The following is a 285253-nucleotide window of genomic DNA, read 5'->3' on the forward strand; positions in this document are numbered from 1 at the left end:
TCATATAACATGTTATAATTAAGTAATTTAGTAACTTTTTTAATCTCTTCAAATTAGTCAACTGAATTCTATATTAAGGGCCGAAAATAACATTTTTTTTCTTGTTTAGTTTGATGTGAGGAGATAGTTTTTTCATAAGAAAAAGAACTTACGTCAAGTTATTCATGTTCATTACATTAAATTCTCCAATCATTTGTTATTATGTATTGTTTTTTCGTTTTATATATGTAGATTTATAATTAAACGTTAGTACTTTAAAAATAGGATACATTGTGATTCGGAAATTTAAGAAAGAAAATGTAAATATTTTCGTTTATGGCTTTCAGATTGGAAAAGAGAAGGCTTCTTCCAGTGTGAACGCGTTTGGGGATTTCAATATCTCAATTTTGGAGTAAGCCATGCGTTGAAACTTATGCATCAAATAATCCTGCATGTAGGCCCCACTTGGCTCCCGTTTCTAAATCGCAGAAACCATATCATAATTAATGATGTTTGCATCCCGTCAAAATTATTTAATATTTCTTCAATAAAGTTAATATCCAAATCTTATAAATTATTAACAAAATCATATTACGTGACGATACCGTCGAAACATGATTTTTATCACATATGAAATGTGTTTTTATTATCGAGGTCTTCTCCAGCTCAATTGTATTAAACATTTTTTTAATTTCGAACCTAGGCACAGTTATAACAGATTAAGCCTGACAATAATTATATCTAAATTAATTAATAATATTTGAGGTCAGATATAAACCCAGATATATGTAAAAATAAAAAATAAAATGGCCCATCGTTTCTTATAGACTGGCTTTCCACAAGTTTGAAGGTTACTTGGTGTGTTCACAATGATTGAAAGGGAAATTTCATGTTGATCGGTATCATCGTTATGGTCAGTTGCTTTTAGAAAGAAACAAAAATGGAATTTAACAATCAATCATCAATTATCAAATATAAAATGAAGGCCGTCATCGAATAGTAGAAAGTAATCAGGTTTTTTTTTCAATAAATTAATAGAATCGAAAATTAAAGCTGAATCTACTTTAACTAAATCAAACACAACACATTATTTTATAAAAGCTTATTAACGTCGCCCACATCAAACCTACCTACCTCGTTGCCTGCCCAATGCCAAAATGGTTATTTCCAAATAATTTAAAAGTCCAAACATACGTAAAGCTAGCTTCTTGAATGGTTAAAAGAAGGAGATGTACATTATACATTCGATATTAAAAAAATTTTTGTCTTATTTTTCTCTATAGAACTTAATAATTAGTAACATACAACTTATTCCGGTTTTAAATATAAGAGTTTGTCTAAAAAGTTTACTTCAAGTTTAAATATAAAATTTCAATTTATTTTATATTTTAAATTCATAATTATTTTTCACAATATTCTCATTGAGCTATATAAAATGTTTTGTTTTGTGGGGTATAATAGGTTAAGCAACGTGCATTGCCTCATTCTGGGACATGGTTAATTAGTTAAATTGTGAGATCTCACTTAGGATTAAATTAAAACGTTTAAAAGTAAAGAAAAGAAGGTTCAAATCCTCATCTCACACGGAACCTTCTCCTGTCAAAATATTTAATATATATATATATATATATATATATATATCTAATAACTCAGTGGTGTGGGGTTTACAAAGTTGAAGGTTTTGTCTGCTTCTTTCTTGTTTGGGTCTCACAAACTTTTGTTCTGCGTATGTGCGTGTGTGTTGTGTGCTTTTCATCAATTGACAGTCTCCTTCAAAATTGAAAATGGAACCTTTCAATAACTATAATGCTACTTTTTCTTCTCTTTTGTGATTTTTTGAATGAGTGAATGAATCATCTTGTTGTGACTCCATGTTTATCATCTAGGTTTTATTTATTCCACAACCCAGATGTGACCTCTTTTTTTTTTTTTTGAGCTGACCAGATGTGACCTCTTAAATTCAAAACTTTTACTATAATAAGTAATGTATCTGTTAAAAAAATATTAAAAAAAAATATGCAATTTTATCTCAAAAGTTTTTACTTAGAAATGTTAGACGTCTAGAAATATTTTTGGGGTGCAAATTTGCCTCAATAATTTAAAATCATAACAATATTGTATCCTACCGTCGAAAACTAATATTAATCGTTAATATTTTTAATAAGAAAAAGTAATATTATACCGATTTTAAATTTTTGAGTCAAATTTATTTTCAAATAAACTTCTAGATGCCAAAAAAAATCATAGGCTGGCATAGGTAGCATGACTACTACTTTAATTTATTTTTGGAGATCACTAAGCAGCTGTCTAAATTCATTAGGAGTAATTGACTATTATATATGGTATAAAAAAGTCATCATGTGTTTATCTTCTTGTGTCTATCTTTTAGTAAACAAAATGTTTCCTTTTGTTGGTTAAAAAACAAAATTTTCTGACCGAAGAAAGAAGGTTCAAAGTATGGGTTAATAATTCTCACAAGATATATAAATATATGATGATGATGAACCATGTCTTGTCTTACTTCCATCTAAAGTGGAAGGTACCGTATCTTCTGCTTTTCTTCTTTGGATCTCACAACTTTTTCTAAGTAATCTCTTTTAATCCTTCATTGAATGAATGAATCATAAACTTGTTGTGACTTAATCATGTTTATCTAGGCTTTATTTGTTGCGGTTTTTATCACATTATGTTAATCTCTTTTGCTAATTTTAAGTCTTTTTATTTATACTCATGTTTATAATGTTAATGCAGTTTTTATAAGTCTTTTTGTTTCTCTATCTTGTGTTAGATTGCAATAATTCAAAAATATATTTTGACTTTAAAATGCTTCTTAAAATATTTACCATAAACTACTTAGAATAGCTTCTCAACATAATGAAAAAACGTTTGTTTTTTTTCATATTATTTTAGGAAGCATAAAGAGATATTTTAAAATTCTCAAACTTCAAAAAAAACAACTTTTGTTAAGAAAACTAAAATAAACCCTAATTCTATTTTATCTCTTATCTTTTTTCAAAATATTTCCATTAACCGTAAAGGATTTCCAACAAGAATAATTTTAATGATCCAACACACATGATTCAAAATAATAGTTAGGAAAATTAACACATATTTACACGTTCAACATATCATACTACAACATTTTAATCTTAAGTTTACAATAACCGCCCCGGTCCTACGATTTCTTTCTTATTACGTGCACTTCAAGCTTTAAAAGTCACAATCATCCCAACCAAAAAAAAAAACAAAAGGTTTATGAAACTAATTATGGTCCAGACAAAAAGTTACAGAAGTCATTTGAAAAAGAAAATGGGGTGCTATCAAAGTCGATATGCGCGGTTAGTGTCGTGATGAACGATTCAGCGGCCCTTTTTTTTCACTATTTTATAATTTTAAAATACCATGATTTGCTATATAGATGTTCTATACTATGAATCGAATATTAGAAGCTCCATCAAATTATACTATTTTTACAGCACTTGTAATATAGCTCATTCGTATACTTCATACTTCCTCCGGTTTTATTTATAAGATTTTATTTGCAGATTATAAAAGAGTTCTTATAATTGGGATTGGAGGTAGTATAATACATGGGACTCATATAGTTTTATTTTTATAACATATTAAATTTTTTTTTTCTATCTAAGCATTGTATTTTTTATTTTTTATCTGACAAAATTATACTATTTTTAATTTTTTTGGCAAAAGTATACTTTTAATCCTTTAACTTTACACAAAGTTGTATTTTGGTCCATTCTTTTTAAAAAGTAAATTTTTAGTCCTCTAACCCTAAAACTATTAACAAAAAAAATAATGATATTGAACTCCTGAACACTGATAAAATATTACTAAATACTAACATATTAAGTTTAATATTCAAAACAATCATGATTGTTACAAAAAAATATTATTTAAGACTAATAATTTTGGAGTTAAAGGACTAAAAATATACTTTTTAAAATTAAGGGATCAACATGAAATTTTACGTAAAATTAAAGGATTAAAAGTATACTTTAGTTTTTTTTATTAATAGCTTATTACATGCAAAAGATGCTTTTAAGATTGTAAAATAAATTATGGCACTGTAGTTGGTAAGCGTGTATGAATATGATTGCAGTCATATTGTTATAAAAGGAATATCCAAACTGGCTTTTTTATTGTGTAAATTAGGCCACCTTATGTCTCTTTTATCTCTTCCTCACTTTATGTCGATTTAATTATTTTTTTAAAGATAATTTTATTATAAGCAATCGTTAACCCCATTTGGTTAACATAATTTTAAAATTTTTTGCAAGTGAATCTTGGCCATGGAACCGTCTATAAGCACTTCAATTATAATATTGGTGCCTTTGTTGAAGGGGGCACTACTATGACTTAGCTAAAAAGTCTTATATGGTGCGATTTATATATGATAATGTTTGGGCTACTTAGCACTTAATGGGCTTGATTATCTTTCACGAACGGCCCAATTAGGTGATCAGGATCTTGGAAATCATGGGCCCAAGTGTGTTATAGTCTTCTTCTCCTCCCAAACTCACCTCTGTATTTTATTTTCAGCCTTCCCGTGCCAACATTTGTTGCCTTTTTAATATAAGAGTTAGTTGACTAATTTAAATAGATTAAAAAAATTAGTTAAGTTGGTTTTTTTAATAAATAGGTGTTGTCTTTCTTAAAACACCCTAACTAATCAAGTGTATTAGTTCATACTATTTGATGAAACATTTAACATATGCAACTACTATAGAGACTACTTTAGAAAAAATAAATAAATATGAGAGACAAAATGGATTAGGATCTTATATTTAAAATCAAATTGAAAGTCAAACTAGTTCTTATATTAAAGACTTGATCTAGTATTTTTTATGTTGTTTTTTTTTCCCAACATTATTTATTATGCTGTTTTACAAATACCAAACAAACATTTAAGATGGTACGAGTACAATCCAATGGCGAGTCAAACTTTTAGTAGTGAACAAATAAACAAATAAAAATGTTAATAAAAGTGTAAAGTGGAACTTCATGAATAATGCGTGTGTAGCGTGTGGAACGAGCAGAATTTGGGGGGAAAAAAAAATCTCATTATACAAAATTGATAATGCATGTGAAACGAGTTTAAATTAATTTTAAAAAATATTAACATATCTAATCATAAATCCTAAAATAAACTTATATTATCCACAACTAATGAACCGTGACACTTATTTATCAGATCATACATAATAGAGGAGGGCCAAAATCTAATTTTCATTACATACCTATCTTAGTGTGCATGTGAGAACGCTTATGCCTTTTGGAATGTGAATGTGTTCCCTTCAATAATCATTAAATTAAAGTCAACCTAATCTACTATAATATTCAATTACTACCTTCAGCCCTATTTACAAGACTTCGTTTGTAAACTACAAAGGAGATTTTATAATTAGGATTGGAAGTAATATTAGATTAGTAGATGAATTTTTCTAGTTGGACTGATAATTCTTATCACAATTTAACTGACGTTAGTTTGTAATGATTAATCTCTTATAGGGGAAGTGAAGAGGTTCCCTCGTATGCTGATGTCAAATAAAAAATCTTAATAATCTCATTATTACTACTTCCGGTTTTTAATATAAAACCTTATTTGACTTTTATTTTAGTTCTAAATATAAGACTCCAATCTACTTTGTCTTTCATATTTATGTATTTTTTTTAAATAGTCTTTTTAACAATGCTCATGAGATTCGACGGGTTTTTACGTTGGCTGTCGAGAGCCTAACACAACCCTCCTCCTTTATCCGGGCTTGAGACCGGCTATACAATATAGGCGGAGTTCTATAGCCATTGGACATGTGCAGAGAAGGCCATTGGAGACCCCGGTGAGGAGGGTAGATCAGACAAGATGGAGTCTTATAAAAAGGAACAGAGGAAGACCAAGAAAAACGCTTAATGAGGTCATTGAATAAAACCTCCTAATCAACAACATATCTAAGGACTGGGCTGTTGACAGAGCACGGTGACGTCGTGTGATTCATGTAGCCGACCCCACCTAGTGAGATAAGGCTTGTTGTTGTTGTTGTAGTCTTTTTAATAATGATAGTTCTAGCTAAGACATTTGATTAGTAAGAATATTTTACAAAAGATAACATTTATTGATTACAAATGACTAACTTAACTTATTTCCTTAACCTATTCAAATTAGTTGGCTCTTATATTTAGGCTCAGAGGTAGTATTTGCAAAATAAATCTCTTATATTAATCAAATTTCAAACCTAATAACGTGTGGGCAGCTATAGCACTATAGTTCATGCATAATTTACTCTTAATTCTGGAAAATATACAAATTTAAAAAATAGAAATATAGTTTGTCTATGTCATTCACTAGCAGTAACTATTTTATCACTTTCTTGAATGAAGATTTAAAATATATAACCTCATCATTATGCATTTAATTATTCGATGGGAACTTCATAGATCAGACCCCCCAAAAAAAAAACAGAGAAGAGAGAATAAAGAAAGAAAAGAAGAGAAGAGAAGATGAATAGATGAGAAGTTGAGAGGTACAAGTAAGTAAGAAACACAAAGTACAGAGCCATAGATGAGAATGTAGAGTCAAAAAAGCAGAAAGATAGAATAACAGAAACGAAGGACACAGAGAGAAAGAATGAAGAATAATGAAGAAAAAGAAAGGCATTTAATTTGGGAATGATTAGCATTTAACATGAACTGCTTAAGAGCTTCGTTGTCTATTGAGTTGTCCTCTCTTGCTGGCAAACACTTGTCCGTGCGTCATCATCCAAAACCTTTCGATCTCCTCAGCTTTTCTTCCTGGAATTCTCCCTGCTATCAGGCCCCACCTGCACTTTCACAACCTAAACCATCACTTTCTTTTCTACATTATGTATCATTCTTCTTCTAAACATCTAACATTAAAATCCACACATGTTCACACCAACATTGTTGCATGTATATATGTTTATATTATAATAAACATTGCAAAAAGTATCGGGTTCATCGGATTTTGTTGCCCAAAAGTTTCACAAATTCTTTCTTTTCCCCTTCTGAATTCCCAGATGCAGCTACTTCTTTTTCATCAGGTTTTGTTGCTCAAAAGTTTCACAAAGTTGTGATCTTCATAGGGATGACAAACGTTGAAAAGGACGGAGGAACAGAAATGAGAAAACCGCTCTCCACAGCAAATACAAGGGAGAGTAAAAATTTTGAGGGGTGAAGAACTTTACCTCAAAAGCACAACACTTGCTGCCCATGGGTGTTGTATTGTTGATTATTAACCGCAAAAGGGTATTAACATGATTTTTTATTTTAATTAATTTTGAAGGAAGATTTAACTACCTGTCTCCAACAAGTCTGTGCATTCTGTGAATTAGATCTTCTTCTTGCTCTGTCATGTTAATGAACTCCCATTCAATGCTGCTCACCTCTGCCAACAAGAACCTCAAAAACAAAGGTCAATTTTTCTTCCTTAAGGGAAGATGGAAATTTTGGCATGTAGAAGTTTTAGTTTTGTTCTCAGAAACTTCAATAAAAAATGTTTGAACATGAGATTTAGGTAAAAGGGATTGTACCCAGTACATGGAGAGAACACACAAAAAGCAAGATAAAAGTAGAAGAAGAAGACATATATCAGACCCCATAGCTTGCATACAAAGCCTCTCATAAAACTTCATTCAAACAATTATCAATATGGAGAGAGCAGTGAGAAACAAGGAAGAAGTCAGGATTGGATTTGGTACAAAATTGCTGAAAAGAAAAGAAAAACCCAAGAAAAAATAATGAGAAGATACAACCAGAGGAACATAGCAGAGGAGGCATTCATGTAAATCTCTGATAGAACTTTATCAAACAGGTGTAACAGAAGTGAAACCAAAATTTGAACCAAAGAAGGGGTAAAGAATCCCGAATTGAGTGTGGTACTGAAATGGAAGCTAAAGAGGGATAAACCAGAAGCAAAGAGAAGGGCAGGTTTGCATGCAAAATCACTCACAGAAATTTAACCAAACAGGCATGAGAAAAATGAAAGCAAAACTTTAACCAAGGAAGGAAAAAACCCAGAATTGAACTTGCTATCAAAATAGAAGCAAAAGGACAAAACCATAATAATACAGCAGACCAGGTTTGCATGCAAAAGGTCTCATACACTGCTAACCGATTACATGTAAGACAAATGCAAAGAAGACTTGAACCAAAAAAGGGAAGAACCAAAAATTAGATTTGGTACCAAAATGGAAGCGAAAGGAAAGAAGAGAGGAAGATTCACCTTCAGAATAAGAGCTACTAGTCTTTTTGTGGCCTTTGGCCATGTTTTCTTTTTTTTTTTTTCCAGAGAAAAAAAAGTTTCTAGCAATGGCAAAGTCAATAGAGAGGAGAAGAAAGAAGAAAGAAGAAGAAGGGGTGGGAATGAGAAGGAACGACGAGCCGAGAGGTATTAAATACATGCCGAAATGGGAAAAGTAAGTTTGATAAAGTAAGAGAGAGCTGAGTGTTTAACTTTCCTTTTGTCGTCAAGAGGCATTGGAGGGACGTCTGGAACAAAGCAAGCAAGATAGACAACGGAAGGTCCTACCAAACATACAAAATAGTCTCACTTCCTTTGACTTCTAGTTGTCCTCCTTCCACTTCACCGCAAGCTCCAATGTTCGACACATCCTTTTTAATATTTGGATCATTTTTAAAATATCAAGTTTATATTAATTTTCCCCTTACAAATATGAGCAAGAGCAAGAGATTAAGTCAAATCAGAGTACATAAAGTTTTTTTTTTTCCTATTTCCAAAACTTGCACGTGAAATGTTTTTCAAGGGGAATAATTATTATGTTAATTGGTAAAGACTTGATAAAGTTATATTTTTATCATTCCATTTGATGTATGTTATGGGTAAACATTATTTATTATGTTTGGATTCATTATTTTAAAAAATATTTTACGCTGCCCATGACCTCATTTATTGATATTTTAGTAAGTTTTATCTTAGTATAATTGACAAAATATTTTAAAGTATAAATTGTTCGAATGAAACAAAGATTAAGGCAATTAATTAAGATAAAGGAAAGTTGCATGTATTGAAGTCATCGTATCATCAATCAATTAATAATAGAGAATACAGTATCATATGCCCTTTTTGTGACTGTAACATATTCACTTGGAACACAAACAGCGCATGCATATATTTAAATATGCAGAGGGAATGTTGGAAATATTAAAATAAGAATATTATTCATAACAATATTACTGTTAAGGGTGGAAGAATGTAATGGAGATTATTATAATATGAAAAAGGCCAGGGATAGTGTTAAGGGTGGAAGCATGTAATGGAGATTATTATAATATGAAAAAGGCCAGGGATAGTGTTTTGAACTTGAAAGACAGCAAACAATAGGCTTTCGGATAAAAGTTTGGTAGCTCCAATACTGAAAGGTCAAAACCTGAAATGAAACTCATCAATAAATTATTCTTTCTTTTTTGGCTTTTCTGCTTTCATTCTTTTTTCCTTCTTCCCATCACTATCTTGATTTTCTTCCTCCTCCCTCCTTTGGATTGTAAAACTTAGTCTCCTTTTATTCATACTGTGTTAGCTGATAATGAAGGAATGATTGAGATAGTGGAACGATCAAGATCAACCCTGTGAATCTACTTAACTTTTCAATATCCTGCATCCCATTCTAACCTCTCTAAACCATTTCTCAGCATTTGATTCCCAAATCATGACCAAAGTGAGTCAAAAACATGAAATCAAGTAAAAATGTAAATGCCTCGTACAAGTACATAAGTTCCCATATTTTATCACTCTGAAAAATTTCATCCAGTCTCAAAGTAAACAACCAACATGGAAAACAAACAGATATTTTGATCTTTTAAAGAATGTCTAGCTTAATTAGGCTTTCCCCTCAATAAAATACGGAAAGCAAATGAACTCAAACCAGAACAGAAGCATGCCTGCATGTATAAATTCGCATTTGCTTACTCAAAAATGGAAGATGCAGAATCATACTAAGTCCCAACATAACTAATACTGATCCATCAGTCACCTCTACAAGACATTATTCAATTACGAAATGCGTACCGAGTAGCATAAACACACTGTTAATTTTACAACTTGAGACACATATTTATGTCTTCAACCTATGATGTTTTGCAGCATGCCCAAGATGTTTTGGTGCAACAGGCTCATCGCTTGTGCTTGAAATGTTGAGGAAAGAGTTGTTTTGTGTAGAATATTCTGCTGATGATAAGAGCAAGTGAAACTCTAGGGCTGAGAAGGACTGGGAGATGTTGGAGGCTTGAAATCCGGATACTGCATGCAATCCAAGAGAAAACAAAGATGCATGTGAAATATGGTGAGTGAGTATATCTTGATACTTGTGCATGCACTAGAAACTAGGATAACAATTTTCGAAAACTCCATATAATTCATCAAATATTCCGACAACAGTAAACGAATAGGTAGCTATTCAAAGTTCAAGAATTATAACCCCATTAAAAAATGTAAGAAATTAATCCCAAATAAATATGGAGGAAATTACCCAAACATCTCCTGAATTTTGTCTTAACTTTATAGATCTTGTTTTTTCCCCCTCTACACCTCCACAGGCCTCTATTATGTTTTGCTAAAATGACACACAGATCCCTTGAGCTTCTTACCATCATATAAACTTTCCCTCCATATCCAACACCTATAAAAATTTCCCTTAAAATGAATCAAATTACACAATCCTCCCCATTTTACTAAAATTTCAAAACTTTTCTATTTTCAGTGGAAAAATTAGCTATATTTTTAAAATGGCAAAAATATCTATCAAATTCCAACGACATTGATGGGAAGTCTGGGTAGTTAATTCTTTTTTGAGGGGAGGTCTGTGTAAATTTTCACAAAAGAAGAGACTGTGTAATTTTAGTAAAACTCAAAAGGAGGTTTGCATTAGTTTTGAAAATAAAAGCTATGAACTTCCAAAAAATCTAAAGAGAGGTTACATAATGTACTCAAAATACTTTGGTGGGATAGCCATCAAATTCAGCTGATTTTTGTCTCCTTAAATATTGAACTCCACATTCTCAGCTAATTGTTCGTCATATAGTCCAACAACTAACTTAAAAGTTTCAGCGCTCAAAATCAGACTTGGAACAAATTATACACTGAAAAGATATGAACCGAGAAAATTAGCAATTTGCCACCCTAAGCATATCGTTCAGCCCATAAAGTGAAAAGCTGATGAAGTAAGGAAGCAGAGAAGTTACATATGGGTATGGTGAAAGTGGTCTTTGGATCCCAGGAACTGATTCTGCCTTAACTTCAGGTTGTGGTACTGAATTTACTTCAGGAACAGGCTCTGCTGCTGCATCTACTTTGGACTCAGAGACCGCATCAGGCGAGGCTTCTGCTTTCTGCACAGTGCTAGCAGGAGGTGCGGGTTCTGGCATTGTCTCTGTTGGCGCGGGAAGAGCCTTACCATTGGCGGAGGTTGGAAGAAGAGCCTTTCCAATTTGCTAATGTTGCCACCCATTCAAGAAGAATAAACGGACATGAAGGGGAAAAACAGAAGTTCCACTTTAGGCAATTGGTAGAGAGATATATACAGTAATACAATCCAAGATCTGCCACATCGTTGTTATCAGTTCACCTTATTAAATATGATAGCCAAACCATATTTTGTGATGCATGTAATGTATTTTAACATCTATATATTTGAATTTTTTAGTCCAAAATGCTCCAAAGCAGCTCAAGAACTTATATAAAATCTCAATGATATGAACAAAGAGGAAGATTGATATTGAAGTTAAACTGAAAATCATAGCTACAATTTCTTTTATACTTTCATGAAGACCTTGCTATGAAAATCTATATATTACGCTTGAAATGCTTGTTTAAAACTCAAATTTTCATATTGCTCATTTGCCATGTGTTAATTGGTTGAATGCTCATACACAAACATCTCATATCCATAATTTTTCTTATCTACATATCGTGTGTCATGCATGACACAATATCAATAAAAGATATCAAGAAAAATATCAAGTACCGTTATTTCATCAACGAGCTCCTTTGGGGCAACCTTTGTATTCAAGAACTCATCAACCTGTTGCAGGGTTTGCTTTCGATCCTGCAATGGAAAAAATGAAGGCCATCAGGCAAATTCATGATGTTTAGAGCTTGACTAAATGGTAAATTCCATCTCCTTGATCACCATTTATGGGAATCAAGGATGTGTTGATGGACCAAAACACGCACACCACAGAAAAGGTTTTCTGTATTGAGTTAGGGGGAAATATTGACCATAAGAGTCCAGAGAAAATAATATCATCAATGGGAATACCAGGTATGCATGCCAGTCAAAACTGAAAACATAACATTGAACATATATTACACCATCAAAGCATACAAACATCCCTCCCTTTCTCATGATCACAATTTCAAATCATACTGCTATGAAATTCTACTTCCACAATCTTAGCGGATCATTATGCAACAAGTAAAATTGCAGGACTATGACTCTTGGACATTCCTTCCCCCTCCCCCCCCCCCCAAAAAAAAAAAAAAACCAACTGAGGGAAGAGACTACAGTTTTAGTATCAATATCCTTTGTAATGCATTGCTTTATGAATACACATTTCAGGTTCTGCCCCACTTCAGGAGCAGAAATCGTACTAACCTCAGCAAATAGAAGCTTCTTGCTTGCAAACTGAACAACTGCAGCAGAACCTACAAGTTGGAGAATTGTTTCTATCTACAAAAAAGAGTAACACCATCAACAAGTAATTTATCATCAGCGAGTTGTGCCAAATCAGAAACTACTCGTCATATTAACCTCAGTAAAAGCGAACAGCCCCAAACCAGTAGCTGCAGCAACCCCAAGAGTGAGAGCCAAGCCATCAGAGGTATCCTGAAATGATAGATCTTCATCAGAAATCCAAAGAAATGCTAAAGATTGAGATCATGAAATTGGTCAGATGACAGAAACAATTTAAGAGGGAAAAAATGGATTTGTTAGAAAAATATGTTAAACCATAGTCTTAGAGGGTGTTTGGTTGACCATAAAAGCATTTTTTTAAAAATGCTTTCACGCAAATTGAGACAAAACTCTTTTTATATACTTACTTTGTATGTCGTAAAATCACTTTTAAAACCAAAGTCTGATTTCACCCAATTAAGAAAATGTTTAATGGTAATTAATTTGAAAGTTAAAAATACTTTGTGGGTGCTTCAGCATAAACAGTTTTAAAATTATAAAATCAAAGAAATGTAAGATACATACTCCTATTGCACCAGTGATAGACTCAGTCAAGTTGCCAAGATCCAAACTAAAAGCTTTCCTTGGTGCAGTCCATGGAAGACCACTATTCTGCGGAATTTCAATCCATGTCAGAGAATGTACAAGCTGAGAAAGCAAGTTAGATAAAATTGTGATAAACATTAAGCCAATAAAAATAGGAAGGCACAAAAAATACCATCCATCCTCGAGGTCCTTCTGCACCATCCTTAATTGCATAAGCAGCTTTGAATCCATTGACTGTGACCAACTCTGCAACCAATTCGGAGTTCCCATCAAATCTGGCTTCCATAACAAGCACATTCTATCAGCTCCAGGCGCACATGTTTTGTACTTCATGAGATTTAAACTTAACATATTTCATCAAACCGAGCAAATGGAGTTCTACCCTACGTTCCTTTCTAAGTGGAAAGCATGGTGTTGTGTTTTTGAATGTGCTGAAATCCTCACTTCCAAACTCAATAACAAAATGGACATTCAGCAAATACTCCATGGCTGCTACATCTTTTTCTTTTTACAATAGGCAGGTGGCATAGATGTTATTTGTTGCATGTGATTAGTTAAAGCAAAGCCATTGAAAAGAAAGGTTCTTTTTTCTTTGGGGGAAAACTGTGATCACCTAGCTACGAAATCATTCCAAAACATAAGTGAACAAATAATAGATGGTCACTGAGAGCTTTTTTGAGTCACAAAACACTAGCTTCCAACATCAGTGACCAGAAAAAAGAACCGACTATAGGAAAAAAGTGAATGTGTTAGAATCGAATGACACTGGTTATTTAAGAGAGAGAGAGAGAGAGAGAATGACATTAATTCCTATGTCAGCTCAATGCCTCAATTGACAAAAGCACGTAAGAAACTACAAACAGACATTGTTGTAAGAGTGTAAACTCTTCTTACTTGTCCAGAATGAACAATGTGGTATTTTCCGGCTCCTTAAACTTCAGAGCCAGCTTCTTCAGAAATCCAGGTTTATCATCAGCCCTATAAGTGATTGACACGGCCTTCTTCTTCAAACCCCCAACATCTGGAGTACCCACTTGCCTAAACTCTGTTGGTGCTCTTATATCAAGCAACTGAGCATCCCCGTCAGCACCAAGCTTTGCATATGCATTTTTAGCTGACTCAACACCCCATGGCTTAGGCTTGTTCAGAACCTGAGACAAAACCAGAGGCACCCCCAAAATAGCTAAGCCTCCAGCTATAATCAAAGCGTTCTCTGATCCAAAACTTATGACACTATCTATAATCCCATTTACATCAAAGTCCCCAGAACTGGGACTTCCCGCAGATTGCTCTAATGCCTCCTCATATGTTAGAGCTTTAGCAATTCCTCCATTGATGACTGAAGCTGCAAGAAGAAGGCCCCCACGTACACCAGCAGGTAAATACTCATTCGGAGATGGTTTCTTGGATGGAAAACTGGCAGAATCTAACACTTTGCTAGCGGAAATCCTGGGAAGTGATGAGAACCTTCTGGGTTGTTTTCTTCTATCGCAGAGCACTGACAAAGGGGTCAAGGTAGCAGCATTGAGGGCCTCCATAGCATAATTCTTCTATATCACACACAGTCTCTTGAGGCTCTCAGAAACTCAAAGGATAAGCGTCTTGAAGTCTCCGAACATGAACAACCATGAGGGTTATAGGATCGAAGGTAAATTTTGTTTCTTTGTGGGTGTGACTGTCGAGCAATGTGGAAGACGATTGTGAGGAGGTGAGGGAGGAGGTGGCTAAAGTGCAATTCAGTGGGTGTCCTTTGAGTGGAGGGAGGTGCTGAGCTGTAAGGGATATAAGAACTCCACCACTGTCTGCACGACACGTGGAGTGTGAGGATGAGACACAGCTGACGATTGAAGCTGCCTCCTGTTGGATTGTGTGGTTGAGAAACGCCAGAAAATGTTTTTGTTTTGGGGTGAAATTCTTCAGAAATCGCGAGTCACCACCACCGCATGGAATCAAGACTCCAGAAACGTACAACAAAGCTTTAAACATAGTACTTCTTCGGTGCATCTAGCACAATGATCTATGTGTAAACTTTTATTAACTATTTTCTCCATAGATTATATTGATTCTTGTTAACATGAACTGAGTGAATCAAAAATAATGTTTCACTTAGTCCAAAGCTCTCTGAAAACTTGATTCATAATTTTCAAATAAGAGAGAGTATTTAACAAAAAAAAAGTGAATTTTGATACACTTTGTTTCGTTGGATAAAAATCAATTCTTTTTAATCACCTGAATTTGTATTAATTAATGAGTCGTACATTTAAAACTGGTATAAATTTCAAACATTGCATACAATTTAATCATTGCAAAGCAAAGAAAATTGAAGTTAAAAAATTCTGTGTTATGTTTATATTATTCTTTTGGATTCCTGTTCAAAATATATGGGCCATCACTGGAAAAAATAAAATATGCATATTCAGGTGAAAATAATCACTCGAAAAACTGTTTCTAGGTAACATATCGCATTCTCATCTTTCAGAATTATATAGTTGCCTGCATATATTCATTTGGGGTAACATTTTTTTTTTCAAAAAAAATTTTCTTGGTCTCATTGTATTTGGTGAAATCAGAGAATTGAATTAGAGAAATAGTGTGCTGATTTATTAGTTATCGATATAGTTTTTTTTCCAGAAAAAACTACTCTCGTATTGCTTTAGTTAAAATTTGATTTTGACTAAAATTAACCAAATACATATAAAATAGCGTAAATTAAGCATTAAGAAATATATATGAGTAAAAATATTTTCTCGAAGGAAGGCTTCAAATATCATGTTGTAGTTTGCGTGCGCGTATATATGAATAGAGTTATACTAACTCCTGTCCTTACTATAGGATCTCGTTTAATTTTTATTTTGGTCCTAAATATAAGACCTCAATCCACTTTATCTCTAATATTTACACATTTTTTTTAAGATAGTCTTTTTAACAATTGTAGTTCTAGCTAATACACTTGATTAGCAAGGATATTTTAGAAAAAAACAACACCTATTTATGACAAATAACTAATTTAAATTCTTTCTTTAATTTCTTTAAATTTGTCAACTAGCTCTTATAATTAGGACTGAAGATAGTATATATTAAAAAAAAGGCATATGCGAAGGTAAATCACCATTTTGATGTTGTTGATGGTACAACAATCATAATAGATAAATGTATAATAAAGAGGGTGTGATGCATATGTATAAATAGATGTAGGAACAAGCACCCTCACGCTGATCCTTTTTCTACGCATGTATATCTTCTTATTAGAAATAATCATATTCAATATGTTGTGAGTCACTAAATGTGTTCAAACCAAAACTTGCTTGTTTTACTATATTAAAAAAAGTCAAATACCAAGAAATGTCTCAAATTTGAGCACGTATAAATTTTTTTTTTTTTTTTTTGGTTACAAGTATGCATAAATGCTTTAAAAATCAAGTTTGATTTTTTTTAACCCAGCTGTATGAGGCCTTACAAATATAAGAACTGGGCAACTGGCTCGACAGCCCATGAAGATAGGATTGGGCTTCGAAAAATTAAGCCCAAATGTATAAACGGGCTTTTACATGGCGGCCCTATGCAAAAGCATATTACACGAAGCCCAGATTATTGTAGAATATTGCCAGATCAGATTTGAGGCTTCGGGTGTTGGGCTTAAATTGATATCCAAATTCTTTCCCCACTTTCCTCTCTATTTGAGTTTTCCCCTCCATTTTCGGCTGAACATTTTGCAATTGATGGCTAATGTTGCCAGAAAACACACACTCTCGTCTAGAAACGAAGAAATGAGGAATCAATTTAAAATATAAAACCCATAACCATCTATCCATTTTTATGGGACAGAAGCAAAAAAAGAAGGGTTGGCTTTATCTTGCAGGAATAAAGTGAGCTTGAACTTGAAACCAAAGAATTCTCACTTTGTGTTTGTGAACCCTAACAAGCATTCCTTTGCAATTGGCTGTGACTTAAAGCGAGGTTGTCAATCCTTGCATGACCTGAAACTTCAGTCAATTTGACTCAAGTCAAATACGACAAGCTTGTCACTTTCTTTCTTTTTTTTTTTTTTTTTACTAAGCACATGTATTCTTTTATTGAAAATAATATTCCCTAAATCAGTAAACACTTTTTTTCAATGGGGATTCAAACATTGATTGTCGGAAGGGATTTGCTCCTTCTGCTAAGCTAATGGTTGTCAATTTCCATTTTAATTCCTTGGGAGAGAGGAGGGCAGCATGCATGCATCGGCCAATAATTTTCTTTTTAAAATAAATGCCTGCGCAATATGCAATTTAAATGAGGATGTATGGAATGTTTGTGTGTACAAGCTGACTGGGGAGACCAGGCATAACATCGCCTAATGTTCAATAGGTAGGCAACATGTCCGGAAATCTTATATTTCTTAATTAAATGTTTAAAATAAAGTTCACCCTTTTGACCAAATAAAAAAATTAAAGTTTACCCAACTCACCTAAATTTTTTCATCTAAAAAAATGTTTAAAATAAATAGTTCTCACCAAAAAAAAAAACTACCTATATATGCACATCAAAGCTCTTTCTGCCTACCTTCTGTGAAGATTGACTATGTGTTAAAATGGGGGAAAATATTGAAAATGTGCGACTGGACACTACTTTTTTAAAACTTCTATGGCAACGGACTAGATATTACACTTTTAGTTAGAATCTGTAAAGACTAAAGAGAGTCTTAAGTAACAAGAAAATCATTCGCATTTTCCCCTTATCGATAACTCCTTAAAGACAGACTAATGTAAATATCCATTGAGGATCCATGTCGGATGCATGACATGAACCAAAAGAAAGCTTCCCATCAGAAGAGCAAGCACAATAACTCCTTGAATGTGCCGAAAACTTGCTATATAATATAAAAAGGCTCCTCCATTATATACACACACACGTATATACACACGCATACATACATAAAGATAGCATTAGTAGCAAAATACAGAGCACAAAATACCAGGAAAAATAGGTAGGGAGGTCAAAGGGGGAGGGGGAACAAAAGAACTTCCGCACTTCCATCATTGAGTGCTCATGAAGCTGAATATCTTTTGATGACTGAAGAAGGGAAACTCGGCTGTTCTAACGGGGAATACACAGTAATGGAAGAAGGAGGAAGAGATGGGAGAGTAAAGTGGTACCCATGATATGGAAGAATAATGCACAAGAAACCCATTCAAGACTTCCAAAGAACATGGAAGGAAAAACGCTCCAACCAGTCCCCACATCAGACCTTGAGATAAGAATGGGATGAAACGTGTGATTGTCTAAATCCCAGCATCCTTCTCACCTAAACATAATTAGTGGTTGATCCGAGCTGAACTGCCATGCTCTCAGACACATCAGCCAAGGAGCTTAAATTGCACCTGATCAGGGCCTCCACAAAGTAGCAAGTTTCATCCCTGGTGTTCCCATCAGGCACATCCACCAGAAATGATTCGATCACCATCGTTCCAGCCATCCCGTCAATGACCTCCGGATGTACTGTGATTATAGAGGAGTAGTTCTGCAGATTCCATATAACACAATTCGGTTAGCATTCATCAGCTTACAACTTAACCAACTGTTTTGATAAACCATTCACCATCAATGAGGAATGAAAATCTCTCTACTCCACAAGATTGTTTTCAAGCTATTCCCCATCTATATGATAGGAGAGGTAGGTCAAAGACAACAAAGAGAAGTAAGATCACTAGACTAATTGAACAACATAAGATGAGTGGTGGCCAAATTTCTAAAAACAAACACTAAATTCTAGAATTCAAACTTCCAGAACAGAGAATTTTCTGCTTCTAGAAATTAAGTAATGAAAATGGCTTTTGGTGATGCTTACAATTTAAGCACTATACTGTTTTTCCCTTAGTAAATCTCCAAGACCCAAGTGAGCTTTTACCTCCATATTAACAACGAGGGAAGACTTGTTTCCCCAATTTTGACAACAGGTTCAATTAAAGAACAAAACTGGATAATTTTCATCACTATTTGATCTCAGATCCATAATTATCTAGATGACATACATATTGACATACCCTCAGCCTATGGTCACCACCAACGATCCTAATGCCAAGAATGTGTTCCTCATCATCAAGTTGCTCGAGCATCTCCGTGCTGGTTGTGGCAGGAAGGCCAGATTTAACATTTACTTCTCTTACACTCCCAATATCAAGGTCCCCTTGCATAATACATCTGCTAACAAATGGTTTATACTTCTGCGGTTGATCAAATCTTCTAACCAGCGACCAAACCTAACACAAGACGAAAATAGTTGAGCCAGGTCATTCCATCAAAATTTTATCTTCTGCAACAAATTCTTCATATAATAAAACTATCTCCAAACACACAAGGATATTCAAGCCATGACCCTGAACCTCCACTGACGGTCGGACAGAACATAAAAGATGATGAAGATTAATCAAGAGCTGAGAAACTAAAATGTTGATCTTTCACAATGCATGGTGCTTTCAAAAGAAGTCCACTAAGAATTGACAGTTAAGAGCGTTGTTATAGCAAGGTGAATAATTCTCCTAATGCCAGATTCATTATTGCCTAGGCATTTTCATCCATATCCAAGTGAAGTGGAGTGGCTGTTTAAATTTCACTTTTTACTGACCTTCGCGGCCTGAAGCTTCTATACAAGAAAAAGACATAGCCGAAAAAGGAAAAATAAACAAGATAAGCTATAAAGCATAGCATAAAAAATATATATATAACTTCCACATAAGTGTGTGCGTGTGCGTGTGTGTAGCTATTTTATGCTTCTGAAAGTCGATGATTAACATGGGAGCACGAGTAAATTATTCGAACAAAAGGATTACACTTTGTCACAGAGTATTTCATAACTACAAATTACTTCATAATATGAATCAAGGCTGCCTATATCGCTCGAAACCTCGCGAGCTCAAAAAGACAACAATCATACACTCAGACAATAGAAGAATAAAACTAAAACCCAAAATCAAGAATAGTCCTCAAGCCAGCAAAGAAAGAGATAAATAAACAAAAACATAAAATGTAAACGCCAAAACAAATCCATTTAAAAGGTCAAATAGCATTAGAGATGAAAAGAAACCACCCCAAATGAGAGGAAAGGAAATCGCTCGATCTCCAAACAAAAACAAAAGTCAGACCATGGGAAAAACGGTTCCAATCTCAGAAAATCACCCCCACACAACAACACCAAGAAGGAACCCGTTCCAGATTTCAGAATTACAAGGAAATCCCATGATCTTGACCAGAAGAACTATATGCAAGCGACTTACAAGGTGAACGGGAGCCCTTATGTGCTTAACTAGAGCTGAAGTGCACTGGTTGTCCCTCGGCTCGTGCCTGTGATGCCTCCTTATGTACTGCGTCTCAATCAAACCGTAGGATTCCCCGCCGTTGTTCATCTCGATTTCTTGAACCAGCGTGTCAGATATGGAAGAGTCTTCCTTCGAGAGAGAAGAGGAACGGGATATGCTTTGGTATATTAGGCTGCAGAGAGAAGTGCAGCCGCAAGAAGCAAAGCAATGGTGCTGGAAGGGAGAGAGAGTGAGAGGCTAAGTCCTGCTTTTTTATTTTGTTCTTTTTTTGGCATATATCTTTTTTCTTTTAACCAAGAGGCTTAGTTAGCGTACCTTCGCAGACTAGATATATTAAAATCACCGACAATCCGACGTCGTTTTAACACATATTATTACATCCTGTCTTTATTATAAAAATTAGTTAATTAATTTGAATAAATTAAAGAAGTTTGTTAAGTTAATTATTTGTAATAAATATATATTATTTTTTTTAAAAATATCCTTACTAATCATATATTAGATAGAATTATTATTTAATGAAATTTTTAATATGTGTAACTATTATAAAAAATATTTTAAGAAAACAAATAAATATAAAAAACAAAATAAATTAAGATTTTATATTTAGTATTAAATTAAAAATTAAATTAATTTTAATATTAAAAACTGGAGACAGGACTATTGCACATTATTACCTACTAGTACGGCCAAAAAGCCCTTGGCTGCTTTCTGCTTGAACCGTATTATTGGTCCCTCAGATGAGAATACCAAACCAATCAAATTTAGAAGAGAATTAGTTGAAAAATCTTGTATCGCAAAATTTATTGTTTAAAGTTAGTGCAACTCTACATCAACTTTATACAATATATCTTTAACTATATATAAATATCTTTTGTATTGTACTCTTCTAATTTTATTTATAAGACACTTCTAACATGTTTTACACAGACTAAGAAAAATCTTAAACTGCATTAACTCTTTATTAAAATATAACAACTTTCTAACTTTATCTATATTTAATATATACACCTTTCAAACAAAATAACTATCTACACTATAATAAATGAAAGACAATATAGTACAGTCATGGTAAAAATTTAATGAAGTAACTTACAAATATGACCAAAAAAACTTTCTCTTTGTCTTATAAACAGGACTAGACGAGTATAGAATTAAAATAAGTTATATATAGCACGAGAAAAATTGCACATGCCGAGCGTAAGTTGTGTCTGAGTCCTTATATAAATTTTAAATACTTTTAAGTAATAAATTTAGGGAATTGTAAAAAAAGACCTTGGAATTGCAAAAACGCAGATAGGTTGACAACTTCACTTTGGGTTTTGACAACTTCAGGGCATATTATTCTTGTCAAAACCCAATGAAGTTGTGCGTTTTTACAATTCCAAGGTCTTTTTTTGCAATTTCCCCTAAAATTTACAATTGGGTATTTTTGAACAATTTATATTTGAATTACACATGTTTTTCCATATATTGTAGTGTAAATGAAGAATGAAATATAGCAGTATTAATGACTTAAAAAGATGAATATTATATATGGGATGGGACGGATAAAAGCAAAGATGCTGGTGTGATTTGTGATTGCCACTCAAGTTGGATGCATGCATTCCAAAGTCAAGCCTTTAAAGTAGGACTGAGGTACTAAATACTAGTAATACATTCTCGGGTGATAAGGCTTTATGGGTTTTCTATTTTATAAAAATTATAAAATATTTTGCCATCAGTACAAAACTAAGTCCTTTCTTCTCCAGGCCTAGGGGTCAAGCTTAGTCCACATTATTGAGGAATATATATATATATATATATATATATATAAAGTGAAATCCATGTTCCTGTTTCTCTCCAGTTTTCTTTTTCTTTTTTCTTTTCTTTATAATTGTTTACAAAATAGTTTAAATTTATACTCCTTCAGTCCTTAATATAAGACATATTAACTAATTTGATTAAATTAAAAAATTAAATAAATTAATTAATTATAAAAAATATGACATATTTTTTCTAAAATATCATAATCATTTTCCTTAATATCCATCCTCCCTCTCCTACTTGATTATGGTTAAAAAGATAAGGATAATTTTAAAAAATTGATAAATATGAAAAATAAATCTTACATTTAGGAACAATATCAACTCAGTAATTAGGCCGTATATTAAGAATCGGAGGATTAATATATTTCTTTAAAAAATCATTAAAACATGGCCATTAAAAATTATTTATTTAGTTTTAACACCGCTTGGTATACGCATGTCTATGTGAAACATAAAGAATTTCAAGAGAGAAATAAGGTATTTGCTTCATAACCATGTGAATAGTACGACTCGTTATAAATTTAATGTTTTATGTGTTAATATTTGTTTTTTGGAGCTGAATTTTATATGTTAATGTTGAAACAAATTATGGAGCCTTCAATTTCAATAGTTCATTTTCATCACGTGAGCACCGCTTAGCTTTGCCGAGCATATCCGGGGAATCTTCTCTATAAGACCATTGACAAACGCCGCAAGATGCTCCAATGCATGAGTTTTCAGACTCTTCATTATGGGTTTGTTTGGACTCACAACTAAAAAACATATTGAAATAAAACTATTCTCATATATTTATTTTATATTTTATATCTGATTATACAATTTGTTACGAAAATAAATATGTGTATGTATAGTGTTCTTAACTTTAACTTCGGTCATGTCTATATGTGCCAAATATAAATTTTCGAAAAAATATAGTATGTTAAAAAATGAAAAAAGAAAAACATATGTATCCAGGATTTAAATTAGGGAAAAAAAAAAGAATAGGAAAAACTGAAAAAAGGTTTTCTATTGCAAATTTTCTCAGTGAGAAATACCTGATAAATATTTATATACAGAAATATTAATACTCTATAAATTTTGTACATATAAAGTATCATTAGTCTAATTTAGGACCTTCTCTTTTTCTCTTTTAATTCATCTGGGTTTTGCTCCAATTGACCGAAGACAACTGACTGCCTTTTTATGTAATCATTTTATTTATATTGAATAAATTTTTTTTATCAAAAAAAAAAGTTTAGGTCCTTCTCACCAATAAAGTTTTCAATAGAAAGCTTTTTTAAAAAATTTCAAAAATAAAAAATAAAATCCATTTAGAGCTAAGGGTAAAGATAAAAGTCGCAAGCTAGCAAGACCAGCCAAATATGCATGCAAAATTTAAAAGTGATTTTAAACAACTATTTGTACTATTTTATAACCCCCAAATAATGCAATTAAAATCTAGAACTGTCATACAAAAATTGGAAAAAAAAAAAAAAGAAGGCTTTTCTTCTATATGTCTTGGCGTTTTTCGATTTGTAGTGGGGCCGTCGTCCGCTTGGGGAACACGTATGGTCCAATCCCAACCTATTTCCTTAATTGAGATTTTTAAAAAAAAATATGTATTTATTTTTATTTTGATGAATTATCGATCTTCTATATATTATGATGCATTTATGATTTTTCATGAACAATTCCATATTCTTGTTATATAGTATTTTAATAGGGAAAAAAACCCAAAATAACCTGAATATACAAATTTTAACAATACAAATATTTGATATCCCATTCTGGTATTGAGATATTTTGAAGATAAAGCTGAAATTTACATCAAACTTTGTCCTATTGTAGAGAGGGTGATTGAGTTGTGATCATTTCAACCTTTGGCTGCCAATTGGTGCCTTTTCAAATTTAATTTATTTAAATGACAAATTAATTATATCTAACCAGTTCTGTGCTTTTTCAATCTCCATGTGCCAAAAAGAAAGACAAGCAGATGCAGTGAAATTATTTGGGGTAACTCTTTAAATCCTTTCCTTCACATCAACAAACTCAGCCCTCGAACAATATTTTTGTTTTGTTACTTTCTTAAATTTTTAATAAAAAAATATAAGAATTAAATAATTAATTTTTTAACTAAAAAAACTAAACAACTAATATAAATATTAAGAAAATTAATTTAGTTAGTTATATGCAACAAGTGTGTGTTAGTTTTCTTAAAAGTTACAAATTTAAAGAACAAAACAGTTTGAGGTATTATATTTAGAACCAACTCTAACTCTCAAACTAGTCCTTATATTAGTGTTTTAAATATTGAGCTAAAAATAAATAAATGATGTCTTGAAATTTCAAATTAATCACGAGCAAACAATTTTAAGTAGCATATGAAATTTTACTAATCCATGGTAATTTGTTAATAATCACAAACTAATCAAATTGCGATGAACCACTCCTAGTATAATTTTGAGATGGGGATTATAGTCTTTGGAAGAGGCAACAAAAGGATGTTTGTTGAACTGTCGCGAGGAGATTGGATAAAAATGGACACAAAAGTTACAAGGGTTGGGACAAAATGATTGGATTCTTAAGTCCTTTCAAGACACTCCTCTAATCCTCATTGGAAGCCAACCACATTGGATTACTCACTCATCCCATAAAACACAAATCTTCCCTGAATCAAGTGCCGCCTCTTGTCATCATTGCATGATGCATTTTTGGAAATCTTATTAGTTGCGCTTTTTCTCAAATTTTAGAAATCTTATTTCAAATTTTCTAGCTTATTTTTTATTTTATTTTGCACAAATAAATAAATATATGCTACTTCTGGTCCTTAACACACGATTTTGTTTAATTTTTATTTTGATTCTAAATATAAGACTCCAATCCACTTTGTCTTTTAAATTTATACATCTTTTCCAATGTAGTTTTTTTAATCATAATAATTATAGCCAATACACTTGATTAGCAAAGATATTTTAGGAAATACAACACCTATTTCTTATAAGTAACTGTTGAAATAAAAAAGACATTGGATCGAAAATATACCGGGTCGGATCTCGGGTCGGGTCGGTCGGGTCTTGTTAACTCACGCTTAAGCTAGACTATAAAAGTCTAAGCTTTTAAGTGCACAGCAGAGCACCTCTTTTGCAAGAAAGAAAATAAGAGAGAGAGATATAGTAGGAAAACTCTACTACTGGAGTGATTTGAACTGATGGGAGAAGCCTCTATTTATAACTTTTGTCAGGGATATTTTGGGTAGCATAAAAATATCCACTGAGTCCATCAAATAAAATCTGAGATAAGATATAATATATCCTTATCTCATAATATCATGATATTTGAACTTAAATCCAGAATCAATCACAATTAATTCTAAATATATATACTTAATATATATTTAATCTACACAATATAAATTAATTAATTTAATATAAATTAATTAGATTTATATCGTAACCGATTGGATATGATTCAGGGTGTTTGACCAAGTTAAACATATTACAATATCGCTTGGATATTTGACTGATATATTCTCTTTATACCCGGTCAAATAATCCGACCCATCAAGGGCGGATCCCAAGCCCAAAATCTAACAGTAACTAATTTAACTTCTTTTTTTAATCTCTTTAAATTAGTCAATTAGCTCTTATAATTAAAATCGTAGGTAGTATATAATTTCGTTATACTTACGAGAAAGGTCCATTGTTTGCTAGAATCCACACATCAAAGCTGAAAAAGATCTGTCATTCTCTTTTCCGTGTATTTTGACAATTTCTTCCTATTTGTATTGTCGTTGTCATCCACTTGGGGGAAAACAATACAATGGTCCAATCCCAACATGGAGGGCTTTTACAACTGAAGCGTAATTCACATGTTTAAAAGACTCTCTTAGAAAACAGACAGACTTTTTTTTTTGAGATGGGATCTCTTTTTGCCTTTTTTGTTTATAGCAAACATACTTTTCCTTGAAAAATCAATCTTCACTGAGAGGGCTATTTATGGAAGATCCTGACAAACAAGAAACCAAGTAAAATATCGTGATGTGGACCTATCATGATATCGGGTATGATTTATAAATTTCAGATCATCCTGACAATGTGTTGATGTGATTTTGTAAATTGTAGTGTTGTTATTTAAAATTACCCATGCGTTTAAACATCAAAAGTAGATGTGCAATAAATGTTTTTTTATTAACTATTTTTATTACGTTTAATTATAATATTCTTATGCCTTCCATTATTGGCCCTTTTATGTGATATAATAACTGGCGAAGTAGCAATGAATTGAAATTTCTGTTACGGCATCACTGTTAATTTCACCTTCATAAAGTATAATGAAATTATGATTTGATGGTAGGAAAAAAATTTCATAACAGTACCTAATTTGAAATTTTTAATTTGAAACCATATGAAATTAACAAAACACTACCTCCGGATCTTAATATAAGATATTATTTGACTTTTATTTTGGTTTTAAATATAAGACCTCAATTTACTTTGTCTCTTATATTTATGTATTTTTTTCAAGGTAATCCTTATAACAATAGTAGTTTTAGTTAAGACACTTGTTTAGCAGGGGTATCTTAAGAAATACAGTATCTATTTATGACAAATAACTAACTTAACTTATTCTTTTAATCTTCTCAAATTAATTAACTAGTTCTTATAATTAGAATAAGAAGTAGTATGTTCTTACTACCTCCGGTCCTAATTATAAGACCCAATTGACTTATTTGAGGAGATTAAAGAAGTAAGTTAAGTTAGTTATTTGTAATAAATAAGTGTTGTCATTCCTAAAATATCCTTGCTAATTAAGTGTATTGGTTAGAACTATCATTATTAGAAGGACTATCTTGGAAAAAAATGCATAAATATGAGAGAAAAAATGGATTGGGGTCTTATAATTAGGACCAAATAAAAAGTCAAACGGGGTCTTATATTAAGGACCGGAGGTAGTATTTCTTAATATCTCGTTTTGTGATCGAGATATTTTGAAGATAATGGTCGGATTCACATCAACTACTTATGCTTTTTTGACCACAGACCCCCCCGACTTTTTCCATGGCACAGACTTTATTCACTTGTTATCATCTTAACATTTGCTTGCTCATTGGCGTTCGTTTTAAGTCGTCAAGCACTTATTGGCCATTCATTTTCTTTTGTCAAGGTGCAGGTACACAAAGCTTAAAAATAACTCGGGTTGGGTCTGACAAAAGAAAACTAACCTATCATAATGTGACAAATGAATATTTGAATCCCACTAAAAGAGTTGTTCACATTTAGTGTCCGATAATGTTTCGAATAGAATTTTTACCAGTAGAAAGATACCTATACTTTAGTTAAAAAAAAAAGCTTAAAAATACCTAAAAGAAAGAACTGAAATATAGAAGTCTTAAGCCAAAGGATATAATTTTAAAATTAAAGAAGTCAAAATTCTTGAGAAAAACTAAATATCTTGGAGCATTCCATCACATTCTTTCGTTTGAAGAGAAGTTATATTAATAGGAGCTTTGTCATATTTGGCCATTCATTTATTCAAATGATAAGGTGATATTTTGATTTTTTTTCAATAGAAAATATATGCCCATATTAATTATAAAAGAACAAAGTGAAGGTATATTTTGATCCGAAAACTAGTAAAATTATATTTAAGTAAAGCTAATTCAATGGTTGCCATCCCTATCTTATTTAAATGAAGCTAATCCTACAAGTGAGCTATACTATTTAAGACCAAATTTTTTTTCTATAAAGAACTTATAAATAGATACCATAAATAGGGCTTTTACAATAAATAAAAACACGGCCAATTTAGGCAGTGGCCAGATGAAAGTAAGGAAAAAACGGATGATAATGAAATCGGACACGTGGAGTAATATAAGTGGGCAAAAATGGATGCAAAAGTTGTGCCGCTCAGTTTGGGACAGAATGATGGGATGATATGGCGATGAGGACACTCCTCAAAACCCAATTGGAAGGCAGCGCATAGGATCACTCACCCATCCCCCATCATATATCCGAATCCTTCGTGGCAGTCTCCTATTGGCTTTCGGTGCCACCAAAAGTTTGTTGCTTTCCTTTATCCGCCTCAAATGTTTTGTGAGATCCCAAAAAAAAATCCATTTTAAATTTAAATAAAATTGAATATTATGAGATTATAAGCCTCTACTTTGTATGAGTATTTTTAACCAAATTTTTTCTCCAATCAATATATGAATCCTGCTGCTTACATTTTAAATATGACACATTCTTACCCTATATTATACATATAGTCCTCTCGGTTTTAGTTATAGGCCAAAGTTAACTAATTTCACAATTTTAAGGAGTAGCAGTTAATATTCTTAGATTTTTAGAAATACTCCTGTGTATTACTTCTCAATTTTTCCTTTCATTAAAATTAATGATCATAACAAAATGTTATTTAAGAATTAAAACATGATAAGAACTTGTTGCAGTGTTAATTAAAAAGGGGCGAGATAAGGAAAAAATTAACTTTATGATGAACTAGGGATTTAAAATTTTGCCTTGTAACTAGAATCAAAGGAAGTATTCACTAAGAAAAATATTTAGGTTGCTGAGATCCCAATTTTTTCAACTCTGCATTTATTTAATTTTTGCCAATTGGGTGGCTAGGAATTCTGACATATTTCTAGGGACATCTTAAGTAAAAAGGTATATTCATTGTTCTTAAAATTCTACGAGATGGATTAATTATATGTTGAAACATAAAACTTTCCAAAATTGCTTTGTATTTGAAACAGAGGTCATATTTGATTTTTTTCCCCCTTTACTCAAAGGTACTATTTGATAATATCTAGCACTTTCGTTATTTTTTCCCCTAGTTTACATTTGGATAGAATTAAATATTCCTCCAGTCCTTAATATATGACACAATTCTTAAATTGATTTTGATCCAAAATATAAGACCCATTTCTTATATTTATCAATTTTCTCTAAATTACCCCTATGAATACTTCCTCAATCATAATCAAGTAAAAGAAGGAGAGGGGGTATTAAGAAAGATGATTATGGTGTTTTAAGAAAAATGTGTCACTTTTCTTATAATTAACTAGCTTACCTAACTTCCTTAATTTAATCAAATTAATTAAATGGGTCTTATATTAAGGATCGGAGGAGTAATGATATTTGGAAAATGTGCCTCGTGTGAATCTATTAAGTATATTATTTAAAAGTAATGTAATTTTATTACAAAATCAATGATTTAATTGATTTTTTTTATCCAAAAAACTCTTAATTGATATTTAACTCAGTTGGTCCATGTGGAGTTAGTTGAACCATATCAAAGAAAAGACTATTTTGCAGGTTCTTATGCTTTTTCTTGATTTTTAATTTGATACACATATGTTCTTCTCTTACAATTAAATCCTTTAATTTTGTTTTGTTAACATGATTAGCCCTTATAATATTGCTAACAGAACAAAATTGAAGGATTTAATAAAGAAAAAGGTTTTGGGTATCTAATCAATTGGGTGCCTAATCAATTGAGAAAAAGTCTAGTGGCCTAAATGATTTCTCCTATTTTAAAGCAAATAAAAGAAGTCAAATTATTCATACATTATATTTATATATAGGATAAAATTCATAAAAATCGACTTAATTCCCAGGTTTATATTATACATAAATATATGTACATTAATCCAATCAATATTTATTGGACAAAAAGAAAACAGAGAAAGAAGAAAGGAAAATAACAAATAAAGAAGCTAGATATTTCAAATGAGGTATCTATGATAGAGAAGAAAATAATGTCTAGTCTAATATTTTGTAAACGTAATTAAATAAATAAAATATCCATATATCAAAAGGTCTATTAACAAGTTCTGAATTGATAATAATAAGTGTTAAACAGTGAAGGATAAGATATGTATTGGCAATAGCAAATCATTTATTAACAAATTACGAACTGGTAATAACAAGTATTAAACAGCCAATAACAATAAATATATTGGTAATGATAAGTTTAATAGTTTTTTTTTCACATCTAATACAAAAGCATTTTAGTCATTTAACTATATTTATAAAAATACAACATCAGACACCACTTTCTTCTTCATCATTTTTAATTTTTAAGTGTCTGAATTAGAAAATTGATAATTTCAGAATTTTTTTCTGGAATTTTTAAAAGAAGAAATATATGGTAGCTAATGAAGTGTGGGCCTCAGTTTTGGACCTTGGATTCTTTTTCGGTTAGGAAGAAGACAGAAACCAAGCAGAAAAGAAAGTGATGGAAAAGTGAGTGCGTAGATCAGGTGAGGCCAGACATGGATTTATGAGGGAAATCAAATCATGAGCTTATTAGTCTCATTCCTCACCAATTGTTTAACGTCCAATGCCTTTATCCTTTGCCATATCTATATAACTTATACCCGGTTAGTTAGTGGCATCATCAACAGTAAAGCTACTTTTTTCCCTCCACACACCAATTAGAGCAAAAAGAAGAGGCTAGAATTGCCCACAAGTTCCCTTTAAAAAAAAAAGGATTGAACAGGAACCCATTCCCAAGTGTATCTTTGTGTTTTAAACTTAAAAAAAAAAAAAGGCAGAAAAGACGAACATAAATGTACGTGATACAAACCTCCATATTTGCCACAACTTTTTTTTTTTGTCAAGAAAAAGGAACAACTATCTATTTAGCAGCAAATGGTCTAAAGTTTGAAAAAGCAATCTCACATTTTATAGATGTGAGCTCAAACTTTAATTTAGTAGACATCTCTTATGCTGAGTGGTTATTTTTTGTTTTTCTTGGCGTCTTTTTTCCTATGCTTTGTTTTCTTCATGCGTTTGCTTGCCCTTTAAGATACCCACACAAAAAAAAAAAAACAGAATTATTTTTACTCTTGGAGAGTGGAGACTAGTTGAGGAATTAGAATGGGTTGAAACTCCAAGTGATTTCACCTTTTATGTAGTAATCTTATTATTATTATTATTTTCAGTTATGGTACGACTTGAAAGGCTTATCCAGAAGCAGAGCACTATGGCCTCGGTGCTCGTGCCCCCAAATGAACCAATCTGCCTCCAAGGATGGTGGAACACGTCACTGCACCGCCCCCATCAATCTCTACAAATTGCTTTGAAGGTGTCCGCTCCTTATAGGCTCATTTTGCAATTTGCTCAGTGCCGTCAATTAAATATGAGAGAGAGATCCCCTCATTATTGAAACCTGCCAACCCCTTCTTGATTTGGATGCATGCTTTCAGATTCCATCCCAAGCCTCACGTGTCCCATTTACCTAATTACACGTTCTCATCCTATTTACGTGTACGTAGAGCTCTTGACTATTATGGTAAACTAAATCTTGTACGGGGAATAATCTGGTAGAGGCCTGCTCTTTCATAAAAATGGAATTTCAAGAAGAAAAAAGGAAAGTTCTTGCATTTTCTATCAATCCCAAATAACATGAAGAGCCATGTACTTGATTAGAGATGGAGATCATTATTATTGAAACATGAAAAGTTTCTTTACATCAAATCAATCCCGCGGGTCGATATATTATTACGGTGTCTCATTCCTTCCTCTTTTGACATTATTAGCAGGCTTGAGACTTGCCCTCCTCAATTATGGCGGTACAAACTCGCAATGCCAGCTCCATTAAATGCGCAGCCTGCTGCTTTCAAGATACCACACATGGAAACTATGCACATTTGTTGAGCGCGAAGCAGAATTTTTCTTCAATATTTCCTTTCATATTTAACCAGATGCTATAGATTGGGCATCCAAATTAACAACATAGAAGTCCAATTTTTCCCACTGATGGTGCCCAGGTACTAGGATAGATATCATTGAATGGCCGCATACTGTGAAATGATGCTATAAAATAAGTGAATTTAAACAGGCCTCGTTGGAGAAACTCGGTAAGAATTGATTATGAGAATCCCAGCAAAGCCAAAAGGAAGTATTAAAACGTGTATACAGCTCCCAAAGCTAGTTGTCCCTATTATACAAGGCTTCCTACAAAATTCATCATCAAGATCAAGATGTGAGAGACTGGGATAAGAATTCGGATGAGAGAGTGCTATGACATTGTCTCCCTGAACTGGCAATGCGACCTGTTATCTGGTAAGTAGAAACAAAAACATCTGGATGTACTCGGGGAACAAGAAAGAAAAAGAAAATAAGTTAGAACTTAGAATTCATGTAAAGCGGCTTACCAACAGAATTATGCATCTTGAATGTCAACGGAGACTTGACATCATGAATGTGATCTTTGATCAACAGTAACTTCAATGCGCTTCTCTTCTTCATCTGACTTTACTGTTAATGGCATGTCTACGAGCATATTGGGCGGGGCAAAATACATGTGTAAAGACATCATACAAATAATAATGCCCAAGAAGAGCTGCAAAGAAAGAGAGAAAAGTAAATCACTATCCAGTGATAGCATGATATTCAGATTCAGCTGGAGCGTGATGTAAGAAGAAATGACAACAAGAGCATTTATAAAGCCATTTGCACATCATGATAAGAATAAAATAAACTTACAGTAAGGGTATTTGGGGCAAATGTTGCACAAAATTTGTGGATAGTTAAAAATAGAGCTTGATCAATCAAGTTTTTGCACTTGATTTAATTATTCATTTTAAAATTTGAACCGGATAACCAATTTTATGGTTGTCTGTCCTTTAAGTGTCAGGAAACTGCTACAGTGCCCTTGCTTAAATTTCTCCCTTTACTTTTAAGATAGACAAGCTCAGAACTAGAGCAACAACAAAAACAGGTTTGCTCATTGTGGAACCCAAAACTCCAAATATTCTGCAGAAATTTGATCTGAGCTAAAAGCATGGACAAGACGAGAGAGCATAAAACATTCCTGAATAAAGAAAAGGTCCATGGAAATTTACCTGCAATGTAGGCTTGAAATTGAAGAGGAATATTGATAGTACCATTGTAAGGAGCATCGCCATAGATGTCGCATAAACCTAAAGAAAGCAATCAACTGACAATTAAGGGGACACGGCAAGATCATCAATACTCAATTTGTGCCATATTCAAATTACTTATTTTCTCGCAAAGAAATAAAATTACTTTTGAAAGATGAAAACATCAGACGAGTAAATGAATTATGTGCACAGCACAACTGAGGCCCATAAAAAAAGGGAGTCTCGAGAGAGCCAGAGGAGATACCTTCACAATATTATCAGCAAATTTCATTAACCATGAAACCAAAAGACCAGTAGACCCTAGGTTCAATACTACCATCCAGGTAGTAATAGTATAACCATTGAAAATACGTTGCCAAAATGGTCCATTTTCAAATCCACCTCTGAAATCATCCATAAGAAGCCTTGCCATATTAAAAATAGCACCAAACCTGGAGAAAGAAACTCCAATCACTGTCTAGTTAGTAAATGAAATTAAATAAAAATAAAAATCATCATGTTTTAGTGGAAATCCTAAGTAGTGATTAAGAAAACCCAAGCTCACTACCATTTTATCCTGACAGACACAGCAAAACTATGCTGTTAGAAATCTCACCCATCTCTCTAAAAATTTAAAACTAAAACCCCAAGATCAGTTCCGCCTCTAATTGGTAAATTAAAGCCTCGACCCTGCTTCACCAAAAGGTTATATGTTTTCAATGATCACTTTTAATTTATAGCCACATCCCACACCATGGCTCCAATCCCATTAAAACATGTTTCTAGGAATCAAATATAAGCATAGTCTACAAAGTAATAACCCAAGTAACTAGCCACAATAGGCATATAAATTAAGATTTCTACGGAAGCACAAAAAGCCCCAATAATTTTCCATTTTTCCATTTCAAAGTGTAATTATTTCTTATTGAAGTGGAAAATCTGAAAAAAAAAAAGTTATAGTAGGGGTGAAGAGAGAAAAATGAAGAAGAAAAAGAAGAAGTTTGAAAGATTAGCGGACTCATGAAAGCACTTGCATGTGTGAGTAAGTAAATGTGTCACGTGAAAAACGCAAGAAAGAATACCTACGTGTACATCTGTACATTCTGCCAGTATAAGCTGTCATTGTTTTTCTTCATCAAGAACTCAGTGTAAACACCAGCCAATGCAGAAAGACAAGCAGATAGAACTCCTAACACGTATCCTTGAATTGGTGCCGATAAAAGGGAGTCACATGAAGCCTCTCCACAGCCCCTGACCTACGTCAACAGAAAACAGTAGGGCTCCCATGTCAAGAATATTCCATAATGGGGCTAACATTTTAAACCTAATATTCAAAAGAGCAAGTGTCTCTGTGTGAGGAGCAAAAGAAAGAGAAATCTTCGTATATAGTGATGAAGGGATTTGTAAGTATTTACTTGCTAATTATTGAACGAGATGCCTTCTTAAATTCTAGTATCTAATCCTCAATTTTCAGTTTATTATATACTTGTATAGCAAATAGTGCATAATCAAAGATATCAGCTTATACAATTATACGATGGATTTGTAAAAAGCTATTTTCTTTTGGCACCTGACTTGTGGTTGTCCCAACAGCCAGTAATACAATTGCCATCCACTGCAGGTTTGAAAGCCTCCTTCCTAAGAGCAACCTGAAAAAATTATGTGATATAAGCAACTTCGGAGGAAACAAAACACATCCAATACTGATACAATCTTTAGACTGCGGTATCCTGAGGAAGAAGCACCTGAATAGTATTCCAGTAGTAACAATCTTTAGATTGCCCATTATCTGATATGTTGATGTATCCACGTAAGTAAGGGTAGCAAATTGAACGTTGTTGTGAATTAGATATATAATAGATGGGACAATGTATAAAGCCACACTCTTCCAGTCCATAGTCATTTTTGGCATAGGTGACTTGTGGAATTCCTTCCGCAGTAACAGACTTGATACTGCAAGCTTCATGTTAGCAAAATCAAATGTCAGGGATAAAGTAGTAATGGTAACAGATTTGATAACGGTCTTCACGGTGATTTTACCTTAAAAACCTCAGCAAGAAACGGGACAGTTGCATAATCATACTTATACCCTCCATTGCTCTGTGAGAGTGTTGTTAATATTCCCTGCCACAAGAAACGACCGTAATCAAGATAACATCTCAGTGAATTTGACGAGAGATTACCAAAATCAAGAAAATCCTCAGTGAAGTTTGGGATTTTAATGGCCAGCAAAGATTCAAAGATTTACTATTCTTGACCAATCAATTTTTTCTTCCTGAATGAATAGACCACAGTGCACTTTTTACAATCAATGCAGTTCGTGATACGGGATTAGGCGTAGCTAAATCACGAGATATGGACATGAATGTAAGGGATTTAAAACAGTAAAGGCAATGGGGAGAATTGTCGGTTTAAAACGTTAATTAGTGATAATACTGATAAGGAGTTGAAAGAAAGAAAGAAATCGTTCGCTCTAAACTGACCTGAGAACTTGTGAGAATGGTGAGAAGCGTGGCGACGAAGTACCACCGCATCTTCCTCGCCGTCTGAAGCTCTGAAATGCACAGAATCGCCGAGTTGAAAGTGAGTCAAGAATTCCAGATTTGGCACTAAAACGCACCGTTCCGAGGTCTATTCCTTTTTTTTTTTTAAAAAAAAAAAAGAAATCGCCAAGTGTCAACCCATATAATTTTGAGATCATTCTGGCTCAGGCCACTTAACTCCAACTTGTAGAGTTACTTTATGCACAGTTATTTTTTGTATAACTGTTAAAATTTGAAGGAGTTACTTGAGTGTTTAAAGTTTGGATTAATTGTTTAATTAACATTTAGTTGCTTGGATTTTGAAGAAAACTTAATTAATGTTAGACCAAATGTCACCGTTTAGGACCGAATTCATAAGCACACCGTCGAAACTCGCGGGAAATGTTTGCGCACGGAACAGCACATGCAGGATCCCCGGTCACCACCACGAGGGACCAGCTTCTACAATTTGGTAATTATTTGGGCACCCGCATTCCCAAAGATTCATAATTTTCAACGAGAAAATCCGCTCATTTTCCCGGAAGTTTTTCTGATGCTTTCATAGTTTTACGTCTGTTTGTTTTTGTTTTAGTCGACAGCTGCAAAAACCATTTGGTTTCATTCTTCCTTCATTTGATCCCGACGGATTTGAGCGTACACTAAGATTTTTCTTTTTATCATTTTGTAGTGCTTTCGTCTTTATTAGTTTGCACCGCAACAAACTTTGACCCCCCTGCTTTCATTCTTCTTTCTAAGGCTTCCGTTCTATGTGTGGGATCCATAATTATTGCCCTGGATTATTTTTCCAGAAAATTCAATCCCTTAACCAAAGGATTTAGCTTTGGCGAGGAAAAAAAAGGAATCCCTCTATCCATTTAAGAACATTGGGTTGACATGAGAGTAGTATGCCCTTAAAAGATTGTAACGCTTGGGATATGCCTAAAAAGAATTTGGATAATTTGTGTTGTGGGTATCTATTTCAGGGCCTGTTTTAGTTTTTACTGTCTATGGAGCAATTTAGACATGCTGGGGAGGCACTGGGAGGTTTGAAGGCCTTGATGGTGTTCAGAGAGAACATTGAATTCAACCAGAGACAGTGCTGTTTGTTGCTGGACGTCTTCACATTTGCGTATGATTTGATTGCTGAGGAGATTACGCAGAACCTGATATTCACAGAGAAGCACACAAAGTGGAAAGTTCTTGAACAGCCATTGAAAGAGATTCACAAGATATTCAAAGAAGGAGAAGCTTACATCAAGCAATGCTTGGAAAGTGAAACAAAGGACTGGTGGGCGAAAGCCATTACACTTTACAGGAACAAAAATTGTGTTGAGTTCAACCTCTACAATTTGCTCTCATGCATGCCCATCGTCATTGAAGCAATTGAATCTGCGGGAGATGTAGCAGGGTGGGATCAGGAAGAGATGGAAAGGAAGAGGCTCATCAACTCTAACAAGTACAGGAAAGAATACAGAGATATGAGCCTTTTCCAGTGGAAATTTGGGAAGCAGTATCTCGTTACTCAGGATTTCTGCAACCGTTATGACACAGTTTGGAAGGAAGATAGATGGTTTCTTCTCAACAAAATACGTGAAAAGAAATTAGCAATCTCAACAAAGTTTGAGAATCAATTAACAGATGTTCTTTTGAAGCAATTAGAAAAATCAGGTTCATTGGATGTGGAGCTACTTCCTAGTTCAATTTTGGTGGGGTCCAAGGACTACCAGGTGAGGAGAAGACTAGGGAATGGGAGCATGTACAAAGAGATTATTTGGTTAGGTGAAAGCTTTGTTGTAAAGCATTTTTTTGGAGACATAGAAGCAATGGAGCCAGATATCATTTCTCTTCTATCTCTTTCACACCCAAATATAATTGAATGCCTTTGTGGATTTTGTGATGAGGAGAAGAAAGAGTGTTTTCTTCTAATGGAACTGATGAGCAGAAATCTTTGCGCACACATTGAAGAAGTTTATGGCCCAAAAAAGCGAGTCCCATTTGCACTTCCTGTAGCAGTTGATCTTATGCTTCAAATTGCCAGGGGAATGGAATACCTGCACTCAAAGAAAATATATCATGGAGAGCTAAATCCTTCAAACATTCTGGTTAAACCCAGACGTACATTCACAGAAGGCTACATGCATGCCAAGGTTTCAGGGTTTGGCCAAATTGGCTTTAAGAACTTGAAACAAAAAGGGACCTCAAATCTGAATGAAACCGTACCATTTATCTGGTATTCTCCTGAAGTTCTCGAAGAGCAAGAACAGACAGGAGATACTGTAAACTCCAAGTATACAGAGAAATCTGATGTGTACAGTTTTGGAATGGTTTGCTTTGAGCTTCTGACCGGAAAAGTCCCTTTTGAGGATAGCCATCTTCAAGGGGACAAAATGAGTCGAAACATTAGGGCAGGAGAGAGACCCCTTTTCACATACAGTTGTCCAAAATATGTTACTAACTTGACTAAGAAATGTTGGAATGCTGATCCAAATCAAAGGCCAAGCTTCTCCTCCATTTGTAGAATTCTTCGGTATATAAAACGGTTTCTTGCAATGAATCCTGATTACAATTGCTCACTAGACCCACCAGTGCCACCAGTAGATTACTGCGATATAGAGTCAACAATCTTGAGAAAGTTCCCTTCTTGGGGAAGTTCGAATGCATCGCCAATATATCAAATTCCATTTCAAATGTTTGCCTATCGAGTCATAGAAAAAGAAAAAATAAGTTTAAGCTCCAATTATAATTCCGAATCAGGAAGCGAGGCTTCAGCATGTGGTGATGAACTTGCTACCTCTGGGGAGGAACTATATCCATCAAGAACCGATAGGAAGCATTTAGTTGGGCCTGACGATGTGACTATGAACAGAAGATATTTGTTATCAAGGAGATCCTTTGATGAAAGAACCAGCAGACAACCAGGTTATAATCAGGCTCACTTATCAATGCTTGTTAATTTCCATGAAATTGTTTGTCAGAGCAGTAAACTATCCCCCTGAAGCTCATGTTTAGATATCACAAAACATTTGAGTGTTATTACTAAAGACATGTTTAGGGGTTCGTTTTGGTGCCCCAAAACGGTCACACAAACACGCGCTAATGTATTCATTTTGCTTTTGATCTAATTGTCCTTTCTAAGTTTCTATAAATTGTCTCAATCTTTCCATGGAAGAAGTAACAGAACCCATCATCCTAAGGATGTAAGTTACAAAAAGTATTATACCTATTTAAGTTTTTGCATTCTATGCCAATATGTTTCATTAATGGAAAAGCAAAATATTGTGATGTCACCATGAAAATCTACCTGAAAATGCAGCGATTCTGATGTACTCAGATTCTTAACAGCTTCTTATATTTTTGTTTGAAAACAAGCAATGGTCTCTGAGATGGAAAATAGAATTCATTTAGGCCCAAAGAAAGTCCGTATTCTACCAACGTGTTTTCTTTGTGTTTATCAATGCAGGTACACCAAAGGCACGATCTGTTTCTGCTAGACCTCCACAGATGACTTTATCTGGGCGAAGCATGAGGACTAAATCAGAGACTCCATTGATGACGCCAAGTTCAAGAATCAGAAGGACAAACTCTGGTCATGTCTCAGATTCTGAGCTTTCTTTATCACGGCGCACCACAAACAGACTCTCTAGATAAAATCCAGACACCATGCAGATAATCATAACTCCACTCAATCATGAAGAATGATTTTCATTATAGAACGTAAGAAGCATGAATTAAAAGGAGCTTTTAGCTTGTGAATAAAAATAAGGGCCGTATAGTTTACTGTAACTATCCCTGATTAGCCAAGAAAACAGGAATTTCTTTCCAATTTTTCTTCTCTGTACTGATTGATCGATCCAAAGAATTAGATAAGTAGTCCATGAAAAGCTGATAGAACATACTAGCTCCGGTCTTTGATATAAGACTTTGTTTGACTTTTATTTTAGTCCTAAATATAAGATCCGATCCACTTTGTCTATCATATTTATGCATTTTTTTCTTAAGGTAGCCCTTCTAACAATGATAGTTCTAGCCAATACACTTGATTAGCAAGGATATTTTAGGAAAGATAACACATATTTATTACAAATAACTAACTAAGTTCTTTTCTTAATCTCCTCAAATTAGTTAACTAGCTTTTATAATTAGGACTGGAGGTAGTACCTTTTTTTTTTTTTTTTTGCCAAGCAGCTGATAAAACGTACAAAGTATGGAAAACTTTGGAGTACTCAGCCATCGATATGTGATTGATTAAGAGGTTGTGGCAAACAATGAAGATCTTGTTGCTCCTGCTAGAACTTAGAGGGGACCAGTGATACCTTTTAGGTAAGTGATGAAAACAAAGCAGATGGGAATAGAATAGAGTTCTAAGAATTCTATTGCAGACCCTCCAAATGGACGTACAGTGCTGCATAATTTCATATGATGGTGTTCAGGTGTTAATTTTAACTCTGAAATATTGATGATAATCATGCATTTGCCCTCCTTTAATAATCTACGTTCGATTTGATAGTTCTTTTTTTTTTTTTGGTATCACACTTGTATCAGCTCTACTAAATGTCTCTCACTTCCTAAGCAGAACGCGGTCTAAGAAGCATCAGTGTGCGGGAGCGGGGAGCAACAATGTAAGGTAACAAGTGTGACTTGCAGTTTCAAGCAGGCATTTAGCCTGGTCTGTTGTCCCTTCCTTTTGATCTGTGATTCAACAAAAACCCTTCCCCAAAATGAGAATCATTTGAGAAGAAGTACTAGTTGACAGTATGTTCTGATCAAGGAGAAGTTTGATTTAAACCTGTATCAAACTTTTCCTTCTCTGTTCTTTTTCATCTAAGCATGCCCTGAAGGAAAAGCTTCCACACCGTATTATGGCTGTGGTTTTTGAAGAAGTTCAGTCTCCAGTATCAGCCAGTGGTGCAGGTCAAAAGCCTAGATCCGTATATATTTCTGTGCACTTTGATCTAAAGAAAAAGTACTCTTCTTGTCATAATGTATGAAATGAACTCCTCACAAGATAAACTTTGAAGGGAAATGGAAGCCAACTGCCTCTGCAAACCAATCCCAATTCTAAAGCCGAGTTGCTTCATCTCTGACTTGCAAGCTCCAGAATCAGCCTGCTGTGCAGGGATCTGTGGTAATTAAAGTGGTAGGTAGGGGGAAAAAAAGGATAGAACAGAATTTGTACTATTCATCCCACGTGTGATGGAAGATGCAATTAAGAGAGCAATAATTACTCTCTCATTTAACCCATTCAAATAGGTGCCTATGATCACAGATCTATCATCTTTTTGCAAGCTATAATAGGCTAAATTTTGTATTCATGGGCTGATGCGTTTTGATCCTCCATGCATAAGACAAATCGAGTGTGTTTGGGATCACGTTTTGTGATCCCAACTTCTCACTAGCCAAACTAGCTTCTGGCCACAATTTTATGTTTGGAATCACGATGGAAAAAAATGAGCTTTATGAAAATAAGTAGCTTTTCGTAGAAATCATTTTTTGTTGCTTGTGGGATGCATCACGGTGGGGTGAGAAAAAAATGAGCTATATAAAAATGGGATACTCTCTCTCTTGCCTCAAAAGAAGTGCCATTTGCATAGAAAATAATCATGCTATCCACATTTATTTGTTGCATATAATAAAATTTATATCCTTTTCAATTATTTTACATCTAAACTTACTTTTTTATTAATCATCCAAACACGTTTCATCTTTTCAAACTGACTTTTTTATAAAACTCAATCCAAACATAAATCATATTACATTATCTTATTTTTATCCAATCTGACTTCTGTAAAAATCAGATTGAAAAAAAAGTTACTTCTCCACCGCTAATCCAAACACACCATTGGCTGGACCTCACGTGTGAAGCCGAAGCTATCAAATAATTATAGGCCAAAACTTTTTAAGCTATAGTATTATAAGGGTTTTCAAAATCTCGTGAATTTTTTTTTTTTCCCAGTTTTGTCCTTATCCACAACTAACACCCACAATTTTCTATGCATGATTACTCAGTTCACGTTAACCAATATAGGGGTAAAAATTTTAAAAGAAAAAAAAAAGGAAAGAAAGAAAGAAAAGAAATCTTAAAACTGCAAAATGTCCTCCATTTTGGATCAACAAGAACTTGAGTAAAATGTCCTGGATTCTGCACCAGGGGAGGTATAAAACATTCAGAATTATTATACATATGTTTCATAATCATTGCGTCATCTAAGTATGTGGACGCATGTGTTTTGACTTTGAGTGTCTAAAAGATCAAATTTCTTAATCTCAAACAATACATACGCGGAAAAAGAAAACTTGGTGTTATTAACTTAAGCATCCACATCTTGGTTGAGGTGTTAAGAAGCCTCATCAGGAAAAAAAAAAACACAAGTTCGAATCTGAAAAACGTACTTATTGAGAAAAGCAAAAATCCTTTGCGTTGTAAACCTCAAAAGAGAAACCTTGATTAAATCAAAACTTAAACATCCATTAGTATTTACAAGAAAAAATATTTTTATTTTATTACACAATATATATAACATTCATTACATCTTTGTAATTATTACTCAAATTTATTTTGTTTATCATTTAAAGAGAATGAAACAGAAAATGGAATTTGAAAATTGAGACTGAATTTTAGTAAATTTCTTAGCCACGTTAAATGTAGAATGTGAAATGTTTAAGACTATAGCTTCAAAACGATTGCGTAAAAGCAATCTTTGGCATATATTTTGGCTCAGTTAATATCTACAATTAGTAATTCAACTGCCTTAAATTAACAGCCCAATTAACAGTGTATATTTTTCATCAAGAAAATCTTAGTAATTTTCTCCTTCATGTGTTTCAGCATACAAAAATTGCATTAAACTATAAATTCATTGGCCATATTTACCTCTACCAAAAATTATAGTCTCCATCTACCCTTTCGCATTTATAGTCTCTTACTTCTCAAACTCCATGGCTAAAACAAAGAGAAGGCAATAATAGATTAAACTACGGACCTCACATTTCAATAAGGAAAACAATTTCAAAGAAAGTAGTAATAAAAAAATAAAAATTGAGAGGGAACAAAAAATGAATCCATACTTCAATTTGAAATTGGGTTCCTGAATCCAGGTGAGTTCTGATCATTATTTCAAGTTCTATGCTGCATTTGCGTTCTCTTTGTATGAACATCCCACAATATAATTATTTTTAGTGTTTTTCTTCTTATCCATCGATCAAATGTCCCTGTAGGAGATTATTTAATGTTTAACGTACTCTTTAATTAATAGCTGACATTCATAGACATTACAGATTATCGTCAAAAGATATATATTACCTTCAATCTTTGAAACAAAATTAAAAATGACTGGAATTTTGACCCAGAAATAATTAATACAAAGTGATTGAAATTTTAGATACTTATCGTGGGAATCAAGTCACAAGGTGCTATTCAAGTGACAGGAAGGAGGAAGTGAATGGGCAGAAATGGGTGATATTGAAGAGAAAGGGAGAGAAAATGAAGAAGAAAGTGGAGGAAAAGAGAAAGAAAGGTTTGTAGGAGAGCTAAACATGGTGCTGGTTTTGCTGTCATTGTCTGAGTCAAAGGATGAGACGAAGGAAGAAGAGGAAGAGAGCATGAGAAGATCACAACATAATGGAGGAGAGGTCAGAGCCAGCAAAGCCTGCATTTCCAAACTTCAACCCCACAACACTGCCATAATGCATCAACCCAAGCTCGTCCGCAGACCATTGCCCAAATATCATGCCTCCGTTAAAGATTTCAGGTAACTTTGTTATGATTCTAATCACCCTTCCATTAATCTTAATTTTGCGTGATCTGGCGTTTTATGATGTAAACATCAGAAAAGGGTTTCAATGTGAAACTTGGTTAATCATTCAGCCCATCATGAAAATATTTAACCCATGATGCTTATGATTGTTCAGGCATGGCAGGAAAATGTGAAGCACTTCACCCTCAGAACCACGAGAACCGAAGGACGAGTTCTATTGCAATCTGGCTTCTCTCCCTACAAGAATCTATCTAAACCGTGGAGACCGAAAATTTTCTTTACTTGTTCAATTTGATAGTTTCAATAGAATATTTGATGTATCATAACAAAAAGAATTTTATAAAATGCCCATTATTCATCTTTTTTTTTTTCGATTAAAAAGCTCTGATAATAGACATATAAAACGGCCATCAATTCGCTGTTTGGAGGCATTCATGATCATGGATGCAATGGGCATGAGCAATGAGAGCTTTAAAAATCACAGCAACGTCACATAAGATTAGCCATCAAGCATTGACATTCCTCTAAAAAGAACCAGGGAAGCAATCAAGCATCCATTTAATTCAGTTTTCACAAGTAAAATATATATGGATTGCCAAGTTTTCTCATTGAATTGCCTGTGGCGTACTGAGATTCTTTGACTAAACTAAAATAACGTGAATATGATTGCTCAACATGTTAATAATAATCCATAACCACAAATGTCAAGACCTTTAGGATGGGAAAAAGGAGGGTTCGTTAACTAGTGACAGATGGTTATACTGGTAAAATAGCTTTCTTGATTCTCGTAGAAATCCTTGCAGATATGCTCTTTGCATTGTTCTTTGGCAGCATTTATTGACATAGAAGACAAGTAAGAAACAGGAAGCTACACCATTTTCAAAGGAAAATACAAAATCGAGGGAGTAAATTTATGCATACTAGCTCAAAAAGAACTTCTATACCGATCCCTAGACAGATGGAAAAGTAGCGATACTCCTAATCTTGCCATCTCTGCATCCCCTTGACTACAAAAATACTACCCCAGTGCCACTCTAGTCAGATATTCTGATCTCTACTCCTAAAATGTCCTTGACCACCTCATATGTAACAAAAGCTATTGCTATGGATGGGACAACCTGCAAGACAGAGTCACAGAATGTTCTGATTAGAGAAAGATTAGGTCCATCAAACAATAATCATCAAGTGGGTACATTTTTTAAGTAAAACATTGTCAAATTTATAATGTAGTTGAGAAAATTCCCAAGCATTATGCTAGGAAAGACCATCTACAAGTCATACATAGAAGTCAGGGCAGTAATTGATTATATTACAAAGAAGTTGCTGGGCAAGGAGACCTGTCTATGGTTCAAAATTAGAGCGCATGAATTTTGAAAATCAGCTCAACCTTAAATTTTGTGATCATTGGTCAATAAAGAAAATAAGATATTTGGAGACTATCGTACAAGCTCGGAAACAGCACAGGACCAGATAGACATATATATAATTACACATGGACAAGACTACCAAATTATCAAGGTGCTCTGGAATTGAGATCGAGTAATAAGTTGTTCACGGTTACTACATCAATATTTGACTAGACCAAACTCATTAACAAGTCAATTTGGAAAAATAAGGTAGGCTTGTTAGGAATACATTTCTAATCGGAGATGACATTAGCAGAACAAGCATACTGCCTATTATGAGGTGTGATGTCTATGGAAAGTAATTAACATCCAAATATAAATATATAAGTGTTTCACAGGTTGGCATAACAAATAAGTATAAGCCGAAGACTTACTGACCTTTACAGAATTGGGTACCAGACCCTTGTACAGTGCTCCAAATCCCTCATGGTGAACAGTTTTTCTAAAAGCATCGATCATGCCAGTGTATTCAAGTGGTACCTTGGATCTTCCATCACCCGTTACCACAGAAGCAGCATGGCTCCAACCCACCATTTGCATTCTTCGACGAATGACATCAAGCGGGTAAGCAACAGTTTGTCCAACAGTTCCAGCTACAGCACCACATGCTAGCCGAGTTGTCACACTCAACTCCGAATCTTGAACTAGACCAAGTGGTTTGGATTTAACTAACCAATCCTTTAAAGACTCATACACAGCAAAGTTGAGACCCACATAAGGAATCTGCAAAAGGAGAATGAGAATTGAAGTCCATTGACAAAACTCTGCATAAAGCTTCAATAACAAGAACATGAGAACCTTAGTGAGTCGATAATCACTAGGCAGCACACAATGAACATTTTAGACATTTACCTCAAATAAATTCTAATTGATTCAACCCATTATTCTTTTTTCAGAGGCCAAAAAACATTATTTTTTTTCACTGACTTCTACCAATTGATTGACCAATAGACATCCAGATGTATCCGACATAACTGTGTATCACCATATCCCGAAATTCCAGCAGCCATATATAGGACCGGCATATATTAGTGGGATTACAAGTATCAAAATTTTGAGAGATCTAGAGAGCAAGTCACAGAATTATTTTGTTCTGAGTAAAATTTTTTATGTAAAGCCACCTTACAGAGGTGTAGAGCACAAATCCCTTTGTTCACCTCATTAAGACATGAAATTCTTTAACTGAAAAGGCAGGGGAAAGAAAATTTCTTAAACATGTATCTATCATCTAGATTACTTTTCAGTTTAAATATATGTAGAGCATCTATATCTAGATAATTACCATTTATTACGAAAGGGGTTAATCCCATGAAGTTGACAGTAAATAAAGCATAAGTTAGAACTTAATTATCATATGTCCATAGCATTCAGAATAAAACAGAATATTCTTCCAAAAACTTTACTTACAACTCCAATGACTGAAGGAAGCCATCCCTTGTACAGAGCACGCGGGCCTTCTTCCCTGAGAACAGTTGACAGGGCGTGAAAGATTCCTCTGTACTGGTAAGGAGACTTCTCGGTCTACAAATACAAAGAAAAGCAAACATGCTGAGCTCTACTCAGACAAAAACTCTAAAGACGCCAAATATAAATATCCAATCACATTAAAATTAGCTATAGTGACAGACTGACAATATTAACTTCTGCCTTATCATTCAACCCTTAATAAGCAAAACGAACACGTACTCATTCAGTAACAATTGAGAAACCATAGTACCTGCACAGTTATCCTGCCCCGGACCATGTCCATGGGATAAGTTGCAGACATAGCAATAATTCCAGCACATGCTCCCGCTCCAAGACGCAAAACAGGAGTTAGCTGAGCATTCTCTGCAAAAAAGGACATGAAACACTACTTTAAGACTGCCAGATGCTTTTTCAAAAATGCCAAACTATGTGCCAATTCTCAAAGACAATGAAGTTCGTTACAGCTATTATACATATGTTACTCCAACGCTCATTCACCGAATATAAACCTTGAAAAGAGATAACTTATAATCATCAATAGCATTCTGTGTCACTGTTCAATGATACGAATAGCATAAATCCAATGAATCTAAAAGTTAAAACAAAGCGTCCATAAGTTTCAGTGATGAACAAGGGCATACCATTTCCAGTTTTCTGCTGATATAGCCACAGTATGCCTCTATGAAAAAGCCAAAAAAAGTAACAGTCAGCCAAAAAAACCAAATGAATCAGAAATATGTGACTTGTTAAATTAAAGTTAAAAAAGCCTTGCCACTGGTCAGAAATCCTTCTTACATAGAACTTTGAAACAAAATTAGGCATATACCTTTCTTGGCCTTCTGGCTAAGATCAAGGAAAGGAAACTAAGTACTAAGTTTAGAGGGATAACATTGCACCCAAACGGAAAGCCAATAAGTGAAAATTCCAGACAATAAATCATCAAATTCATCATCCTATCCATAAGGAAAACTTACTTGGAAGCTTGCTCGTAGCTGAAGAACTTCACAGCAGAGTTAGGAACAATACGAGCACAATTAGTTCCATTTCCTTTAAACAGTCCACGGAAACCTTCAGTTCTCCAAATGTACTTGAGGCCTTGCAAAGTTCCATTGTATTTAATGTTATGGGGATTCTGGACCTGCATATGGCAAGGCCTACTGACTTATTTAACAAATCTAGACCAGCACACAATAATAGTTGGATATAATCTTGTGCCCACGTAAAACGGTAAAAGAAATGAATCATGATAGTTATTCCCAATCAGACGTGAACAACAAAATAAACAAACCTGTAGCAAAATTTTCAACCGCTCCAATGGAGCAACAGCAGTTCGTGACCTGCACAAATGCAAAAAAGTCCCAGTCTGTTAAAATTAAAGCTCTTCGTAAAAGCAGTTCTCAGAAAAGACACTAGACAAACACAAGAAGGATTTTGAAGTTATAGTAAATAACAGCTTCTGAGGAATCGGACTCGATTTTGTAATAGCTCAGAATGAAGTTCGAGTGACACTTATGAGCCAAGGATTCCAAAAATAGCGGCGCCACTGAATGAAAGATCACACAGTTATGCTACAACATCGTATAGAAGCGCCTAAAGAATCTATTTTTCTTTCAGTAATTGATGCTTGTTCCCGGACAACGAGACATCAGAATCTCCCAAAGTCACAAAATTTCGAAAATATTAAATCTTCACGAAACTACGGGCACGCGAAAACTAAATTAAAAATACTTCCAAGTGATATTTTCCTCTGAAATAACAATATTTTTTATCTAGAACTAAGCATACACCGCATTATAGACACGCTCCGGTAAAAATATTGCAATGAAGAAACGAGACTCACACTCCCCCAGCGACTCCGCCGGCTACCAAGGACTTGCAGATGCTCGCAAATGCGTAACTGGGAGCCTTTACACCTTCTCTAGCGAGCTTCGCCTCCTCCGCCAGATTGACAAACTTGGTCACGGTGGCTTCACTAGTTTTGACATCCTCCGAAGCCATAGAAACAGAAAACCGAATAACAGAAGGAATTCGTCGGAGATAAAGATCTCCGCTCGCCGGCGATCACTGAATGAAGCTTTTCGGGGGATTACAGGAAAGAAATGATCATTTCTCTTCCTAGGAGGATTCCAATGAAGTGGCCAGACGAAGAATGGCTTCGATGGCGCTGACAGCGGAGATTGAGAGGGAAAGCCTCCAGTGGCAGGAGCGAAAAGTGACGCCGTTTGGTGAGAGCCCCCTTATTTATAGAGGGGAGCCCCGGGCCTAAGGTAGTTTACGCGCTGGGAAGATGGGAAATCAGAAAACATCTGAACGACATGTGGCTTAAGGCCAACCTAGTGTTTCTCTCTCTCTTTGCCCCCGCCACTTTTTACTTTTAGCCTGCCAAATTTCAGGATGACAGTGATTTAGCATTGTCTCGTATTTTAATCAATTTTAATTGCCCAAAATTATTAAAGCATACCATAACAAAATTTCAATTTTAGTTTTTTTACCTCAAAAAAAAAAATTAAAGCCTGCCCATATCATTGAGATGTTATTACTTTGGGCAACAAATAAAAAAATCATCCAATTTTATTTCCTCTCGATGCGAATGTGATTTAATATGATCATAATGACAAAACTACAACTAATTATGTGATTTAACGTGACAATACATGCAAATAAGTGTCGCCGTCCACCAAAAGAGAGAATAACAAGTATTATGTGTCTCACATAATAATTAAGATTCTATTTCTGATGCACAACTAAGATGTGGGGTTTTTTGGGCCAAATATAAGAATTTCCGCCTAAAATGAAAGGAGCCATGGCGTGTGTTTTTCATTTAGTGCCTGATTAGGAGAGCTTAAGAAATTCCCTATAAACACGTTTTATGTAAATCGAGATAAAATTTTTCTTACATACTTACCTCGTATTCTATAAATCACTACTGAAAAGCTACTTATAAACTACTTATAAATTGTTCCAAACAAACCCTTAATATAATTAAACACATTCACACAAACATTGGATTCAAACTAGAAGTCTCATCTCAACATAACAAGTGGCAACAAGTCATGGTATAGTTGAAACTTAAAAATACTCCCCGGTACTTAATATAGGATCCAATTATTAAGTTGGTTTTTATCCTAAATATGGGACTCATTTTTTATATTTATTAATTTTTTCTAAATTATCCCTATGGATACTCCTTCAACCATAATCAAATAGAAGAAGAAGAGGGGGTATTAAAAAGATGATTATAGTATTTTAGGAAAAACATGTCATATTTCTTATAATTAACTAACTTATCTAACTTTTTTAATCTAATCAAATTAGTTAAATGAGTCTTACATTAAAGACTGGAGAAGCATATAATATGCTCTCTCATTAAGAATTTCATAGGAGCATCTCAGAATAACGTATTAGTCTTTAAAAAAAAACGTAAGACTAATTTGAAATTGAAATTAAGAAATTGAAATTAGGTTTTATTTGTGAGTTACATCAGTACTATTTACTTATTAAAGAATGTTTCATTTTCCCCCACATGGTTGCCTGCAGCCCCGGGCTTGCTTGTTTGCAAACAATTGTCAGATCCTCGCTGCGGACGGGTGAAATGCTCTAGGTGTGGTTAAAATGAAGATATCTTTTTTCAGTATAAAAAACTATAGCTGAGATAGATCTAAGATTCATCAGAGTCAACCAAGCTTAGACAATGCTTATAAAAGTACTTATAAATCATCTATTAACAAAATCCCTACATCAGTAGCATAATTTTAACTCATGACTTTATAAGTTATGAGCTGACATTTTAATTTACCAAAAAAAAGGCTTTTTTTTTTCAGCACTGATGGCCCTAATGGCCTGTTAATATACTCTTTGGTGTTGTAATGCAAAAATTGTACATGTGCTATCAACAAAGACAAGTCTAATTGGTAAGGTTTTGGATTCAAATCCCACCACTAATGTGAGAATATTATTAATGAGTAATTTATAAGTACTTCTATAAGTACTATTTAAGTTTGCAATCATGTCATGGCCTTGGTATGCCTTTGGGACTTAACTTAACTCGTCTTCACATTTTTGTATCAAAAAAATTGTATATGTGTGCACTAGCTAGCTAAAAGAGATGTCTATATTTTGTGTGGAAATAAGAAGATACACGTGCTTATAAAAAAAAAAAGTGTGAACTAAACTTCTAATCTCTAAACCATTTGAAAAGGTTTTAAATTTTACAAGGGTTGTTATGAATTTCATATAAGAATTAAGTTATCAATATCAAAATGATAATTATAAATTTCATTTCCAAATTGTTATATTTTAGCTGTAAATTTGCTATAATAAGTTGTTAATTCAATCCAATTTGCTAATACCAAGGAGATGTATATTTTTCAAGAGAATAAATTTTAGGGAAGTTAAGGGAAAAGTAGCCCATTAACCAGCTTTATATGTGTACAAAATTTGAAGAGCATTGACATTTTTTATGTATAGAAATTTACTAGGCCCTTCTTGCCAAACGATTTTTAACGCGGACTTTTTCCCAATTTTTATAAACTTTATTGATAAAAAAGTAATTGGGATAAAATGTGAAATTTATAAAATTTCGTACTTGTCAGGTACGATTAGCTTTGATTCCTTATATTTGGCATAGGAAACAGAGAATCAAAATGAAGGGTGTTCGGTGTCAAAGAGGCGTTATCCATACAAACTCACTCCCATGCTCGAGGCTTGGCCATTACGCTCCTTAACGGAAACCTAGTCACGTTTTGACGCCGTTACGCGTTGGTGGCTCCTCTTCCCCCACCCACAGAGGCACGCAGCCTACCAAACAAACAAGCTTTTTCATAAGAACTACAAATAAACAAAATGTTAAATGCCATAACTAATTTTTAAAATATTTTAATTACAATGCTAATTAAATTTCTAAATTTAAATGTCTAATCGTTGTGTGGGTATGTATATAATAAAAATAAACACTATAATTCGTGGTTGACGATAATTTGAGTTTTTAATTTCTTTTGCATCAATAGAATTTGAATCTAGATCACAATTCACATTTCAACTCACTTGAAGAGTTTTCAACAGCCATCCGTTCTTATGAATAAATTGTGCAAGGCTTTTAACAATTTCTCACTTAACAAGCCCATAAGTTTGTATTACTGCTTCCTCTCTGAATAATTTACAAAAATTAAAGAAATTAAATTAACTATTCGTAAAAAATATGTGTATTTATTTTTGGATTAAATTCCTTCCTATGTTTAAGGAGAGGTTTGGAAAAGAATCACAAAACAAATTAAAATAAATTGGAGTTTTATATTTGGAATCTAAAACTAACTGGATTTAGTATTTAATTTACGAATGTCATAATATCAGGTGTATAATTTGGCAAGAAATCATTTTAGTATACAGTACTATCTCGTGCTTTAAATATAAAATTTAGTGTGTAGTTTATATTTAGGGCTAATATTGTTTATAAAAGTTATATGTATTTATACGTGTATGGTGACAGCCAGTCTTCTCGAAATATAAAACAGGACATGACATTGAGAGGATTCTCCTTCTCCGCCACATGAACAGGAGATGAACAGATTCCACAAATTCTATAATAAATTACACTTCTTTGTTTATTTTTATTAAAAATAAACGGTTTTTTTTTTATTTTTACACCATATATTTTATTTTATTTCGTTTCGATTCGTATTAAATAACTCCTGCACCATGTTGTTAATAAACACCAACAAAATTAATTTCAAGCATACCGCACCTTTTCAGGGAAAAAAAATTCAAAAAAAGAGTGGAAATTTTTTGGCCAGTCAGAAAGGAAATTGAAATAAATAAAATTGCGTGGTTTATCCAAAATTTATTGTTGGGAGAATATTGCTTTTTCTTTTTGGATATATGAAGGGGCAGGTATCAAATTCTATATCCCAAACTTGTTTGTATTCGCAACAAAAGTTATGCTTCCATAGATTCGGATGAGCCAAATAAAGTGCATGTCATTTTCCCCCCTTTTTTCTTTGAAAAAACAAAAACAACCTTAATTTATAAAATAGCATTTGATATAAATTTGCGTATGACTAGGTACAGACCAATAATAAACAACCCAAGCATTATTATCTCTTATTCTAATTACAAGATCTTATTTATAATCTACAAACGAGGTTTATAATACTACAAATAAAGTCTTATAATTAAAATCGGAGGGAATATTATATAAGAATTTTTATAAATTGGTTTCAACTTTTTTTTTTTTTTTTTGGTACAAACTTGTGCTGCTGTGGTGTTGAAGGAAGGGGGAAAGAACACCATCTTTTTTTTTTGTGTGTAGAAAACAAAACTATCACACAGCTGAATGATTGGGCCTAATAAAGCCCAGACCATGGTTTGTGATTGGGCTTCACCTCTTACATGTCCGTTCGTTCTTTCTTTCTGGTTGCTGAAGCTGTTTCTGGCATTGCATGAAATCTTAAAATGATGAATTTCCAACTATTTTGGATTTGAAGCTTCTAATGCTCTAATATTTATTGTGACACCTAAACTCTCAATTTTCCTTATTTCTTTTATTCATTAAATTCTACACAAATAATTTGAAACTGCATCATTTTAAAACCACAAGATATCAAAATGTTTCACATTTTATATAAAATCTAATGATAAAAATAAACAAGAAAGATATTTGAAAACTTAGAACATTTTAAAGGACATTAAAGAGCACTAGACAAAGCCACGCTAGAGGTTCCTAGCCCAACAATTTTGTCCCTCGTTGGTTTTATTAATTATTACGAGTCCCTGAGTTGTGTTTACTCTTGTGACGCCGTATACATTATTTCTCTCAATTTTTAATATAAAAATTAGTTAAAAACTGTATTTGGTTTTGAATATAAATTTTTTAAATTAATTTGTCTCACTTATAAATTGACATATGATATAATAATAAATATAAGTATTTTAAAGAGATCATATAACATATCTATTTCTTAATATAAGACCTAGTTAACTAATTTAGAAAAATTAAAAAAATTAGTTAAGTTGGTTATTTGTAATAATTATACGTTATCTTTCCTAAAATACCGATATTAATCATGTATATTAGGTAAGACTATTATTTGATAAAACTTTTAACATGGACAATCAATACAAAAGTTATTTTGAAAAAAATAGATAAATATAAAAAATAAAGTGGACGGGGATGTTATCTTTAGGATCAAATTAAAAATCAAACTAATTTTTATATTAAGAACCATAGATGATAACTTCATTAATCTTTTCAAATCTATTATTAGGGAAAGTAGGTAGTACAGTTAGTTAACATGCAGTAGCTACCAAGAACAAAATGTGGTGGTCAATTTGTGAGTCATTATCATCCTACTTGGACTTGCACCCTTAATCAATCATCGCAGTTTTAGAAAAATTGGAGTCACGACAAGGTGTGGCTTTGAGGCATCCAAAAAAACAAAAGTTGTGGATTAGATCCACCTTTTAATGTATTACTAATACTGCTGCTCTCAGTTTTTAATATGATACGTGTCGCTTGTTTCATTGGTTGGCCATCGCTCTTTTATCTCCCAAGGTAAAAGAATTATATTATCGTATTAATTATTTTGAACCTCATAAATCACGTGATTTCAATTTCATCTGGCTTTGGTGAGGGAAAAAAAATCATCTGGCATTTGTAGACCGAAAATGATTTTTCCCTAACTTTTTATTACAGTACAAATTTGAAAGCACAGATGTCTAAGTGTTAATTTATGGATAGTGTAACTCTCTCTAATTTATATAAATTGCTGGCCAGAAAAATCATATAAACTTAAATTCGTATTACATAATTAAAGTTTTCTAGTAGAGAATATCTAATTTGCCATAATATATTACCCCATTGATTTTAAACATAAGGTTTGGTTTGTGATATAACTGCATGTCCTACAAACTAAATCTTATATTTAGAATAAAAAACTGTATTATAATTAGTACCAAATACTGCACCAGTGAAATAAATTAAAATTTTAACCGTGATGCACAATATTAAACCAAGGGCATCTTTATATCTATGTTCGATGAGTGTTTATAAAGGTTTTTACATAAATTGAAATAAAAATTTTCTCATATATTTATCTTGTATTCCATAAATTATAAATAATTTATTATTTATAAGTCATTACATGCAAGCTCGTCGTCAATATATTACCGCAAGACACTGTGAACTTGTTGGGTTTCACTAATCAACTGCTGCACATTAAGATAGTCTTATTGGACTGCTGAATCATTTCAAAATTGACTTCCAATGGCATTTTTCTAGAGGACGATATAATCCAATGTCTCGCTTACCCCACAATGACCTAATTTCTGTCTCTCTTTGGTAGAGCACAACCTAACCCAATCTTTTATAAACACTCTCTTACAGTGCTTTTCCCCCCTTTTAATTTATAGATGGTCACATGAATTAAGAAACTTATCAAATAAATTAGAATATACAGCGAGATCTAATGGTAGTTGACTAAAACACCCTTATATTAATACACACATATACATATAAAACATTAGTGTTTCGTCATATTATTTTCAAATGGTGAGGGATAAAATAGTATACGAATAATTATTATTTAATCAAGATTTTAAAGCAATGACCATTTAAAAAAAAATCATTGATTTGTCGTAGGAAATTAACCACGCATGCACACGGTAAGAACATAGTACTCATGTGGTTTTTAATGCATGATATTATTAATTAATTTGAGTAGATTAAATATATTTGTTAAATTAGTCAATGTAACATATTTTATCTAAAACACCCTAAACATCTTTCTTGATTCTCTTTTTTTTTTTTTACTTGGTTATTGTTGGGAAAATATCAACAAGATTGATTTGAGAAAAAATTAATAAAGATATGAAATAGGTCTTACAGATGGCTAACATTAACTTCTTAATACATTAAGAACTGGAGGAGCAATATATAATTAATTTATTTAAAATCATTGTTTCATATCCATCCAAAAGTATTACGGATAGAACTTTGTGAAGAAGACAGCATAGTTGAAAATTTATAAGAATGAGATGAAGATGATTAAGAAATAGAGGCGACAAAGAAATTCGAAAACAGTGCGCCTTGTAATAAAAGCGTGAAGTTGTGACCTGTGAGGTTGAATCCTCTATCGTTAATATAAAAACTAACTAATAATTAAGTTAGTTATTTTAAATATAAAATCTCGATCTATTTTATCTTTGTTATTTATAATTTTCTTCAAACCATTCTTATTAATATTGTATATGTCAAAAGAGCTTGTATTAAGATACATTTTCAATGCACGTTTAGGAGGATTTATTAAGAAAATCAATACATATTTAATTCAATTTGTTTTTCGGATCTACTCAAATTCTCACACTAAGAACCCGAAATGATCAACAATAAAATATGTGAGCTATGAAGAAGAAGAAGAAATTGGAAAACAATAATATGTGGCGCAGATAAAGGGTCGTCCCACGTTTTTAATCTCCCGGTATTATGGACATAAGATGAAGTCAAACAAAACATTAAAATGCGCAAATAAAGGTTGTTCTAAGATCCAAGGCAATTACTATAATGCAACTTCTGCTTCTGTGTGATTTGCGTGTCTGGTCAATGCTGATACGTTTCCCTCATTTGCGCTCTTACAAAAAGTCAACCTCAACTTGAATCATTTAGTTAATCCACCGTTACTGACACATCTTCTTAATTAACACCAACCGAATCGCTTATTATATTAGCCGGCCAAAAATGATATAGTTTTTTTTAGACAAAAACAATTATACTCATTTATTAGATTATCGACTTTCATTCATTTAAATTTGAAAAACCAGCACGTCGATGGAGATACTTTGAAAAAAATAATGTGACAGATTAAAAATAAATACTCATCCGATCCTAAATATAAGATCCTTATATGTTAAAGGCTAAATTAAAGTCCTCAGCAAGACAATAAGGACTTTTTATTTATTTAGAATCAAATGGAGGAATAAGCTAAAAAGTCTCCAGTGTGTACAAGCTTAAAATATTTTCTACCACAAGAAAATGCGTTCATTAATTATCAGTTGGCAAGGGGGTACGTGCGTTATCAGAGATTCAGAGAAGACTCTGTAGCCTTTGTACAAAACCCAAAAAAAGGGGTCCCGTTATTATGAGCTGTTAACAACAATGCAGTCATGCATACTTTCTCTATCTCTATTATAAACCACTTTAGGAGAATGATTTATTTAAAAATATAAATTATTTGAAAGTAATTAATACTTATTTACCAATTTTGTCCCTACAATTAATATCCAAAGATATTAGCAACTCATTATATTTTACTCTCTTATTTACAACCTCGCCTATGGGTAAAGTTGGAGAAACCCTCCAATTTAAAACATATTTAATGAATTAACTACTATTTTTTGATATTAATGAATTCATTAAAATGATGTATATTGTGAACTGATTACGTATTTAGTACATTGTTGTACTCTTACAAAACATAATGTTGTTTTTTTTTCCCCTTTTTATAGTCTAAGTTATATTATATATGTATCAAAAATAGGGAGAATTAGAACCAAGGACCTGTAGAGAAGAATATTTAGTGAAAAAAAGTCTAAAAAATTAGAATTATTTCAAATGACCATACAATAAAATATACTTTTAGAATGGCTAAATTATTCATAACTAATTTTCCTATATTCTCTCCTTTCCCTTCAATAATGCTTCCTTTAAGGGGTGATATTGATGATGGCAAAGGGTAAAAATCTCTTCGTTTCAAATGTTCAAATGCAAAGTGAGGATCTCTTTCAAAAGACAAAAATGCATCTCTAACATCTAACTTATAAAATACTTGATATCCAAATAAGTATTAACTCAAAATATCTTCCTCAACCAAGCATTTCACAAAAACCTCTTTCTAGTTGATACATTGTTCAAAGGGAAACGAGAAGTATAATTCAATTCTAGCATTATTCTATTAGTAATCTATTGTGAGTTTTCACCTGAGCTGAGGGATCCTAATTAAATTATCAAATGCACAAATGCTGTCTAATGATCAAGAAGCCCTCCCTATTCCAACAGCAAAAGGTGAAGATTCATCTCAAGATTTGGAAAAGAAGAAGCGAATTCACCATTGATGCTGAGCTTGGATAGCTTGTTAGTGGTGGAATCGAGTGTAGAAGCCATTGAATGAGCACAAGAGCGGAAGAATCACAGAGGGAACGAAAAAAGTGAACAACGATAACTTGCTATTTAAAAATCTATATTTTAACAGTTGGTTTTTCTAAATAATTCTAATTTTTATGATCATTAATTGACTAAATATTTTTCCTCACAAGTCCCCTGTTATAATTCCCCCTTAAAAAATACTCTTTATTTTGCAACAGCAGGGGAATTTCCGTTTTGAACAGTAAACAATCATAATAGAAACTTTCAAGAAGGTTGGGGGTTCACCTTAAAAGCATCTTTAAAAAATACTTTCATGCAAGTTGAAACAAAACTCTTTTCACATATTTACTTCGTAGATTGTAAAATCACTTTTAAAATCATGTTTTGGTTTCTACGTGTCTAGAAGAAAGAATTAGTTCCTCGTAACATGATGAATTAATATTTGAATCTTTGCTGGAAAAAGTGTCCAATGCAGTATTCAACAGTGTCCCAAATAAAATTGTTTTCAATTTAGGAGGATACATGTACTTAGTAAAAAAAGAAAGTAAGAAAGAAACTTTCAAGAATATAAAGATATATTTTGCACATTATATATTGTTGATAATAAAAGTGACGATTGAAAATTTTGATACGAACTCAATCATTTGTAAATTTTGGTATGTACATGAGCAATTTAGATCAAATACCAGTGAAAGTTTTTTTTTTTTTTACCGGAAAATACCAGTGAAAGTGGAAAAGAAAAGATCATATATACTGGTTCAGGTATTAAATTTAATTAAAGAAATAACATGGAATTGAAATAAATTATAAGTAAATACATTCCATAACACATTTTAATGATTAAGTAACGAAGAGATAATGTCAAAATCACTATATATAATCCTTTGTCATTTTTGTAAGACTCCATAACTAAGAATCTTAACGCCAGTACGTTAACTTTTCCTCTCCGATCTCACCGATGATATTTTTATTTTTATTTCTCCCTAATTTATTTGTTCATAAAATTAATTATTACTATGCACTAAAAACCATATGGAATGCTCTTCTCTGCCTCAAGCATATACAGCTTTACGCAATAAAAAAAAAAAACTTATTGAAAAGGCAAATTTAAATCCATATATAAGTTATTTTATATATAATAACTAACATCGCGTGTCTCGGTCCAAGAAAAAACTTCACGTGTTACTTATTTAATTTTTGTTGTTGCTAACGTTACTTCTTTTAATTTAAAACATTAATTTTATGTGTTTCAAGTTATAAAATTCTTTCAAGATTCGTTATTTAATTGTTTACATAGAAAAATGTAATAAAACACGTTTGGTGACAATAAATAATCACAAATTCACAATCAAAGATGAGACAAGCTTTTAAACAAATACTATTATCACAATGGTTGTTTCCAAAATATATCTACCCAATCCCCTGACTCGCTCTGTGGAAAATATTTTTTAATGGTAAATAATAATACTAGTACTCTCAAATATTATATTTTAGATTTTTTTCAAAATTCTCAAGCATCTTAAGATAATCTTTGAAGATATTCTAGTATCTTTTTCCCATTTTTTTTATTTTTTATTTTGTATTTATTTATTTATTTTCCTTCTTTTTCAACACGTGCGGATAACACATATGGGGTTCACATTTCCGCCCGCTTTTGTTATTTTTCATTAAAAGTATTATATTTTCTTTCACAAATGCCTTAATAAATTGTGTCACAGGGAGATTATATAAGAAAGAGAAATTATCGTAATTGATATAAGTTGATTTTAATCGAAAGGTGTAGTGCTGAAAAATAATGATAGTTTTCTAACAATACTGAGAATCCAAGCTACTTTTAATTATTTTTTTTAAAAATCCATACCAAATTCTAAAGCAGTTAAAAGTAACTAATATTAAGAAGCTAATTAAATACTCCCTCTGTTTCCTTTTATAAGAGACAATTACCCAAATTATGTTATTCAAAATATTAGTTAAAATTAACTGATCAAGAACAATAATAAGTAAAACATATGATATTTCTGTCAAAAATATCCTCATTTATGTGAAAGATAAATAACACGTGGGAAAAATTAACAGACAGCCTTTAAATATTTTTTATAAAAAAAAATTACATATATTTCATAATTATCTCTTATAATAAGAAACGGAGAAAGTATATAGCGGTGGAATGGAAGTGGCAAGGATCTTTCATTGAATATGGCCATCAAAATCCGAAAACAGATGGGGAAAAAGAGGAACTGCAATGTTTATAAATTATAATTTTATTAGATTATTTTTGAAAGTATTAATGGCAATATTTGCTTTACTATTTTAGCCTAACTTTACACATATAGAAATTGATTCTTAAAATTTAAAAAGTATCGAGTTTACACCAGACTCAAAACATGTTACTTCTTTTTTCTTTTTGGGTATAAGATCCCACCATCCGATCTGTGGGACCTTTAATAAGCCCTAGCTTTTTACAAATAAGCAGCCAGTTTCTGCACATATTTAATATTTTTTTTTTAAAAAATTAATTTGCGGGTGTACTCCTACTCTCCCCATTTTTTTAATAATAAATTATCTCTTTTATAATGTTGCCCCTGAATATATAAAAAACAATTCTTCTTCGTTTGAAGTTTTAAACCGGCATTTTCACTTTTAACTTCATTAAATATATGTCATTTGTTGTCCCTTTGTAATGAATTTTTACCCATTATCTATCACGTACTCTTTTTATAAATAAAGGTATGATTAACCCCGTGGGGTTAGGTCGACTGGCTGGGGTCGTTCTAACTTAACCACGGATCTCGGGTTCGAGACGTGGGAACGCAGCACTCCAAGGGGTCAGGGGCGCCGTCCGTATGGATCCTTGCAAGCCCCCGAATCCGGATTAGTCTGGGGACGTTGTCACGGCTGAAAGACGCCTATTTCCCTGGGATACCGGATGGAGTAATCCAAAAAAAAATAAAAATAAAGGTATGATTAAAAATATATATTTTACATATTTATTGTTCTTAATTAAATTAACTAATATTTTAAACAGCGTGATTTTGATTGTTATTTGTATAGTAAGAAAGAGGGAGTATTAATTAAGTTTCTGTTGACATTTCCTATTGTACTCATTTAATGATTCATAATTTCACATAAATAGGTTCAGAGACAGCGATCAAAGAGTCCTGAATCCGGGACGCATTCAGAAGAATCCGAGGTCACGTTCGTGTCATCTTTGACCTAAGGACTCTGCCTTCAATTTAGTGTCTTAAAAGCTTCACATTAATTGCCAACAGAACCACTGACTCTTTTTCGGTGCCATGCATCAAACTCTAAAGTTTGTGAAATTTATAGCAATACGCCCAAACGAGCATCATACTTTTACTAAAATTTAAACTCTGAAAAAAAAAAAAATATTCCTTTCGGTCCTAAATACAAGACTTACTCCTTTCGTCTTTTATTATAAGATCATTTTAATTAAATTATGTAGTCTAAGAAAACAGTTAAAATTAGTTAAAAGCAATTGATATGTAGCAAATATAATTTTTTTTCAAATACACCCCTCTATAGAAATGTGTAAATGTGAGAAACTAATAGTAAGATAAATGTGCTGGCAAAAAAAATAGTGAGATAAATAAAGAAAGAGAATGTATTAAATACGTTAAATTTGAGGTAAAATGAATAATAATGTATTAAATGCTTAAATAAACTCGAAGAAGATTTTAGAAAAAGGAGACAAATCGATTCAAAAAATTAGATCTCATAATAAGAAACGGAGTAGTATTTTACAGTATAATTTATACTAGAAAATAGGTTTTATATTTAGAATGGGATGAGTAGTATGTTAATAAATATTAAAAATAAGAATAAAATTGCAAAAATATTTTTCAAGTAAAATATCCATGGCAGCGTTCACGTTGGCCTGCCAAAAGAAAACTTCCATTCTTGGGCTTCTTATCCGGGGCACGCCATGGTGGACCCCACCTGAGGACGTTAGCTTTTTGTCTGATTGTCGTTAATTGTTTGAACTCCTTCCGAAAACGAAAAAACTCCGTGGCCGTGTCATCGTTGCGTATGACTATGTTTTCGCCTTTTCGGTTTGGCTCGTCTATCTCTTAGAAACCGTTACAGGGGCAATAAATTTGTCCACACAAATATTTGTAACCCGCAGTATATGGCCACCGATTCATGGGCAAACTCGTCAATTGAGACTCACGGAAAACTAGGACGTGTTTGGCAGCGCCTAAATACTAGCCCTGTGTAGTAGTATATATAGAGCGGACCACGCCCGTACTGCCCATCTTGTTAGTACTTTATTGAAGCAATAATCCTCTCTCTTCTTCTTCCTCCTCCTCTTCTGTTGTTACATGTGAGGCAGGTAAGAAAAACAACGTTGTCGTGCGTGCGGGGGAGTCACATTGAAATGCGCGGTGCTTCTTCTTAACCTCGTTGGGATCGAGACGCCCTCTGTCTCTGCCTTCCCTCTTCTTCTTCCTTCCTTTTCCTTCCTCTTCCCACTTGGTTCCCTCAAAAAATTTCTTCTCCTCCACTTATTCCCAACTCCTCTCTCTCTCTCTCTCTGTGACCCCATAGAATCCTGTAGGGAAATACCGTCCCAGGTACTGTTACATGTCGGGAATTCAAAGCTTGATGCTGTTGAGTACGACAAAATATCTTTTGTTTCCCCCCTTTTTCATTTCGTCTTGATTCCATTTGCTTTTGGTTCTTTCATGGGGTCGCTGTTGGTTTCCTTGTGTTGTTGAAGTTGAAGTTGAAGCGCCCACACAAATGGGCTCTCACGATTTTCTTGGCTTCCCCTTTTGATTTCTACTTTTTACTACTTGAATCATTCCGTTGACTTTCTTCCCTTTCTTAATTTGCTCACTTTTTTCAAATCTTCCCGAAGATTTGCAGCTAGCCAGGAAGCATCTAATCCAAGCCATGTTGGAAGTCAAGAGACCTTCGTATCAAACACTCCACACTCTAAATTCCCTTTGAACGACGTCTTTTCTCATAACAGTGTCGATTTTGGATTTGCTGTGTGCTATCTGGATACCAGGTTCTTGTGTCATTCTCTCCCTCACTCAGAGAGAAAAGGCTACTTTCCGCGTTCGTGTTTCTCGTGATCACTTTTTGTCTTTCCTTTTGATTTTTGTTCATCACATGAATTTTCTTGTGCCTGGAACAATTCTATTGGTTTTTATCATCCGACTTCGAGCTTATCCATCAATGGGCTATCCAGTTCTTCATTACCCAGTGTTTGTTTGTTTTTGTTTTCTTCTTTCACTTCCTCTTCCATTTTCTTGGTGGGGCTGCGAATTGCAATTTCTTTTTTGTTCTTTTGCAATTTTCGGACGTCCAAAGGGCACGCAGAACCATAATATTCAACTTTTTCCTGTATACGAGTATTTCTGAATTTTATTCACCTGGGTCCGCAAGAAAAAGGATGGTGGAAAATTAAAATTGGAGAAAGCTCTTTGATTTTATATGCCTTTCTCCCAGCGCAACAGTATTTGGCTCTTTCTGCGTTATTTCTTCGTCTTTGACTATTGCTCCATATAACTTTTACAACCTGTATGAGCATTTACTGACGGAATTTATTCACTGTTTTCGTGAGTAGCTGCAGCTGTTGAGTCGTGAGGATGTTGGAGAAGGAGCAAGAGTTTGACGTAGAGAAAGTGATAGAGAACTTTGAAGCTTTGACAAAGGATGCTGAGAGTGTTCAAAGGGAGACTCTGAGAAGGATTTTGGAAGACAATGCATCAGCAGAATACTTGCAGAATCTGGGTCTCCATGGAAGAACTGATCCGGACGGCTTCAAAGCTTGTGTCCCTCTGGTTACACACAAAGATTTGGAGCCATATATACAGAGAATCATTGATGGCGAGGCCTCATCTTTTCTCACTGGAAAACCCATCACAACCATGTCGCTAAGGTACACATTTCGAAAATGAAAAATTAATTCCTATTTTCACATTAGGCACACAAAGTTTCTGTTTCAGCTTAGTATTAGAAGAAGCTTCTGATCAGTCTAGAGGTTCTCTTGCAGTTCTGGCACTACTCAGGGGAAGCCCAAATTTGTACCTTGGAATGATGAATTGTTTGATACCACATTGCAGATTTATCAGACTTCCTTTGCCTTTAGGAACAAGTATTCATCATTCATCTCCTTCTATTCCTTTTTTCACAAAAAAGAAAAAAAAAAATTTGGTTCTGTACAACATTCTATCATCAGTTTAGTACTAGTTCTGATACAGCTTCTCCATTTTAAAGAGAATTCCCTATACAAAATGGGAAGGTCTTGAACTTCATCTACAGCAGCAAGCAGTTCATAACCAAAGGAGGCTTGATAGCTGGAACTGCTACAACAAACCTGTTTCGTGATCCACGATACAAAAGCTCGATGAAGGCGATTCAGTCCCAATGCAGCAGCCCGTATGAAGTGATATTTGGTTCTGATTTTCATCAATCTTTGTACTGTCATCTACTGTGTGGACTAATCTTCAGAGAAGAAATTCAATGGGTCGGTTCTACATTTGCACATAGCATTGTCCATGCTTTCAGAGTCTTTGAACAAGCTTGGGAGGAGCTCTGTACTGATATCCGAGAAGGGGTCCTCACAAACAGAGTCACTGATCCTTCAATCCGAGCAGTCATGGAAAAATTGCTCAAGCCAGACCCAGAAGAAGCTGATCTGATTTATAAGAAATGTGTGGGTTTGAGCAACTGGTATGGACTAATACCAGAGCTTTTTCCCAATGCAAAGTATGTTTATGGGATCATGACTGGGTCTATGGAACCTTATTTGAAGAAGCTGAGGCATTATGCAGGAAAGCTGCCATTGGTGACTGCAGATTATGGTTCTTCTGAAGGCTGGATAGCCGCGAATGTTAACCCGAAAATTCCCCCAGAATCTGCTACTTATGCAGTTCTTCCTCAGATTGGTTACTTCGAGTTCGTCCCTCTCACACAGATGGACACAACTGTGGGGCTCACTGAAGTGAAGGTTGGAGAAGAATATGAGATTGTCATAACCAATCCAGCAGGTAATAATGATATGCAGATCCTTTTTCATGAATCTCTTAATTTGTTTTGTCAATTAGGATTTGAATAAAGCCCTTTTCTTGGCTATGGTTTCCTCATAGCTGTTATCATTTTTCCACCTGCTACTTGAGTTGCTTGATGACTTTCCTGTCTATACTGTGCTGGAGTGCATTGACCAGCTTCTCAAATTATCCCAGAAAATCAAAGTCCTGTGATTTTTCTCAGTTTTTCTATTGTTTTCTTGTGGGGTACAAGGCATAGTAGTTGTAAGTTTTGATAAATTTCTTCCTGGAGATGATATTTTATTGAGAATAATGCACACTGGTCGAAAGTAAATATTTGGTAGGGAAAAACTGTCCACATTGTTGAGAGAAACGTGAGTTTCTTTTTCTGATTAATAACAGAAAGTTTAGATGAGTAGGTCAGTAACTCACTTAGAGCGCTTAGAGAGAGAGAGAGAGGTGAGTTTGAATATAAAGAGATACGTATTTGACGTGTCTATACATATTGTTTGATAATTGCAGGCTTATACAGATACAGGTTGGGGGATGTGGTGAAGGTGATGGGTTTCCATAACTCAACTCCAGAACTCAAGTTTGTTCGAAGGAGCAGTCTTCTGCTAACCATAAACATCGATAAGAACACAGAGAAGGATTTGCAGTTAGCAGTAGAAGAAGCGGCAAAACTATTAGCAGAGGACAAAGTAGAAGTTGTGGACTTCACAAGCCATGTGGATTTGTCGACAGAGCCAGGGCATTATGTTATCTTCTGGGAAATCAGTGGGGAGGCAAGTGAACAAGTTCTCACACAATGCTGCAACTGTCTGGACAAGTCCTTTGTGGATGCTGGCTATGTCAGTGCTCGGAAAGTGAAGTGGATCGGCGACCTCGAACTCCGGCTCGTTCGGAGGGGAACATTCCAGAAGATTCTGGATCATTTCCTTGAACTTGGAGGTGCCGTTAGTCAGTACAAGACACCAAGATGCGTAGGGCCTGCAAATATGGGAGTGTTGCAAATCTTGAGCGACAATGTCGTTATGAAGTATCTCAGTAATGCTTTCAACTGAAAGAAAAAATGGATATAAGAATTAGCGAATTCAAAGGTTGCTTTAGTATCATCAAATTCTGCAAACTAATTAAATTTCCTATTTCATCTTTCCCCCCATGTCTTTCTTTCTTTTTTCTTTTTCACTTTTTTTTCCTTTTCCTCCCCCTCATCATGTTCTTGTAACAAAATCGCCCCAGTGTAAATGTTACTGAACAATTTGCTTTTAACTTTTAAATGTTTTATAGATTAAATATCTCTATAAAAATCTATAACAGATAACATTATTTATGATGAGTTGTGTGATGCATTTTTGCAAAATCCATGGGAAATATTTAAATGACTTATATTAGTCTTTATTATTGAGGTTATTTCTTCAAGATTAAGTTCATTCTTATGGTAATGGGCTAATAAAGTGAGCTTTAGGACCCGCTCTTGCTTTTGAAGAAGGGGGGCCGGTCTTAAACTCCTCTTTCATACCCATTTTAATTTTGTTAAAAATAATATTAACATATGATGCTTTAATTTATATGTTCACATGATTCACACGTAGTCAATAAAAGATTCCAGTGCCCCCTATAGTGACGTGTGGAGATCGATTAATCTAAATTAAACTAAAATTTTTTAAAAAGCTCTCCATCATATAATTAGTTAATTTTAATTATGGTCATATCCCTTACAATTAACTTTAATTTTCACTCACTGCGGTGGTCCAGAGTTTTCCATTTCTGCTCCTCCTTTCTTCACGCAAAGTTAATCCTTTTCTTATTCTAGCCACATTATGTGTAAGATTAATCATATCATTGACAACTTGGCTTATAAATAATTCCAGTTTTATTACAAATAGAAAACCTTATTTGAGAAATCAATTTTATAATTCCTTAAAAATCAACAACCAACACAATTTTTAGATGTTGTGAAGTTGTGATAAAACGAGCAATTTGCAATCTGTTAACTGTTATTGAAGGGCAACTAGAAATGATCAAAAAATTCATACTTTCAGTGGTCCATAATTTTCAAGATTAGAATATTTATTATATTTATTGTTCGTTAGTTATATTACATCTACTGCAACAAGAGTATAAGAACATGAAAGGAAACAAAAATGGGGTTAGAAAAATCAATGCTTACCTGTTATGCATATATAAAAATGATTTATAAACAGCTTTTTTAATAATAATTTACAGAATATAAGATAAATATGTAAAAAAAATTTTTTATCTCGACTCATAAAATATGTTTATAAATAATGTTAATCATGATTCCAAACCATGCCATCGTTATCAAAAGTTTTAGCTCGGCTTCATGTCCTCGTCATGATTCAAGTAATCTCACTTTTTCTCAGGGGAACAAAGTCCCATGAATTTATTTGTACTTTCCCTTCTCTTTAAAAAATGGAAAAATTATTCCAACATGGCCGTTCGGAGATCCATTTTTTAATGCTATCTAAATTTGAGTAGCTTCAGTACTTTCTGTGTATGAGATTTACCGATATTTTCTGTACATAAAAACATATCAAGGCTATTAATCAATTAGTTAATTCTCCCAACAAATATTTATCAAGAATTTTTTTTATCAGGAAATCCGATGAAAATGAGTCATATGTTAGCCAAAACAAGGAGATCTGAGTCATATCCAAATATACTTTACGTTCTATCTATACAAGGGGCAATCTAGAAAAGTCATTTTTATATATAGGAAAATATCCCATGACAAATTTAGATAGAATATATAATTGATTTATTTCTTAATCATCAAGATACATGGATGATCGCTTGTCATTCCTTGCCAAATTAATTGTGAATATCACAGTAAGAGGGAAAAAACAAGGAAAATGTACATGTACGCTCCAAGCATAAAAAAGACTCAATTCGTCAGCCTTTTTTAGTATGCAATATAATCGATATAATTGAGGTATATATCTTAATCATTTGATAATCACAAGGGTAAAGGATAATATATAGTGGTAATATCTTTTAAATAAAGATAGATCCAAATTGGTGACTCAGCATACCAAAGAGAGCAATGTGTATATGATTGCCTTTGCCAATGAAGAATAGACAATTCATAATTAAATTAATTCTTTTGTGGTTTTCCTTTTGGCACATAAAGCAACTAGTTTTTAACTTCTGATCCTGCACCTTTCTTGAGATACTCATTTAGTGACGACTTTTGACTGGTCAATAGTTTGATTTGAAAATGGTGCTTCGCATCCCTCGGTATATATTGTCACATAATGATTTTCTTATTCTGCTATGTGTGTGTAGTCCAAATTCTTTTTTTGAAAAATAATTATTTCACTTATACTGTGTATGGAATGTGCACGCAGGATGATTATGATGAGATAATTGTATTCCAATACAATGCACCGTTTCGGCCAAAAAAATAAAAAATAAAAAAAAATACAATGCACCGTTACCTTGTTGAATGAGCAACCCCAACTATAAAAGTTTGTTTCTGTGGTGAAGACACGTACGGCACAAACCTATAAGTCGTACATTTTATGCGTATCGGACGTACTAGGTACAGGTGTGTGTGAGGTATATATATATAGAGAGAGAGGGGGGGGGGGAGGGAAGGATGAGGAGAAGAAATTCACCAGGGAAGAAAGGGAAAGAGAAGAATGGTCATGTATGGGACTGTGGAAGCTCATTGTACGATTCGTACGAACTGGCGTTAATGAGTGACATGATCGAGAGACATACGATGATGTCGTTTCCAGAACAACAACTGCGTAGGCTACAGAGCCAATCTGGGAGCGGAGGGCCCACTTCCATGGCGAAAAGGATGATGCACCAGTGGAAGAAGGTGTTTAGGGCAGGCAAGGAGAAGAAGAAAAAGAAGAGCAACATGATCATCAGACGTTCTGCTTCTGGGTTTGGGTCCTCCTCTTTCAGGACGTCCTCAAATATTTAATTAGCTAGTCTGCAACGTGCATGCTGTGTTGACCTGGTTTTTGCAATTACAAGACGCCATTTCCCTCCACCAGTTTCTCGCATTTTGTGTTGCTTCTTTATCAATTTAATTCTCTTGTTTATTTGACTCTCAAATAATCGATCCTCCTGTGTATATAAGCGCGCGCACACACGAGAGAATTACAGTTTATCATCCCTTTCTAAATGACTGCCGCTGTAGGAAGCTGTCAGCTTAATATTTATTTGGGAATTTACAACGGGAGTGAATATGCGAGATTGATCATTGATTGAGATAAAAACGATACTATGTTTAATCTTTAATAAGAACTACTTTCATATTCAATTTGGTCTTAAATATATAAAAGACCTTAATCTATCTCGTTTTTCATATTTATTTACTGGTTTTTTTTTCAAAATAATACTTATAGTGATTACACATATTAAATATTTCATTAAATAGTAGTTTTAACTAATACACATGATTAGACAAGCAAATGTATTCTAGAGAAGATAACAGATACTACCTCCGATCCTTAATATAAGAGCTAGTTGGCTAACTTGATAAATTAAAAAATGAGTTAAGTTAGTTATTTATAATAAATTGATTATCTTTTTTAAAATATTCTTATTAATCAAATGTATTAGTTAGAATTATTATTATTATAAGAATTATTTTAAAAAAAATAGATAAATATAGAGATAAAATAAATTTAAATAAACTCTTGTATTAAGAACTGAATATAGTACTTGTAACAGATAACTAGTTTAATATATTTTTTTAATCAACTTCAGCTTTTATTAAGGACGGGGTTAGTAATAGGAGGGGCAATGCACGAATATTTAAGACCAATGAATACTAATGCCTTTTTAATTTGTATTAAAGGATCCAATGCATCGATATTCAATCTCCAAAATATACTAACCCAATCCTTCGTTGTTCGCTGGTCAAAGAGAAAAAATCCTTCGTTGTCCATTCGGCCTCTTTGACCAATTATTGATGACTCTCGCTTTTCATAATATAAAGCAAATTTGACCCCCATTTATTGGATGCTCATAGACCATATGATATTATTTTACACACTTATGAAACTTAAAATTATTATACTCTTTCCTATTATAAATATAAAACTCATTTTATAATATAAATTATATTATAAAATAAATTTTATATTTAAAATACGAGTAGTTCTTTGCAAAGTCAAAAAATTGTTATATATTTAAAATAATATAATATGACTAATATCGGTGTGCTGTGTCTGTCTCTCTCTCTCTCTCCCCGGTGGATGGCCCACCAAGTACAAAATTTGAAGGAAAAAGCAAAACAGCAGAGCACCAGGAAGCAGTAACTCTTCTTTTTGTCCTTTTCACAATGTTGTTGGGACCAGCACTTCCGAACTATTGGCTTTGGCGATTGTTGATTTGTGGTTTGCTCGTTCAACATGCGTCATTTGCTCAATCAAGCAATGAAATGAAATCTTTCCATTCAGATTCTCTCTTTGCTACCATTCTTACTGTTTTCTAATAACAACAGGCCAAAACCACTCTTCAATTATTATTTTTCTCTGTTTTAGATTCCAGAGCTTAGACCAGTCACTCTTTGCACGTGAGGGAGTTTGAAAGAACCTAACAAGTAATGACAGTTTTAAGCCATATTCAAAATTAACAGTCTCATTTTGAGAATAACATGGCAATGTTTTGTGCAAAAGAGTTTTTTTTTTTTTTTGGGCGGAAAATATTTCAATTTCATCTTCCCAAAGTAGAATGAGAGTAAATATGGAGTGGTGCATGAAGGAGCTAAGGAAGTCCTTCACCTAACTTTCCATTCCTATCCCACTCTGCTGCTGCATACACAGAGAGTTCAGAGAATCCGAGCCTACTATCACTGTCAGTTCTCCCTCCGACGTCGTTTCGTCATTTGCTTCTTCTTGGCATTTCCATTGCAGACACCAACATCCAACACCTTTCTCCTCTTTTATCCCTTTCTTGCTCGTTTCTTTCCAAAACCCAACACAGCCCAGCTCCTCTTCCAAGTTGGCATGTTTAAGTAATTCTGGAGTTGTAGAGTTTCAGATTTTATACTTTATATTAAATTTCGTTAGATTCTAAGATTCTCAGAGAAAATTTGTCCCTTCTCTTTCGGTGTTGCGACTCTCCCATAAAAAACTCAGAAAAAGAAGCCACAACAAAAAGAAAAAGCAAAAAAGTGAGGCAACCCCTCCCTCGCTTTCTCTGTGTTGAGTGTCGTTCAGCTTTCTTTTTCCGAATGAAAGCTCCCATTAACACCTGCTCACTGACATTGCTGGTTCCAAGAAGCCAAGCCTTCACTTTGAGGAGAAAGAAACACAATATTGTCTTCTCATTTCTGTTGTACTTGAAACTTCATTGCAAAATCCTGTCTGTGTTTCTCTGAGCATCTTCTTCTTCTTGGCTAGTGACGGTGATTGGTTAAGTTTGTTGTGACTCTCACCATGGCAGATTCTTCAGGGATGCGGCTAGTACGGTGCCCCAAGTGTGAAAATCTACTTCCCGAGCTCTCTGATTACTCTGTTTATCGATGTGGAGGCTGCGGAGCGGTTCTTCAAGGTACCCTTTTCTCACATTTTTCTTTTTCTATATACTCTCCAATCTTATTCTCTGAACGTTAGCACATATGGAGCACATCCTTTGGTTTTTTTCCAACATCTTGAGGGCGTCTTCCTCACATTGAAGTTTGGAGATTATCTTTTCTTAGCTAGACTATTTGGGTGCCCTTGATGTGGGTTTGCTCGAAGATTCTAGCCTCTGATTATCGTATTTTGTGTTGTTTTGTCTACGGAAATTTTGCAAGCATGGATTCAAATAGGATCAGAGTGTTTTGTAACGCACAAATTAGGGGAAAAAGACCTACTATCTATCTCTAAAGTTCATGGTGAGGAAGCAATTTCATACCTAATTATTATGTATGTACATATCACATCCATTTTGATCTTCTTTTTGCATGTTTGTGGCTTGTGAACTGATAAGCAGAAGGTGCTCACTTGCTGTCAAGCATAATAATCATAATGTGCATCGAAGTTGGGATCTTTTCTACTCAAAGGAAAAGAACATGAATGGGCTGATTACGGTTTCTTATTTTGATTTACGTTACTTCCATTTGCAGCTACGTATGAAGGCTATGGAAACGAAAGCATGTTGGAGAAGCCAGATGTGGAGAATATTGGAGAAGATTATGCTAAATCTGATAATTTGTTGGACAAAGAAGTAGTTGGTTCGAGCGATCCTTCTGACACTAAAGTTGGATCAAATAGTGGCTCCTCAAGGTATAATAATACAAGGAATTTTGAGAAGGAACACGATGAACGTGAGATTTCATTGAATCACTCTATTCATACTGATGCGAAAGAGGTTTTTGGAATTGGTCTTCATGTCAACAGAAGCAAAGACAAAGTGGTTAACTCAGTAGAAAGTGAGCAAGAGGGGCCAGTGTCTCAAATCAGTACTGATAAAGGGTCCAAATTCTCTGGAAGAATGTCTGATTGGCAAAACGGGGAGAGAGCTGAGATTTGGAGAAGGTCACAAGCTGATATTGAAGGTGTGAGGTTTTCTACTTCAAACTATCCAGATGAAGCGACTTCAAGTAGCTATTCTGGTTTTCCATACAGTCATGGGCAGCCATGGAGGAATCAAAGAGAATTTGATAGTGCAAATAGGGTTCAGAACCTTGAGCAAGATCGAGCCGAGCTTCGAAGGAAACTGGATGAGTTAAAGAATCAGCTCGGTCAGCCTTCTGACGTGGCCAACAACCCTAAAGAAGAGGTTCACGTTGATGAGAGGATGATTCCTCCATCCCATATGGTGGCTCCTCTAATGCTTGGCTGCCCGGAAGATTGTCTGAGTTGAATGGAACTTCAAGGCAATTTTTTTCCGCCCTGATAATCATCCGGTTGGTCCTCTAATTTCAGCTATCATCACAGACCATTTGCTTATGCAAATGATCATCAAATGGCTATGCCTAACTTTCATCCTTCAATGCGTAATCCTGATTCCTTCCCTGCATATGTGGATCCCTTTGCACCTCAAATTCATAGGAAAAATCTACATCAGTTACCTCATCAGATTCCACAACAACCATTCCATCCCTACTATCCCAGACATTTTGTTGACACTAATCCTGATTTATATGAACCTTATGCGCATAATACGATGCTTCACCCTCCTTCTTGCTCCTGCTTCAATTGCTATGAGAGCAGACGAAGAGTTCCAGCACCAATGCCACCTACGAAACCCATTAATAGTAGATTCCCTGAAACTGCTATCCCAAATGATCATATTTCATATCGTTACAAGGTCCCAAGGGCATATGGTTCACATGCTCATAATTTTAGAAGCACCAATCGCCCCATGAATTTTCTTGAAAGACACCCACCTTCAAGATGGTCTGGTGAATTCAACTCTGAGATGGCTGAATATTTCCGAAGTTGTTTTCAGAAAGTGGTGTTAGCTGGTGGTAGTCATCACTGCCGTCCTATAGCTGGCGGATCCCCCTTCATCACGTGTTTTAATTGTTTTGAGCTATTGCAACTGCCTAAAAAAGCATTGGTTATGACAAAAAATTGTCAGCAGAATGTGCGATGTGCAGCATGTTCCTCGGAAATTAGCCTTTCTGTGATTGACAAGAAGCTAATTATTTCTCCTCATACAGAAATTAAGGGAACTTCTACAAGTGTAGATGATAGTTCTGATGAGTTTGCGAATAGCTGTGAATCACATTCCCATGGTCATCTTAAGAGTAATGGTGCTAACTTCTCATCTGATGATTATTCTGGCTATGATTTCCACTCGGTAGATAAGGAACCTGTTCTGCTGGCTGCTGACCCAAGCTTGAACTCTGGCAAGTCTCAGGAGACTCCAAGTTTTCATTCTTCATCTCTCAATACATCTGAAGGCAAAAATAGTCCTGAAGTTATGATTGATCCATGTGAGGTGATTCAATCCATTCAGCAGCCAACTATGGACTCTTTGTCTTCACCACCTGCTGGCTCAGCTCTTAAAGATTATTTTGATTATTCTAATAATAACCATGCAGTAACTCAATTTGAGAAAGGCAATCGAAGTAGTCGCTTAGAGCAAGAGAAGGTTAAAGTAGACAAGATTAAAACAAGACAAAATTCTTTGAAAGATGTAGTGCTTGCAACTGAGATGGATATCCATGATTATGGTAACACTGGAGTCTCTGAGGAGTCTAGTGATGTGAGCCGAAAACACGATCGACCTAAAGCGAATAAAGGAGGTGACTCATTCATTGCAAACATTATAAAGAAAGGTTTCCGAGATTTCTCCAGATCCCATGATGAGCGAGAGAGAAGTAATGTCACAGTAAATGGGCAACCCATACCAAGTTCTGTGATTAAAAAGGCTGAAAAGCTAGCTGGACCAATTCAACCTGGAAGCTATTGGTAAGTATGCTTTAAAATCAACTGCTATGTTTTATTTGCACACCTTACTAAGTCATATCCAGATATAGTCAAGCACTCTAATGAAATTAAAATGGTATAACAAGGATCAAAATCAGCTCAGATTTTGAAAATAGATTCTGTGCTTTCTTATGGACCTAAGCTATTAAGCTTCATTGAAGTTTCAGTTTGCGGAACTTTTTGAGATTGTTGCTTCTCACGGATTCAGCATTTCAGCTAATCTCTTATCATCTGCAACTGTTCATACGCAAAGTCACATTTAATTTTCTTCGTTTGGGTTATAGATGAGCTGTACCGAAATACTGTTTAAATGGCTTGTACCAAAGCTTTTACTGTATCTTATTTACAATTTATATGTTGTGTTCTTATACGGTTTTACTAATGGATCTGCCTACACATTCCTTAGGTATGACTTTCGGGCTGGTTTTTGGGGTGTCATGGGTGGGCCTTGCCTTGGAATAATACCTGTAAGTTATTATTAACCTGCCACATCCTATGGATCCATATACTTGACAATCCAATCAATGTTACTGAATAAGTTGATTTTTCTTGCAGCCGCATATAGAAGAGTTCAGCTATCCCATGCCAGAAAATTGTGCAGGTGGAAATACTGGTGTATTTGTGAATGGGAGGGAGCTACATCAAAAGACTTGAATTTGCTTGCTGGTAGAGGGCTTCCCACTGAAAGAGATAGATCTTATATCATTGAAATTTCTGGGAGAGTCCTGGATGAGGACACAGGTGGTGAGTTGGACTGCCTTGGCAAACTTGCACCAACGTAAGTGCTGAGTTTCTGATGAGTTATTTTTATTTGAATTCACTTGTCTTATTTACCTGAGGCAGTAGAATGCTGTTTTCATTCATAAGAACTCAAGGTTGTTTCATTTTTGACTGACTTGTCATAAAACAGAGTGGAGAAAGTGAAGCATGGATTTGGCATGAAACCACCCAGAGCAGCTTCTTAATCCAAGTGTGGACGATAATCCGTTTCCTATTACAGGTTCAAGAAGGAGGACTATGCTCCTTTCTTTTTCAGAATTGCAAGATATTATTTGGGATCAGACCACAAATTCAATTTTGAAATTCCACCGGATTACTGGAAATTTTGTCTTGTTATTATATGTTTGTGTGCTTGGATTGCATATAGAAGATGGCTCCAAGTTTCCTTTAGATTTATTTTATCTTAATTCTAGGCAATATTGAAAGTTTTTGCATCTTGAACCTTGATGTGAAAGCTTTATAATTTGTTTCATCAATAGTTCTAGGATTGTTATTTGCATCCTTGTCTATCATAAAAAATTGTAATTTTTATGGTCTGAACTTGTTGCAAGGATCAAAGTAAAATTTCTGTCAATATGATACATAGTCCCAAAATAATGGGCAAATAATTTTAAGACTTCTGTCACCGAATTTAAAGTAGAAACGAAAGAATAATGATGGGGAATGGGATCATTAAAACATCGAAATGGCTCCCAACCATATCAGTACCGGAACATCTACTCAAGAACATATTTAGCAGTTCTAATCAGAATGCCAAAGAAATGCTTTGTATTATAATACTATGTCCGGTTCTAATTATAAGAGCTAGTTGACTAATTTGAGGAGATTAAGGAGATAAGTTAAGTTAGTTATTTATAATAAATAAATATTGTCTTTCCTAAAATATCTTTGCTAATCAAGTATACTGGTTAGAACTATCATTATTAGAAGGACTATCTTATGAAAAAATGGATAAATATGAGAGATAAAGTGGATTGGGATCTTAAATTTAGGATCAAAATAAAAATGAAACAAGATCTTGTATTAAGAATAGGAGGTAGTGCAATGTAAATGTGGGGAAATAAATCAATAATTGCTCGATCCTCATGCCAATGGCATTGTAATTGGGATAACTTCTTGTTGACAAGTTATAGGAGAATTTCCGAATGAGTCACGAAATCCTTGCATTCTGCCAGAAAGAAATTAGACTTAGAATATTTTGAAATTTAACATTTTATTCCGATTTTAAACTCTTGGGCAACCTTCTTCTTCTTTATTTTTTTTTGGGTACAATGGGCTACCTTCTGTCTTAACTACCTCATGCTTGAAAAGCCTTAGCATGATGAGCCTTGGTCCTAACTAAAATGGACCAGCCCAACTAGGCCCAAGAAGTATTGTCAGAATCACCTGGGATTACATGACTACCAGAAAGATTACTTCCTGCCTAAATTGGATCCTTTGAGTTTGGTGAAGCAGAGGTGATTACTTTCGCTATCTTATCAAAAGATTAGTGAATTGGTTAGGTTTAGAAAAAAGAACTAATCTCTCACAACGTAATAAATGACGGTTTGAACTTTCATTAAGAGATGTGTCTATATTTAGTACCCGATCGTATTTCGAATAAAATTGTTTCGAATAAGAGAATGCCTATACTAAGCAAAAAAAAAAAAAAAGAGAGTTTTATAAAATTTGTACTCTTGCTACAGTTAAATATACTCATGAGATTTTCAAAAAAAAAAATTTCCCAATAAAATAATAAAGCCCAGGTTGATGGTGGGTCCGGCAACTTGCAGAAGAGCCTGAAATGATTGGGGCATAAAGTATAAAATGCACAGGGACAAAGCTCACCGGTTGTTGGGCGTTCACATCCAAATAACTTCGGCAGTGGTTTTGCTTCTGGAAATATTACACCTCGGACCCGATTTGCAAATTTTATTCAGTTCACCCCTGATTCTTAAAAAATCTTTGTATTGCGATCCTTGACATGCCGAAGACATGGCCAAACAGCATTGCAAATAGTACAGGTTGCTAATTTTGGCTAAATAATAATGTTTCATTTCCATATCTAACAGACAACCCAGGACTAGGGTTCACAGTAACAGGTTTCATCTGGGCTTGGTGGGAAGAAACATGAAGACAGTGTCCAACAAGACAACAAACATATGACAAGAATTTTCAGACGTCAAAATATATTATGTGAATCAAATTTTTCTTCATGATGCAAGCATGCACGAGGCTTTCATTGGTAATCCAAAGGCCACCCAGTATAGTTTTCAAACTTCGAGAACTGAGATTGATGTATCATGTGATGAATCATGAACTAAATGAATAAACAAATATATATTGGTTCTGATGATAGAGTAGAAACATAAAACTATATTTCAATGTGAAAACATTAAAGCAAGAGATTCTGATCCCGCCACGGACATCCTTCCTGTCTTGCTTCCTAGTTAAATAATATGAATGTGTGCATATGGGTATGTCCATGTTCTGTTTCTTTGTCGCTTTTCGCCTGGTGATATATGGACCAATTTGATAAGCCACTCTCACCCATTTTGATGTGTTTTTCCTCTTCCCTTGTTGGTTTTCCAATCCATTATTACTACTACCTCCGGTTCTTAATATAAGTTTTTATTTTGATCCTAAATATAAGACCCCAATCCACTTTATCTCTCATATTATACATTTTTTTTCTAAAGTAACCCTTTTAACAATAATAGTTTTAGTTAATACACTTAATTAGTAACGATATTTTAGGAAAGACAACACCTATTTATGACAAATAACTAACTCGACTTACTTTCTTAATCTTCTCAAATTATTCAACTGGTTCTTATAATTAGGATTGGAGGTAGTATTTCTCGGTTCTAGTTTTACATATCCAGTAACACATGTTTATAACTTTCTTTCGAATGAGGAAACGAGTGGAAAACGATAGATGGAAGTAATGATAATGGTGATATAAATAGAAGAATAAGAGAGGTCGTCAATGAGAGAAGCTGGGTAGGTGAATTTTTAAGAGGGCATCATCTTCCTCATTAAGGCAAACCCAATATTGGGCCCCACGATCATCAGCTTCCCTTGAAGTATTCCATTATTTCCTCTCTCTCTCTCTCTATATATATATATATATATTGTAACATAACTCCTTCACCTTCATTTTATTAAGCACCTTATTGTTTCTTCTCTCTCAAGCATGCTCCATAATCACATTCCCATAACACTTTGAATATATAAAGGTTTGTTTCCAGATGAGCGCTGCAGTGAACAATATTCGCTCAATATTTTATTAGACAATAAAGACATTCATCATGTGATTAACCCTTTTCTCCAGTTCAAATTGAATATTTGAAATATCATCTTCTATATCATTATATATATAATGATATCATAAAATTTGACATACTTGTAGATAATTATAAAATATTTATAATTAATATACATGTCGAACATAAATAATACGGACTGAATTTCACGGAACCAAATTATCCTGCTGATGCTTCGTATGTACGTAGTGGTGGTGGAAGTGATTATGCATGAGAAAAGGAAAAGTGAACAAGAAGCTTCCAAAGAACCTTACTGTACAGAGCGCTTAGGTAGATACTCATATCATAACCATGAAAAATTAGAGAAGTCCATATCTTAAAATCTTTGAATAAAGTTTGTCTGCAATGAGCAATGGAAAATAACGCCCAAGGGGCCCAAACAATTGAAAATATTTTAGTTAAAGAATCTCAATTAATGTCTGAATTTTCAGCTTTGTGACTGGCTGGCTTGTAGCGATCCTACTGCCATGAAGTTGGTATATAGCTAAGCCTGCCACAGCCAAGCTTGACTTCAAATGTTTGTGTGGTCTCTATTGTATTGCCATGCTGTTATTTCCAGTCTCTATTAATTAGTTTTCATTGGTTTGCATTGAGGCAGGCATCATTGGCTTCTTTATAATGAAATTAAACTTCTGTGTTTTTTTTTTTAAAAGGGCTATTTGAAGACTTAGATCTAAGATGTAGTATTTCCAACTGATAAACATAAGTTGAATGGAGAGTCATGTTCTTATAAATATAATGTGCCTTTGATGTTACTCCAATGAATAAATAAATAATACCTTTGATCTTTAATATAAGATCCTGTTTGATTTTTATTTTGATTCTAAATATAAGATCTCAATCCACTTTGTCTCTCATATTTATACATTTTTTTCCAAAGTAGCCTTTCTAATAATAAGAGTTCTAGTCAATACACTTGATTAGTAAGGATATTTTAGGAAAGACAACACCTATTTAGGACAAATAGCTAACTCAATTTACTTTCTTAATCTCTTCAAATTAGTTAATTGGTTCTTATAATTAGAACCGGAGATAGTAGATTATAAAGCAATGATGTAGTTAGCCAGCAACATCAAAGCTAGATTCACCTTTCTTTTGTGTGTGTGTTCGCATGTGGGGAGAGAGAGAGAGAGAGAGAGAGAGAGATTTGTGAATGTGATGTGAGCAGAAGCTAAAGCTCAAGCCAGCTGGGGCACAAGCAAGCTGGGGCACAAGCAAGCATATGACCCATCCATGAATTTCAATCACAAATCATTAATATTAAATCCTCTTTCCTGTCTTTGAAATAATAAAAAAATGGCTTCGACACCCTCTCAACTTCCTCATACTCTTCAAAATACCATTCAATTAAATGATTCTTATTTGTCACTAACGATCATGAAATTAAATTATTTACTCTAAATGACTACATCTTTCATTACCATAGTTTTTAATTTGGTCAAAATATTTCGTTATCACTTCAGATGGCTAAACAAATCAACATATCGTCAAACGTCAAAGTCAGTAAGCTTATTACGCACAAGTTTTACAAAATCTCGGCTAATTTTAGAATGATCTCTTATATATCTTTTTTTTTTTTAAGTTATAAGCTTAAAATATTCTTATAGCATAGAAAAAATCTAAATTATATTTTTTCAAATATAAACAATAACTTTTTTTTTGGGGAATAAATACTGGACACTATCACTTTAGCAAAAACATTACAAGCTAAAAAAACAAAAAATATACTTTTCTAATCTTATTTATAAGTCACTTCCAACATGTTTTATATAGATAAAAAAATCCTTAAACTTCGTTAACTCTTATTTAAAATTCAACAACTTTTTAATTTTATCCATATTTAATGTACATTATTCCTCAGGTAAATAAAATTAATGCAATAATAAATGAAGGGTAACTTTGTACATGCATACAAAATTTTTTTCTTAATACCCTATTATAGGATAAAAAATATCTTTTCTTTTTATCTTATAAATAAAACAAAAGGAGTAACAAAAATAACAACCTAAGTAACTTCCCTCATTATCCGCCGCCTGGAAAAATCGGAGGAGGGTGATCATAAACGATAACTTAAGAAGACTGATTGAACCTTTATTCGTTAAAATTTTTTATTTTCAAGCCTTTTTTTAAAGTTTCAGCGAATGGGCACGTTGTGGCAATCTGTACGTTTATTTTATTTTTTATAAGATCGAAAAGAGAAACCACTCCTTTCTTTTAAATGAATAATAATTAATCATTGCTTAAATGATCTCCATGCTAAGCATAGTTTGGTTGGTCGAGAAGAATGCTTAGTTCTTTTTTTTTTTTGGTCAAGAGAAGAATGCTTAGTTAATTAGTCTCTGTTGCTCTTACCTGTCCTTCTTCTTCCCCTTCCTCAGATTTTCATGGTTTCTCTCAACTCCAAATGATGAAGGAAATAAGGTCCGCTTCGAACCCATTTTCCCTCAAAAACACAAAAACCAGGCCTTTCTCAAGTGCTTACTCTCATTTTTCTTGGTGGGTCTCGCTATTCGCCTTCTGTTGTCTGATTCTTTCAGCTTATTCTTAGTGGTAGAGACACCTCTTGCTCCGAATAACGACAAAGCAGAGTCCCCTGTACTTTCTCCTCCTCCCCCTCAAGTTCCTGATTCTGTTGATTTTCCGGCAAACCAGAGCCAAACATCCCAGAAAGGTGAGGAAATTTTCAGTTTTGGCCCCCAAGTGTATTGTTCACCTTGATTCCGGTAAGACATGCATTAAGTGGAATATAACTCTTGTTATTTCAACTTATCTCATGTTTGTCTGAAACACCAAGACGTTGCATATTCTGTTGTATTGCAGAGTCAGTTACTGTCCGTTATTCTTAAGTTTCAATTCCAGGGAATGCAACGAATCTGAGGCTTTCTGGTTAAGAAGCAGAGATGCAAATACCAGAATATAACAAGATATACAGTGTTATTAGCCAGACAACATAAAGCTTCGTCTTTTAAGTACTGATGCTTCAAAATTTTCCAGTTTTTGATGTTGGGAAATGGCTTTTGCCCCCGTTAAATCATTAAATTAGTATCAAAACAGCAATCACACATGGGCACAAGTATTTCTGATTCTCGCTTTCGATTTAGGTGATTTTACTTGCGACTTTATGAAGTTAACGATTGGAAAGTGATTAGTAAGTTTCAGTTAAAGCATTGAAACTGTAGAAGCACAGAGTTAATGATACGATCAATTGTTGGATTTTCAGAAAGACGTGAATTTATTGAATGTACCCTTTTTGGGTTCGTAGCAAATACTTGAAAAGAAATTTTTCTAAATCTGATCGAATGTCAAATGCTATTTTTGGTTATCAAGTGATGAATGTCCATTAAAAATATGCAGTTTCAGAGAAATGTGACATTTTTGTGGGTGACTGGGTGCCGGACCCATCTGGTCCAGTGTACACCAATGAGACCTGCATTGAGCTTGAAGATCATCAAAACTGTATGAGAAACGGACGTCCTGACACAGGCTACCTGTACTGGAGGTGGAGTCCAAGGGACTGTGAATTACCCAGATTCAATCCACCAAAATTTCTTCATCTCATGAGGGATAAATCCTGGGCTTTTATTGGCGATTCCATCTCTCGTAACCATGTCCAGTCCCTACTTTGCATACTCTCACAGGTAAAGTTACATTTTTTTGACCCGCTTTGCCCGTAATTTGGTTCGAAATCGTTGTTCTTGTTTGGTAATTTCCTTTTCGAATTTTGTCTGAGACAAGCCTTTACTTCTCTACTAATTACATTATCGTTTATTACTTACTGTAATATGTACATCAGTTTCTTTGTCTTCACTATTTTGGAGGAAATTTGTGTGGACTGTGTTTAATCGGACTTCCCTTTAGCATTTTTCAATCCAGTAAAAGCCAATACCTGCGATAAAGGGACTCTGTTCATAAAAATATCTGAGATCTGAGACATATTCTGCGTTCTGCACGCATCTGCTTAATCTGATTTGTGTATAATTGATAGGTAAAGTGAGAGTAAGAATATGTCAATTTGAGCAATTTAATTTGCAGTGGAGGACAGCTAGCATCTTCATCCTTGGTCCACTGCTTTTAAAGATGGCATAATTTCCTTTTCCAGGGAGTTTTACCTACCATAATCATGGAAAGACCCGGGAGATTTCATGGTTTATTAACAGTTCCTTCAAGATTAGTTTTGGGATTAAAAGTGCGAACTGCCAAATACGAGGGAATGAAATTGAAAAAACAAATGTGCAAGTGCATGTGGTAAAATTTTCAGAAAGACTTATATCTAACATTTAAAAGTTTATCCAAGATGAACTTGACCGGTTTGTTTTTGGTTTGGTTATAGCATATGTACGAATGAATGATCTAAAATGCTGAACCTTGGGACGTGATTGCTTTTGTCTTGCTTAGTTGATCGGCATTATAATAGTCCATAGATTTGTCCCCACATATGAACCTGGCTTCCCTATTTGCAGCCCTGTGGATTGTCTCCTGTTTGCTGCAAACATGGTCCTACAAAGCGAGAACATGACCAAGTTTCTCTCATTATTGTTGTGCAGGCGGAACCAGCTATTGAGATCTACCACGACGAGGAATACAAATCCAAAACATGGAAGTTCCCCACTCACAACTTCACACTCTCAGTAATATGGGCCCCTTTCCTTGTAAAATCAGCCATCTTTGAGGACATAAACGGAGTTTCCTCTTCAGAAATACAGCTTTATCTGGACAACCTCGACGACAAATGGACCAACCGGTATGAGGATTTTGATTATGTTGTAATTGCTGGTGGCAAATGGTTTCTCAAGAGTGCAATATACCACGAGAATGACACTGTCACTGGCTGCCATTACTGCCCAGGAAAGAATCTAACAGAGTTAGGATTTGACTATGCGTACCGGAAAGCATTAAAACTGGTGTTTAACTTCATCACAAACTCTCCCCACAATGCTAATGTTTTCTTCAGAACCACCACACCGGACCACTTTGAGAATGGAGAATGGTTTAGTGGAGGGTATTGCAATAGAACAGTGCCCTTCAAAGAGGGTCAGATTGATCCCGTAGATGTAGATTCCATTATGCGTGACATTGAGCTAGAGGAATTTGAGAAGGCCGCATCCATAGGATTCAACCATGGCGCAACTTTGAAACTTCTGGACACAACTTTTCTGTCACTCTTAAGACCGGACGGACACCCGGGGCCGTACCGGCAATACCAGCCATTTGCAAGGGATAAGAATGCCAAAGTTCAGAACGATTGTTTGCATTGGTGCTTGCCGGGACCGATTGACTCATGGAACGATTTGGTAATGGAAATGCTTGTCAAAGGCAGATAATATTGAAGCTCAACAATGTGCTTGGGTCGGTGTGGCTTGTAGGAAGCACAGCTTTGATAATCTGCAGCTGACGCTACCTGCTACCTTGTAGTTTATTGCAAAATATGACGATTGGGGTTTGTGTTCATCGGAGGAAATGCAAGAAAGGTTTCGTTTTGGAGAAAATAGGCCATTCATGCCTTTTGCTTTGCCTTGTTTGCAAACTGAAATTTCAACCTGTAATTTTATGAAATGGCAGCATAAGAAAATAACTGGCCTTATGAGTTATAGTATAATGCGCGGCATTTTTTTTCTTCAATCATTTATCTTCCAAGAATTCATTGTTTAAGCACAAACATGTTCAACTTTCAAAGCCAATTTTGTGGGCCATCTCAAAGGCATTTGGATTCTCTTCCTGCGCAACAATCCTGGCCCTCCACTCTCGTCTAATTCCAACAGTCTATTTTCTAATTCTAATTCTTCAAAACTACATATGATAAAGATTTTAACTTTTATCATACAAATATCTTCTTACATATTTTCTTGGCAAAAATATTACATGTTTACATTTCATTACATAAAATTTATTTTTCTTAATGAAGAGACAATCTATGCTTTATGATTTTCCTTTCTCCATAATTAAAAAAATGGCTATCGGAAATTAAAAAAGAAATTGCAATTTGGTCAGGGTTTTTAAGAGGAAGGTGAGGGAGTAAAGGATAACACTCCCTTTGAATTAAAAAAGATTTTGCAAAGAAATTGGATAGAAACAACCAAGATCAGTGCTTGCTGAAGAAGACAAAGGAGTGCAAGTATTACATCGTCATGGGCGTCAAATTCTTGGTCATTCGTTTTAGTTTTTTTATTAATATACTTTTCCTCAATTTTTGATTGTTCTTGTTATCCTGTTTTAGGTATGATAGAGCTTAATTATGACAATTTCTTGAATGTCTTTCTAGGAATCGAATTAATGCTGCTTAATGATGTTCAAGTGGATGATCTTTTTCTAAGGAGTTGAGGTAGTTGTGCAAAAAGAGGATGAGGACGTAAACAGGATCATGAATGTCCTTCAAGTCCTGCTTAAAAGTCCAAAGGATGAGAATTGTGCAATAGACACTTCCCCAATAAATGAGCTAAACCATATTATAGTTAAAGTCTCGTGAGGCAACCTATTTCACTCTTATTGTGTCGGTCTTTACTAGTGGTCAAATTTAAGGTTGTTCTTGTTAGCTCTTTATAAATTATCTTTCCCTCATGTCTTGGTAATTCTTGTTATCCCCTTTTAGCTATGGTAGAACTTGGTGATGATAATTTCTTGAATATTATTTTGGGATCAGATTGATTCTGCTTAACGATGTCGAAGTGAAAGATCTTTTTCTCGGGGTTCAGGTAGTTGTACGAAAAGAGGATGAGGATGTGGATAGTAATAAACTAGTCATAAAGCGATCAATTTCCAGAATTATTTTCCACGGAATAGAGTGAACAATCTTATGTTGATCTCTTGATAAGTAGCTCTCAAGAATTTTTGGCAATTGTTATAAATTAAAACTAGAAGTGATTAATGAAGGAATTAGATTGAGATAGACTAGATGAACTGTTTATTTGAGTTTTTTGTTTTATGACAAAGTGGAAAACAACAATGTAAATGATTAACAAAATGTTGATGAAATAAGAAGAAATCACCTCCTAAAAGTTATATTTGGCCATCATTGCTCATTAAAGATAAGGAGTCAGCAAGTGGATGAAGGTATTGTGCAATTAACCATTCTGAAAATAGAGAAAACTTCCTCTGCCATGATTTAGTTGTTTAGAGTGCTACACTTAAGTCTACTGGAATCAAGCAACACTTTAATCTACTCAAAAGCAAGAATAAACGTTGAATTACATAGTACGAATAATCCACAACTCATACTCCATTCTAAATGACAGAACACATTTTATCATCAGCAAGTTCAGATCTAAATTACAACTAGCGATTAAATCTAAATTATAAGAATCAAATGGAAAATGTGAATGAAGACTCCATATGCATCATAGTAGCTCAGGTCATGGCTTAACTCCTAGGAAGAATGAAGTCCGGCTACCCATAGAGACTGGATCTGCTACACTTGGCTGAAAGCTTGAACCTTCCATAGATCTGATCTTTGAAATGGAAAGTCTTCAAGGTAGAAACTCAGAGCTGGAATTCGATTAGAAGAGAATTAGAAGAGAGAAGGAAATAGAGTGGGTCTGCATGAAAGTGAATCTGAGTGTGATGAAGTGGCATAACTTCTCTTTTATACATTTCGGCCTCTTCAATTCTTCTTATTCTCTTTGATTTTTAGTTGAAAATATTTCTCTATAACTTGCTTTCAACTGAATTTGATTAGCCCAGCTGGAAAAATGAATTAATTCTAGTTACTTCCATTACTCTTTTTTGTTTAGGTGTTGATTTGAGTTTGGATGGAAAGTTAATTCTATTAGTGATGGAAATCGGACTCTTCTTACCTTTGAATTTTCTTTCTGTTCACTTCATCTCCCTTGCTCATTGGAATTCCTTTTGAGCATGCATTTTTCAAAATTACCCTTGAGTTCACAACAACACATGTCCTGTTTGAGAAAGAAGCTAAAATGCTACTATAAAATCCATTTTTATCCATTAAATCCAATCAAAAAATATTTGCCATATTTTTTCCTAATTTTTACAAATATCATAGAAATAATCTCCTAAAATCCTAATTAAAACACATGAGAATATGAGACTATCAAATATAATCATAAATATCCTTCAAGTCCTTCTTGAGGTAGGGAATGAGAGTTGAATTATATGCACTTTCCCGATTAATGAACCTGAGCATGTTATCATTAAGGTTCCATGTAGCTACCTATTTCACTCTCATCGTGTCCCTTTCTAATACCATCAAATTCTTTGTTGTTCTTATTAGCCTTTCATGAATTTTCTTTCATTTATTTCATTCTAAAAGAGAAAATTCATAAACAAGTCATTTACATTCATTTAGAAGTAGACAAACAAAACCCCCAAACTTGTTAACTTTACATATAGTTAACCTACTAATCATTTTCATTTCAGCTCCTTAAAGTGATACGACTCGGATTATGCTATTTTATTGTATATTTCTTTACGGTTATCTGTTTTGAACCCCTAAGGTGATTAAAGGAAGATTTCAAAGAACCACTGAGAATTTGATTGATATCAGAGACGAACATAATAAGAGTGAAACAAGTGATCTTACAAGACATTAACTACAATATGAGTCGGCTCAATTATGAAAAAGTGCATATAGCACAATTCTCATCCTTTGGGCTCTTGAGGAGGACATTCATGACCATGTCCTTCTCCTCATCGTCTTCTAGCATAGTTACTTTGATCTCCTATAAGAGATTTTCCACTTAATAGCTAGCTAACTCCCAAATCATTTGAAATGAAGAAAGTCTAAGCCATTGTAAGAGAGAAACTTTCATTTCATTGTTAAACTCTTAATCTAGGCCTAAATGGATTAACACATACCAAGCCACCTTGAATATGAATTAACCACAAATAGGTTGATTAAGCACAATTAGCAGAATTAGAATCAAGAATTGCATTCAACATATAAAGAAATCTAACAATTAAGCCACCTTAGATTGCCATTAGATAGTCTAAACAATTCCAAAGCAAAAGCTAAACCAAGTCAATTACAAAGGATTGAAGATATGAAGTTCAAATGCCAAACACAAATCTTGAAATTCCAAAGATACACAATTAAATCTCTAACACAAATATAATCCAATACAATCCATCTACATATCAAATAGCATTTTTAAGACCTAAGAATTATTAAAGAATGAAGAAGAAGAGATTTAACCGGTTGAAACTCTCCTAAATTGCTCCAAGCTCCAGCCATTGCCACTGTGAGAGAAGAATAAGGAACCTAGCCACTCATGGACGAAATCTTCACTTGACCAAGCTCCAATGGACGTCATGGTAGATTCAAGAAGAGGTGTGAAAATAGTGATGGAAATGAGAAAGAATCAGAAAACGCAGAGAGAGAGAGAAGGAGAGGAAGAGAGATGTCAAAATGGAGAGAAAACGATAAAATGTGATGATTTGAATCTTCTATAGCTTATATTCCTCCAATCTTGAAGTGTTTGGGCAAATTTTACAAGAAAAAATGCCAGCTGTATTAAGCAAGTGGATGCTGCTGTGATATTTTCTTTCCTCCCCTGAATGTGCGCGATTCTGCAGATTTGAATCCAGATTCTGATCCTTTCCCTGCGGCGAAGCAAAATGATTGTCGCAGCAAACTCAAAACGACAGCTTTTAAATTAGTGGATCTGCGTCCCTTATTTAGAGATGTTCACTGTGATGAACCTTGGCATAATCATCTTTCTTTGATTTCTTCAGCTTTTATCCACCTGCGATAGTTAAATTGAGCTCATGTTCATCTAGTCCAAAGTATATAAGATACATAAGAGCTAATGAATGAATAAAACTCAAGATTTATCATATAAAAATACATAATTGACTTTTATACCCTTGATACATAAAAACCTCTAACTTAGCCTAATTACACAATTAAAATCCACAAATGCAAAGGTTTGCACTAGGAAATATGGTTGAAATATAAGACTTGTCATTCTTGCTAGCATTTTAAAAATATGCTTTCATTCATTTCTTGGTTATTCTTGTATCATTTTTCAGCCATGGAGAGCTTGATAATGATAATTTTTTTGGAATATTTTTTAGATGAAATTAATGCCACTTGATAATGTCAAGGTGGAGGATCTCTCCTGGAGAGTTAAGGTAGCTGTGTAGAAAGAGTATGAAGAGGTAGAAGGATCATGAATGTCTTTCAAATCCTTCTCCATAGCCTAAAGGATGAGAATTGTGCTATATGAACTTTTTTTAATAAATGAACTGAACTATATTATAGGTAAAATCTTATGTGGTTATGCATTTCATTCTCATCATTACGCATGTCTTTGATACCAATCAAATTTTGTCATTTTTGTAAGATCTATGAATTTGTTTTCCCTACTCTCATGGTTATTTTGTTATGTCCTTTTAATTGTAGTAGAATTTGATGATAACAATTTCTCAAATATCTTTTTAGGGATCAAATTAATGACACTTGACGATGTTAAAGTGGATGATATCTTTTAAGGGGTCGAAGTTCCTATGAAAGAAGAGAACGAGGAGGTGGACAGATTCATAAATACATTTCAAGTCTTTCTCAAATACTTAGATGATGAGCAAATAAGCCTTTGAAATTTTAATGTATAATTTTATTAAATAACACCACAAAAAATAACTTTAATGCCTTAAAATTTGGTTTAAGAAAATTTTTTTTGAGTATTTAGACTTATATGCTTAATATTTTCTTCGTCTCTTATTATAAATTCAAATTTCACACTGATCTGCCTCTTTTTACAAATTTTTTTGGGTTTATCTAAACATTAAATATATTTTCATCAATTTTATTTTTAATTAATATATTCTCACTTATTATCTTTTTCCTATACATTTTCTTTTATCTTTTTTTACTCTCAAATATTCACTTGTAAATAAAGATATATTTGAAAAAATTAAATTACATTTCCTATGTACTCATAATTTTAAACTAATTTTAATACTTTGAGTCAATATAATCTTTGGTCTTTCAAATTTGTTATCATTTTTGTTTTAACTCATCAAGTTTTAAACTATAAGTTTTGAACCATCAATAGGCAAAATGATCATATTTTTATTAAATTATAAAAACTAATATTTTAAATTAAAAAAAATTGAGAGACTAAAACTAAAATTAGAACACACTTAAAGGGCCACAAAATTGTATTAACCCTATTTCTCAAATTACAAAATTCGGTTGAGGGATAGTGGAAGCATATTTTTGTCCAACTAAACTAAGGCAAGTGAAATTTAAAGTGTTAATAATATTAACAAAAAGGTTGGCAAAAAGAATTTGTTATAGGATAAATAATAGTAATACATTAAAAAAATTTACATATATTGATTCAATTAAGATATAAACTAACTACATAAGTCTTTTTTCTTTGCTTAATCATTCATGTTCAATATTTTAACGTTCCAACCATCAAAATACCAGCATAAAATATGCCCAACCTTCATTCACAAATTGTGGGCCACCTCAAAGATTGAAATTCTCTTGCTGCGCAACAATTCTAACACTATACTCTCTTATAACTGCATTTGTCTTGTGTCTTATCATTCTATTTTTCAAAACTACAAGCGGGATGATATTTTAAGTTGTACCACACAAGTATCTGATTACATATTGACATTTCATTATATTAACTTTGTTGTTCTTATTTGAAAGACATTATTCCCAAAAAAAAAAAGGCCGTTGGAGATTTAAAAGGGATTAAAATGTCAGTATTGCTGCTCCACCCATCTCTAAGTCAATATCTAAGACATAATAACCGGGCAGCAAGCTTTGATAAATAGAATAAGGAGGGTATTTCACCAAAAAAAAGAAGAAAAAAAAGAATGAGGAGGGTATTTTGAAGAGGAAATGGAACAGATAAAACAACATGGTATCTGGCTTTTCAGAAAGGAAGAGCAGGTCCTCTTAAACTTCTGTAAGCAAAACATCAGATACAGCCATCTGGACTAGGATCCAGACCCCAGACTCCATTCAGAATCCCAGAATTATTCACTAAGAAGCACAACTCTCGCAAAACAGCACACAGAGAGATCACATAACAAATATTAGAAGACATCCCGACTTTAAACCCCTTGAGATCTTTTCTCCTACTTCGTTGCATGTTGATCAGCAAGGTTCCTTTTCTCTCTTTTAAGAAACGGATTCTGCATATTCCATTACCAGAAAGTCAATTACAATCACCAAGGGAATTAAAATAAGCATGCTTTGTGCCAACAGCCAGCAATATACACAACGTAGCAGTTGCCAGAAACCCAACTAAATCTCAACATTAGAATCGGACAAAATTTACTACAGAAAAAGAAAAATTTATAGTCGACCCTTCATTTTAAAGGAAACATTCTGATCTCTCTTTTTCTTTTTTCTCTCTTTTTTTCCCCGAGTGAAAATAACTCATTCTGATTTTTCTGCATTTCATTCCACTTTGACATTTATACTCCGTTCTTGTTTTCTGATTAACAAAATCAAGGAAACTGTAGAGGCAATTGTATATTTTCTTGCAGATGCAGGTTGTATAGTTCCACAATCTGCTTATTCGGTCAATCAATGCAACCTCCAAATGTGATGTACAAATAGGTCTAGGTCGCAGACTTGAGGGAACAAGGTCCAGTTCTTACGCTAATATGCCTTGCTTGAACATGCACACACGTGCACAAGCCAAAACATACTATGATATCTCCCTGTTTCTAGTGACGCCTAGTGATCGAAAGCAGTATCTAACTTAGACAGGCCTTGGGTCAGATAACATTGATACTCAAGTTTCAACTACAATTAGCACAAGATCAAATCAACCACGTCAATCAATCAGATACAAAGACTTCCATGCGAATAGCCAACCCAGTAGATCATCAACCTCGTAGTAAATCATCAATCCTTTTTGTAGGCTACTTTAGCTTTAATTTGTGAGACAAAAGTAGCAAAACCCTTGCGAAAATTCACAAAGATGTCGCCCAAGAGCACAAAAGAAAACAAAAATTCACATTTCCAGGTAAAATAAAGCAAGAAGCTCTACAACTTAAAACTCATATTTGAATTTCATTATTTCTCATTCTGCCTAAAGCAATCAGCAAAGCCAAGAAACGAATCAAAGGATAATTTCCGAGGGTCAAAAGACAAAACTAAAACCATTATACGATAACCAATCAGATTAAACTAGCGGAATCACGAAAGAAAATAAGATCACTTAAACCCATCTATACTCAATAAACAATCAAAACTAACGCTTTCGTACAAATCTGAGATGGGATTAACCACGGTAGAGGTGGACAAAAGATCGAGGGTATTGAGAAATAGGAATAGGAGGAAAATACATCGATAACGAGATTAGCGACAACGATGGTGCCAACTATGCCGCCGACAATAGCTGCCGGTCCGGTGAGGAGGGACCACTTTCTGTAAATCATCTTTCTCTGCTTGCGATTCACTCCCTGATTTCAGCTTCCCTTTCCCCAAGCGATGTGAGTATTTTCGGCCGAAAAGGTGGGATGGGCACATATAAGTTATGAAACCCAATTGAAGGTAATGGGCCGAAACCCATGTTTGCAGTTCCCTTACTTTTTTCACATTGCGATTTCAATTATAGAAAAACATATTGTTTTTTATACTACCTTTGATTTTTAATATAAGAAATAGTTAACTAATTTAAATAAATTAAAAAAATTAATTAAGTTATTTATTTGTAATAAATATGTGTTTTTTTCTTAAAATACTTTTGCTAATCATGTGTATTAGCTAGAACTAGATTTGATAAAACATTTAACATGTGTAACTATTACAAGTATTATCTTAAAAATAAATAAATAAGTTTGAGAGACCACGTAAATTGAGATCATATATTTATGACCAAATTAAATTTTAAACTAACTCTTACATTGACAATCAGAGGTAGAACTTCACATTGAAGGAAATTAGACTATAGGCTAATGCTTGTAAGAAAAGCTTCATATGAATAATATAATTTTTTTTCATAAATTTTTATATGTCACACATATAGATAAGAAAAAAAAATTGTCAAAAAGTCTTTCTTTCATTAAAAATTTTATTGATAAGAAAGACTTGATAAATTTTTATATACAAAAAAACATTAATACTCTGCAAATTTCATAAACACAAAGTACAGGTACTTTGATTTAGATTTTTCTCAGTAATAAAATTCTTAATGGGATACTCCTCCCCATTTTTTCCTAATAAAACTCATATTAATAAATTAAACTAAGACATAAACCTAAAATACCTGACAGAACAAATAACATCATAAGCGAGAATATTGCTATTTAATTCCAACGTTAACGTAGCTAAGGAGTTAGCAGTTAGCCAACATTTTATTAGCAACAAGTAATACAGTGCAAGACCAATAATGGATTTTAATTTTATCCTGTGATCGTCTGAACAATTATAAGTTGGAAAGCTTCAAATCTCAATTTCAATTTCAATTTCAAAATCACATGATCATTCAATTTTGAATTCCAACTGCTACCCCTGATCCCAATGTTGCAAACACAGCACAACGTTCAGAATAGAGATAACGGATAGCATTGACTGCAACGGCTCACTACAATCCAAAGCATCCTATGGCCTGTAATCTTTTGCAAACACAAAAATATTAGATTACGGCGAAGATTATTCGTGGAAAAACAACAAACATGTACCTAACGGCTCAGGTGGGTCCCATTACAACAAAAGACGAGAGAGGGACAGACATGCACAGTCACATTTACAGCCTCACTGGGCCACCGTCCGCCTTTTCTCCATTGTTATATAAAGGAGAGTTTCAGTCTCTGAGGCTCATACAATCAACATATAGCCAAGTGGTTTGAATCTTGTTCATTCTATTCTTTCTCTTGTGGAATTCTTAGTGGTTTGATCTTTAAAGCATGGCGTTTTTCAAGAGTTGTGCTGGAATAGTGGCCATCTCTGCTCTTGTTTTCACCATTTTTATGCCCTTCATCGTTCAAGGCCAATCGTTCCCTCCTGCTCCTTCTCCTGCACCTGGCCCTTCCAGCGATGGTAATAACTCTAATTCTGTATACTTAAAATTCTCATACAGACAATCCAATCTCTCTCTCTCTCTCTCTCTCTCTCTCTCTGTCGGCAGAAAAGATTTTCCAATTCTGCACTCAAAATCGAGTTTCAACTTTTGAACTTTTCTAGCGGTTTCCAGCACTGTTTTTTGTATTTCATCTTGACAGGGACATACATGTTTGGAACTCGTAGAGTTCTGTAATTTTTAACTTGCCACATGAATCAGAAGAATAAATTATTGTTAGTGTCGTGCTGATTAATTTTGTTTCTTGATGTTGTTATGCAGGTACCACAATTGATCAAGGGATTGCTTACGTGCTCATGTTTGTGGCACTGGTTCTGACATACCTCATCCATCCTCTTGATGCGTTCTCACACTAGGCACTTCGTAGAAGAACTTCAGAGAGATTGAACATAGTGGGCGGTTTTTTATTATCTTCTCCTGGATAATTTTCTTGTACCTGGAGTCTTTTTATTTTTCATTCTGTTGTTAGTTTTTCTTCCATATTTTGCCGGCAGTGGGATTTTTGTGTTCATCTGTTATACTTCTTAATTGAGTAGTAATTTATCGTTACATTTATTCATTTTCAGTTCACGGTCGTTCCACTTTTCTAGTCTTTTAGGTGGTGTTTAGTACGAAACATTAAAAATAAAGAATAGGAATTGAGATTGAGAAAATAGTATTTAGTATGAGAGATTGCTTATTATATGGGATTAGACAAATTTATATGAGATTGGAAAATACCATGGTGGTATTCCCCAATCCCACTTTTATGGATTTTGTCTAATCTCATATAATAAGTAATTACTTATACTAAAAATTTTGTTAATGATTTTTTTCAATTACAATTCTAGTCCTTACCCTTCATCTTCAATACTTCAAACCAAATGAGACCTTAAGGGATAGGAATATCGATCCGCCTTTTAGTACTTGTCATCCCTATCTCCGTCACTTCTCATCTTGCAGTCAACAAGGAGTTTATAAACTGTGTGTGAGAGAGAGAGGTTATAAACTTTTGAAAAAAAAAAAAACATTAATCAGTGAAACATAGATAATGGTGGTGTTTATTATTTCTCTAACGGATATGTTGTCAGAATGCAAACAAGTCCAACCACACTGAGGAATCATACAGTTTACCCGCCTCAAACTTACGATTTATAGAGCTAAAGGCAAAATTAGCCAACAAGAGAGGGGGCGGGGGAGTTCACTCTGTCCTCCCCAGAAACAAATGATTTATTGCGAGTTTAGCATCTTTTGCCACTTGAGATCGCAGGAATATACACGTGTAACAATAACATCCGTGCCAATTATTTTGCAAATGAAGGTGATGGGACGTATGGGAGATCAGACGCTTTCAAATGGGAATCATTTGGCCTAGCCTGCTCTGACTTCTTACGATGTCAAAACACTGTTGGTTTCTGTTGTTGGGATTGCTTGTCTTATCAGATATAAGCCACTACTGAAGCTAACCCCATAAAGGAAATCAAAGACCCTCCATTCAAATGGGGTTGAAATCCTTAAAGATCAATGCATGTGTAGCCTTATGATGAAGTGTGATGTCTGTAGTATATAGTATACTTGACAACCTCGTAAAAGGAGACAACTATTCCTACCGAAGGGCCAGCGCGACCTAAACGAGGGCCAACACCTGTAAATAGCCCTCTTAATCCTCCATCCCTGTACAAAGAACAAAGGTCAGTCCAAAGCATTTTAAGGGAGTCAATTTATGTGATTGGACCAATAACCAATTGAAAAGCCATACCTCCAAATCTCGAGCAATGTTGTCCTTGTTGTCATTTTCAATGCCCGTTCAGGATCCTTCTGGAAAATAGCAAAGATGACATGTGTGTGAACATGTACATTCATCATACTGTTTATATTTTCACAAACTTTTTCGAGGCTCGTCAGTCTCCGTGGTTGTCAAATATGAAATTTACATAAAGCCACATTGTTTATTAAATTGTTTATAAAATAGTGACTTATCCCAAACTCCATAAAAAATACATGATCTACAATCTAATTGTTTCTTATATTAAGACTAAAAACTAGGTATCAACTATGGAGGTGAATGGAATTAAAGGGTTGGGTCTATGAGCAAAGTTCGAACCAATTTTGCAGATGTGCCAGTTGATCTTACTCAAACAAAATGATCAAAGTTCATAAATTCCATCTTCATCGCACTTGTACGTGGATTTTCATTCAATTTGAATCCCACTGTCATATGTTAATGTGGAATAACTAACAAATTCACTGCACACACACAATTGCTTTAAATTATAGCTCATCTAATGGCGCTAGGAATTTGATTTTGGTCTGCAGTTTGCTATGTATTCTCATGCGATCGGTTGCCCTATAAATTTAACATTTACAAATATAATAGCCTGTGCTTGCCATCGTTTTCTATAATTTTCATCTTTAAGTTTCTGCGTTTTGGTTTGTGGAGGGGCGGTGTTTGCAAGAATAATAATCTATGCTCTGGAAGCTTGGTTCTGAGAAACAACCTCTATTTGTCGTCGGGTTTTTGCCACATCTAGTGGACAAGTGGCAGCAGCAGCCAAGGTCCCAGCGGCAAAACCAGCTGAAAAATTTGCCCCAAGGATAGTGGCTACACTTGCTTCATCACCCGCCAGACCAAGAAGTCTTCTCCTAATCTGAATTGAATTGCAAGAAAGTGGCACTCAGCATATGCACTAAAAGATACCCAAAAAAGAAAGCAGTAATATCTTACTGGCTCAAGGGTTGGCCAGCAAATTGCAGAAAATGGAACATCCCGAGCAAGCTGTGCTCCCAGGCCAGTCCACCAGAAACGGTAGCCATGTACTGTTAAGGATGTCATAAAAATAGCCACTAATTGATTCAACCAAACGAACTACGTATTGCCCCAGAAAGATGGTAAAGTACATCAAAGGAAGCAGTATGGGGCTGCACTTACAGTTTTGAAGGAGGCTTGCACCATTTAAAGGTTTGATTACTCCAAGCAATGTCTTCCACACGCCAGGAAGCATGCCCTTTTGGGTAGCTCTAAATGCCTAAACAGAGGGGCACAAATGAAAAACCATGAATTACCACTCAACATAAATAAAAATCAAAGCCCTCGAGTTTATTTAGAAAATGCTTTTTCAATGAAGAAAGTATTCATTGGGAGTAAAGCAATAGAGGTTTCAAGGACAGAGGGACCTCGTCAACCAGAATAGCTGAACCAATGCACCAGATTTACACATACCAAAGAAGGAAAAAGAAAAGGTGAAAATGACCAGATAAATCATATATAAGGTCGGCAATAGTTTCCATGCTTTTATTCCGAAAAATAAAATGGTCTGTACTTGATGCTTTAAGGTAAATCTCCAACTCTTACGTTGCAGCCAATAGATTCCCAAGAATGGAGACGCAAAAAGCACCTTGTTTTTCTTAACCCCAAAACTGAAGCCATAACCTTTTCCTCTAGTTTGAACCCTTCTTTTGAAGGCCAATCCAGAGTGTTTTCCCGCAGCAGTTCCTGAACACCCCCCCCCCAACCAAAAAAAAACGAAAAAAAAATCCAGCCCTAAGGACGGTTAGCCCAACCTCCTTGCTATGTCATGATTTTCTCATATAAATCATGGGCGTCCATTTTTCATCATTGCCTATTACTAAATACATAATAACCTATATCTCACAAATTACCACACAAAAATTAGCTAGAGCTTTATTAGAGACTACCTGCATACGTGTCCTTGCTAGTTCAACAGGATAACAAGATATACAAGCCAATGACCGTGATAATGTTCCTGCAACCAGTGGAACATAGGGTGTTAAGTTTGGAGCATTCTGCGTAGTAAAGTCATCCATCATGTTGCGGAAGATATCATAACAAGGCATGTAGATTCCAACCTAATTGACAGCAAAAATACAATAAAATTAGAATATAACTGCATGCAAGATGTAGATGATGTGTACAAACCAAATGATATCAGGCCCCAGAGAAACCATATAACAATATAAATCCTATACGGGAAAGAGAGCTTACAGAAGGCACAGCCAATGCTAAACTTGCGTTTGTGCCTCTCCACAATCTTGTAAATCCTTCCTGCATAAATTAGCTCCTATGATCCTTCTTGTAGTAATCTATATTGACAATCCATTGGAAAAAAAATAGGACTATGTAGTTATTACAGTAGGAAAGCTATAGGAATGCTCTCATCATGACTCATGTATGAAACATGGCATATTACTTTGTGCAGGTTATTCCGTCTGATATTATCAGAAACTTCATGCAAGGTCCGTTGATATAACTCTACTACATAATAGTGATAGTAGCAAACTTGATGACAACGAGATAATGGAAGATAAGGATGGAATTGATTATTGGTGATATTTTAGGATTGAATTATCATTTAAATGTTTGAATCTTGTGGGTAGTGAGTTTTAAGATGCATGCCTTGCGATCATGCATGGAAACTTGTGATTTTGAGCATTGAGATGTTAATATATGACGATAGTATTAAGCACACTTGTGAATTTTATACAACTATGCAAAATTTCAGGTGTTTTCTGTCATTAGTCGGAGGGTCTTGCATTCAATCTCTTTTTAGCCCTTTGGCCTATCATAAGATCTTGATTTTACAGCCTTGGCCATATAATTATTTGTCTGATACACAAAAGAATAACTCATAGGTATTAGAAGATACCAAGAGCTCGAACTATAAGAAAGAGCAACGGTTCCTCCGTACTGGATAGTGTAACATCATCCCACAAAAAAGCTGAAATTATTGATTTAATTTGTTCAAGTAAATTTTTCAACATATATTGAAAATCCATGCACTAACCTGACGTATGACTTTGTACAAGACATCAAGGGTTCCTCTGTACTGGTTAGCGTGACATCCCAAAGGGCATGCTGATTCTGATTTAGAAAATGCTTGCATAACGGGATATCTTGCATCCGGTACCCTCTGAATAAAAAGATTGAAAAAATATATATATCATTCTGAGGAACTCACAGAAGCAAGAGAAGCAAAATGCATAATCAATTATGATCAGACAAATGCTGAAGGGAAAACATGTAATTAATAACCATCAATTTTCAAAGCAAACACCATTATGCTTCTATGCTTTACAACCGTAGTTGATAAGATATACACTTGTCAATGCAAACTTTCTCAAATAAAATTTTGTGAAGAGCATAGCAACTACTTATTATACCGTATTTGTTTCACATCCCATCCGGCAAATGTTCTGATAAGAAACCCCAGCAGCCTGAGCTTGTAGTCTTGTCTGAAAAAAGTTATCACAAAACTTAATGAAACCTCTAAGATTCAAGCATTCCTGTTCTTGAACTAAAGATGGGCAGAAGAATTAAAGTTAAATTGAATGAAACACGATGATATAAGATATGGCTAATCTTTTGGGCATTCCTATCAAAGAGAAGAAATATGACAACAATGTTAACCACATACACCCCCAATTTTAGAAAACGCAAGCAAACATACTTCTAGCATTTACACCTAATGACACTAAAAAAAATATTATTTGTCTTATATTGGAAAACATTTACACCTGCAGCACTTCAACAAAGAAGATTTCACCCTCCTTCCTTATCCTGCTGCTTCAAGGACAGAGTTACGATTACCGCAAAAAACTCAAATTTTAAAGAAAAATGCAAAACTAAATGACAAATTTGAAGAGTCAATTAAACCTAAACCTAATACCTTGGCGACATCCAGTGGATTAACGATGATAGCAGAAACGAAAGCAGCACCAGCGGCAGACAAAGCTCTCTCTCCAAAAGACAATTCAGCATCAGAATGGCTCGGCGGCGGCGCACCCGAAGAGCCACTGTGATGATCACTTGGATCACTGGAAGATGACATAGACGAAACCTTCCCCTCAAAATCAACCCTGGTTGCAGCCGCACCAATCCACGAAGGAAAGCCCTGCTTCGAGCCCACCATTCGTCAAAAGAAAAAAAAAATCGATTCTTTGCGGGAAATCAAGTCAAACTCGATCGTTTTGACATATGAAAGGCTCCTCTAAGCTTCTGCGAGAAACGGTCAGAAGCTTTGGCAGCTCCACCGGAAGATTCGGACTTAGAGCCTTGTTTCCTTGTCTCTGCTTCGAGGGGCTTCGCGTTATATATATGTGCATGGAAATCGGTGGCATAAGAAGAAATTAAGATGAAACGGAGGAAGAGATTCGTGGCGTGGAGTTTAGGACGACGTGTCAAAGAAGTGGGCGCCGAGTCTGCATACCGGTACTCCTTTTACCTTTTATCTTATTTATAAGTATGTTTTCCTAGAAAATTTTAAATTTTATTACTTCTTATTTAAAACTTAATAATTTTTTAAGGGAAAATTTCATTTAAGGACTTCAAAAGAGAATTTATTTCAGTCAATTCCTAAAATATTCTGAAATATCACTGCAAGACCAAGGATCACACTGAAATTAAAACTAAAAGTAAGATTACAATAATACTCCTCACTTTTATTTTTGAAAAAAATAAATATTAATGGATGTAACTGTTCCGACCACCAGAGGTAGGAGGTCTGGCCACTAGTGGTCAGGTGGCTGTCGCCAGAGGTTGGACCTTCAGTGGCTGTTACTGTAGTTCCGGTAGTCGGATTTTTTTTTTTTTTAAAACAAGGTGGTCAAGGGAAGGTTTGAACCCATGACCCCTTGGCACACAAAAAATAATATAACCACCAAGCCAAACAAACTATTCAATCATGTGATGCAAATAAATAAATATATATATAACAAAACAAATGCAACTGTCCAAGTATAAATGAACAAGTGAAATTAGAAGATTTACAAATGAAATTCAACAATTTACAAAAAAAATTAGACAATTTACAAATAACATAATAAAATTCATAATCCCAAATACAAGTGTTTAAGTGCAAATGAGCAAGTGAAATTTAAAGATTTACAATAAAAATTTATGGATTTACAATCCAAATTTGGCTATTCACAATTAACACAAAAAAATTCACAATTCAAAATGTAAGTGTTCGAGTATAAGTGAGCAAGTGAAATTCGACAATTTACAAGTAAAATTCAGTAATTTACAATAAAAATTTGACAATTTACAAATAACATAATGAAATTCACAACCTTAAATGCAAGTGTTTAAGTGTAAATGAGCAAGTGAAATTTGAAGATTTATAACAAAAGTTTATGGATTTACAAGTAAAATTTGACAATTTCACTTGCTCATTTACACTTAAACACTTGCATTTTGGAGTTGTGAATTCTGTCATGTTATTTGTAAACTATCTAATTTTTGTTGTAAATTGCTGAATTTCACTTGTAAACCATCAAATTTTACTTGTAAATGATCAAATTTCACTTGTAAATTCATAAACTTTTATTGTAAATTTTTAAATTTTACTTGCTCATTTACACTTAAACACTTGCATCTAGGGCTGTGAATTCTATTATGTTATTTGTAAATTGTCAAATTTTTGTTATAAATTGCTGAATTTCACTTGTAAATTGTCAAATTTCACTTGTTCACTTATACTCAAACACTTAAATTTTGGGTTGTGAATTCTCTTGTGTTTTTTGTGAATAGTCAAATTTGGATTGTAAATCCATAAACTTTTGTTGTAAATCTTCAAATTTCACTTGCTCATTTGCATTTAAACACTTGCATTTGGGTTGTGAATTCCACTATGTTATTTGTAAATTGCTAAATTTCACTTGTAAATTGTCGGATTTTACTTATTCACTTACACTCAAACACTTACATTTTGAGTTGTGAATTTTCTTGTGTTTCTTATGAATAGTCAAATTTGGGTTGTAAATCCATAATCTTTTGTTGTAAATCTTCAAATTTCACTTGCTCATTTGCACTTAAACACTTGCATTTGGGGTTGTGAATTTTATTATGTTATTTGTAAATTATCTAAGTTTTGTTGTAAATTATTAAATTTTACTTATAAATCGTCTAATTTCACTTGTTCACTTACACTTGGAAAGTTGCGTTTGTTTTGTTATATACATTTTTATTTGCACCACATGATTGAATGACTTATTTGGCTTTGTGGTTACATCACTTTTGGTGTGCCAAGGGATCATGGGTTCAAACCTTCCCTTAGCCACCTTGTTTAAAAAAAAAAATCCGGCCACCAAAGCTACAGTAACGGCCACCAGAGATCCAACCTCCGCGCGGTGGCCACCTGAGCACCGGTAGCTGGATCTTTGACCTCCGGTGGCTGGAACAGTTGCGTCCATTAATATTTATTTTTTAAAAAAATAAAAGTGAGGGGTATTATTGTAATCTTACTTTTAGTTTTAATTTTAGTTTGGTCCCTTGGTCCTACAGTAATATTTCATAATATTTTGGAGGTTGAATTATATAAATTCTCTTCTGCGGTCCTTAAATGAAATTTTCCCATTTTTTTAATTTTATTCCCATTAGAACAAAATCAGCACAAAAGTTTATTTCTCTAACTTATAAATAGAACCAAAAAATCCTTTCTCTCTGCTCTATAAATAAGAGTAGATAATATGCTTGCTTCGTTACTAAATGTAAACTTGATAATCAATTTACAAAAATTAAGAACAAAATTTAGGAAAATAGACAATAAAATATCTTAAAAATTATTAAAGGACAAATATGTAGGTGAATTTTAAAAGGAAAAAAGACACTAAAATTTCCTCAAAAATAATAAATGATAAATGAAGGTAGGGGAATTTCATAATCATAAATCACACCCCTGGTACTATTTAAAATTTTTAAATCTTATAAAATTACACAAATACCTTTTTACTATTTTTTTTACCTATCTTTTTCAAAAACTGCCACTTCAGCGCTTTCAGCTGCTTAAGACCTTGTCTGTGGCCAACCGCCAAGGCTCTGACAACATGTCATTGAAACTCCAATGACTGGTCGTGAGAGCTTCGGTGACTACTCTTTTTTATGTATTGACTATTTTTTTTAGTTATTGACTACATTTGTTTTTAAAATTCTGATGACTACTCTTATTTAGCTGCTGACTACTCTTATATTGCGATTAACTACTTTCATTTTTAAAATTTTAATGACTATTCTTATTGCGTTGTTGATTCTTCTAGTTTCACTATTGACTTTTTTGTTTTAAAAATTCAAAAAATGATTTAAGTGTTGTTAGTGATCTAGTAACTATTTTTTGTTTAGTTACTTACTACTCTTGTGTAATCAGTAGCTATGTAAAGGTAATTGCCAAAACTTTGAAAATAAAAGTAGTCAATAGTTAAATTAGAGTAGTTAATAGTCATATGAAAGTAGTCACCAAGAGTAAGGACAGTATTGTCGTTTCACAAAATTTGAAAAGTCTGAAATAGTATCAAGGGTATGATTTAGAATTTTACAATTCACTTACCCTCATTTGTCTTTTAGTGTTTTTGAGGGTATTTTAGTTCTTTTTCCTATTTTAAAATTTCAATTCAGATCCCCCATACCATTTTGGAATTTTCAAATCTTATAAAATTACACAAATAACTTTTACTATTTTTTTCCTAAAAAAAAATATTACCACCTCAGCACTTCCAGTGGTTGAAGCTCCGATGACATGTCACCAAAACTCCTGTGATCGGTCGTGAGAGCCCAGATAATTTATATATATATTGACTACTCTTTTTTAGCTATTAACTACATTTATTTTTAAAACTTTGATGATTACTCTTATTTAGCTACTGACTACTCTAATATTGCGATTGAGTATTTTCATTTTTAAAATTTTGGTGACTACTCTTATTGAGCTATTAATTATTCTACTTTCACTGTTGACTACTTTTATTTCAAAAATCAAAAAATATATTAAGTGTTATTGGAGATCTAACGACTATTTTTTGTTTAGTTACTTACTACTCTTGAAGTTAATAGCTATATAAAAGTAGTCACTGGAATTTTGAAAACAAAAGTAATCAATAGTTAAACTAGAGTAATTAATAACTATATGAAAATAGTCACAGAGAATAAAGATACTGTTGTCATTTCATAATATTTTAAAATTTCAGAATATCACAAGGAGTCTAATTTGAGATTTTAAAATTCACCAGCTCTAATTTGTTATTTAGCATATTTGAGGGTATTTTAGTGTTGCCCCCAAAACTTGTCCTATATATAATCAATGGATAATTTAAAAAATTATAAATTTTAGAAATTTTTTAGCGTGTGCGCATACGTTCGTACACATTGCTTTTGAGGGTCGGTAAGAAGCATCTAGGGAATATCCTGAAGTTTGTTTCTTTTAAACTTCCCTCGTTTATGAATATTTACCTTACTGTTTTATATTAAATGGTATTATTATCAGTATACTGATATAGTATAATCAGTTCTGACCTTAATGATTATTGATGGCTATAAAACACCTCCAACGTACAGAAATGGAAGCATCAAATCTGAAGCTGCAAAAATAAGCTTTTTTTTTTTTTTAAGGCTAGTTCAAAGTGAAGAATTTTGAATTTTGGTAAAAATATTTTCAGCAAAAGTGCCCAAAAATATTTGCGTGGGTACCCACTCTTTTTCCTGGCTCACTATTTTCAAAAGAATTAAAGTACAATTTTATTTTGAAGGTATTTCGTGCAAGAATTGTGAATATTTGATTTTTTTTTTTGGATTAATAATGCTCTATGAGTGTTAAAAAAGAGATAAATTCAAATGTTCACCATTAAAAAACTAATCACCGTTAATATTTTTAATAGTTAGGGTCACATTGCCAGCATATCTACAATATCTACAATCACTAAGACAATATTAGTTTTTTTTTAAAAAACTTTCAAATACCTATAGTTTTTACATGAAAACTTCTAAAGTAAAATGTTATAAGTCCTATATTCGGATATCTTACAAGTGTTACGAGATTTATAGGTTTAAGAAGTTCTCCCTTCTAATAAGCTAATCTTTTAGAATTAGGCTCTTCTTTTACACTTATGCTGATCATATTGGTACTTTTAGTAAGAGTTGGTTAACTGGAAAGGGCCTTTTGCGGAGGATCCTTACAAGTAGGAGATCGAGTGAAGTGTTATAGAGTAAAGTCATTAGGAATGTCGACTCTCAAGAGGGGTGTATTATTATAAGTTCCATATTGGTGAATTTCATTAGTATTATAAGGTTTATAAATTCAAAAAACTCTTCCTTCTAATATGCTAACCTTTTTAAAATTGGGATCTCCTTTTAAATTTATGTTCATGTTGATCACATAAAATTGGATGTTCACCCTTTTTAGCAATGTGGGACTTCCCTTTTACACACATGCACTAAAAGCTTCAGACGGTGCAAGTGTCATTTGCCCCATGAAGGAAGGTGGTTTAGACCTCAGAAAGGGTGGTGATATGGGCAACGTGGCAATGTTGAGGCACATTTAGATGTTGGTGTGGGTAATTCTTCACTATGGAATAATAAGGCGGTGGAAGTTACATGGATTAGGAGTATTAGTTTATGGGATATTTTCAAATCACCTGCCGCTTTCATGGGCTTTGAATAGAATCTTAGAAGAAAGAAATGTGGCTCAGAATATTATAAACTATGCCAGAACATCAAACGCACTTATAAGTTGATCTGTGATTCCATGCTGCTTCTTGTTCTCCCCATATGTATATTTACTGAAACACTGAAATACATGATCGGTACAAGTAAATCACTAATTGAGTAAATTATGCTTACCATATGACTTTCTGTCATACTGCGAGCAACTATACCGTTCTACTGAAAAACAAACTTGTCAACGTGAGCGAAAGAATCCAGAAAAGGAGAAAGTGTGTATAGTGTTGAGAGACGCATAATGGCAGGGAGGCCCAAGGCAGACGGTAGATACGGTATTATGTATTTGGAAAGTGACAATTCATAATGGCCCACCCCATCCCATCTTTAATTTAAAATTAAGCTTCCCTTGGATTCAAATTTCCGTATCTCCACATGTTCTTTAAAAGCCGGAAATTATATTGTCAAATAATCTACAAGGGACTGTTATGAAATTACAAATGAAGAGATATAGGAGACAAAAGAGGCAGGAAAGTGAGTACTAGCTAGGGACAATACTAATATGAGAGCATGCAGTAAAGTAAAACTAAAGATACACACACAGACACAAAAAAAAAAAAAGAAATACAGTAACATAGCAGCATCACTAGCCTGCGGGTGAGGCGTTTCAAGGCCTCTTTTTTTGTAAACCAGTACCTTAATATAACTTAATTACCTGCGATTCATTAAAGTCTCTGCTCTCTCTGTCTCTGTCTCTCTCTCTTTGCTGTCTATCTGCCCTATAAGAATACACACTTTGTGCAACTTGTCCAAAAAAGCCACCTCTTGTTTGGTCATACCAGACAAATACTTGTTTTAGAAAGTATTCACTCTGCTGGCCTCTGATCTATTTGAATCTCTAGGCTTCAGAATCCAATGCCTATGCCCTACATGCTCTCTCTGGCTCACATTTTTCTGTTTCTCTCATCCTTCCATATGGGGTTTTCAATATGTTCATTCTGACCCAATTGGCCATAGCAGCCACAACTAAACAATATATAGAAATGCTGTTTCTATTTGCTCATCACTCGTTTTGTGTAATAAGAACAATATTTAGAATAAGTAACATTTACAGTAGAATTGTTGGTATTGTAGTGGTAGGCTTTTAGAATGGTTTCAGTGGAAGTGGCGAAAGAGAGACTGTGGGTGGGTCCAAGTGAAATTGGTATGCCTCTCTCACAGCCTTTTATTAGTACTCTTGAGGCTACGCCTGCCCAACTGCTTTGTCTTTTTATAAAGATCATGCCCTTCCCATTCTTATCTCCTCCCTCTTGCTCAGCTTTCATGAGCACCAAACTTTTTTCAATTAATTTAATAAGCCATTTAAAAAAAAATGAAAACTAACGTATTTTGATTTGATGAAGTGGAATTCATTCCCCCAATAATATATTTGTACGTCAAGATTTTATGAAGGAATTAGCTAGATTAAAAAAGGTATACATACACAAACACACAATGTAATATCTGACAGGGACAAATCTGGATGAACAGTTACTTTAGGGGAGGGACAAAGGAAATCTCAAGAGGGACAGGCTGATACCTCTTTGCCTTTTAATTATGGCTTTAGAATAATGCCCACCTTCAATTCAAATTATGTAAAATATATAAAATAATGAAAGGAAAGGAAAAAAAGGGACTTAGCTTCAAAAGCATGGCTAGCTATCGGTTCACAAATACCAAAATCAGTATCTCCAAGAAAGTGACATAAGCCAGAGATTCAATTCCTAAACCCATGGCTCCTATCAACCACTTGACCTTTCAAAGCACGCACATTTAGTGATAAGCAACACTTAGGTCCATTTTGTAATTAATAAAAATGGACCATCATTAATATTCTCAAATACTCCCTCCGTTCCTTATTATAAGAGACATTTGATGCTTATAGCATGTTCCTAAATATAAGAGACACTTAAAAGTTGTCTCTACTTTTTTGTGTTGATTTCCTATTTTACCCATATTTATTGTCTCCAACTCACACTCTCTCTCCTTCCCACTTCTCTTTCTTTTAAGAATTTACTATTGTTCTCTCTCATGCTCTCTCTCCTTATTAATGAGGGTATTTTTGGAAAAAAAATTATACTTTTTACACATTCATTGTTCTTAACTAATTTTAACTGTTTTTTTGATCAACGTGATTCGGTTATTCGTCTCTTATAATAAGGAACGGAGGGAGTAGTATACATGATGTCCTATAGATTCTCTGTTAATTTTCAACGACATGCCCAAAAGCATAACATATAAAACACAATTTTTTTAAAATTAAAGAATAGATATGAAATTATAAGGGGAACACTGGAATTAAACCTAAGACCTAGGAGCCTTCTATTTACGTGAGAGCTTTCAAATCGAGTATGACACAGGCATTAAATGTTTAATTCTTGGTGGATTTGATTAAAAGTTAATGAATAAATAACTACGAATAGGCTCATTGGAATCAGTAGCCTTCCTAAAACTGAAAATCAAGCATTAGAATCTCACTAAAGATTACCCAAAACTCCATTGCGGAAGAAACACTGAACAAACACTAGAGTCATGCTAATAAATTCACATAATATAATCTAGCTCTTTACACACAAAAGAAAGCAGTATATCTCCATGGAAAAAGGCCAAAACTGCAAATCTAAGCATCCCAAAACTCTAAGATTACCTAAACTTCCTTACAGAAAATTTAGCAAAAACTAACGTCATACACTAGCTAGCTGTTTACACACTTCAAAAAGACCTAGATCACACCTCAAACAGAACACCACCAACTAACTAGTTGCATTTTCTCAGGAATTGTGTGTGTTCAACCTTCCACCAGCTTGATTAATCAGAGCGAAAGTTTCCTCTCTCGTAAACCCAGTTTGGATTTCTCATTTCAGAGGCAAAGGATCCTGAAAGTAATTATCAACGACCCACTTGGAAGATTCAAAATCATCATCAAGTTGAAATGGAATGTCCCTTAAAATCTCGCTAGATATCAGTTGAGGCGCACCGGATTCAAGAAACAACAGGGGACTAAGAGGGGTTTCGTAGTCCGAGTAACAACTGGATGCAAATTCTGATGATGAATCTGGGAAAAAGAACTTTTCTTCTTCTTCTCTGGATTCCTCGATGCCGGCCCATCCTGCTGGGTCACAGGACCCTCCCCCACTGTATCTAAGAACCGAAGTCGGCGAGGAAGACGAAGACGATAATAAATCGCGAGACTCTTTGCTTGAATCGTAGACACACTCATTTTCCCACGACTTGCTCTTCTTCTTCAGAGGACTTCTCACTGGTCCTTGGGATTCGTGATTGCTTAATGGAAGCACTATAGGTTGATGTTTCTCTGGCGGCTTAATTAAATTAGTCAGAGCATCGGCTCCTCTAAGACGAATGGCTTCTATGTCGTACACCAAAGCCGCTTCCTCCGCCGTGTCAAAAGTGCCGAGCCACTTCCGAGCTCGCAAAAACGGGTCTCGGATCTCCGCCGCCCAGCGCCCCCACAGCCGCTGCCGGACGCCGCGAAACTTCTTCCCGTTGGGGAGGCTCTGTTTACTTCTGGCCATTGCAGGTCGCCTTTCCCTGTTCTTCTGCTTCAAAATGGACCTGGAATCACCGTTAACTTCCCTGTGAGATATGAAACTGGAGAAATCTTCCATTCTGATCTCATGGACGAACTTCTTCACCGTGCGAGAAAAACGTCCTTCTCTCTCGTCTTCATCGCTGGAAGAATCAGTAGCATAGTCGTCAGCCACGGAAATCCGAACAACTCTGGGTGTCACGCCCGGAAAGCACGGATTTCTCACAAGCTTGCTTGTGATAATTTTCTGCTCAGATAATTTGGTTCCCCTCATTTCTGTGAGAAACAAGAGAGCTCAAGCTCACATGATCAATGGCGGAAAGAGGTTTTGTTGGTTTTCTGAAACAGAGTGAGAGTGTAGAGTCAAAAGCGAAGAATGACAGGGATTATATATGGAGTGAGATATTGCAGGCTGAATTTTTCCTTTTTTAATAAATAGGGGATTTTTTTTTTTTGTGGGTTGTTCGAGAAAGAATCTTGGGAGGAGGGAGAGAGGCAGGCGCAGATTCCGGTGAGCGAAAGACAACCATACGACCCGCCGCATTTGCAAACAAAACCGTTTCGTTATGCCGACGTTGGCATTCGCTGCCACCACGAAAACTCCAAAACTTCCGATTTTTTTTACCAGGTGGTACTAGTAATTCATTAACAATTGGAATAAACGAAACCACATTTTACACTAGAAAGATATGCTTTGAATTGAATGTGTTTCCGGTAATTTATCATTAGTAATGACATTTTCAAAGCAAAATATTAACATCATCATCACTGGCATTATCATTATTTTGGGTAAACTAACATTCAACATCCTGATATTATTTTTTACTACATTCGGTTTTTAATATAAAAACTAGTTGACTAATTTGAATAGATTAAAAATATTAGTTAAGTTAGTTATTTGTAATAAGTAGGTATTATTTTTCCTAAAATAATATTCTTACTTATCAAATATATTGGTTAAAACTATCATTATTATAAGAACTGTTTGGAAAATAATAGATAAATATGAGAGACAAAATATATTAGGGTATTATCTTTAAGACCAAGATAAAAATCAAACAAAGTTTTATATTAAATATTGGAGGTAGTACATGCAATCGGTGTTTATGATTATTTTCCATTTATATTGATTGCCTTAATCTTATTTTTTTTTATTTAGGGTATTAGATTTATGAATATTCTTTTTTTTAAAAATGCGGCTATATGATTGAGTTGAGTCAAAGACTTCATGCTTAAGTAGCTGGCCCCTTTCATTAGGAGCTAGGACCAACCTATATTGTTAATATTAATATTAGTATTAGTAACATGTTCAAAATATTTTTAAAAGCGCTTTCACTTCAAAAAGCTTGTATGAGCGCAAAATGTGACAAAGTGGTTATGGTATCAGGCTTGGCTGCTTGCAGTGCTTCGACACGCCCAGTGATCGAATGGAAACAACGGATACTTTTTGACAAAACGGAAAGTACACGTGGCGAATGAAGATTGGTGGCAGGCGATGAGACCGTGGGTACGGATACCTGACCCCATGAGATGGGGACCACCGCCGTTCGTATTGGCCGGTGATATGGTGATATGATTTTATCATAGTCATGTCAGAAAGGGAAGATCCTTTGACCGCCCTCCTCAATAGCCTACATTCTGGTATTTTATTTTATAATTTTTTACAAGGTTAAGGTGCATTTCAAAGATCAATTTGGTATCTTATAGTATTTTGTAGTATATCTAATATTTTAAAATATTTTTAACTACATTTAGTACTATAAAATATTTTTTTGTACATACAGTACTTTTAAATATATTTTTTAGTGTGTCCAGCATTAAAACAAAAAAAAAAATTTGGAAGCCCTAGACACTCATAAAAAATACGTCAAAGTGTTAGATGCGTTACAAAATATTGTAGGGCGTTTGATGCATCTTGTCCTTGTTTTATAAATTATATTTTGTACATTTTTAAAATTTGAATTTATTTTTTATTTTTATTCCATTGAATATATATGATTTTTAACTCTTTTTCTCATGCTCATTTTCTCGATAAATAAAGTCATATTTTAAAAAAAAATACATTTCTCACACATTTGTTCCTTTTAATTAATTTTAATCAATTTTTTTATTTATGAAATTTGCTTATTTATTACTTATAAACTATCATGCATCAGTTGATGGCCTGGGGTGGCAGGAGGAAAAAAAAAAGGTCGGTGGCTTGGATGTCAAGAAACATGGGGAAAAATAGAGATTTTTCCAAAGCTTTTGTGACAGCGTTTTCCTTCTTCTTCTTTTTTTGTGTGTGTGTGAGATTGTTGGTTGTTGATGACGTCTACCCTTTTTGAAAAAAAAAATCATTGATATGGTAGGTAGGGAATGAGCAAAGTCTTTCTCCTTAATTGGCATTAATTTTTGGGGGAAAATCGTAAAAGAAGAGTCATCACATTCTAATTTAAGTGTGTGGCCTATGGTTTTCCATTCTTTTCACGTGACCCTTTGTTTTTTTAACTTGATATTGAATTTTGCATGTTTTTTTTTGGTTGGCCAAACATCTTTTGTTAAAGAACAAATAATTAAGGCAAAATTATATCCAATAACTCAATATAGAGTGGAATAATATATATACTCTCTCTCATCCTAAATATAAGACCCATTTTGTAGTGTAATTTACACTATAAAATGGGTCTTATATTTAAAACTCGAGGAGTAATTTGAAGTAACAAATAGAGTTTAATTATCTAGACAGATGAAGAGACAAAAACTAAACCCAACAAAACCATGTTACCTATTCTGTTTTTTTTTTTTTGACAACCTATTCTCCCTTCAAACATATTAAAGCCGAAGGGTATTTGCGGCATAAAAAGTGTTAAAGGGTATTGAGTAATCATGTTTTATTGTTTTTGGTCATAAAACAAAATTAAATTTTTAATAATTTTTATTATGGAACCTCATGCTTTACACAAAAGCTTAAGGTGAAATGCACAGTTCATGACTCATGAATAATGCCACTTCTTATCAAGTAAATATATATATATTTCCATTTTAATCTTTCTATAAAATTTTTTACCATAATCAAAATATACAGATTTGAGATTTTTTTTTTTGGTTACAATATTTTAACCCTTGAGAAGTAACTCTGCAGCATCCTATTATCCTGAGCAAATTCCAGAGGTGCCTTTGAGACAAGATTCTAGCTAGCTAGTATGGTACATGATGAAAAGAAGATTAAATTGCAGCAACAATCTTAAAAAGGATTTTTGGTTTTAAATCAAGATATGATATCAATAAGCTATTAAACTTGTTCCTCTAGAAATCTAATAAAACAAGATAAATGGCATACAAGTGTTCTTAAGATTTTTCCGTTGAAAGGACCAAAAACTCCTTTGTGAACAATATAACAGTAGTATTAAATGTAACAAATGAGAGCATCAAGGTGTGTATAAATCACAATGGAAACATTAAGTGGTGAAAGAAAAGGTGCAATAATGTGAGTCAGATTTGCTGTGTTTCCAGCAACAGCCAGAATCCCAGTCTTATCCCAAAGGCAGATTTATCTGCAAATTTAGTTCTACACACCAAACCCAATATGTTTTTTTTAACTTGGCGTCTATTGTGCAGGTAAATTTGGCGAATGGTGCCAAAAATGGCCATGCAAACTCGCAGATATCTTTCTATTCAATTTTGATTTTGACTGTTCATCCGTGGGCATAACCAATAAGGTTGGACATCTACTCCAATTATTGGTCTCACATTATGGTTTGTAACACGTACCACATGTTTGCTCACTGATAATTAGCATTTTAAAAGCATATCATCGTACTATTCAATACCTATCATGTGTTTACATTTATATCAAGTAGTACCCTTGTTTATAATTCTCATCCTTATACTCATATGGAAGATGCCTCTATAATCATGCCCCTACTTAGAATTATATAAAAGTAGTCGACAGTTAAATAATAAAGACAAAAACATTATACTGCCTCTAGTCCTTAATATGAGATCCACTTAGCTAATTGGGAAGAGATTAAGAAAATTACTGAATTATTTAATTATAACATATGTTATATTATCTCTCTAAAATACTTGTGTGGATGATTATATTATATATCACTTTATAAATGAAACAAATTAATTTAAAAAATAATAAATATAAGTAGTTTAAAATAATTTAATAACTTTTTTTTTAAAATTAGACAACTGAGTATAAATATCACACTAAAACTCACTTTCCATGCCGACCTGTCCATTCCCCGCTGATATCACGTGAAATGCAGTTATAGACGCTCACTTCAAATTCTTTCTGCAATATTTTTTTCTCTGTTTTTTTTTTTTTGGGGTTGGGGGGGGGGGGGGGGAGGGACCGTGCATTGAAAATTCCATCAGGGAGCACTTGTTCTGACCTCACCATTTAGCTAAAGTCTCATGTTTTGCAAGCCAACTTTTGGACCTTTGATCAACCTTCAACTAGAGGAGAAGGGGAGGTTGATGAGGGATAAATGTCTTGCCTTTCATTGTTAGTTGTTTTTTGCTTTGTTTGTATCCAGTCTTCATTCAAAAACAGAAAATTCCATCAGGGGCCCCCAGTGAGGCGTAACAGCAAATAGACAAGGCAGTACGGGTGGGATTTTGGCCATTAAGGACTACAGCTGTTTATATGACAGAGAGACTACAATCAGCTACAGAAATTTCACAGCACCACAGACGAAATTTCATACGGACGAAGTAAAGCTTGTGAGGCTTTCACAGCTAAGGCAAATTCTAAGAACCTATCCTCAAATTGTCTAAAGCAGAAAGCAGAAGATAGATCGTTGGATTATACAATTATTACACTTTTAACAACAAATGGAAGGAAAAAGCCCTATCACGCCTTCCAATATGTTAGCCCATGGCATACTTCTGAGTCCAGCTCCTGGCAGTGGTCTCATACTTGGCCCTGTCTGTCTTGTACATGTGAGCAATTTCTGGCACCAAAGGATCATCTGGGTTTGGATCCGTCAAGAGGGAGCAAATCGAAAGCAAGACCTGAAAAAGGAAACAGAAACCCTTCCCACCCACTTAAAAAACAGCAATGATTCAAGACAGATGAGGATTGCAACCATGCTTTTCAATTCATATGCTTCACAACTTTATCTTGTCAGCCAAAACAGAATAATCCCTAACCGATATGTCCTTTTCTTTTCGTTTCTTTTCTTTTTTCCTTTCCTTTTTAAATTACACCAGAATATTTAAGCTTTGACCTCGATTCACATCCCACCCCACTTCTCCCATCTTAGCTAGCCTCTGGTCATAAGCTCAGAGCGCTCAGATGTGTTTCTTTTAACTCACGAGATTTGTTATTATTTGTATTTCCACAACTGGACATCTAAGAAGTAAGATTGACAAACAAGTGTACCAGATGCAAACGTAGCTAACTCCTAAGTCATCACTAAAATATTGCACTGTGATTTAAGAATCATGGGGTATGTTGGACAAAATTTTCCCAGCAGAAGTGGCATGCATTAATCGTTTATGTTTAAATTAAGCATGGTGTCGGAACCTTAGATATAGTCAAAGCAGGGCTCCACTGCTCCTTTAAGATATCAAGACAAATACTGCCATTGCTGTTGATATTTGGGTGGAAAACTTTGGTTCTGAAAGCAACCTGCAAGGACAGCCAAAAAAAAAAAAAGGCAGAAAAAGAAGAGTTAAAATTTGAGCATACATGTTCTTCCCGAAAAAAAAAAGAGGTTATTGCGAATCCAGGTCCAATAATATAAGAGCAAGTTGTTAAGAAGTTCTGATCCATTTCCAGAGCGAAGAAGAGGTTTCAAGGATAAAGGCTCGTGAAAACTACATTATGAATGAGACATTATAAAGTCTTAAATGCCAAGTGAAACGAGTTGATCAAACGAACTAAGATATTAGACATAAAAATAGAAAACTTCAGTTGTCTGTGTCGAGTAATCTGTTAAGTTAGAAATCTTAAAGAATCAACTGTTCATTATTATCCGAGAGTCAAAGATTCTATTACTGCTAAGGAATCTATCAACCATCCTTTGTCATTAACTCTTGTAGTTAATTTTGATTCTTTTGGTTTGTCTCTATTTTCAGAGTAACATAATTAAGAGATGAGAGGCTGCCATCAACGAGCCTTTCCTTTCGTTATATTTCCGTCTTCATCCTGAAGTAGACAGCTTCTTCCTTCTTTTAAATGATATTAGAAGGATTCTTTTTGTCTTTTTATTCGAAAAAGCTGTAGAGTTTTGCAAAGATGACAGCCATCCCATCACTTAACCAGTATTTGTCAAGATCCAAAGATCACTCGTATGGCAATCTATTTGTTTATGGTACATGCTTTTATTAATCGTATCAATTAGCATAGTACATACACCTTTTGATGCAAAATATCTCATCAAACTTAGCAAACACAATTTCATGATTTCATCAGCTTCAAATCTATGAGAAATTTATAACCCTTTTATTAAGATCAGGGTAAAATATAAACTTAATTCAGTCATTAGAAACTGCAGTATATTAAATATTCAAATCATAGCATTTGAATTGATATGTGTTCATGGACATCCAAGAAAGCTACTGGAGTACGAGTTAGCATTCATCACCAGGAATAATCCATCGCTTGGCATTAACATTTCAATCAAGATACTCGAGTGAAAAACAAGGAAAATAAACTGCGTAGTAAAAGAAGGATGAAAGGAAAAATGAAGTATTAAAAAAACATCAGCATGCAATAAAAAAGTAGTCACACAAATAGCAAATACAATCATTCCAAATAAAGGTTTCAGAGAATAAGATAATCTACATCCACTATGTCCCAAGCACACAAGATGCAAACTGTGAAGCTTGTATTTTTATGGACCAGGGCAATACCTTAGGTGGCTTGAATGGGTAATCAGGAGGAAAATGAATGGTGACTAGAAAAACACCCCCAGCATACGGGCTATCAGGGGGGCCCATTATCGTTGCTTGCCAGTGAAACATATCCTCTGCCACAGGGCCTGGGCAAGTGATGAACAAAGCATAATGAAATGAACTTAATCAATATAATATATTATAACAGATACAAGAATGCGCTTCAAATAAATTTTCCAAATTTTCATACTGAAACCCGAACTTTAGACCTACTTGTTTGTTAAAATCAGAAATGGAATATTGTATCAGTGATATTTAGTGTGAATTCTAGTCAGCCAAGCCCTATCACTATGGAAAATTAAAGGAATATTTGCCTAAAATTGGCCCCTATTTCAAGATAACTATCATAAACCCGAAGGAGTTGAGAAAAATCTCAATTGGAAAAAATGATTTAAGAAGTAAATTGAATAATAATATCCTAAAAGCTATAAGATTCAGTGTACGAAAAACCTTGACCCTAATAGCCATGATCAAATGGAGGGAAACGGAGTTTAATTCAAAAAAGGTGGCGAAAACTCAGGTCAGCTAATCACAACTTGAACATCTCAATAGTCAATTACCTTTGGCGAAACTATTCAACGCTTAGAAAAATGTCTCACAAAATCCCACTTTTGACAAAAATCTTGTGAAAGCCATTATAAAGGTTGAGAAATTTACAAGCCATCATATACTTCATTCATGGGTTATATATCTAGATTCGCACAGACACATATCAAAACGAGAAAAACATCCGATAAAATCACATACAACGTATTCACTCCATTTCCCATGACATTGGCGGGATAATTGTCGGCTTAATGTCCGCTCCAGTTTTGAATATCTAGTTTTCCAATATGTTATTAGGCAAGGTTTTCATAAGCATCGTCACTGTTGGTTTGTAATAGAAACACCGACAGCTAATATTGTCAAATGAAAATATAAATAAATAAATAAACACAACAAATAGACCCGCATCCATAAAATTTCCAGAAATCGCAGATCGGGTCCTGTAGGAAGCCTAAAAACTACTTAAACAGGAAAAACAACAAAAAACAGGGCTAAGAAAGGGGATTTGGTGGAAACAAATTGATACCAGCACTGCAAGAGGTAGGAGGGTCTTTCTGGAGGTCTTTGAGCTCCTTCAAGATCCGCTTGGAAGCCATTTGAGTAGTTCCGCCGAAGAAAAGAAGTCTTCGTTTCGATCTAAAGACGGGAATGAAGAACGAGGAAAAATGGGGTTGCTTTCTGAAATAAACAAATGAGGGCGAGAAATCAACTTGAAGAAATGACGACGGAAAAAGGAAGCGATTAATGTCTTTTACGTATTGATAAAAACTGAGGTCCCTTTCCGCTTTTATGAACCGTGGTTGTGATTTGTGAATAGCTTGTTCCTATCTTTTTAAGCGAATATTAGTTTATAGGCCCTGAAAATTTACAACTTCTTCTAAAGAAAAGTCTTTATAGTTAGCAAATTAAGAATTAATCCCTACAAATTAAGATGTTGGCCTAGTTGGCCCATATTATTAGTGAAATTTTAATCACCTATCCTCCATGAGTCCATATCTATCAATGTTAACTAATATACCATGTGACAAACTAGGATTGATGTAATGTGGTCTTTTAATATTGGGAAAAAAATCAATATTATTAATTTATGTAAGAACTTGAAGCTTTCGTTTGAATCGCACTTCTTACATTTCTCAACCTTAATTTGTAGGTGATTGTGTATAAATGACAATGGCATGATCAATGATGATGATGTTTTAAAACATTGTAATTGCCATCTTAGCTTTTCTTTTTGTTTCTCTTCTTTTATTTTTATTTTTATATAACCATCTCAGCTTTTCTAAAACATTGTAATTGCCTCGTATTATAACCTAATGACATGAATATAATGTCCTCCTATAAGTGCGAGGTTACATGTTTAATGTCACTTATTATCCCACATATGTTAGAATCTATCACACTTTTTATATACACACACAGAGACTAGAATCTATTACTCTTATAGTGAAAAAAAATCCTATTTTCACTAATTCAATTTTGGATTTACAATATGATTCTTGTCATTAACTATTTGCTAAATTAGCCCATTCAACACTGGGACCTTGTCCTCATGGCCCAACTAGCCTCCTCAAGGTTTGTTTTGATGTCTCTAGCTGCTAACAACCTTTTTTTTTTTTTTTTAAATCATAGATTGGTCTTATCCATAATTTTGGGCAAGTTCATAGGAATGGAACCCTCATCAACACAACTGGTTTGCTTGAGACTTATGCAGAAGCCTAATGAGAGGTCTTTACTTTAGAAAAGCTCAACCGTGGTCAGTGATAACCATGGCCACCCAAGCTTTTAACTCGTTGCTTATAATCCAAACCAGAAGCCGCTATGATTGGCAATGAAGACCTTGCCATTTTGTTTCATAATTATTAGGTATGATTCTTCTTTGATTTTTTTTTTTTGGCCTTTTATGTGGGTGCCTTATGTATGATACCTATTGTTATTTGTTATCATCCAAACTGGTGATTGAACTGTTCAAACTACTCAATAATATTCCTGCATTATTGTTATACATGTGGTCGGGAATATATAAAATTGATGCCCCAACCAATTATTCATCTCCCCATACTCTTCTTTTCATATTAGCTTCTTTTTTTTCTTTTGAATTCAAATGCAGGTACTAACAACGTAAAGTTATAAGTGGAATTAAACTTGTTGTTTTGCACTTATAAGAAAATTTTCATACTATTAAATTACAAAACCGTTGGCTTCTCTTCATATTAGTTAAGTTTATATTTGAGCAGCTTGTGTACAATTATCACTAATTAGTTGTCTGGACCTACTCCTCATTGTTACAGGGATTTGAATATCAGTTATTTAAATTTGAACAATTTATATATTTTTCATGAAATTATACCCCTAATGCATACGCTACAAGTTTTTAGTGATCCTTAGGAAACGTTATTATCATAATGGTACTGAACATGAGCAAGAATATGAAAGAAAGAAAGAGGTGTGATATCATTCTCTAGCCAACCTCTGACCATTTTCTACACACAGGCGGCAGAGGCAGCCTTTCAAGTTGTCTAATTTCCCACCAATCAGAATGCTACGTTGCACCTCAATATTGAAAATTATCATATGCCCTTTTCCCTAACCCACTATGCATCGCACCTAATAAACTTGGTTTAATACATAAAATTTCAACAACAAAAAAGAAGAAGAAGTAATTTTAGTTTATTTTTAAAAACGAAAAGACGGTGAAGTATGGTAGATAATACTCCTCTGGTCTTTAATGTAAGATCCATTTAACTAATTTGATTAGATTAAGAAAGTTAGGTAAGTTAGTTAATTATAAAAAATATAACATGTTTTTCTTAAAACATCATAATTATCTTTTTTAATATCCTATCTTCTTCTTCTATTTGATTATGGTTGAGGGAGTATCCATAGGGGTAATTTAGAAAAAATTGATAAATATGAGAAATAAGTCTTATATTTATGATCAAAACTAACTTAAGAATTAGGTATTAAGGACCGGAGGAGTATTCATTAATAATAGTCACCCCCTCCCTTTTCCTTAAATAAGATGAACATCGGACCTGGCTCAGAACATTTGATGATTGAACTAGTAGATAATGTGGACATCTCTCAGAAATATAGTTTACTTAAATTAAATTGTTTGGCCAAAAAATATTTTGAAATTGATTAGTTTAACACATTCATTGAATACACTTCTTGAAATTTTCTCTCTATTTTTCTTTTCCATCCTTTCAATTAAAGACTTTTACAAAAAAATTAACGTGGTATCCTCAAAATAGAGAGAGAATGACAACACATATAGTTTTATTTTTATTATTTCCATATTTTTATTTTAGAAGCACATTCTATATTCTCCGCGAATTAAATTTAACCGAAGAAGAAGAAGAAGAACCCCACCACCGCACAGATCTTTAAGAATACAAGAAGTTCTTCAATTGTAAAATGAGTGATGAATGCTTATCAACAATCCCTTGAGATAAACAAGCAAACGAATAAATTATAATATAAACATTAAATACAATATAATCAATCAATCACCCTGTATAATAAACCCCGTAACAACCCCACTGCACAACCAGAAGAACCAAACAGTACCTTGAATTCCTGCAGATGATACCCTTCTTCTTCTTTGACTGTGACCCTTTTTATCCTTCTCCAAGCAAAGTATTTTACAAACTTATTACTTTCACTTTTGTAAAACACCAAAAAGAACAAGTATGGAATTTTCTTTAGATCTACAATCCCCTTCGGTTCTGATTCTGATTCAGAACTGCTTGTTGCAGAGCAACACGAGGTACTGTAGTAAAACCTTTCACTGTTAAAAAGAAGTAGTGGCCAGCTCACTGTATCTTGATCCTGCGTCCACAAGAAACAAATAACTTCAGAATTGTCATACTTTGCTATCAAAGGAAACAGGGGCTTTCCTTCAAACCCAGTTGGTAGGAGGTTGTCATATCTGATAAGCATAACTCACCAAAGAATTTCTTGTGTGTGTGTGTGCGTGTGCGCTTTTTGGCCTAATTAATATTCAACATATTCAATAAAATTTGATTTCACAAGGGAAAAAAAGATATCTTAAGAGAAATAATTTGTTCGAATCTTTCATCTTCTACTCCCATATCAATAAAGAATTTGACTAAAATGAAAAAAAAGAAGAAGCTTCCTATAAATAAATCTCTTGGCCATTAAATTTTTCTTTCTATTCAAGAAGTCTGGTTATGAAATTACTATAAAAGATAAACTTGTTATCGGGATATTAAATAAATATCTTGAAAGTGATTTATACATCACAATTAAGCATAGGATTATACTTGGCTGTAAATATAATCAAGATCTTCGATGGTCGTAATTTATGAGGAGTGTGTTATAATTTTTTCCATTCAAAATTACAAGTCGAGGTAGTCTTTTTCATTCAAGTTTGTACATAAGAGAGTTTTACAATTTTTCTGCTCAAAATCATACAAAATAATTTTCTCAAGCGAATATTTTGGTAAGTGGGATTCACTGATGTATTTATACAGTCATTTTATCAAGTTCCTAAGGCCTCTTGCACCATCATTTCCTTTAGGATCTGTTTGGTATGAGGAAAAATGAGAGGAGGGGAGGAGAGGAAAAATTTATTAAGTCTGATTTAGAAAATTAAAAAAGTGGGGTTATAAGCTCTTAACTAATTTTCATTACTCTTTTATATTACTTTTTCTCTTTATTAAAATTTCAAAACCCCACTTCTCAAATTTTTTAAGTAGAACTCATTAAAATTTTTCTTTCCCTCCCCTCCGCTCTATTTCTCTCATACCAAACAATGCCTTATGCAAGGGTGCGGTAGCGAAGGCTTTAAAGTGAACATGTAAAAATAGGTCCAAATGAAAAGTCACAATCGCCCAATAGTTTGGTTTCAAATTAGGTGGGTTTGTTCTGTGAAATTTGAACTAAATGAAGCTTGAATAATACTATTTCCAGTCCTATTTATAACAGCTAGTTGACTAATTTGAAAAGATTAAGGAAAGAAGTTAAACTAGTTATTTGTAATAAGTATGTGTTGTCTTTCCTAAAATATCATTATTAATCAAGTATATTAGCTAGAACTATTATTGTTAGAAGAACTATATTGGAAAAAAATGTATAAGTATAAGAGACAAAGTGGATTGAGATTTTATATTTAGAACCAAAATAAAAGTAAAACAAAGTCTTATATTAAAAACCGGAGATAGTATTTGAGAAGACGACCACAGATAATGCAGGATACTTAAGGCTATCCCAAATACTAAAACACCATGCAAAGTCATACAATACAAACTACATGGTTTCTGCTCAAAGAGAATAGTGTAACTAGGAAATTTGGTAGAAAAATAAAGGGAATGGATTTTTTCAAAATAGAGCAGATTCAAATACAGTTATCACATAACTCCAACCTCCATGAAAAATTGATTTATCAACTTTCCCGTTCGTAGTTACCGACATGCACTTTGTTTAGAGGTAAATCTGATCTGCTTACAGGCGCATATATATATTTGTGAATATTTCAATGTATATGATGGTTCTGAATCATATGCTTATAATGGATAAACCGATGGGAAAAGAATTCAGAAAGAGGATAAAAATTTAAGCAAAATTTAAAGCGAAGACAGAATTGTTTACCATTTGAGCAAAGTGATGGTGCATTTGGGCATCGCTCCACCTTCAAGTTTCTTCAATGTCACTTCTCCACACACCACACTGATCCCCACAGTTCCTATCTTTAAGCTCTGCACACTCATCCCCACTCTGGTTTGAACCTCCACACTGGGAACGAACTCTCTGCTTCGAAACTTTCCCCTGAGATTCTTCCCCTCACTATCCAGCAAAATCTGATCCTTCACCCTTGTCTCCGCCTTCAGAAGCGTCACCTCCTTCGCCTTAATCGAGAATGCTGGAATCGTCTTCTCCCCGAGATTCACATTCCCATCGTCCGTCGAAATCCCGAACATCGTCTGGCCGAAATACCACTGGATTTTGCTGTTCGGGTTCTTCACTTCCACCCTCGTCACCGTGCTGGCATCGAGGTACACACCGTCAGTCTTCTGGGTGACGTTTAACCTGTTAACTCGGAAGGACTGGAGATGGAAAACTGGCGGCTGCGGGTCGTAGACGATGTAGATAAGCGAGGCAGCAACGATGAGGGCGACGATGAGGATGAGGATGAATACGCAGAAGACGCAGCAGCACTTCCGGCAATAGCGTCGGCGGCGCTGCTTCTTGGACCGAAGGGAGAGTGGGAGAACGGGTTTTCGAGCTAACGGCGGTCTCGGTTTTGGTTGTTGCGGATTGTTCGGGTCTCGGTAACCTGGTGGCTTCTGAAGCACAGGTTTTAATGGCGGTGAAGCCATTGAGTCCGTTAAGAGTTTGGATTATCGAGGAAACAAATCAGTAAAGTCAATAAGAATTCAGCAGGCGGTAGTGACGGTTATGAAAAGAAAGCAACAGTAGATTATGAAAGGAATGAATGAACGATGATCGAACAGAATCAGAATTTCAGGTTCAAAAGACGCAGAGTTATGGAGAATCAAAATCAAAGCAGAGAGCGATAGTTCTGAGTAAGGGGTGTTTCAGATGGGAATTGGAGAAGAAAACAGAGGATTGATTGGGTGGGAAAGGGAAAGGAGAAAGTGAACGAAACAGGGCAGAGTATGAAGGAGAAGAGAAAGGGAGAGGAGTAATGTGAAAATGGAAGAATACTGAGGAAGAGATAGATCTGAATCTGGGAAAATGAGAGTTGATGATGAGGGAAGAGGATGCTGAGTTGGGTCACGAGAGAATGAGAAGAAGACAAAGGAAGTTCCAGATAGAGAGAGAGAGAGGGAGGGAGGAGAGAATGTTTGCGTATGGAAGAGAGGAGTGCTGAGGATTATAAGGATGGAGATTATCGACTGCCACGTCATGGCGGGAAGCGTTTTAGAGCACATTTTGCATACTCATGCATGCTTCTCCACTGGAAAAAGAAATCGGTTTTTCATTTTGTTAAAATAAATTAACAAAGTATTGATAAATTAGTTCAGAAAAATAATAATATAATAAATAAAATGAGTTTGAGATTTTATAATTAAATACAACTTCTCAATTAATTCTTATATTAAACATAAAAAGCAGTATTATTTTTTTATTTGCATGTCGTTCTTTCCCAAAAACCAAAAAAAAAAGAAGAACAATCATGTTCATGATTATGCAAATGCATGGGTGTTTACATGAGATAGGCTCATATTACACGTTAAGAATAACAGCACTTGTGCCTAATAAATAAGTAGTACTACTTTCTGTTTTAATTATAAAATATTGTTTATAATTTATAAATAAGGTCTTACAATTAAGATTGAAGATAGTATATTGTTATAAATTAAAGAATAAATTTAAAATTTATCACTACACTTTTACCAAAAAAGGTTATTCATACTCATTTTTGTTTAAAAGCAGATTTTTGAAAATAATTATAAAGATTGAAGTACGCAACCTAGTGGCATAAAAAAACCCAAACGGCTCTTTCCAGTGTATCAAAAAGAAAAAACCCCAAACTCCATGTTATTATATTAATAATTTTTTGGTCAGATATATTGATAATTTACTTCATCATTTTTTTTTAATAAGTGATTGCAAATTTTTTTTTTTTTGCGTGCCTTATAATTTCAAAACTACATTGTGTAAACATGCATAGATATACGTAAAAGTCAATTTTTTTTTTGCCGTTAATAGTAATAATGAAATCGATTACATGTTTATATGTTTACTAATATTAATAGTAATATGATCTATATTTAAGTTTTCTAGAAGCATACATATTATTACTTACATGATTAATTCAATAATGAAATTAAGAAAAGCAAACCAGAATTAATTCAATTAAATTATGCCCACCGGCTTCTTTTTGGTCTTTGACATAATTTTTCCTTGTTCTTCACATTTTGTGGACCCAAGCACTGTTGTCAGGATTACGTGTCAAATACACGTGTCATTCGATTTTTTTTTATCTTAAATAAATTAAACACATACATAAGAAATGTATATTTTCACTTTCGTCCTATGGGCATGGGCTTGTAGCAGAATATCAGAAGTATATGGACCCAAAATACCATAGTCTTTCTTCATGTGGCCCTCAATGACATTGTCCCCTCATTCCATGATTTTGGATTAACAAAAATAAATATTTAGTGTCTAATCATATACAAAATTCTAGTTTGGCTTCTTAATTTTATAAATATTTTTTTAATCATCTGATCCTAACATCATTACTATTAATCTCACTAAAATATTGCATTGCTGACATATTATTTTCAAATAGTAAATATTATGGTGACATTTTCTGTTAATAAACTTAATTATATTGGGTTAGGAGAAAAATACTTTATAAAATTGATAAAAAAACCAAATAGGAACGTGTATAAAATTAAATGAGTAAAAGTATTTTTTCCATAGTTTAATTGAGTTTTATTTTATTTCATTTGAAACTTTTTTATTTGAAAAGTAGGAAAAATTAGTATGTGTCCTAAGAAAAGAATCTAATTATTAAAAAGTCTCATAATAAATAAATAAATAAAAAGTTCAAGTATAGGAAATAGCAACACGATTCATGCAAATTAGTTACTAAATTTTTTGGCAATTATATTCTTTTCTTGTAACCTCATAATAATTTTTTAAAAAAATATAAATATAAAATAATTGTGAAGTTGATAAAATAATTTATAAAAAATTACTCATGAATATTTTTTATGAAAAATAAAAAATATTTAATATAATAAAGTATAATCTAATGTCTTGTTTTAAAAAATTGAATATTATATAAAAAAAAAGTTTCCCAATACCTTATTCTTCCAAGAGGAATAAATAATAATGACCCTTATCCAATGCCATGTGGGGACTGCGGAGACTAGAGCGCACAACAGAGCCACATCCTTCGTCTTTTCTTTTTTTTTTTTTTTCCCACCCTCCTGGCTTTTATTTTCCTTCTCCTTTTCTACCAAACTACATTGAATTACCTCTCTTTCCCAAACAAATGAGTTAGAGTTACTTACAGAGCCTTCAAATTTTAATCATCCTACTATCTCAACAAAATTTTTGACTTATTTGAAAACTAAAAACAAGTTGTGAATACATGAAAAGTTTTTAAAATTCCTGATACAATCACGACAGCATGATGAAGATTGTGATTTTTGATGGCGCGCAGACTCAAATTGATTTTTCATATAAGAATAAAGATAAAATAGTTTTTAATTATATATTATTAATTTTTTATTTTTCTACGTTAAGTTATTATGAATTAAACAAACACTAAGATGAATAAAATTTGTTATGAAATATCTTCAATAAAAAAATCTTCCTACTGCACTCATAAACATATAATTCAAACTTTTTCACTTTAATGTAACTTACGCTATACGATATAACGAGATCCAATGATAAAAATTTTCCTAATAAATAAAATAAATTTAGTCTTGTATAGTTTTTTTAAAATTTTATATAGAATTATGAGAGCATATCTCAACAATCAGAGTGGCGCAGCGGAAGCGTGGTGGGCCCATAACCCACAGGTCCCTGGATCGAAACCAGGCTCTGATATGAGAAGGCTTCCTTTTTATTTTTTTTTCCCCTAGGTCCTATTCCCGGTCCCCCACATCACCACAAACCAACAAGATGAGACGAAAATTCAAACACGACAGCACAGAATAAATATGATTTCCATATAAATATGTATGATGTGACTTTATTTTATTTTTTTCCACACACCGGAGTTCACAAGGTTTTGGTAGATCTAGTGGCCAAGAATGCATCACACAATTATGCGGGCAACACTACTTTTTACTGTCGAGGAAAGCAGTCATTGATATGAGAAGTGCTTGTGTGATTAATGTTACGAGCAAAATTGGAAGAGTTTCTGTGAAGGTTTACTAAAGCATTTGCCACATCACAGTGTCTACTTCACAAGCAGTTCGTGATTTGTGAGTCATGTTCCAGAAATAAAACAAATTAAGAGACACCGTAATTTACTAAAAGCATTGTCTTTATGCAATTATGCTTGCCAGGGGTCGTACATCAAGCTTCTTGTTTCAACTGTGAATAGGCATGATATAAAAGCTTGGCCAAGTAATATTAAGAGACAATATAATAAATTATAAAAATCATCACCAAAGAAATTTGCTATGATTTATGCAAAAGTACTTCAGACTGCAAAATCAAACGAGTTCCCAGCTTTCTTGGTTAGACAATAACGAAACCTGACTAAACAATACTTGGAGTCATGGCCAGTTCTGCAAGATAATAATGCACGTCCATGGTGAAACTTCCCCACTAACTGGGAATGTCAATAATAATTCCCATCAAAATAACATCAAAAGCGAAGGGCTTGTTAAACTTTCCTAGAATGTTTATTCGTAAAGTAAAACCAACCCCAGCGGGAGTGTAACAACCTGCTGACCATCATCCTCTCCTCCAGACAGCAGCCAAAGCAGCAATGTTGGCAGCATCACGAGGTTCCTATTCCCAACAAGAAAGATTAGTATCTCCAAACAGATGGAAATAAAAGTTGAGCTGATTCAGTTAAACACACAGTGACGCTTTGTCTACAGCTCTGCTTTCCCTGCACATTCACACTGAATCTTCAGATAAATTTATGCCTACAATACGCATAACAGGCAAAGATTTAGTATTTACAGAGAATATCAGCTTATTTCTCCACATAAGCTTCCACGCGGAAGAAAATAGAACAAAACGCCATCTTATTCAATTACATGACTACCATCTGAAACAAATCAACTCCTCCCCACACAATTTGCAAATGAAATTACAATAGATATATTGAACAACAAAAGGTGAGAAACTAAGAAAATCAAAATCACCTTAAACCACGGCCAATAAATCTCCTTAACTCAGCAGCACATTCTCCTGGACAGCCTAGCTCATGTGAAGGATCAGTCATGGGAGAAAACTGTGCAGACTGAAAGTGTACCTGCATTTGGCTTGTCCCTGTAAGGCTGAGCTAACGGAGATGTTACAAAAGCCATCACATGGGTCTGCCCTAGTTGCACCTCAGATGAAGCATCCTCTCTGCACCAACCCACAAAAACATTTGGCTGCATGAAAAGACGGAAAAAATATGACCAGGTTTGAACAGAGAAGAGTGTGCAAGAGAAAAGAAATTTAATTGCCTGCCAAACTTGATGGTGAGCTTGAGGTAGTCGAAGGGACGGCGACCATCCACTCGAAGCTCCGAAAGCAGAGCTGTTTCCCCGAACTTCTTTTCATTTAATGTCAAATTCAAAGAATTAGCCAACCTCTGCTCCATTTTACTCTAAAAATCAAAATATCAGGAAAAAATTGAATTAGAAAAGTAGTAGAACTTAGAGAGGGAAAAACCAAAAGAGTAAAAGAATGGTTCTCCGGTGAAGGACGTAAAGCCAGAGAAATGAAGTGGTTCTCAGCTCGCGTCTATTCCGGCGTACTTCTGGAGCGTTCACGTATTCTGAGAAAACATGTCCAAAAAATATAATGCATATGTCAATAGACAGGTCAGAATATTATTTGTTTATAAGCATATAGGGGCATGCTTGTGTTGTCACTCTTTTATACGCGAATACTGTATCCGGAATTTACCACAATACTCTTTCGATCCTAAATAAGACTCATTTTCTAATTTACATTACAAAACAAAATGTGCCTTGTATTTAGACGGAGTATTTTATGAAAGGTTCCTCTCTTCAGCTAGAGACATTGCACCAGAAACCAGAACACCGTAAAAAGTGGAGAGGAAGCTGATCAGGCTTACACGATCGAAGACCTAAGGAAGTAATACGAGACTGTGGAAGTGACGTCGTCTGAGCGGGTGAGACGAGACTGAGATTGAGTGAGATTTCTGCCCTTCTGCGCACACGGAGGTCGTCTTGACTCTGAAAGAAAAAGAGCTTATAGAGTTAACGAAGGTGGTCCGTTTTATAAGTAATTTTTTAGTAATTATTTATAGAATACGAGACGAGAGACAAGTATACGAGAAGAGTTGCCTCAACTCATGTAAAAAACGTAATTATAGAAAATTTCTTTAAGCCCTCCCAAACAGGCCCGTTGTCTGCCTGAGGGAAAGCGACTGTCTGAAGCGGAGCCGGAGAGCGGGAGTCACAGATGAGGATGGTGGTGGGCGAGGCGCCAATTAGAAGAGGGTGAAGGCGCCGAATAAGAGTGGGTTTTGCTGATGGAGAAGGAGGGGAGATTGAAGAAGGATTGGAGCAGCCAAAATTCCAGAGCAGATTTCTGTCGTCTGCTTCGTTTGGGCGGGTTTTGTGATGTCTCAAACGGCGGGAGAATTGAATCAATTAATTAAAAACTAGGCGCATGTAGGTAATTTTATACTCCGCCAACTCTTAAGACTTTTTTGTGGTGTGATTTAAATTAAAATATATGAAAATAACTCACAAAAAGTGAAAAAGAACATAAAAATCACTAAATTTTAAATTAGAAATTCTTATAAAAATATATTATTATTTGCATGTTAAATAATGTTAAAACTGCTAAAGTATAAAAAATAATTTTAGTAATTTTTACATTCTTTTTTTAAGATTTTTCCAAAAATATAAGTTAGATTTTGTTATATTAATATATAGAATTATACTATATATATATATATATATATATGAAAGGTATTTTTCTTTCTTTAAGTGGGAATTAATTTCATTTTAGTTTGAAATGCCAATTAAGTGCAAGAGCCTGAATAAAATTAAAAGGTTAAAGTCTCAAGAAAATATTTACCACAATTTTCGAATATTGACTCTTAAATGTTTGCTTGCTTTTCCTTTTAGTTGGGCTCTTTTTATCATTAGAATAAAGGTTTAAGCACGGATGGACACAGCCGCTGAGGGTGCTGCAGGAAATATGAGGATCCAGTAGTTTATTATCTTCTCAAGCGATAGCTTGCCCTTCTGATGCGATAAAAAAAGAATATAGGTTTAAGCTTTGAGAGTTATTTTTTAGGATGGAATGGCTTCAAGGTGTCTGGGATACTTTCTTTAAGGAGGGAACGGACTTGCTTTGGATGGCCTCTCACATGACCATTCTTATCTTAAACCCACTTTTTCCTGACTCCCAAACTGCGTGTCAAGGCTAAAATGACGTGAATTAGGTTACACAACTACAAAACTACACTAATTATCGTTTAAACAACGCAATGTTCATCGAAAATAGATAGTATAAAATAACAAGCACCTCATTATTGGCCGGTAGATATAATGCTTTCGCAAAAAAAATTATGTCCTTGATATAGAAAAGTCATAATAACAAGAAATTTAAATTACAAAAGAATTGGCAATGCATTAGCTAGAGTTACAGGAAAGTGTTTGCTTTACAATATAACTTAGCGTCGTACACACAATAGAACTTTTTTTTTTTTTTTTGGGATCGTTCCGCCATGTATTGTATACAATATCAAAAATAATTAACCTCCCACGCATCAAAATCAGGAAGCCAGTATATTTTGTGTTGCACATCAACTCCTATCAAAAGGTTGTACGATCCAATCTACGATTTTGCAGACTGATAGAAGTCACCCACGGTAAGAAACACATGCTTCCCAAGAACCACTTCTACAGCGGGTTGGTTTTCAATAGAGTCAACCATTTTCTACAACCATAAGATACACAAATTGAGAGCATTTCATATGTAAAAGAAGCGAAAACGCACTTGATTCCTCCAAATTTAAAGCCTCATTATTTTTTATTCGGGGGAAAACCATGTAATATTCAGTCTTTTCACCTAATCCAGATCTGAGTATTTGTCAAACTCAAAATAAAGGTAGCTCTGAGTGTTAGGGTCTCATTAACATTGAACTGAGATGCCAATGTACATACAAGAGGCCAAGTGAGGATTTAAGGATCACGAGGCCTCTTTTTGCATCATTCATCCCAAGTCAAGGTTCAAGGTTTGTTATACCTTGTTTCTTTTTAGGACCGAAAAAGGTTAGTTATACTTTACAAATGTATCAATTTTGTAGCTTCCCCCATTAGAAAACAGAAAACGGTTAATTTTAAACGAACCTTTCCATTTCCTTCTTGAAACTCGACCTTTAAATTTGAATGATCTCTTGATAAAAGGTACGTTTGTAGATTATGTCCGAATTTTGCTTCACCTGTAACCATTTAGAAGTACAGAAAGAAAGAAAAAGGGAAGTCAGAGTAAAACCAGTATGAAAGAGGAATGACAGGCAGAGAATACAAACCTGCAAAAAGTGAGACAATGGCTTCTGAATTAAACATCAGAGCAGGTCTCGCCAAGGTGATGCCAAATGACATGCCGGAAATCCCATAGAACTTCTCCTCACCCAGAACCACCTGCAGAACGTACAAAGAACTTCAAAATGGCATGGTTTGAACCTAAGGCACGGATAAAGTAGTTTTGTTTTCTGTCAGCTTAGCTGGACACAAGTTTACAGGCAACTTGTTTTTTTTTTAACCCCTTTAATGTTTCCATGTTAGACGCACCATAAAAAGAATCAACTCTCATAAGTTCACCCAGGGTTTCTATCATGATTACTATCATCCTCGATTGAAAAATTGTATAAAATTAAGTTTGACAAGAATTTTAATCAATGTTACACCATCCATCCACAAACCACTTTCCATGTTCGGTCTATGATAACTATGGTTTTTGAAACATGAACCACAACTGTTGCTCGAACAGCAACCACCAGCATCCCACCCAAGGCTCGAGCTCATTTAAACCAATGTTCCACTTTGTGCCGTGGCTGAGGCTAATACCAAGTGCACATGCTATTTAACAACCGTAGCTAAGAAAAAGAATGTCATGATTTCCATTGTAGCACCATTACTAGAGGCTAGAAATAGCATAAACCAATCATGGCATGAATGAACCAACAACCAGCAATATAAATAGACAAAGAACAAGGCAAGCTTAACATCGAATTCTAGAACAAACCTTGGCACTTTAAATATTTATGATGAGAAATTCAACCATAACCAAGCAACTAGAAAATATTACTCTTCTACCAAATAACCCCTTAATATTGCAGTAAAAGCACAAGGTGTAAGTTCCATTTCTACGTTATAGATCTTAATAAAATCAGATTAAATGAAAAAATTCTCAAATCTTAGTTCTAACATCAAGCAACTTACAGCATGTGAAGGCAGCATAGAATAAAAAAGCAAGGGAGAACCAATAGCATCTCTGATGTAGGATTCCTGCAAACATTATGATAAAAACAGGTCAAATGATGATATGTGAAAATTATATGCTAGCCAATGAGTGGCCCTTAGTAAAGCCAGTGCTGTGGTACGCAACAAAATAAACAAATCTTCAGGACTTCACATTCCATTTCATCTTCTGTGAATTGAAAGGTATAATTGCTTACAATTTTTTGTAGGAATTCACTCTAAATGTCATTTCTGCAATTTAGTTCTTCAATCTCCCATTAAAAACTCTAGTTACTGAGTGTCAAGGAATTAGACATGAATCCATAACTGTCAAGACGTGCAATGAAACTTTCAGTAATTTTTTCCATTTTGCTAATCTGAATATATAAATTTCTATCCATCGTTGGCCATTTATATATACAGTACAGATGAAATAGTTCAAGACATAAATTAATTATTTTTTCCAAGTTAACTCAGTTTGCACGTTTCATATCAGGACTTTGGGGGACACACAGGTTTAGAGTTTAGATTTGGAAGAATTACAATCAAGTCTCAAGGAAGAGATTTTACCCTAAAGCCTATCGACAAGTGAAGAGTAAACAATGAAAAGTTCTAGAGTAGGGAATGACAACATGTTCAACATGGTCACTTGTCATCAGGACTTTTTGGCAATTAAATTTCTTCTTTGGGACCTCTTGGTAATCCTCTCTTTAGATTTTAAGGTTCAGGACTTAAGTGTACTCTTCCTTTTCTGCTCAAAGATTTGTTTACCATTTTTTCCCTGAAAGAAAACGTAACATAAAGTGGAAAATCATAGTATTCTAATGAGTTGCTGATCTCTCAATTCTACCTGTGAGCGCAAAACTCTCTGAGAAACTGATTTATCTTCATCCAATGATTCAAAATAAACCTCCACCATGTCTGTAGGTTCGAGAGCAGATTTCTTCCGTAACTTCTGAATTCTGTTAACAATCTGCATGAAAAAATTTCACTGACAATGAATGCATACTTTTTAATTGAATTTTAGATTAATGCCATGAAGGTGAAATAAGAAGTTGGTAAAGACAAAAATATAATGAAGACACTTGTTTACGTATTTTGTGAAAGTACAATAAATTTCTTCTAGGATGTGAGAATTGCATGGAAACCAAATCAATCAAACTTTCTTAGTCCTTTCACTTGAGATATCACTAATAGAAAACACCAGGAAATGCCAATCTGCCACAACAAAAAGGATGAACAAGATCCTCACAACTTCAACATTTCTTGAGTACTCGACACCATAATAAATAGTACTGCATCTCAAAACTTCTCCCAGCCGTTAATTGCGGCATAAAGTGAAACCCCTAATAGTTTTAAATCATCAAAGCACAAATCAATACCTCTAAAAAAATGAACCCACCACGATTTTGGTTTACAAAAGCACCAATCCAACACCATAGAAAACGTTACTGAAGGCTTACTTTTCTCTACCCCATACGAAATATTACCATGTAAAGAATAAAATCAAGAGGATGCTTTGGACTTTTTTTTTTTTTTTTTGGCCAAAGCATAGGTATTCTCCTGTTGGAGGCAATCATGTTTGAGATACTATCAGGCACTAAATGTGGGCACCTCTCTCAACGAGAATTCGAACCTTAGTTTGCCATGTTGTGAGGGACTAGCTCCTTCTGCTAGACCTAACCCCTGTTGGTTGCTTTGGAAATTCTTGACAAAGGGAGAGTTGTGTTATATTTATAATACAGTGATGGTTAGCTGGATGGACTGAGATATAAGCAATGTGGTTTACCTAAAGAAAGAAAGATACACACATGCTAACCTAATAAACTGAAATTTAGCTTAATTAGGAAGTGACGGCAGCATGCATTAATGTAATTCAATCCCTTCCAACCATGCGTGTTCAGACTTAGATAAGGCCTACTCTAGCTCAGGCTTTTAATATATACAAATAAACTTTGAGTAATGCAGGCAAACAAGATGCGGTAATATTCAAGAGGCCCATCATTTTACAAATAAACATGTCAAGAAATATGACATGAAGCCAAGAGTATGAAGACGAAGCAAGCACTGTAGACGTTCATGGTATGCATTGTACCTCACGAGCAGCACCAGCCTCAAACAATGACTCGTCAGGACGCAAATCCAGTATCACTAAAACATCACCTAGAACAAAAACAACTGTGTCAGTCAAAGATAAATCAATATAATATTTGACAGACCATTATATCCTACAACTTAGCTCAGTTTCAAAAACAGGGCTTTCTTAGATGCAGGAAAAACCATCAGCAATAATTAAAGATTCTAACCATCCCCTGCCGCGTCAATTTCCTTCTCTGTCATGCCATCAGGGCGTTTAAAATCACGAAGAATCTGTATAAAAAGAAAAGAAAAAAAATCTATTTTAATGGTCTCCATCCACTTCAGATCAAACTCATTATACGGCCACAAAAACAAAAACCGAAACCCATAATTCCTTGGATGCTTCTAGACTGAATTTTTACATGCCTAAAATTCTTGAATCAACATCTACAACTCAATTTATATAGCAAAGCTTGACAACCAAAGAAAATACTCCAAAAGAAGTCATCCAAGACCACACATTCTTAAAACCATAGTTAATTTTAATTGAGATTATCCACAAATTTCGTATACCTAGTTACCTACCACTGATCTTCTAGAACCAAATTATTTTGAAAGCCATAATGTCCTTCATAGTAAGATTACATTATACAATGTAAACCAAATTAAATGGCTGCATTGAGGGAAAACGGGAATCATGACTAGAAGATTGGCACCTTAATATCAGTCTGCTTCAAACAGTGATTTGCAATTATAACTTCCCCACTGTTCTCAAAAGCCAAAATATTTTCCTGGGACATTGATTTAATCTCTTTGGCAACAATGCCCATAGATTTTCCAAGTCGCTTGCCAAGTATGCTGCATTGTTTAAAAAATAATAATAATAATGATATAATGACTAGCAAAATTATCTCTAAGAACACGGCTTTGCTAGGAAGCAATAACAAATGCCTACCTGAAATCAGGTTCAGCACGCAAAGATGCATACTTCAAAGTATCATTACATGGTACAAGTGATCGTACATTCAGTTCCTCCAAGACATACTGCAGCACATAAAGAATAAATACATTTCAAAATCCAATTTAATTCAGTCCGGAAGCCAGAAGAATCAGGGCATGGTTTGGATAGGGCTATTGACATCCAAAAACTTCTTTTGGCATACCATCTGAAAGCAAATGTTGTTTGGGTATCTATTACGCCAATCTGAAAGTCCACTTAAAATCCATATCAAAGTTCAAAAGCAGCCATGGGTTGCTTTTAACTTTTGGAATGTAGGAGTTGGGGCCTTTGGCAGATTCCCATATTACCGAAGCCAAGTCATATATTAATACTTTTACATAATCCCATATAGATAATTAAAACACAAAATGTAATACCTCTCTGAGCTTTCCAGCCATGTCCTCGAGAAAATCAGCATCAGGATGGACTATCACCATTTCCCTGTGGTGACCAGGAATACGATTAGGCATCTTGCTTTAAATAAAGATACGTGAGTGTCGAGAAGGGAGAGAGGGGAGGGATTGGCCACAGTGAGTGCAACTGAGACATCTATGCAAGTGTGAAAAGTGACATACCTAAGGGGTGCTTTAAGAGGCCTGTTATGACGCTCACGGATGTTTCGAGCAAGATCAATTATAGTCATCATCCTTGAAACACTTTGTTCAATTCGTTCCCCCCTCTATGACAGTCACGCAGAAAAGATAAGAGCTAATGCAATTTATGATATGATTTCTATGTAACTAAGACAGCTAAAGCCAGAACAAGAAGAGCTTCCAAGAGAATCGAAGTTCCACAAATGATCCAGCTAAACTGTTCATTTCTACCAATGTTCTCAAAACTAGAACAAACCTACAGGCTCAACCAATAAACTGGAGAATTGGAACCCAGTTCAGTCTAGAATGCCTCCAAAGCCAGTTTAAACAAAAATTAGTAAAACCAGTCAAAAAACAACTAAAACTAGCAAAAACTGATCAAGAACCAATAATTAGTTTATATAATATATTTATATTAAAGCTACGTTATGGAAAATCTGATCATGGTTTGACCACAATTGGACCGATACATCTTGAAATGACCTCTCCAATTTTAAAAATATTGATTTCTATTTCATAAAAAGCACTTATGATCAAGTGTTAAAATGTTGTTGCCATAAGTGTACTAAAATTCTCATGGACGCCTGTTTATTTAGTCTTCATGTGAGTCTCTGTTTCTGAGCTCTTACGAAGTCAATGTCTAGGCATGTTTGCTTTGCTCTAATTAATTTATCATCAGTGAATCCTTAAATAGTTCAAAAAAAAAACATGGTCAGAGCAGAGGCCAATTATTGATAAAAACTTATGAAATTGACTCTATTAGGTGAAGGTTCAATCAACTTTAGCAACTTCCCTACATATTTCAATTCAAACTTTTCCAAAATTGATTTGGATTAAGTCCGCCAAAAAGTCCAACAGCCTTATAGGTAATAATAAACATGATTGTCGGAAAAGCCAATGATTGAAATCTAGGTTGCCAGAAGTGTGATTGGCTGTGAAATCTGGGATCAATTTGATCAGTGATGGGTTGTTCCATTTTTCTTGACTTATTCAGTTGGATTTTTACATATAGGTCCGTTTGATTGCAGTTAAATTACTCAGATTACTGGCTTTCAATTCAAGAAAATTTTTAGCTTTGATAAGTTCTGAAAAATTTTGTCTGATGAACAAATATGAGGAAGAAGAGGCTTTTCTCTTCTTCTTTTTTTTTTTTTTCTCATATTTCAAAGCTTCCATTCCGATTATTTTTCACACATACCAAGCAAAAATCATGTCAAGATTCCATTCAATTCTTCTGTCATGCCAAACATACTTTCAAACCCCATTTCCATTCTTTTTCCTGTTCCCATTCCCTTTCCCTTTCCCTTTCCTGTTCCAATTCCATAAAAAATGTTTCCAATGAACCAAATGGGGCCTGAGTCCTTGGTAGTTGTTAAACTAGATTTGGAATACAATTTTTTTTTTCTTGCATCTAGACTTGGAAACTTAGAATAAATTAATTCATAGGAACATACCTTTCCTTCTTCTTGAGGAAAACTGCAATAATGTATACTTTCCTCAGAACCATTGCAGGCTTTCCGCATATTCTGATAGAGTACCTCAGTGAAGAAGGGTGTAAATGGAGCCATTACTTTACAGGCCACCAAAAGAACCTGAGCATAATTGACGTGATTTTAAATCTGGTTTAAGTACACATCACTACCCAACAGGAAGCACTTAAGACTATTTATTACCATGATGAAAATAGAAGATACCATAGACATACATTATAAAGAGTCGAGAGTGCTGTCCGGCAGTCATCTTCTCCAGTGCGACCTTTTAGTCTCTTGCGGTTGAACCGCACATATATATTTGTAAGGTTATCAAGAAACTTGAGAAGATATGGCACCACCTACAAGAATTTTCAATATTATGATAATGCTTTAGCATATGCGTAGCATAAAATGATGAACATATAACACATTTAGAAAACAACACAATCAAATTAAACAGTGGGAAGAAATCACACACACACACACACAAAAACAATTTTGATCATGGCAACTGAAGATTGGTTGAAAAAAACAACAGAACTAGTTACTCAAAGCTCTTTGATAGACAAAATATAATTCAGATTAAATCTAGAATTAATAACATAAAAATTATAAGCTTTTCCCTCTCCAAATATAATTTACTTGGAAGTCCTGAAATAATAACATCCAGAAATATCTTGTATGAGATACCTACAACGCACATTCTAAAATCATTTCCATGGTAAGTTAGGTTACTAATAGATCCCAATCTATTCCTGAGAAAAACCTAGCTTGGCTAATGCTCTGTAATATTATTTCAAAATGCCAATAATGCCCATGCATTATTTCAGGTCGATGTTCTTTGTCTCACTTTTTCTCCTCCTTTCAGCATTTTCAATGCCCTTATCCTATCCTCTGACTTTGTATCTTTTCCACTTGAGGTAATTGATTCTTTTACCCTAAAAATCATCATGCATGAATCATCAAGAAATTACGAGCTGTCCATATTAAGTGCCAACTTCATTGCCAGATTTAAAATCTTAGAAGGCGATAAAACAATGCACCATCACATGCTTAACAAATGGCATGCACCTTAAATTCACCAAGCTTTCTCATATAGACAACATATGTAAAAGAAAAGAAGCGATAATGACATGCATTACATAACATGTCCTCAAAAGTGAACATACATAAAATCCATTACCATTTTATAGCACAAAGCATATGGCAGAAACAAAGAAACGAGGAAATTCCAGAAACACATAACTGACCGTGTAAAGTCGGTAACCATCCATTTCTTGGCGGACAAAATGAACAAGGCTCTGTGTTGCTGAGTTGATCCATTGATCAAGAACATTAGATGACTTTTGAAGTGTAGACTGATCAATAGGGACAAAAGGAGCTAGCCCCTCAATTTCAAGTCTCTTTGCATTTTGAACAAGGAACCTGTAAGCATTATACCAAGGTAGGAAAACATCTCTAACCTGGGACAGTTCAATACAATACAAATAAAAGGCCCAGTCGATAAGTACAATTGAATAAAATGGATTCAATATAAATAAAATCAAATGAAAAGACAACAAAAGAAGTTAATGAAAATTAAATAACAGCTGGACAATACTGACAACTCCATAAACCCCATCCTTCTTGAAACGCAGAGTCTCAGCACGGACAACAGGAGAGTTTATAAGGTACAGTCGCAATGCATCCTGTAAGAGAGTATGAGAAAATATCATGATAAAACATTTAAGATTAAACAAATCAACAATGAAGTTGCTTTCCCATTACCTAGAAAAGCAAGTAAAACATGAATCTTGACAAAATGACATTACGTGTAATATAACAAATAACCAACTAAATAAACTGAACTAATTGGGGGATGAACAAAAACATGATCATGACAATCTTACCGCTCCATAATCATTGATGACTTCCATTGGTGAGGGATAATTTTTCAAGCTTTTACTCATTTTTTTCCCATCTTCAGCAAGGACAAGTCCATTGCAAATCAAGTTCCTAAAGGCAGGCTTTCCAAATAAGGCAGTAGCCAACACCATAAGGGTATAAAACCTGCATAATGAAAAGAAGAAAATAAATATGAACAATTAACTTTACTTAAGTAAGAGAGAAGTGTTCAGTGGCAGATGAAAAAGGGAGGGGAAAAAAAAGCACTTCAGAAAACGTGAAAAGCGAGTTATGTACTCATCGAAGACTTTAAAAATGTGTGATAGATGAGAAAGTTCTGCAATTCATGCTCAACAGCATAAAAATACCTAAGCCAGAGTTCATTAATTTATCATACACAAACAGGGATAAACGATTGTATTATTGCTAAAACAGATTAATTTTTGAAGTAACTTCCTCTAATCTGCCAAGCAATAAAATCAAGCAATTCTTCAAGCCAAAACAAATATACTAGAAATTCCATTTAGAAACAAAAAATTATTTATGACACAACAATAATGAACTAGCTTAAAAACAAAAGGGGAATGACATTTGAGGACAAAAAGAGAGAATTAATCCCATTTTAGGACCATAAGATTGGAAAATCCCAAATTGGGACCAGATGTCCTTTAACTATTTGAGCTCTACTACAATAACTTTGTACTATAACAACCACATTATTCATTTTCCTATTATAAAAGAGGAATAAGAGTTGAAAATTCATAAGATGGTGAAACTGACCATCCACGAGTTTGATCTAGTCCTTCAGCCACAAAATGTCCTGGAAAATTCTTCTCAAACAGCTCTATATTCTCAAAAGGATAATGGATATACGCATACGGCATGGAGCCACTCTCAAACCAGCAGTCAAAAACCTGAAAAACAAAAAATTGATATATAGCGAAGAGCAGGGCACTAAATTGATATAAGGTATTGAGAGTCTAGATAACTGACATCATATTAAATTTGTGTATTTATATTAACATGACAAGACATGTTATAATTTGAAACCTGAAGAAAAATATAACATCACAACAAAATAGCACAGCATCATGCAGCCAGAAAATCATAAATTAGCATTCTTACATCATCAACCCGTCGAAGCACACCATATTCTGGACCACGTTTAGATGGAATTGTGATATGATCAATGTTGTGACGATGAAGATCAAAGACCTGAATAAGCATTAAAATGATACACAGTCAACATTAAAAGTTTAGAAAACAATATGAAATCAAAGTAATTGTGCACCTAAACAAGAAAACATGTAACTTATGTGAAGAGAAAATTCTTTAACAAGACCAAAACCTATACATCTGAACAATAAAACCTACTAGCTATACAAGAACATTGCTATTTCAAAAAAAAAAAATGAAGAGAAAATCCTAACCTTTACACCAGAAAGCTTTTCAAGTTTTGCAACAGAATCCATGATAATTTTTTCCTCTTCATCCTCACTGATCCATATTGGAAGAGGGGTCCCCCAAAATCTACTACGACTAATTGCCCAATCTCTTGCATTTTCCAGCCAATTGTGGAATCGCTTATCCTGTATCAAGAAGGAATATTAGAAACATTCACGAAAACAATGAATTACATTATATACAATTCAATCATTTATAACAAAAGACATTGATCTATTTAATTAGGAAGTTTCATAAACCAATTGTAGTATATGACGCAATATTATTTTATGCCAAAAGAGTCGCATTAAGAAAGAGAAGAGGCACAAATAAGGATAGCATTCCTACAGGGCAAGAGGATCAATAACAAAAATAACATAAGTAATTGTTCTGCAAAGTTTCTAATATGTGATGGAGTAGAAGTTTCAACCAATGATCTTCTGCAAAGCTTCCAAAACCCTTTGCATATTTAAAAGTCACACCCCCTTGAAATAGCTGAGCAAAATACCAATGAATCCCAAACTAATTCCTTTTCCAAAAGGAGGTCCGAACATGGGAAATATAGCCACTTAAATATGAGCATACCATTTTAGCCAAACTTTACAAACCATAACAGGCAAATGCCACACATTGCTACAAAGTTCTACCCTCCTCAGTTCCACCTATAAAATTCCCTCTTTAATATGTTTATCTAACTGTTACGAATACCTGAAAAGAATGTTTATTCCTCTCTCTGCATATACAACAGTTTAAAATTCTCAATTAATTACAAGAAATAAACGTAGTCAAGTACCATTACTAATCATTACAACACATAATTTTGTTGCATTATAACAATAAATAAAAGACGAAAGCCCTCTCAATGATGAATGAAAAAAAATCAGAAAAACATCATTTGGTAAGCAATACTATACCTTCACAAAATCTGGAACCCAATAAGTCTGCCTGTTATTTTCCAACAATTGCTCTTTCAACTTCTCCACTTGAACAAACCTAACATGAACAGAAATAAAGTATCAACAGTGCAGTGGCCAAAGCAAATTAAAATCAATATCAAAAAATAAACAAGATTTGCTGATTCAATATTACAAAAGAAATATTTAATAGAAAGAGAAAATTACAACAGATAAGGATTAGTGAGTCTCATAAAAGAGAACAAAATCAAAAAGGGCTAAACATTTGAGTTTAAACAAATATAATTGCGGTTTAATCCTCCTTCACATGAAAGGGTGTATTCTGGTTGTTATCTACCTTTCATTAATTGAAAAAAGCTCCTTTAGAGCTCTTTATTTGCTCGTCCAAATTGCCACCTGCTGAAATTCATTCAGTTCTATTCAAGTAGAACTTTCTGTGTACTACTTGCTGAAATTCATTCAGTTCCATTCAAGTATTTTCACATTTCAGACTATGACAATCAAAAAAAGGACGAACACTAATGACATGATGCAGAATCAACAGCCCACGAATTATTGCAAGAAAACATGACCGCTATAGCTCCAAAAATAAGTGAGGCAAACAGAAATATTGATGAGACATGCTTACCAGCTAGGAACAGCTCTGTAAATTAGAGGTGTCCCAGATCTCCAGCAAAATGGATAAGAATGCGTAAAGGTTCCAAACTTAATTAGCCTACCCTTTGCCTAAAAAAAAATAAATAAATAAGCATCCAAAGCTGTAAGGAAAAAACACTGACTCTCAAGAATTAAAACCAACATCACATAATGTCAAGCTTTATAATGGATAATTATTTTACTATAAAAGCAGGAGGGTGAAATATAATAATAACTCATAAATAGTCCTCTATAGTGTATCTTCCAAGCACACAAGAAGAGAAGAGCTTAAAGAAAGAAAAGAATCAATTCAGAGAGTTACAGCCAAATATGCGTGCCTTCACATCACTAGTCAATGTAATTGAACTTTCATCTAAAGAATGTGACGCATCCAACCCAATCAATAGAAAGAAGGGATTCTCTTAAAATTCCATTCCTCCAAAGTTTACACATTCATCATACTCCTCTCCTTTTACACAGTAAATCTAATTGAACTTCATCTAAAACACTTCTTGCGTTGCACCATTGAACAGCTCTTTCATTTTAACAATGATACTTCATAAAATCATGCTAATGGTTTGATGGAAATTCAATAGCCAGAAAGCACTTTCTTTGGACATCACCAAACAGCTCAAAATCCATCATTTGGTTTTGCAGTGCCCTGTAATAAAAAACTATATATGTGCTACAAGCCAATATGCCAATTATTCCCTTTATTTCTTCTTCCTTTCCCGTTGCCCTCAACCTAAATTGTGAAGCTGATCGAGAATGGATATGTTAAATGAGTTTGAATATTCATCAAAATAAGTTAGTTCCAATATATGATACAAGTAATAGACCATTTGAAACGAAAACATTATATTCAGCGAGTTACACAATAACCTTAACCAATAACACAAATTTGAAAGCAACATACATAATTCAGAATTCAAATAGGCCTGAACAAGTTTAGACACGTAAAACAATTTTAATGACATAGTTTTAATGTATAGAACACACCTTCACAGCTTCAACAATATCCTTATCTGCATCTTTGATATAGCGGCCACTAAAGTCGGTGATTTTGGCAGTAAAGCAGCCATCATCATCGACAGCAACAGTTAGATTCTCCTACAACAACATGAGCATTACAATCAAGTCCAGCAGAAATTTACTGATAGTTAAACCCAAAAGGGGGGGGGGGGAAGACCAGCAGAAATTCTGTAAAAAGATCTCAGCTACTTGAAAAGGGAAAATGCATCAACATAAACAATCATCACTACAGACAGGGCAGAGAACAAGGGAGAATTACAATCAAGTCCCAAGACAGAAAAATAATTACTAATAAGGCCCAATAACAATCTAATGACAAGTTTCAGAGTAGGCAATGATAACTTCTGGGACTTGTTAATTATTTTTCTTCCTTGGGACCTCATTGTAATTTTCCCCAGAGAATAATTGACATCATCACTAGAGACAGGGCAGAGAATAATTGAAGATAAGGCAGCAAGGTAACCACAAACATGATGGATGGTAGGTTCAGGTTATCAAAAGCATGGTGACAAATGACAAAGGGATTACAGTTTAAGAGATTGGAAACTAAGGTTTCAATAGAAAACTAAAGGCAAAAATGCTGCTGTTCAAATGATTATTTTAAGTAAATGGAAGGTCAATTAGCGCGCAAAAAGATGAGGCAGTAGAATTTATATAGATGTTGTGAAGACTCTTACTAGGAGTAGAAAAACCTAGGATTTGATTAGGTACATTTTATGTATTATTAGTCATCTTTATTTTAGATTCGAAGGATTTGCATTATGTTTACAATAAATTTAGTTTGGATTAGGATTTATGGATTTATCCTACTATCCTATCATCCTATCTTATATAGGCATTATCTTATTTAGGATTAGGATTGTAAATGTTTTATTATCCTTTTAAATAATTGTACTTAGGGCTCTATAAATAGCCCTCAGGTTTCTCAATTGTTAGACTTTTTAATGTCACTAATTGTTATACCTGTTTGACGAGTTAAATAATTAAAGAAAGTTTGGGTTTTCTCAGTCTCTCCCTTGATTTCTCTCTGGTTTCTTTGTCCTTTCTGTCTATCTCGCCCTCCCTTGCAAAGCAACTACAGATTTGATTTGGCAGGTGAAATCCTCATGCTGTCAGCCAATAATATCAGGACAGGAAGCAATAGCATACAAAATTAGAGAAAACAAACTAGTATCTGAAACAAAGATAAACCTAGGGTTTGACTGATCAAACAACCAAGAAGATAGAAATTCATTGAAGGTCATGTAACTGGACATTGAGTCTGAAGACAGGGGGACAAATTACAAATTTTTAGCCAGCTCTCATAACATATCCGACAATGACAATTGTTAAAGACCCTGTAAATATCTACAATTTCAAAATTAATAACAGCCACCAAAGCAGATAAGCAAGACTCAGAAACTCCTGAACAACATCAATAAAAGCCCAGTAATAGCCAAAGCCCAGGTCTCCACAAAAGTTCAGTAAACAAATAAACCCCACAAAAGTAAACACACACCCCTGACTCCACAGCCATAATTATACAATCTCAATTCAAGCACCAAATAGCACAGAACCACAACACTTTCATTCAACAGTTCCAGTGAAAAATAGATTCAGGCTTTGCATCAGAATACAAACCTTCCTAAGAATTTTATTATCAATACAAACACGGAAATCATCTTCTCCAAAAGCAGGAGCACAATGGACAACGCCAGTACCGCTGTCATCAGTAACATAATTGTCCGCAACAACTCTAAAAGCAGTGTCAGCTAACTCCATAAAGTAATTGAACAGTGGTTCATACCTGTAGAATATGTACTTTAGAATTTACATAGTCAACAAGAACCCATTTGCAATGATGCCATTTCTTCAGCATCAAAAGAGAAAATATAAGAGGGACTAATTTGAAGATAAGGTGATAAATTATAAGATGCTGGATGGATTAGGCAACAGAATAGTCTGTAATCGTGAATAAGAACAAAATGCTATTTAATTACATTAAAAATTTGACTCTGACAAATGCACGAGCACAAGTAAACTGTCAAGAGGCTAATTCAAAAACAAAAGATGCATATTAAAGGAAGACTGCTCACTTCTTTCCTACTAGTGAAGCCCCTGACAATTTGTCCAGCACTTCAAAAGAATCCAAAACATTTTCTGTCTTTCCACTTGATGACCCTTTAGTCTTTGCATTTGCTTTTTTGGGACCATCAACCGATCCATTAGTGACAGTTTCTTTGGGTTTCTCCGTAGGAAGTGAAATTAGACGTGATTCAGCAACAATATAAACTTTACCCGAATATTTATTGCGAACCTGTATTTTGATCCACAAATTAGTTGTCAATTAACAAAGTACATCAGAGAGGAGAACAAGAACGGTAAAGGTTTGTGAAAGCAATATAAAAGTCTTGCATCTAGTATACATGTGACGTACAATAATGAGTCAATGACAAAATGACACAAGTAGATAAGCAGCAACACAACTTACATCTCAATTTAATCATGCTATAAAGAATAAAGTCCATGTTTTGATATTTGCTAATCATTCTCAATGTTTCAGTGAATAACACATAATTTCTCTCCCAGCCTTCTCTTCTAAGTTTTTACCACCTCTCATCCAGCGCAAAAACAGGGGAGAAATCCACTTTCTTCAAAAGCCTACCATCTTATATAACATTGCAAGTGTTCAATCCAAACGAGCATTATTCCCCCTCAAAGAAAAAAAAGCACGCACTGAAATTATAATCAGATTATTATTTTGGATCTCCTCCCTCCTCTCTCTCTTATACACACACATAATCTCAAAACACCACCATCTACATTATTGTGTCAAATCCCCCCAAAAAAATTAAATTACAAATTAAAAAAAAAAAGCATCAACGAATGTGCTCATTTGCTGTTTCTACCAGGCACAATTCTCTGTATCCATTTATGTCAAAGTTCTTCACCATTCAAGACAAGATGAAACATCATCATGAAAGCTTTGGCCCGTAGTACTAGCTCAGGAGAGTACCTAAGGTGCTGGCTTTCCCACCATTGGAACACAGCCATTGTAATTATAGTTGTAATGAATCTGCCACAAAATCCTAATTTTGATAACTAATTGCAAAAGGATCTAAAATCCAAACTTGGGCTTGTGACGTCAATCATCTATTTTTCATCTATTATCTTCAGTAGGAAGTTCTGTTTTTTAACTAGTTTGGGAGAGTAAAAATGCAACCTTTGACAAATTAAGAGCAACAAGATAGTCTATCTCTAACAGAAAGTTAATTGACCTTCACATAGGTAAAGTCAGCATTAACGCAAAGAGCGAGATTGCTTGGAAGAGTCCATGGAGTTGTTGTCCAAGCTACAAATGATGCATTATGCAGATCACCAATCACCGGAAATGACACTAATACTTCAGGATCAGGTACATCCTGCTCCAATAAAGAATTATAGGTATCACAAGAATTAAGAGAAATATATGTCATCTGATAAAACAAACAGCTGAGCTAAATCATTAAAAAAAAAAAGACTGTGTTAATAGATGAAGTTTTTGAGCCAGTGGACAGTGACATCTTTCAATCTCTTCAACATGTCCCCACAACATAGAGTACATTAAGTTTGAAGCTTAGATATAGCACATGCCCCCCATAACTTGATGGAAAAAATAATTTGAAAAAAAAATTGAAAACGGTCAATGATAAAGATGCATCATTTGCCAAAGAACAACTGACCCAGAAAACTCAAGCTATTAGTTGAGGGGAGATCATGACTCTTACACCTCCAATGAAAATAAATAACTACCCAAAATAGGTCATATTATAAAAACAGGGTACAGATAGAAATGTTAGCCACATCAACGATGATGTGATAGCAATATCTTCATCGAAATAAAAATATTTTAAACAAAATAAAAATGACAATAGTTAGCGAGTGAAAAAATTCAATATCCATAATAAAAATATGCAAAAGTATGAAATTGCTAACCTTGTAATTTTGACCAGCCTCAAAATTAGATAATGGTGTTTTGCAACCAGTGCTATAGGGCATGACCTGGAAGAATAACACAAATACAGCACTTAGCTGGTGAGAATGAAGACAAAAAATGCAAAAGGAAAACATTAGAATATTTTAAAAGTCAGTTTGTAATCAAAAAGGAAAAAAACAAAGTAAAAAATGAAAGAAATTATAATTCATCATAAGCATGAGATATTAAAAAAAAGGGAACAAATTACAATCACCTCCCTCATTTTAAGTTTTGTAAGCACTTAGTGATTGCAACCACATTGAATTAGGCTGTTGGGAGTTTCTAGAAACTGCAGATAAGATACTCTAAGAACCATGATCTTAAGAGAGGTAGAGGTTTCTGTATAAATTGAAGCTTGAAAAAATGTGAATGCAGGTTTGGTGAGAGGTAAATGTAATTTACTTTAGACCAGTCATAATCATGCTAACCTAATAAACAACGCTACCCTTGATTATAACCTCCAAGAAAATCCAAATACATGGTGCATTCATTGTACTGGCGTAACGCAATACAAACTACCACTTGACTGCATTTGGCAAAATGATATGCAAAAGGTACAAAAGTAGCCCCACAGCAACAACTTTGAAATACATCGTTACGTGGCATATATTAATGTTATAAATAATAGATAGATAGATTAGATAGGGTTAATCTTACATGAATATTAGGATAAGAACTTAGAATTAGGGCTGACTCATCAGTTTTGCAGTCGGCTTTCCACTTTAGTAGATGAGACCTTCAGAATATTCCAAGATAGGGTTTTATTATCTATATATGGTTGCTCCAGTGTGCTGGGACTGGTTTCTGGTGTGTAGGAATCAATTTTAAAAGCTTTTTTCAGTGTTTTATTCTTCTCTTCGTATTATACATTGTGCTCAATCCCAAAATTACATCAGCAGAGGGTCCTATTCTTTACGAGGAACTTCAATTTAGTTAAACTAGACTTGCAATTCAGCAACTAAAGCTATGACGTAACACATTAATGAGAAACCTCATAATCGTTAATCATGAATATGTTGCAAAACTGAACATCATGATCCACATCAAGTGCGCAGGATAGACAAATTGTCGCAAATTGAAAGCAGAGGGTTGACAATTCTCTAACTTTAAAGGTGTATAAGTACCAGCCCAGAGCCCACAGATTGCCAATGAGCAAAAAGCAAAATGTAATGAAAGAGCCAATAAAAACTTGAATAAGAAAAAGAATCACACCAAAATCATCACTACCCCATTTATACCGGTGCCACGCAAAACGAAACCTTACCTTGAAGCTTTTGTAGACAAGGCCCTTCTCGTAGAGCTGGGCAAAGACCCACCAAACAGATTCCATGAATTTGAGGTCCATTGTCTTGTAATCGTTTCTGAAATCAATCCATCGCCCCGTGCGTGTAATAACCTCCTCCCACTCCCCAACGTAACGGGTTACAATACTCCTACACTCCTCATTGTACTTGTCAATTCCCATTTTCAACACATCTTCTCTCTTCTTAATTCCTAGCTTCTTGTCAATCTCATTCTCCACAGGTAAACCATGACAGTCCCAGCCAAAGCGTCGGGTGACATGATGACCCGTCATGGTCTGGTAGCGGGTGACAATGTCCTTAATGGTGCCAGCAAGTATGTGGCCATAATGAGGGAGGCCCGTCGCGAAGGGTGGACCATCGTAGAAGATGTATTCAGGATTGTTAGCGGAGCGAGCTAATTGGGTCTTGAATGCATCGATATCAGACCACAGTTCGAGTATTTTCTCCTCTTGTTTGGGGAAGGAGAAGTCTTTACCTTCGCAAACGTCATCCATGGCAACCTGGAATTCGTTTCTGCAGAGCTAATTCAAATCTGCGAAGTGAGACTGTGAGCTGAAAATAAACGCTGAGCCGCCGCCGCCAGAGCCTTCCAAAGCTGAAAGTGCCGCGGAGGTTTTTGCTTAATAACGCGGGGGGCGAGCTGATTGACGCTGCAGTTGACGGCGCCGAACGCTACGTCAAAGAATTGAACGGTTAAACCTAGTAAATCGTTTGCTCCGGGGAGAAAAAAATGAAAACAAAAGTTAACGGCAATTTTTTCCAAAGTCCTTCTTTTTAATCAAAATAATGGAATAAAAAAAATTATCAAGTTGACAATTCGAGGCGTGGAGACAAAGCTATAAATCACAAATTCCATTCGAACATTATTAGAATATGAATATTATGAATGGAAGTTGCATTATAAAAAGGAAAGGGAATATAATTGAAATGCAACTCTTTCAACTTAATTTTTTATCATCCATAAAACCTAAAATCTTTGTTTAAAGCAAATTGAATCCATTCTTAAAGTGATATTCAAATTGATTGTGCTTGGATAACTTTTACAAATTAAGAATCAGCAAAGCAGAATCTGAGATTGAAAATGTACAAAAGAAGCTTTGTAATAGAACTAGTTTTAGTGCATACTACTTAATTGCTACAGTTAGTAAGATTTACACTGTTTAAAAACAACTTCAACTGTTAGATGGAAAATTTTCAGCTGATGATTTTGAAATAAAAATATCAATTTTTAAAAAACTACCCATCTTTATTTTAGATTTTGTATGCCTAAAACATTCTTTTTTAACATAATTTTTAAAAAAATAATCTAAATCGTCCAAATTACTGTAGATCGGTGGCGACTCGTTATTCATGCTCATCAGCACCAAAAACCCACTCCGTTTATGAAGTCTCTTCAATCGTATTTATAAGGCCTTATGAAACTGTCGCTGTTCACAAATCAAGCCAAACTAATATCCAAACACACAATTAGACAGTTTCTATTGCTATGAGTTTGCATATTTCGCATCTAATTATAGGTGGAAGTAATAAAGCATTAAAGCTATTCTTTCCACTGTACGCAACTGAAAATATATCGTTATAACATAGATCACTTCAACAAGGTCTTATTCTGGGAAGACATGGATGCTAGTATAGGTATGCCTACAGTAACAGAACCCCACAAATATTCATGCGTAAGAGAAGCTTGATGACTATTCTGACCAAAAAAAACCATAGGTCACTGACATCCTTATACTCCAAAAAGGGCAGTTCTATTTCTATGACTTCATGAACTGAGACCAATGCTAAGCAACTTTTGTACAATTCCTCATAGTCAAAGGCCGCTTCTATCAAGACCAAGGCGCTCGCTGCAGAAGCTCGATGGCACAACGGACAGCCACAGCCGCCCAGTCCATTCCTCTCCCGGCTTCAAAGTGAGAGGCTTCTCGATCACTGCCCCGTCGACACAAAGCATCTGCTTATACTCCTCGTCTCCAAAGTCGGCCATTGATTTTGATTTCTTATCCCATGGGTTCCATACAGCTGCACAGAGGATATAGGAAGTCTATAGAACTTGAAGGGATAGTATTGCAGATTATAATAAAACAAGTCATAGAATTGATTGTTGACATCACAATAAGGTTATTCATGAATCTTCACTTAATAGCTTCAGATTTTGGTTGAAGTGGGTTCCTGACAGATAGTATAATCTTGGGGATAGGATTCAAAACCATAGTCACATTTGAAGACAACATGATCTTGATATGTGCAGGTGCTGGCCAAATATATATTGTAAAGGTCGTTCAGATTAGGTGGTCAAATGAGACGTCTTGCTCTTTCTTTTGTCGTATGAGTATGAACAAGTTTTACTAGCTGCATAGCTTACCAACATCAGGGAGGCCTTCCTTTCTTATCACAAATGTCCTCTTCCTCTCATGATCTAGGACGGCTATTACATTTGGAGAGCTAGATAGGCTCGATCCACCTGCCATAAGAGATGGGAAAATTTTGGCAACTTTTCATTACCTTGAATTGAGGCGAAAACATAAACTGCATCATGAATTCAATTAAAATTGCCAAATATGTTAATGAAATATGTCGATTGAGAGAGTTGCCATGCATGCAATAGTTCAAATTACTACTAAACATGATTTTTGTCATGTCCAGAAACATGAACGCTTACCTCAGACTCAAATGTTATTGCATCGCCTTGTTCAGTAAAGCGTTCCTTCTGGAAAAGGTTGTCCAGATAGTCCAGTGTCTCTAGACCTTCTATCCTCACCTCACTATACAAAAATTTACAGAGTGAAGGTCATATACAGTCAGTCCCTGAAGGGGAACTGTTGCTAATACTGAATAGAAATCAACATAATTTCAACAAGTGTCACCACAGTCAAATTGCAGAGTACAAGGAAAAGAGAAAGGTTGGTCAAGTTTTAGAGAGAACTATACACACCTAATATCAGAAACCAATAAATATGTGTGATATGCAAATGAGAAACTAAACGGCTTGCCATTGACATTCCTGACTCTTGATATCAAAGTCAGATCTCCATCTGTTGCAAGAGACACCCTAAGGCGAAACTCAAAACTGACACAGTTAAACATTTTGTTAGCTTACTACCACTCAAACTGTGTCTCCAACACAGAAGAGAAACATACAATCAGATATCAATTTTGAATTATCAAAGCAACTAAAAAAAAAAAAAAGGTGAACAGATATAATTGTCAGACCACCAATATACACTAACAGACAAAAAAATAGCGTAAAAATTCATACCTATGTGGCCAGCACTTCATATCCTCTTCAGTTGATTTGAGTAACAGGTCAACAAAGGATTTCCCTTCATGATCATTTGCAGGAAGAGGGGGAGGATTGTTATCAATTTTCCACATCTTATTTCTTACAAATCCATGCAATTCTGATGACCCACAGCTTCCAAACTTTAAACAAATTAAGCTTAAAATGTGAGTAACAAATTGTGACACAGCTTCCACTATTGTGACAATGAACATTATTCGACAGAGTTTTGAAATAAACCTGTGGGAAACAAATAGGAATTCCTCCTCGTACTGTTTTTGGAGCCTTGGGAATTGCCTACAATCAATTGAAAATAAGAAAAAGAAAAGTAACTAATGAAATTTGGGTCTCTCACAAGTAAAATTGGTCAAAGGGTAAAAATCAGCACAAAAAGTACGCGGCTGCAATCAACAAAAAGTGTGCAACTCTAATGGCCAGGCACTTTCTCTTTCTTTTTGACTTCTTCATTTCTGTGCTTAACGGAAATGGGGGTCACAGTATATGATTCTTTAATTGACTTCATTTATAGGGAATTTTTCAAAGAACTGATGCCATATACAGGGGAATTGCTTACATGTGCAATTTAGCTGGAAAGAAATGCATTCCTATCAGTTGATCAATTATGGAATGTCGACAAAAATTTTCCTCATCATCAACTTCTCAGAAACTCATCTGGCAGTGAAAAAATTGATGACTCGAAGATCATGAAAATTGAAAAAAAAAAATTACCTTATTGCTGGTGAATAGGAGTTCTTCATCTTTCTCATTCCTCCATGAAGTAACTTGTGCTCCCTGCAAGCTTATCTGGCAAGAAAAGAAAGACAATCCCAAAGTGACCCACCACAAGGCTCAAACCAGACCATAAATTTCAATATGAAACAGGTTTTCCCATCACGGATTTGATGTTGAAAAGCTGAATAATTAAACCAGGGCTTTATAAAAAAATTCAAAAAAGTGCAAATACCGATATTTTTACTAAACCAGACATTTCATGAACCAAGTTTTCCTATCACGTATGGACACTGAAAGATTAAATGATTAAACCATAACTTCATCAGTCATTCAGATAGATGCAAATGTCGAAATCAAGAAAGTCTAACTCACCTTTGCTGATGCACCTTGTGAGTTGCGGAGCACAATTTGATCAATTCCATTCCTATCTTTCGTGGTTATAATTGCTGATTTATAGTCCCATTCCCATACAGCTCCAGAATGCCCCATCCGAAAATCAATGGTTTTTGCCTTCTACTTTTTCAAAGCAAGACCTACCAAGCTTCTCCAACTAGAAACATGCTCAAGGGTGGACAAGTCCACACCTATAATTTGACCAGAAGATGGATGAACTTTGTTAAATAAGAGCAGAAGCCTATATTTCAATTTATCTCTGCATCAATCTTACTTCCATTTACAAATTAACAGGGATCAAGAGAACCCCAAACCTATTTATAAAAACAATAACAATTAGGAATATCTAGTAAAATCCCTTTGAAGCCCTTAAACCCCGACCCACCGAAAAAAGAAACGATACACTCGAAACTCATGGCAACCGCATATCAAGCGACTCGGCACCTACTCTAGAAAGCATCCCATTCTAATTTGTCAGGTTTAAACCAAAAGAAGAGAATTGAAATATCAAAAGAGAAAAGGAAACAAGATAAGTTGCAAACGAAAAACCATAAGAAGTTTGAAATTCCTACAATATTATTTGTGGGAATGCAACAAATAAAGTTTAAAACCCATTTCATCAAAACAATATTAAAAAAATTTCCAGCAACAGCCCAAATTTACATGGTACTTACTCTAATTGTTCTGAACAGAGTATTCTAACAGAACCCCAGTTTCTGCGCCATGAATAAGAAGCGCAAGAAGCAAGAGTGAGTCCCGTCCATGACCTTCCCAATCAATTTGAAGAATCAAGGTTCACTAATACCTGTTCAATAGCGGTAAGAAACCAAGAAAACAAATGCTGAGATGATGTTCAATGACTGAAAATACTGAAAGGGCTCTTGCAGATATGCATTCAGCGTCAACAAAACTCACAATAGAACCGAAAAAGATTCAATCTTGGGAGTTTAAAAACCAGCCCAGAAATGATTCGAAGAACCAGAGGAGTTGAAGAATGGAGAAGAATAAAGAGATGGAAAATGAAGGATGAGGCCTAAGATAAGGAGGAAAAACCGGCTCGGCAACTCGTGTGTCTGCTGCTGGCTGCTGCTTCCGAGAGATCCAGGACGTGGAGATACGAGAAGAACATGTACACATGTACAAACCGTCAATTTTGTTTGAAGAGAATTTTTAATTCAGCTTGGGTCCATTTCAAGGCTATTTAGTATTCATTGATAACATCTCATCACCCAAAAAAAAAAGTATTCATTCATAACATTATTGGACGTGAAATTTTGCAAAAAGCTTTTTGCCTCAGACAATAAAACATATGATACGAAAGGAAATATGAAAATACATTGTCCCCGTACTAAAAGCCTGAAAGCTACCTTTCTGAGCACTACGGCGAGAAACAAGTATATCCCCGGTAGGTTGGCCAAAGAAAGTATCCCTACAGTATGACGAATCATGTGCAAATATAATCGTATTTATTTATTGGGACCTTTGTTCTCGTCTCTCCTTTGATTTTTATTCCTTGGCGATTTGTTTTATTATGGCCATGGTAATAATTCGTAGCCACAGTATTTAGAATTAGACCTATAACGTATCCTACCGCCACAAGTGAAATGAGAGGCACGCAACTGCAAAATACATTGAATTGAAATCTAGAGGGAATCTTCACGTACTTTCACTTCCTCATTAGTCCAGACAATACTATATATAGAGAAGGGTGAGGAATATTTTTGCCCTCCAAATCTTCATGAAGATTTTTTTTAGCTCAATGTCACTTCATAAATATTAAAAATGGATTAATACCTCCTTATATATATATATACACACACTCTTTTTGAAAAAAAATGTTGTCTTTGTCTTCTGTCTTAAAAGGAATGATTTATATCTTGATTTACGGAATATGAGGTAAGCATGTGAGAAGAGTTTTATGTCAACTTACATAAAATATGTTTATAAACACCTAAATAAGTATTTTTCTGGTTCTTTATATGATCTAATTATTCAGTTGATTTTGATCTAAATATAATATTTATTTTTTATATTTATCAGTTTTTCTTAAATTACCCCTATGAATATTCTCTCAACCATAATCGAGTAGAAGATGGAGGAATGATATTAAAGAAGATGACTATAGTGTTTTAGGAAAAATATGTCATATTTCTTATAATTAATTAACTTACCTAATTTCTTTAATTTAATCAAATTAGCTAAACAGGTCTTATATTAAAGACCAGATGCGTAATTTCAAACGAGCACTAAATAAATATGTAATGCTTGGTTAAGTTTCAAAATTGAGAAGCAAAATATAATTTTATCTTGTCAACTACGTCATTTGTTATTTAGCATGAAAGCAGGCAGTTAATTAATGACCTGATTTTACCGAATATATGATGACACAGAGGTGATTTCAATATGAAAAATTCGTTGCACATGGTCTAGATCTATGATAACTGATAAAAGGGTTCTTCAATACTTGGAATTAATTAATGAGATTCATGCATGAAGATCTAACAAGACCATACATTAAATAAGAATCATTAATTCAAAACTGGAGGGTTATCGTGTTTGTCCACTTGCTGATTTGGCACACTATAATATAATCCTGCACGCAAACATTTTAATTAATCAGATTCACAGTCCAGATTGTCCTTTAATTAATCTGTTCTTTGGATAAATTTCAAAAAATTCTGGCTAACGTGCATGCCTTTCGCGGTTCAGCCATTATTGCGTGAGAATGAACAGAACAACAATGCATGGACTCGTTTCTTTTTTCTTTTTTTCCTTCTTTAAATTCCGGCGAGATGTATGTAGTAATCTCAACTAATTGGTTATATATAAAGAAGCCTGAAATATTTTCTAACCTTTTTTTTATTAATATACTGTATATATTAATTACTAGACGCATATCCAACTTTGGCCAAAAAAAAACTAAATATATGTCCAAGTAAATGTGAAGAATATCTATTGTTTTGTTTACATCTCTTCATCTTTCTACATTTGATAATAATATACAAATTTTATCAAAATTTGATGGCAATTTAAAAGTCTAAGATAATCTAATCTACTCTGCTAAGGCTATAATGAGATTGATTTAAGAGGTGTTTGGGTAAAACCTAAAATATAATTTTTTAAGAGTAATTTTACAGTATACAAAGCAAGTATGTGGAAGAAATTTTGTCTCGAATTATATAAAAATACTTTTAAAAGTGTTTTTGGAGATATCCAAATAATTCTCTTAAGTCCATACAAACTCTTAAAGGAAGCGAATAGATTAAGGCATGGCAAGAAAAATGTTCATTTTTTTAACGTTGTACCAAATATATAGATTTAAAATAAGTCATTAATCAAAATTTTATCTAATTCTTTTTCTTGAGCCTTCAAGAGCAATACCAAACGATTCCAATAATTGCTGCTATCCCAGTTCTAATTATAAAATCTTGTTTGTAAATTCTAATTATAAGACCTCGTTTGTAGTCTACAAATAAGATCTTATAATTAGAACCGGAGATAATATTTAATAAAAGGAAATGGGACAGAAAATAGGAGAGAAGAGTCCTATGTTGGTTGGTGTGTGCAACAAATGTGAGTTTATGTAAATATAATCAAGGGTTAATATAGTGTTTGGTTGTTATGATTTTTTTAATTTGATTTTGGTTTCTATAATTTTAAATCAGAGGTTTTTGTTTCTCAAAATTTTTTCATTTAAAATATTAATCCTTATATTTTAACCAATGCCAAAACTATTTTACAAGACCAAAGTTTTTAGTTTGAAATTATAGAGGCCAAGATCAAAATCAGGACAAGTTATGTACTGTATTTAGAGCTGGTAATATAGGTTGAATCAGCAGATCCAACCTGCCAAAAATAGCAAGTTAGGGTTGTTCAAAAACTAACATGTCAATAAACGAGCCTTTTTAACCTGCATCGCTAAGCCCGCAACCCGCCGCAAGTTAGCCTGCCAACCTGCGGGTTAACCCACATTTATTTTTTTAAATTTTTTTTAATTATTATTATATATTATATCCTATTTAAAAAATTTTTAAAATATTTATATAATTTATTTGGTTCTTTCAATCAAATATTAAAAAAAAACAAAAAATTTATTATTATTTTTGGATATTGTATAAGAAAAAAATTAAAAAATAAAAGAAAAAATTCAAAAAAAAAGAAGAAGAAGAAAAATAAGTGTTGCGCGAGCCAACCTATCAACCCATCTTGGCCTTTTTAGCCAACTTGCTTTCAAATGAATCTTTTCAGCCCGACCCATCATGAGCCAACTCGTATTCTGCAGGATAGCCTATATTACCAAGCCTGGCTGTATTGACCTTGTAATTATATGGGAGGGGGTTACTAATAAAGAGTTGTTCTAGAGGTCTAAGGTTTCACCAGATCTTTTTAGGTCCGAGTTCGAATCCGAAGAAACACATTTGTGAATAAGGGAAGCCACTGACCCAAACCGCATTAGCTGGTTACTCATCATGACATGATCTAAAAGAAAATACTGGATACCGGGTGATAGCATAAAAAAATAAAAATACATAGAGGGCCCTTGTGAGAAAGATGGAATTTTAAGGAGAGGAGAGGAAGCACATGGGCGAGCGCGACAGTGGTGACCGTACACATATCATATACGACGCATTTGTCTCACCACATGGGCAACAAAGCGACAGAATTATTTTTCTATTGTTTATTATCTTATCTTTTATAAATTGTTAAACCCTTTGTTAGACACGGCATAAATTTTAAGAAGCAAATTATGCTGTTTATATTTTTATAATATAATTTATTATAAATATTATACTGTACATTGATAATATTTTTGTAATAATATATTGCATATTTGAGTCTATTATCATGCTATCAAGTGATAGGTACTCTTTCCGTCCTAAATATAAGATCTTTATATTAGTGTGTATGAGTTTGACATGCAATACATATTTGATTTTTCTTATATCATATCTCTAACAATCCTCATTCATAAGTTTGACTCGGGACTTCCGACTTATAAAATGTGCTTTTATGTTATCGACCTTCTATATAGTACATGGAATTATCTTTATTTAGAATGTCATGTGTTTGATCTCTTTTTTATTAATTTTAAATCTTGCTTCTATGTTAAAATCAATTAGCCCCGGTTTAAATGTTAGTCTCCAGCAGAACATTCTTCCTGCTGGTCAAAGTAAAAAACACAACATTTCAAATTTAAGGAGAAAAAAATCGGAACAAATATTATATATAAATGTTATAAATGATAAGAGTATTGTTGAAAAGTGAACGATGATTTTAATTTTAAAAAATATTCAGATAACATGACCGACTTTTAGGGTATTTAGACACCTTAAAAAGTATTTTTGCAAAGCATTTTTTCACAAATCAAAATAAATTTCTTCACATATTTATCTCATATACTGTAAAAATACTTTTAAAATTATAATTTTGATTCTATTTAACACCTCCTTTATTGTATAAATAATAATTCTAATTGTAAGATCGGGACGATAGAAATTGGAAGCTGTGTGTCCCATGATTTCTTTTTTCGGGGGAAAAAAAAGGAGCAGCAGCACTTTTGACTTTTGACCATGATGGTCTATGTTTGTTTCCCAAAAAAAAAAACCGCTATCCATTTTTCCTTTTCCAAGAAAAGGGTTATCCCCAAAGATACACCTGCCCCATATCAACCCATAAAATAACTATAAAGAAACCACAAAATCCCAATAATTAGACTAATATTGTCTTTGGTATAGAAAAATCCTTTCCAGCGGAAAAAAGTCATATTTGTGTATTTGACATGCTAAAAATTAGTCTCACACCTAATTACAACTAGGATAATAGATTTTTTTGATAAATATCTTTTCTATGGTTATTCTTTTTTTAAAAAAATAATCCGCATACTAAACACAGACTAGTGTGCTTGGTAGGCTAAGCCTTATAGGTATAAAAAACAAATTTTGGGTAAGCTCACAGATATCATTTTACCATCAAACCATAGTTTAAATGGTTTTTTTCAACAACAAAAAAAAACATCCCGGCAGATGAGCCCATATAGCTCTGACTTAACCCATACTCCTAGTTTCCCGGCTCTACATTGGGGAAGTGTTTTTAAAAATCAATTTTCGTAAAATCGAGATATGTATATTTATTTTATATACCGTAAAATTAATTTTAAAATCATTTTTTATTTCTACCCAAATATGAAATGTTGACTTATGTATTCTTATCTTGTTTTAACCCCAAAAAATTGTTAGCTCATCTGAAACGAGCACAATTGCTTCCATAAGAAAAGCATAACAGTACGCGATAAAAGCTTAGTCCAATTGGTAAAGAGTCAGCTCACAACTCATAAAGTCATAAGTTCAAATCCTACTGTCAATGTGAAAATATTGTTAGAAGACAATCTGTAAGTACCTTTAAGCACTCTTTGAATCTAGATGTATGCCTTGGTCCTAGTGAGTCCTAAAATTCAATTCGTCTAAAACTTTATACATATATATATTTTGTAACAAAAAGTTTGGGTGAGTTAGGTCCTGAAAGCTTACCAGAGCTAGAACATGCCTCCAAGCTCATAAAACGCTTACAGAAGTACTTACTTACAACCTTGTGGATTATAAGTTGACTCCTTACCAACTGGACTAACTCTTATTGGTAACTTTATATATATATATATATATATATATATATATAGCATCGCAGTAGCACCTTGTAGTGTAAAACCACAAAGAAAGAGGAGGGGGAAAAAAAAAAGCATAAGACTGCCAGAGAAGAATTGAGCCTAACAAAAAATATCGGTCCCTCATAAGTCACAACATAACGAATTAAAATTCACATATTTGTTAAGAAAGATATCTACGTTTCATGCCTCTTAATAATTTCGTTTAAAATACAATTTTTCCACCGTCATTTAAAATCTAAAATACCAGATATCTTATTGAAATTATTATTTTTGCTTGTTGCTTAACTTGCAAATTTTATTTTTCACACTACAAATTTTTGTCATTATTACTCTTGTATGGAGATACTCTTTGACCATCAAGAATAATTTGTCATAATTTTTTACAATACAACATATAATTTATACCACCTCCAGACAGGAGGCAGTGCATCTTTATAACTACTACCTAGGAAATGAACGAGAGTCTCCCGGAGGATCTGCCTAAAGATTGCTAACTGATCCTAGATGAGCGAGCTATGGGCTTGCGGGTAATGAATGGCATGGTTGATTTCTGAAACCAAAAACACATTTTACAGAAAGAAATCTGCATGAAAATGAATAAAGAGGCGCATCTTAAATATATCACTATGCTGTTTAAGCAGAATGAAAAGTGGTACTGCACCAATCATTCATACACAAACCATTAATAACAGAGTTCAACTTCAGCAACCCCCGCTAACCTAAACCCCTACTTCTCTTCAATTTACAAACTTTTAGACGTCATCAACTGCTGTCCAATCTAATAAAAGTCCTGCTCCAAGAAACTGATGAGTAAAAGAAATCAGCTCTGGTCTTGCTACATTAAAATCCTAAATTCAACTGTCAGCAGTAGTAATTTTGGGCTTGTAAATATGCCAAAACTACACGTGATTAGAACCAAATATATTAATATATTAATCAATTACTGTTTTTTATTCTGGGTATCAGCCAGCTGCCACAGCATCAGTCCTCGGACTTGTGTCCAATAGTTGATGCAGCTTTGCTCCCGAGTTTGGCTTCTTCTCACACAAAGCGTTCTCACCCTCTATAGTTCTATTGTCACAAGAACTGGAATTGTTCACCCTGGATAGCAAATTCTCCGTACTCGGTGTCAAAAAGATTTCATCCTTTTCTCCTCGTGCATTTTTCAGTTTTTCCTGGGTGTCAAAAACGTCACAAGAATCAGTGTCATTAATGTTGTGATAAGCAAGCAAAAAGAAATATTATGTCAATATTGAATAGTACCATTAACGCCTCATTTTCCATCTTAAGCTTCCCTGAACTTTCAGTCAATCGATTTATTTCTGATTTCAGTGTAATATTCTCAGACGTCAAGGATTCAACTTTTCGTGCAAGTTCTTCTGTCTCAGCCTGAACAGAGGGAAAACATGAGAAATTAGTCACATTCCCCTTCGTGCAAGCTTACGTTTTTCTTCAAACAGATGAAGAAGCTTTGACGATGATCTACAACATTCATACCTGCTTTCTCAATCGGGACCGTCTAGCAGATTCCCGATTTGATTGCTTTCTCCTCTCCCGCTTCAGCTCCCGTTCATTCTAGGGGAAATTAAACATATCCACAGCAAGTACTTATAGTGTCAGCTAATGCAGAAAGCACAGCTTAATCATTCTAAAGTGCTGCTCCTGCTCAAATGCCTTTAAATGAGTCAGACCAAGACAATGAACTATTTCTTCATCATACCTGTATCCAAGCCTCAGGAGGCACTACCGCGCAAGGCTGTGGATTACTTGGGGAATTTGACTTAGAAAGAACGGATGGGTTCCTCAGCTCCAACGCTGTTGTCATACCAGAAGAAACTACAGGTCCAACTACTGCTCCTCCAACATTGGCCGGGGTAATTGATGTCATCTTATTGGAGGCTCCAGCTCCTTTGGAAACTGGATTTGCTTGTTTCCCACTTTTGCCGTCTCCATCTGCTTGTACAATCAGGAAAAGAACAATCGTTAGATCCTGCATTATGTGGATAGCACTTCAATAGCACTACGTCTCCACGTGATCGTAAATAATTATCATACACTGTACCATTTTATCATTAATGGCACAGCACATATAGGACAGCACTAGTATGACTACATCACGTCTCAGGTGGTAAAAACCCACCTCAAACACAATAAAATTTATCTAGGTCATAAATTAGTAAGATTCCACCGTCTACAGCATGAATGATAACATAGCATGCAATTTATGGAGATGCTACTCAACAAACTGCTTGATATAAAGTGTGCCGCTAATGTGATGGAAAAATAAGTGTAATTATGATCCCAGGAGAACTCCACTTTTTTTTCAACATGTAAGACTTCTTGGAGGACACTCTTACCAGTAGCTGGTGTTCCCTCACGGCTTCTTTTCCTGCTTGCTTGATTAGCCTGACCACAACATAGGCATAATTTAGTATGCAATTTTTTCTAAGCTTCTTTAAAGAAAAATAGACTAGTAGCTGAAACCAAATCGAAAATAAGTATTATATCATTGGGTGGAATCAGCTACATAGATCGAACAACTAATAGTTGAAAAAAAGGAAACTCTTACCCCTGCAGTGTTGCTGTCACTTCCGTCACTGTAACTCTCAGTATCCAAACTGTTCAAGTAATTATAAAATTTTATGTTAGCAACTGAAGCCTTTAGAACAATCACTTATATGGACCGATCTTCTAGATTTTTGGGCTGGAGAGCACCAGCAACCCCCCCCCCCCAAAAAAAAAAGGAAAAAACATATACATACATAAACAAAATCAACAAACCTCTGTGACAGCCTGTTTTCCGCTCCACGGTCAGCACTCTCAGCATTGCCATTTCCAATAGACATTGCAAGCCCATCGAACCCCTTCAACTTCTTCATCAGGCCCTGATCGGCGTTTCCAGAAGATTTGGTTGGTGTCTCCATGTTCAAAGGAGTTGCAGCCTACATGTTCACACCAAGGTGAACCCGTCATGATTTCATGACCTTCAAATATCTTATTATTATGGCAAGACCTCCAAGAAGATTAAAACTTACTGCAGGTGACGTTGGAACTCCTTGACCATGTGATTGTGGTCCCTACATATTACCAGAATGATAGATCAGCACAAACCAAAAGTATTAACTTCCTGCCAATTAAGGGTATATGAAGCATGAAGGTACACTATGATATACGGCAGAGAATTTTAGATTAGATTTTGGACGGAACAAAAACTTAGATTAATTACTAAAGTTTCCATCAGTCAGGTCATCAAAGTATGGGGGAGAATGATGGTTGAGACCTGAAATGCCCCCAAGTATGCATGATTCCTGGGACATTGGGCCCATTTGGGATAGTGTTCAAAAACACTTACAAGTACATTTTACGTAAACCGAAACAAAAGTCCCCTCACATAGTTACCTCATATTCCGTAAATCATGATTGAAAACCTACTTAAAAGCTATTCCAAATGAGCCCATTATTTCTCACCCTTTCAAAGCCCATGTTCGTAAATTTAGGTACACCACATCCAACATATGTCCAGAGAATGAATATGAGCTCCAATTCAAAATTCCAAAATATGAAAAATAAAACCTCACAAGATAAATTGCACGAATGCAGACTTACTATAGGAATTGAGGGGTGAGGATAAACACCTCCATGTGAATAAATTGCTGCGTAAGGAGTCCCATATGGCGGTGGCATCATGGGCTACAAGAAATAATAAGTTGACATATTATTCAAATTCTTCAGCAGAGAATGGACGTGATAAAAGAAAACGGATGATTTTCAGGTGCTACCTGTGGTGGCCACATGTAGGGGTGAGGGTGGCCAGAACTCACAGCTGGGTTGTAGTATGGCGGCATGGAGACTCTTGGCCCATAATATGCCTGAAGACAAGGGACATTACAAAATAATTACCATAAGAATTACAAAAATGTTTAAGGGAGATTATGCTCAAGAAGTTCCTTCGTGAACCATGGATATTCCATCCCTTTCCTCTCTAACTGGTTTCAAATTTATACAGCTGCCGCCATAGATTACTTCGAAAAGATTGACCAAAATGCACAAGTCCATGCTGATATTCGTTAGGCCATAGCTATCCAGGGATTTATAGTAACTCACAAAGCACCAAAAATGCAAGGCAAAGCGCAGTTTAAACTTTAAATGGAACTCTCTTATTGCTTCCATAGAGAAGATGTTTTATAGCCACAAAGAACACTTGAGAAAAGGTGATAATGATACTTGTCAAAATAAAAGCTCTCTGACGGCTTTGCCAGGAGTTAGTAGAAGAAGATCACTTTCTTAAATGAGGCTAATTATTCTCTGAACTGTAAAATATTAAGATAATGATTAAGAGCAGGACTGTATAAGAGCAGAACTCCACAAACAGAAATACTACATGCTTGAAGAGAAGTTGTCTTCATTTTCATTACAGCGAATTTTACTAAGCAGGGAACTAAATAAACACTCCAATCACTAGAAGACAAAGGAAACGAAGGTGGATGATAGTTAACCTGCATGGCTGCCCAATCAGGATAGACATGAATGTTGGGCTGGCTGCCCTGATTAGCCTGGTCCTGTTCATAATATAGGTACGATAGATTTAACCACAAACTTCATAATCAAGGAATGCACACGGAAGCACACAGTTCCAGCTTACCACTGCTACAGGTGAAGAAGGTTTTTCAGTTTTAGTTGATTTCCCTTCCTCACTGTTTCCCATGCTAATAAGCGCCAAATGGAAAACACTGACTCAGTCAACTTTTAGAGGCGCCCTAGCTACTTCCTGGTAAGTTATTCAGCTGCATCAATAAGAACCATGTTAGCTGCTATTGGCAACTAGATGTACATAGAAACACTGAGGCATATTCGTAAAAAAGAATTTCTGCATTTCAACATGACGATCATTGGTATTCCCATAAACCAGCATAACTTAGTTTTTTTACTTTCAAGAACATATTGCTAAATACAGGTTATTCAAAGACGATACATGAGATCATGAGCAGCATAGAATGACAATTCCAGCATTCAATTCAAGCATGGTCTTCACGCAGCAGAGACGATCTTTACTCGTGTTCATCTAAAGAGCTGGTGTCACGTATCTAAGATTAAGCGAGATGACCGCAACTAGACAAGAATTAAAAAAAAAAAATCCTGGTTTTTTAATCAAAGTATATGCTAAGGGAATGAAATTGGGATCTAGAGATAGAAGTCTGTCTGAGACAATAGCGAACCCCATCGACATATGCCTTTTCTGTACCATTGTTTTTGGGGTGAACGATAATTATTTAAATTAACAAGCTAAACGGATCGTGGTATTCATGGAAAGCTATAGCATAATCGAACCCAAGGGGGGAAACAAACGACGGTTGAGTCATAGAAGCAGTAGTCAGTCAAAGGCGAGGGCTAATTATGTCTTCTGACAACCAACGAGCTGATGCTGATTGCTGAAGAAAAAGTGATAGACGCGACTGGCAGGGTATAACAAAATCTATCCCTAGCTCCCAACGGAACAATTCAGGAGCTAAATGACCTAAGTACCCTCCAATCCGAATTTGTTCGATTTCAGATGGATCAGAAAATGGCAGTAAGATTGTTGAAGAACCTCTTGACTGCCTGAGATTATGGTTTATCGCGCCTTCTGATCCAATATCCCATTCTTCTTCTGGCTAAACGGGGAAGCTGCCTGATTCTTCAGCTATTAACCGTTTGAAGTCCAAAATGGAAAAAAAAAAAAATGGCATAAGCGGCCTACCACACGCCCAAAATGAAAAGAAGGAACTTACCCTGTTATCCAATCAAGTCAACATACAGAAAAGCACAAAATCTCGAAAGTTATAGCAGCTATAAAACGAGATCCAGGGTACTCGCAACTCTTATCCCTTGTTTGGTCTTCTAAATTTGCAGAGATACAATGAAATTAAAAGTAAACCGAAGAACTTTACAAAAAATTCATGAAATACTTTATTCTTTTGATTCTCCACAGAAAAAAGCTTAAACTGAAGCAAAGAAAATTCCAGTTTTCCCCAGCTCAGATTTCTTCCACGATTCACGCTCACTAAAACACGAGGCTTAAGACTACCATACATTCCAATTCGCTCGTTACTATAATTTCTTCCACAAACAAACGAACCTAGAGTAACTGAACCGTCACTATTGCGAGTTTTCTCATTCACCAAACAAAACCCAAATCTAAAATACATTAGGATATAAATCTTCCAACTTTCAACAAAAGAAAGCAGTGAATTCCACGAACCTGCCGGACAGCCAGTCAAATGGTATCGACAGGCAGCGAGGAAGGAAAGCGAAAAGAGAATAAAGGGGAGGGCAAATTTAATTAGCAGAACAGAGACAAAATCCTGGCCGCTGCAAACTATCCTTAAACTCCAGGAAAAAAATTGAGATCGGGGAAGGGAATTCAGACTGCTAGGCGGTTAGTCTGCGAGTTTCTCTCTCCAAAAAGGCCCGCGGGAACTCGGTTTGGCCTCGGCAGAAAGAAGAGCGAGAGGGAGAAGGGAGGCCGGAGGAGGTGAAGAAGGAGGAGAGGGGAGCGCCAAAACGACGTCCACGTCGCCAGACACGTGTCGTATAAAGAGGAAAGGTATATGGACACCGTATATACGGTGGTGGCGTGGTTCGTGTGTGGTGGTTGTTGAGCTGGCCCATCGGTGATCGCGCTGGCCATTTATTTTATTCCAACGCCACCGTGTCCGTACACGTGGTTATTCCACAGTCGATCTACGCGTCTTTGCTTTGAGGGGTCCAGCCTAGCCCTCACGTGGCTTCCGCCTATTTCGAACTATGTGATTAGGCTTGCGTTTATTTATTATTATTAAGCTAATAACTTTAATTAAATTTCAAAAAATAAAAGTTTGGAAAATCGTATGAGGAAAGGAAGTAAGCCCTGGACTGACATTTTAAAAATATTATGAAATTGCCCATATATATCTTTACAAGAAAGAAAAAAAGTTACGAAATTTATCATTTTATATCAGTATTTGTTATTACCAATTTAACATTTATTATTTTAATTTGTAACTTGTTAATTAACTGATTAAAACAACGTAAAATAAAAAAAGTTATGGAATTTGTAATTTTCAATTTAATACTTACCATTTCAATACTTGTTATTTCTAGTTCATAGATTATTAATTAACTAATTAACTAAAAATAAAGGAGAACAACAAAAAAAGGTTATGAAATATGCCATTTAGAGTTTAACATCTGTAATTATTAGTTCAATGCTTATCATTTTCAATTCTATTAATGTCACTTATGTCACATAAGGACAAATGAGTAATTTTACATCATTTTCAAAATTTTAGTTTAGGCCTTACTTACCTCCCTCAGCCTGAATTAAAATTTCATATATCCAAACTTTTTCTTTTAAGAATCTTCCCTGATGAATGATTCTTAAAGTCTTTTAAAATTTTTTTATTGAATTCTGATTTAGCAGAATCACTATAGTTTTAGCGCATTTGAAATTTATTCTTTACAACTCAATATTTCAAATTCTAAGTTCCTAGATTTTAAAAAGCAGGTAGTTTTATTTTTTTTCAGGTTTAGAAATTCATATAAAAATCAAATTGTATGAAGGTAAAATTTTAATTTTAATTGATTCAAATTTTTCACAACTAATGATTAATTTTTTCCTAAACTTTTAATCAATCATATATTTTTGACACCAAGTAACTTAATAGTAAAAATAGAAAGGATAAAAGTGCTTCTAACACTCTCATTTTATTTTATAAATACATTTGCCATCATAATTTTATTTATGATACATTTAGCACTGAGAACCCTAAAGAATAAGGAGTTGAATGTAACTAAAAAAAATAAAATCAAAATGTCAAATGTATCATAAATAAGATCAAATTGCCGGACGCATTTAAAAAATAATATCAACATAGGAGATGCATCTTTACACAAAATATTTTTTTTTATCATATTAGAGTTGAAACTTCGTTATCTTTTATAATATGTTAAAGCATGCATTCGGTCTTTTAATTTTATACAACATTTTAGATTAATTTTTTAATTTTAAAAATTATAGTTTTAGCTCTTTAACCTTATAATAATTACTATTAAATAATAGTTTTTTTGTAATAATCAAAATTGTCCTATAAATTAAACTTAATATGTTAATATTATTAATATTAAAGATTTGAATATCATTATTTTTTAAATAATTTTAGGGTTAAATAATTAAAAATATCTAAAACTCTCTATAAAATTAAAGGAATAAAAACATATATAATTTAGTCTTGATAATAATGCCATGTGTCCTCGATTGAATGACATAACCATATGCTTACTCTGGTTTGACTATTTCTTTTTTTTTTTTTTTTGTGGGGGGGGGGACTAACAAAAGTAACAGTTATGGTTATTACTGTAAAAGCCACTAGTTCAATTGGAACGGATTCATTTATAGTAAATGTGTTGTGTCCTTCCTGTAATATTTCTATATAATACTTCTCTTTTTCTTAATACTTGACCTAATTATTAAATTAATATTGATCTTAAATATAATACATATTTCCAATATTTATTATTATTTTTAAATTATTTTTATTGATACTCTCTGAACTATAATCAAACAGAAGACGAAGAGGGATGTTAAGGAAAGTAATTATAGTATTTTAGAAAAATCAAGTCATATTTATTATAATTAACTAACTTATGTAATTTTTTAAATCTAATTAAATTAATTAATTAAATCTTATGTTAAGGATAAAACAGTATTAAATTATATGTTAGTTTATATGTCAAATGCATTAAGACCCGATACATAAAACTAAAATTAACATTTTAAGCAGCTTATCCATTTAGGACAGAGGAATAATTTAATAAAATTAAGTAAATTTAATAAGTAAGTTGGAGTCCGGAGGTGCCGCTGGGGACAAACAAGTGGCCGAATCCTCACCCATTATTTTTCGCACATTGTCTCTGTCTTCTTCATTCCTTCCCATTGAAATCTACGCGGCTTAATTTTATTGGATAGTGTATGGGCAATGTGGCACTTCCGAAGTACCTAAGAATTGGGGACATAGCTTCACGTGGGCGAGATAGGATATTTCAAAATTAAAAGGTTTCAAAACTTTAAAGTAATTTTTTTTGTATTCAGTTTCTTAGAGCATTTCTTTAGATATATCTAGTATTATCAGATATTTTTTGTTATTAAAAATACTTTAAGATGCTTAATGTGCTTAAAAAATATTTTAAACTGTTAGGTACATAATAAAATATTTTATGATATTAGATATACTTGAGAAAATAAAATATTTTGCCTTTAACCCAAATTTAAAATATTTGCATTCAATGCATCTCACAATACCATGCAAACACTAAGATATGACATGTGACCATGCTAAATCCTCGGCGCTATCAATCATGATTTACAAAATACAAAATAAATATATAAAAAAGATTTTATCTTAACTTATATAAAATACATTTATAAGTATTTTAAATGTGATTCCAGACAAGCTCCATACTAATCTACCACTCTAAACGACTTGAAGTTTTTTCCCCGTCTCCAGTACCATAATATTTAGTAATTTATTTATTTATTTTTTTTAAAGAATTTTTCCAATTAAAATTATGAAGGATCTGACAAAAAAAGTTTAAAATGACTAAACTTCTAACATTTTTAATACAGGTTTTAACAAATAACAAGATATTTTTATAAGAATTACTTATTTAAAATTGAGTGATTTTAAATTTTTTTGTGAAATTTTCCTTTGAAATTACGGTTGCATTTCTTTTATGTCTTATTTAATAGGATGGCGGGCCTTGTAGAATGTTTTCGAGAAAAATTAAATTATTATTTTTAATTATATCATGAGGACTTGAATATTGACCCTTAGGCACACTTCATTTTTGAGCCAGCATAAAACTTACAACATTAATGTATTCCATATGAATTTGGGTGAATAATTTTCTGAGTCCTTCCTTGTATATACTCCATCCCTCTTTTACTTGATATCTACAGAAGTAATTTAAAAAAAATTAATAAATAGAAGAGATAAGTCTTATATCCAAGATCAAAATTAACTCAACAATTCAGTCCTATACAGAGGAGTAATTAATAGAGATTTGTCATGCAAGTTGAGAAATTAACAATTCATGACCGAGAAGCTTGACGATGGACCACCTCTTTAATTTATACATAAAAATATATGATCCGTAGAGACAAGGGTCTCTTTCTTTTTTGGCGATTGATATGTGTGATTTTATAATAATGTCAGCAGCAAATAGGAAGCACAAAATGTTAAATTAACACACACGTAGCGAGGATTGACGAGGTCACACAAAATCAGTTGCCTTTTGCCGCATCTCTCCATACGGAATGGATCACTGCACTGGGAGCATTGTTTGCGCCGAATGGATTTGGAGCTTACGGGATAAAGGCATCTTTGTCACAAAGCTACGTTGCAAGTAACGTTATCGTAACCTGTATTTGCTACTCCCTTATTCCTTGTTTATAAGAAATAATTTTTCCTATGATGGTGTTCTTAAATATTAAAAAAAATAAATATATTTATAAAATTTTAAATTACTTTTTTCATTCTTATTTTCATTAAATATAGGTAACTAATTATTATTCTGTAATGAATTTTTACTTATCTTCTTCCATGTAATCTCTTTACAAACAAGAGCATAATTTAAGCCACATGATTTTGGTATTTTATTTCTTATGGTAAGATAAAGAGGACTACCTGTACAGGTAGAACAGGGAGTATTGATTTAAGTATACGAATAAGAATATTGATATTATCTTTGTATGTCGCCTTGTCCATTATTGCTCGCGCCAGGTAAGCAGGGAGAATGTTGTCGAAGGTCCCCAGATTAAAATTATTGGAGTAACAAGGGTAAGTGCTTTGAATTTTAAAAAGATCTACAAACGAAACTACTAAATTTCAAAATTTTAAATAAAGAATTACTATAAAAATGTATTGTCAATTGTTTTTTTAGTGTAATTATTTTCTTTACGAGTATAGTAATCTATACTGACTTAGAATTTTAAAATTTAACAGTTATTTTTTTAAAAAAATTTTCTCTTCAAATACCTATATTTTAAAACTGAGAGAGTAACTTCTGTTGTAATATTTTTGGGTGTGTCAAAGAAAGGATCTTACATTAATTGGGAATATGGGAAGATAAAAACAAATTGAGTATTAATTGTGAACAGATTTTCTTATTATTATTAAGAATAAGAAAATCAATTGTTAAAAGGGTTTTTCATGTCATAAAAGAATTTTCAACGCATTAAGGGATTTAAAAGTGGTCCACTAAAATCTTAAACCGAAAAATCTTTTAATGCATTGAACCACTCAAATTGCTGACCGGAAATTCTCTATAATTGCCTAAGGCTTAGAACGGTTTGAAATCCAGGTGCTTTAACCATGTTTTAATGTATTAAATGATGGCCATGAATTTCAAAATGGAGTAACGTCTGAAATGTTTAAAGCGTTGGTGCGGTTTTATTCCTTTTAATATATTAAACAATGATTATGAAACACAAAACGGAAGCGTTATGTCTTTGCCTCCAACCGTTCACATTATGCAACTAAATCATTTAATGTGCAACGTTCAAAACTGAAATTTGATTAGCTTTAAGAGGCAAGCAATATTCAGATCATGGAGGCCTATAAAAGGGTGCTCTGGTCTAAGGTTCAGAATACACAGCTCTAGAGTTTTCGAGCTCCTCTCTTCCCCCTCTTGTGTGCTTTCTTACTGCTGAGTTTACTACTATCTTCTGCTGTTCTGCTCACCCTGTTTTACAGGAAGGATCCGCTTAATCCTGGGGAGTGCCGCATCCTTATCTACCGGTGGTTGCGGAATAGCTCTTAAGGACAGCGTCCTTAGGACGTGACTCGGATTAACTATTTTTTGCAGGTGCTGCCGCCAACAATCTTAAGAGCTATTCACATCATGGAACAACCCCGCAACACTGCTGCTCAGAATAACCATGATGCTGCCCCAGTCACTGTTGTTCCAACAGCAGTTCCTATTCCTAGGCCGTTCCCTGACACTTCAAAAATAGAGACATTTGATGGAAGGAATTTCAGGCGGTGGCAGGAGCGAGTTTACTCTGTCCTTGACATGCATGGAGTAGCTGCTGCTCTTACTCAGTCCGAACCAACCCCAGATGTTGATCAAGCCCAGAAAGATATTGGACACATGCCAATAAGGTTTGCAGACACACTCTTATCAGCACTTTATCTAACGATCTGTTCGATGTGTACTGTGTCTATAAGGAAGCACACAAAATATGGGAATCTCTTATCCTCAAGTACACTGCTGAGGATGCTGGGAAGCAGAAATTTGTAGTGGGGAACTTCTACAAATGGGAGATGACCGAAGAGAAAGACATCAAGCTGCAAATCAACGAGTACCACAAGTTGTTGGAGGAGCTGCGTGCTGAGAAGATTAACCTGCCAGATGAGTTCGTAGCTGGCATACTGATCGAGAAGCTGCCAGAAACATGGAGTGACTACAAACAGCAGTTAAAGCACAAACAGAAGCAGTTGTCCCTGTCAGATCTTATTACCCACATAATAATTGAAGACACAAACAGAAAGGCCATACAAGCCGCAAAGGGAAAGGAAATAGCTGCCAAAGCAAACTTGGTGGAATCGAAACCGCGCTCCAAGAGGTATGATCCCAAAAACAAAAATAATAAGAATAAGAAATCTGATTACAAATCCAAGGACTCTAACCCCAAATTCAAAAGAAAGGCAATTGTTTTGTCTGTGGAAAGCCAGGGCACTATGCGGCGCAATGCAGAAAAAGGGCTACTCAAAAGGGTGATAATCCTCCTAAGCCAAATGTGAATTTGGTTGAAGGAGATGATGGCAGTGATGATGAAGTCATAGCTGCAGTGGTCTCTCAAGCCCTTATTGTGACTGATGTGAAGAAATGGGTAGTGGACTCAGGAGCCACTAAGCACATCTGTGCAAATAAAGAGATGTTTACCTCCTTTGAAGAAGGGGAAGACCACATCTACCTCGCTAACTCCCGAACTGCCAAGGTTCAGGGAAAGGGAAAAGTGGTGCTGAAACTCACATCAGGAAAAACCCTGGCGCTGAATGATGTGCTGTATGTCCCAGATGTTAGGGCAAACTTAGTCTCTGTGGCGCTGCTTGGGAAAGCTGGGGTTAGAGTGTCGTTTGAGTCTGACAAGGTTGTCATGACTAAGAACAATGTTCTCATTGGGAAGGGATATTGTAATCAGGGTCTGTTTGTTTTAAGTGTTGCTGAAATTAATGAAAATGCATCTTCTTCTGCTTACTTGATTGATTCTTTTGACATATGGCATGCTAGATTAGGACATGCTCATAAATCATATATAAAGAGATTGCAAAATCTTGGGTTAATTCATGGAATTAAAAGTAATGATTTTAACAAATGTGAAGTTTGTGCAGAAACTAAATTAACTAAGAAGCCACATTTTCTACTCAGAGAGAAACTGAATTGTTATCTTTAATTCATACTGACTTAGGGGATTTAAAACAAGTTCAAACTAGAGGAGGCAAAAGATATTATATCACTTTTATTGATGATTTTTCAAGATATACTAAAGTATATTTATTGAGAAATAAAGATGAAGCTTTTGAAATGTTTCTTTTGTATAAAGCAGAAGTAGAAAATCAACTGAATAAAAAGATTAAACGAGTTAGGTCAGACAGAGGAGGAGAATATTTATTATTAAATGATTTTTGTGAAAAAGAGGGTATAATCCATGAAGTAACTCCTCCTTATTCACCTGAATCTAATGGTATAGCAGAAAGGAAAAATAGAACTTTAAAAGAAATGATGAATGCTCTGCTTGTGAGTTCTGCTGCACCTGATAACTTGTGGGGTGAAGCTTTATTGTCTGCTTGTTTTTTACAAAATAGAATACCCCATAGAAAAACTAAAAAGACACCTTATGAATTATGGAAAGGATTTGTGCCCAACCTCAAATATTTAAAAGTGTGGGGGTGTCTTGCAAAAGTTTTATTACCTGATTCTAAAAAGAGAAAGATTGGTTCTAAAACTTCTGATTGCATGTTTATTGGTTACGCTCAAAAAAGTGCTGCTTATCGTTTTCTAGTTTTGAAAAGTGATATTTTGGATCCTAATACGATTGTTGAAACAAAAGATGCAGAATTTTTTGAACATATATTTCCTTTGAAAGTTGAGCGTGTCCCTAAAAGAGTTGAAAACTCTTCTTTGGAAAAAACTTCAAATGATAGTTTGAGTGAGAATTTAAGGAGAAGTAAAAGACAAAGAAAAGAAACATCTTTTGGAGATGATTTTTATACTTATTTAGTAGAAGGTGATCCGAAAAATTTTCATGAGGCTATTTCTTCTCCAGATTCTCAGTTTTGGAAAGAAGCTATTAAAGCTGAAATAGATTCTTTAAATCAAAATAAAACATGGATTTTGGTTGACTTGCCTCCAGGAGCAAAACCTATTGGGTGCAAATGGGTTTTTAGGAAAAAATATTTTCCAGATGGATCAATTGATAAATATAAGGCTAGACTGGTAGCCAAAGGTTTTACTCAAAAAGAAAACATTGACTATTTTGATACATTTTCTCCTGTGACTAGGATTTCTTCAGTTAGAATCCTGATTGCTTTAGCTTCGATCCACAAACTTTTTATTCACCAAATGGATGTTAAAACAGCCTTTTTAAATGGTGATTTAGAAGAAGAAATTTATATGACCCAACCTGAGGGGTGTATAGTTCCTGGACAAGAAAACAAAGTTTGCAAACTTGTTAAGTCTTTATATGGTTTGAAACAAGCGCCTAAACAATGGCATGAAAAGCTAGACCAAGTTTTGTTGAGTGGTGGCTTCTCTACTGTTGAGGTAGAACGTTGTGTCTATACAAAACTTGTAAATGGTGATTGTGTGATTATTTGCTTATATGTGGATGACATGCTTATTTTTGGTACTAGCATGAATGTTGTGTGTGAAACAAAATGTTTTCTTGCTTCAAATTTTGATATGAAAGATCTGGGTGAAGCAAAGGTTATATTGGGCGTTAAAATCATAAGGAATGAATGTGGTATTCTGCTTTCTCAAGAGCACTACATTGAGAAAATCTTGAGAAAGTTCGAACACTATGATGTTTCTCCTGTTAGCACTCCTTATGATTCCAATATGCATTTAACAAAACATGAAGGAGATCCAGTTGCTCAATCTAGATATGCACAGATCATTGGGAGTCTGTTGCATTTAATGAACTATACCAGGCCGGACATAGCTTATGCTGTGTGTAGATTGAGCAGATATACTCATTGCCCAAGCAGTAAGCATTGGGAGGCTCTATTGAGGGTATTGAGTTACTTGAGAGGTACCATGAATTATGGTATACTATATAGTGGATTTCCCGCTGTATTAGAAGGATACAGTGATGCTAGCTGGGTTTCAGACTCAGATGAGACAAAATCCACTAGTGGCTATATTTTCAATCTTGGTGGTGGTGCAGTAACATGGAAGTCAGCCAAACAAACTATACTAACAAAATCCTCAAGGGATTCTGAGTTTATTGCAATGGAGTTGGCTGGTTCTGAGGCTGAGTGGTTGAAAAACTTCTTAGCGAATATTCCATTGGGTGAAAAACCAACACCATCAGTGTCTTTACACTGTGATAGCCAATCTGCGATAGCTACGGCTAAAAATAAAACCTTTAATGGTAAAAGTAGACATATTCGATTGAGACATAATATTATAAGGCAGCTGCTAAAAGATGGAGTAATCTCAATCGATTATGTGAGGTCAGAAGTGAACCTAGCGGATCCGTTAACAAAACCTCTAGGGAGGAAACAAATTTATGAAACATCGAGGGGAATGGGACTGAAGCCAATTTGAAATTAACAGCGATGGCAACCCAACCTTTGTGATTGGTGATCCCATGAAGAAGGTTCAATGGGTAAGAACAAGTCGTTTGTTAGTTCTGCTAGCACTAAATAAACCAGTAGTCCCTTCCTATGGTGTGTGAAAAGTGCTAGAATGCATTTTGGTGAGGCTGAGCGGAAGCTCTTAATGATTTCATAGTCTCACGGGACGGTGTGCTCATTGCAGGTACACTTAATGAAATCACCTCTACGAATGTGGAGTGGGGCCGCTCCTATGAGATCGTGGCAAAATCTCTAGAGCATTCGTTATGCACCAGGCACGCGCATGGCCGTTTTAACGCGCAAAAACGCCGTTAACAGCAGAAATGTGGGGGTACAGTCTGACTATTAATACCTCTAGTACACACTTAGAGATGTTGGTTTTAAGTTCATAAGAACCACCGGCACCTCTGTGTGCTAAGTATTATTGGTCTAGGTCTGGTTTTAAGTTCAAAGGACCACCAGATACAATGGGTGTACTCGTGTGTGTAACTCAGCAAATGGTATTTTCTTTGACACATGTGGGGGATTGTTGTAATATTTTTGGGTGTGTCAAAGAAAGGATCTTACATTAATTGGGAATATGGGAAGATAAAAACAAATTGAGTATTAATTGTGAACAGATTTTCTTATTATTATTAAGAATAGAAAATCAATTGTTAAAAGGGTTTTTCATGTCATAAAAGATTTTCAACGCATTAAGGGATTTAAAAGTGGTCCACTAAAATCTTAAACCGAAAAATCTTTTAATGCATTGAACCACTCAAATTGCTGACCGGAAATTCTCTATAATTGCCTAAGGCTTAGAACGGTTTGAAATCCAGGTGCTTTAACCATGTTTTAATGTATTAAATGATGGCCATGAATTTCAAAATGGAGTAACGTCTGAAATGTTTAAAGCGTTGGTGCGGTTTTATTCCTTTTAATATATTAAACAATGATTATGAAACACAAAACGGAAGCGTTATGTCTTTGCCTCCAACCGTTCACATTATGCAACTAAATCATTTAATGTGCAACGTTCAAAACTGAAATTTGATTAGCTTTAAGAGGCAAGCAATATTCAGATCATGGAGGCCTATAAAAGGGTGCTCTGGTCTAAGGTTCAGAATACACAGTTCTAGAGTTTTCGAGCTCCTCTCTTCCCCCTCTTGTGTGCTTTCTTACTGCTGAGTTTACTACTATCTTCTGCTGTTCTGCTCACCCTGTTTTACAGGAAGGATCCGCTTAATCCTGGGGAGTGCCGCATCCTTATCTACCGGTGGTTGCGGAATAGCTCTTAAGGACAGCGTCCTTAGGACGTGACTCGGATTAACTATTTTTTGCAGGTGCTGCCGCCAACAACTTCTATGAGATGTTAATTCAAGTTGTATTTTAATTTGTGCGTAGTGTAAAGATTCTTAAGTAACTATTCATGTATCGAACGGGCAGACATGTTTGCGCTCCCTTCGCGTTATCCCCGAACAGACAACGTGTTTAATTTATGTCATTAAAACCAACCCCGGCATATTTCTAATTATGAACGGGAGAATAATTTCAGCTTTTATACCAAAATAACTCAAAACGCAGCTTCTTTAAAGAGGTTTAGTGTTGAACTGAAAACGTTTTGATGAGCGGCGTATGTTATACCGTTAATGTTGGTCTGTTGTAGAGTCAGATCATTGTTAAAATGACTGCAATTAAGCGTCATAAGTTTATGAGATCTGCAAATTATGATCCTCTTCATTTGATCTTTTTTATATAGCAAAATATGACTTCAACTTGCAGATCTAGGGTATGTTTGGATTGACGTTGGGCAAAACTGACTTCTAGTCTAACTGACTTTTGTAACTGAAGTTAGAGTAAAAGTCAGTTAGTGTAATGGATTTGTGTTTGGATAGGTGCTTCTAAAAAGTCAGTTGAAAAAGTTGAAAGTTGTTTGGATGATTAATAGAAAAGTTAGGTTAGTTGTAAAATGACTAAAAAGGGCATGGACTTTATTGAATAGTAGTGTTTAAAATTTTATATTTTTAATGTGATAATAGTTTGAAAAAATATGTAACATTATTACGAAAATATAAATAGTTTATTTGTGAGATTATAAAATAAAAATATTTGTTACGGAGAAAAATTTGAAAACACATTATAGATAATTAATTAAATATACATAATAGACAAATATGAACATAAATTAAAATTCATTTGGTCTCTAATTAAAGTAAATGAAATCAGATAACTAATTAGATCGTAAGCTTTGCACAATTTTTCCATAAGTCAGTTAGAAAAGTTGATTCAGATTGCGTTGGATAAGTCAGTTAGAAAAGTTACTTTTTTTCATAAGTCAATTAGAAAAGAAACCTCATCCAAACAATCTTCTGAATCACAATAAGCCACTAACCTCAGTTTCACGCTTCCCCAAACACTTTTGGCTTCTTCAACTGCAATCCAAACATAGCCCTAATCTGTCAACCTATCAAAAAATAAATAGTTAGAAAGTCGGTAATTTTGACCAACTTGCGAGTTAACACGCATTCGTCTTATATAATTTATTTGGTATTTTTAATAAACTATTTTAAGAAAAAATAAGAATTTTATTATATTTTTTGTACTATTAAAAATAAAAAATAAAAAAATAAATATGACCACTAGAAAACAGATTTTTTTAGCCCGCACGGCACCATATCGATTGAGGTCATCATGAGTCAACGGGAATTAGCCGCATTATCACCCCAGTCTTCATTCACTTTTCTGAACGCATGGTTATTAATAATTCAAGGGGGCAAGCTTTGACTCGGTGTCAGACCATCCCTCAAAAGAATTATCCCATCCCAGCCGACTCCGTACATCTATTCACAGGATTTTAAGAGGTGTTTGGAAACACTTTTATGTGCATGAAATTTTATCGCATGGCATATTGTTTTAGGGATTTTAATCATAAATAATCAACGCTTCAATGTCAAATAAAATTCACATGTCAACAAGTCGTTTGGTTCAACTACTGCCAAACAACTTTCTGTGACTTAAGCAAAGGATTTCTTTCCCCCGGTCGAATGGGAAAAAAAAAAACAAAGTAAAAAAACCCATACTATTATAATATTATTGTCAAAATCCATACTAATACTGTCATAGGTCTTTATTTATATTTTTTTTTTATTTTAGCCGTCTTTTTTGCTTTTTTTTAAATATTAAAATTCAAGAGTTATTTTTTTGAATTTTTTTTAAAAAAGTAAATAATATAAAATTCATTTCAAAACACATCCTCCGATCCGTTTGTTTCAATCTCCCACTAGAGCACATCCTACGGTCATGGTTGTTTGAATCGGAAGGCTCTGGATCAGCCACGCCACCCGATGTTCCAGAATTGCCGCCAGCTAGGCCTGTCAGAGTAGATAAACCCATGTACGAAAAATTGGTCCCCACTTCCCACATGCTTTTGCTGATGCTGGGTTTTGTGGCCCCCACGATGACGTGTCACACGCAGGTGGACTCTGAATGGCTTCGTGGGACCCACTGACAGGAAAATGAAGGTTGCGTGGCCAGCTCACCCATCACGTCTCCGACCCTTTATGGGCATGACAAAGTGGACCAGCTGTCGTTGAAGTTATATCCACGTGGGCTAGTATTATTGGCAGTCCTGCATCCACGTTTCCTTCTGGGGCACTATCGAGATTTCACAGAAACATTTTATTACGGAAAGAATCCCATAATCATGCCAAACAGAGAAAGGGGAGAATATATAATACTGCATCCGGTCCTTAATATAAGACTCTGTTTGATTTTTTGTTTGATCCTAATTATAAGACCTCAATTTATTTTGTCTATCATATTTATGTATTCTTTTTTCTAAGATAGTCTTTCTAATAATGATAGTTCTAGCCAATACACTTAATTAGCAAGGATATTTTAGGAATGATAACACTTATTTATTACAAATAACTAATTTAACTTACTTCATTAATCCCCTCAAATAAGTCAACTGGGTCTTATAATTAAGACCGGAGCTAGTAATACGCTTATTTGCCAGCGCCCCAATCTTTTGGCATTAAGCATTTTGGCATCATATTTTTAGTTATATCTAAAACTTTAATTTAAAAATTGTTGCGTGTACTAAAATTAAAATCAGAATCCACGTATCATAAGATACGTATTTATATTTATACTGTGTCCCAAAATTTTAATTGTACGATTCTATTGTCTAAAAATGCTTACTCAATAAATGGCATGGCATATTTTCAAGAAGATGCCGCTGGTTGTTTAAGAAAACATGCTTGGCTGTATGTGAATATTTTTATAAAATACCACGGTTTAGTATGCTATAGTTTCCAAGAAATTATATTCAAATACACATGGTTGTTCTTCTAAAACAGCCAGAACAAATATTTTTACGTAAGTTGAGAAGATTTATTCTGCATATTTATTTTATATGCAATAAAATTATTTTTAAAAACTAAAAAACTAATCCAAATACTATTGTAACAGTCTGGGTAGGATACTACGGGGTATTTGGAAAGAAACAAAATCATAACTTCAAAAGTACTTTTACAATATATAAAGTAAATATGTGAAAGAGTTTATCTTGATTCACAAAAAAAATGCTTTTCACTTTTTGTGATAACCAAACACCTCGTATAATTAAGTCTGAAGATTTGAACCCAAAATTGAATTGATAATTATTTTACTAGAATTCATAATTATATTGTCATGTGCTAATTGCTTTTTGATATTTGAAAACTAAGTTTTTTTTTTTTGCAGCTAAATTTCCTGACTTTATAGGACTGAATTTATTCCCCCAGCACCCGCCAATCACAACTAACGATAATGTAAAAGCGATTTATTTTTCTTGTTATGTCCAGAAACAAGATAAAGTGCTAAATACTCCTCCGGTCCTTAATATAGGACCCAATTCTTGAGTTGGTTTTGGTCTTAAATATAAGACCCATTTATCATATTTATCAATTTTCTCTAAATTACCCCTATGGATGCTCCTTCAACCATAATTAAGTAGAAGAGGGAGTGGGGGTATTAAGAAAGATGATCATGGTGTTTTAGGAAAAATGTATCATTTTTCTTATAATTAACTAACTTACCTAACTTCCTTAATCTAATCAAATTGGTTAAATGGGTCTTATATTAAGGACCGAAGGAGTACATAACATCTGTCTCAGTCTAACAAGCAGTAATTTAAGTTAAATGAAAATTTCGAGAATGGAAAATAATCTTAATTTAGAAGGTGTTTGAAAAATTTTATAAATATTTTAAAAAATACTCTCATATAAATTGGAACAAAACTCTTTTCACCTACTTATTTCGTATTTGATAAAACTAAACACACATTTAAGCAAGCAATTTGCAATGGCAAGCTGGGGGAGAGCAAAGACTTGGGATGTTTGGTTTAATTCAAAAGTATTTTTAAAAAGTATTGTTATATAAATTAAAATAAAATAAGAATAAAATTACTCTGAAAGCTATAATTTTATTTTCATCTAAATAATTTCAAAAAGTGAGGCACGCATGTGGTTGGGCCAAGTGGGGAATGACGTGACGCCAACGTAAGAGATCAACGCTGGCCGTTGATTTGCCTGGCGCTATCGACGGCGACGCGCTTTTCGCGCTGGATTGATGTGCTTCTGACGTGGTGCATTCTTTCTTTTCCCCATCGCCGACAGGATGACGTGGCTCCAGGCACAAGGCTTGATAAGTGGGGCCCTCTTGACGTGGACGTTCATCTGAAAATTCAGATCACATGGCCGGATAAGGCAGCTCCCCATTCAAACTTATCATGTTTTAAAATAGTTAATCCACATTTTAGCTAGTTTATGTGAAGATATTTTTAATTTTATTATATGATAAGGCGCATTCATTCACTGTATTGTGGTTTAAGTGAGGCTAGTTATGGAGAGAAAACAGGGTCTTCAATACTTTTTTCATGTGCTTGTAAATTTTAAGAAATTATTCTTTCAAATGTAAATATTTGCAGTCTTCTCTTACTTGGATTATTAATTGTCTGTCTTCTCTTTTGGCAATCAATCACTATGGAACTGTTTGACTAGAAACAAAATCATGATTTTAAAAATATTTTTACAGTATACGAAATAAATATGTAAAGTAATTTGCCTTAATTTGTAAAAAAATATTTTTAAAAAGCATTTTGAGGTTACCCAAATACCCCTACATATTTTAACTTTCATCAAACAATTGACACATATTGGCAAGTCAATAGAAGGAACAAGTGGAATAATTATTTAAGATATTCTTGTTTTTGGCAAATTGTTCTCTAACTTCGATGTTGTACTCCTCCGGTCCTAATTATAAGACCCAATTGACTTATTTGAGGAGATTAAGGAAGTAAGTTAAGTTGGTTATTTATAATAAATAAGTGTTGTTATTCCTAAAATATCCTTGCTAATTAAGTATATTGGTTAAAACTATCATTATTAGAAGGATTATCTTGGAAAAAAATGTATAAATATAAGAGAGAAAATGGATTGGGTCTTATAATTAGGACCAAATAAAAAGTCAAATTGGGTCTTATAATAAGGACCGGAGGAGTAGTTATTAATTTTTTTGTCTTCTGTTTCTCTGATTTTTCCTTTGCCACTCATGTACATATAATGTTACTTTTTTTTTCCCCCTTATTAATGGATTAAAAAATAGAGGTTTAGTGCGGCTCAAAATTACAATCCACAATGACCGGTCCAATAAACTTAAAACATAAGATTGGGTTTTCTGGAACTTCAAACATAAGGCCCAATCCAATACATCTTTTAATCCCAACAAGAAATAAAAGATCTCTTCATTGTTCTGTATTATACTATTATTTGGACTTTTTCTGTTGCCTGGCACACATTAGCAATACCCGATTGTTTTCCCTGAACATGGATTCATTTCTATTGGTAAAATACCTAATAAGGTTAATAGAAAAATTTATTGTGCTGTTATAAAACCAGCACTGTTATATGACAACGTTGGACTTTAAAAAGGATAAGTAGAGCATAAAAGTTCCTGGTCTAAAATCAAAAAGCAGAGCATAAAAGTGGGGTGGCATAAGCTTTCTTCTTTTCTCTCTTCACGGCATCAATGCAACTTTTCTTTTGAAGCAGCTTAAAGTTACTTCAACATAAAAAGTTTGATAGGCTTCAAAGCGCATTGTTAAAAAAGCCATGCTGAACATGTTGGAAAGACCAGAAGCAGCTCTTTGAAATTTGAGATGTGACTTTTCTGAGTTTCTCTGTTTTGCAGTGATTCAAACACATCCTACACACACACATGCGCACACTAATAATTGTAAGACAACTTATAGTTTTACGCTAATCCTCAACTTAAACGCTCAGCATGTTAGCAGCAAAAGATTGCAAATGACACAACTAAATTAACGACCATTCGTGTCATGTTGTCACGTAAAAACTGTATAGTCAAGTCAATTACATTCAATCAAAGTAGGATACCGTACACATACACAATGCAGGCTAGTTACTTCACGTCCTTTGTTATATGAACAATCTTTGTTTTGATTCTTTCAAGTCCAGAAAGGGAAACAAACATACTCTTTATCCAATATATATGGAAAGAAGAAATCAATTGGGAAATTCTAAGATCACTAGACATTGAGCAGGAGCATAGTCATTCTCAAGAACGGGCCGAGTTCTTGTCACAGAAGCAACTGGCATTTTACTCTCACCAATCCAGAATGTATCAAAAGGCTCACATCTTTGAGAATTCTCCTCCATTCTTCTTATCTTCCTCATCTTCACTAACCTAGCAATACCCACAAAACACAGTCCCACAACCGTCATCCCCACAATTCCCAACCCTAACCCTACTTTCCACCATATCCTATTTCCCCTCACAACATTAGATTTCGTTTCCATTGGGACCACAAGGGCATAGTGCCCTTGGCTTGGTGCTTCACACTCATATGATCCACTCATATTGCTAAACTCTGTGAATCCCTTTTCATCAAACTTAGCACAAATCAGTCTGTCATAACTTTTACCCCCTTTTGGATTAATCTGATGGGGAAATCTAAGAGCTATTGGATCTCCTAGGATGCTAAGGTGCATCTTCTTCTTCTTCTTAGGGTCGATTAAGGTTCTGTTTGAGGAAACATGGGCCATGAAACCAAGAACAGGAGGAAGTATCGTATGGTTAGGGACATTGAAGTATTGGGAAGACAAGTTTCCAAAGCTTGAATATATCATAGCCATTCTTTTCTCATTGGGTTCTGGTATGATTCTGGGTGGGAAATGGACGAAGCTACAATTCAACCCTCTTGCCCAGAAAGTAGAAGTTCTGATCCTAACTATTGAAACTTGGATTCCCGAGAAATTAGCAGGAAGGCTGACATTGTACAATGTACCTGTATGAGGATATGCGATTTCTTCGTTTACATTGTCAAGAACAAATTCATCAACGGATCTGGGGTCGCAGGTGTTTGCAGATTCAGCCAGGAAAGGCAGTGAGAACAGGCAGACATCAATAATAATAATGGTATCAATCAAACATGTTATCTGCAGTAACTTATAAAACCCCATGGATGTGTCACCCCAGAAGAAGCCTTCCTCTTCTGCTGTTTCTGAATCTGATCATGTCAGATTCTTGAATCGCCTTCATTGAATCTTTTCCTTTTTCTTCTGATTTCCTCACATAGAAACAAATTTTGAAGGAGAACTCAGGATCATATTTCTTCAATCAACCAGTCCAAGCTGAAAAAATTCAACCTTGAACAGATGATTGATGGGGAGTATCACAAGAGAACAGGATTGAAGATCCAAAAATCTAAATCTTTCAGCTCATATCCCATGCATATATGTTCGTCGGAACGCCATTGGAATTTCCAAACAGAAGATATAAAGCGATGTGAAAAATGAGCGTCAGAGTGTTTGCTTTTAATCAAATTTTTTAGTCCCTAAAATAATAAAATAATGCACTAATATTGAATATATACAGTAATAATAAGGAGCAATGATATATTGCTCGTTATTATGGTGTATGTCTGCTCATTATTGGCTTCTACAATTTAAGAACATAGAGGTAGATCAGTCCCATTAGATGTGTACTGCCAAGCAAGAATCTTCAAAATCCTGAAGTGAACATTCCATCGGGCGGCAAAGAAACTAATATTCTACATGGAAGTTCTTATAGAGCAATAAAACTTTATTCTCTAGGTAAATTTCATCTCTCAAATACAACAACAATCGATATATTTTACTTAAACATTCAACTAATTGAAGATTAAAAATATTAACACTTCTATGACCGATCACTTTGCTAAGTTATCATGTAGGATGGGAAGGAATTATTGATCTTTGATCAACTTCCATCTTTCTTAATGTGAGATGAATGTTGATGAAAGAAGCCCTTTTCTCTACTTATTGTCTTGACTTTGTTTTCTTCTAATTAATGGATGTACAGTTTTTATTAAAAAAAAATCTACGCCTTTTTATCATTAGATAACACTTATCTGCGTTTAGATCCGTATACTCTTGTTGTAAATACATGCTAGGAGTGAATCATATGTAAATTGAGGTCGTTGACATGATTTTCTTTCTTTTTTCAGATTGATCCAGTTTCGTTTTTATTTTCAATTACATCACGATATTTGAACTTTCTTTTTCTAACCACTGTTGGCACCCCATTCAACTCAAATAGTAAGGCAAAAAAATTTGGTTTAAAATTTTTTACCATTTGAAAATTTCACGTATATATTTAACTCTTTTCCTCTCCCTTCCTGTGCATGTGCAGACACCAGAAATACTCAATAGCAGCTTTACTTCCCACCCTGAGTGCAGCTTTAGGTCTCTTCTGCTAGGTAAGAAAACCAATTTAACATTGTAGATGGAAAGGGTCATTTCAGTTTTTTAAGTACCAAATAACTCGATTTCACAGCACCCTATTCCTACAAATATGCCAAACTGCGAGAGCTAAATCCACCATTTGCGTTCTAAAGGCAAAAATTTTGCCGGTGAGCTCGTAACTCATAGGGAGTGACCAATATTTACAAGGATTCAATCTTATTCCAGGTCCCTCCCAACTCTCAAGGCCCTTCGGCCTCTTTTATAACCCAAGAAAAGTAAGATTTTCTAGCGAAGATCAATGTTAACTCCTCAGTTACCAGTTAACACCATTGCCATGCGTATTAAATCTGCAACATTATGTCATTCAACAATGAAGCGGGGTGATGATACATGTGGTTGAGATTGAGAGGGATTCTACTCTATATCAGAGGATAGAACAAATGACTCTTATACATGGAGATACAGTGAAACAAAAACACAAGATGATTTCATTGCACCACTGATACAGTTTATTCAGTTCCAGCAATCTTCTTCTTCAGTGCCTCAATGTCCGTGGCTAGTTCCTTTCTGCTAGACTGAGGAAGCAAAATCATATTATTGGTAAGAATTACATTGTCTAAGATACATGAATCAGCAATAAAAAAATTGGATTTCTGACAGCAGAAAAAGAATACTATATAAGTATTTACATAGGAAACACATGATTAGAAGTCACAAAAACATTTTTAATATGGGCAGACTTCAAGAGAGTAATGTAAAATTTACAGCGTTTGTCTTGACACCCCGAAAACTTAAAAGCTCAAAATATTTAGCAAAGCTCCATGATCAGTTTTTCTTATAACTCCTAATAGTTCCTCTGTCATATAAGTTGCAAACAAGCATAGACATGTTATACGTAGACCTAAAGCCTTATTCCAGACTAAACTATAGATCACTTGGTTATAAAAGCTTCAACGTGCAAGTAAGACTTTCAACTCAAAATTTTATGTTTTTTAAGTGATAATATATAAACGAATTTTATTATCATCTCTATATAAAAAAGAACAGAACTATTTACATTTATGTAAACTCAGGAAGGGCTGGCATTCAAAACTACCACTTATGGGGAAATAGCAAAATATTTTTGATTAAAAAGCATTAGAAGATTCATGTAGTGCGTAATCTACCTTAAATAGGAGGTACCGGTAGACAAACCAGCCAGTGTATCCTAGCCCTACCAACTCCATAATCTTTGGAAGCTGAAACACAAAGTTATCTCGAACTTCAGACTGATTCACAAACATTGTAGACTATAAAAACAGAAGCATATGCAAGATTGCTAATATGTCCACAACATAAGGGCATTACCAAGGGGACCGAGTTGATGGCGCCCACGAGAATGGAAGACAGCCAGACAGCGACTATAGCTCCCCCGCCATAAAGAAGTACTGTACTCTTGTTTTCAACAGCATCCCACTGATAATGATAAATGCAGGACATTATTTTCCTCATGGGTTACAAGACAAATGTTGACTCAGAGAGGATTGGAATCTCAAGACTAGGGATTTTCCAAACAAATTGGAGGACTTTTTTTTTTTTTGGTTTCCTAAAAAGAAAGATTCTTTGCAACAGTCAAATGTTAAACTTCTTGCCTTCTCCTTCAAATCCGTGAATAGCTCGTTGGCATCTACAGGACTAGACGTGTCGTCTGAAGATGCCCTGGTCTGAAGCAGGAAAGATTTCCGGGACTCTGAAGGATTGAGAAATATAAACGAGTTACTTGAAGAAAAACAATAACTAAATAAATAGGAGTGAACTCAGTAATTTAAGATCAAGAACTTGGAACCGACAACAGATAATTGCTCTCTTAAAAGGAGGACAGAGTCCTTGAACCCAATGTTTACGAATGCTTACCATGAGTGAATGAAAAATGTTTGTTGGATTTACTTATGTCTATGAATCTCTCTAACAATTACTTGTTTCCGGGGATTCATAATCACATGCACATTCAGAATTCACATTATAGACTCAGTGTAAATGCCCGGCTTATAATTTAAATAAAAAAAAGCATATCTATTCCGTATCATATTTACAACCGTCAATTCCAACTAGCTCAACCTTTAGAAGTACGCATTACAATTACAAGCAACTGTGTATATTGTACCTAAAACACCATCCCGTGCAATCCTCGGATCATCACCAAATAGGGGAAATCTGACCCATGACTTGGCATTGAAATAGAATCGAAATCGAAAGTCAGAAGAAACAAAGAAATACCTGAGAAGTGCTTGAGAGAAGGGGAGAGAGAAGTGGTGGAGAGGCGAGGAGGGAGATAGGGAAGAGCGGAGCAGCGAGTGACGTTGGCAGTGGTGGAAGGAAGGCGGGAAACAAAGACGGTGGCTGAAGCCGCCGTTGCCATTACCGCTGAAAGACGAACTGGAACTGGGGAAGCTTAGGGATTTGGTTGGGTAACACACGATTGATGATTGAAAGCTACGAGAGAGCTGAGTATTACTATTAGAGCAGAAGAGGAGTTTGTGCAGAGATATCTTGTAACGAACAAAAACGAATGAAGGAAAGAGAAGCGAGTTTACGATATGCAGTTTAAGATTATAATCGGACATGATTTCAGGCGTTGACACGTGGACATCTTCCTCTCTCTGATTGGCTCATTTCCTATCCGAAAATCCACAATCTTTGCTCCCATTTTTGATGTCCTTCCCGTTCCTCCTCCACTTTCAGCATTATTTATTTATTTCATTTATTCATTCATACTCATGGCGGCAGAATTTGAAACTTACCAAATATTGGAACAATTTATGCTCTTTTTATGCAATATATTAAAAACGTATACTAAGAAGTGGGTGAATAAAAATAATTATGCCATAATAATTTTTTAAAATATTTTTTAGTTATCTTATATTTATTAGTGTAAAACACAAACTATCTCTAATATTAATTATAAGATCTCATTTGTAGTTTATATTCGAGGTTTTATAATTAAAACAGAGGTAGTATATCTTGTTGTTTTTTTATTATTGAGAATTAAAGACATAGATTGAATAATTTCATCTTTATTTTGATCATTTTTTGAATTATTTATCACTATAGTAAAAAAAAAAAGAAGCTAGTTTTAGGTTGAATTTCGTTACAAGTAATATGAAACTTTTTCATTTTCGTGTTAAACAAAGAAAGGAAAAAGTACACTCAGGTCTCACAAAAGATAATTAATTTTAAAAAAGTCTCTAGAAATCCCGAAATGATTCTGAAGTCCCTAAAGATCTTGTGTAATTAATTATAATTATGAAATTACTTATTTACTTCAATTAATTTTATTACAGCAATTCATTTACAACCTAATAGTGTCTGTTGACAACCCGAGTAGAAGTGGTTGACAACCTCGACAGTGCTATTGACAACTCACTTTGTGGGATGCCAAGGGCATTGCCGAGATTGTTAACCACCTCTCCTCAGGTTGTCAATAGCTACTGTTGAGGTTGTAAATGAATTACATTGGATTCAAATTAATGGGGTAAATAGGTAATTTCATAATTATAATTAATTACACACAGGTTCTGGGACTTAAGAATCATTTCAGGATTTTTAGAGACTTTTTTGAAATTAATTACCTTTTATGGGACCTGCGTGTAATTTCCTAAAAAGAAAAGCATATAAGAATTTTAATTCTGGATCGATCAGTTTCGAATTTCAGGGCCCATTAAAGAGCCCAAAAATTTTGTGGCAGGAAAATGGTCCAATCCTCTCCTTCCCCGTTTCCCACTCCTCTCTTGCCCTAGTCGTGATCGTGGACGTACTTCCGGAGCACCATTAGCCCCTCCATCTCCGAGCTCTCTGGTGGAAGAGTGTTAAGAGATCCCGTCACTGTTGCTGCAATTTATTTTTGATTGAAAAATGCTGTCTCGGCTCACAAAACTGAAGCCTCTGCTCCAACACTCCCTCGATTCTTCTTCTAGCTGCCAACTCATTCAAAGATGCTCTGTCAGCAGGACAGCGAAAGGGAAGGCGAAGATCAAAGCAGGACAAACTTTGAAGAGGTCCAAAATCACCACGAAGAAAGCAGGTGAAGAATCCCGAGGTGGCGGAGGCAGAGGCTCTCGCGAAAGACAAGAGCGTGAAATGCTGTACGACCAGTGCCTCAATGCTCCCACTCCTGTACGTTACCTCACTCAAAAGGATAGGGCACGTGAAGCCGAACGTGAGAAACTGGGTCTCATAAGCAAGGATCGGCAACGAGAAATTGACATGATGAAGCCCAAGAACTATGCTAAATACAAGGTTTCGGAGACGCCTACCATTATGGGAACTCCTGGGTTGGATTTGATAACGTTGGGTTTGGTGGACGAGGACAAGTTACCCAAGTATGAATTGACGGTGGAAGATGGGAGGAGGCTTGCGAAGGAGTATAGTAGGGTGTTGATGAGGAAGCACAGAGCACGACAAGCTGCGGAATCAACATTGTTGAGGTTGAAGAAAGAGGCTATTGAAGCATTGCCCGATCATTTGAAGGAGGCTGCTTTGGTACCTGACTTAACCCCCTTTCCGGCAAATCGTTTTATGGCCACTCTCACTCCTCCTATTGAGGGATACATTGAGAAAGTCAGAGAAGCAGCAATGAAGAGTAGTGGCACTGAGAAGATCAGATAACCCAAGGTCATTGCTATTAAAATTCGGCTTTTCTTCTCTTTATCATGTATTGTGGGGGTTTTCTTAAGTCCTATTGTTAAATATAATATAGGTTTCTCACCCCCACCCCTCCCCGCAAAAACAATGAGATAAGATTAGTTTCGTATCTGGGTTTATATGTAGGGTGAGAAACAAGTCTGAAAAACAAAATTCCTAGATGAGTACTGCCTAAAAAGTATGTTTGAGAATCTGATGAGATTACAACTGCATAAAACACATACTTGTTTTTCCTCGTGGCAGTATATCCAACTCTTGCTTCAAAAATCTTCAGCCCGATTACATTAAATTTATAATTTATGTTGTCGACCCTGATGAAATGTGTTGCTCGATGAGCTAGTAGCTTCTACAGATTGAAGGTTTTTAATTTTTTAAAAAAAAAATTTGGGGGAGGGGGTTGGTGGTGTTGGCGCTCCCCACTTTAGTGGGGAAAACTTGCGCAACAAGATGCCATGGAGACAAAGGTTACCTGCTGCTCCTTTGAAATGCTTGACATCTTGATTCTAGATTTAGAGATGGTTAAAACCAAGGAATTTAGACTTTGTGAAGCAGTTTACCATCTGAATGTGTCTATTTGAATCTGACGTGTGTCTTTTTAGCTCGGTAATTCATCTGCTTATCCACGGAAAAAGTTTGGTCCATTTATTCTGCCAAAGTTTCTTTGTTCTGGATGTTGATTCTGAGAATTGGGTTCATGCGGCATTGCCTCTTAAAAAATAGGCTAGTTTTCTCTTGCTGTACTTATAGGGTTATTGAATCTCTACTTGCGTCTTTCCTCACACTTCTTCGGTTTAAATAATCTATTACATTTCCAGAACATTGCTTGAAAATTTCTGTTTACTGGCCATTTTCTGTCCCCGCCTCAATCAACAATTGAAGTCAAAACAATTGATTGATTATGCCATTTCTTACCCATCCTGAAAACAATGTGATATCTTCATTTTTTGTCTACTTTATTTGAAGAAAAAGAAAACAGATTCAGAGCCTTAACCATATACATTATTATTCCGGTGGTATTAAGGTTGGTTGATTTGCATTCTATGGTCCGGACGCATATGTACCAAATTTATTGGACATGATTTCTTCATTTTAATCTGGATATGTTCAATATGGTGCAGACTGAGCTTTCGGATACCCATGGATCAGAAGCAGCGAAGTTGAAGTAGTTGTGTGGACATTGGAAGGAAAATATAGCGGGGAACAACTGATGTAATAACTTAGATGAACTATGCGGTTGTTCTTTGGTAGTTTCAATAACCTTGATTCTGGGTGATGTGGTCCACGCATGCTTGGTTTTAATGGGTGGCGAGTTGATCCAATCGTGTTCAAATTTGTTAGATATCTAGATCATCAGAGACTCGAGGGAGTCATGGAGCATAAGTTAGGAGCCTGTTTTGGACAACTTCAAGGCATGGCATTGTTTACGCTACTAAAATTACATGACTATCTTATATTATTAGATTCTTCAATAAAGTTATGGATTTTTGAAGTGAATTTGTGACACCTTACGCACATTATTGTTACCGAAAACCTGATATCAAGGGGTCTGGAAAATGGAACTTGAGTTTTGTCACTGTCTTGTTCAATAAAGGTCTAAATACAATGAAAATTAAGAAGGAACTCTTTGGGTTTGCATGAATTGAGGTCGATGGTGTTTATCATGTTGCTGCGTAATCAAAAATTTCACTTCTATTTTACGTGACCCTAAAGAAATGGTAAATATAATCATGACTATATTATTATTATTACTACTACTAACAGCTTTGGTGTTGGGCACGTGTCCATTTTAATTTTTCCAACTCTTGAAAACTTATTTGAATGATATTTAACTTAAAACATGAAAAATATAAGTCCTTCTAAACCGTTGCATGCCATCCAACAATTTTCTTTAGCAATCCTTCAACTTTAATGTGCGCGCTCGTAATGCAATTACAATGAAATTTATTGGTTAAACTACTCAAAATTTCATTCTGATTATGTGTGCTACTAAGACAGACAAGACGCAAATTTTATTAACGATTCCTTTCTCTTCTCATGGGTTGCCTTCCACTTTTCGTTGTTACATTTCGTTCCAGTCACACAAAAAAAAATGCGGTACGAAAAAAACTGAGAGATGCAGCGAAATTTGACGACAGAGTGGAAGGCATTATTTCGTGATTCCAACGTCCTATGATTCAGAGGCTCCTAAACTATACCATTCCCAGCTCAAAGACAGCCTACTCTATCATTTGACTCTCTCTCTCTCTCTCTCTCTCTCTCTCTCTCACACACACACACACATACACACACACATCTGACACAATGAATCTATCATTTGACTAAGAGATAAAATTGATGGAATCACCACCACCAACTACGTCTCACACGGATGTGTCATGATACCTCTGAATAGAAGAGAATGCTGATGAAAACGAACAGTCTATGCTTGTAGTCAAACAACTAATTAAAAGTATCTCGAGAGACACATCTGACACAATGAATCACACGCACACGCCCGCCTGCACACACACACATAATAGTAGCTCCAGCAGGCCATCAGTAACTCAGGAAGTACCAACAATTGATGACAGTGAGCATTGGCAAGTAAACCTCATCAAGGAATAACGATCAAAATCATTTAGAGGCACAACTGATTTCAATATTCTTAGTCGGACCAAAAACAAATATCACCCACCTCATCAATCAAAATAGCAGCCAGCGATGGCCAAAAGTAAAATCAACCATAAAGCAATAACAAACTGATAAAGAATTTACCCGCCTTTGGCATCATGTTTCAAAGACAAGGCAAGGCACAATAGATCAGCAGCTTTAAAGAATTGGAAGCCTCCCAGAAACGATTACACAGCACATTACATTGTACAGAGTCTAAAACTTGAGATGTTGGCAACTCATTTCCTCAAGATAAAAATAACTTGTATACTACACCAGAACAATAAGAAAAAAGCATGTCTGATTATATGCACTCGTTGAAGATCAGGATCTTCAGCATCAGTCAAACACTGTGCTTGAATTCCCGAAAACCAACCCGTCAAGCTAAACCAGACATTATGCTCCTAATACTCAAAATCTCATCCCTACTCTTGGTGCCACCGTTGTCAGCATATCTCATTTTCTATTTCATGATTCATATTTAATACAAATAAAATCAAGAACTACCAGTTGTAGGGAAAAGGTACAATACTCCGATAAAATATTATCACCAGACGCAGACTTATAATCCTATCACCCCATCCCAAAGGAATAAAGAAAGACGCTAAACAAACTACCAAAGAACATAGCAAAATATATGACCATAATCAGGGAAGCAAACAAAGAAATTCGTAACTCCTGAACATAGCAATCCAAATAGGAGATAACTCACTACCGTTATTGCATACAAATTCAGCATCCATAATCCATAGTACATAAAACCCCAGATATTTGTGAGCTTCAAATATTACATATCATATAGCATCATATAATCATTTTATGGAGAGATTCTTTAAAAATAAAAAAAGTAAAAAGAAGAAAAGCACATATTGAAGGGGACAGCGATTAGCGATATCGGAATCCCAACCAAAGTCCTTAAATTTTATCGATATCCTCGTCCTCGAACTCGATGTAATCGTTCCCGGCCCCATCATCCTCCTCATCCAATCCACCGCCAATACCCTCGTTGAGCCTGGTGTTATCCGGCAACTCCCCATAAGCCTTCAGCAGCCTAGCCTCATCGGGCATGTACTTGAGAATCACATCAGCCTTGTCGTCCTGATAGTCCCGGAGCCCAACGAGGATGATGTCACCGGCAGCAATCCACACCTTCTTGTGCATCTTTCCACGGATGTGGCAGAGACGCTTGGTGCCGTCGATGCACATGGCCTCGCACCGACCGTTTCCCAGCATGCGGAGGACCTGGGCGTATTCTTGGCCGTCTTCTTTGAAGACAAGTTCTCGCTTCTCATCGTCTGCTTCGTTCTTTCCCCTCTTTCGGTTCTTACCTCCCTTTCCCTTATTCTTCGGCATAGTTGATGATGCTAGTACTTCAGGGCAACCCTAAATTTCAATTTCCGGGACCTCTCTGTTGGAATTTCTCTGTCCCAAACCCTATTTCAATTGCGGTTCGCGAGCTGGATGCGCCTATCTCCGTTTTCTCTCTGTGAAATAGCGCCTGAGTTAGGGCATTGCGTGTAGAACTGAAATGGGTTGGGACTAATGGACGATACTACCCTTTATGCATTTCTTAATGTCGGCACTGTCCCAGCACGCGAACTCCTTTTTTTTTTAAAAAAAAAAAATTAATCAGAAGCACACGAACTTAATATTATTGAATTATATTATGATATTTTCATTGAAAATCTTGTATAGTAAACTTATTGATTATATTATCATATTATGCGTGCATTGATGACTTTAGTATTGATTTTTTACTAAGAATAAGTATAGATATTATGTACATATAATAATTATATTCAGCTCAAAAAAAAAAAATTATAAAGATAGAATCCGACATTGTTGAGATTTTATTACTCAATGATACCAAATGCATTTTAAATTTTTATTATTTTTATTATTTCTTGATATAAAGGCAATTTATTCAACCAAAAAACGAAACGAGTACAAGATTAAGTGCAATTTAAATTTTTACTAAATGTAAGATTATGAGTCTGTTGTAATTATATTATTATTATTGATTAGTATTTCAACAAGAAGGAATACTTTTCAAGTTGGCAAAAAAAGGGAATATTTTTTAACTTTGCCGTTTTATTTAAAAAGCAGATATAATAAAGTGATATGTCCTTCTTTAACTTTCCAAATTCCTTTTTGTTGGCTTGATAAAAGAATTGGATTCCGGATTGTCCACTGCAAAATTCCAAATCTCAGCCTCTCTCTCTGTCATTCATTCTCGGGATGGGATTCCCTAAAGGGTATGTGGAGATACAAATATTTGTTACTCCTCCGGTCCTTATTATAAGACCCAATTTGACTTTTTATTTGGTCCTAATTATAAGACCCAATCCATTTTCTCTTTTATATTTATGTATTTTTTTCCAAGATAATCCTTCTAATAATAATAGTTTTAGCTAATATACTTAATTAGTAAGGATATTTTAGAAATAACAACACTTATTTATTATAAATAACCAACTTAACTTACTTTCTTAATCTCCTCAAATAAGTCAATTGGGTCTTATAATTAGAACCGGAGGAGTACTTATTTTCAAGTACTCTTCTCTTTCTTTTTTGTAATGAGGTAACATAAATTGTGCAGGAGGAATTCAATTGGCGTGACTATACACCATGAATTTTTCAATACAGACAAAAGGTCACCGAAGGGCCTGGCCGAAGATCCAAACCAGGCACCATCTTATTGGCTCAAAAAGACCAAAAATCGACTGAAAATTTGAATTGCAGTTTATTAAGATTTCGTTAGCGTAAAACGCTCCGAAAACTCAATTCTTAACGGATATTGATTGAATGGATTCAATCCTAATGAATATTAAGAGATTTATTTCTGGGCGGAAGACAATAAGCCTAATTCATTTCTGATCTCAAGCGGAACTAATGACCCAGGGAGCACATTGATTATATATACATGATTCGATTCCAGATGCTTAACATGAACAGAGAAGGTCAAAGCTACCGCCTAGAATAAAAAGTTCACATATATGATTTATGGTTAGCGTCTGATGGTGAGCTCAGCCCTAAGGTGGAGGACACCGTTTATGAAGTAAAGGCTATCCTCGGCCATGAAAGACGTCCATGGAATTGCAAACAAGTTCCTGTATCCAACAGCCTTGCCCCCTGTGAATTTGTAGTTCCCTTTGTATTTGCTCACAAATTCCTCTGTTGGTCTCGACCTCGCAGCAAATTCATAGTCCACCGCGAAGCTCACTGACCCTTTTTCCTGCATTCCCAGAAACAGTCCAAAACAATGGAAGGAGCTCTGCTGGTCCATGTTGCAATGTGCTGAGAGGAAAAACCCTTGTCCTCCTAAATGAAATGCTTGAGAGTATACCCTTCCCGAAGGAAATAAGTTGGCACACTCCTCTCGCTTCAGGTCCAGGTACACCACACAATGCTGCCTGGGAAGTTCAAAATCCACCACCTTAACAGGTCGGTACTTGTATGCCCGCTCCACAAATCGGCGGTTCTTGGAAGCAGAATCCTCTGCAGCCAGCGACCGCTGCCGGTGCGGAGCCTCAGCCTTAAAAAAGAGGGCCTCCAGCACAAGCTTAGATGCAACTTCATGGTCAAAGTCAGTACAGGTCAGCACCTTCTTCAGCTTACGGCAGGTCATGTAGGGAAAGCGAATCAAGCATGCAAGCCTTGCACCCAGGATTTCTCGCCTTTCCTCTAGCTTGGGGTACTGGGTTCTAGCCCACTTCAGCACGAAGTCATATACAGCATCCTCTGATGCAACCTGGAGATCATCACCAGACAAAATTGCTTCAATTCCAGCCAGGGGCAGGGCCATTACCTCTTCCTGGAACCTGGTCATATGATAAACTTGTTGGAAATATTTAAAAATCAAAGCTACACTAAAATAACTCAATTCGAAAATGCTGAGAGCAAACAAAGTTTTTTTCAAGAATGGACAGCAAGAAGCCAAACAATTGTTGCTCAAGATTCCTAGTCAGAAGGCATGCGACATACTTATAATAAATCAACCTTTCTCTACAATACATCATTTGATCACCCTAGCATAATAGATGATAATCATTAACATTGAGCCAGCCTTGTCAGTTACGATATCATCAATGATGTAATGGAGGAATTAAAAAAATTGCCAGCAAATATCATAAGGAACTTTATCAACCAAAGGGGGAAAGCATCCCAACCATAAAATGAAGTTGAAAGAGATGAATGCAAAACACAACAATAAGGTGGAAATGATTTTGATCAAATTTTAATATCACCAGCACCTAGGTAAGGATGAAAAAAGGAGCAACTACTAGTTCATTAGACTAAATAGCAGGGCAATATAACAACATATTTTAAGCTTCCAAAACAAAGAACATGCAACTTGAGTTGCATCATAGCTTACTTGGTTATATCCTTGTATCGTGTGGCAAGATACTGCTTTGCCGCATCAGTGAGTGGCTGGACAGCATCAGCCATCAAGACGCTGGAAGGAAGCTCCAGGTAAAGCAATGCAGACTCAGGTGTCATAGGCATATTCCGCAATAATCTGCTACAATATCTCATGCATGAAGCCACTTCAAATTTATCAGCAGCCATCAACACATCCAGCAAAGCAGGTGCTGTAGAAGTGAAGGAGCCTAAGGTATTACTGTACATAAAATTCAGAAGCTCCATAAGGGCAGCCTCCTCTGTAACGGGCAGAAGCATTGACACTTGTCAGGTCAAAATCTTGAAGAAATATCTAAAACGGTTACATAATGAGGTGGCAAATAGTCTTTTCATGAACAATATATACCAGATGCATTAATTCTAATGGTGACATGCCTTTGCTCAGACTCCTTCATCCCATTTGAGAAAAGCTACACAAATTAGACAAAACAAAAAAGCAATCAACAAACTCAGATTTAGCAAAAGAACTCAAATCGATGCCCTTTAAAGAACAAAAGTCCACCTTATAGAAGAAAGGACTTTTGGCAGCCAGTATAGGAGAACTGATATGTAGTGTTTTAACCCTCACAATTGTAGAGCAATCCATGCTCCAGCTTGAGTCATTGCTGTTTGCAGCTTCATCACCTTTGAGAAAAAAAAAAAAAAACCAAATTGAAAGTGCGAGTTACAATATAAAAAAGGTAACTTTAGAAGTAGAAGAACTTGAGAAGGTATCTATTACCCAGTCTCAAGCACAGGAAAATTTTTAAAATTGTATTTACATATTTCTCTAAAAAATTATTATTCTTTTCACTCATCACTTTATCTTTTCCTACCGTGCTCTTGTTTAAACTTCACTCACAATATATAGTGAGTGATCTTCTAGTATTAAGCAATTCATAGGGACAATGTACAAAGAGAGATAAAAACTCATCAATTGAAAAGATAGTTGACCAGCAAGCAAAGAAACAAGAAGTGGAAAATATAAAAGGTAAAGCATTTCAGAAAAGGGCACATAATCAAGAAACTAGGCCCGGTGTTTCGTAGTCACTGGAATACCTGAAGCGCATTCTTCAACCATTGCAACTGCCTCTTCATCTTGATTTTCACAGGGTGCGCAGTCATCCATATCTGGTTGATTGCCATTAAGAATTTGTTCATCAGGCAATACTGTAAGATCTACAACTGCAAGCAAGAGAGCATGTATTAGTTATATTACATGAAGAAAAAGGGAAACAGAGACAAATAATCAAATATTAATCAACATGAACAGCAACTTATAGGGTAACAAAATGAAGCGAGTTATATTTTAGTGGAGTTTGGATCCTATTCATGGCAATGCTAACTCAATTACATCTAACTTAACGGAATCATGTATTCTGGGTTCAAAAATACTCAGTGTAAATGACTGAGAAAATTCCTTCAAGCAAAACAAATTAGCACTCTATCCAATGTCCATAAGCCCTCCACGCAATCAAAAACCACAGAAAAAACAATCGGAAAAAAGACTTTACACTGGCTTTCTAATCGTGAGTTATATTTCACGAACTCAACCTTGGATCACCCAAAACAAGCGAAGCAATCCATTTACAATTATAGTTTACTAAGTAACTAACCTATAAGGCTCAGGTATTAAATTCCTAAGCAGCCACGAGGTAAAGAAAATGTCAAGGATGAATTATCTCGGTCAATATTTACATTCAACTGAGTAGTGAGTTACGAGTAAGATAATAGAAACATCATCTTAGAATTTCCATGAACATTGACGCGGGGTAGTTGACTGCGTTTTTAATTTCGTCCTCAAAGTTTCGACACACCCTCTTATCCTTACTTTTTCAATAAACATAGGGTACACCTGTTCAATAACATGATTATTTTTGCTCGGAAGCACCCCTATGGATTCAGGGCTACAATTAAGAAACCCCGATCCTATGAGATGATATTGAATCCAGGAACAACCGGAAATCTTTTTCAATTCATGTGCTAAAGCCCTTACACAACAATCGGCAGCACAAAGGCGGACAACCAACTAGTCCTACAACTAAAAATAATCATCGAACGACTTATTTCAAATCCATCTCATTTCTTAGTCTCGTTTCAGTAAATTTCAGCTTTTTTGAACAATCTAAATTGAAAAAACAAGCCACAAAAATTGGCTCCTTTCAATCGTCTAAAATATCAAGCAGATGACACAGAAGACCAAACCAAAGAACACAAATCCAAATATCTAGAGTTCGAGAAATACCATTATCCTTCTTGATATCTTCTCGCCTCCTCTTCCGATGGCGAGCCCAGTCGGCGATAGTGGGACACCCTTCAGAATCGGGCCTTGCCTCAACAGAATCACCGATAATTTCGATCCGGAGAATCCTATCGGAGAAGTTACTGTCATTAAAAGCGAACCCAAAATCGGCATCCGAGGAAGAAGCACGACAAGAAAGATCGGACTCCATCACCGTTCCCGTGTCAAACAGATCCGAGTTTAAACCTCTCATTCTCCAGAACCCCTCCAACTTTTGCTAGATTCCACCAAAAATCAGCAGAGGAATGGAAGAACAGCAAGGACTTGAAAGAGTAGAAGGAGGAGGACGGTCAGAGAACGTGAGAGAGCCGCGCAAACCCTAGATGGCTGTACGTTGGCAGAGACTACAGAGAGGAGGGGGAAGATCCTCTGAGGTTACAGAGGTAAGAAAACCGAAAATGAAAAACAACAAAATTAATGCATGCCGGAACTCCTTTTGTTTGTAATAGGCCTATTCGAAAAGATTTATTTATTTGGTATTTGTTTGGTTATGACTTGATCCTATTTATAAAAGTAATTTTCAACATATTTTGTAAAAGTTATAGAAAACTTTAAACTTCATTAATTCTAATTTAAGATTTAACTACATTTTAACTTTATACCTATTTAATATACTATATGTCTTATGTAAACAAAGTTGGCACAATAATAAATAAAAGATGAAATTATGCATCTATATAAAAAAATTTTCTCAGTATCTTATAAATAAGACCAAAAAATATTTTTCTCTCTGTCCTATAAATAGGACTAGAGAAGTACTTCAGAAAACTTTTGACATAAAAATTACTTAATTAAATTCGGCATATTAAAAAATTAAATATTTCAGTTAATTATAAAAAAAAAAGTGATATGATTTCCTGCAGCATATGTATATATGCTAATTCTGAAGGTAAATTAGTTTTTAAAATAAAAAAAAATTAAAATTTTATGTTTAAAATAAAGGGAAAATTAATCTTTTGGTCCCTATAGTTTTCACTCATTTGTAACTCAGTCCCTATACTTTGACTCGGTGCAACTCAGTCCCTCTAGTTTTGACTCGGTTGTAACTCAGTCCTTGAAGTTTGACTCGCTGCAACTCGGTCCCTATAGTTTTAACCATTTTATAATTTAGTCCCTCCTTTTATTATATATATAATTTTATTTTTCAAAAACACAAGGACTAAATTATAAAATAGGTAAAATTATAGGGATCGAGTTGCAGCGAGTCAAAACTAGAGGGACTGAGTTGCACCGAGTCAAAGTATAGAGACTGAGTTACAAATGAGTGAAAACTATAGGGACCAAAAGATTAATTTTCCCTAAAATAAAATTTGATAAAGCATATGCTAAAGACTTGAGATTCTTCAATCTTGTGTAGATATTTTATGCTAGTGCGCGGTTGGAGGGTTGAAATTTTTGGTTGATTTTTCCCCTTCTGAATGTCTAACTAGTTCTTCCCCATTAATTGTTTTCCTTATTTCGGTTTGTATTGGTATTACAACTAATTAGGGTTAAGCATCAGTTGTGAGTTAACAGATTGTTAATTAATTACTTATATTGCCATTTTGGAAATCAAGTCCCAGTCACGTGCACATCTACTGAGCATGGGGCCATTTGATTTATATATGTGGGGCGATCTCATGCCATGAAGAAATTTGATCTATGAGGATGGGGGGAGGGGAAGCAAAATTTGTTCAAAAATTGAAAAGGTATGGTTACAAAGTTTTGATAAACAGAAATATGATAATTAAAAAATGTAATCCCATTTTTAAAAAAACTCATTAGAATTTTCTTTCATCTCCTCATTTCCCTCCATTTTCCTCATGGCTGGAGATGAATTTGAAATAAAATAAAATATGATGAAAATAAGAGTGCATGTATGAGATTGGAACACTAAAAACAAACTCAAATACTAGAATAGCAAAATAGATAACTGTGTCAAGAAGCTAAGTAGAAGGTAGATAATGAAGAGTGATGTATAGTGCACATTTGATATGCAAATAGTGCCATGGATTATTTGTAAAACAAGAAATGAAAAGGTAGATGAATTTTGTGATCTTTGTTGACCAAGTATTTTACCGTGCAAGAGGCATTTTGGTCACGGAGCTTCAACTAAAAGACATGAAGAGTGCCAGAAAAAAACTTGAATGAGAAATGAAAAGGCAAATGAAACAAGAACAAGGATTACGAGAGTGAAAATGTAAATGGTGTCTTTGAATGAAAATAATGCAAATAATTTCTATTTAATTGAATTTCAACAATACAAATAACAGAATCAATTGTCAAAAATTTGACTTTGAACCCACGAACAAGACTGGAAAATTAGGGCATTCCACAAGACCTGCCAAACAATTCACCAACAAACCAATTGACAATATTCAATTCAAATCCTGCCTGAAGATAGAAGGTTGTCATTTTGGACATTTCAAATTCATGCTAATGAAAAACAAGCATCTATTTTTTTTTTTTTTTGTACGTGTATTATGTGTTTCTCATTAAAATTATAACAAGTAGAATTGTCGTAAAAGAGTACATTAGATGTTCCCCCCAACAGTTGATGTAGCATTTTTATTCATAGACTGGGCCTTCTGTTTTCTGGGCCAGTGATTGGGTAACCTGCTTGGATCAACGGGCCATTTTACTTTATACTTTTCTCTCTTTCCTCTTCAAGTCAGGGATGACTTGGCCCATTTCCTTTTACTCACGATGAGCATCACCCGAAATTAATGCAAAGCAGTATGTATAAATTAGGGCCCATTAATTGAGGGATTATCCAAACAACACAATAATGGTTTTCCTTTTGTACCAAAAAATGATTTTCCTTTTTTTTTTTTTGGGTACAGAACACCACAATAATGTTACAGTGCCGTTTGGATGAGCTATGATTTTTGAATTTTTGAATTTTTTAGAGAAAAAAAATTCGATAAATTGGGTGGGATGTTCACTAAAAAAATAAGTCTCTCTTTCAGATATGAAAGGCATTTATAGATTGTGAAGTATGAGTTGTATTCTTATAATTTCAGAGTAATCGCTTACTTGTTACGATTTTAATTGTAACAATGAGAATCTAGATTTAGATTATCGCTAATGCAAAAGGGGTTAAGTGACTTTAAAATAAAAGGAGGGGGTGTGATTTTTAAAGGAATCGAATTAATCCCGATTGTTAAAAGGTGGTATATCTTCCCTTAAATTAACTACAATAACATCCTTAGTTGGCATCCATTTATGTAGGAATTTGTCCAAATTACAAGAGGAGTATCCTATTGTTTCGCTGTATAAAAGTTCTGAATATACTCCATTGTACTTCTTTTCTTCAGTCATCTATTCTTTTAAGTTATGCTCACTCATTTTAGGATTTGACCTCCTCTTTATATTACACAAATCATGCGCAATGACATACAAACTAGATCTTATATTTAGCAACATCGAAAGTAGTATTAGATAACTTAATTTTTTTTATTACATCACAAAGCATGTAATTCTCAGACAAGGCGGGTGTAAGATTCCAACCTGGTGCGTGCATAAGTGATTCTCAGTTTCGCTCATCTCCGGTTCTCCATAGAGAGTGATGTCAGATCTATATGTTAATTAGTTGTGTTAAACGAGTTGTTACAGATAGATACTGCATTGATTATTATATTTAATTGAAGGATCCATCCGATCAATCACGAATTAAATACTTCTTCCTTCCTTCATGTAAGACTTAATTAATTAATTTAAATACATTAAGGATATTAGTTAAATTAGTTAATATTTTTTTCTTAATTTTCTTTCTCACTTTCCTACTTAATTTTTGTTGTGGGAATATCAATACAGTTAATTTTGGAAAAATTTAATAAATATGTGAATGGGTCTTATATATAAGATTACTATCAACTTCTTAATTAGTTCCTACATTAAGTAGTGGAGGAATACATCAGAATATAGAGACGAGCAGGGATTCAGAAGGCAACAAGAGGATAACCTTCACAGGAGATGAAAATAAAACGTCTACTTGGGAACATATACCTCAATCTCACAAATGTGAACATTAATTTTTGTAGTGTGGAGTAATTTATTAGCCTGGTGGTATAACTAAACAATGCTCTCCTCGAATTTAGTAATTCACTAAAACATAAATCTAATATTCTAAGACAGAGAGTCACCATATTATTATGATGGAGATAGGTGACAACTCTCATCTCTACTGTCACTATATAAAAGCCAACATCTGGGTCACTGAGTTTTTATCTTGTTACTTGACGAATTTCAACTAGTTCAAAGGGGTGTTTGTCAACCCTTAGAAGTGCTTCTCAAAAGCATTTTTCCATATAATGAAATAAACTTCTCCCCATATTTACTTCGTAAACTGTAAAAACACTTTTGAAATCATAGTTTGGTTTCCATCCAAACACCCCCTAAGTCTATATTGTTAGAAACAGTAAAGTCATAGTGGTTATCCGATCCCCGAGTAAAGCTCTGAAAGTGGATATACATATCAGATGCATGCATGCATGGGGGAAAGCAAGTAATTAAGACTCATTATTAAAAGGAAAGAACATGAATAGGCTCCTCGCTTGCTGCCTCCTATTATAAATATAAATACTTAGGGTTTTCGCTATAGGGAGACACAAGCAACAGTCATAGAAAGGTTTAAAAAACTCTGAAGCTTGATAAAAATGAAGAGAAAGGGATTCTGTTCTCGATTTTCCACACCCAAGGTAGAGGTCAAGAAAGAAGTGGTTCCTCCGAAGGCTGTAGAGATCAAGAAAGAAGTGAGTCAAGAGGGTGTGAAGCCGAAGACGGAGGTGAAGAAAGAAGTGAGTCAAGAGGATGTGAAGCCGAAGATGGAGGTGAAGAAGGAAGAAGCCATTGTGAAGACATCCAAATTCTGTGGTGGTCGATCATGTGGCTTTGCAGGCAAATGAATGCATCGGGATCACTTAGCATGAAAATGTAATTAAAGGGGGGGTGATGCTGAGGTTCTAGTTTTCCTTTATTTCCCATTTCTTCTTCTGTTTTCTCGGTCCTTCTCTACGTTCGTGGGTTTGGGTTTATTTTGTCTGCTTTCCACACCCCTCATGAAATAAATTAAAGCAATATCTAGTTTTTTTTTTTTTTGGCTCTCTGTCTATTGTTTCTTTTCAGTAATGTCAATTATACTGCGACAAAAACGACATGGAATCTGAGGTTGAGGCCATTTCTTTCTTTCACGTGTATATAATCGTTAGTACATATATGTTCATAGCAAATATGACAACAGGTCATCAAGTATGCACTAGGCTTGGATTTGAACAGATTAAGGGTCATATATGGAGTGTGAGAAGCCCATGTTGTGTATTTATGCATATTAACAAAAACAATTTATTATGTTTATTTTAAATTAATTGTATCAACTTGCTAGATTATTTAATAATTTTTGGCCCATCCATGCATTACAGAAAAATCGTACAACATTCAATTCCCGAATCCCAGGGCTGATTTTGTTTTTAGGATGCAAAAATGAACTAGATATGTACCTTGTGTATTCTTGTCTCCTTCATGCTTTAAATTGAAAGCGAACTCTCTTTTTCTTTTTAAAAGTCACAAAAAGGAAAATCTATTAGCTTGTAAGGGTATATTTTATTATCTCTGATAGAGTATTTTAGATTCATCTCTTATATGATTTTCCCTTTCATTTTATATTTTATTCAAGAGAGATATATTATAATTTTAAAAGCCACTTGATCGCCATCTTAGGGGCGAATTATATCTCTACAATGAAATCTCGTCTCTATCAAATATCAAATAAAACCGTCTTTAGTTGGTCTCGATGAAAATTGCATCCTAATTAAAATCATAGAATATTTAAGGATACGGCCAGCAAGAAAATTGTCGGGCCTTAGAGCCTTAAGATCTCGTCTCTATCATATATGTATGATGCAGTTCTCACAATGCCCTTCTTAGTTAATTTTATGCTGTTAGGGTTCTCATGGCTACCATTTCAAGGATTACAATCCCAATTAGAGCATCGGTTTCAAATTGTATAAAATCTGAAATGAATGATTCGTAATTTATGTTCTATAGATGATATATTCCATGTTATAAATAAGGAAACTGAATAACAGTTTATATTAATATTACATTAATGAGATTGAATGGGATTCAAGAAGAAAATTGTTAATGGACAAATAAGGTTCAGAAAAATAAATAGATAGGATTTGACAAGAGGAATACAATAATTGAGTCAGGTTTTGTATATAAAGTTAAGTACTCAGATGTCCAGACCATCTAATTTACAACATTTGACTGCATTAGTACTTTATTATAATCAGTTTTTCATGAAAGAAAAAAAAACTGCCCAATCCCTCGATCATCAAATGCATCGTGATGCCACCAAAGCGGAACCAACTCGCCAAATAGATCGTTGGAGAAACACAGACGAATTTGTCTCCTGCAATTGAAAAAAAAAACAGTAAAAAATCATTTGATTAACAAGCTAGTCCACTAACCAACAATAATTAGTCTAGTTCATAAGGAGTCACCTTGTAACCCATAAAGTCGTGAGTTTAAATCCTATCATTGATGTAAGAACTTTGTTAGTAGATAATTTGTAAATACTTTTATAAGTACCCTTAGAGTCTGGAGACATGTCCTGTGAGAGCCCGAGACCAACTTACCTAAACTTTTCAAACCCATACTAATTAATTAACAAGAATTAGCCATGCTGAATTAAAAAAAAAAAATCAAACCTAAGATGATAATACAGTGGACTGATAAACGCCATACCTTAGGAAAGCTCTATCCAGCCTATACGACTTGAATCTTTATTATTAACACACAATTAGGTCACATATACCTCTAATCTCTAACCTCATTGCAGAGATCATTGAACCTTTAAATTAGGATCATACGATACTTATCTCTACCTGTAGTGGGTGCAAATAATACATTTGAAATTGCAGAGAACATATATGATTATATTGCGGAGCTCCCTTCACTCCAATGCCAAAAAGGATTAAGGTAACCCTATCTCCAAATTCATGCAGACCCTTGACCTTCGCATATAGATGTGCGAAAGCCATAGGTATCCATGAACAAGCAGCTAAGTCCACCCCTCAACTCCTTTCAGAGTTGGAGTTCAGGAAGCTCCACAACTATAACTATGGTTTTCAGAAAGGAATAAGACAGAAATAAGAGCTATGGCTTGCCAAAACCAATACCTGTAATTGGGTTTATATAGGCCAATATGTGAGATCTGAACCATTGAATGCTAAGGATCCTCTGCTTTAATTACAAAATCCTGTATTGATGCGAATTAATTGCTCTGGATTCTGTTTCCTTTTTCTGTTGGGTAAATAGGATTGTTTTCTTTTTTCAGACACAGAATGACAGAAAGAGTCTCTCTCTTTCTGGTTTCCCAATTGAGGATGGGTCTGACGTAAAAATTACAGGCCATTTCCCTCTCTCATCATTTTGGATTGGGTCATGTTTAAATTGGTTAGTTATATATAAGTTGATTATTTATGCATTGAAAAATACACTTAGCGGAAGTTTTACAAAGCTTGAGCAATAAACTTATTTTTAATCATCTAATTCAAGAGTGTTTGGTCCAACTCAAAAGCATTTTTAAAAAGTGCTTTCACACAAATTGAGACAAAATTTTTTTTCGTATACTTGTTTGTATAACGTAAAATCACGCTTAAAACAATATTTTATTTTCCACCTGAATACCTCTGAATACACAACAACACCACCAAATAGTGTTGCCAACTCTAAAGAATGATAAATTGATATTTTGTTTCCATACTTAAGTGTTATATAGGCACCAATAGGTGCTGATGCTAATGGAAAGGGTTATGCTAGTTTAGGTATGGGGCTTTGGGTTTGTGTTTTTTCCCTTGACCAGAGCTTTGGGTTTGTGTTTTGGTGAACCCAAAACAAAGTTGTGTTTAAATTTGAATAAATGCAAAAAAGGTTCGAGTTTGAGCTAACACAGGAAAACATTTTTAACGGACTTTAAATAGACTGAAAAATATGTTGTCGGAAGAATTATCTCACACTTAGAGGCTCAAATTTAGATTAATGATATTTAATATGATTTCAGATACTAGGTGAATTGTCACTAAACAAAAACAAACATATATAGATCATCAAACGTTTGGTTTGATTGGAAAATTGTTGCATCAATTTAATTAGAGGTTTCACGTTCAGATTCTACGAATACAACTGCATCAAATACTTGGTGGGAACCCTTTGTGATCCTAGTCGGTTTGATCTGGGTTAGCTTGGGCTCGATCCATATATAAAATCCTTCAATTTAAGCGGGGCAGGCCTAGCGTAAGACTTTATCTAGCTGCCCAAAATACATATGTAAATTAACAGAGCAAGACAATCGAATTAGAATAAAAAATAATCAAAATTTTTGTCATCATTCTATCAAAACAAAATTTGTCATCATGATTAATCAATCAAAGAGATTCTCGATACAAGCTCATTTTGGATGCACGAGACATTATTCTTCACATGACAAGAAAATAATAAATTCTAATGAAAATTTATTGCAGAATATCGACTTAATTAAAGAGAAATTATTGCCAAAAAATTTCACAGAAATCTTCTCAGATAATATATTTACACACACACACACACACACACACACTCAATAGACATTATTTAAAGATATTTATCCCAATCTGTACTGATGCCTTTGCTTAGTGGTCCACGAAATTGAAAGACTCTTTTTGATATTCTCTGATCTGAGCTAGCATTCTCTCCTTTCATCACGGATCCTTCTTACTCTGCATTGCAACCCTTTAACTTAACAAAGTTATATATTTACATTATAAAATGATATGATTGATCTTTAGATTAAGCCACATGAGATCACCATAATAAAGTAGTGGTGTGCGTTCTTCAATATCTCTGTAGAATCTTTTTTTTTTTTTTTGCGTTTTTGTCTTCGGGATTCTTAATTTATGTTCTTTATTAAATCAAACAAGCACCCTTAAAGTACGCCTATTGACTAAATATTTTCATGTCTGATTTTACAACGTTGTTACTTTTCTTGCACATTTCTTCTTACAACATTTTCTTTCTACGTTTTCCACAACGATAAACACTTTTGTTCTCATTTAGAGGTTATGTCATCTACTCGAGTAACTTATCACTCTTTCAGTTCTAAATATAAGACCTATTTTATAGTGTAAATTATATTATAAAATAGGTCTTATATTTAGCACCGGTGTGGTATTATTTTTTTTTCTTGAACACTGTTGGGAGAGTTTAACACTTACATTAATTATGATCGATCATGTAACTAACAAGTTGTTGGTTAAGATGGCTAAACAGTCTTACCCATAAGAAGAAGAACATAAGTTTCAATCTATTGTCTTATGATGGAGAAAAATGCTTTTTTGTGCAATGATGTGATTATGTAACTTGAAAACTTGAGGGTACACGTACACACACGCACATAAAGTTCAACTATGTGGAAGATGGAATATATTAATCAGCATATCTGGGAATTGGATCTTGATGCTTAAGGATTGGCGAAAGCTTTCTATTAGTTAATTCTAAACTAAACGAACATCATATTCCTGATTGTGAATCAGTGTTTCCTTTTACTTAGTGGAACTACACTGCTAAATAGGGCAAAAGTATAAGGAAAAAGTTTATTAATTCTCTTAAAACAACAACTTATCGAAAATGAATACAACTTTTATTAAACTAACTTTGGAAAGCATCCGTATAGAATCTGCTTGGATTGAAAAAGGAATATCCAATTGTCTCACTATATAAAAAACACTGAATATGTCCAATTCTTTTATTTTTTTTCCGTCATGAACTTATTTAGTGCTTGATGTATATGCCACGAGCTTTGGGGGCAGGAGAGGGTCCTCTATGTGCTTCATTAATGTTTATAGAATATTATTTAACTGTTGAGTAGGGGGCCGGAGTCGGCTTTTTAAGATGAGAGATTTTTCATAAAACTAATTTGCATGTATTATTTATTTTTATTCTGAGAATAAAGCTTATAAATACACACACATTAATGTGGTTTTTTAAGATCGCCTGAAAAAATTTAGTTAGCCACCTTGTCAAGAAAAACAAGAGAACAGCTCTAATGAAATTGATCACATTCAGCTCTTTGACCCTAACCAAGCTAGTTAGTACGGTCAAAAAATGGCGATCGGTGCCTAAAATAGTTTGGAATCCCATCGGATTCTGTCATTTCGAGAACCGATCAAAAGCCAATACTAACAACAGAAAAACTGAAGAACTGATTGAGTTATATGTTCAATATCTGTTATATATGCTTCTTATTTTTCGAATAAAAAGAAATTATTTTGAAGACATTTCTCCTTCATAATATAAGTTTCATATACATTCTAGTTGTACGCAAGCATTAGTAATTATGTACTTTTCTTGGCCTAAAAGCAAGTCAATTTTATTAATTTGAAAAAACAATTACACATACTAATCATTTAAAAAACAAAACAAAAGCAATTCTAGAATACAACCTAAACAAACCAGAAACAAAAAACGCAAATATTCCTGATTTTAAATATAAGATCCACTTTGTAGTGTATGTATCGGAGGAATACATACAATATTGTATATGTCTCCTACACTAAATTTCCCAACACATTCCTTCACTATCAGTATCACAAATCCTGTGGCTTTGGACTTTGGCTCTAACTTGCCTATGATGTCACTGGGAAATATCAATAAAAGGAGACGGCAAAGAAATTACCCAATTTCTTGGACACAGCAATTTGTTAGTGTCTCTAGAAACTCCCCTCTCATTCATTTCTACACCCTACTCTTCCTCCAACCGATTTACTACAATGAATCATCAATATGATTATTGCTTGTTATATAGGGCCCTGACTATTGGCCCCTTCCTGGGTTCTGTGATGATCAGTCTGATTTTAAAAGCTTACAGTATGATATTTTTCATCAATTAACAGAATCTATAGTTCTCTTCATCCATTTAATGGGGATGCCCCATTAATAAATTCTTTCATTAATCATAGCACGCTGGAATTGTTCTAGATATACTCTCCCGGTCCTAGATATAAGACCCTTATATAGTGTATATAAGGGTCCTAGATATAAGACCCTTATATAGTGTATATAAGGGTCCTATATATATTTAAGACCGGAGGAACATATATATATAACAAAAATTAAGTCTTACCAAATTTTACGTTCAAATCATTCAGTTATTTTTAGAATAATTTGCTGTACTGACTTATCCGCACGTTCGGGCTATGTTTTATATACATATACATATATATATATATATATATATATATATGTCAAACGGGGAAAACTAGTTCATTTAAAAGGTGCCAAACCACTTCTCTTCATCTAATTAAAGAATCGATATGTTAGTGATGATTCAAAACAGCATTTTTCACACACTTGAACGCTCAAGCGTCATCCATTCTTTTCTCTCAGAGAGTAGCATTAGCAGCCATGTACTGGAAACCTGAAGCACAGAAACAGAACCCAAGTTATCATTAAAACAGTACACTGAAACAAAAGGTCACTTAACTCTTAGCTCGCAACCTGACCGATCTAAGAGACTATATACTAGATATATTATATGACACTGAAGAATGAGCAACGACAAATAGGGCAGGAGTGGCTGATGAAATTGCATCTCGTTGTAGTTGCAGAATAGATGATCATTCACAATAAAAAAGCATCTGCAGGTGCATCCACACACACACACACACACACGCACGCACATATCTATACGATCAGAGACTGAATAAGTTTGAGATATTTAGCATGCTGCTGCATATACATAAAGGATGTTTAGTTAAGCAACAGAGAGAAATAAGAAAAACTCAAAGACGCCACAATGAATAATCAATATCTCCTTAAAAAATAGAATTAATAAGAGGAATAATATAATGAAGAAGGGATATGTGGGGCTCCCTTCACTCCAATACCAAAAAGGATCAGGGCAACCCTATCTCCCACCTCATGCTAACCCCTTGAACTTCCACATCTAGATTTAGTTCATTGGAAGCCAATTGGTATGCATGAAATTGCAGCTAAGGTCTGCCCATCCCCTCCTTTCAGACTTGGAGTGCAGGGAGCCCCTTCTTCCCCATTTTATATACTCTCTCTCTCTCTCTCTCTCTCTTTTCGTGATGCCGTTACTTGAAGCTTGAGTTGATATTTATAGGCCCAGGCACGGGGTCTCTGGAGAGATATATCAAGTGCACGCAGCCTGAATTTGAAGGATCGAATAAGGTTATATATAATTAGCTTATCTCGTTAAAGCTAGTATACATCCTGATGCCCAGGGATTGGTGAAAGCATATATTGTACTACCTCCACTCCTTAATGTGTTTGATCCTAAATATAAGACCGTAATCGCTTTGTTTCTCATATTGATCCATTTTTTTAAAGTAATCATTGTAATAGTAGTACATGTACATTAAAAGTTTCATATCAAATAGTAGTTCTAGCTAATATACATAATTAGCAAGGATATTATAGAGAAGATAGCACCTATTTATTACAAATAACTAATTTAACAAACTTTCTTAATTCACTTAAATTAGTCAACTAGTTTTTGTATTAAGAACTGGATGGAGTATTAGTTTTACGCTTTGTGTGACATCATATGAATAACATTTCATTTTAATTAATTCTCGAAGTATATAAAACAATTGATCATAATCAAGGTAGGTGATGATGTGCTTACGCGTGGCCAAAGCATTATTTGATTTCAATGAACTTAATGGATCGGAATCAGTTCATTCGTCCAAGGGAAACATCTACAACAAACACGAATTGGATGAAAGTTACTTTCTTTAACGATTGGATGGCTTTTGATTTGAAAATGTTCGTATCAATAGGTAGGAATTTGTTCCGACCAGCATCACGTAGAAGGAATATCCTTTTGCCTCTCACTATATACAAGTACTGAATATTCTTTCAAAGAATTAGTTAGAAGTAGAGAAAAATTTTGTCGGGATTACTTTGAATTCTGTACAGGCACAAGAGTATTGTTTAAAATTAATACATTCACAAATATTTTTTTAATGGGTTAAGTACCCTGAACTAATTTTGAAGGAGCATTCATTACCCCAAAATATTTAATGGAGCAATTTTATCCTCGTCTACTAAAAATGGAACAATTCACACCTTAAACTAACGTGTCTCTAACCTCCGCTATGTCTCAAGCTATTGCTACTGTTCATGATCTCCATCAGACCTTTCTTTACTATCTAATCCCTCTTTCATCATCTTCCCCAGACCATCTCTTTCACTCAACGCATCAATGTCTTCCCAGTACTTCACAATTGCTTGCATTCTCTTACATATTGCTTTGCGATCAATTGGGACGCTAATATATTAGATCCATGGTAATTACTGTCTTGTTTTACTCATGGTTTTAGAATCTCCCCAAGAAGTGCATCAACCAAATCAAATAGGAATTTCTGGTTGCAATGGAATCCTAGTTGATTGTTTCTTTCTGTGACAGGGTCCAAAGCTTAAGAAATCAATTAAACTGGAGGCGACGTTGTGAATTTAACCAGAGGAGGAGCTTGGACGGAGGCTGCGGACAATGGGAGATGACACCATCTGCTGCTTTGTTCTTCTATCTTCATTTGCATAGCGGTCGTCGGCTTGGAGGAGAGTAGAGCTCAGCACCGTCGCTGGAGCTGGACAAAAACGCCATTGGGAGCAGGGGTAGGAAGACCCCAGGACGCCATCGTTGCTGCTGCCTGCTAGTCCTTCTCGTGGTTGTCTGATGAAGACGAACAACGTAAGAGATAACGGAGGTTAGGGATCCGTTAGTTGAGGGTGGGAATTGTAAGGGCAAAATTGCACCACTAAGGATTGCTTCTTCAAAAATAACTGGAGGTGGTGATTGCACCTTGGCCTGTTTTTAATTGCCAGAATCCTAGAAAGTTTCACTCATCAATTAATGATGTGTGCTTGCGTGGGAGAACATTTTGCACTATATTCTCGGAGTGCGTAGGCCCCTCTCATTCATTAATTAGTTACCAATTTTTTTTGGTGAATAATGAGTTACCATTTTAAATTAAAAGCAAATTCCCTTTTCATTTTTCTTATCTTTTTAAGTAAAAGTCACCAAAAAAGGACAAATATATTAATTTATAATTTATTAGCCATTATTCCATCCATCTCTTATTATGAGTAACAACTACTATCTCCTTGTTGTCTCCAAATATAAACAATATTTGAAAACTTTCTTAAATTTTTGTAGCAAACTTTCTATTTTGCTCCTTAGTTAATATATTTATTTTTTTTGTTTCCCAAAACATCATTTCATAGATAATAAATATTTAGAAAATTAAATTTTAATATAATCTCTCCATTTTATAATTCTCTTTATTATAATAATTTTCTTATTCTTTTTTTAATACTCTCTCTTTCATTAATAAGAGTATTTTGGAGGCAAAAAACTTTCAATTTTTATACATTTACTGTCTTTAACTAATTTTAACTAATCTTTTGATTTTCGTGATTTAGTCTAAAGTTGCTTATAAAAAGGGAATGAGAGAGTATGAAATAACTTTTGTAGAAAGCTGATCTGACTAATGGAGCTTGTGAATATATATTATGTTGTGATGATTTAATTAAAATATTTGGCTTTTGTTGAACTGAATGTTTTATTATTTTGTAAGACAATTTTATGGCCATGTAATTCTACTTCCTAGTATAATCATAAGGAGCTTATAGTGTTCCGCTTTCGAAATGTATTTTCCTACGAATAGTTCCCAAAACTAATGCCAAGAGAAGTTGCATGTTGTGCGTGGTTTTCCTTCTAATCACCATCTCTCCAAACGTCCTACTTTTTTTTGCTACAATTTTAATTATCAACAGTATTATTTGTATCATCCTCGATCCCATTGATTACAAAATAAAATGATTATTTTTGAATTTCAGTGCAGCCGAGAGTCCAAGCTTATTAATAAATATAGATCGCGCTCAGAGTGGCTTATTTATAATACATTTTCCTTTGCATCAGGTAGAAAGAAAGTAGAATATTCATAAAAAAATTTATAAAGAACTCTAACAGCCATCATCATCAACGTTGCCTTGTGAATATTGTTCAAATAGCTATCCCTCAATCCTTCCATACAAATTCTGCCTTTCATCTGAAATTGATTCAGAATTGTACACTTGGGTTGATGATGGTGATCAAGACGCCCACGCTCTCCTTATTAGAATGACATTTATTAACATGATCCAATTCCTCACTATGCCTAAAAGGAAAAAGCAACAACCAGAAGAAAACTTTTAACATATACTATAATTGACATACTACTATACTAATGAAACATGTATATAAGAAAGATATACATCGAGAGAGAAGAAAGTAATGATATCAAATTTTTGAAAAGAAAAGCATACCTGAGAAGAGGGCTCACGGGTATATGGAAGCCGCAAAAAACTCATGATTTCTCATTGGAATATACATAATTTCATATTTAAACAATGACTGAAACCATATTAACTTAATTACAGAGGCATTTATATATGCATGTTTACTTGGTAAAAAGAAAGAGCCTATTTGCCGAGCTCCCTTCACTCCAATACCGAAAAGGATGAAGGCAACCCTATCTCCCACTTCATGCAAACCCTTGACCTTCGCTTTCCCCTTCCGCGAAAAGCCATAGGTATCCATGAACTAGCAGCTAAGGTCTGCCCATATCGCCTCCTTTCGGACCTGGAGTGGAAGGAAGCTTCACAACTAGGCCTCCTTGTACCTGTAAACCCAGAACCCTAGAATTGAGAATATTGGCTATGGCTTCTGAGTTCTGATAAAACTGAATTTGCTGACAGGGTTTATATAGGCTCGGACATGTAAGCGGAAGCTGTGATCTGAGCCATTCAATATAATATTGAATGACGAAATCTCAAATTATTATGGTGTTGATTCCAATATTAAATGCGGTGTCCTAGAGTAGGATTTCGTTCTTTAATTTCTCTTCTTTTTGGACCCAAAAGAAGCCTCCTTTCGATTGCCCAATTGTGCGTCGGTTTAGTGTATGATCATAAGCATATGCAGTCGTTTATTCCCCCTACAAAATGATATGCATTGGCTGCTCTTGAGAGTATCATTAACAGCCACGTGTACTGGCAACCTGAAACACAGAAACAGAAAACCCAAGTCTATAAAACAGTGTTCGTAAGCAAAAGGTCACTTAACTCGTAGCAACCTGACTGATCCAAGTTAAGAGATTATATCCTATATGATTGAAGAGCGAGCAAGGACAAATAAATTAAAGAAGGAGTGGCTGATGAAATTGCGTCTCGTTTGCAGTTGCAGTGTCGATGATTATTCACAATAAAATAGCATCTACAGTTGCATCCACACACATATCCGTATTAGTGACTGAAAAAGTTTGAGTTGATTCGCATACCGCTACATATATAGAGGATGACTTGTTTTAAGCAGCAGAGAGAAATAAGAAAAATTGAAAGACGCCACAATGAATAATCAATACATATGCTAGAAAAATATAATTATAAGAGAAATAATATAATAAAGAAGGGGTATGTGGAGCTCCCTTCACTCCAATACCAAAAAGGATCAGGGCAACCCTATCTCCCACCTCATGCAAACCGCTTGAACTTCCACATCTAGATTTAGTTCATTGGAAGCCAAAGGGTATGCATGAAATTGCAGCTAAGGTCTGCCCATCCCCTCCTTTCAGACTTGGAGTGCAGGGAGCCCCTCCTTCCCCCTTTTAATATACCCCCACCTCTCTGATGCCATTGCTTGAAGCTTGGGTTGATATTTATAGGTCCAGGCATGGGGTCTCCAGAGAGATGTACCAAGTGCACGCAGCCTGAATTTGAAGGATCGAATAAAGTTATATATAATTAGCTTATCTCGTTAAGCTAGCATATATCCTAATGCCTAGGGATTGGTGGAAGCATACAGGTTCTGATTGGTATGAAGTATTGAAAATGAGATGTACGAATTGCCATTAGAATTAGGAAAACCCATTAAAAGAATGTTTGGTATGAGTAATTACTTCTACTTAAGATTGGGCAAACTCATATAGGTGGAATTGAGGAATACCATATGGGTGGTGGTATTTCCCAATCCCACCTATATGGATTGTCTAATCTAAATAGCGCAACTTCTTATACTAAATATTCTTTTAATAATTTTTCTCAATCCCAATTTCAATCTCTACCTCTCATTTTCAATACTTCATATTAAACAATTGTATTAGTTTCTTGTATGACATTATACGAATATCTTTTCATTTTATTTAATTCTCCAAATATATAAAACAATTGATCATAATCAAGGTCGCTCTGTTTGTATTTTTTCTGTATGTGCAGGTGATGTGCTTACGCGTGGCCAAATAAAGCATTTGATTTGAACGAACTTAATGGAATCTGTTCATTGGTCTGAGGGAGACATTCACAACGAACTTAAACTCATCAGATCTTGATCGTTTAAATCTTATTTCGATGGTCTAAATGTGATTTCTTTTTTATTTTTATTTGTTTAAAAAATTATTTTAATATGTGTAAAATCTAAAATAGAGATAATTTTTTAATTAACTATCATTTTTTTCAAAAACATTAATTTTTCCTATTTAAAATAGTTAATGAAATATTTTAAATATAGAACGTTCAATTCACATATAGACTGTTCGACATGATGAGTTTAGAGTGCTCATCAAAATGAAGAGCACTGAAACTGATTTCTATTTACAACAAACAGGAATGAAAGTTACTTTCTTTAACTATTGGATGGCTTTTGATTGGAAAATGGGCTATCAAATAAGCACAGATAGGAATTTGTTCCGGACCGGATCACATAAAAGGAATATCCTTTGCCCTCTCACTATATACAAGCACTGAATATTCTTTCACAGAAATAGTTAGAAATAGAGTGAAGTTTGACGGAATTGCTTTGAATTCTGTACAGGCACAAGAGTACTGTTTACATTTAATTAACACATTCATACAGATTTTTTTCAAATAGGTTAATTAAAAAATGAATTTTATGCATAAATAATCAACTTGTTGTCAGGAAGCACACTGATAGATAGAAACAGAAGTGAATAAGTTGAGAGCAGGGGATTGCTATTACAAAAACGTAAAAGATGAAAGACGAAGGTGATGGATACTGCGATATATGCATGATAGAGAGAGGAAAATGCATAAACCCGTCAAATGAACCATCCGGGTTTTAGTGTCTCCTATAATAATCCCTGCATTTAATTTTCTTTTAATTTGTTGTTTATTTCTGTTCAATTAACACTATAACTATTATATATGCATAGATGTGCGATGGAATGTGAATATAGAGAGTTATCCAGCTTTATGTGAACCAGCTTTTTGGAGTACAAGGGCTATGGATACTCTTCTGCAAACAAAAAATTTAGTTAATAGTTCACCACTTGTTACACCAAATTTGCTACAGGTGAATATTTCTCCGCCTTTTATATATAGGAGGGGGTTGTAGAATAATGATTCTGGCGTCCATATTGATAAAATTGTTGGCCTTTAATTTCTAGACACTGCTCTAAGGTGACAGCCTAATTACCCATAATGTGATTATGAACTTCTCTGAGATAAATTTGCACCCTAGATAGATTTCTTTTTTAATTGCCAGAATCCTAGAAAGTTTCACTTGTCAATTAATAATGATGTGTATGTGTGAGTGTGAGAACATATTGTGCTATATCATTTTTCCCCCTCACAAATGCACTATATCATTTAGTCCCAACTTGAATATATCCCTTTGCATTTTCATGAGATTGTAGAAAGAGACTATATTCTCTGATTAGGCCCTTATCATTCATTAGTTAGTTACCATATTTTAAATTAAAAGCAAATTCCCTTTTCTTTTTTTCTTCTTTTGACAAAGAGCACAAACATATTAATCTGCGTTTTGTTATTATCCACTATATCAAATAACTTCTGTAGAAAGCCGATTTGGCTAATTTAGCCTGTGAATGTATATTGCGATGATTTAAAATATGTAGCTTATATCGAGCTGCATGTTTTATTATTTTGTAAGTAGCTTTTATTGAGCTGCATGTTTTATTATTTTGTAAGATAACTTAAAGGGCATGCAAATTTTTTTAAATAAAAACATTGAGAAGATGATGCATGTTTAATGTTGCACGGCAGCATATAGGCTAATTTTTAGTGAGTATTTTACTTTTAATTAAAAGTCCAAAGGTTCTTTGATCGTGGGAGGTGGGGACAGTTGTCACTAATATAATGGTTTGGCCCTCCCTTGGCGAGATAGGAATAACTGTGTGTATTAAGAAAGATCATAGATCAAATTACTATTTTAAATGCATAGGGTTAATTAACTAATAGGATGTCATGGTCTTTAGAATCACAACTGCTTCCACCTTGACCAGACATTAGTGGTCGAGGGTAATTTCAATCTTTTTTTTCTCCTGACATTATTCATATATTATAAATTTTCGGTCCTCAAAACATATATATGCACAAATTTATATTATATGTGTATTTAATCTCCACCTCCCCTATAATGGAAAAATCACTTGTCTAACATCTAGTGTAATTCCAGCACAAATCCTCTTTAATTTCGCAACGTTTCCTTTTTTAGCTTTTGTTTATTACATTTTTTACAGTCTTAATTATTTGTATCATCCTCGATCCCATTAATTACAAAATAAAATGATTAATTCGGGATTACGTAAATATAAATAGACCATGCTCAGAGTGGCTTATATATAAATAATACTATTTTCTTTGCATCAGGGTAGAGAGAAAGTATAATCATAAAAAAAATTTTTTATAAAAGCAGCTCTAAGGCCATCAACGCTGCCTTGTCATAAATATAATGTGATACAATTGTAATACAAAGGACAATTTCGAATAGGCATCCCCCTTCCATACAAAATCTGCTTTTCATCTAAAATTGATTCAGAATTGCAGATTGTCATCGGACACTTGGGTTGATGATGGTGATCCAGACGCCCACGCTCTCCTTATTAGAATGACAATAATTAAGACGATCCAATTGTGAATTCCTCATGCCTAAAAGGAGAAGTCAACAAAAAGAAGAAAACTTTTTACATATATAAGCTTTGCATTGACTGTTAGGTTTAGTTCAGAAAAAGGCTAATTTGAATGATTTTAATACACACAGTCCACACACTTTTGGGATGTGATCAAGTTTCCCACTTTGTTTCTGACCTGTTTCTTTCTCCTCATACACATCTAAGTGTTTAACTTTCTTCAAACAAAAAAAAGCATTAAAAAAGATGAATTTACAATGTATATATAATGATATGACAAACTATTGAGAACAAAGTACCTTCCAGCACTCTATTACTATATAGCATCCTAATCATATTTATGATACATCTTAAATTAAACCACAATAAGATTAGGATATTGGATATGACTGAAAAATAATATTAGGAAGCAGAATGTATAAAAAAAAATAAGATTAAAGTGCTGAATGTTATTGAAAAATAATATCAACAGGATGTTAGATGCTATTTTACCCAACTATTAATTAAACATGGATATAAAAAAGATGAACATGTGTGTGGGGGAAGGGAGGTGGGGGGGGGGGAAGGGAGCGAAAAGCATTAAAAATGTCAAATTTCTTAAAAGAAAAGCATACCTGAAAAGAGGGCTCACGGGCATGCATGGAAGCCCAAAAAAATTCATGATTTCACATCAGAATATAAAAATCACACATTATCTTAATTACAGAGGCATTTATTTGCGTATATGTATGATTAATTAATAAAAAGGAGTACCCTATTTGTCGAGCTCCCTTCACTCCAATACCAAAAGGGATGAAGCAACCCCATCTCCCACTTCATGCAAACCCTTGACCTTCGCTTTCCCCTTCTGCGAAAAGCCATAGGTATCCATGAAATAGCAGTTAAGGTCTGCCCAACTCCTCCTTTCAGACATGGAGTGGGAGGAAGCTCCACAAACAACTAGGCCTTTTACGTACCTATAAACACCCAATTCACTTTTAGTTCCTGAGAGAATTGGCTATATATTATATGGCGCTTCTGAGTTCTGATGAAAACTAGATTTGCTGATTGGGTTTATATAGGCTCAGACATGTAAGGGGAAGCTGTGATCTGAACCACTCAATACGAAGGATCCCAGACATTAATTACAAAATCTGAAATTATTATGACGACATTGATGCGAATCTTAAATAAAATGCGGCATCCCACGTTAGGATTTTGTTCTTTAATTTCTCTTCTTTAAAAGCATAGAAGCCTCTTTTTGATTTCCCAATTGCGCGTCGGTTTAGTGCATGATCACAGGTATATGCAGTCGATTATCCCTCTCAGTTGATTCCGGATTGGCTCGACCGTCTTTATTACTTAATTTAGAGGATCAATGCTTTTAACAATTGTTTGTTTAATAGAATTGCATCACTCACTGGTCAACTTTTTACGCCAAGACCAAGCAAAACACATCTTTATCTACTTTCCGAAGATTTCAAATAGGATGAGGTAATTAAATACCCTAGAAGTATACACAAAAGGAGCATCTAATACCTGAAAGTTTTTTTTTTTTGGCTCTTATACGTTCTGATGGTTTTATTTTTTAGTATTTCTGTCTTGAACTGTTATCCGCCATTAAGTTTAACTGTTAAGGACATCAGTCAAACTACATAATTTAACAGTCAAACTTAATGGAAGATAATGGCCATGGTTTTTTTGCTATGAAAACAAACTTTCAAAGTATATAAAAGCTAAAAAAAACTTTTAAATACTGGGCGCTCTTTCATAAATATTTTTAAGATATTTAAGCACCTTATCCCTCTCAAAAGTAAATGTTGGAATCAATTCAGATGCAATGTGTCTGCCATCCTCGTCCGGGCAAATATATGTTTGGTCTTTTAAGGACTCCTTTGCTTCTTTCTTTTTCCCACTAATTATTTTATCATTTGCTTTCCGTGTCCTCAATAGGATATTCTTTGGATCAAATATATACTCTCATTATTTTAATCTTGTGATGAATCCCATCTTTAATCTGCCAAAGTTACTAATTATGTTCAGCATCAACTAACCCTTTTGTTGTTTGAGCCGCGTCAAGTAACACGAGTGCAGACATCCCATTCTCATGATAGGAAAGGAGTCTCTCCACTTCCTTTTTCCTTCATTTTCATTTACTTATCATCTCAACTATTAAAATTGCATGCAAAGATATTGTTGGTAGGTAATTTGTAAGTATCTCTATAAGTGCTTTATGACCCTAGAAGTATATTCTGGCCTTGGTGAGCCACCACCAATTCACCTAAGCTTTTATTCATTGAAAAAAAAAAATTGCAGTTTAACAGTCTAAATTTCATACCATATAAAATAAATTTATAATTAAAATATTTTTATCATTGTTTTGAATTATCATAGCTGAAATTTAATAGTTTAACTTTATATATTTATTTTTTTAAAAACAATTAACATTTTATTCATAATTTTATAAAAGTCTTATGGTTGAGATGAGAAGTGGATAGAAATAGAGGAGAAGGGAAGTAAAGAGACCCCTCTCTAATGCGCCTCTCCTTCTAATATCTTTTGTAATGTTTTAACTTCTCAAACCTTTTTTTTATCATTAGATTATACATAAAATGAATAATACTTTGATATTTTATGTTAATAACATAATGTAATTTTAAACATTTACAATTTTTTAAAGAAAAATATTCTAAATCTATGTAGTTTCTATTTCATGACTAAAAGAGAATTTCTTTTGGAGAGGCGTCCTAAAAAAGAAGCCCGCGCACAAAGATAGAGAGATAAAGTAGCATTTAATATCTTAATATTATTTTTCAGTGACATCTAGCACTGCAGATGTTTCATTTCTACTAATTTTATTTATTATTTAAGGTGTATGATGCAACATAAATACACTAGAATGTTAGAAGTAGCAGAAAAATAACATCAAAATACTGGATGCATCATAAATAAAATTAGAGTATAAATACAACTAGAAAATAATATAAAAATACTGAATGCTACTTTATCCAAATTTTATTTCTTATATGACTATCTTTCAATTGATCAACGTTAAATTTAAGCCTCGATTAATGGAAATCTAGTGAGGCCAATTATTTATACACGAGCGTAAAGCTGACTTCTTGATGAAAGTTTTCTTCATTCACAAGACCCAAAAAGAGTAAAGGGATTACCAAATCACTTGAATAATCTTTTGTGGCTATATATATATATATATATATAAATATATATCACACATCAGAATTGGAAAAGAAAATTTACATCTAACCTTATTTACATTGTTAAATGTATATGGATAAATTATTGTCTTTCTTTCAAAAAAAAAAACATCTAAGAGGATAATCCTTTCCTTTTTATTTTATAGCATGTCATTATTCTCTGAAATGAACAACAGCTACAATAATATACCATTTACATTGTAAGGAAAAAATTGTTAAATTGATGAATTGGTCGGCCTATGATAGGCTAATTAACCTGATCCATGTGCATATCAATGCATAATTTAATCTTTTTTTTTTGTTGTGGAAATTAAAATTTAGAACTTTAGACCTAAATTAATTACCTTTTCAAGTATACTGGAAGTTACAAACTTACTACCATATATTATTGTGAGAGCATTTTCTTAGGGTTGGAAATATTGGACTGTGCTCTCCGAGTCCTGTGAGGGAGTTGATTGCGACCCACTAGACTAATGCTTTGCATAGTAGCGCACCAAATTCAAAGACCAATTTTCATATTAAAGTGTTTTATAATTAATATATAATGGGAGCATTATGATCTAATTTCGTCCTACCTTTTCATTTAACAAATACTCCTACACACTTCCCAATAAAATATTATCATCATTTATATATATATATATATATAGCTAAAGTTGTTCCCTTTATTTAATCTTTAGGTAATCATACATACATCATTTTTGCTCTCTATCACTTTGGTAATAAACTTTCTTTAATCAAAGCGCCTCTTAAAGTTGCGTTCGATGACCTAATTTTTGTCTTTCGGTTCTTACTTTCCCTCCCTAACTATCATTTTTATTTTTCCTTTTTAATAAGGAAAATTGGGGAAAAAAATCTTTCATTAAAAATTCTGTTAGTGATGAGAACTTGATAAATTTTTATACGCTGAGCGCCAATTTAGTCATTTAGGTCCTTCTCACCAATAAAATTTTTAATAGGGTTTTTTCCAATTTTTCTTTTTAATTCTTGCTTATAACATGTTCTCATATACTGCCCTTCACTCTCCTTCCTATATATTCTTATTCGTAGCCATAAAAAGCCCATAATATTTGAATTCATCAGCTATACGTACCTACTCTTTTCACTCAACATAATATTATCGAAAATCATTTCAACTTTGACCCTATATCATATATTCATATCAGATAATACTATCTCTGATCATTAATATAAGATCTCGTTTGACTTTTATTTTAGTCGTAAATATAAGACCTCAACCCACTTCTTTCATATTTATGCATTTTTTTTTCAAAATAACCCTTTTAATAATGGTAGTTTTAACTAATACACTTGATTAGCAAGGATATTTTAAGAAAAAGAATACCTACTTATTACAAATAAATAACATAACTCATTTTCTTAATCTCCTTAAATTAGTTAATAAGCTCTTATAATTAGAACCGGAGGTAGTATAATTTAGAGACTATATTTTAACTAAGATAAAAAATTTTAAATTTTAACTCAGACTATAAATTTATGAATGTTTTTATTCGTTTTTGGCAGACAATTCTGTACCATTCGTATTTAACTAAAAACTGCATAGAGAGTTTAATTCATTTATTGTTTTGGGACAGAAAAAGAGTGGGATTACTGCAACAGATTGTCGACATTCGTCAAATTAATTAAGATATTTAGATGGGGTAGTCCTGTTACATTCATTATGCCTATATTAATGTAAAAAGAAATTAACTTTTTTTTAAATGGTGAATATTTAATTGTCACAAACGTCAATTTCTATTTGCATTGTAAGTACTTTTTACCAACTAAACGCTTCTTTTGGTGAGGGACATATGCTACAACCTGAGTGTTCTAGTTCACTATATGCCATGGTATTGGAACTAATCGTTCTATACCCTGCATGGGCACCAAGCAAGGATCGTACTCTAAAACTTATAATTTATTTCATTAAATATTGAAAAATTTTCAGGCAAAAAAAATTAAATATTGAAAATTTTAAATTTTGTTTAGGTTAAATTATAGATACTTTTTGAAATTTGACTTTTATGCGTATGGCCTCCTTAATTACTGCTTGAAAGTTTACAATAAATTCTCCTAAAATTTTATATTTATATAAATAATTTTCCTGCCATTGACTCGTCTATTGTTTGCATATGACTTAAAGTTTATGGAATTATGTACACATAACTATACGATTATGGTCAGAGAAAGAAGATGATGAAACCTTCAATTTGTTATTCATCAACCCGACTCAGAACGGTGTACATCTGCTGCATATATAGTACACGTGGGTTCTAACTAAACTTAGTTACAGACTCAACAAGTTGCCAACTTGACAGATGGTGACAGCTGGACACAACTAAAGCCCATTGGACTTATACACTAACATTTCCCCTGCTTGTAAAAAAAAATACTAGTTGCTGACACTCTCTAGTGAAACAACACGTAGACAATCCCTGAAATCAGCAATAGTGTTGAAGATAAGGCTTTAGTCAACGTGTCAGCTACTTGATCTCTTGCTGGAACATATCCTACTCGCAATATCCCTTCTGCAACTTTTTCACGGACAAAATACAGGTCAAGCTCAAAATGCTTGGATTTATTGTGCAGGACTGGATTAGCAGCCAAGGCCACTGTTCCAGAGTTGTCACACCACACCGTAGGAACACCAATGACCGAAATCTTCATCTCCTGTAGCACAGCGAGAAGCCAGAGGACATCTGTGATGGAGTCTGCAACACTCCTATATTCTGCCTCAGTAGTGGATCGTGATACCACAGGCTGTTTTCTTGAAGTCCACATTACTGGATTAGAGCCAAAGTAGGTGCAATACCCACTGGTCGAACGCCTATCTTCTTTGGTGGAGCCCCAGTCTGCATCAGCATATGTTTGTACTGTGAAGTTTGCTGCTGGTTGAATTAATAAGCCATAGGACGAAGTGCCATTAAGATACCGCGGTACTCTTTTAACACCTTCCCAATGAACAAGTTGAGGACTCTGCATGTATTGTGCCAATTTATTTACTACAAATGAAATATCTGGTCTTGTAATGCATATATATTGAAGAGCACCTAAAATGCTCCTATAGGTAGTACAATCTGAATAGGCAGGACTATTAGGATTGGTCAACTGAGCAGATACAGCCATAGGAGTAGACTTTGCTTTTGACCCAAGCATATGTGTCTTACGCAGCAACTCAGTAATATATTTTCTTTGTGATAAATGATATCCAGCTGCTGTGCGATGAAACTCAATCCCCAAGAAAAAGGACAATTCACCAAGAACCTTTAAAGAGAAAGATGAGCTCATTTGAGAGATGAGTCTTTGCACTTCAGTATCATTGCTACCAGTAATTATAAGATCATCAACATAGACTAACAAATATATGACCGTATTATTGCATTGTCTAAGGAACATGCACACATCAGACTTCAACTGGTCAAACCCCAAAACACGTAATGCTTCTCTGAGCTTCAAAAACCAAGCCCTTGGAGCTTGTTTGAGCCCATATATGGCTTTCTTTAATCTGCATACTAACTGTAGACCAGTAGGATTAGAATTTATTTTTTCAAAACCAGGAGGCTGCCTCATAAACACTTCTTCAGTGAGATCTCCATTAAGAAAAGCATTGTTAAAGTCAAGTTGATGAACCTTCCAACCTTTAGTTACTGCGAGTGTGAGCAAGATACGTACTGTTGATTGCTTAATAACAGGACTGAAAGTGTCAGTATAATCAGCTCCAGCTTCCTGCAAGAATCCTTGCGCAACAAGTCTAGCTTTCCTTTTGACAGTGATACCCTCAGCATTGGTTTTATTTTTGAAGATCCATTTGCAACCAACTATTTTCCTATCAGTAGGAGTTGGCACTAATTCCCAAGTACCAAACTGTATAAGAGCATTGTACTCGTCTTCAGCAGCTGATTTCCAATCAGGATCAGCAAAGCCTCATGAATGGTAGTGGGACAATAAGGAATATTTGATGCTGCTAAGTACACTTTGGGTTTATAGATACCAGCTTTGGCTCGGGTAGTCATGGGATGATAATTGGAAGACATGGTAGGAATAGTTGGTGGTAAGGATGATTCTTGAACGGATATAGGTGAAGGAGAGGGGGTTTGTGTTGGACAGGGAGACGGGTGAGGTAAGTCAGATATAGTGGGAGATGGTTTGGTGATTGGTGAAGAGACTGGTATTAAAGAAGAAGTAATTTCAGAAGATGGTTGATTTCGTACGTTGTACTGACACTGAGAAGAAAAGGAATTTTCATCAAATATCACATGCCTTGATATGTAAAGCTTCCCTGTCAACAAATCAAGACACTTGTATCCCTTATGCTGAGAGCTGTAGCCAAGAAAAACACATGGTGCAGACCTATATTGAAGTTTGTGAGCATTGTAAGGGCGCAACCATGGATAACAGAGGCACCCAAAAACTTTTAATATAGTATATTCAGCCTTCTTCTCATAAAGCTTCTCATAAGGACAACTACCTTTTAAAGGTTGAGAAGGTAGTCGATTGATTAAAAAGACTGCAGCAGTAAATGCATGAGGCCAGTAGTACAGAGGTAACGAGGCTTGAGCAAGCAAGGTGAGACCAGTTTCCACAATATGCCTATGCTTCCTTTCAATTAGTCCATTTTGCTCTGAAGTATATGGACAAGAAAAACGATGTGTAATGCCTGAATCAGCCAAGTACTTACTGAACACTAAAAATTCACCACCATTATCTGACTGAAATTGCTGAATTTTTGTGTGGAATTGATTTTCAACTTTGGACTTAAATTCCTTAAAAACTTGCAGAGCTTCAGATTTTTGTTTCAGAAGATAAATCCAGACAAAGCGACTATAAGCATCAATAAAGCTGATATAGTAGGAGTAACCAGAGGAAACAATCGGGGCTGGTCCCCATAAGTCTGCCACAATCAACTCAAAAGGTTTATTGTAAACTGTATTTGAAGATACAAAAGGTAGTTTATGGCTCTTGCCCATTTGACATGCCGTACACACAAAACAAGAACTATCTTTAGGAATGGGTACATTATTTGACTGTAAAATTTTTTTTGTAACTTCCATAGAGGGGTGACCCAATCTGCGATGCCAGAGTTCTAAGGAACTTGTCATAGATGCTGCAAAACATGAGGGAGACGGAACTGATGAACCTGGTTGTTGAGCTCTTGACTTGGCGCTTTGATACTTGTACATGCCGCGTACCTCATAGCCACGCCCCAAAGTCACTCGGGTCTGCAGATCCTTAATAATACAGTCATTAGGAAAGAATTCAACAGAGACTTGATTCTCCTTGGTAAAACGAGCAATTGACACCAAGTTCTTTTTCATTTGTGGTACACACAAAATATTATGAAGATGTAACGGCCTAGTAGCAGGCAAAACAGAGTTTCCTACTACAGTGATGGGCAGAGGATGACCATTACCTACTTCCACTGTGCCGAAGCCATGATAAACAGCAGAAGGTTGTTGAATTTGAGCAGAAGTGCGCGCAACATGTTGAGTTGCACCAGAATCAAAATACCATTCATTATCACCATCTTGTGTACTTGGAGTGGCCAGATAAACTTGTGGATTTTCAGCTTGGTCAGTAGTCGGTGCAGATACTGAATTTGAAACACTCGTTGAAGTGGAATGTGCAGGAGTAGAAGCATTATGTGGTGCAGATGACTCATGAGTTGCGGTATATTCACCAATTGGCACATCATAAGCATCATAAGTCGTAGCATAAGCAACAGGAGCAGAAGAATTAGTGGAAACATTAGAGTTGTTATTATAATGAAGATCATACCGAAAGTAACAACGATCAGCGCTGTGACCAAGCTTACTGCAAATCTGACACGATGGTTTGGCACTGGTAATAAATCGACCTCGACCACGACCATGAGAGGGAGCAGGACCTCTAAAAGGTGGCGGTGGTGCTCCTCTATTTGAACCATATCGAGGATTATAGGCTGTTTGAAAAACCTCCTCTGGTTGATTAATTGATACAGCCTTCATTGCAGAAGTTAGATGCACTTGTGCTGAAGCAGACTGGATAAATGACTTTTGACGAATCTCTGCATCTAGTAGCATAGTGTGAACCTCTGATAGTGCATAACGCCCATGAGCAGCATTTATCACGGCAATGACCGCTTCATATTCTGCTGACAGACCGTTGAGAATGTGCGAGATATGATCTGCATCAGCTACACGATGACCGAGCATTGCAAGATGGTCACAAATGGATTTAATAGTGGCAAGATAATCACGCATAGCAAGCTTGCCCTTCTTTTGGTTTGTCAATTGATTCCTATACGAAAGAATCTTAGCATCTGATTTGGACGAAAAAATCTGCTCAAGTCGAGACCAAATCTGAGGTGCAGTGTTGAATCCGACAAGTTCGGGCAATACCGAAGGACTGACTGAGGAAAGAAGCCAAGATGCAAGCGAGGAATCCTGGACTTCATACTCTTCATAGGCCGGGTTTGGACCCGTCACATCATTTCCAATAGTGATGGTGGCTGCCGGAACCTTTGCAGAACCATCGAGTAAGCCAAGCAATCGGTGTTGCTTTACCATCAGTTGCACTTGTTGTTTCCACATCAAGTAGTTATTATCATCGAGCTTTACTGTAATCTTCTTGTTCATGAAGAATCTTGGTGCTGAAATAGCAATATGAGCATCATCACGAGCAGCACTGGAACCATCCAATGAAGTCATGATGGAGCATTCTTGAGAACACGATAAGAACGGAAAGAATGGAATAGTCGATCGAAGAATCATGTCGGTAGAGCACGGCGGCTCTGATACCATATACGATTATGGTCAGAGAAAGAAGATGATGAAACCTTCAATTTGTTATTCATCAACCCGACTCAGAACGGTGTACATCTGCTGCATATATAGTACACGTGGGTTCTAACTAAACTTAGTTACAGACTCAACAAGTTGCCAACTTGACAGATGGTGACAGCTGGACACAACTAAAGCCCATTGGACTTATACACTAACAATAACTTAAAATTTTAAAGGGTTATTTGCATTAAAAAAGAAGAAGTAAAGCTCAAGAATGTATTTGACTAATAAGGTAGCATATGCTTCATTGGTTAGATAATCAACAATGGTGAATTATCTACACAAACTATAAAATTTAAGGGGATTCTTGGTTAAGTATTAAAGGCTAAAGAGGTTATCAGTAAATGGATTAAAGTTTAGAAGAGTTTTATAAAATTTAGTCTTATTTTTGTTCAAAAAAAAATTAGACTTATTTTTAATAAAAAAATTGCACCAATTATAATAACTTTTGAATAGTGTAACTTATTTTAAACGTTGTGCACATTTTGATTAAAAGGAAAATTGTCAGTAAAATATGTTGTTTTATGGGAATTGAATGGAAATTACTCTCTTTAACGATTGGATGGCTTTTGATTTGAAAATGTTTGTATCAAATAAGCACATAGGTAGGAATTTGTTCCGACCAGCATCACGTAGAAGGAATATCCTTTTGCCTCTCACTATATACAAGTACTGAATATTCTTTCAAAGAATTAGTTGGAAGTAGAGAAAAGTTTTGTCGGGATTGCTTTGAATTCTGTACAGGCACAAGAGTATTGTTTAAAATTAATACATTCACAATATTTTTTTGATGGGTTAAGTACCCTGAACTAATTTTGAAGGATCATTCATTATCTCAAAGTATTTAATGGTGCAATTTTATTCTCGTGTTTAAAAATGAAACAATTCACACCCTAAAGTAACGTGTCTCTAACCTCCGCTATTCCTCAAGCTATTGCTACTGTTCATGATCTTCATCAGATCTTTTTTCTTTACTATCTAATCCCTCTTTATCATCTCTTTCAATCAACGCATCAATGTCTTCCCAGTACTTCATAATTGCTTGTATTCTCTTACACATTGCTCTGCGATCAATTGGGACGCTAATATATTAGATCCATGGTAATTACCATCTTGTTTTACTCATGGTCTTAGAATCTCCCCAAGAATTGCATCAACCAAATCAAATAGGAATTTCCGGTTGCAACGGAATCCTAGTTGATTGTTTCTTTCTGTGACAGGGTCCAAAAATCAATTAAACTAGAGGCGACGTTGTGAATTGAACCAGAGGAGGAGCTTGGACAACGGAGGCTGTGGACATTGGGAGAAGAGACCAGACACCATCTGCTGCTTTGTCCTTCTATCTTCATTTTCATAGCAGTCCCCGGCATGGAGGAAAGCAGAGGTCAGCACCGTCGCTGAAGACCGACATTGGGAGCAGGTGGAGGAAGACCGCGGGACGCCATCGTTGCTGCTGCCTGCTAGTCCTTCTTGCGCTGGTCTGATGAAGATGAACAACGTGAGAGATAACGGAGGGTAGGGATCCGTTAGTTGAGGGTGGGAATTGTAAGGGCAAAATTGCACCACTAAGGATTGCTTCCTCAAAAATAACTCGGGGTGGTGATTGCACCTTAGCCTGTTTCTAATTGCCAGAATCCTAGAAAGTTTCACTCATCAATCAATGATGTGTGCCTGCGTGGGAGAACATATTGCACTATATATTCTCGGAGTAAGAGGGCCCCTCTCATTCATTAATTAGTTACCATTTTTTCGCCAAAAAAAAAAAAAGCTACTCTTATAAATTAAAAGCAAATTCCCTTTTCTTTCTTCTTCTCTTTTTAGGTAAAAGTCACAAATAGGACAAATATATTAATTCATAATCATAACTTATAAGCCACTACTCCTCCCGTCCCTTATTATGAGTAACAACTACCATCCATACAATTATCCCTAAATATAAACAACATTTACAAGTTATCTTAAATTTTTGGTAAACTTTCTACTTTTCCCCTGTTATAAACTTATTTTAATAGTTAGTATATTTTTTCCCAAATATCATTTTCTAGATAATAAATATTTATAAGATTAAATTTTAATATAATCTCTCTCCATCACACATTTTTTTCTTTTATAATTCTTTTTATTATAATAATTTTTCTTATACTCTCTCTTCCATTAATAAGGGTATTTTGAAAAAAAAAATTTCAATTTTTACATATTTATTGTCTTTAACTAATTTTAATTAATTTTTTAATCTACACGATTTAGTCTAAGATTACTTATAAAAAAGGGGGCAGAGGGAGTATTAAATAACTTTTTCAGAAAGCTGATCTGACTAATTTAGCTTGTGAATATGTATTATATTGTTATGATTTAAATAAAATATTTGGCTTACGTTCAACCGAATGTTTTATTATTTTGTAAGATAATTTAATGGCCATGTAATTTTTTTTCCCAGTATAATCATAAGGAGTTTATACTATTCCGCTTTTCGAAATGTATACGAATAGCTTCCAAAACTGATGTCAAGAGAAGTTGCATGTTATGCGTGCTTTTCCGTTTAATCAGCATCCCTCTAAACGTCCTTACTTTTTTTTCTTGCTGCTTTTTTAATTACCAACAGTATTATTTGCGTCATCCTCGATCCCATTAATTACAAAAAAAAAGATTATTTTTGAATTTCAGCGCAGCCGAGAGTCCAAGCTTATTAATAAATATAGATCGTGCTAAGAGTGGCTTATTTATAATACATTTTCTTTGCATCAGGTAGAAAGAAAGTAGAATATTCATAAAAAAATTTATAAAGAACTCTAACGGCCATCATCATCAACGTTGCCTTGTGAATATTGTTCAAATAGCTATCCCTCAATCCTTCCATACAAATTCTGCCTTTCATCTGAAATTGATTCAGAATTGTACACTTGGGTTGATGATGGTGATCAAGACGCCCACGCTCTCCTTATTAGAATGACATTTATTAACATGATCCAATTCCTCAGTATGCCTAAAAGGAAAAAAAGCAACAACAAGAAGCAAACTTTTAACATATACTATAATTGACATACTACTCCACTAATGAAACATGTACACAAGGAAGATATACATCGAGAGAGAAGAAAGTAATGATATCAAATTTTTGAAAAGAAAAGCATACCTGAGAAGATGGCTCACAGGTATATGGAAGCTGCAAAAAACTCATGATTTCTCATCGGAATATACATAATTTCATATTTAAACAAAGACTGAAACCATATTAACTTAATTACGAGGCATTTATTTATGTATGTTTACTTGGTAAAAAGGAAGAGCGTATTTGCCGAGCTCCCTTCACTCCAATACCGAAAAGGATGAAGGCAACCCTATCTCCCACTTCATGCAAACCCTTGACCTTCGCTTTCCCCTTCTGCGAAAGCCATAGGTATCCATGAACTAGCAGCTAAGGTCAGCCCATATCGCCTCCTTTCAGACCTGGAGTAAAAGGAAGCTCCACAACTAGGCCTCCTCTTGTACCTGTAAACCCAGAACCCTAGGAATTGAGAATATTGGCTATGGCTTCTGAGTTCTGATAAAACTGAATTTGCTGACAGGGTTTATGTAGGCTCGGACATGTAAGAGGAAGCTGTGATCTGAGCCATTCAATATAATATTGAATGACGAAATCTCAAATTATTATGATGTTGATTCCAATATTAAATGCGGTATCCTAGATAAGGATTTTGTTCTTTAATTTCTCTTCTTTTTGGACCCAAAAGAAGCCTCCTTTCGATTGCCCAATTATGCGTCAGTTTAGTGTATGATCACTACCATATGCAGTCGTTTATTCCTCTTACAAAATGATATGCATTGGCTGCTCTTGAGAGTATAAACAGCCACGTGTACTGGCAACCTGAAACACAAACAGAAAACCCAAGTCTATAAAACAGTGTTCGTAAGCAAAAGGTCACTTAACTCGTAGCAACCTGACTGATCTAAGCTAAGAGACTATACTTATATGATTGAAAAGCAAGGACAAATAAATTAAGGCAGGAGTGGCTGATGAAATTGCATCTTGTTTGCAGTTGCAGTATCGATGATTATTCGCAATAAAAAGTCTGAGTTGATTCGCATACTGCTACATATATAGTGGATGACTTGTTAAGCAGCAGAGAGAAATAAGAAGAACTGAAAGACGGCACAATGAATAATCAATATATATGCTTGAAAAATAGAATTATAAATAATATAATAAAGAAGGGGTATGTGGAGCTCCCTTCACTCCAATACCAAAAAGGATCAGGGCAACCCTATCTCCCACCTCATGCAAACCCCTTGAACTTTCACATATAGATTTAGTTCATTGGAAGCCAAAGGGTATGCATGAAATTGCAGCTAAGGTCTGCCCATCCCCTCCTTTCAGACTTGGAGTGCAGGGAGCCCCTTCTTCCCCATTTTAGTATACCCTCTCTCTCTTTGTGATGCCATTACTTGAAGCTTGAGCTGATATTTATAGGTCTAGGCATGGGGTCTCTGGAGAGACGTATCAAGTGCACGCAGCCTGAATTTGAAGGACCGAATAAAGTTATATATAATTAGCTTATGTCGTTAAAGCTAGTATATATCCTGATGCCCAGGGATTGGAGGAAGCATAAAGGTCCCGTTTGATATAAAGCGTTGAAAATAAGAGGTAAGAATTGTGATTAGAATTAGGAAAACCAATTAAAATAGTGTTTAGTATGAGTAATTACTTGTTATTTAGGTTGGGCGAACCCATATAGGTTGAATTGTGGAATACCATAGGGGAAGGTAGTATTCCCATTCCCAACTATATGGGTTTGCCTAATCCTAAGTAGCAAGTAACTCCTCATACTAAATACTCTTTTAATAATTTTTCTCAATCCCAATCTCAATCCCTACTTCTCATTTTTAATGTTTCATATCAAACAACTGTATTAGTTTGTTGTATGACATTATACAAATATCTTTTCATTTTATTTAATTCTCGAAATATATAAAACAATTGATCATCATCAAGGTCGCTCTGTTTGTCTTTTTTCTGTATGTGCAGGTGATGTGCTTACGCGTGGCCAAATAAAGCATTTGATTTGAACGAACTTATTGGAATCAATTCATTAGCCCGAGGGAGACATTTACAACAAACAAGAACGAAAGTGACTTTCTTCAACTATTGGATGGCGTTTGATTTGAAAATGTTCGTATCAAAAGCACAGCGGATCGCATAAAAGGAATATCCTTTTGCCTCTCACTGTATACAAGCACTGAATATCCTTTCACAGAAATAGTTAGAAATAGAGTGCAGTTTGACGGAATTGCTTTGCATTCTGTACAGGCACAAGAGTATTGTTTACATTTAATTAATACATTCATACAGATTTTTTTTTTTCAAATATAGGTTAATTAAAAAAATGAATTTTATGCATAAATAATCAACTTGTTGTCAGGAAGCACACTAATAGATAGAAACAGAAGTGAATAAGTTGAGAGCAGGGGATTGCTATTACAAAAACGTAAAAGATGAAAGACGAAGGCGATGGATACTGCGATATATGCATGATAGAGAGAGGAAAATGCATAAAGCCGTCCTATTATCCTCCTCAAATGAACCATCCAGGTTTTACTTTCTCCAATAATAATCCCTGGGTTTGATTTTCTTTTCATTTGTTGTTTATTTCTGTTCAATTAACACTATAACTATTATATATGCATAGATGTGTGATGGAATGTGAATATAGAGAGTTATGCAACTTTGTGTGAACCAGCCTTTTGGAGTATAAGGGCTATGGATACTCTTCTGCCAAAAAAAAAATTTAGTTAATGGTTCATCACTCGTTACACAAAATTTGCTACAGGTGAATATTTCTCCGCCTTATATATATAGGAGGGGTTGCAAAATCATGAATCTGGCGTCCATACTGATAAAATTGTTAGCTTTTCTAGACACTGCTCTAAGGTGACAGCCTAATTACTCATAATGTGATTATGAAATTCTCTGATATAAATGTGCACCCTAGATAGTTTTCTTTTTTAATTGCCAGAATCCTAGAAAGTTTCACTTACCAATTAATAATGATGTGTATGTGTGGGTGTGAGAACAAATTGCGCTATATCATTTTTCCTTTTTGCTACAAATGCACTATATCATTTAGACGTCCCAACTTGAATCTATCCCTTTGCATTTTCGTAAGATTTTAGAAAGAGACTATATTCTCTGAGCAGGCCCCTTTCATTCATTAATTAGCTACCATATTTAAATTAAAAGCAAATTCCCTTTCCTTTTTTCTTCTTTTAAGTAAAAGTCACAAAGAGTACAAACATATTAATATACGTTTATATAAAAAAAATCTACGTTTTGTTATTATCCACTATATTAAATAACTTCTGTAGAAAGTCGATTTGACTAATTTAGCCTGCGAATGTATATTGTAATGATTTAAAATTTGTAGCTTATATTGAGCTGCATGTTTTATTATTTTATAAGATAACTTAACGGGCATGCAATTTTTTTAAATAAAAACATTGAGAAGATGGTGCATGTTTAATGTTGCACGGCAGCATATAGGCTAGTTTTTAGTAAATACTTTACTTTTAATTAGAAATCTAAAGCTTCTTTGATCGTGGGAGGTGGGGGACAGTTGTCATTAATATAATCGTTTGGCTCTCCTTTGGTGAGATAAGAATAATTGTATATATTAAGAAAGATCATAAATCAAGTTACTAATTTAAATGCATAGGGTTAATTAACTAATGGGATAGTGATAGTCTTTAATTAGAATCACAACTGCTTCCAGCTTGACCAGACATTAGTGGTCGAGGGTAATTTCAATTTTTTCTTGATATTATGCAGTTTTCATAAAGTATTCTACTGGGTTTAACTATAACTAACTTGTCTGAAAACATGCGTACCCACATTTTTTCACTGCAGCGAGCATTTCATAACATTGCTCTATAAAGAATTCTTTCAATAATTCAGAGCCCAATATTTTCAACCAAAAAAAAAAACCCATACAGTACTTGTGTTTACATGCCAAAGTTTTAATACAAGAAAGCGAAATATTATAAATTTCGCTCCTCAAAATTATGCAAAATTTATATTATATGTGTCTTTTAATCTCCACCTCCCCTATAATGGAAAAAATCACTTGTCTAACATATAGTGTAATTCTAACACAAGCTGGGAGGCTATAGTATTCTCCTTTCGCAATGTTTCGTTTTTAAGCTTTTGTTTGTTACATTTTTTACAAACAGTCTTAATTATTTGTATCATCCTCGATCCCATTAATTACAAAATAAAATGATTAATTAGGGATTACGTGAATATAAATAGATCATGCTCATAGTGTGGTACAATTTTCTTTGCATCAGGGTAGAGAGAAAGTAGAATCATAAAAAAACATTTATAAAGAACTCTAAGGCCATCAACGCTGCCTTGTCATAAATATAATGTGATACAATTGTAACAAAAAGGACAATTTCAAATAGCTATCCCCTCCTTCCATACAAAATCTGCTTTTCATCTGAAATTGATTAAGAATTGTAGATTGTCATCGGACACTTGGGTTGATGATGGTGATCAAGACGCCCACGCTCTCCTTATTAGAATGACGCTAATTAAGACGATCCAATTGTGAATTCCTCATGCCTAAAAGGAAAAAGCAACAAAAAGAAGAAAACATTTTTTTTTTTACATATATAAATTCGCGTTGGTTAGGTTTAGTTCAGACAAAGCTAATTTGAATGATTTTAACGCACACACTCCAAACAATTATGTGAGCTTTTATATTTAGTACTGGAGTGGTTTTTTTTTTTGGGCATTAACACTATTGGGAGAGATTTAGCACTTACATTAACAAGCTATTAGTTGAGATTGCTAAGCAGTCATACTCATAAGAAGAAGAACATAAGTTCCAATCCATTGTCTTATAATAGAGAAAAATGCTTTTTTGTGCAATGATGTGATTGTGCAACTTGAAAACTTGAGGGTACACGCACATAAAGTTCAACTAACGTGGAAGATGGAATATATTAATCAGCATATCCGGGAATTGAATCTTGATGCTTAAGGATTGGCGAAAGCTTTCTATTATTTAATTCTAAACTAAACGAACATCATATTCCTGATTGTGAATCAACATTTCCTTTTACTTAGTGGAACTACACTGCTAAATAGGGTAAAAGTATAAGAAAAAAGTTTAGTAATTCTCTTAAAACAACAACTAGTCGAAAATGAATATAACTTTTATTAAACTAACTTTGGAAAGCATCCGTATAGAATCTGCTTGGATTGAAAAAGGAATATCCAATTGTCTCACTATATGAAAAACACTGAACATGTCCTATTCTTTTTTTTTTTTTGGCCCTCGTCATGAACTTATTTAGTGCTTGATGTATATGCCCCCAGCTTTGGGGGCAGGAGAGGGTCCTCTATGTGCTTCATTAATGTTTATAGAATATTATTTAGCTCTTGAGTAGGGGGCCGGAATCGGCTTTTTAAGATAAGAGATTTTTCATAAAACTAATTTGCATATAGTATTTATTTGTATTCTGAGAATAAAGCTTATAAACACACACACACACACACACACACAATATTAATGTGGTTTTTTAAGATCGCCTGAAAAAATTTAGTTAGCCACCTTGTCAAGAAAAACAAGAGAACAGCTCTAACGAAACTGATCACATTCAGTTCTTTCACCCAAACCAAACTAAGTAGTACGCTAAAAAAAAAAAAGGTGATCGGCGCCTAAAATAGTTTGGATTCCCAACGGAATCTGTCATTTCGAGAATCGATCAAAAACCAATACTGACAACACAAAAACTGAAGAACTGATTGAGTAATATGTTCATTATATGTTATATATGCTTCTTATTTTTCAAATAAAATGAAATTATTTTGAAGACATTTCTCCTTAATAAGTTCATATACATTCTAATTTTACATAAGCATTAGTAATTGTGTACTTTTTCTTGGCCTAAAAGCAAGTCAGTTTAATTAATTTGAAAAAACAATTACACTCACTAATCATTTAAAAAACAAAACAAAAGCAATTCTAGAATACAATCTAAACAAACCAGAAACAAGAAAAGCAAATATTTCTCCGATTCTAAATATAAGACACATTTTATAATGTAAAGTACATACTAAAGCAGGTTTTATATTTAGGACCGAAAGAGTACATACAATATTGTATATGTCTCCTACACCAAATTTGCTACAGGTGAATGTTTCTCCTCCTTATATATATAGGAGGGGGTTGTAAAATTATGTTTCTGGCGTCCATATTGATAAAATTGTTAGCTTTTAATTTCTAGAAACTGCTCTAAGGTGACAGCCTAATTACTCATAATGTGATTATGAACTCGTCTGATAAAAATTTGCACCCTAGATAGTTTTCTTTTTTAATTGCCAGAATCATAGAAAGTTTCACTTGTCAATTAATAATGATGTGTATGCATGTGCGAGTGCGAGTGCGAGTGCGAGTGCGAGAACATATTGTGCTATATCATTTTTTTTTGTGGCTACAAATGCACTATATCATTTAGTCCGAACTTGAATCTATCCCTTTGCATTTTCGTAAGATTTTAGAAAGAGCCTATATTCTCTGAGTAGGCCCCTCTCATTCATTAGTTAGTTACCATATTTAAATTAAAAGCAAATTCCCTTTTCTTTTTTTCTTCTTTCTAGTAAAAGTCACAAAGAGTACAAACATATTAATCTACGTTTATATATAAAAAAAAATCTACGTTTTGTTATTATCCACTGTATTAAATAACTTCTCTAGAAAGCCGATTTGACTAATTTCGCCTGTGAATGTATATGGTAATGATTTAAAATATTTATCTTATATTGAGCTGCATGTTTTATTATTTTGTAAGATAACTTAACGGGCATGCAATTTTTTTAAATAAAAACATTGAGAAGATGATGCATTTTAATGTTGCACGGCAGCATATAGGCTAGTTTTTAGTAAATGCTTTACTTTGAATAAAAAATCTAAAGGTTCTTTGATAGTGGGAGGTGGGGGACAGTTGTCATTAATATAATCGTTTGGCTCTCCCTTGGTGAGATAAGAATAAGTGTATATATTAAGAAAGATCATAAATCAAATTATTATTTTAAATGCATAGGGTTAATTAACTAATGGGATAGTGATAGTCTTTAACTAGAATCCCAACTGCTTCCAGCTTGACCAGACGTCAGTGATCGAGGGTAATTTCAATTTTTTTCTTGACATTATGCAGTTTTCATGAGGTATTCTACCGGGTTTAACGACAGCTACCCAATATTCGGAAGATCCTTTTCCTGATCTCATATGTGTCTCTATAAGTCTTATTGTAACCGGTTTGTCTAGAAATATGCGTAGCCATATTTTTCTACCACAGAGGGCATTTTGTGACATTGCTCGCCGCCCTACTTTTATTTGTCAAGATATGATCCAAGCAGGTTCTATCTCTGTAAAGAATTCTTCCAATAATTTAGAACCTAATATTTTCCACAGGAAAAAAAACCGGTACGGTACTTTTGTGTTTATGTGCCAAAGTTTTAATACAAGAAAGCGAAATATTATAAATTTCGGTCCTCAATATTTATGCAAAATTTTTATTATATGTGTCTTTTAATCTCCACCTCCTTTACAATGGAGAAAATCACTTGTCTGACATATAGTGTAATTCTAACACAAGCTAGGAGCTTATAGTATCTCCTTTCGCAATGTTTCGTTTTTAGCTTTTGTTTAATTTGTTACATTTTTTACAAGCAGTCTTAATTATTTGTATCATCCTCGATCCCATTAATTACAAAACAAAATGATTAATTCGGGATTATGTGAATATAAATAGCTCATGCTCATAGTGGTACAATTTTCTTTGCACCAGGGTAGAGAGAAAGTAGAATCATAAAAAAACATTTATAGAGAACTCTAAGGCCATCAACGCTGCCTTGTCATAAATATAATGTGATACAATCGCAACAAAAAGGACAATTTCAAATAGCTATCTCCTCCTTCCATACAAAATCTGCTTTTCATCTGAAATTTATTAAGAATTGTAGATTGTCATCGGACACTCGGGTTGATGATAGTGATCAAGACGCCCACGCTCTTCTTATTAGAATGACTTAATTAAGACGATCTAGGGCCTGTTTGGGTGTCTCCGCGCTCAAACCATAGTTTGGAGAAAGAAATTGCCAAACAGGGACAATTATGGAGAAACTATGGTTTGGGTCAAAACCATGGTTTTGGGCTCAAAACCATGGTTTCAGAAGAAGTGAATCCATTCTGCTTTTGACTTAAATTGGAGAGTGTCAAAGTGCCTGTCAAACTAGATCTCAAAGATAATATGATTTTAACACCCATCAATTATTTTTTATAAACATATTTAATATTATATTTTATAAATATATATACACATATTAATTATTTATTAATTACATTATCTTATATATTATTAATTATATTGGTAAAAAATATATTATTAACAATTTTATTTCTTCAAATTAAGATATACTATAAAATCTATCTTTTATATAATTATCATATTAACTTATGCCTTTTTTAGTAATTTCCACATATAAAAAATGTTTTTAATAACAGCTATCCAAACACTTTCACTTTATCAGAATCACTTTTTCACAAAATCTATTTTTCACAAAATTATTTACCAAAAAATCTATTATCCAGAAGCTATTCTTTAAACCATGGTTTGGTTTCATCTAAACACCCCCTAATCGTGAATTCCTCGTGCCTAAAAGGAAAAGAAACAAAAAGAAGAAAACTTTTTTTTACATATATAAATTTGCGTTGGTTAGGTTTAGTTCAAAAAAGGCTAATTTGAATGATTTTAATATACACACCCACTCCAAACACTTTTGGGATGTGATCAAGTTTGCCACTTTGGTTTCCGACCAGTTTCTCTCTCCTCATACATATTTAAGTGTTTAACTCTCTTCAAACAAAAAAGAAACATTAAAAAAGATCAATTTACAATGTATACATAATGATATGACAAACTATTAAGAACAAAGTACCTTCAAGCACTCTATATTATACAACATCTTAATCTTATTTATGATACATTTTAATTAAACCATAATAAGATTAGGATGTTAGAAGTAAATGAAAAATAATATTAGGAAGCAGAATGTACCCAAAAAAAATGATTAGAGTGCTGAATGCTACTGAGAAATAATATTAATAGGATGCTGGATGCTACTTTACTCAACTATTAATTAATTAAACACAAATATAAAAAAGATAAACATATGTGGGTTGGGGGGGAAGGGAGGGAGGGGGGAGAAGGAAGCGAAAAGCATTAATCATACTACTTCTGGTTCTAATTATAAGATCTCATTTATAGACTACAAATAATGTCTTGTAATTAGGACAGAAAGTAGTATCAAATTTATTAAAAGAAAATCATACCTGAAAAGAGAGCTCACGGAGATGCATGGAAGCCCAAAAAATTCATGATTTCACATTAGAATATAAAAATCACACATTATCTTAATTACAGAGGCGTTTATATGCGTATATGTATGATTAATTAATAAAAAGGAGGAGCCTATCTGTCGAGCTCCCTTCACTCCAATACCAAAAGGGATGAAGGCAACCCCATCTCCCACTTCATGCAAACCCTTGACCTTCGCTTTTCCCTTCTGCGAAAAGCCATAGGTATCCATGAAATAGCAGTTAAGGTCTGCCCAACTCCTCCTTTCAGACATGGAGTGGGAGGAAGCTCCACAAACAACTAGGCCTTTTACGTACCTATAAACACCCAATTCACTTTTAGTTCCTGAGAGAATTGGCTATATATTATATGGCGCTTCTGAGTTCTGATGAAAACTAGATTTGCTGATTGGGTTTATATAGGCTCAGACATGTAAGGGGAAGCTGTGATCTGAACCACTCAATACGAAGGATCCCAGACATTAATTACAAAATCTGAAATTATTATGACGACATTGATGCGAATCTTAAATAAAATGCGGCATCCCACGTTAGGATTTTGTTCTTTAATTTCTCTTCTTTAAAAGAAAAGAAGCCTCCTTTTGATTTCCCAATTGCGTGTCAGTTTAGTGTATGATCACAGGTATATGCAGTCGATTATCCCTCTCAGATGATTGTGGATTGGCTTGATCGTCTTTATTACTTAATTTAGAGGATCAATGCTTTTAACAATTATTTGTTTAGTGGAATTGCATCACTCACTAGTCAACTTTTTACGCCAAGACCAAGCAAAATACATCTTTATCTACTTTTCGAAAATTTCAAAAAACGGATGGGGTGCTTAAATACCCTCAAAGTATGTCTGAAAGTTTTTTTTGGCTCTTATATGTCCTAAAAATTTTATTTCTTAGCATTTCTGTCTTGAATTATTGTCCGCCATTAAGTTTGACCGTTAAAAACATTGGTCAAACTGCATAATTTAATAGTCAAACGTAATGGAAGATAACGGCTAGGGTATTTTTGCTACGAAATTTCAGGATATATACAAGTCAAAAAACCTTTAAATACTGAGTGCTTCTTTGTGGATACTTTTGGGATATTTAAACACCTTATCGCTCTCAAAAGTAACTGTCGGAATCAATTCAGATGCAATGTGTCCGCCATCCTCATCCGGGCTGTGTATGTTTGGTCTTTTAAGGACTCCTTTGCTTCTTTCTTTTTCCCACTAATTATTTTGCCATTTGCTTTCCGTGTCCTCATCAAGAGGATATTCTTTGGATCAAATATATATTCTCATTATTTTGATCTTGTGATGAATCCCATCTTTAATCTCCCAAAGTTACTAATTATGTTCAACATCAACTAACCCTTTTGTTATTTGAGCTGAGTCAAGTAACATGAGTGCAAACATCCCATTCTCATGACAGGAAAGGAGCCTCTCCACTTTCCTTTCCCTCCATTTTCATTCACTTCTCATCTCAACTATTAAAATTGCATATAAGGATCTTGTTGGTAGGTGATCTGTAAGTACCTCTATAAACACTCTCTGAGTCTGGAGAAATGCCCTAGTCCTTGTGAGCCATCGGATCCAATTCACCTAAGCTTTTATTCACCAAAAAAAATTGCAGTTTAACAATCTAATTTTCATACTATATAAAATAAATTTATAAAATATTTTTTTATCATTGTTTTGAATTATCATAGCTGAAATTTAATAGTTTAACTTTATATATTTATTTTTTTAAAAACGATTAGCATTTTATTTGTAATTTTATAAAACATGAAATCTAGACCATTTAAATTACAATCTTATGGTTGAGATGAGAAGTGGATGGAAATAGAGGAGAAGGGAAGTGAGGAGACTCCACTCTAATGTGTCTTTCCTTCTAATATCTTTTGTAACGTTTTAACTTCTCAATTTTTTTTCTTTTGATCATTAGATTGTATATAAAATGAATGATAGTTTGATATTTTATGTTAATAAAATGATGTAATTTAATTAAATTTTTACAATTTTTTAAAGAAAAAAATTCTAAAACTATGTAGTTTCTATTTCATGGCTAAAAGAGAATTTTCTTTGGAGAGGCATCCTAAACAAGAGCGCGCGCACAAAAAAAGAGAGATAAAATAGGATCCAACACTTTAATTATTTTTCAGTAACATCTAGCACTCTTGACGTTACATTTCTACCAATCTTATTTGTTATTTAAGGTGTAAGATGCACTGTAAATAGATTAGAATGTTAAAAGGAGCAGAAAAATAACATCAAAATGCTGAATGTATCATAAATAAGATTATGGTATTAAATACAACTAGAAAATAATATAAAAATACTGACTGCTACTTTACCCAAATTTTACTTCTTATATGACTATCGTTCAATTGATCAACGTTACATTTAAGCCTCGATTAATGCAAATCCAGTGAGGCTAATTATTAATACAAGAGCATAAAGCTGACTTCTTCGTGAAAGTTTTCTTCATTCACAAGACCCAAAAAGAGTAAGGGGATTACCAAATCACTTGAATAATCTTTTGTGGCTATATATATAAATATATATATATATATATATCTCACATATCAGAATTGGAAAAGAAAATTTACATCTAACCTTATTTACATTGTTAAATGTACATGGATAAATTATTGTCTTTCTTTCAAAAAAGAAAACATCTAAGAGGATAATCCTTTCCTTTTTATTTTATAGTATGTCATTATTCTCTGAAATGAACAACTGCTACAATAATATACCATTTACCTTGTAAGGAAAAAATTGTTAAATTGATGAATTGGTCGGCCTATGATAGGCCAATCAACCTGATCCATATGCATATCAATGCATAATTTAATCATTTTTTGTGGAAATTAAAATTTAGAACTTTAAACCCAAATTAATTACCTTTTCAAGTACACTGGAAGTCACAAACTAACTACCATATATTATTGTGAAGACTTTCCATATAATAAATCTGAGAGCATTTTCTTAGGGTTGGAGATTTTGGACTCTGCTCTCCGCGTCCCGTGAGGGAGTTGATTGCGACCCACTAGATTAATGCTTTGCATAGTGGAGTACGAAATTCAAAGACCAATTTTCATATTAAAATGTTTTGTAATTAATATATAATTGGAGCATTATGATCTAATTCCCCCCCCCCCCTCATTTAACGAATACTCCTACACACTTCCTAATAAAATGTTATCTTCATTTATATATATATATATAGCTAAAGTTGTTCCCTTCATATATATTATGGGTTTTTTATGGCTACGAATAAGAATATATAGGAAGGAAAGTGAAAGGCGGCATATAAGAACATGTTACAAGCAAGAATTAAAAAGAAAAATAGGAAAAAAGCCCAAAATATTTGAATTCATCAGGTATACGTACCTATTCTTTTCATTCAAACATAATATTATCGAAAATCATTTCAGCTTTGAGCCTATATCGTATATCCATATTAGATAATATAATTTAGAGACTACATTTTAACTAAGCTAAAAAATTTTAAATTTAACTCAGACTATAAATTTATGAATGTTTTTATTCATTTTTGGCAGACAATTTTGTATCATTCGTATTTAACTAAAAATAGCATGGAGAGTTTAATTCATTTATTGTCTTGGGACAGACACAGTGTAATATCCTATAAAAAAAATAAAAAAAAAATAAATAAAATAGAGTCAACTTTCCACCAAAAGTTGGTGGAAAGTTGAAATGTTACGGTGGAAATTTTGGGAGAGAGTGGAAAATGGGGTAGACGTGTGGAAAAAATGGGATTAGGAAGACTTAGGGGGAGAGAAGGAAGACTTTGGAAAGGAGAGTTAATGCATGAAGAAAAAAATGCTAAAGGGTGGTTAGAATTTATAGCATAAAAGGGAGAGGGGACGTAGAAATTGGGAGAGAACGCGTGAGAGAAAGAGGGGAGGAGAGAAAGAGAGCGAGAAAGAAATAGAAAGAGCGTAGCAGCAGTCCTCGTGAAGGAGAAGGCTAGGTTTTGAAGATATTTTAGGTACATGAAATTATCTCTTTTCATCAAACTTTCTTCATAAATATTTCATATATATTTTATGCTTCCTAATAATAGTATTATCATAGTGATTAGAGAAAATTTTGAGACTTATATATGATATAAGTATTGAGTTTTGACAAAAGATGACTATAGAAATTTAGAAATAAATAAGTTGTTAATTTTAATCGGTTTAGATTTCTCTATTTGCTAGTTTTAGTATTTAAAATTAATTTATTTAGTGGAAAATCTGTTATGTATGAGATATACCATATTTTTACCGATTAAATTTAAGTTAAATAATTTATTTGGGTTGTTTGATATATTATTGAGATTTTAATCGGTTTGGATTGGTCCATTTGTTGGTTTTAGTGCTTAAATGGATTTTTCTAGTTGAAAAATATGTGATATATGATTTATATCATATTTTACCGGTTAAAATTAAGTTGAATAATTTAATTGAGGTGTTTAACATATTATTAAGATTTTAATCGGTTTATTTTTATTTATTGGGTGACTGGAGGTTTTAAAATAATTATTGTAGCTAAAAAGTTTATTATTTATGGAAATATATATGGTAGTTATACCATTAAAGTTTTGATTAGATTATTTATTTATAAATATTTGAAATATTATTGAATTTTGATAGTTTGATTTTGAGGTTTAAACTTAAATGAGGATTTTTTAGAGTTTATAATATAATAATTTTATATTTAGAAATTGTTGAAAATCCTTTTTATTAAGGTAAATAATTTTGGAGGTGGTAAATAAATAATTTGGGGTTGTTAGAAATTTTAAATTGTTGCTAAAATACTTAATAATTTTTGGGTTATGAGAGTTGTGGGAATTTAGAGTAAAAATTTAAATAATATAGAGAAGTTTAATTAATTAATTAATTAGTTTATATTAATATGTGGTTATATTAATTGTGTAGATTAATTATTGGTTGAGCAAAGGATTGACCTTGTGGTAATCCTTAGTATTGCTTTGGCGAGAGGTAACCACTTTCCACTTGTTATATGTGCTAATATGTTGTTTGTGAGTATTTTGCTATTTTTAGAATAATATTTGATATTTGGAACTTGAGTAGATATGTTATATCTTTTGAGCTATGAAAATTGTCTTGTGGGATTTTTGGAATTGTGATTGAGAAGTTTGGAAAAGATATATGATTTATATCTTATGGATTATACTGAGAAAAGATTGAGACATTTTTATTATATTGTGAATGATTGGTTGTTATTTGGATTTTGGATTGAGTCCTATCCTACCACGTGGTAAGGCCGCCATTGGTGCACATTGGTTGGCTTCTTCTTTCGTCCCCCATAGTGAGGGATAGGCCTTGTGGCTTCTTATTCGTCCCCCAAAGTGAGGGATAGGCCCATATGTTTGATTAATCCCCCAGAGTGAGGGATAGACTTATGTGGCTTGTGTGTTGGCCCCCATAGTGAGGGTTTGGATGATTGAAATTTTATATCTATAGTTCTCGAGAATTAAAACTGTCCCACTTGACACCTCACGAGCACGTGTTAGTATGTATGATGAGTTGGAAAGTTGGTTACTGAGGCGTTTGTCTCACCCCGTGGTTTAACATTTTCAGGCGATAGTTCAGGTGGTGGCCCATCAGGGAAGGCTCCGGAGGCATAGTGTGCTGTTATAGCTTGTATAGCCTCCCTGCTTTTGTTCTATGTGCTGACTTGTTATATATTGCCACATAGGGCTCATCTACTATCATGTTGTAAAATAATACTCTTAATTACTACTATCTGGTATGATAGGGCAGTGAGGAGGCCCGAGACATTTTAGACTCTGCATGTAACGCTCTTTTGAAAGTGTTGACTTTTGACTAATGAGCTCTATAGTTTATATTAAACTGATTTATCAGTTCGTATGTTGAAAATATAAGTTTGGTTTGGCTAATGGTTGAATGATATTTCTGGACTTTAGAAGTCCAAGGCCCAAGGTAACGATCGATGTTACTCTTATTATAAGTTGATTTCTTTTAACCATGATAGCGATTTTAAAATTTTAAGTTTTCTTCTTTTCTATCATGGTTAATCATTCAAATAAATTGTTGCATTTAATCTAAAATGGTTTTGAAAGAGCGGTTGTCACAATTTGGTATCAGAGCCAAAGATTCTGTGAAGTGGGTTGCATTACATTGCATTTAGTGGCAATATATAATAATCTCACATAACCTTCCCTGTCACTGTGTGCCTGTGTTTGTCCTTACTTTGTGTTTCTTTTGGTGGGTTCCATCCCTAGGTGGGGAGGATGGTACGGACACGATCCCGACAAACCGATCAGGGTGGAAATGAATCCACAAACCCGCCTAATCAACCATCGAATCCTCTGCAGTTTAACCAGGAGACTTTACTGCAACAGCTGAGGGAGGTAGTAGTTACGGTGGTAGATGAAAGAGTAAGAAAGATGGAGGAAGATTTGAGAGTCAAGAAAGCTGTGGAAGAGTTTGAAGGGAATGGGCTTCCTGGACCGTCAGTGGGAAATTCTGTCACCCACAGGGGTTCTATTGAAGGAACCAGAGAAGAGAGTAGTTCGCAAAGGCGACCAGGAAAAGAAGAAGCAGTGAACCTTAAAAGTGTATGGAAGGATATAGAGCGGCATCACCCAAAGACTTTTGATGGGGGTATGGATCCTGACAAAGCTGAGGCGTGGATTGATGATATGGAGACAATATTTAAAGCTTGTGGCTGTAATACCTACCAAAAGGTACAAGCAGCGGTAGTTTTACTGAGGGATCGAGCTAAGAGGTGGTGGAGGAGTGTAGGCGGCATAGATGACTCGGGGATTACTTGGAACGAATTCAAACAGATGTTCTTTGATCATTACTTTCCCCCAGCCATGAGACAAGAAAAAGAAACAGCTTTTTATGCTCTTCGACAGGAGAACATGCATGAGGACGAGTTTATTGCCAAGTATATTGACCTCTCCAAGCATGTTACCTATCTGCAGCATAATGATAACCCAGAATGGATGGCCCGACAATTGATAGAACGGGCGAGGCCAGAGTTGAAGCAGCAAATGGCCTTATATGAGTTTAAGAGTTTTGAGGATGCCTGCACGAAACTCAGGATGACAGCTCGCAGAACCCGAGAGGTAGAAGAGAGCCGACGTCGGGATAATCAGGGCAGATTCTCTGGTTTTATGAGGCCAATGGGAGGAATCAATAAAAAGAATAACTATAGTTATGGGAGCTCGGGTAACTCAAGCAGAGGCAAGAGCCAGAATCAGAAGAATTCAGCCCGTGGAGGCTTTATGCAAAGGAGACAGCCTCAGGGGAGCCGTATAGGGGGAGATCGGAGTGTCCACCATGAGCCTGCCAGATCCACCCCAAGTGTTAGTGGTCCTTGCATGAGATGTGGGAGAAATCACCCAGGACAGTGTTGGGAATGCTACAGATGCCATAAGTTTGGACATATAGCTCGCAACTGTCCAGAGATGCAGCAGCAAACTCCTAGTTTCAGATCCACGGTGCCAGGGAGAGTTTTTGCTTTGACTAGAGAGGAAGCTGGTATGTCTCCTAATCTGATTAGAGGTACTGTCTCTCTTCAAGGACATGATATACCTGTGTTGTTTGATTCTGGTGCCACTCATTCTTTTATTGCTGCGGAATGTGCTCGAAAGTTTAAATTTCCCATGCATGATTTGTCTTACATGTTGAAAGTGTCAACTCCAGCGGGAGCCACTGTGTTAACCACACAGGCGTGTTTAAGTCTTGTGCTTAAATTTGAGAATCGTGAGTCTGTGATTGATTTGATTTGTCTACCCCTCAAGGGTATTGATGTGATTATTGGCATGGATTGGCTATCAGCAAATAATGCCATTCTGGATTGTAAAAGGAAGATAGTAACTCTTCCTTTGTGCACTACGATAGTTGAGGCTATTAATGGTCGTTTGTGGTTGTCTGCTACTCAAGCAACTAAGTGTATTCAGAAGGGTTGTCAGGCGTATGCTGTTTTCTTTTCCGTTAGTACGGATAAAGAAGTTGGTATAGGCCAAATCGAGGTAGTAAAGGAGTTTCCTGAGGTATTTCCTGAGGAAATATCCGGTTTACCTCCTGAAAGGGAAGTTGAATTCTCCATTGAGCTAGTACCAGGGACAGCTCCAATTTCTAAAGCACCGTACAGAATGTCACCTTCTGAATTGGCAGAGCTGAAAAAGCAAATCGAAGAGTTACTTGAAAAAGGATTTATTAGACCAAGTGTCTCCCCGTGGGGATCACCAGTACTGTTTGTGAGAAAGAAGGATGGGAGCTTGAGATTGTGTATAGATTACAGGCAGTTGAACAAAGTGACTATCAAGAACAAATATCCTTTGCCTAGGATTGATGATTTGCTGGATCAATTAATGGGGTCAGCAGTGTTTTCCAAGATTGACTTAAGGTCGGGATATCATCAATTAAGAGTTAGAGCAGAGGACATTCCGAAGACGGCCTTTCGTACCAGATACGGACATTACGAGTTTCTAGTAATGCCTTTTGGTTTGACGAATGCTCCAGCGGTGTTTATGGACTATATGAACCGGATCTTTAGGCCGTACTTGGACAAGTTTATTGTGGTGTTTATAGATGATATCCTGATATACTCTAAGAACGAGGAAGAACACCGAGAGCATCTTTACATTGCATTGCGAATATTGAGGGATCATCAGTTATATGCTAAGTTAAGCAAGTGCGAGTTCTGGCTTAGAGAAGTGAAGTTCTTAGGCCATGTAGTATCTGCCGAGGGAGTAGCTGTTGATCCTAGCAAGGTCGATGCCGTATTGAAATGGGAAACACCAAAATCTGTGACGGAGGTAGAAGTTTTGTGGGCTTAGCTGGGTATTACCGAAGATTCATCAAGGGATTTTCTCAGATCGCCATGCCTCTAACTAAGTTGACCAAGAAAGACCAACCGTTTATCTGGAGTGAAAAGTGTGAGGCGGCTTTCAAGAACTGAAGGCTAAGTTGACCACGGCTCCAGTGTTGACTATTCCAGATCCTAGTAAACCGTACACCCTTTACACTGATGCTTCACTTAAGGGTTTAGGGTGTGTCCTGATGCAGGAAGGAAAAGTGGTTGCCTATGCATCTAGGCAATTAAGGCCACATGAGGAAAATTATCCTACACATGACCTGGAATTAGCGGCGGTGGTTTTTGCATTGAAGATCTGGAGGCACTACTTATATGGATCACAGTTTGAAGTCTTCAGCGATCACAAGAGCTTGAAGTATTTAATAGATCAGAAGGAACTGAATAATAGACAACGTCGGTGGATGGAATTCATCAAGGACTATGACTTTGAGCTTAAGTATCATCCGGGTAAAGCCAATGTGGTTGCAGACGCTTTGAGTAGGAAAACGGTGCATGTGTTTCACATGAGTTTGGAGGAACACTACTGCTTAGAGAGATTGAGAGATCTCCAAGTGGTGCATGAGGCTCCAGCCACTCTACAATCAATTTTGGGTGATTATGAGTTTTTTCGAGACTTGAAGGTTGCACAGATGGAGGATGACCGGTTACTAAGCATCCGAGAGGAAGTGGAGACCATGGTATGCCTGATTATGAAATTGGTGAAGAAGGAATCCTGAGGTACAAGAAGAGGATTTGTGTCCCTAATAATGAGGAAATCAAAAGGACTATTCTAGAAGAGGCGCATCGAAGTAATTACACGATACATCCCAGGGATAACCAAGATGTACCAAGACCTGAAAAGGAACTACTGGTGGCCAAAAATGAAGAGGGATGTCACAAATTTTGTGTGAATGTCTGACATGTCAAAAGGTCAAGATAGAACATCAGAGACCTCCAGGACTATTAAAGAATCTTGATATTCCCCAATGGAAATGGGATAGTATTTCCATGGATTTCATTACTGGTATGCCAAGAACCCCGGCTGGCTATGATGCTATATGGGTAATTGTAGATAGATTGACTAAGTCAGCGCACTTCCTGCCTATCAAGAGTACTTACTCTTTAGAACGATTGACAAAGCTGTATATAGATGAGATTGTTCGACTTCATGGAGTGCCGGAGTCTATCATTTCAGATAGGGACCCGAGGTTTACATCGAACTTCTGGCAGTCATTACATGAAGCCATGGGCACCAAGCTCAAGTTTAGTACTGCTTATCATCCTCAGACTGATGGACAGACTGAGAGGACGATTCAGACTCTCGAGGACATGTTGAGGGCTTGCGCTATAGAGCTAAAGGGTAGTTGGGACACTCACTTGTCATTAGCTGAGTTTGCCTATAACAACAGCTATCACGCTAGCATTCAGATGGCACCATATGAAGCTTTGTACGGGAGGAAGTGTAGATCTCCACTTTGTTGGACTGAATTAAGTGAAAGAACAATTATTGGCCCAGATTTAGTGGACATCACAACCAGAAAGATTGAGCTGATCAAGCAGAAGTTGTTGATGGCCCAAAGTCGACAGAAGAGTTATGCGGATCGTCGAAGGAGACCTTTAGAATTTGAAGTGGGTGATCATGTATTTCTGAAGGTTTCACCGGTCACTGGTGTTGATCCATCAAAGATCCATCAAAGCCAAAAAGCTTACACCCCGATTTATGGGTCCTTATGAGATTTTGGAGCGGATTGGACCTGTTGCATATCGAATTGCGCTGCCGCCACATCTTTCCAGTTTACACGACGTGTTCCACGTGTCACAGTTGAAAAAGTATCATCCCGATCCGTCTCATGTTATTGAACCCGAAGAGGTCGAGTTGCGAGATAATTTGACTTATCCAGCAAAACCAGAGCGGATTTTGGACGTTAAGGATAAACAATTAAGGAACAAAACTATCCGTCTTGTTAAAGTCTTTTGGAAGGGCATGAGTCCCGGTGATGCTACTTGGGAGACAGAGGAACGGATGCGTTACGAGTACCCTTACCTGTTTTCTTAGTAAGCACTTTGAGTTACTTTTGTTTTTATTTCTTGTTGTGGTTGTTTGAATTTTGGGGACAAAATTCTTATTAGGTGGGGAGAATTGTAATATCCTATAAAAAAATAAAAAAAAAAAATAAAAAAATAGAGTCAACTTTCCACCAAAATTGTGGAAAGTTGAAATGTTACGGTGGAAATTTTGGGAGAGAGTGGAAAATGGGGTAGACGTGTGGAAAAAAATGGGATTAGGAAGACTTAGGGGAGAGAAGGAAGACTTTGGAAAGGAGAGTTAATGCATGAAGAAAAAATGCTAAGGGTGGTTAGAATTTATAGCATAAAGGGAGAGGGGACGTAGAAATTGGGAGAGAACGCGTGAGAGAAAGAGGGAGGAGAGAAAGAGAGCGAGAAAGAAATAGAAAGAGCGTAGCAGCAGTCCCGTGAAGGAGAAGGCAAGCTTTTGAAGATATTTTAGGTACATGAAATTATCTCTTTTCATCAAACTTTCTTCATAAATATTTCATATATATTTTATGCTTCCTAATAGTAGTATTATCATAGTGATTAGAGAAAATTTTGAGACTTATATATGATATAAGTATTGAGTTTTGACAAAAGATGACTATAGAAATTTAGAAATAAATAAGTTGTTAATTTTAATCGGTTTAGATTTCTCTATTTGCTAGTTTTAGTATTTAAAATTAATTTATTTAGTGGAAAATCTGTTATGTATGAGATATACCATATTTTTACTGATTAAATTTAAGTTAAATAATTTATTTGGGTTGTTTGATATATTATTGAGATTTTAATCGGTTTGGATTGGTCCATTTGTTGGTTTTAGTGCTTAAATGGATTTTTCTAGTTGAAAAATATGTGATATATGATTTATATCATATTTTACCGGTTAAAATTAAGTTGAATAATTTAATTGAGGTGTTTAACATATTATTAAGATTTTAATCGGTTTATTTTTATTTATTGGGTGACTGGAGGTTTTAAAATAATTATTGTAGCTAAAAAGTTTATTATTTATGGAAATATATATGGTAGTTATACCATTAAAGTTTTGATTAGATTATTTATTTATAAATATTTGAAATATTATTGAATTTTTGATAGTTTGATTTTGAGGTTTAAACTTAAATGAGGATTTTTTAGAGTTTATAATATAATAATTTTATATTTAGAAATTGTTGAAAATCCTTTTTATTAAGGTAAATAATTTTGGAGGTGGTAAATAAATAATTTGGGGTTGTTAGAAATTTTAAATTGTTGCTAAAATACTTAATAATTTTTGGGTTATGAGAGTTGTGGGAATTTAGAGTAAAAATTTAAATAATATAGAGAAGTTTAATTAATTAATTAATTAGTTTATATTAATATGTGGTTATATTAATTGTGTAGATTAATTATTGGTTGAGCAAAGGATTGACCTTGTGGTAATCCTTAGTATTGCTTTGGCGAGAGGTAACCACTTTCCACTTGTTATATGTGCTAATATGTTGTTTGTGAGTATTTTGCTATTTTTAGAATAATATTTGATATTTGGAACTTGAGTAGATATGTTATATCTTTTGAGCTATGAAAATTGTCTTGTGGGATTTTTGGAATTGTGATTGAGAAGTTTGGAAAAGATATATGATTTATATCTTATGGATTATACTGAGAAAAGATTGAGACATTTTTATTATATTGTGAATGATTGGTTGTTATTTGGATTTTGGATTGAGTCCTATCCTACCACGTGGTAAGGCCGCCATTGGTGCACATTGGTTGGCTTCTTCTTTCGTCCCCCATAGTGAGGGATAGGCCTTGTGGCTTCTTATTCGTCCCCCAAAGTGAGGGATAGGCCCATATGTTTGATTATCCCCCAGAGTGAGGGATAGACTTATGTGGCTTGTGTGTTGGCCCCCATAGTGAGGGTTTGGATGATTGAAATTTTATATCTATAGTTCTCGAGAATTAATAACTGTCCCACTTGACACCTCACGAGCACGTGTTAGTATGTATGATGAGTTGGAAAGTTGGTTACTGAGGCGTTTGTCTCACCCCGTGGTTTAACATTTTCAGGCGATAGTTCAGGTGGTGGCCCATCAGGGAAGGCTCCGGAGGCATAGTGTGCTGTTATAGCTTGTATAGCCTCCCTGCTTTTGTTCTATGTGCTGACTTGTTATATATTGCCACATAGGGCTCATCTACTATCATGTTGTAAAATAATACTCTTAATTACTACTATCTGGTATGATAGGGCAGTGAGGAGGCCCGAGACATTTTAGACTCTGCATGTAACGCTCTTTTGAAAGTGTTGACTTTTGACTAATGAGCTCTATAGTTTATATTAAACTGATTTATCAGTTCGTATGTTGAAAATATAAGTTTGGTTTGAGCTAATGGTTGAATGATATTTCTGGACTTTAGAAGTCCAAGGCCCAAGGTAACGATCGATGTTACTCTTATTATAAGTTGATTTCTTTTAACCATGATAGCGATTTTAAAATTTTAAGTTTTCTTCTTTTCTATCATGGTTAATCATTCAAATAAATTGTTGCATTTAATCTAAAATGGTTTTGAAAGAGCGGTTGTCACACACAGAGTGGGATTATTGCAACAGATTGTCGACATTCGTGAAATTAATTAAGAAATTTGGATGGAGTAGTCCTGTTACATTCATCAGGCCTATATTAATGTAAGAAGAAATTAGCCTTTTTTTTAATGGTGGATATTTAATTGTCACAAACGTCAGTTTCTATTTGCATTGTAAGTACTTTTTACCAACCAAACGCTTCTTCTGGTGAGGGACATATGCCACATTGGTGTTCTAGTTCACTACATGCCATGGTATTGGAACTAATTGTTCTATACCAGCTTGCTTTGTACTTTAAAACTTATAATTTACTATTTCATTAAATATTGAAAAATTTAAATTTTGTTTAGGTTAAATTATAGATACCTTTTGAAATTTGACTTCTATGCGCATGGCCTCCTTGATTACTGCTTGAAAGTTTACAATAAATTCTCCTAAAATTTTATATTTATATAAATATTCCTGCCATTGATTCGTCTATTTTTTGCATGTGACTTAAAGTTTATGGAATTATGCACACATAACTTAAAATTTCAAAGGGTTATTCGCAAAAAAAAAAAAAAAAGCTTAAGAATGCATTTAACTAATAAGGTCGCATATGCTTCATTAGTTAGATAATCGACAACAGGGAATTATCTACACAAACTATAAAATGTAAGGGGATTCTTGGGTAAGTATTAAAGGCTAAAGAGGTCATCAGTAAATGGATTAAAGTTTAGAAGAGTTTTATAAAAGTTAGTCTTATTTTTCATTCAAAAAACTTTAGACTTATTTTTAATAAAAAAATCGCACCAATTATAATAACTTTTGAATAGTGTAACTTATTTCAAACGCCGTGCACATTTTGATTAAAAGGGAAATTTTCAGCAAAATATGTTGTTTTATGCTTTATATAATACTACCTCCAGTCCTAGATATAAGAGCTAATTGACTAATTTAAGTATATTAAAAAAATAACTTAAGTTAGTTAGTTGCAATAAATATGTATCTTCTTTCCCAAAACATTCTTACTAATCAAGTTTATTAGGTAAAAATATCATTATTAGATAGACTATTTTGGAAAAAAAATAGATAAATATGAGAGACAAAATGAATTAAGTTCTTATATTTAGAATCAAAATAAAAATTAAACGAAGAAGAAGAGGAGGTAGTATATGACATTTTGGGACCGGTCCAATTTAGTGTCTTATAGAGATTGGATCTCCCTAACAGTTGTATCACTCGGAAGCAGTTAAGATCGATTTCCCATGGCAAATTGACACATCTCTGTTACATTTTCGTGCATATCCTCTAAATAACGTTAAGATTCTCTTGCACCAAAAAGAAGGCCACAGACCTAACTTTGGAAGCTAGAGTTGTACTTACCAACTTGTACACGAAACATCTTAATGTGAAATGAGACCCAGTTCTGTAACCAGAAACTTCTCTGGTTCATCCCAAAGAGCTATTGCCTGCCACAAAACGAGAGTAGTGTCCATCTAACCTTGCTTCAAGTAGTTTCGCCTTCAACGTGCCCTCCTTCACTCCCTTAGAAAATCTTAATTTCCTCTGGTTCACAGGACTAACGTTGCTTCCATCTACAGAGTGAACACAAGAATCTCCCCGGCGCATATTTTCAAGATTAACCCTATCGTGTCTTGTTGACGAGCGACTGATTCTGTGACTTGAGTCCAGTATCTTGATCAAGGACCTATCACTTTCTTGCGCAACTTGTACTGGTTCCTCACAAACAGTTGATATTTCAGTCTCATTGATTAAAGCTGTTCTGTCATTTGAATTTCTCTCCATAAACAAACGTTCCTCGTCATCATGAGATGTGTTTGTTTTGATTTGTTTTGATTGAACTTGCTTCCCTGTTGAAATTTGGCTTCCTTTCTTTTCTTGATCTATGGAGCTGATGATGCCATGTCTTTCACCGAAAGCTGCTCCAAGATTCTCAGCATTAGTATCATCATCATCATCATCATGCATATTTACAGGTGCACTGATAGATTCTTGTAGTGGAAATGAATCCAATGAATTATACTGACATGGGTGAATTTCTCTGACCTCCTTTGGGGAGGAGTTCTCGTATTTTCTCAAATTAACAGATCGCTTTGCTCGAAGAAATGTTTCAATATCAAAACCTAACTTGTCAACAACTGAATTTATCCCCAAAAGATCATCGCTAGCTTTGGTTACCTTCATTTTCATACGCTCATCAAGCCAAGCTTCTGAAATATCAAGTATTAACCTACCATGGTTATCTCCATCTGCACCTACTTCATCATTCTTCACAGAATTCTGCTTTACAGAGCATGACTCTTGTTCGCAGTCTCTTATTCGTATGGCAAACTCATCACACAAATTCTCGAGTAAGATCCGAGCTTTCCTTTCCCTTTCAAGTTCTCTCAAAGAACCATAAAACAAGGACTTCACTTCAGAAAGCTCCTGAGCCGGCCTCCAATACAGGCTTTCAGAATGCCTTCTTGATCTCCTCTCATCTTCTAGATCTTCCTCTACTGATTGAACTGCAACTTTAAGTCTGTCATGTGCATTGTTCTTCCTTACAAACTTGTCATCAGCCATTTGCTTCACTAGGCTTTTCATTTGCCAACTATTCATTTGCTTCCCTCGTTTTAATTCTTTAATCTGTCCTCGAGAAAGATCTAGTTCCACTTTCAGGCCTTTCACAGCAGACATATTTGATGCATGTTGTTCTCTAATGCTCTGGATACGGTTAAGAACTCTCAGTAACTCTCTGGACGTTTTAAGGTTACAACTTGATTCTCGGATCCTACCTTTGACCTCCATGGAACTTGTGGGAATTACCGCACAATTGCATTGTGCTGCCTGTTTCAAGCAACAAGCTTCATTATTGGTTTAAACAAGATATTAAGGGTAAAATAACAGTTAACCTTTCCTATATACAAATTTATTGAAAGATTCATTAGAAATGATAGGTCAATGATGAGAGTCAATTTAGTTTCAACAAATAACTAAAAAAATCAATGAAGTGATTTGTCTCCCGTGAAACAAAAGAGAGATTGGTGAATGTGCCTTTCAGTAGAAGTTCATCATCTAAACAAATCATGCTTTGATTTAATTAATGTGCTATACACGTACATCTAAAGCAGGACAAAGCAACATGGAACTAGAGATTCAAATGGGGAAAAAGGCAAGCTTTACCTCAGGAAAGTTACTGTGATTAGACGAGGTTACAGGCTGTGTAGCATAGCGATTTGGTTCAATAGGTATATGGTGCTGAGCAAATAAGGCAGCAGCTTGTCTTCTCAAGCTATTTGCAGATGCAGGCTGCAATGAGGTACAGGGTAAGGATCAGGATTTTGATAGAAAGTGCTTGAAAACATGGCCGAGAGAAAGGGAAAAATGCTGCCAAGAAATTTATGTTAAACAGCTTCAAGTATACATAATTCTTTATTTTCTACCTGATTCAATTCCACTGGAAATTGTTATCCCAGTGATCCAAAAGTAACGGACGGAGGGAGAAGAATTCTAGAATGGCCAAAATACTCTTAAATATCAAGATAGATCAAGAGTCGGTGAAACAAGAGCCGACAAGAACAAAGGTTAATCTTGAACTACCAGAAAAGTAAATGATATATCAACGAAAATGATCCCAGATTATCAAGAGAGAACAAGAAGTGGTGAAACAGAAGCCAACAAGAACAGTGCAGATAGACAAGCATATATTGAGCAGAAACTGGAAAGGGATATAAAAGGGAAGCCATTGGTCCTTGACAGAAAATGAGACAACACTAGAGAAGCAGCGTGATAGAAGATGAGAATAAACCTGCTCAAACGATTTGTGGTCACGGCGGCGGCGAAGTGGGGCCTTTTGGTGGGGCTGAATCTGCCAGAGGAATGCACAAAGCTTTCTGGCAGAAACCTTGGTTGTGGGAAAATCGAGGAGGAATTCAGGAACAGGATTTTGTTAAGCCATGATGCTGAGCCTGAGACGAAGCCTCGAGTCTCCAGGTGGGTGGTGGAGTCCTACAACAACAACAAACTCGTTCACCTCCTCTTTTTCGCAACATTTGTATTATGAATCCTTCTTGTTGCTGCCTTCTGCCTTCTCTCTTCAAACCCATTTCTGTTGTTCCCATCTTTTCTTTTTCTGTATGTTCAAATTTCAAAACTCCTTCTCTTCGTTCTGCCAATTTCTTGAGAGAGATGAGAGTGATGATGAAGACACTCCCCAGTCCCTTCTTCAAAGCCATGTACGCCCACCGAACAAGTGACCCTGTCTGTGTGTGTGTGATTTTGGCATCTTGCAGGTCATCGTCTTGTCACTCTTGTCCCAACTACGAGCCACCTCAGCACAGCCCTTGGTGTGGGGTCCACTAGACCAACCCAAGGCAAGGCTTGACGTTGTGCCCTGCCAGTACACCTTCCAACAACTTATCTCCCTAAACAGACACTATTTTTTGAGATTTCAAAATCTTAAGTGTTAAACAAATATTTATATATATTTTACAATTATGATGTAGTGATCAGCAAACTGAGTTTTGTCTCTGCCAAGGATTTATAAGCAATAAATAGTGCATCATTTATTACAAATTACAGTAGTGTTAACAAGTTAAAAACAACATAAAAGTTTCATATATACAATACAAGGGATCCACATATTGAGTTTAATGTCATTGAAGAATTTGGATTATTTTGGGTACTCCCTTCTTGGGAGGTGGGAAAAACAGATCGAATGGTTCCTGTTGGATTGAGGGCTCGAGGTGGACACAGAATCACAAATGGTCCCACAATTTGAAGGTGGTCCCCAACCCAACAGCTGCTGGTCCCTCCTAGGTTCTAATTAGTGCGTGTATGTGTGTAAATTTTTTTTTTTTTTGGGGAACCAGCAGTGTGTAAATTGATGTTCTTAATATACTTTAATTGTTTCATGAATTTCTGTTAACTTAAAATGGATTATATTTTATTATAAACATAATATAGTGGGACAAGACATTAATGCCAATGGGATTAAAAGGGAAGCCGCAAATAAAATTCACACAAAGCATAAGAGGTTTTGAAAAGAATGTATCGCAAAGCTAAGACTTGGATCTTCATAAATTTGATTGTTAAACAAGGAAGGGCATGCCTAAACTAAATACTCAAGAATATTGTTTAAAAGGAGAAAATGAGTGTTACATTTTATGCATATTGATATATATGGCATGTGGTAGTTCAGTTGGTACCAACTTCCAACAATATAAAGCCTTGAGATGAGAGGACCACAACATCCCTATAGGACCACTCTCAAGTTTTAACTGATTCTAACGCCATCTCTGTCTTTTGCCCCCAACTTACTCAATGATTGCGCAACCGTAAAAAGCCCACATTTACCATCTAAGCCAAGTACACTACTGCCTTTTGGAGGACCTCTCTTTTGCTCGAGAATTCAATTAGCGGTCGTAAATTTAATACATGTTAGGTGTGCTAATTCTCTCATCACTTGCAGTAGAAAGTGCACTTGAAGCACAACACATGTAAAGATGAAAACTCACCTCAAGGAACTTGAATGAATAATTAAAAAATAAAAATGTTAAAAACAAAAGGTTGCCTTCCTCACTGTCAAAAACTAATAAATACATACTATTTAATAATTATTATAAAAATATAATAAATAACACGAAGTTTTCTTATTTCCTTCTGGTTTTTTCATCAACCAATCGCGTCTTAATACTCATTTGGCATGAGTATGGATAGGTCGAACTGGTAGGAACACATAGAAGGGACAAGTCCCCTTGATGGGTTACTTGATTCAGAGAGCACACATCTTCCGGTATTTATTTTAAAGACGTTTGATTATGAGCTTAAAAAATTTCCTTCAAAAGAGAACGGGGCATCACGTGCCACGGTACTCCGTAATCTCGCATAAGACTTCTTTCACATAAAGAAGTCGCAGCTATCTGTGCAGGCCATAAATTTGCTCACTGCTTATAAAATCACTGATCTGCACTTCGTAGAGTTGTGGTTGAATTATCATTACTCTACCAAGTTCATTTCTCAACACTTGCCAACTGGATACGCATGGAGAGATAAGCTTGAGCTGAAGGCTCAACAAATAATGAGAATAATCTGAGGAATAAACTACCTAATTAACATTGTTCAATAACAGGCATGCAAATAAACTCCAGTCAGGCATGCATAACTTGGACTCCTAGAGATGGGGGGGCAGTAGAAAGAAGGACACCATAGGGACATACATGGAATCTCGATACAAGGTTCAATACCCAAAAGGCCACCCATGGTCAAACAATTTTATACATAATGTTTACAATAATAAAATTTCAAGGTCCTTGAAGATTAACCTTCGGCTTGGCAGATGCAGATTTGTATATATCACGAAGAACGTCAGGTTCCATTCCACCAATTTATCTTCATTACAACAGAATATTTAGACCTGTAATGTGCAGGAGAAATCTCTCAGAATATATAAAAGGCTGTACTCACTATTATTCCCAGTTTCATTGAAACAAAAAAGATAATCAATTCACTTTCAAAACAGTATTCCTTCAACAGAGTTATTTATCAGGACTCGTGAAACTAAATTAGATATCAATTTACCTCAACCCTGAACTCAAATTACTCTAGTAATATTTCCCACTTAATCTTGACTAAGGATAAAAGAAATTTTGCGTGAGAAAAACGAGATAGCGATAAAAAGACCAACCTCAAAATCGGAATCAGAAAGTCAAACATTTTGATCTGCAAGCCCATTCTGTCTTCCCAAATTAGCTTCTCTCCATATTGCTTTCACTTCATCTGTCCGAAAACGCTGGGTAAATGTAGATTCTTCAAGTGAAGTTGATGTGCCATTAGCAAAAGCAAGAAGGCCAGTATATGCTATCATTGCACCATTGTCAATGCAATATCTATCGTCAGTGGCAAATAACTTTCCACCCCGTTCAGCACACATTGTTCTCATCATCTCTTGCAAACGCTCATTGCAACCTACGCCACCAACTATGAGAACATCTTTCTTATCACAATGAGCCATAGCGCGCTCAGTTATCTCCACAAGCATTGCAAACAATGTCTCCTGCAATATATTAAAAGAATTATCAGCGTACTGATTTTTTTCTTTTCAAGATTCTTAACAGAGGGAGCAGCAGAAAATTTACCTGCAGAGAGTAGCACAAATCTGCAGGGGTGCACTCGTTGTTCTTTAGCTTTTCTTCAGCAGTTGCTTCAATATAGCTTAATATTCCACTAAAAGACACGTCCATTCCTTTAACAACATAAGGAATGTCTATAAATTTCTCCCCTTTCTTCGCAAGCTGGAACATGAGAAAACAATAAATGGCAAGCTGAAGATCTGATATTTAAGAATAAAAAACATAGTTGAAAAATGTTCTCTTGGTTCTTTTCTTATACATCCAGTAGAGTAAGAACATGTAATGAATTGCGATAGAAATGAAACAGATAAGATATAGGTTCCAACATTAGAATAAAATGAAAATAAAATTCATCATTTCCTAATTTGTCAATTAACATAGCAGCACAGAGTCTCAAATACCAAACCCAAACTGAAAGAAAGTTTGCAACTTCATTTTCAAACTTTTAAGAACAATTATTCACAACATTCTCCTGACAAAATAAAAAAGGAGATCTGGCTGCGAAGCTTCCCACAACCGCAACTCCCAAGTGGATAGAGGCAAAATAAACAAGATCTTCGCTCTTGAAAATCAGCTAAATGCTGAACCTGATAATACAGCGACTATAAAAGAAGCCTTCCAAAAGTTTGAGGCAAATAATATGTCAAATTTTATTTTGCAAGTCTAGGTTATACACTTTATCGCTCCACGAATTGCACAAAAATTAGAATTAATGCAGGGTACACCAAACATTAAGAGGAAAATGACCAAAGCAGTACATATTTGCCATAAAATGCAGTTCTAGTGATGTGACGAACCTGCTCAATGTTGTATCCAGGGCTTGGATCATTGGAAAGTGTTAAAACCCTGGCAAACCGGTCCAAGCAATTTCCTACAGCGATATCAATGGTCTCCCCAAAAATTCTGTAACGTCCCTCACTGTAAGCAATGACCTGAGTGTTCCCACCACTTACGTACAAAACAACAGGATCATCAGCGCCTGTTACAACCCTTCCCATTTCAATATGTGCGACACAATGATTCACTGCAACAATTGGCTTCTTCCAAAGCAGTGAAAGAACACGAACAACAACAGCTGCCACTTGTAATGGTGCTCCCATGCCAGGACCCTTGGTATAACAGATGCAATCAATCTCATCTGGAGTAATTTGTGCTGTTTTCAAAGCAGATTTAACTAGGGGAAGAATGTGTTGGAGATGGTGCTGGGCAGTCTCTCTCGGAAGAAACCCTTGTCCAGGAGGAGTAATGTAAGTGTGGCGAGGGTTTGAAAGAATTATGCCATCTAAAGTCACAATGCCAACACCAATTTTGTTGGCTGAACCCTCAAACCCTATTGCTATCATTGTCTTCATTTCTCTTCTACTCGAGACTAAGATGATGCTGTATCACCAAAGCAAAGAAAAAACAAAAAAGTATTATTCAGCCGCCTTTGATTCCCCAGTTCTAACAACAGGTTACTCTCTCATAGAGTTAGGGAAAAAATGGAATCAAACTCGTCATATAGTAAGTGGTTGAAAGGAAATCCAAAAATAGTTTCTGCTAAAATCATTTGAAGCCTTCAAACTCCAAGTTCATGTCCCTGCCCCATTATTCTCTTGGTAGAGGAAACTTAAACAAGCAAAAATTAGAAACATTTCAAGTGTTGAACTTTGCTAAAACCAACAGAAGTAGACAAGCTCACATCAACTTAAAGGCCAAATGCGTCAGGTCCCTTAATTTGCTATCCTAACAAGGAAGCTATATCTCACTAACCCATACCTCTTATCAAAAATGCGCCGAGTCTGATAAACTAAGCAGAGGGGAAAACACCAGATAAACCAAGTTGCAAGAGGTTTGAATTCGAACTTGAATGACGAGCAAGGAAAAAATAGAAGGAGGCTCAAAGAAAAAAGCGTACGGAGCAAGTGAACTGAAAGACAGAGGAGTGAACGGTGGAGGTGCGTGTGATGGCCGTCAAAAGAGCGAGCGAGTGAATTGAAGACGATGGCAGGCAAGCGAGGAGGACGAGGCCTATTTCCTCTATTTCCTCCCGGCACGAAGGAGGGTAATTAGGGAATTTAAAAATATATCATGGGCATACTAGTCGTGACGCAAAAAAAACCCCTCCCCTCCTGATCCCAGAAAATCAGTACCGGACAAGGTTGCAACTTACAAGGGGAAGGGATCCGTCGCACCAAACACTGCCTGCCCAAGAGAGAGGAAGAGGATCGGTGTAAATGACAGACATTTCTATACGACTCTATTTCTTATTATAAATCATTTATACTCTAAAAGTTTATTTCAAAATATAAGTCACTTGTAGTATAATTAATAATCTTTTTGCAATTTTATCCCTATTAATTTAATAAAAAATTAATTAATCTCTCTCTATTTCTCTCTCAACTTTTCATTTCTTATGCAATCCATCCCCTCCCTCTCTCTCTTTCTCAACTTTTAATAAGAGTAAATATGAGAAAAAACTAGTTAATTTAATGTATTTCTTGGTTTGTGGGTTTGAGATACAAGTAATTTATAATAAGGAACATAGTGGTAGGCATGATTAGCATAGAATAACAACCAGCTTGGACAGCACGCCCCTAACCTGTAACCCACCTGTTTAATTTCTAACCTATACCTATAAATATTTGTTTAAGTCTGTTATTAAACGAGCTGGTTTAACTAGGCAGATTTATGTAGGTTACAGGGAGCCGTTTAAAAAATGATAATCTAAAACATGTTCAAATATAAAGATACCACAATATTATCTCATATTCTCATTCCCACTCAATCTTTTCAGTTTAAAGGCCAGAAATAACTTGGATAGGCAGTAAATAAATAACTAATTAAACATTTAACCTATCAATCCATCATAACATAATCCATGCTATTAGGGCTGAACATAGACTAGACCGGGCAGGGCAGGACATTAGCCCGTGGTTTGGTCCAGTTTGGTCTTCGGGCTAACCATTTTAGCTCGAAGACCGGTCCAACTCAGTGGAGAACCCGCTACCCATCGGGTTGGGTAGACCAGACCGGATTGGACCGGGCTAATGGTCTAGTTTCTTTTTTTTTTAACCAAAGGTTAATGATCTAGTTGGGTTAGAAAAATAAGTGTGACGATGCAGTATGAAGAGTAAAAATTCATACATATATAAAGAATTGGAAAAGAAATATACTCATGATGAAAAATCACCCAGGCCACAAGATCTTCAAGAAGACTGATTAAAACGTAGAAAATTAGAATTAGAGGAGGAGATAGGACTCTATTTATGTTTATCACCATAACTGTTCCACGTCACATTAGCAAGAATAAAATACAGCAGGATAATAACAAGCTTCAAGACGAATATTTAAAGATGACAAAGAGGTCAGAGAAGGGGGCTGCAAGTCTGCAACAGTGAAGGAAAGTATTGAGCATTTGAGCAGTAGATCGAAGAGAGAAGGGAAGTGGGAGGAGGAAGGGAGAAGGGAAGTGAAAGGATCAAAGGCGCTAAAGAGAGAAGGGAAATGGGAGGAGGAATGGAGAAGGGAAGTGAGAAAAAGAAGAGAGAGGGAAGTGGGAGTGGGAGGAGGAAGAGAGAAGGCACTGAAAACCTAAGGCTTAGGGTTTGAATTGAGTTTCAAATCATATTAGGTTTTGAGGATGGTGGTACTGACCCCCCCATCAATCAGTGGCGTCATTCTTTGGGACTTGAGCTTTTTGCTTCTTTTTCCTTTTTTTTTTAAAAATCAATATGATGTCTAATATATATATTAAAAAAATAATATGTATCACCGAGTAGGACCGAGTTAACCAGTCCAGCATACTTACTCGGAACCCGGTCCTACCTAGTCTTCAGGTCAAACCCGGTCTAACCTGATTTTTATCGGGCTTTTTTTTCTTTTTTAGGGGCGAGACCGGGTAGATTCAGGCCAGACCAGGTTTATCGGGTTACCGGGTTTTGTGTTCAACCCTACATGCCATAATAATTGCACTTCGCCCTATGTTTTCCTTTAATTCGTGTTAATGACAATCGTGTAAAATGATTCTAAATATCAGATGTTAGCTGTAGCCTTTTCCTCTTAGAGTCATGGTGTTACTTCTTCACCATCTTGTCTCTCATTATTATTTCTGGAATATTCAATAATAGTACTTGGGTCTTCGGTTGAAACTTCCACATTTTGCTTTACAATAATCTTAGCTTTCACATTTTCTTACTGACTTTGTGCCATGCCTCAGTTACCTTCTCAGTCCAAACCAAATTTAACAAAAATAGTAATAGAAGAAACAAAAATAATCATACTTTCCCTAAAACAGAACCAATTTTTACTAAAACATAATAAAAAAATAATCATACTTCCTCCAGTCACCGCTTCCTGGGTTTGCAACTGACGTCGCTACCACCTGGCCCTGCAGCCACTGTCACTCCTTCTCCTCTAATCATCTTTTCTCATCATAATATTCGATTGTTCATTTAGGTGAGTTTATCTTTGTGCTAGCTGAAACTAAAAAAGGAGGAGAAAATGAAGGGATCATACTTGCTTCTAATGAAGAATTGTTAGCACACCAACTGACTCATATTGTCTTAAGCCTGATGACAAGTCCAAATCTAATGCCAAAGCCCAAGCTTAACACAGTAGATACTTTGTGTAGCACTTGTACAGCTAAGCCCTAAAAGATTATTCTAGAAACGCTCACACTTTCTATATATACATTGTAATTGTCACTATTCAAGACAGTGAAATATATGAACAATGCTTATTCACTCTACTACTAGTCTTCTCTTTCTTTGTTGCCTTCTTCTTTTGAATATCTAAAATGGCTTCAAAGCCTCCATAGTTAGAAATGACGAATCCTGTAAAAAGTCCTACTCCTCACTCTTCTTCGTTCGCTACCTCCAATCCCATCATCTTATGTTCCCAGGCCACGCCATCGCTTCCTTCCAATATCTCACACTTCATCACAGTCAAGCTTAATCTAGAAAATTATCTTATTTGGAAAGCCCAAATGTCACCTTACTTTTATGGGCAACGATATTTCAATTACATTGATGGTTCTAACCCACCTCCTTCCCAAAAACTTTCAAATAGCACCCCCAATCAAGCTTACATCAAATGGTTCGAACAGGACCAACTTATTCTCTCTCTACTAATTTCTTCCTTATTTGAAAAACTTATTGCACAAGTTTTAAGACATACGACTTCAAGAGCCATGTGGATTGCATTGGAGACAATGTATTCTCAACAATCTCAGGCAAAGTATCTTCAATTGCACCAACAACTTACTCACCTTAAGAAGGGAGGAGAATCCATCTCAGAATATTACCAGAGAGCTACTCTTATAGCTGATTCCCTTGCTGCAACCGGAAATCCTGTGCCTAATGCTGATTTTATCATTTACCTTCTTGGAGGACTTGGAACTGATTTTGACTTTATAGTAACATCTCTTACCACTAGAAGAGACACATTAACTCCAAAAAAGATTCTCAGCCACTTGCTTACCTATGAAGCTCGTCAATCTCAAACATTTGGTACTCTGGTCTCTCAAATCACAGCAAATACAGTCGTTACCTTAAATGGCCTCCTACCCACACCTTCTCACTGTGGTGGTCATGGCTTTCAAAGTTACAAAGGACATGGTGGTAGATTTTTCAATACTAATCGTGGTGGTTTTGGCTGACACACTTTTGGACCCAGCAACAAAGGTGGCCGTTCGTACTATGGAAATCATGGTGGTTGCCACAACAGCTACTTTTCTCAGAGTAACACCAATTTTTTCCAAACCTCCTCTGACACGTGTCAACTTTGTCACAGTCTAGGCCATATAGTAACTGCATGTCCACATTGTTATGATCATACTTTCCAAGCACCTCTACCATACTCTTTTTCAGCCAACTACTTTGCTTTTACTCCATCTCAGTCTATTGATCTTTGGTACCCAGATATAGGAGCCACAAATCACATGACTGTTGAACTCTCAAATCTCAACATTCAATCTAATCCTTATGATGGTCGTGACTCAATCTTCATTGGTGATGGAGCATCTTTTCCTATCCAACACACTGGTTCTGGTTACTTCTCCTTTCCTTATGGAAAATTTATTCTTAACAAACTTCTGCATGTTCCTGAACTCACTAAAAACCTTCTATATGTTGCTCAGTTTTGTAGTGATAACAATGTTTATTTTGAATTTTATGCTCATTGTTTCTTTACAAAGGATGCCAAGACCAAAACAATCCTCTTCCAAGGACCCAGAATCAATAATCTTTATCCTATTCAAGGTCTTCAATCATTCTCTCCACCTATTGTTTCTTGCCTTGGTTTTCGTGCGTCTCTTACTCAGTGGCATAATCGTTTGGGTCATCCAGCCTATCGCACTATCCAACACATCATATCTTCCAACTCTCTACCTATCTCATCAACCTTTGTATCAAGTCAATGTTCAGCTTGTTGACTCTTAAAGAGTCATCGCCTTCCTTCACCATCTTCTACTCATCGTCCCACTGCTCCTTTAGAATTAATTTTTTGTGATGTATGGGGTCCATCCCCAGTTGTGTCTACTGATGGTTTTTGTTGTTATGTATGTTTTGTTGATGATTTTTCATGTTATATATGGTGTTTTCCAATTAAAACAAAAGATGAAGTTTATTCCATTTTTCTTCAATTTCATACTCTTGTTGAAAATGTGCTAAATTTTAAAATTCAATCCTTTCAATTTGATTGGGGTGGAGAGTTTCAACCTTTACGCAATCTCTTTTCCAAACTTGGCATACACCATCGCATCACTTGTCCCCACACACACATAAAATGGCACTATTGAACGATGACATCGCTCCATTGTTGAAACTGGTCTCAGTTAATTATCTCACGCTAATATTCCTCATAACTATTGGAACTATGCCTTCTCCACAGTAGCCTACCTTCTAAATTGCATTCCCACTCTCGTACTAAATAAAACCAGTCCCTACCAAATGCTCTTCAAAACCAAGCCCAATTACTCTTTTCTCAAAGTTTTTAGGTCAGCTTGTTGGCCCGATCTTGGCCCATATAACAAAAACAAAATTGAACCTTGATCTACATTATGTGTCTTCTTAGGATATAGTCTAAAACACACGAGTTACCTTTGCTTAAATCCAAAAAATGGACGTCTATATACCTCTCGTGATGTCATCTTTGATGAAAATCATTTTCCCTTCCATACTTTAACAACCCAATCCAAGCCCAATTCTAATTCCACAATTCTTCCTTTTATTTCACACGGCCCATTTCTTAATCCAAGCCCAAGTTCAAATCCAAAACCGAACTCCACTAACTCTCTCACACCACAAGCACATGACATTGCCTTTGACCTACAGCATCGCGCTACATCATCCTCATCTTCTCCAAATCATTTGTCTGTCGTCTCTCCCTCTTTTCCCCCCTCAGTTTCTACTACTCACCCATCACCACCGCACCGTACTCATGCTATGGTTACTAGATCACAAGCTCAAATCTCTAGACCAAAAATCTTCACAGATGGCATAATCACATGGCCTCCACCTAAAGCTCTCACTGCTGCTAGTGCCTCGATTAATGTACTAAGCACTGTCTCAAGCCTTACTCAATACAAAGACATGGTTGCTGGTTCCTTGCACAAATCATCAGAATGTCATCGGCAATAAGTGGGCTTTTCAAATCAAGTACTCTCCTTCCGATGCAGTAGATCGCTTCAAAGCATGTCTTGTGGCTAAAAGTTTTTATCAACAAGAAGGGCTCGGTTACACTCAAACTTTTCCCCCTATAATCAAGCCCATGACCATCCGTCTCATTCTCTCTCTCGCTATTTCAAAGCATTGGTCACTTTGCCAAATTGATGTACAAAATGCCTTCCTCCATGGCTTATTAGATGAAGAAGTTTACATGTCTCAACCACAAGGTTCTGTTCATTCTGACTACCCCAACCATGTCTGTAAGCTTCATTGCTCTCTTTATGGTCTCAAACAAGCTCCCCAAGCCTGGTTTTCTTATTTAAGCACTTGATTGATTGAGCTTGGTTTTGGTGCATCTAAATCTGATCCATCCTTGTTTATTTTCAACTCCACATCATGTCAAATTTATGTGCTTATTTATGTGGATGATATAATCTTAACTGGTTCATCTGACTCTGTTATTTCTAAGCTATTGCAAATTCTAAGATTTTCCTTTCAAATTAAAGATTTGGGTTATTTGAACTATTTTCTTGGAGTTGAAGAACACAAAGTGCCTAATGGAATTGTTGTTTCTCAACGAAAGTATGTTATGGATTTATTAAAGAAAACCAATATGCTTCGTGCTCATTCTGGTGCCACACCCATGGATATCAACACAAAACTTGACTCCATTGGTTCACCTTTTAAAAATCCCACTCTTTATAGAAGTATAGTAGGGAGCCTTCAATATCTCTCATTTACTCGCCTAGATCTTTCATATGTTGTTAACCGTGTGTGTCAATTCATGCATGATCCCAAAGATCACTATTGGACAGCAGTCAAAAGAATTCTTCGTTACCTTTGTGGCACCTATCACTATGGTCTTCACATTAAAAGGTTTAATTCACTAGATTTGTTTTCTGCTGCTGCTTCTTTTGCACCCTGACTTGCTTGAAGCCTTTTCTGATGCTGATTGGGGAGGATGCCCTATTGATTCACGCTCCACTGTCAATTTTGTTGTTTTCTTTGGTCCCAATATTATGTCTTGGAGCTCTAAGAAGCGTCCTACTGTCTCAAATCAAGCACTGAAGCAGAATATCAATCACTGGCCAATGCTACAAGTGAACTCGTTTGGATTCAAAATTTACTTGGTGAATTGAATATCTCTCTTCCTGCAGCTCCTATGCTTTATTGTGACAATTTGGGAGCCACTTACCTTACAACAAATCCTGTCTTTCACTCTCAAGCCAAGCACATTGCATTTGACTACCACTTTGTGCGAGAAAGAGTTGCTGCCAAGACTCTGCGAATTGCTATTGTATCTTCCCAAGATCAACTTGCTAACATTCTCAAGGGGGAATGTTAGCACACAGATACACACAGATACACATTCTCAACTTGCTGCCAAACCTCTTATTACACACAGATACATTTGGTTGCGATTGAGTCTAAATGTCAAACCTATACCTTGGACTCGCGGGGGAATGTTAGCACACCAACTGACTCATATTGTCTCAAGTCTGATGACAAGCCCAAGTCCAATGCCAACGCCCAAGCTTAACACAATAGATACTTTGTGTAGCACTTGTACAGCTAAGCCCTAAAAGATTTTTCTAGAATAGCTCACACTTTCTATATATACGTTGTAAATGTTATTGTTCAAGACAGTGAAATATATTAACAATGTTTATTCACTTATCTACTAGTCTTCTCTTTCTTTGTTGCCTTCTTCTTTTGAATATCTAAAGTTGAAATTTATTTTTGGCGGTGCACGACTCTTCAAGATCCACATGAATAATTATATTGCAAGGCCCGTGTTAGTTTGTGTTTGTTGTCTGTATATCCATGCTTAAAAAGGAGGAAAAAATGAATGTTTGTAGTGTATTCATTCAAGCTTTCTTATGTCAATTAAACAACGTCATATGCAGGGTTAAACTTTCCAGGTGCTGGTTGTTTTGATCTTCTAGGACAGATTTTTTTCCTCCAACTTATGATTACTGTTTTACAACTAGCTTTTAAATCGCAAGCATATGACAATTGGTTTCCATTGTAACAAACAAAATAATGAAGAGGTATTGATATAATGATTAATAAAATTACAGAACAAAAACGTATCATAATATGCCAATACGGAAAAGATTGTTTCATAACATATCTTTAAGCTTTTATTTATTTATCTACTTATTTATTTAATGTTCTAATTTAGTTTTAGAATTTCAAATTTTGATGTCTAATTTGCTATCAGCTTTCATTTTTTCCTCAATTCAATTTTATAATTTTACCATATTTAAAGAGGTAAAAAACTTTCAATAAACATATTAATAAGATAGCATGCTAAAATTTACAAAATCATCCTTTTAAATGCATATAAAATTATTTTACCATATATAAGTGAGGCACCATGTTTTAAAAAGGGACAATAACCCAAAAAAAAAAAAAGAAGCTAGAATTTTGTAAATACCAAATAAGGAATGTCAACAAAAATTTGTTGTCATTTACAAATTCAGAATTGTCAATACCAATTAAAGTTGTGTTACCAAACTTGATTTGGGATTTGTAATTTTCAGTTTCTTTTTCTGTCATTCTCCCTTTTAAAAATGTATACAAGAATAGAATAAGGACAAAGTTGTCCATAAAAATTATTTTTCCTCCCCTCCTAAACCAAACACGTTCACATCAAAACCCCTTCCTTCTCTTTCTTTTCATTAAAACCCTTTTCTTCTTTTTCTTTCTCTTTACCGTCATTAAAATCATGCTCCTTCCCTTCCCCTATTGACCCAAATCGGGCCTAAGATCAGAAGGAGGGCAAGCAGAGTTCGCGATCGCAAGAGAGAGCCAGGGAGGTGACTTGGTGAGCTTGAGTTTGCCGTAGGTCAGATCTCTCCTTGTTTTTTTCTTTTTTAATTTTTTTACCAAAAAATAAATAAATACTAAACGGATGGATAGCCTACCAATTGAATATTTTAAGGGTATGTTTGAATTGGTGTTGGGTAAAACTGACTTCTAACCACAACTGACTTTTGTAACTAAAGTTAGAGTAAAAGTTAGTTAAGGTATGTTTGGATAGGTGCTTTCAGAAAGTCAATTGAAAAAGTTAAAAGTTGTTTGGATGATTAATAGAAAAATTAGTTTGGTTGTAAAATAACTGAAAAGGACATGAACTTTATTGAATAATAGTGTTTGAAATTTTATGTTTTTAATGTGATAATAGTTTAAAAAATACATCAAATTATTATGATAAAATATAAATAGTTTATTTGTGAAAGTATAAAATAAAAATATTTGTTACGAAGAAAAATTTGAAAACACATTATAGATAATTAGGTAAATATACATAATGAACAAACATGAATATAAATTAAAATTTATTTAGTCTGAATAAAAACTCATTATGCTAACAAAAGAGATCAGGTAGAGAGAAAAATGTGAGGGTAAATCTGAGATGCTTATTTTTTAATAACCACCATTTGAAACTACAGTTGGAAAAGTCAGATTTTTCTCTATTAAGTCTAATTGAGGTTGAAGGCCAGAAGTTGATTAGAAAAGTTAATCTAACTCAATTTGCAACCTCAGTTTCACTCTTTTCAATGGACTTTTGGCGTTACAAATTGAGATCCAAACATGCTCTAACCCGTTTAAGCCCGCCTCTGTTTTTTTTTTTTTTTTGGCAAGCTCAAGCGGACCCAATTTTTACGGGTTGGGAGTAGGGGCAGGCGGGTTCTGGGTGGCAAAAAAGTAAACATTTTCATCGCTTGCATTTTTCTACAGAAGCGAGAGCTCCCTGCTTTTTCACTCCGTTTGGTCCCTCTACTGCTCCTGTTGTCTTCAATATCAGCTATTTCAAAAAAAGTTTGGACATTTGACACTGGGTAAGCTGTTACTCTGTCTCAATTAGTGATTCGCAGCTACTAATTTCGAGTCCAGCTTCCTGGCTTTTATTCTTCATTTGAGTTTCCCGTTTGATTGATGCCTTCTTGCTAATTGATTCATGTATATGAGTATATCTGGAATTATATATCCTATATTCTCTATCGTCACTACACGAATATATGAAGCTCGGAAATTTGTTATATTGGAACTATGGCTTCGCAGCTCTAGTTCCACTGTGATTTGTTAATACATTTAAAAATAAAAAAAAAAAGTGTTCATAGTACCTTATGCCACGCTTACACAAAAAATTAGGTTCTTTTTGAAGTCGAAACCATTAGCTGCCTTGCCTGTGCGTGATGAGCTGAGAATTTTTCAGTTTTAATTAATTTTATATTATAACTGAAGCGTTATTTGTTATGAATATTCACAGTGGTACAATCAACCTATATGTTTGTGTATTTTGAATAATGGTAAAAGGGTGGAAAATAGAATATATGGGTGAGTTAAAATTATCCAGTTAACTAGTCATGCTGCTTTTTCCATCAAACATTATGTTTTTCTTAACTTGAGACTATTATGCTATTCTTTCTTTTTTTTCCCAATCAATATATATATGTGTGTGTGTGTTAGAATTGAATAATTCTTGCTTTTGATTAGTATAGATGGTTACTTTATGTACTCACACAACTTTCACAGCGGCAGTGTCACTATATGTTTATGCATCTTTTGAAATGAATAATGGTAAAAGGATGAAGAACCAAACATATGGGTGAGTTCCTTGATGAGGTTGGAATAAGATCACCCCCAGTTGTCACTGCGGTTGCTGATGAGATGCTTCTCTCATTATTGTTCTTACAGAAGTACTTGAAATCAGAAAATCCCAATGAAACTTGCAGGACTAAAATCAGTTGATGATGCTCACAATGACTCAGTGTGGGCAGTCGCATGGGTACCTGCCACTAGTTCCCGATCTCCCCTCCTCCTTACTGGATCACTTGATGAGACTGTGAAGCTCTGGAGCTCTGATGAGCTTGTCCTTGAGAACACCAGCACTGGCCACTGCCTTGGAGTTGCTTCTGTGGCAGCTCATCCACTTGGCACTATTGCAGCTTCTTCTTCCCTTGATAGCTTTGTTCGAATCTTTGATGTCGATTCTAATGCTACCATTGCCACTCTAGAAGCTCCCCCATCTGAAGTCTGGCAAATGAGATTTGATCCTAAGGTAAAGGAGAATATACTGTCAATGAATATGCTTGCTTGGTTTCTGTTTAAATGCTTTTGCAGTGAAAATACAGAGATACCTAAAATAAGTTCAGACATTGAGAAATTGTGAATTTAACTTCTTTTAAGGGCAGTTGAGCTACCCCAGCCAGCCTATAAAAATTAATTATCATTGTTAAGATTGATTTGAATATTGCAAGTATTCCCTGGCAGACTCGTTTACTGCTTCCTCTGAAACACTGCCTAACTTAACCTTTCATAGACTATATCTTTTCACTGTCATCTTATTTTTCCCCATTCTTGTTAGCTGTAAAGGTGTCTTTTGGCAGGAACTCTACATCTTCAGTTGATCCTTTTCCAACTAGTATCAGTCGTTTTTTGTCTATATACTAATTTGAGTGGGTTTAATATATGAACTTAGGCACACACTCCATGCATCTGATTTCTAAATGTTCTTCTTTCAGTGCTAAATTACAAAAGAGTGAAAAATGCTTGTATCGATTATCATGATTCATGAAGGAAATCAATGGATTATATTTGACGGGACTACTGGGGACTTCATATGCAGTAGATGAGTAACTTATAGTACACGGAGACGCACGAGGTCAATAACCCAAGATGTTTATTAACCTTGATAGCTTGGTCAATTTTTTTGGGTGAAAATTTGATTGCTTAATAATTGATTATAGCAAAGAAATCCTGATTTTTATATTCAACTTTTAATATTATGAAAGGTCTGAACCTTTTCTATATATGATGTGCCTTACTGGAGTCCCCAGAGTATGATCCATCCTGAAGACTAGTACTAAAATCCTTTAGCAATCCAAATCCTTGCCGTAGAGCTGCAATGCAAGTTTTACTGTTGGTGGTTAAACTATGAAATGTTGCATTCAATTTCAACAGATGGATCCAGAAATAGGGGTTCTAATTATGATCCAGGATTATTTGCGCATTTATGAAAGGTTAGGTTATTCTCCTTTTTTATGCCATCATATGTTTCTCATTTTGCTTATTTCAAGCGGAATGATGCTCTATATCTTTAGTATACAAGTTCAGTTTAGATTTTAGGAATAGTTGACCGAGTGTATCTTTTCCCACTCCTACAATCTGCACAGGTCGTGTTTATGTAATTTGTACTGGACATTTATATTTTGTTACAATACTAGACTAATCGATGTGGAAATTGATCAACGTTTCACTTTCATTCCAATCGTCCAATCGTGTACCTGGGCTCAAGGGGCACCTTCGTTGGGCATAAATGCTGGAGAGACCTACTGTACCTGTTTCTAATACACCACCCTTCTCCTCGCTCCCAACTTCTAAACCTTGTGCCTTGTATGTGATTTAATAATGATTATGATGATAACGACAATGATGACAGCGATGAATGTATGACTTCAAACCAGCTTGAATATATATTACTACCTCCGGTCTTAATTATAACCGCTAGTTGACTAATTTGAAGAAATCAAGGAAATAAGTTAAGTTAGTTATTTGTAATAAATAGATGTTGTCTTTCCTAAAATATCTTTGCTAATCAAATGTGTTGCTTAAAACTATCATTATTAGAAGGACTATTTTGGAGGGAAAAAATGCATAAATGTGAGAGACAAAGTGGATTAGAGCCTTATATTTAAGACCAAAATAAAAGTCAAACAAAGTCTTATATTAAGGACCGGAAGTAGTATAGTCTTTCTTCTTCCCAATATCACAAGGGATTATACCAGAAAGGATTAAACTATCTGCTATTCCTTTTTCCCTTGCCTATCTTTGTTAAGCATGACATAAACATAAACATAAGAAAGAATAGCATATAGAATTGGAAGTGTTTGATTCTAACTGAAGTGCTGTATTATGTTTATTCTAATTGAAGTGTCTCATTGTGTTTGATACAAGTGTTCAACATTTGTGAAACTCAATATAATTATCCTTTCTTTACAAATATATGGTTGTTTTGTTACAGAAAGTCGTCCATTACATATCGAGTACTTCTTTAATTACTTCCTTTACTTTTTTTTTTCCCCCTGTTCAGTCTTAATGCATGCCTTCTTTTGAACCCTTTGCATTTTAAGAACACTTTTATTTAACTCCACTGTCAGGGTGCAATTCTGGCAGCTGCTGGTGGAGCTAGTGCGTCAGTCAAGCTTTGGGACACTACCACTTGGAAAGTCGTTGCTGATCTAGCAATTCCTCAGCCTGAAGGACCCAAACCCACTGAGAAAAACAGCAGCAAGAAATTTGTCCTATCAGTTGCATGGAGCCCTGATGGGCAACGACTTGCTTGTGGGTCAGTGGATGGCACCATTTCTGTGTTTGATGTGGCCCGAGCCAAGTTTCTACATCACCTTGAAGGCCACACCATGCCAGTTAGGTCACTCGTCTATTCCCCGTCTGAACCTAGGCTTTTGGTTTCTGCTTCTGATGATGCTCAGGTCCACATGTATGATGCCGAGGGGAAAACTCTGATCGGAGCCATGTCAGGTCATGCAAGCTGGGTTCTGTGCGTGGATGTTAGCCCAGATGGGGAAGCCATTGCCACAGGATCGAGTGATAAAACTGTAAGACTGTGGGATCTTGGCATGAGGGCTTCTGTGCAGACATTGAGCAACCACACAGATCAAGTGTGGGGGGTGGCTTTTAGACCACCTGGAGCTGGAAGCAGCCAGGTGCGAGGAGGTGGTCGCCTTGCTAGCGTATCAGAAGATAAGAGCATATCACTGTATGATTATTCATGATGTAGGTGGTGGTATCTGAAGAACGAAGATGGTATCACTTGTTTCTGTAAATTGTGCCTTCCAAGAGGGTTCACTACTCACATCTTGATTTGAAGGGAATTCTTAGTTTTACTTCTACATGATGTATCATCATTACCTTGAACTTTAATCGCCAATTAGAGTACTTGGTTGAAATGGATATGATCTTATTATAAATATAGAGTGTTAGGTTTATTTTTCATAAAGTTAGGAAAATACATGAAAGGGGAAAGGGGCTCTTGTGGGTCGCAACTTTGACTTTCTATTTTGGAGAAAGAAGTAGAAAAATAGGGTTGCTATAGGGTGACTACGGTCAAGGGCTATGAGAGGGCTTGGAGAATGGGAAAGTCACTTCTTGGGGCTTATAAATCGTCCTCTTGGGCTCAACAGGAGTGGGGAGAATTGTGTATTGAACTTGGCCCTTGTGGGAAGGAGAGTGGCAAGTCTTGTTAGTTCATTGTGTTGTGTCTTGTTCTGTTCCTTGTTAGTTTGCAATCGTCTCTTTCATTGTGGTTTATATAGCTTGTGTATGAGGTGTAAGAGTCATCTGTTCCCTTTTGTTAATTAGGAAAACCATTATCAATCTCAAGTATCCTTACCATCTCTCTCTCTCTCTCTCGCCGTGGATAAATTATATTCATCGTTTATTTTAGGGGGCATGGTTGTGAAGTCATTTCTTATTTTGTGTTTGATAGATTTTTAAAAATTAGATCCGATTGCCTTTGAAGAATCTCCCAAAAAAAAAGGTCATATTATTTAATATTTTTCAATTTTATAATATGATATAATTTGTCACTAATATATAAATTTTATATTTCATGTAATTGTATTAATTGATAAAACAAATAATAATTAAAGAAATTGTCTAAATTCATAAGGCACCCGCTCTGTGATTAATGCGCTAGGATGTTGGTTAGTTTTTAAGATTTAAACCAGACCATCTAAATTGGTTTCTGCCATCAAACCCTCCAAATGTCCACTTATTTGTTTATTTATATAGCTGTGATTATGATTACCAGTGTAATTATAATATTCACTGAAAATGTAAATGAACAGAGAAGAAATGAATAGTTGTAACATAATACAATATTCCTTCTCATAGCAGGTGCTAGATTTGTAAATATTATTGAAATTAATTTAGTTATTTATAAATATATACAGTTATTTGCATCGACATTATTTTTAAATAAAAACTCGCAATTAATACAGAAAATTTGTAAAAAAAATTAAGACATAATTATTTTTTCTTTTATTTTTTATTCGTTTTTGTCCCCGCTAGCAGGAAGCGGGAGCAACCCTATAAGGCTTCCGATTCCACAGCACTCTTGAATCTCTGCCGCCTCCAGCACCGTGCAACCTCTATCCCCGTCACCGGCGAAGCCTCGTCTCAGCTGAGTAATAGTGAGGAGGAATCCGCCTTGGGCTACTCAGCTTCAGATAAATTGGCAAATTCTCTGGCAGAGTTCAAGTAAGTATTTCGTTTTCTTTTCCACCTGGGGTTATGGGATTGATGAAAATTTTTATCTTTTCCTTATAATACTTCACTAGTGAAGAGCACTTCGATATTGCAATAGAAGAAGGCAGATTTGACTGATAGGCATATGTCATTAGTCATCGTTTAGGTCAGTGTCTTAGATATTGCAGGCTTGCCTCCCAGGGTTTTTAACGTATTTTGGATTTTAATTTAAATACCATATGAGCAAAATTATGTTTCAGCAATAAATCTCTCCGACATAAAGAAAATTAAGCACGAAAATCCAACATTCCAGTTGGGAGCACTACAATTCTCTTACCTGAAAATAACTCCCGAGGATTCCTGAGTAGCATACCCAGGCAAGCTTATAAATTCTTTTGGAGTTGGTGTAAATAATGGGAAAGAAAGCAAAAGGCTCAAGGAAGGGTAAGAAAGCATGGAGGGCTAACATTAGCACGGAAGACATTGAAGACTTCGTTGAGAAATCGACTAAGGATGCTCTCTCTGGTGGCCCTATGGATTCCGTTCCCAGCGAATCCCTCTTTTTTGTCGACAAGTCTAAAGGCAATTACTCTTCCCTCCGGTTTTCGTTTCCCTTTACTGATATGATTGTTATCTGCCCGTTGTTCGGCGTTGACAAGCCTTTTTTTTTTTTGTCGAGAGTCTATGTTTCAATTGGACGTATACATTTTCTAAATTGTTTCCATCCTATTCTTATATGCGTTTCTGTGGAAATTTGTGGTGGGGGTGACAGACAACTCAATGATCTGTAAATTTTATGAATGAAGGTAGCTTGATTATGTTTGAAGGGACTTGATCTATCTACTCTTTTTGATGCCTTTCCGGTTTGGATTTTGGGGTCTGGTCTTGACTCATAACTCCTTAGATCGCTTTCTTTTATTTACTTCAAGAATTGATTTTGAGATGTGTAGTGACATGTAGCTTTCACTGAAAGCGGGGAAGGTGGGACCATAATAATTATTTGTTCAGTGCTTATTAGATCGAAATGCAGTTCATGTTTTTCTTTTTTAAATCATACCCCTTGGACATTTTTAGGTTGTAGTCATATTTTATGGATTATGTCTGATTTTGTGTTTGTGCTGAGCTGAAGTAAACTATACTTGCAGATCTTTCTGTGAAGAAGAAGATTGAAAAACATAGGGAAAAAGTACTCCATTGTGACAGCTTGCTACAGAAGAATCCATTTTTAAACCCAGTGCCATCTTCAACTTTGAAGAAGTCTACTAAAAAGCACAAAGAAGTCCATAATGCAAAAGAGGCCACTCAAGATGACCTTAAGGTCAGTCAGTTGTCCATCCCCTAAATTTCTGCTAACGGCAGTACTTCTTTTCCTCCCTTCCCACAAAACTTCTTCAGAACTTGTTTAATTTACTTCTCTTCCATCTCATGTTGGTCAGGTTGATTCTGGCTCTGCTTCTGGCATGTTTGATCTTTGGGGAGATATAGGTACATTACAATATATACATGTTGCTATTCGTGCCTCTGCCTTTTTAAGTGATTAATATTGGGTTTTTAAATTTCACAGATGAGGACAGTGGCAAGGTCAAAAAGGTAAAAGTTCTATTGATTCTGTCTATGCCTTGATGCATTGATAGTTTTCTTTTCCCTTTATTGTGTTTTCTGTGGATAATTTGGTAGAGTTTGCCCAACAGGCGTCAAAGCCTTCTCTTATTCCAGCAGTAGAAGTTGATCCTCCTGGGTGCTCATTCAACCCTTCATTTGAAAGTCACCAGGTTCATTCTTGAGGAATTATTCTGTTTTTCTGTTTCTCATCCTGTAAAGATTAAACATGACAAATTTAAATTTGAATTGTTCAAACAGGACACATTAGCTTGTGCTGTTGCACAAGAAATGCAGAAAATCTACAAAGATGAATTGGGACCTGAACCTGTACCATTAACTGTCACTGGAGAAGCTATTGCTGAGGAAGATGTGAGTCTTTTTTCCCCCTCATGTACTTAACTACTTACTGAATTTATCGATGTTGAATTATGATTCTTAGAAGAATTATTTTCCAACATTCATAGCCTTGGATGTTGGATATGTAACTTTACCATCTATCATTTATGTTCCTACCTTGAAAGTCCTTCTTTGATGGTATCTTATTTGGAAAGGTGATCTGCCCTTCATCATTTTCCTGAACTTTGTGATGCTTTTGTTTGTTCTTTAAATTGTCCTAATCTTTACCGAAAATCTGGGTGCTACATGCAAATTTTTCAGAGGTATTTTCTTGACGTGGATGATGGGAGTGATGATGAGGAAGAGAATCTTGAAAATGAGGACACTGAATTGGAGAAGAGGTAGGGCATCTTAGCTTTAATTAGCCTGATCATCTTTTTCACCATGTTGTGATAATTTGCACATACAATTCAAATAAAATAGTTTTCTTCCTTTTCACTTTTGGCACGTGGCATATACTTTCTTCTGTGAATTGATTTTGACCTTCTGCTTCTTGATACTAAGTTTGAAGTCCTTGTACTAAGCTCTTTCAGTCCTTCCGGATATTCTCTGGCAATAATAAAATAAAAGAGGCCTTCTGAACATTCGATCGGTTTTTCTTTTCTTTTTTTTTTTAAGGACTAGCTGACTTGTTATTGTAGTTTCTTCTTTAAACATTAATTGAAGGTTTCATGTGTAAGTTTACTCTGTTTGTTTGGAATACATACCTGATGCTTATGTGCTTTACTTTGTATGTTAGTGTTAAAAACAGTTGATTCTTGCGTCGAATCATCGAATACACTTTTATGTACTCACCGGATAAGTGCCTATCATTTCTCTTATATGAACCCAACGGTTTCGGAGATGCATAGCTGATGAATTACATTGTTTCAACAACTATGGGACAGGCCTACTAAAACAAAAAGAGTGACTCGAGTTGAGTTGAACAAGAGAACAAGGCGCAAAGAGCAATTAAGAAAAGAAGTGGAAGCAAAGAAATTAGAGCAGTTGTCAAAAGAAATTGATGGGTAATATATAGTCTTTCTGTTTCTCCCTCTGAAATAAGAATCATGAAATTGAGTGATAATATGGTCATTGTTGGCTGCAGCGTACAAAATATCGTTCAAGAGATTGAGAAAGAAGATGAAGAGAAGCACAAAAAACGTCTCAGGCGACTTGTTGCTAAACAAGAGAGGCTGAAGTCACGTCCACCTCGTTTAGGAAAATACAAGTAAGCAGTCTTCTATTTAATTGGGCGTTAAGGTCTTACAAGTATTCTTTCTTGTTTAGTGTACCCTTTGTTTTTGCTGCCGGAAAAAACTAAAATCCATAGTTACGGCCTTTGAATCTCCATTGAATAGATTTGAGCCTGAGCCTGTTCAAGTTCTACTCTCTGAAGAGATAACAGGGTCCATCCGGAAGATCAAGGTAAACTTGGAAATCTCTTTCACCTGGAGCTTTATTTATTTAATTATTGGGTTGTGTCTACCTGTTTACTTTCATCATCAACAGCATTCTGATTGATTTCTATTGGTATGAAGGCTTGTTCCACCCTGGTAAAGGATCGATATAAAAGCCTGCAGAAGAGAGGATTGATTGTTCCAACTGGCCGAAGAAGGTTAGTCCACAAACTGCCCGTCTACTTCTGAATTGTCTGTCACATAAGAATAGCCATAAAGTTTCTTGATATTTTGTGGCAGAATAATATTGCGGATTTGATTTTTCCCCCCTTTTACGTTCAAGTATACGTGTAATCAGGGGGGAGAAATGCATTATATCTCATTCATAATAGAGAATTCAGTTTAGAGTGATAATACTTGGCGTGTGCATTGGACAGGAAGTTAGGCAGGAAGTAGACATCGCCTTATATTTCAGGGGAAGAGGAAAATGCAACAGATGCATGAAAGATGAAGATGATCTATCAGATGCCAATTTTGTTTGTCTTTTTATTTGCTTTATACCCTTTTGTTTTCTCTAGTTTATTCTCCTTATGAAATCAAGACTGCTTTGCGTGTTTGGATAACTAAGATTCAAAATATAGTTTAACTAATGTGTTTTATTCCGATTTCATAGTCAAAGTTACAACAGAATATTTGGTGTAACGCCGCAAAACTTCTACAAGATTATTTTATATTAATGAGCTTAGATGGGAGTATGTCCCGAGCTCCGTGATGTAGCCTAACGTGCCTAATTTTGGGTCTGGTTTAAACCCATATGTCAAAAACTAACCTAATTTTGTTGACCGGATTGGTGAGTCAGACCGAAGACGAATGCAGCAGCTTGCCGTTCCTTAAATTCCCAAGAGATCCATCTGGCCATTCGCCCACCATCATCCCTGTCATAATAACTAGCCCCTTTTTCATTTGATATTAATGTCTCGTTAAACACCTAACTAATTTCAAATATTTCTTATCAAATTGTCAATGAAAATAAATTTAGTTCGAAAATTTGATCAGTCCCTCTGCTTTATGTTTTTATTAATTAATTTCAAATATTTCTGATCAAATTCTTAATAAAAATAAATTCACCTTGAAAATTTATCAGTCCCTCTGCCTTTTTTAGTCAACGATTTCGAATAAACAACCGAGTTTTACTTCGAGTCGTCTTCATCATTTAGAATATTTATTCATCATTCAAACGAATGAAATGTACAGTAATATGCTTAAAAAAATATTCTTAGTTTTTAATATAGGAGTTAATTAATTAATTTAAGCAGATTAAGGAAGTTTGTTGAGTTAGTTATTTGTAATACTTGTTATTTTTCTTATAATACCGTTGCTAATTATATATATTAACGAGAACTATCATTTAATTGACTATTTAATATGTGTAATTATTATAAGGATTATTTTGTAAAAAAATAAAAAATATATTAAAAATAAAATATATTAAAATTTTGTATTTAAAATCAAAATAAAAATTAAATAAAACGTTCTATTAAAAGGCAGAAAATTTTGCGTCTTCTTGGGGAGTGAGGATGAAAAGCAAGTTTGTGTAACCTATTTTCCTGTCCCATCACCAACGCAAGACCTACCTTTAATTTTTACGAGAAAATGACAATTAAAGGCTCTAAAATTTGAAAAACACAAATAAAAATCCTTGATAATTTTACCATGACTTTTGACAATAATAATGTTATGAAATTGTCAAAATCCATAATGAAATTGTCACATATCTTTATCTGTGTTTTTCAAATTCTAAATTTTTTTTTATGATTTTCCTAATTTTTATTTATTTATTTATTTATTTTCATTCCGTAGATGATGAGAGCTACCTTTACTAAAGTAGACTGTAAAGGGTCCACCTCACTTCACCAAACCTCATAGGGCAGGTTTGGGTTTTTAAATTCGCCGATTAAAATACCGTGTTGTACGGACAAAACTCCCCAAAACACTTTATCTGACCAACACAGGCTGCTATGCGACATGGAAACCATTATATCAAGTTATGAACTCGTATTACAACTTAATAAATAAATAAATTCAAAAAGATTTGATAAAAATAATATACTAAACACCCACGAGTAAGTCCCATCAATGCATTTCCCCGTCAACCCATAAATGATTTCCCCAGTCAATTTTCTTGCCAACCCAATCTTGGAAAATTTTCTCTTCTCTTTTCAGTTGCTACCAGATAAATTCAAAGGCAATATTGTAACAGTCAAAAGATGCTTCAACACAGACCTAAGCAGGATACCCAAAAAATTTAAAAAAAGAAAAAAACACTAAGCACTAAGTACTAAGTAGTACTAAGCAGCCTTGCCTGACTATGCAACAAAATATCATCAATCAGACTTCAGCATATGCCATGAAAATATCCTATGTACAATCTCGAAAAACTTGTAAGCATGTACTTGTTCCCAGTATATACAAAAGGAGAAAACAAGAACACGATGGAGGATGCATCCATAACAACATAGGTCCAAGCACCATATTCTACTAGTTATTCCCAAAAACGTAGAAAAACGGTAAAGAAAGATTGTTCTTCAGATCCAATGAGCTTTGCTCCAATGTGGAAGAAGAGCAAGTACAAGTCACGTTGTCTGTAATTTATGAATAGTCAGATTCTCATAAATTTTATATTATATATTGTTAGTTTCTGATAGATTGAAGAACTTCTCAAGGGAGAGAAAGAGAGAGATCAGGACATAATCTAGGGAGAGCAAAAACATAAGATAGGCGTGCGCAAGGTTCCCCAGCCAAGTGCCAAGTCTCTCATTCCTTTAGAAGTTTACAATAAGCCTCCAGATCAAACACCGAAAATTTGAATCAGACACCACCCTACATTCTCCCATCCCACAAGCTCCTTTCATGGACAAAAGCCTACTTCTATGATTGCAGGCTATTGAAATGAGCAGAGGTTCAGAGAAAATAATCGAAACATCACAAGGATCACATTGATAATGTTTTTCTTTCTTTCAAAAGAAAGATCACGTTCCACAATCTCAATATTACTGGAAAGAAAATCACCATCCAGTTCTGTCCAATGATTGTGCTTTGAAAACACTCCAGTAGTACAGGGAGCAGATGATTTAAGTTGGTAATACCTGTCATGGGCTCATGGCAACAAAAGAAAAAAGTGAAGAAAGTCGTCATTTTTATTGGAGGAACAGTACAAATAGAATAAGGAACAGCAACAAAGCTCTGTAATATTTTAAAATTCTATTAATAATATTGCAGTATCCATGAATAAAGAGCTTTTTAAGCAAGTACACTTTGTATGAACTGTTGGGATCATCCAAATCATATTAAATTTGCACTTAGACAGTAAAGAACGGAAACCTCCTGACAAATCTGTCAATGGTAGCTGTTGGTCGTATGAGAAACAAACTACGGAGCAATTTCAAGTCTTGGCTCAAAGCAAAAGCCAGTGAAAAGCTGCAGTGGAAACCTTTTCGTCACCGGACACTTCTGCGACCATTTCCATTGCTTATGGTTTATGTCAAATATCAGAAGTGCTGGAGCTCCGTAACTTTGAATGTATATCAGATCATCCGTACCACTGCTAGCGAAGACATCATCAAGCTCTCCAAATCCTTGGAAGAACCTGTGAGGCATTCTAGCAATCTCATCCCATTTCCTATCATTTAGAACCCAAATACCAATCCCCTTTATTATGTCAGGATGATCTTGTTTACCAATTCCTCCCACCATTACAAGCTTCTCCTTCAGATTCATCAGACGGCCACATGTTAGAGAACAAGGTACTGGAATAAAGCTCCTCATCAAGGTGCCATGAGTAGAACGGTTGGAGATGTCATATGCAATTAGGGCGTGGCGATTTTCTGGCAGAACACCCCCAGTTGAGTAAACTAAAAAGTAAAGCACTCCATTGCATATTACACTCTCCTCACCACCTCTCCACCCATTCAACACCTCTGTTAAAGTAGTCACCCAGGTCACTCTTTCTGAATTGTATATAAGAATTGAGATGTCCCATTGGGAAAAATTTTCAGGGACTTGCTTTGATCTTATGATTGCAATGTTATAACTGTGTGATTCCCTGTTCACTGAGATTGCTAATGCACTGTAATCAGAAAATTTCAAAACCGGGGGCTCTTCAAGCTTTCTGGAACATCTAGTAATGGGGTTGCAAACACGTAATTCACTTCCACTATCTTTGTCCATGAAGCAAACCAGGCCACATGATGAAGCAATGGACCAATTGGAAGTTTCAATGCAGGGAA

General features: G+C 34.7%; 26 protein-coding genes, 1 non-coding gene and 2 pseudogenes across 46 annotated transcripts in view; 9 read left to right on the forward strand and 20 right to left on the reverse strand.

The window, feature by feature from the left end:
* Positions 1 to 6477: 6477 nt before the first annotated feature.
* On the reverse strand, positions 6478 to 8384 carry LOC114727829 (transcription factor TRY-like). The gene is made up of 3 exons (XM_028914600.1): positions 8234 to 8384; positions 7309 to 7396; positions 6478 to 6812 (listed from the first exon to the last, which is right to left on the reverse strand). Exons 1-3 carry the CDS (start codon positions 8274 to 8276, stop codon positions 6686 to 6688), a joined length of 258 nt encoding a protein of 85 aa, XP_028770433.1. The 5' UTR covers positions 8277 to 8384; the 3' UTR covers positions 6478 to 6685.
* Positions 8385 to 9825: 1441 nt separating this feature from the next.
* LOC114727852 (rhodanese-like domain-containing protein 4, chloroplastic) lies at positions 9826 to 14968 on the reverse strand. Its single transcript, XM_028914622.1, has 8 exons — positions 14139 to 14968; positions 13417 to 13519; positions 13224 to 13310; positions 12777 to 12851; positions 12621 to 12695; positions 11991 to 12071; positions 11209 to 11457; positions 9826 to 10267 (listed from the first exon to the last, which is right to left on the reverse strand). Exons 1-8 carry the CDS (start codon positions 14780 to 14782, stop codon positions 10220 to 10222), a joined length of 1362 nt encoding a protein of 453 aa, XP_028770455.1. The 5' UTR covers positions 14783 to 14968; the 3' UTR covers positions 9826 to 10219.
* A 3085-nt stretch (positions 14969 to 18053) lies between these two features.
* Positions 18054 to 20803, reverse strand: LOC114727772 (abscisic acid receptor PYL9). The gene is made up of 3 exons (XM_028914505.1): positions 20501 to 20803; positions 19271 to 19486; positions 18054 to 18747 (listed from the first exon to the last, which is right to left on the reverse strand). The coding sequence occupies exons 1-3, from the start codon at positions 20627 to 20629 to the stop codon at positions 18532 to 18534; spliced, it is 561 nt and encodes a 186-aa protein (XP_028770338.1). The 5' UTR covers positions 20630 to 20803; the 3' UTR covers positions 18054 to 18531.
* Positions 20804 to 32135: 11332 nt separating this feature from the next.
* Positions 32136 to 35807, reverse strand: LOC114727787 (CMP-sialic acid transporter 1). 2 transcript variants are annotated; one of them, XM_028914528.1, is made up of 9 exons: positions 35683 to 35807; positions 35240 to 35323; positions 34945 to 35159; positions 34770 to 34848; positions 34286 to 34455; positions 33465 to 33651; positions 33182 to 33259; positions 32492 to 32679; positions 32136 to 32291 (listed from the first exon to the last, which is right to left on the reverse strand). In XM_028914528.1, the coding sequence occupies exons 1-8, from the start codon at positions 35731 to 35733 to the stop codon at positions 32533 to 32535; spliced, it is 1011 nt and encodes a 336-aa protein (XP_028770361.1). In that variant the 5' UTR covers positions 35734 to 35807; the 3' UTR covers positions 32136 to 32291; positions 32492 to 32532. The 2 variants fall into 2 exon arrangements, with proteins under 2 accessions (XP_028770361.1, XP_028770360.1); XM_028914527.1 differs by having other exon boundaries at positions 32136 to 32396.
* A 921-nt stretch (positions 35808 to 36728) lies between these two features.
* On the forward strand, positions 36729 to 40433 carry LOC114727855 (mitogen-activated protein kinase kinase kinase 7-like). Of its 2 annotated transcripts, XR_003738617.1 has the most exons (3): positions 36729 to 38640; positions 39182 to 39435; positions 40295 to 40433. XR_003738617.1 is itself a non-coding variant. In XM_028914627.1 (2 exons), the coding sequence occupies exons 1-2, from the start codon at positions 36729 to 36731 to the stop codon at positions 39367 to 39369; spliced, it is 2100 nt and encodes a 699-aa protein (XP_028770460.1). In that variant the 3' UTR covers positions 39370 to 39523. The 2 variants fall into 2 exon arrangements, 1 of the variants encoding a protein (XP_028770460.1); XM_028914627.1 differs by lacking the exon at positions 40295 to 40433 and having other exon boundaries at positions 39182 to 39523.
* A 3694-nt stretch (positions 40434 to 44127) lies between these two features.
* On the reverse strand, positions 44128 to 48545 carry LOC114727761 (mitochondrial adenine nucleotide transporter ADNT1). The gene is made up of 8 exons (XM_028914485.1): positions 48189 to 48545; positions 47637 to 47685; positions 47323 to 47486; positions 46990 to 47027; positions 46599 to 46711; positions 46289 to 46402; positions 45260 to 45604; positions 44128 to 44593 (listed from the first exon to the last, which is right to left on the reverse strand). Exons 1-8 carry the CDS (start codon positions 48344 to 48346, stop codon positions 44510 to 44512), a joined length of 1065 nt encoding a protein of 354 aa, XP_028770318.1. The 5' UTR covers positions 48347 to 48545; the 3' UTR covers positions 44128 to 44509.
* A 13237-nt stretch (positions 48546 to 61782) lies between these two features.
* On the forward strand, positions 61783 to 65754 carry LOC114727827 (jasmonoyl--L-amino acid synthetase JAR6-like). 3 transcript variants are annotated; one of them, XM_028914597.1, is made up of 5 exons: positions 61783 to 61830; positions 63073 to 63387; positions 63502 to 63603; positions 63726 to 64498; positions 65021 to 65754. In XM_028914597.1, exons 2-5 carry the CDS (start codon positions 63095 to 63097, stop codon positions 65560 to 65562), a joined length of 1710 nt encoding a protein of 569 aa, XP_028770430.1. In that variant the 5' UTR covers positions 61783 to 61830; positions 63073 to 63094; the 3' UTR covers positions 65563 to 65754. The 3 variants fall into 3 exon arrangements, with proteins under 3 accessions (XP_028770430.1, XP_028770429.1, XP_028770428.1); XM_028914596.1 differs by lacking the exon at positions 61783 to 61830 and adding an exon at positions 62024 to 62071 and having other exon boundaries at positions 63079 to 63387; XM_028914595.1 differs by lacking the exon at positions 61783 to 61830 and adding an exon at positions 62037 to 62071.
* Positions 65755 to 70521: 4767 nt separating this feature from the next.
* Positions 70522 to 75158, forward strand: LOC114727831 (protein ENHANCED DISEASE RESISTANCE 4-like; annotated as a pseudogene).
* A 5158-nt stretch (positions 75159 to 80316) lies between these two features.
* Positions 80317 to 83612, forward strand: LOC114727784 (protein trichome birefringence-like 25). The gene is given in 4 exon segments (XM_028914521.1): positions 80317 to 80434; positions 80437 to 80664; positions 81348 to 81631; positions 82538 to 83612. Coding segments are annotated over 4 exon segments (1326 nt in total). The 5' UTR covers positions 80317 to 80397; the 3' UTR covers positions 83315 to 83612.
* Positions 83613 to 92801: 9189 nt separating this feature from the next.
* On the forward strand, positions 92802 to 93511 carry LOC114727759 (arabinogalactan protein 41-like). The gene is made up of 2 exons (XM_028914481.1): positions 92802 to 92961; positions 93263 to 93511. The coding sequence occupies exons 1-2, from the start codon at positions 92829 to 92831 to the stop codon at positions 93355 to 93357; spliced, it is 228 nt and encodes a 75-aa protein (XP_028770314.1). The 5' UTR covers positions 92802 to 92828; the 3' UTR covers positions 93358 to 93511.
* Positions 93512 to 94018: 507 nt separating this feature from the next.
* Positions 94019 to 99057, reverse strand: LOC114727773 (mitochondrial carrier protein MTM1-like). Of its 4 annotated transcripts, none has more exons than XM_028914507.1 (10): positions 98665 to 99057; positions 98159 to 98230; positions 97783 to 97908; positions 96984 to 97043; positions 96677 to 96847; positions 95910 to 96006; positions 95706 to 95797; positions 95479 to 95628; positions 94740 to 94795; positions 94019 to 94654 (listed from the first exon to the last, which is right to left on the reverse strand). In XM_028914507.1, exons 1-10 carry the CDS (start codon positions 98905 to 98907, stop codon positions 94519 to 94521), a joined length of 1203 nt encoding a protein of 400 aa, XP_028770340.1. In that variant the 5' UTR covers positions 98908 to 99057; the 3' UTR covers positions 94019 to 94518. The 4 variants fall into 4 exon arrangements, with proteins under 4 accessions (XP_028770340.1, XP_028770339.1, XP_028770341.1 ...); XM_028914506.1 differs by having other exon boundaries at positions 94740 to 94798; positions 98665 to 99056; XM_028914508.1 differs by lacking the exon at positions 98159 to 98230 and having other exon boundaries at positions 94740 to 94798.
* An 8257-nt stretch (positions 99058 to 107314) lies between these two features.
* LOC114727832 (ethylene-responsive transcription factor CRF2-like) lies at positions 107315 to 108280 on the reverse strand. Its single transcript, XM_028914602.1, has one exon. The coding sequence runs from the start codon at positions 108278 to 108280 to the stop codon at positions 107315 to 107317; it is 966 nt and encodes a 321-aa protein (XP_028770435.1).
* Positions 108281 to 112582: 4302 nt separating this feature from the next.
* On the reverse strand, positions 112583 to 123340 carry LOC114727808 (ubiquitin-conjugating enzyme E2-17 kDa-like). 2 transcript variants are annotated; one of them, XM_028914562.1, is made up of 5 exons: positions 123331 to 123340; positions 115973 to 116042; positions 114859 to 114986; positions 113528 to 113632; positions 112848 to 113013 (listed from the first exon to the last, which is right to left on the reverse strand). In XM_028914562.1, the coding sequence occupies exons 2-5, from the start codon at positions 116040 to 116042 to the stop codon at positions 112870 to 112872; spliced, it is 447 nt and encodes a 148-aa protein (XP_028770395.1). In that variant the 5' UTR covers positions 123331 to 123340; the 3' UTR covers positions 112848 to 112869. The 2 variants fall into 2 exon arrangements, with proteins under 2 accessions (XP_028770394.1, XP_028770395.1); XM_028914561.1 differs by lacking the exon at positions 123331 to 123340 and having other exon boundaries at positions 112583 to 113013; positions 115973 to 116087.
* On the reverse strand, positions 118829 to 122257 carry LOC114727807 (NDR1/HIN1-like protein 13). The gene is made up of 2 exons (XM_028914560.1): positions 121057 to 122257; positions 118829 to 119274 (listed from the first exon to the last, which is right to left on the reverse strand). The coding sequence occupies exons 1-2, from the start codon at positions 121782 to 121784 to the stop codon at positions 119259 to 119261; spliced, it is 744 nt and encodes a 247-aa protein (XP_028770393.1). The 5' UTR covers positions 121785 to 122257; the 3' UTR covers positions 118829 to 119258.
* A 1589-nt stretch (positions 123341 to 124929) lies between the features above and the next one.
* Positions 124930 to 125001, forward strand: TRNAM-CAU (transfer RNA methionine (anticodon CAU)). Its single transcript has one exon. It is a non-coding gene; the product is annotated as a tRNA-Met (tRNA).
* A 601-nt stretch (positions 125002 to 125602) lies between these two features.
* Positions 125603 to 126844, reverse strand: LOC114727833 (uncharacterized). The gene is made up of 4 exons (XM_028914603.1): positions 126279 to 126844; positions 125990 to 126019; positions 125830 to 125916; positions 125603 to 125690 (listed from the first exon to the last, which is right to left on the reverse strand). The coding sequence occupies exons 1-4, from the start codon at positions 126392 to 126394 to the stop codon at positions 125603 to 125605; spliced, it is 321 nt and encodes a 106-aa protein (XP_028770436.1). The 5' UTR covers positions 126395 to 126844.
* A 1808-nt stretch (positions 126845 to 128652) lies between these two features.
* Positions 128653 to 147584, reverse strand: LOC114727801 (isoleucine--tRNA ligase, cytoplasmic). The gene is made up of 27 exons (XM_028914554.1): positions 146883 to 147584; positions 145579 to 145644; positions 144882 to 145025; positions 143700 to 143920; positions 143245 to 143410; positions 141592 to 141702; positions 140585 to 140682; positions 139957 to 140035; positions 139030 to 139188; positions 138725 to 138814; positions 138380 to 138513; positions 137605 to 137764; positions 137320 to 137403; positions 136966 to 137178; positions 135949 to 136074; positions 135698 to 135835; positions 134226 to 134329; positions 134028 to 134091; positions 133606 to 133694; positions 133367 to 133508; positions 132878 to 132941; positions 132667 to 132734; positions 131422 to 131544; positions 130554 to 130619; positions 129641 to 129752; positions 129459 to 129550; positions 128653 to 129045 (listed from the first exon to the last, which is right to left on the reverse strand). The coding sequence occupies exons 1-27, from the start codon at positions 147414 to 147416 to the stop codon at positions 128944 to 128946; spliced, it is 3549 nt and encodes a 1182-aa protein (XP_028770387.1). The 5' UTR covers positions 147417 to 147584; the 3' UTR covers positions 128653 to 128943.
* Positions 147585 to 148374: 790 nt separating this feature from the next.
* LOC114727824 (putative glucose-6-phosphate 1-epimerase) lies at positions 148375 to 152405 on the reverse strand (annotated as a pseudogene).
* Positions 152406 to 158600: 6195 nt separating this feature from the next.
* On the reverse strand, positions 158601 to 164467 carry LOC114727818 (common plant regulatory factor 1). Of its 2 annotated transcripts, none has more exons than XM_028914575.1 (13): positions 164227 to 164467; positions 162631 to 162772; positions 162485 to 162547; positions 161768 to 161857; positions 161595 to 161678; positions 161024 to 161065; positions 160770 to 160930; positions 160558 to 160606; positions 160346 to 160394; positions 159709 to 159944; positions 159486 to 159563; positions 159252 to 159377; positions 158601 to 159163 (listed from the first exon to the last, which is right to left on the reverse strand). In XM_028914575.1, the coding sequence occupies exons 2-13, from the start codon at positions 162691 to 162693 to the stop codon at positions 158951 to 158953; spliced, it is 1254 nt and encodes a 417-aa protein (XP_028770408.1). In that variant the 5' UTR covers positions 162694 to 162772; positions 164227 to 164467; the 3' UTR covers positions 158601 to 158950. The 2 variants fall into 2 exon arrangements, with proteins under 2 accessions (XP_028770408.1, XP_028770409.1); XM_028914576.1 differs by having other exon boundaries at positions 159709 to 159941; positions 164227 to 164466.
* A 16760-nt stretch (positions 164468 to 181227) lies between these two features.
* On the reverse strand, positions 181228 to 182670 carry LOC114727777 (uncharacterized). The gene has a single exon (XM_028914514.1). The coding sequence runs from the start codon at positions 182368 to 182370 to the stop codon at positions 181414 to 181416; it is 957 nt and encodes a 318-aa protein (XP_028770347.1). The 5' UTR covers positions 182371 to 182670; the 3' UTR covers positions 181228 to 181413.
* Positions 182671 to 183934: 1264 nt separating this feature from the next.
* On the reverse strand, positions 183935 to 186185 carry LOC114727779 (protein CURVATURE THYLAKOID 1A, chloroplastic). The gene is made up of 5 exons (XM_028914516.1): positions 185890 to 186185; positions 185265 to 185362; positions 184981 to 185088; positions 184800 to 184871; positions 183935 to 184208 (listed from the first exon to the last, which is right to left on the reverse strand). Exons 1-5 carry the CDS (start codon positions 186029 to 186031, stop codon positions 184143 to 184145), a joined length of 486 nt encoding a protein of 161 aa, XP_028770349.1. The 5' UTR covers positions 186032 to 186185; the 3' UTR covers positions 183935 to 184142.
* Positions 186186 to 187425: 1240 nt separating this feature from the next.
* LOC114727778 (uncharacterized) lies at positions 187426 to 189807 on the forward strand. Its single transcript, XM_028914515.1, has 2 exons — positions 187426 to 188283; positions 189432 to 189807. Exon 1 carries the CDS (start codon positions 187525 to 187527, stop codon positions 188275 to 188277), a length of 753 nt encoding a protein of 250 aa, XP_028770348.1. The 5' UTR covers positions 187426 to 187524; the 3' UTR covers positions 188278 to 188283; positions 189432 to 189807.
* A 1827-nt stretch (positions 189808 to 191634) lies between these two features.
* LOC114727781 (eukaryotic translation initiation factor 1A-like) lies at positions 191635 to 192435 on the reverse strand. The gene has a single exon (XM_028914517.1). It carries the CDS (start codon positions 192313 to 192315, stop codon positions 191878 to 191880), a length of 438 nt encoding a protein of 145 aa, XP_028770350.1. The 5' UTR covers positions 192316 to 192435; the 3' UTR covers positions 191635 to 191877.
* Positions 192436 to 193754: 1319 nt separating this feature from the next.
* On the reverse strand, positions 193755 to 198060 carry LOC114727776 (BTB/POZ domain-containing protein POB1). The gene is made up of 6 exons (XM_028914513.1): positions 197609 to 198060; positions 196423 to 196548; positions 195887 to 196008; positions 195731 to 195794; positions 195338 to 195623; positions 193755 to 194783 (listed from the first exon to the last, which is right to left on the reverse strand). Exons 1-6 carry the CDS (start codon positions 197856 to 197858, stop codon positions 193970 to 193972), a joined length of 1662 nt encoding a protein of 553 aa, XP_028770346.1. The 5' UTR covers positions 197859 to 198060; the 3' UTR covers positions 193755 to 193969.
* A 56662-nt stretch (positions 198061 to 254722) lies between these two features.
* On the reverse strand, positions 254723 to 257637 carry LOC114727851 (uncharacterized protein At5g41620-like). Its single transcript, XM_028914621.1, has 3 exons — positions 257344 to 257637; positions 256719 to 256844; positions 254723 to 256382 (listed from the first exon to the last, which is right to left on the reverse strand). Exon 3 carries the CDS (start codon positions 256341 to 256343, stop codon positions 254982 to 254984), a length of 1362 nt encoding a protein of 453 aa, XP_028770454.1. The 5' UTR covers positions 256344 to 256382; positions 256719 to 256844; positions 257344 to 257637; the 3' UTR covers positions 254723 to 254981.
* A 1975-nt stretch (positions 257638 to 259612) lies between these two features.
* LOC114727756 (probable tRNA N6-adenosine threonylcarbamoyltransferase) lies at positions 259613 to 262836 on the reverse strand. Of its 4 annotated transcripts, none has more exons than XM_028914477.1 (5): positions 262818 to 262836; positions 261463 to 262045; positions 260672 to 260827; positions 260221 to 260589; positions 259613 to 259950 (listed from the first exon to the last, which is right to left on the reverse strand). In XM_028914477.1, exons 2-4 carry the CDS (start codon positions 262015 to 262017, stop codon positions 260242 to 260244), a joined length of 1059 nt encoding a protein of 352 aa, XP_028770310.1. In that variant the 5' UTR covers positions 262018 to 262045; positions 262818 to 262836; the 3' UTR covers positions 259613 to 259950; positions 260221 to 260241. The 4 variants fall into 4 exon arrangements, with proteins under 4 accessions (XP_028770310.1, XP_028770309.1, XP_028770307.1 ...); XM_028914476.1 differs by lacking the exon at positions 262818 to 262836 and adding an exon at positions 262563 to 262751; XM_028914474.1 differs by lacking the exon at positions 262818 to 262836 and adding an exon at positions 262424 to 262751 and having other exon boundaries at positions 260206 to 260589.
* Positions 262837 to 272778: 9942 nt separating this feature from the next.
* Positions 272779 to 276313, forward strand: LOC114727775 (WD repeat-containing protein VIP3-like). Its single transcript, XM_028914512.1, has 3 exons — positions 272779 to 272929; positions 273019 to 273382; positions 275481 to 276313. The coding sequence occupies exons 2-3, from the start codon at positions 273044 to 273046 to the stop codon at positions 276114 to 276116; spliced, it is 975 nt and encodes a 324-aa protein (XP_028770345.1). The 5' UTR covers positions 272779 to 272929; positions 273019 to 273043; the 3' UTR covers positions 276117 to 276313.
* A 1150-nt stretch (positions 276314 to 277463) lies between these two features.
* On the forward strand, positions 277464 to 281712 carry LOC114727785 (ribosome biogenesis protein NOP53). 2 transcript variants are annotated; one of them, XM_028914523.1, is made up of 13 exons: positions 277464 to 277602; positions 277851 to 278172; positions 278736 to 278908; positions 279027 to 279075; positions 279155 to 279180; positions 279282 to 279362; positions 279451 to 279561; positions 279850 to 279929; positions 280476 to 280595; positions 280676 to 280798; positions 280929 to 280995; positions 281109 to 281185; positions 281405 to 281712. In XM_028914523.1, exons 2-13 carry the CDS (start codon positions 278004 to 278006, stop codon positions 281421 to 281423), a joined length of 1095 nt encoding a protein of 364 aa, XP_028770356.1. In that variant the 5' UTR covers positions 277464 to 277602; positions 277851 to 278003; the 3' UTR covers positions 281424 to 281712. The 2 variants fall into 2 exon arrangements, with proteins under 2 accessions (XP_028770356.1, XP_028770355.1); XM_028914522.1 differs by having other exon boundaries at positions 277904 to 278172.
* A 2434-nt stretch (positions 281713 to 284146) lies between these two features.
* The window catches only part of LOC114727762 (F-box/kelch-repeat protein At3g61590), a 3214-nt gene continuing 2107 nt past the window's right edge, over positions 284147 to 285253 (reverse strand). For all 7 annotated transcript variants that reach the window (XM_028914490.1, XM_028914489.1, XM_028914487.1 and 4 more), the window contains one exon: positions 284147 to 285253. This exon is cut by the window's right edge and continues 388 nt beyond it. In XM_028914490.1, coding sequence (XP_028770323.1) covers positions 284397 to 285253 — 857 coding nt within the window. In that variant the 3' untranslated portion in view covers positions 284147 to 284396.

Source organism: Neltuma alba, unplaced genomic scaffold, assembly GCF_004799145.2.
Source record: "Neltuma alba isolate B1F8T4 unplaced genomic scaffold, ASM479914v2 tig00012508_pilon, whole genome shotgun sequence".
In the NCBI taxonomy this organism is placed as follows: domain Eukaryota; kingdom Viridiplantae; phylum Streptophyta; class Magnoliopsida; order Fabales; family Fabaceae; genus Neltuma; species Neltuma alba.

What these genes read in the sequence shown, in the direction of transcription:
- LOC114727829 (XM_028914600.1), bottom strand. Translation starts at nt 8,276, where the DNA reads ATGGCCAAAGGCCACAAAAAGACTAGTAGCTCTTATTCTGAAG. An exon ending in TAGTAGCTCTTATTCTGAAG is followed by an intron (nt 7,397 to 8,233) that starts GTGAATCTTCCT and finishes TCTTGTTGGCAG; the next exon opens with AGGTGAGCAGCATTGAATGG. An exon ending in CACAGACTTGTTGGAGACAG is followed by an intron (nt 6,813 to 7,308) that starts GTAGTTAAATCT and finishes GTGAAAGTGCAG; the next exon opens with GTGGGGCCTGATAGCAGGGA.
- LOC114727852 (XM_028914622.1), bottom strand. Translation starts at nt 14,782, where the DNA reads ATGGAGGCCCTCAATGCTGCTACCTTGACCCCTTTGTCAGTGCTCTGC. An exon ending in AGAAGCTTCTATTTGCTGAG is followed by an intron (nt 12,072 to 12,620) that starts GTTAGTACGATT and finishes TTTCCATTGCAG; the next exon opens with GATCGAAAGCAAACCCTGCA. An exon ending in AGCTCGTTGATGAAATAACG is followed by an intron (nt 11,458 to 11,990) that starts GTACTTGATATT and finishes TGGCAACATTAG; the next exon opens with CAAATTGGAAAGGCTCTTCT.
- LOC114727772 (XM_028914505.1), bottom strand. Translation starts at nt 20,629, where the DNA reads ATGAACAACGGCGGGGAATCCTACGGTTTGATTGAGACGCAGTACATA. An exon ending in TAAGGGCTCCCGTTCACCTT is followed by an intron (nt 19,487 to 20,500) that starts GTAAGTCGCTTG and finishes GTCTTGTGTTAG; the next exon opens with GTTTGGTCGCTGGTTAGAAG. An exon ending in GTGGTGACCATAGGCTGAGG is followed by an intron (nt 18,748 to 19,270) that starts GTATGTCAATAT and finishes TGGAATCTGCAG; the next exon opens with AACTACTCCTCTATAATCAC.
- LOC114727787 (XM_028914528.1), bottom strand. Translation starts at nt 35,733, where the DNA reads ATGCGGTGGTACTTCGTCGCCACGCTTCTCACCATTCTCACAAGTTCT. An exon ending in CCATTCTCACAAGTTCTCAG is followed by an intron (nt 35,324 to 35,682) that starts GTCAGTTTAGAG and finishes TTCTTGTGGCAG; the next exon opens with GGAATATTAACAACACTCTC. An exon ending in ACTACTGGAATACTATTCAG is followed by an intron (nt 34,849 to 34,944) that starts GTGCTTCTTCCT and finishes TAATTTTTTCAG; the next exon opens with GTTGCTCTTAGGAAGGAGGC.
- LOC114727855 (XM_028914627.1), top strand. Translation starts at nt 36,729, where the DNA reads ATGGAGCAATTTAGACATGCTGGGGAGGCACTGGGAGGTTTGAAGGCC. An exon ending in AAGAACCAGCAGACAACCAG is followed by an intron (nt 38,641 to 39,181) that starts GTTATAATCAGG and finishes TTATCAATGCAG; the next exon opens with GTACACCAAAGGCACGATCT.
- LOC114727761 (XM_028914485.1), bottom strand. Translation starts at nt 48,346, where the DNA reads ATGGCTTCGGAGGATGTCAAAACTAGTGAAGCCACCGTGACCAAGTTT. An exon ending in GGCGGAGTCGCTGGGGGAGT is followed by an intron (nt 47,686 to 48,188) that starts GTGAGTCTCGTT and finishes GCATTTGTGCAG; the next exon opens with GTCACGAACTGCTGTTGCTC. An exon ending in TGGTACCCAATTCTGTAAAG is followed by an intron (nt 44,594 to 45,259) that starts GTCAGTAAGTCT and finishes TCTGTCTTGCAG; the next exon opens with GTTGTCCCATCCATAGCAAT.
- LOC114727827 (XM_028914597.1), top strand. Translation starts at nt 63,095, where the DNA reads ATGTTGGAGAAGGAGCAAGAGTTTGACGTAGAGAAAGTGATAGAGAAC. An exon ending in ATCACAACCATGTCGCTAAG is followed by an intron (nt 63,388 to 63,501) that starts GTACACATTTCG and finishes GTTCTCTTGCAG; the next exon opens with TTCTGGCACTACTCAGGGGA. An exon ending in TCCTTTGCCTTTAGGAACAA is followed by an intron (nt 63,604 to 63,725) that starts GTATTCATCATT and finishes TCCATTTTAAAG; the next exon opens with AGAATTCCCTATACAAAATG.
- LOC114727759 (XM_028914481.1), top strand. Translation starts at nt 92,829, where the DNA reads ATGGCGTTTTTCAAGAGTTGTGCTGGAATAGTGGCCATCTCTGCTCTT. An exon ending in ACCTGGCCCTTCCAGCGATG is followed by an intron (nt 92,962 to 93,262) that starts GTAATAACTCTA and finishes GTTGTTATGCAG; the next exon opens with GTACCACAATTGATCAAGGG.
- LOC114727773 (XM_028914506.1), bottom strand. Translation starts at nt 98,907, where the DNA reads ATGGTGGGCTCGAAGCAGGGCTTTCCTTCGTGGATTGGTGCGGCTGCA. An exon ending in TGCAAGCCTCCTTCAAAACT is followed by an intron (nt 95,798 to 95,909) that starts GTAAGTGCAGCC and finishes CATCCTTAACAG; the next exon opens with TACATGGCTACCGTTTCTGG. An exon ending in ACATTGCTCGAGATTTGGAG is followed by an intron (nt 94,655 to 94,739) that starts GTATGGCTTTTC and finishes TTCTTTGTACAG; the next exon opens with GGATGGAGGATTAAGAGGGC.
- LOC114727832 (XM_028914602.1), bottom strand. Translation starts at nt 108,280, where the DNA reads ATGAGGGGAACCAAATTATCTGAGCAGAAAATTATCACAAGCAAGCTT.
- LOC114727808 (XM_028914561.1), bottom strand. Translation starts at nt 116,042, where the DNA reads ATGGCTTCCAAGCGGATCTTGAAGGAGCTCAAAGACCTCCAGAAAGAC. An exon ending in ACCCATTCAAGCCACCTAAG is followed by an intron (nt 113,633 to 114,858) that starts GTATTGCCCTGG and finishes CTGTCCTTGCAG; the next exon opens with GTTGCTTTCAGAACCAAAGT. An exon ending in CTGCTTTGACTATATCTAAG is followed by an intron (nt 113,014 to 113,527) that starts GTTCCGACACCA and finishes TTCCTTTTTCAG; the next exon opens with GTCTTGCTTTCGATTTGCTC.
- LOC114727807 (XM_028914560.1), bottom strand. Translation starts at nt 121,784, where the DNA reads ATGGCTTCACCGCCATTAAAACCTGTGCTTCAGAAGCCACCAGGTTAC.
- LOC114727833 (XM_028914603.1), bottom strand. Translation starts at nt 126,394, where the DNA reads ATGCAGGTACACTTTCAGTCTGCACAGTTTTCTCCCATGACTGATCCT. An exon ending in GCTGTAGACAAAGCGTCACT is followed by an intron (nt 125,917 to 125,989) that starts GTGTGTTTAACT and finishes TGTTGGGAATAG; the next exon opens with GAACCTCGTGATGCTGCCAA. An exon ending in GTTGTTACACTCCCGCTGGG is followed by an intron (nt 125,691 to 125,829) that starts GTTGGTTTTACT and finishes ATTATCTTGCAG; the next exon opens with AACTGGCCATGACTCCAAGT.
- LOC114727801 (XM_028914554.1), bottom strand. Translation starts at nt 147,416, where the DNA reads ATGGATGACGTTTGCGAAGGTAAAGACTTCTCCTTCCCCAAACAAGAG. An exon ending in CCTCTTAAAGCACCCCTTAG is followed by an intron (nt 134,092 to 134,225) that starts GTATGTCACTTT and finishes TGGTCACCACAG; the next exon opens with GGAAATGGTGATAGTCCATC. An exon ending in CATTGTCTCACTTTTTGCAG is followed by an intron (nt 129,551 to 129,640) that starts GTTTGTATTCTC and finishes AAATGGTTACAG; the next exon opens with GTGAAGCAAAATTCGGACAT.
- LOC114727818 (XM_028914575.1), bottom strand. Translation starts at nt 162,693, where the DNA reads ATGGGAAACAGTGAGGAAGGGAAATCAACTAAAACTGAAAAACCTTCT. An exon ending in GAAAACAGGCTGTCACAGAG is followed by an intron (nt 160,607 to 160,769) that starts GTTTGTTGATTT and finishes TTACTTGAACAG; the next exon opens with TTTGGATACTGAGAGTTACA. An exon ending in TGGAAAATGAGGCGTTAATG is followed by an intron (nt 159,164 to 159,251) that starts GTACTATTCAAT and finishes TTTGACACCCAG; the next exon opens with GAAAAACTGAAAAATGCACG.
- LOC114727777 (XM_028914514.1), bottom strand. Translation starts at nt 182,370, where the DNA reads ATGGGGTTTTATAAGTTACTGCAGATAACATGTTTGATTGATACCATT.
- LOC114727779 (XM_028914516.1), bottom strand. Translation starts at nt 186,031, where the DNA reads ATGGCAACGGCGGCTTCAGCCACCGTCTTTGTTTCCCGCCTTCCTTCC. An exon ending in TTCTCTCAAGCACTTCTCAG is followed by an intron (nt 185,363 to 185,889) that starts GTATTTCTTTGT and finishes TCAATCCTTCAG; the next exon opens with AGTCCCGGAAATCTTTCCTG. An exon ending in TCACGGATTTGAAGGAGAAG is followed by an intron (nt 185,089 to 185,264) that starts GCAAGAAGTTTA and finishes TATCATTATCAG; the next exon opens with TGGGATGCTGTTGAAAACAA.
- LOC114727778 (XM_028914515.1), top strand. Translation starts at nt 187,525, where the DNA reads ATGCTGTCTCGGCTCACAAAACTGAAGCCTCTGCTCCAACACTCCCTC.
- LOC114727781 (XM_028914517.1), bottom strand. Translation starts at nt 192,315, where the DNA reads ATGCCGAAGAATAAGGGAAAGGGAGGTAAGAACCGAAAGAGGGGAAAG.
- LOC114727776 (XM_028914513.1), bottom strand. Translation starts at nt 197,858, where the DNA reads ATGAGAGGTTTAAACTCGGATCTGTTTGACACGGGAACGGTGATGGAG. An exon ending in GGTTGAAGAATGCGCTTCAG is followed by an intron (nt 196,009 to 196,422) that starts GTATTCCAGTGA and finishes TTTTTCTCAAAG; the next exon opens with GTGATGAAGCTGCAAACAGC. An exon ending in AAAGTCCTTTCTTCTATAAG is followed by an intron (nt 195,795 to 195,886) that starts GTGGACTTTTGT and finishes TAATTTGTGTAG; the next exon opens with CTTTTCTCAAATGGGATGAA.
- LOC114727851 (XM_028914621.1), bottom strand. Translation starts at nt 256,343, where the DNA reads ATGGAGGTCAAAGGTAGGATCCGAGAATCAAGTTGTAACCTTAAAACG.
- LOC114727756 (XM_028914477.1), bottom strand. Translation starts at nt 262,017, where the DNA reads ATGAAGACAATGATAGCAATAGGGTTTGAGGGTTCAGCCAACAAAATT. An exon ending in CTGGATACAACATTGAGCAG is followed by an intron (nt 260,828 to 261,462) that starts GTTCGTCACATC and finishes CTCATGTTCCAG; the next exon opens with CTTGCGAAGAAAGGGGAGAA. An exon ending in ATTTGTGCTACTCTCTGCAG is followed by an intron (nt 260,590 to 260,671) that starts GTAAATTTTCTG and finishes AATATATTGCAG; the next exon opens with GAGACATTGTTTGCAATGCT.
- LOC114727775 (XM_028914512.1), top strand. Translation starts at nt 273,044, where the DNA reads ATGAAACTTGCAGGACTAAAATCAGTTGATGATGCTCACAATGACTCA. An exon ending in AAATGAGATTTGATCCTAAG is followed by an intron (nt 273,383 to 275,480) that starts GTAAAGGAGAAT and finishes CTCCACTGTCAG; the next exon opens with GGTGCAATTCTGGCAGCTGC.
- LOC114727785 (XM_028914523.1), top strand. Translation starts at nt 278,004, where the DNA reads ATGGGAAAGAAAGCAAAAGGCTCAAGGAAGGGTAAGAAAGCATGGAGG. An exon ending in CCACTCAAGATGACCTTAAG is followed by an intron (nt 278,909 to 279,026) that starts GTCAGTCAGTTG and finishes CATGTTGGTCAG; the next exon opens with GTTGATTCTGGCTCTGCTTC. An exon ending in AAGCTATTGCTGAGGAAGAT is followed by an intron (nt 279,562 to 279,849) that starts GTGAGTCTTTTT and finishes CAAATTTTTCAG; the next exon opens with AGGTATTTTCTTGACGTGGA.